Source organism: Podarcis filfolensis (assembly GCF_964270895.1).
Source record: "Podarcis filfolensis genome assembly, chromosome: 11".
Lineage (NCBI taxonomy): Eukaryota > Metazoa > Chordata > Lepidosauria > Squamata > Lacertidae > Podarcis > Podarcis filfolensis.
The window spans coordinates 26859655-27079866 of record NC_139613.1 but is presented as its reverse complement, the minus strand read 5'-3'; the positions used below and the strand labels follow the sequence as shown (position 1 = coordinate 27079866).

The 220212-nt window shown below is 41.6% G+C and overlaps 7 protein-coding genes and 1 long non-coding RNA gene across 13 annotated transcripts; 1 reads left to right on the top strand and 7 right to left on the bottom strand.

Moving 5' to 3' along the window:
• Nucleotides 1-33239: 33239 nt before the first annotated feature.
• MTX3 (metaxin 3) lies at nt 33240-51111 on the bottom strand. Of its 2 annotated transcripts, none has more exons than XM_083576268.1 (9): nt 50964-51111; nt 45550-45619; nt 44351-44427; nt 42784-42876; nt 41026-41208; nt 39539-39615; nt 37711-37868; nt 37271-37359; nt 33240-35431 (listed from the first exon to the last, which is right to left on the bottom strand). In XM_083576268.1, exons 1-9 carry the CDS (start codon nt 51042-51044, stop codon nt 35321-35323), a joined length of 939 nt encoding a protein of 312 aa, XP_083432394.1. In that variant the 5' UTR covers nt 51045-51111; the 3' UTR covers nt 33240-35320. The 2 variants fall into 2 exon arrangements, with proteins under 2 accessions (XP_083432394.1, XP_083432393.1); XM_083576267.1 differs by lacking the exon at nt 50964-51111 and adding an exon at nt 50805-50921.
• Nucleotides 51112-57610: 6499 nt separating this feature from the next.
• Nucleotides 57611-94899, top strand: THBS4 (thrombospondin 4). The gene is made up of 22 exons (XM_083576051.1): nt 57611-57978; nt 65757-65960; nt 72273-72520; nt 74507-74612; nt 77340-77434; nt 78298-78349; nt 79831-80003; nt 80623-80760; nt 81358-81435; nt 82603-82755; nt 83094-83198; nt 83632-83739; nt 84687-84846; nt 86829-86947; nt 87871-87923; nt 89125-89318; nt 90630-90808; nt 91118-91166; nt 91496-91692; nt 91946-92118; nt 93347-93486; nt 94794-94899. The coding sequence occupies exons 1-22, from the start codon at nt 57885-57887 to the stop codon at nt 94853-94855; spliced, it is 2880 nt and encodes a 959-aa protein (XP_083432177.1). The 5' UTR covers nt 57611-57884; the 3' UTR covers nt 94856-94899.
• Nucleotides 94900-102731: 7832 nt separating this feature from the next.
• On the bottom strand, nt 102732-144325 carry SERINC5 (serine incorporator 5). 2 transcript variants are annotated; one of them, XM_083576206.1, is made up of 12 exons: nt 143786-144325; nt 128929-129096; nt 124779-124957; nt 122908-122990; nt 119144-119237; nt 117933-118144; nt 116589-116684; nt 115354-115480; nt 113788-113854; nt 110975-111014; nt 107628-107775; nt 102732-106802 (listed from the first exon to the last, which is right to left on the bottom strand). In XM_083576206.1, the coding sequence occupies exons 1-12, from the start codon at nt 143810-143812 to the stop codon at nt 106655-106657; spliced, it is 1389 nt and encodes a 462-aa protein (XP_083432332.1). In that variant the 5' UTR covers nt 143813-144325; the 3' UTR covers nt 102732-106654. The 2 variants fall into 2 exon arrangements, with proteins under 2 accessions (XP_083432332.1, XP_083432333.1); XM_083576207.1 differs by having other exon boundaries at nt 107628-107772; nt 143786-144312.
• LOC310744707 lies at nt 107784-110968 on the bottom strand. The gene is made up of 3 exons (XR_014539685.1): nt 110463-110968; nt 109445-110274; nt 107784-109185 (listed from the first exon to the last, which is right to left on the bottom strand). It is a non-coding gene; the product is annotated as an uncharacterized lncRNA (long non-coding RNA).
• A 1271-nt stretch (nt 144326-145596) lies between the features above and the next one.
• CDK7 (cyclin dependent kinase 7) lies at nt 145597-169919 on the bottom strand. Of its 3 annotated transcripts, XM_083576231.1 has the most exons (14): nt 169754-169919; nt 167652-167715; nt 167080-167282; nt 156372-156431; nt 155688-155721; nt 153545-153612; nt 152751-152819; nt 151898-152008; nt 151278-151396; nt 150144-150243; nt 149805-149891; nt 149444-149593; nt 147042-147189; nt 145597-145822 (listed from the first exon to the last, which is right to left on the bottom strand). In XM_083576231.1, the coding sequence occupies exons 1-14, from the start codon at nt 169790-169792 to the stop codon at nt 145797-145799; spliced, it is 1278 nt and encodes a 425-aa protein (XP_083432357.1). In that variant the 5' UTR covers nt 169793-169919; the 3' UTR covers nt 145597-145796. The 3 variants fall into 3 exon arrangements, with proteins under 3 accessions (XP_083432357.1, XP_083432355.1, XP_083432356.1); XM_083576229.1 differs by lacking the exons at nt 167080-167282; nt 167652-167715; nt 169754-169919 and adding an exon at nt 158479-158670; XM_083576230.1 differs by lacking the exons at nt 167080-167282; nt 167652-167715; nt 169754-169919 and adding an exon at nt 157451-157737.
• A 2454-nt stretch (nt 169920-172373) lies between these two features.
• On the bottom strand, nt 172374-183039 carry CENPH (centromere protein H). Its single transcript, XM_083576304.1, has 9 exons — nt 182770-183039; nt 180832-180887; nt 180524-180572; nt 179348-179422; nt 178579-178635; nt 176652-176715; nt 175649-175700; nt 173867-174030; nt 172374-173515 (listed from the first exon to the last, which is right to left on the bottom strand). The coding sequence occupies exons 1-9, from the start codon at nt 182895-182897 to the stop codon at nt 173423-173425; spliced, it is 738 nt and encodes a 245-aa protein (XP_083432430.1). The 5' UTR covers nt 182898-183039; the 3' UTR covers nt 172374-173422.
• A 2346-nt stretch (nt 183040-185385) lies between these two features.
• On the bottom strand, nt 185386-190537 carry CCNB1 (cyclin B1). Of its 2 annotated transcripts, XM_083577281.1 has the most exons (9): nt 190378-190537; nt 189702-189854; nt 189482-189595; nt 188017-188199; nt 187517-187675; nt 186882-187118; nt 186248-186388; nt 185786-185896; nt 185386-185600 (listed from the first exon to the last, which is right to left on the bottom strand). In XM_083577281.1, exons 1-9 carry the CDS (start codon nt 190396-190398, stop codon nt 185496-185498), a joined length of 1224 nt encoding a protein of 407 aa, XP_083433407.1. In that variant the 5' UTR covers nt 190399-190537; the 3' UTR covers nt 185386-185495. The 2 variants fall into 2 exon arrangements, with proteins under 2 accessions (XP_083433407.1, XP_083433406.1); XM_083577280.1 differs by lacking the exon at nt 186248-186388 and having other exon boundaries at nt 190378-190531.
• Nucleotides 190538-193858: 3321 nt separating this feature from the next.
• On the bottom strand, nt 193859-212690 carry SLC30A5 (solute carrier family 30 member 5). The gene is made up of 16 exons (XM_083577274.1): nt 212261-212690; nt 209875-209997; nt 208930-208996; nt 206819-206904; nt 205952-206039; nt 205457-205544; nt 204963-205039; nt 203368-203538; nt 202237-202525; nt 201192-201400; nt 200175-200332; nt 198603-198732; nt 197685-197910; nt 197188-197414; nt 196274-196402; nt 193859-194752 (listed from the first exon to the last, which is right to left on the bottom strand). Exons 1-16 carry the CDS (start codon nt 212335-212337, stop codon nt 194582-194584), a joined length of 2316 nt encoding a protein of 771 aa, XP_083433400.1. The 5' UTR covers nt 212338-212690; the 3' UTR covers nt 193859-194581.
• Nucleotides 212691-220212: the final 7522 nt, after the last annotated feature.

Sequence of the window (220212 nt, the reverse complement as noted above, 5' to 3'; positions counted from 1 at the left end):
ACACTAAAATGTAGATAAACATACAGGGTTCCACCAAGATTTTCATACTTGTTATCTGGTGCTCACAATCACAGAAGGAGAAAGCACGTTTCACAAGCATCTGGTGATGTGTCACCATTTATTCCTGTTGAGCATGCCTACTTGGGTTGTTCTCACAGAAATCCCAATACATCATTAAAGAAGGAGAGGCTTCATGTTCTCCCTCTTTCCAGCCACTGCCCTACCCACTTTCTGTTTTTGTTTTTGTTTTATAATGATGAATTTGCAGTGTGGCCCCTGGGCTGGATCTACACTGACCTCTTTAACGTTATTAGAACGATATTAGTTATTATGTTCTGAAACATCACAGGGCATACTTGTAAATTAAAGTGTTTCTTTACCTTTAAGATTTTGACCCAAGGCAAAATCTTAAATGACAGGATCCTTTAAAAGGAAATGTAAAAGACAAAGAGGGTTTATTTAAGGGAAACATAAAGGTAAAGGTAAAGGGACCCCTGACCATTAGGTCCAGGCGTGACCAACTCTGGGGTTGCGGCGCTCATCTCGCTTTATTGGCCGAGGGAGCCGGCGTACAGCTTCCGGGTCATGTGGCCAGCATGACTAAGCTGCTTCTGGCGAACCAGAGCAGCGCACGGAAATGCCGTTTACCTTCCCGCCAGAGCGGTACCTATTTATCTACTTGCACTTTGACATGCTTTCGAACTGCTAGGTTGGCAGGAGAAACATACTAGAAGATAAAATAAGGCATGTAAGAAAGCTAGTTAAACAACCTCAGTATGATACTTATATCGGAGTGTTGTCAAGCCTTGCTCCTGTGACTCCCTCATCACTTGTCTTGATACCATTGCAGCACTGAATTGTGCACCTTAGGGACATTGTCCCTGTTTGCTCCAATGGGAGTTTTCCTTCCTCATACTGTATTATTTACAGTAGCAAAACACGAAAATATGTAACTCAATAACAACCAAAGCAATAGCACCCCCCAATGGTAATTGCTACATGGCTTCGAGTGTTTTTTTAGCAGTATCTCAGCTGAGAATAGTAGCTCTGACCCCAAGGCTGGTATTTATTTATTTTAAACCTATAATGTAATTGCTAAGAATCTTGCTAGTTTCACATGTAGTTAGGCCTTAATTCAGTGATGGGAATCTGAGGCCCTCTAGATGTTGCTGTACTCCAACTCCCATCATTCCCGATCACTGGCCGTGCTGGCTGGAGATGATGAAAGTTGCAGTCCTACAAAATGTTTGCAGGGCCAAAGGCTCCCCCAACTCTGCTCTGAATGCAAGCTTTAATTCTGTTGAAGAAATGTGTTCTTTATTACTTATTGGCTCTCGCCCAGTTCTCCAGCCTGTCAAGATCAAGATCATTTTGAATCTCGAGTCTCTCTTCAACAGTCTTGGTTCCCCCTCTTAGATTCGTATCTTCTGCAGATTTGATTAGCATTCCCTCTACATTTTCATCCAAGCCACTGATAAAAACATTGAACAGCAATGCATTGCACTCCCTACTTCCCTCTGGCCTGATGCGGAGCCATTAATATCATGATGGTTGTTCAACCAGCTATAGATCCACCTAACAGTGGGCCAGATTTTGCCATCTTATCAACGAGGATATCATGGGGGACACTGTCAGATGCTTTGCTCAAATCAAAATATTCTGCATCCACATCATGAGTGACTGCCAGCACACGTTCTAGATTTACTAATACAGAGGCTCAGACAGAGGAAGAGGCAGCTGAGACAAGGAGCCTATTGCCATGATCACACACTTTCTTCCTCATCCTTCTCTGCAGGTAGAAGCAGGACAGCAACCTGGTAAGTTACAGTGAATACTCTGAATTGGTTAGTTTCCTTCTCCATGAGGCAAGCTTTGTGCTGTATATTAGGACTCTGCTCCACAGCTGCAAATAAAATGGTTTAGATGTGTTGTAAAGTGCAATATACATATGCGACACTAGATGGTGAGCCATGCAAAATTTAATACATTTTTTCAAAACGTTTTTCACAGTGTTTTCTTATGTGTGTAGATTCCACCTTAGTCTGAGGATTGCAGGCTGCATAAGTACAAAGGAGGCACACAGGTTAGTCACATTCTTGCTCTAATGTGAGAGTAGAATCCTGTTTTAAGGGATAAAAGAGCTTCCCCCACAATATATTGCAAGTTGCATACATTCACATTGCAATCCAGGTGTAGTTAAATGTCAGTGGCTTTGCCATTATAACAGCACTGAAAAGTCACAACACTGGATATCAAGGCTGGGGGCACTTTTTCAGCCTGAGGGCAACATTGCCTTTTAGACATCCTTCCAAGGGCCACATGCCAGTGGTGGGTGGAGCCAAAAGCAAAAGCAGACATGGCAAAAAATGAAAATTTTACCTTTGGACATTAGGCTAGTTTCTACACACATCCAAACCCCTCTCCAACTTCCATCCAGGCATGCAAAAGGCATTATCAGAGGTCAAGGATGTGTTTCAGCCAGGGAAAACCACACAGGGTGCAAAGTATGTTGGGTAGGGTGTGTGGCCTGGGGGCAGTTCTGAGGGCTAAACAGGGAGATTCCTTCCGTGGGCCTGAGGTTCCCCAATTCTGGTGTATATCTTCCACTGACAGATGTTCCTTTTAGGGCTTTGGAGACAGATGAATGATATACTGTTGTTTTTAATTGATGCTTTCAATCATGTTTTACATTTATATTTTCATTGCTTAAATTCTATTTTGGAATTGTACATAATCCACCTTTTTGGGTCGATGGTGGCTATACATTCTATCTATCTCTGGTGGAGGAGCCATCATGATGATGAACATGTCTTGAAGGTATTATGTAAATTAGATCCAACTCAATAACAATTTTAAATAGCAACTATAGAAGGATCCCCAACATCAACTTTAAATTTGAATAGAGTGAAAAGAAGTTGCAACCAGAATAGTAGCTGTGCTAATCTGTTGCAGCAAGAATAACAAAGGGCCATCTTAAAGACTATCTAGTGTAATCTCCTTCAATCAGTTCTATTCACTGTGCAGCACACAAAAAATGGACATGAATTTGACATCAGAAATGGCAACAACTCAGAAATCATTGGGAGAACATTAAAATCTCCCAGAACCTTTTGTTTTATTTTCACTAACAAATATTGATTAACAAACAACTGCAAAATGACAACAACCCCAAAAAACTGTCTGACTTGTACAGCCATCTTTTATGCTAGCATCCCATATTACAGTGGCAATTAATCTTAAAACCCGGTTTGCACATGAATGCCAAGCCAAACCATGACTTAGTGTGAACCGGAAAGGAGACCACAGCCTCTTTGCTCCTATTATTATTATGCAGCCCTTCATCAAAGAACTCAGGGTGGTGCACAAGATAAAAATACCTACTCCAAGGTAATAATAATAATAATTTATTATTTATACCCCGCCCATCTGGCTGGGCTTCCCCAGCCACTCTGGGCAGCTTCCAACCAAATATTAAAATACAGTAATACATCAAACATTAAAAGCTTCCCTAAACAGGGCTGCCTTCAGATGTCTTCTAAAAGTTTGATAGCTGTTCTCTTTGACATCTGGTGGGAGGGCGTTCCACAGGGCGGGCCACTACCGAGAAGGCCCTCTGCCTGGTGAGCTACAACCAAAGTTTGTTTTTGTTTTATGGCTCATGGTTTGTCTGCTTGAAGCTGACTGGGGAAGCACAGGAGAAGGCTTAAGGTTATGGTACAGTGGCTGTGATCTCCTCTTTGGGAACCCTTATGAATCCACACTAAGGCATGGTTTGGTTTGGCTTAGCATTCCCTGCAAAACTGAGTCAAAGACTCTCAGTTCTACAACCAGCCCCAAAGCATACTTGTTTGAACATGTGATGCCCACTACATTTTCTGAGCTATATAGGCAAATAGTCTACATGGTATGAAGCAGATTCCTATGCTAGCCTGGAGAAAGAGAAACTGGCCCAAGATCAGCCAGTGAGCTTCTAGGCTGAGTGGGGTATTTGAAGTTGGGTATTCCTGGCTCCAATCGAACACTTTCATACTGTGTCCACCCTGCAAACATCTGACTCCAGCCAAAGTCTGAATTCCTAGATGTATTTTTTTTAAAAAAAACTTATTTTAAAGGATGTACCTCTGGGCTCCATTTTTGTTTCTTGCAGTGCCAGTTTCAGTATTGTACATAATTGTTTCTTCTGGTTGCAGCAGCTGCCTAGATCTAAAGCCTATTGAAGTCAGGGGAAAACCAAAACTTCAATAGGTGTGGATTGGCCTCAGTAATCCTGAGGTCCTGAGATGGAAAATACATAGCTGGCTGTAAGATAGAAGCGTTTGTTTTGCTATCAAGGGAGTGAGGAGGCAGAGTCTCAGTAGAATAGATGCTATTGATCTGCAAAACTCACAGTCTTTTCTGTTCTAGAAAAGAACATTAAGACGAGGTTAACACTTTAGCTCAACGCCAGCACCAGGGGCCTTCCAGATATTGCAGGAGTACAGTCCCCAACATCCTTGTCCACTGGCCAGGCTGGCTGCGGCTGATGGAAATTGGAGTTCAAAACCCCTGAAGGGCACCAGTCAGCCACCCTTGCAAGGTGTGAATTGTGTGTGTAAGCATATATACAAGAATTTAACAGTTTGTTTGTTTTTTAATAATTTTTATTAAATTTTCCATTTTAACAATCCAATCAAATCACATTGAATATTCCAAATTATACAAATACATATCATATAGTCCAAATATTCTGCCAAATTATAATTTTTTTGTTGGGACTTCCCATGCTTCAAGTTCGGGGGGGGGGGGAGGAGGCTCTGATCATCTCATATCTCTGCTGCCTTGAGTTTCCAATAGTTCCTTTAAATCTTCCTGTTGTTAACCTTCCTTCTTTCATGGCCTCTGAGTTGTTTCCACAGGCGAGTTGAAGTAAGCAATGATGTGTTTCTGTGTGAAGAGTTTAACAGTTTCATTACAGGTAGTCAGATGACAGAATTAAAACAAAAACCTCACCCACCTACCTTGCCCATTACCCTCACATTTAAACCCTCCCACTATATATTTAAAGCAGGCTCATGCCACTTTAAACAGTCATGGCTTCCCACAAAGAATCCTGGGAACTGTAATTTAAGGTACTGAGAGTAGGAGATCCCTGTTCTCTTTATGGAGCTACAATTATCAGAGCGGTTTCTTGGGGGAAACTGAGAATTGTAGCTTTTTTTGTACATTGTCTGATTAAAGAAACCATGCATGCCATGCTTAAGACTACACAGAAGAAAGCTAAGAATGTTAACAGTTCTCTTCAGTAGAAAACTAGGTTGCATCCTAAAGCTAGGGGAAAGTTTATGATATGCTTCGTTTCCCTCAAGTGCAAATCACATGCTGTGGTCCCAATACTGATTTGGGGTGTGTGTGTGTGTGTGTGTGTGTGTGTGTGCTGCAGCTTCTACTCTGTTTAAAAAGTGTGTTGAATGCAAGTATGCCTTTAGCATTGCATGCAGTTTAATCCTTAAACATTGCTAAATTTAGCTACACTGGGCTTTTGGGCTTCAGAGAGGAAGGCGGAAAAAGGAAAACCTCTTTCATTAGGGTTCCTGACTAAGGCTGTGTCAGAGCTCTGCAGCTATATCATCACTCCGACTCTATGCCAGAAACAACTGCACCAACTGAATTTCTGCCTGGGGTGTGCGTGTGTTAAATTCAAAGATCCTTTATTGATGTGTGTGTGTGTAATTGGCAGTTCTGCTTTCATTCTTCATTGCTGCATTTCTGCTTTTATATAAATTGTCAGGGACCAAATAAGAGAAAGGCAGCAGTTGTCACTTCCAGGAAGCTGCCCGCTTGCAATTAATTTGGGAAGTCCCTGCACATTAGGACCCCTCTCCTTTAACGAATGCTGTATTGATTTTGTGTTAAGCAGGTTGAGATGATCTTCTGCAATTTAAAACAAAAGCAAACCCCATCTCTTAGCAACTGAGCGGAGGGTAGATGGCTGTGGTTTATAAAAAGTACAGTAAATCGGTTGATGTGACTCAGTTATTATACATATAAAATAAAGCTCAGCATCTCCAGATGCTCTTTTTGTATAGATGTTTGAATGCTTTGTAATATTATGCACGTGTTAACTTGCCATAGAAGAGTAAAATCTAAGTGTGGAGCAGAAATAACTGGCTCGCTCTACATTTTAAAGATGGTGCCTGTTTTGTGTGGCCAAAATTACCTCCCACTTCAAAGGCCTCTCTCATTTGCAGTGCAGGGGGGTAGCAGGAGAATGAATGGCTGCTGTGGAATAGACTAAACAAGGAAAGCCGCTACAGAGTGGCAGCTTAAAGAGATGTTAATGAGGAGAGAAGCAAAAACAAATAAGGTGGCACACATGGAAGTTATAGCATGGGAGTTTCAATAAGGAACAAGCATGATAATAAGCAAGTAAGTAAACAAAGATGTTGGTTTTCGCTTTATTTACTGAAATCTTTATTGCTTGGATGAGAATGTGCAATGTGTCAGGGAGAGCTGCCAATAAACAATTCACACATGAAATGCAAACTTGTAAACTCTGGTTTTGGATCCCTGTTGTGTTGTCCTCAGATGTTTTAACAAAGGAAAGATGGCCTTACAGGGCTTTAAACAGCTACACCAATTCCCAAAAGGAATTCTAGTTTCTTACCCCTCATCTCTCTCTCTGTGTGTACACATTATCAGCTTAAAATGCAACTAGGTCATTCCCCCCCTTAATTAGGATCAAAGCTAGTTTGGAGAAAAACACATCATATAGTATTTCGTAAGAAACAGCAGGATCGATTACAGGATAGGTATGGATTGCGTGTGCCAAGAATGTGTACACAGCCAGAGAAAGAGAGAGAGAACCAATCCACTGAAGATGCTCTTATTCTGTTAAAGATATTGTTGTTGTTTACTTGTTTAGTCGTGTCCGACTCTTCGTGACCCCATGGACCAGAGCACGCCAGGCACTCCTGTCTTCCACTGCCTCCCACAGTTTGGTCAGACTCATATGTTCAACCATCTCGTCCTCTGTCATCCCCTTCTTCTTGTGCCCTTAATCTTTCCCAACATCAGGGGCTTTTCCAGGGAGTCTTCTCTTCTCATGAGGTGGCCAAAGTATTGGAGCCTCAGCTTCACGATCTGTACTTCCAGTGAGCACTCAGGGCTGATTTCCTTCAGAATGGATAGGTTTGATCTTCTTGCAGTCCATGGGACTCTCAAGAGTCTCCTCCAGCACCATAATTCAAAAGCATCAATTCTTCGGCGATCAGCCTTCTTTATGGTCCAGCTCTCACTTCCATACATCACTACTGGGAAAACCATGGCTTTAACTATACGGACCTTTGTTGGCAAGGTGATGTCTCTGCTTTTTAAGACACTGTCTATTACCCCTCTTTTATTGCCCATTCCGGGTCGCCCAACCACTGCCACAGTGTCTTTTCTCCTGGCAGATCGAGAGGAGCAGACGACAGCAAAGGTTGCAAGCTTTTTAGCTGGGGCAATCAGAACAAGATCCATTGTTTGACTGTCTGACTGCTGATTCAGGACCCTAACTATTTTATTATAATTGACTTTTATTGCATTTTGTGTACATCATAATGCTTTTTATTGCTATGGCCGATGGCTAACGCAAATAAAGTTTCATTCATTCATTCATTCATTCATTCATTCATTCATTCTATTACAGATATAGATAAAAACATTACTTGTTTCCTTGCTCCCACCTGAGTTTGCATCAGTCATGTTTGACATGTACAGCGGTACCTCGAGTTACAAACGCCTCAGGTTACTAACTCCACTAACTTGGAAGAGTTACCTTGAGTTGAGAACTTTGCCCCAGGATGAGAATAGAAATTGTGTGCCGGCGGCGCAGCGGCAGCAAGAGGCCCCATTAGCGAAAGCACGCCTCTAGTTAAGAACAGTTTCAGGTTAAGAACAGACCTCCGGAACGAATTAAGTTTGTAACTAGAGGTACCACTGTAATGATTGCACTTCAGTGTTGATGTTACTTGGAAATATTTCCAGATTGTGCAGAATATCTAAGCGAAAGGTGTCAGGCCTTAAATCTGCATAGGAATTTACACCTTTCATCCTGCAATCCTTTCTCCCAATCCCCAAATGTGTCAGATATGTGGTGTTATCCCAAAAGCCAGACTGAGCTAAAGGCTAACAATAAGCATGTTGTTGAGCAGCCTTCCTCAACCAACAGCTGTCCAGATGTTTTGGACTACAACTTGCATCACCTCTGATCATTGGCCGCTCTTCAACTTCATTGAATGACCCTGAATTCTTGGCAACAGGTCATTTGAACAATTTATTTCACTTATCAGATTTTTTGTGAAAAGACGTAAATCCTAATTAAAAGAGGGGTTGATAGTTTGATGTAGACAATATTGTGTGGTTGCGACAGGAAAACAAAACAAAAACCCAACCATGATGAGCAGTACTGATCCCATAATAAACCAAATGAAAGCACTCTCTGTCTCTTCTTCTTCCTCTAGTTTGGCCACAGCATGTGTCACTTTACACACTTGTATACATTGCATCTGCATGTTCCCAGCATCAAATCCTGACATTTCCAGTTGAAAAGGATCGCAACAGAATTTGGGAAGGTGAGAGGTCTGCATAATATGCTTATTTTGACCACGTGGATGTGTGTTTATGGAGCCAAACATGAACACTTAAATGTATAATGGCCTTAATAACATCCCTATAAACAGTGCAATTTTTCTGTATATAAAAAAAGAGGTGCCGGAACTCACCATGAACACCTTCCTTGTTTCCTTATAATGGGAATGGCACCCACCAGAGAGGTGCCAGAACTGAGTTCCAGTGAGTTCTGGCTGAAAAAAAGAGCCCTGTCTATAAGCATTTCTGAGATTTGATATACTGTATGTAAGTCCCTTTGAACAACTCCTTTGTGAAGAGGATAAGATATATATATGAGATTAGTAGGGGTTGGTGTTTCTTTAACCCCAGCATTTTTAAAACCAGCTCTGGGAATAAGCCTGACCACAGTCTGGTGGACTATCCAGCAACTTCTGGCTGCTTGCAAAGATTTCTTGCTGGACCTGCTTGTGTTCTTAAGCCAAGAGTGTACATACCCAAGACCTCTTAACTCAGATTAGTTATACCTTCATATCCTGATTGTGCAATATTGCTTTCCATATTTAAACCACACGGAGTGGAAAACAGAGCTTCTTGCTGTGCAATAAAAAGTAGATCATTCAAGGCTTAAGTCAGCTCATCCCTGCCTTCAGTACTGTATAGAACTAGCCCCATCTGCTGACAATTAGTGAAATAACCATACAATATATTTAGACTTGTTTTGAATCAATGCAAAGCTAGGGACCAGGCACAGAATCATAGAATTGCACAGTTGAAAGGGATCACTGTAGCACCCTGCTTGTGGTTAATGCTTAGCTGGAATGAAATATTCAACGCAGCAATAGAGAAATTAAAATAATAATTTATTTGTCAGACAAATAAATGTGAGGCACAGTGGTATAAGGTTACCAAGCTCTGTCCTGGCCTCCTGCCATTGTGGCCAGCACTTATATTCCCTCAGCTCAGCCCCCTTGCTCCTCCTTTGGCTGCCTCTGTCCAATCAGCCTGGTTAAAATTCCTATTGGCTGTTTGCTAGAACCAATCATAAAAGATACACCCATTTCCTATTACCTTTTATGGGAGACAAAGAGCTATATTTCCTTCTATTTATAATTGGCAAACAGCCATTAACCTCTACAAGGCACCTTAATTACCAGATAACCTTTTGCCCTAGACTAGGCGCCTTAACTAACATTTCATCTTTCCACACATTATCAATGAAAGATCTCCTTCTTTGGAGGTCATTAAGCAGAGGCTTGACAACCATATGTCAGGAGTGCTCCGATGGCGTCTCTCTGTCTGGCAGGGGTCCGGACCCAATGGCCCTCGTGGTCTATTCCAACTTCTTCTATGATTCTATAATTTCTTACTTTCTAAATCCTTTGCATAATTACATTTAAGCCAATATTTCATACATAACATATATAGATTTTTAGAAGCAAAGATCTTGTCTTAAGTAAAAAAGGAACTTTATAAAAGCTAAGTTCTATAAGTTTTCTAAATTCTCTGAAGCTTCAAAGCAGCTTCAGAGAGAGAGGCCTCTTCCCTAGCCAGCTGCTGTTTGTATTAGCTCTTGCCTTTTTAACCTTAGGAAGATGTGGCTCAAGTTTAATGGGAGGCACAGTGTTTTTGCAACCTTGATTGATTGTATTCTATCATTTGTATGGTCAGTGTGACCTTTTGCTCCCAGCCTGTTTTATGACCGCAATAAACCAAAGGGGCCTCTGACAAAGACCTTGCCTGCGACAAAGACCTTGCCTGCTGGTGTCCTGTCTCGAAAGGAAACATTTGTGAATGTAAGCTCATTTTTTGGAATACAGGAATCTGATCAAAATATAAGCCTTGATAAAAATGCAGGCTATGATCAGATGCCTCATTCCCCCCTTTCAAGCTCAAGGACCTTCATCCCAAGTGTCCTTGATAGCTTGACCTTCATCATATTCCTGAGGTAAAGCTCTGTATAGGGCCATGATATGAGGTAGAGTTTCATTTGAAATCATCTTGCTAATTGTACTTCTAAAACATGAAATGATACATGGCACCATACACAAAACCATTACTACTACCGTCAAGAAAAACAAGCAAGACAATAGTATCCCTTTGAGTCCTGCGACATTTGGTAACCAGTTGGTCAGCCATCCCATATCCCATCCTTCCCATGTTTGTACTGGGACATGTGCTATACTCTCCATCTTTGTGGCCAACACACGGATTGCCTCACCATTATCAGAAATGTTAAAGCAACAGGCATTCCCTGTCAAGTTCAAGACTCCACATAGGCCTCCCTGCCTGGCAAGTACATAATCCATTCCCATTTTCAGCTGCAAAATGGCGGCTCTACTTTCATCCAACTGTTGTGCAATAAGTCTCAAACTCTGGGCCGTTGCATTGGTTACAAGTTCCACTACTGCTTGCAATCGAATTATTCTGTTTAGATTATAAATAGGATCTCGAGCCCCTTGTATGAGCTCATCAGGATTCCAGGAGGCAGGTTCATAATAGGCTATAATGCGCTCTGGTGGCCAATCATCAGTATCGCTCCAACTTTGGGTACTTCCTCCTGCTATATGAGAAATATCAGCGTTTCTTCGTGTACGCTTGGCCGAACTAGTGGGCATAATCCACATTGGTGGTAATACCCATCCCAGGAAACAAGTCCCACTCCATTTGGAAGGGAGTTTCTTGTATGCCCATTCTCCACATATCCACCACAACCATCGGGTCTGAGGTCTTTGGTACGTGGAGTGCATAAGGCGAAATATCAAAAGGGGCATAGAGCTCACAGTGCAGTATGTTAGATTGCCTTTTTCTGCCATAGTTATGTTCCACACCATTTTCCATGCATGAATAAAAGGAGGTGCACAGGGCAAGGTATTCCGAGTTCGATAGGTAGTACCGTTTGCCCAGGTTTGACTATTCTTAATATAATCCCAAGTATAGTGGCAATGAGAAGAGCCTATCATGGTAGAATCAGCTGCCTCTGATGATTTATGTACACAGAATTCCCCTTGCACAGGTATAACTCGTATTGGTTTAGTTGAGTTCCATCCGGGGAAATTCTGTACTTCTGTTTGGTGTGGCATTTCGCTTACCATACCAATGGCATTTAATGGTATTGGTAATAAGGGCATACCTCCCTCTGAATCATCTGGCCCAAGAGAGCAAACAAGGCAATTGGTCCTATTTGTAACATTGGCTACCATCTCAGCTAAGCTTACCCACATATTGTGGTTTTGACTGAATCCATATTTAGCAAATTTGCTCAAATTCAAGGACCCTTCCCCTTCCCAAGGGATCAGGATTAATAATAAAATCATGTTGATGTCTAGTATATGCATTCCTTCCAGAAAAGATTACCTTATTGTGATAACAAAAAAATATTAGTCCCAATATAATTCCTCCAGTGACAGAAATGGGGAACCACCAAGACCAAAACATATATCCCAAGGATCCCCAATGAGTAATATCTCTGATAATTTGTTCCACAGGGGGGGGGCAGTCAATCAATTGTATAAGAGAATCTTCCCGTTCACAATCGCTGGTTCAGACGCTCCTCAAGCTTCAGGCGTGCGCAGGTCAGCCAGCTTCCAGGTTGTGGCTGCAGCAGGCCGGTCGTCTAATGTTGCCCGTGACCTAGCCCGTTCCCCGTAGGGCTAGATACAGGGGTTTTTGGAGAGAGTCAGTTTTAAAGGATTAGAGGGGTCACCTTTGCACGTCCAACTGCCTTCGGACTTCTTCAAACGGGAGTGATGAATCCAGGGGGTCACCTCAGCTACCTTCACCGCTGTTGGAGTAGAGAGCAAGACGGTGTAAGGTCCACGCCACTTAGGTGCAAGTGGATCGCGTTTCCACTCTTTCACCCATAGCTATCGCCAGCCTGGAACTGATGAATCGGCTCGGCAATGCTGCACGGCGTGCGCTCGAGGGCCCACCTGTTAAGAGAAACAAAAAACAACACGGGAGAGAGATTGCACTTGTCCCTGTGTCACATGGTCTCCTATTTGTTTAAGGTCAGCTGGAATATCCTGAACAAAGGAGGGCGGCCTCCCATACAGGAGCTCAAAAGGTGACAACTTAAGTCTTTTTGTGGGTGCGCACCGAACACGAAACAGTGTTATGGGTAACACATCACTGCTGTGGCCAGCATCACCATATTTTCCTTATGACACTTCTTCTTCTCTTGCTTCTCAGCCTCATCCCTATTCCGATAAACTCGACGTGCAATGGCCATAATTTGGCTCATCAGCATCCCTTCCCATCCTTCTGATTTCTGAATTTTCTTACGAATGTCAGAAGCACACTGGGCCACAAATGTAGCAGTAATCATTCTGCTGTTTTCAGGGGCTTCAGGGTCAAAAGGAGTCCATATACGATAGGCTTCCTGCAGCCTCTCTAAAAAGTCTCCCGGACTCTCATTTGGTTTCTGTTCTACTTCTGAGACTTTAGACATATTAGTGGGCTTCTGGCATGCCCTGCGGATACCTTGCACAAGCGTCTGGCGGTAGGTGGTAAGCCTGGCCAGGTGAATTGCATTGTTTGGATCCCAATTAGGATCTTCCAAAGGAAAGTTATCCTGGAGATGACGGTCAATATTAAAAATATTTCCCACTCTGGCCTGCTCACGCAAATATATCTGTGCCTTTTCAATTATGTCTCTTCTTTCCTCAGTGGTGAACAGAGTATTCAGGAGTTGGCGGCAATCTGTCCAAGTAGGACTATGAGTATTTACTATTGAAGTCACCAAGTCCATCATAGCCTGAGGTTTTTCTGCGAAAGATGGGGTGTGTGTTTTCCAATTCATCAGATCCGTAGTTGTGAATGGAATGTACTGGAGGATCGAAGTTCGAGGTGGCCGTGGTCCGGGTTGCCCGTTAACCAGCACAGGCTCCTCAAGTGCATCAAATACTCTTCTAAGAGGGGCTACTACGTGACCTTTCTCTTCGCTTTGCTCTAGGGGCCTCAAATCATAGGGGATGGTATCTGTCCCAAGGCGTTCTTTTAGCAGCTTTATACGCCTGGCTGTATTGCTTGCTGACCGATCAAGGTCTTCCTGTAACTTCTGTAATAGTTCTCTAGGATTTGGATGTACAGGGGTTTGGGGTGGGCAATTGGCTGTTCCACTAAAGGAGACTGTAGATGGAGTTCTACTGGGACTCACAGGTGGAATAACCACTTCTGCTTGGGCTTTATTATAGGACTCCAAGGCCTCCTGAAGATATTTATCATAATCTATCAAGGAATCAAGTTCTGTGACTCCACCCCCATTATTCGTTCCACTTTCTTGCCTTGGGGTTACAACTGGTGGAGTATTTGGATTAGGCTCCCTTCGATGTGGAGCATAGGGTGGAGGTGGAAGCACCTCTTCCTCTGGTCCCTCAAAAATGGGTTTGAGTTTATTTGGCAAGATTCCTTTCCTAGCTTCGGCTTTTACAGCCAATAATTTGCATCGTTGGACTTTGCATTCCCTTATCCATCAAGGATTTTTATTTAATGTGCTCAGCCAAGAATCTATATATGAAAATTGTTCTGGGCACCCTCCCGTTTCTTTGGCGATGTTAGTCCAAAGTTTGCTTACTAAATTTATATCAAAAGTTCCCTGAGATGGCCATTCAGTATTTTGTTTCGGCCACTCTAATTCACATAACGTTCTCAAGCGCTCTGGCGTCATTTTGACTCCATATGCTCCTGAGAAGGCTTTCTTAAAATTATTTAACATACATTAAAGAGGTGTATTTTCCCCCTTTGAACCCCCAACTCCCATTGTATGGCCCTGTGAAGTATCCACTCAGTCACTCACACACTCGCTTCGTGGGGTTCCTTGCCCAGTGAAGTCGCCTTACTGGGAAACGAAGTACTACCCACTCCACACTCAGGTCAGCTACAGATTGTACTTTCTCACACATACAATGCGCTGGATACTTCACCACACTCTACTTCCCAACCTTTCCCTTTTCCTCCACCAGACCACCGTCTGATGTACCCAACCACCTAGCGTACTCAGTTTCCCCCTTACTGAGACGCAGAAGTTTGATCAAGACTTCTCTTCCTCCCAATTAATTGGAGGGCCAAAACCCCTTTGTGCACTTACCCTTAGCGGATCCCTCTTTATTTCTCTGGTTCCCCCCGGTCCGTCGCCGTCGGTGAGCAGGGTATCAGACAGACGAGACTTCTGCGTTCCCCTGGAAAAATGTTCCAGTGCGCGCTGGGTAAGCAGTTAGTGGTCCTCCCTCTTGTACCCTGCCCAGTAAGGCGAAGGGGCTGCGTTCCAGCAGACCACTTATCCGAGTCACAGAGGCACCATAAAATGTAGCACCCTGCTTGTGGTTAACGCTTAGCTGGAATGAAATATTCAACGCAGCAATAGAGAAATTAAAATAATAATTTATTTGTCAGACAAATAAATGTGAGGCACAGTGGTATAAGGTTACCAAGCTCTGTCCTGGCCTCCTGCCATTGTGGCCAGCACTTATATTCCCTCAGCTCAGCCCCCTTGCTCCTCCTTTGGCTGCCTCTGTCCAATCAGCCTGGTTAAAATTCCTATTGGCTGTTTGCTAGAACCAATCATAAAAGATACACCCATTTCCTATTACCTTTTATGGGAGACAAAGAGCTATATTTCCTTCTATTTATAATTGGCAAACAGCCATTAACCTCTACAAGGCACCTTAATTACCAGATAACCTTTTGCCCTAGACTAGGCGCCTTAACTAACATTTCATCTTTCCACACATTATCAATGAAAGATCTCCTTCTTTGGAGGTCATTAAGCAGAGGCTTGACAACCATATGTCAGGAGTGCTCCGATGGCGTCTCTCTGTCTGGCAGGGGTCCGGACCCAATGGCCTTCGTGGTCTATTCCAACTTCTTCTATGATTCTATAATTTCTTACTTTCTAAATCCTTTGCATAATTACATTTAAGCCAATATTTCATACATAACATATATAGATTTTTAGAAGCAAAGATCTTGTCTTAAGTAAAAAAGGAACTTTATAAAAGCTAAGTTCTATAAGTTTTCTAAATTCTCTGAAGCTTCAAAGCAGCTTCAGAGAGAGAGGCCTCTTCCCTAGCCAGCTGCTGTTTGTATTAGCTCTTGCCTTTTTAACCTTAGGAAGATGTGGCTCAAGTTTAATGGGAGGCACAGTGTTTTTGCAACCTTGATTGATTGTATTCTATCATTTGTATGGTCAGTGTGACCTTTTGCTCCCAGCCTGTTTTATGACCGCAATAAACCAAAGGGGCCTCTGACAAAGACCTTGCCTGCGACAAAGACCTTGCCTGCTGGTGTCCTGTCTCGAAAGGAAACATTTGTGAATGTAAGCTCATTTTTTGGAATACAGGAATCTGATCAAAATATAAGCCTTGATAAAAATGCAGGCTATGATCAGATGCCTCATCACGAGGGTTACCCAGTCCAACCTCCTGCAATGCAGGAATCTCAGCTAAAACATCCATGACAGGTGGCCTTCCAGCCTCTGCTTAAAAACCTCCAAGGAAGGAGAGTATGACACTGTCCATTTGCAATATTCCCCTTCTGGAAGCAACCTTTCTGCACACTGAGAAAATATGAGAGAACCACAGAATGACAGTGCTTGGATAATGGCATTGTGTGGATGACGTGGGACACCTCCAGCCTGTACATATTTTGTAGCATGGATTAAATCACATATCAGAAATTTAGGTTTGCACAATTATGTACAATAATCCACTTTTTTTAAAAAACAAAAAACCTAGACTTTCTGTGGTTACAAAATGATGAGGAAATACACTCAAAAGTGTCGAATAAACCATTGATTGACGATAAGGTGTATGAGTTTTTTGCAAGCAAATCAGAGTGAATGCTGAGCAAACAGACACAAGCTTTGGGGCAAGCAAATCAGAATGAATGTACAATAAACAGGTTGAGTGGGGAAGCCCCAGTGAAGAATGAGCGAATGAAGCATAATAATTCCACACTAAATGCCTAAGGTAGAAGCCCCCATTCCCCTCCAAAGAATAGAAGAAGTCAATACAGCATTGTACCAGATCTGCCAATGGGTGAGATGACAAAGAGTAGCATACAGTGTTACCTCTAGTTATGAACTTAATTCGTTCCAGAGGTCTGCTCTTTTCCTGAAACTGTTCTTAACTAGAGGCATGCTTTCACTAATGGGGCCTCTTGCTGCCGCTGCGCCGCCAGCACACGATTTCCGTTCTCATCCTGGGGTAAAGTTCTCAACTCAAGGTAACTCTTCCAGGTTAGCGTAGTTTGTAACCTGAGGCGTTTGTAACTCGAGGTACCACTGTATTAATGCATCATGGGAGGATAAGATTGAGCAAGGCAGTTTAGTCTACTCACTGGCACCATTTTCTTTCACTTTACTTCTTGAGCCACCATGCTCAGGCCCAGTTCTGTTACTTATTTTCCCTGTGTTTTTTTAAAATCATCACCAGCTTCCCAGTGTCAGTCAATCAGGACGGTTGCTCTAGTAATTTCCACCCACATGGCATTCACTGTGTGGTATTTTGAGGTTGGGACGTCAGAATGATATGGTGCTTTGTGAGTCACAGAGAATATCCCACTCATCTCCATATTGTCAGAAGTGTTTCAATTTAGGGAGATGAAGAGGACCCCTGATGTTCTCCAAAGCCCTTTGCTTTTGGAAGAGACAGGCTGACTGCTTCATTTCCCCTCACTATGGAAGAAGTGGGAGTCTCAATACACTGGATGCCAATTCTCTATGGCAATTATTTTCTTTTGCAATGTTTTCCCCAGATCACTATGAACAACAACAACATACCTAGTTGAACATTAAGAAATGAGCTATGATGCTTTGGCTAAACCAAACTCGGGAATATACCAAAGTCCTGATGCCCACATAGTAACCTGAGCAGCCAGCTTAGCAACCAAAACTGCTCCCATAAAAAAACTACTTTTTTTCTTGCCATAAAAAGGTGTACAAGAGCAATTATTTTGGATGGGAAACACTGGAGCTTTTGCAAGCCAGCTGATACAAAAATGCAGATCAATCAGTTTTGCTCTCTGAACATTTCTGGTTTGCGGGGCAAGAAAAGGAAGCAGCTTCACATGCAGTAAAAATGCCCTTAGTCCCACAGGGCCCACAGATAGGTGGAACAGACACAGTTTATTCAGTGCAGGGGCTCATGGCCTGAGGAAATCAGGCTACATTGTATGTTGTGCTTATAGATGTTTATGCAAACTTATTTCCTCGTAGCTTTGTAGCTATAAGGTCTGTCTAGAGGTTGTGAGAATTGTTACAGCCAACTGGAAGCAGCCCTGTCCTTTTAGCCACCCAGAATGGCTGGGGCAACCAAATAATAAAGATATTATGTATTATTTTTTATTTAGATTGAGAGAGAGCTTGCACAGGAAACTGTCAAACAGGTGTGGGGAATATTTGGTCCTCCAGCTATTACTGCTCTGTATTTATAACAATCAGGCAACCAGAAACTTAATGAGCTTAAACAAAGGGAAAATAAAAGAAACTAAAGAACATCAAACAGACAGAAATTGGGGTGGGGGTGGGGCATATTACTAGTTTGTACTAAGTCCAGGCAAATGATTATGCTTGGGTACTGAGTATATATATGACTATTGTCCTGCTTGTGTAGGGAATGAGCTCCTTTTCCATTCTAGAATTCTATTATTCCAACCACATGTTCAATCATTTAAAAAACATCTCTGTGAGATGTGCCCCAAATACCCCCAGAGACACATTCACTTAGGAGAACATAACATGTGCCCACAGACTGGAGTGCCTGAAGTGATTCCTATAAACAGGGCAGCTGGGGGAAAAAGGTGCTTCTGCAACTGTGAAAGCTGCCAGGAAGCTGCAGCTGTAGCTCTGGGTGCCTGGGGCAGAGGTTATATTTTTCACATGAATTCGCATCCAGGAATAAGCAGGATGCATCACATATTGATGTTTTGACATGCCTGGATCAACCCAAACGAGTCAGTCTGCTCAGATCTCCAGCACAGAAGCTAATGAGAAAATTGGCCCTAAAACCTAAACACTGCCTGTTGCTTAGAATCGTGCTTGTGTCCTTCTTGTGGAATTGGCATAGGCATCTGATCAGAAAAGGATGCTGGGCTAGATAGCAGAGCTCTTCTTGCACTCTTTATTGAGGATCAGCTGAAGCAATGGCAGGGAACCTGTGGCACTTGAGGTGCTACTGGACTCCAACTCCCAGCAGTCCCAGGCAGCATGGCCAATTATAACAGAGTCATAAAATTGTAGAGTTGTAAGGGACGCAGGTGGCACTGTGGGTTAAACCACAGAGCCTAGGACTTGCCGATCAGAAGGTCGGCGGTTCAAATCCCTGCGACGGGGTGAGCTCCCGTTGCTCGGTCCCTGCTCCTGCCAACCTAGCAGTTCAAAAGCACCTCAAAGTGCAAGTAGATAAATAGGTACCGCTCTGGCGGGAAGGTAAACGACATTTCCGTGTGCTGCTCTGGTTCACCAGAAGCGGCTTAGTCATGCTGGCCACATGACCCGGAAGCTGTACGCTGGCTCCCTCGGCCAATAAAGCCAGATGAGCGCCGCAACCCCAGAGTCGGTCACGACTGGACCTAATGGTCAGGGGTCCCTTTACCTTTTTTTTAAGGGTTGATAGGAGTTGTTGTCAAGCAGCACTAAGTTTCCATCTAGGTAGCAACCCAGAGGGTTGCCATGTGTCCTCTTTTTCCAGGACACATTCTCTTTTTCAGGGGTAAAATTTCTGTCTGGGTGGCTTTTTAAAATTTGCCAAAATGCCTCTGGCTATACTTTCCGGATGAGACATAGACATAACTGGTGGTTGAAGATTTGCTTTCCTCTTCTCTTCTCCTGCCCCCCCCAACAATATATCACAGTTTCTATAGCCTGCATATAGTAGGGGCATTTAAAATGAGAGTTGTCATATCGTCCTCTTTTTTTGCTCTTCAGAATATGGCAATCCTACTTGAAATTTACTTGAAATTTACAGGAAAGTAAATTTAAAGCATGTCCAACACACGTTTAAAGTGCATGACTACCTCCGTAGAATTGTGGCAACTGTAGTTTGTTAAGGGTGATGGGGATCAGAGAATCCTGAGAATTGTATTAAGATGAAGTACTGAGAATTCTGTTGGATCCCTACTCTTCTTTAGAGAATCATAATTTACAGAGCTACCTAGGGTACAGAAGGTATTTAACCTGCAATGTGGTTCAGTGATTTTTTATCAGAATAATATGCCTGTTTACTCAGAAGTAATTCCAACTTAATTCAAATCAATCCATAAAAAGTACATGCAGGATTGCAACTACAGAACCATGTTATGCATGTTGACGTGGAAATAATTTTATCATGTTCAACAGGACTACTAACTTTATGGTTTATATGTACCTGTAGAGAAAGCTCCACAGAACTGTCTGATCATTTTTAGAAAGAGAAATAAACATATATGTTAGGAGAAAAGAACCTGAATTATCCTTCCCTCATTAGCACTATGACACTGATTTGCTCATAATCTCGTCCCACACATCTCTAGCTGAGTCAACCACCAAGGACTAAGAGAAAGCATCATAGTCAAGAGGGAAGTGAATTGAAAGAGGATAATGATTCTGCAAAGGCTATCTCTGCAGAATGATTCAGAAAAGTGACGCTGAAAGAAAGAAAACAAACACAGGAAATATAAAAGTGGAAAGGACGTAACAGAGACGTAAACTTATGAAATAAACCTACACCAAGGATGGGGAGATGGGTGTCCTAAGATTACAAAAGGGGAGTGAGGTTTTGCGTACACAAAAATAAAAGGTGGAAATGGGTCTTTTGATGTCTGAAGTGTAGCTTTACATCTATAAAGGCTTAATGCCTATTAAGTTTTATCTGTTTTTTAGTCTTAATAAGTTTCTTCACGTATGATTTTTAACAGTTCAACAGCTCAGCAGATGTCTACTGAGAAGTAGACCCCCCTCACATACATATTCATAAAGGCCCTGATTTAGCTCAGCTCCCACCCCCCTGTATTGGCTGAGTTCACAAAAATCAGCTACACATTGCAGTACTTCATGACAATCGCCATATCTAGCTAAGCCCAAACATTGCTACTGCGACCACAACAGGAAGGAGCCAGATGTCATTTTCAGACAATAGATAAATAGATTGATGCACAACATATGATCTTAGAAACAAAGCTTTATAAACTTGGAGCCTGATTATGAGGGGTTGTATGTCGAAATCCAGCATGGAGGAATTGTTTTTACATTTCTTATTTCGTAGAAACCAGTTATGTAAAAAAACCATATTAGGCCTTGAAATAAGAGCCAGTGTGATTCAGAGGACTTGTATAGAAGGAACATGTTGTAATTCCCTTATGTTTAAAATTCTGCCTTTCCTATTTGGTAATATGGGGGTGGGAAGAAGGTGAGATTTTATTGTTTGCCTTGCTCCGATTTCATAGTGGCATGATGACAGAAAATAAAGTATGCATGTCCTCAGGAAAGCTGAGGGCTGAGCCATTTCAATGAGAATTCCAGATACACTGTGTGATGCTAGAAAAATATATATTGCCTTTCAGGTTTAAAGGCTGCAAGCAGCATTTTTAAGTCTGGATTTTCTTTCAGCTCCCTTGGTTTTATCGACATAACACTCCATGGAAAGAATTCCAAGGTGACCAAGACTTGGGGATGGAGCCATGAGGAGTTTCAGCTTCAATATATCCCATTCCTTGGTCACAAGAGCAGATGTCTGAATCCCGAAATGTGCTTTGATTGTAAACCAGGCCGGCAGTTAACTCTGTGGTGTTTGTTCCAGTCACCACAAAGCATTACAATGTCAATGACAGAGAGCGCTTGCTTTTTTAAAGGCTGTAGGAAAAGATGGCATTGGCCATAATTCTAGACTCAGATGCTAGAGCTTTAAATGATATCAAGATTAATATTGAGCTGGGTTACAAAAGGATAGAGGAGACCACCGCAAGGCAGGAAGGGCTACTGTTTTAATAATAAACCTTATTTTTAATGGTTTCAGTTCAAAACAATGGTAAAAAGATTCTGTTCTGGTCAAACCACAGATCACGTTAAGACTTTAACAAATTACAGTCTTTCCCCATGGTTATTTAGAAAAGTGATACTGGATCTTAAGTAAAAATGTTTAGGGATTCTGCTGCCTATATGAAATGTTTCAGTTTAATAGGTTAGAACAGAAGTGCAGAAATATCTACTAATGTTAATGAAACTTTTATTTAAACCATGCAGAAACAAGAAAATAATAATTGTGGTTTATTCCAAGTTGGCTAGACCCAGTTAAAGAAATGAAAAAACCACAAACATTCTGTTGCTCTAGGGATGTTTTTTCTCTAAAGCACCTAGCATCTATTTTATTTTCTCAGAGATATATCAGAGCACCTAAATAGTGCAATTGTATGCATGTCTACTGAGTTAAATGGGACTTACTCCCAAGTCCCAGGTATGGGTATATAGGATTACAGCCTAAATCTAAAATGTTCCCTTGACATTCCCCCAAGTGAAGACACTGTAAAGGTCAATGGAACATTAGGATTTAGATTCTATATTAATAAACCAGTGTGGTGATATCATGGACTGGGTGGACACAGAGGAATGGTGGGGGCACCAGCTGGGGAACCTCCAAGGGAATAAGGTTCAGAGCCTGGGGATTGGTGGTGGGACAACAATGAGCGGTTAGAAGGAGAAGAGGGGGCCAACTGGGAAGAAGAGGTGTCAGAAGCTGAAGAGGTAACACAGTTGAGTGAGCAGGAAGAGTCTGGGGCAGAGAGCAGTCCAGAATCAGAGGCAGTATCAGAGGCTGGAGAGGAGAGGCAGAGATGAGTCAGGCTGGTGATGAAGCCAGGTTGTTTCCCCCTCCTGCTGCGACAAGCTCCCCTCCCCCAATGTCCCAGGACCAGAAGAGGTATGAAGAGGGAGGAGCAGAGACAGATGTGTCAATGTTGTCTCAGATTGCTTGAGAAGGACCCAAGGAAGAAAGAGATTTAGACAGCTGGGGGTAGACAGGGATCTTCAGCCTCTGCAACTGCCTCATGGGGCAAGACCTACTGAGAAGAGTTGCTGTGCTCATTAGGCTTGGCTCCCTTAGGAGGCATGGTTTCTTCTAATAGTTAACTTCATGTACTCTGTGTGATTTATTGCTATCTGGCTCCCTGACAGACCCTGACAGGTGTAGGGATTAGACTTAGACTGGGAAAATTCCTGAGAGCATTCAGGAATATACAGGATTCCATTAGTCTCCAGGTATGGACCAATTTTGTTGCAAATCCTTACTTGTAAATAAGTATTCTCCATAGAATAATTCTTTATATATCTATATAATAATACATATTGCTTCAGATAAAAAGCAACGTAGCACATTTAACAAAGATACATTATATACTAGCTGCTTAGAAAACACAAAACAAAGCAATGGCATTATGAGTTGGGGCCGAGAATGGGATTGAGAGGAACAAATGTGTACAGAGCAAAACTTTAGAAAAGGGCTTGAGTAGAGCATCTGGAGCTTGGATGTGGGCAGTAAGGAGCCCTGGCCTGCAGCAATGTTTTAGCAAGACAATCTTAAACAGTGTTGTGAGTTTTACAAGCACAGAAATCATCCTATCAAGTGAATTGTGTAACCCAGCATGAATGAGCCCAGTCTGTGTTGTTGAGAAGTCCACCCCACATTTTCCCTGCAGTTCTAGCATATTAGAACCTGGAGGAGTACTGATTCAGGGGACATCCTTTTTATTCTGCATCCATGATTATTTGTGCTCATGATGCTATCGGGTCAGTCATACACGATTCTGCTTCAAAGATGGTTTGCCCCTACAAAAAGTTTGGAGAGATTCATTTCCAATTGGTGCCTATCCCATCACTTCCTGCTGAAATCCCACTTCTTTTTGTACCACAAATGTTCAGGTTTTTGTCCCACTTTTGCTGCGCCATAGCCCTTCCAGACAGTGGCAGCATTGGGGAAGCACTGCAGAACAAACTAAAGCGGACTATATCCACCACCAACACACTACCATTGTGGCAGGAATATGGTACAGAGCACATCCACGATAAGACATCAGTCTAGACCTGGTCAGGCAGCTGTGAAAGAATCTTGAAGGCCTCAGTCTAAGTACTTATTTGATCCCAAAGTTCTTATAATAAAACTGCACTTTGTTTCAAACCACTTCTCTGCAATTCCCTGGGTCCGTGAAGCATCTTTTATAGCCCTAATCATGTTTATTCAGACTGCCACCTAGGATTACAATCTTAATAAACTGTTTTATTAAAAATGCTTTTAAAACAGTGTGTGTTTTTTTTATAGAGAAATCAAGTAAAAGCCAACTAAATAAAACCAGGTCTAGCCCTTGAACCTTATCAAAATCCATTTAATTTCCTAGAACTACAAATTCTATGTAAGTCCTTTTAAAAAATCATATACAGGCACGCAATACATGTAAAACCTATTATATTCGCCACCTACTATCTTAAAAATATCTTAACACTGTTTATTCTAGGCCTGTTTGTTTCCTTATTGAAATACCAAGCAGCCCCATTTATACTGGCATTCCATCAGCTTTTGAAGATGCACACTGCGCATTAAAAAATACTCTCAAGAATCCTGGGAACTGTAGTTTGTGAAGTTATGGGAACTGTAGCTTCCCAGGATTCTTCTAGGTTCGTGTATGGAGGCTTTAAATGTATTGTGTGTACGCAGCCACAGTTATACACATATTCCCTTGATTTATTGATCCAAGTCTCTTGTTTTTAATTTTCTATGTTGTTTTAATGGTATTGCTTTATTATGTATTTTAATTATGGATATTTCCACTTTAATGGTTTGTGTAACTTCATTTTTATACTCTGTAAACTGTAGCAAAGCCTATTTGGGCATTAAGTGTTACATAAATAAATGAATAAGAATACGAAAAGGTGGTTATAGGTCCGCCTGAGGGGGGTGGAAATGTAAAAGGCCTCCCACCTCTTTTCAAGCGCCGACTATAGATAGAGCTTTCACAGCACTTCAAAACACAATGGAAAAACTTCCCACACTTGGCTGTGAGTCATCAGGTATCGAGCAATATATTAAGAGATGCATGTGTGTGAGAGCTAGACTGTGGTCAGCAAAGCTAAACATGGCACAGTCGGATGTTTATCTCAGTATTCTCACCTCAAAAACCTCTTCAGAATATAAGTGAAAGGGTGAGAGGTAGACAGACATCTCAAAGTTCAGCACAAGCGGTGTCAACACATGCTCTCTGCCCTGAATTATGGGACTGAATGAACCTTGATTGCTCTGATGGGTTATCTTTTTCTGGAACAGGACAAAGGAGGGTGGGTGTGTGACTCTGTTATCCTTACCTGATCTCTCGGTGGCTGTTGATCCCATTGACAGTGGTATCTGTTATGTACTGAAGTTCTCACCCTGGGCCAGCAGGGGGATACTGTAGATAGTTTTCAGTCAGGTCCACATATGCAAATAAGGGGTTGAAAGTGACGCTCAGTGATTAGATAGTTACAGAAAGTTGTTACAGTTGTGTTCTAGTGGAGCTCTATATAAGCAGGCTGGCTGACTTCAGTTCAGTTCTGCTCTGGCCTGTGAATAAACAAGAGCTGTTTGAAGAATCGCTGTGTCATCTGATATGTTCACCCACAATTTAACAGTATCTTTCTGAGCTGACTGAATGGAATGGGTATTGGAACTACTGTTTTACAGTAGTTTCCATCCCATCTCCAGGGTCAGTTTCAGAGAATAGCATTGGCTGATGGTATTTTGACCCCCTGCAGTTCAGTGGGCTATAAATGCAATAAAGAACAAAAAAATAATAATTTGTGGTAAAAGAAATAAATAACATGTTTTGGGCTACAATTCCCACCAGCCCTAGCCAGCTGGGGCCAATGAGAGTTTTAGTTCAACACATCTGTAGGGCACCAGGTTGGAGAAGCCTGGTGTACTCCTGCCTTGAGACAGCCCTGTAAATCACCATAGAGCAGTAGTAGGAATAAGAGGTGCAGCACACATCTGTTGCGTTTTAGCTAAAGTAGTATTTAAGAGGGAGGCTTACAACATAGCAAATATAAACACAACAATCATGGATTAAAACAAACTCTAACAAACAAGGTTTTTTTTTAAAAAAAGCAAAGGAAAAGATTATCTTTATTAACTGTAAAAAGGAAAATGAGTATCAGCTGTAGGCTTCAAGGAGTAATTCATTTAATTTCCTGTTTTCTGTGTTGCTTGACTGTGTTAGCACGATTTTTAAGAGGAAAAGAAGGCATCTACTGTTTTGCTTTGAAGATGGTACAGAAAATTTGGGGAACTTGCATTTTTTTATATAAAAAAAAATCTGCACGTTTACAGGATGAATATATTTTGTAAAGCATGTGTCCGTTCCAAACAGTGAACTGGTTTTCAGTAGAAAGACAGGGACAAGCATCCTGCCTCTGGCTGTTTCTTTCTTTCCCCCTTTCCCTTCTTTGCAAGATTAAATAAAATTGTTTGTGTCCATATGCTACGCAGCAGATTCAAAATGCTACGTGGAGAGGACTTCTTGTTTAATATGAATATTTCCAAATCTTACAGGAATCAGGCTAGCAAAACCCAAATAAAAATTCAAAACCAGTAATAAAACAGCAATAAAACCAATGAAGGTTTTTTTGTTTTGTTTTTTTTTAAAAAAACATACAGGAATAAGGCAGCAGATAAAACTTAGCATGGAATGACTTTCAGCAAACATTAAAAGGCCAGGGGAAATAAAAAGGTCTTTACCTGGTACTAGAAAACATGGAATTGGGCAGCTGGATAGCTTACCTAGGACTCGGAGTAGTATTCCACAGGGATGAGGTGCCATCACTGAAAAGCCCGTCACCTTAGCTCCCACCTGCCTCACTTCAAATAGTGGGGGCACTAGGAGGAAGCAGGTTGCTAAGGCTGACCTCAATGAGGAGGCAGGTTAATGTTGGAAGCGATTGCCCAGGTTCCAAGCCATTCATCTGGTATCCTTCCCTGACAACTGTGGTTTTCTTACTCACCACAAAGTGGATGGATGACAGGACTCAGCAGGGAACGGGCAGCGGAGCCTTGGCTGCCTTCAGGAGATCAAAAGATATGTCTAGTGTTCTGGTTGCAACCATGCTTTTGCCTTGTCACTCACTCTCAACTTAACCTACGTGAGCTATGTATTTTGGTCTTGTTCATTCATACCCCTTCCTCCTTTGCACACCATGAGAAAAAAGAGTGAAAGTCCCAGTTACCTGTTAGATCCAAACTCAGGAAACAGTGGTTTAGCTTAACTGTGGTTGGCAAACTAAGTTCAAACTGTGGTTTCAGATCCTGGTTTTTGTGCGATTAACTAACCTGAGTTACAATCATCCAGTCTCTTGAGTTCATACTTTACTAGAAACAGGAGCTGATTCAAAACTGAAAGTGGTTGCTTTCAGTCTTGTTCCCTCCTGTGCAAAGGAAGAGGCAAAGGCATATAAGCCCAAGGCTCATCACCACTTATTCTCATAAAACTAAATGAAAGCTTAGAGGTACATCTAAACTGGGCCTAAGAGAAAGCCAGGGACGCAGGTGGCGCTGTGGGTTAAACCACAGAGCCTAGGGCTTGCCGATCAGAAGGTTGGCGGTTCGAATCCCTGCGACAGGGTGAGCTCCCATTGCTCGGTCCCTGCTCCTGCCAACCTAGCAGTTTGAAAGCACGTCAAAGTGCAAGTAGATAAATGGGTAACGCTCTGGCGGGAAGGTAAACGCCGTTTCCGCGTGCTGCTCTGGTTCGCCAGAAGCGGCTTAGTCATGCTGGCCATATGAACCGGAAGCTGTACGCCGGCTCCCTCGGCCAGTAAAGCGAGATGAGCGCCACAACCCCAGAGTCGGCCACAACTAGACCTAATGGTCAGGGGTCCCTTTACCTTTCTGAGAAAGCCACAGACACAGAAATTACACAATAGCCACAGGTGTGAAAGAAACCTGCTGCCCCACCGTTGCATCTGGCTCCTAGAAAAACTCACCATTTTTCAGAACTAAGTTGTGTTCCTGGAGAAAGCATATGGAGATAGGAAAGAGGCTGTCAGAAGCTGAAGAATTTCTTAAGACATGTAGGCCAACTCTTCCTTGGAGGATGGGCAGGATATTTATGTAACCGAGAGTAATAACAAATGAAAGAGGCCTGCTTAACCTACCTTTTTTCTTCATAGCCCAAATCAGATTAATTTACAAGCTGTTTTACCAAAATGCTGATTGCAAATATCAAATAAAGTATTAGACGTAAACCTCCCTGTGCCAAAGTATTAAAACATTAAAGAAAAACACATGTCTAATAGATATAGAATTACACACTATAAATCCGTTAGATCAAAGGCTTTGGGTCTCAGTGGGGCTTGAAACCACATACTCTGGCCTCCTACATGGATGTCTGCCCACACTTGTCCTGGTCAAACATACCCCTGACGTTCCTTGTGAGGTTGCTAACTTTACCCTGCTCTCATTATCCCTGTTTCTTTTTATAAGAAACATCCAAGCCCCCCTTTTCCAATAAGTAATCCAAGTCATTTAAAAAAACAATTACACTGAGGTGGGTGGGTTGTGGGGGTGGCAGTGGTTAGGAGAACACACATGACGAAAGCACATGTTTTTCTAATCACGAAGCGTAGCTATTGTGGAAACTGCTATTTTGGCCTCTGCAGCTGAAATGAAGGTCAAAGTTAACGTCTAGCGTCTAATGAAGGTCAAAGTTAACGTCTAACGTCTAGCCTAGCTGCAATTAGAAATTTAAAAAAACAAACCAGAATACAGCAAATTTGATACACAAATATACATTTAATCTGTTCTTATTGAAAACTCCCCTTAATGCTCCATACACAAACACACAATCAATGTGGGATGCCAACACCACTTTTCAGACAGGCATAACTGAGTATGGTGCAACCATCTCCCTTCTCTCATTTTAGAAATATGGTCACGGGTCATAGCTGTAGTAGAGCAACTAGGTCCCATAGTGGGGTAGGAGAGCTTAAAAAAAACACACATCTGGCAACCAACGTGCCCCTTGAGTTTCAGATAGTACATGTATAGGCAAGTCTAAAAAGCCTGGGACACCAATTTCATGGCCCTCTACTGGCTATGGTGGCTCATTTATCAGAAGTTATGTATTTAGCATCAACTTTGAAAGTGTATACTCGGTTCTGACCAAACTAAGCCTCCTTGGATGCTTTTGCTGTAGGAGCCAACACTAAATATATAACTTCTGGTAAATGAGCCACCATAGCCACTCAAGGGCAGTGAAAAATTGTGCCCTAGGCTTTTTAGATTCGGCTACCCATGTACTATTTGAAACCAAAGAGGTGCATTGGTTGCTGGATGTGAAATGTATGGTCATTATTTTCAGCTCTCCTACCCCATTACCAGGTTCACAATCCACAGCATCTCCAGGCGGACCTGGCAGTGCCCCCTGTATGAAATCTTACAACGCAGCTGTCAGTCAAGGCAGATAATACTGAGCTAAATAGACTAATGGTCTGACATGGTACAAGGCAGTTTCCTATGTTCCTAATTGTCCCACTTCCTTCAAAACCATCCCACTCTGGGCACTAGGCAAACTGTTCTGCCTCCCTAACACGTTGCTATGTGGGAGATTTTGGAAGCAGAAACTGAGCTCCCCTACCAAAAAAAGATGATGCTTCAAGGTGCTGTTCACCTAAATAGGATATTCTTGTCTTCTAATATTCCCCGGCATAAAGTCATTACCTTGGAAGTCAAACGGAATACGTTCCAGAAATCTGTTTGACTTCCAAAACATTCGAAAACCAAAGCGCGGCTTCCAATTGGCTGCAGGAAGCTCCTGCAGCCAATCGGAAGCCACGGAAGCCCTGTTGGATGTTCGGCTTCCAAAAAGTTCGTAAACCAGAACACTCACTTCTGGGTTTGCGACGTTCGGGAGCCAAAACATTCGAGAACTAAGCTGTTCAAAAATCAAGGTATGACTGTATTAGGATATTGAAGTCACAAAGGCCCAAAGTATGTGATGGTTTTTAGTTTCCCTTTACGGGTCTTTTCTTTATTTCAAAGCAGCAGCTGAGGTGGGTGTTCAGGTCTAGGACTGTGGTGTGTAGGGGGGGGGGTTAACTTTTTCTGCATTGCAGTCCTGACAAAAATCCCCCTCTTGAAGCTGTCATTTAGCATTGGAGAAGAGGTACCATTGTCATCAGGACGTCATGACATTAGTCCTGAACATATCCTGACTTTATTCACTGAACATTACAGGGAGTTTAATTGATATATTTTTTTTACACTGGAGACATGAGCCGAGAAAGGATTGTCACTCTTTGGCATACTAAAGGCCTCTAGAAGCAAGCATTTGGCACGATAGCTGGGCAATGTTGAAAAGCTGGTGTGTCATGGCTCCCACTTTGCGACAAACTGAAAATACACAGTTGCCAAAAGGCAGAAATTCAGCATGCACCTCCCTTATCACCCATATATACTTCCCAGCTCAAAAAAGCAGTAATACTACACAACTACCTGTCCTCAGATACCACAATGTAGAAAAGAATGCAGTTTAGAAGATCGGAAGGAGGGGAACATGAAATTAATAGGTACATAACCACAGCAGGATGAATAAAACCTGTCTGGCATAGAGCATTTAAATGGAGGGGGTTATGGAAATATGAAGTTAAACTGCACAACAGCTTTTGTTGCTTCTTAGAATGTGTGCCATTTACAGTATTTTTCAAAGCCCTGGCTCCTAAAATGGTTGCCTAAAGGCATGGCAGAAGAAGGCTCTTTTTAAAGTAGAAACTATGGGAGTTTATATCCGAAAATGCCGAGCATCTCTGCAAAAATAAACTTTTCAGATGCCACATCTGTTTTCTCTCAACCCTGGCAGCGATGCGGTCATAAAGCAACATCTTGCCCTCAGAAATGTTCAGCACTTTAGAGCCAGAAGCCTGACTATGGTTCAGAAGTGTAAGGAAATTATCATAGTGACATAAGTAAACTTTGCAAAATCTGCACCCTGACCCCCAAAATCTTTTTTTAGAGCTAATTTTTTCTCCAGTTCCTTTCAGGTTTTAAGGCCCTCAAACAAGTCGAAAGCAGAATTATTAAAGAATTCTGATGCAAATAAATAAAAATATATGTGCTAAACTATGTGATTTATTGGACGTATCCTTGTAGCCTCCTCCATATGTATATTTACTTAGAAGCAAGTACCCATGAATTCTGTCTTGATCCCAAAATGTGGCTCCATATGACACTATCAAGAAAATTTGACTGTGAAAATTAGAACAATTAATTTTTTTAAAAAATCATCCTAATCAAGTAGTTAGGTAACTTTCCCTATGGATTTCTGGATCCTGAGTCCAAAAAGCATTCTGGTTCTTTAAGAATTGGAAGTACTCAGCTGAACTGAGACCAATAACAAGAGAGGATCGACAACTTGGATAGCAGGAATTCAGTATGTCATGTTGTTTGCAGTATGTCACATCACGTTGCATTTGTTTTGCACCAAAAAGGTCTTTAAAAGCATAGCTGTGAAAGCTCACATATTCAGTAAAGGGTTAGAGAAACAGCATGTAAGTAGTTCTCTCTGCACTGCCAAAAGCAATAAAAATGGAGTAACTGAAGATACATACCTTAATATATCTGGAAAACCACTTTAACTATAAGCAACTTCAACAATATTTTTAAAGCAATTAAATTCTAGTGAGTATGCTGCAACTGTGTAAGAATGCAAGCTCACATGCTCGTTCCCAAATTTCTTTCTTGAAAAAAGCAACAGAATTAAAGCTTACCCTTGAAGATGCTTAGGAATTCCATTTTTATATATCAAGGTAAAAATATTTCCCTGCCTATGTGTAAACCACATTTCACCACCCCGCCCCACCCAATGAAACCATCAGGCTTAATAGCTAGGCTATTTTACTAAGCAAACTAGTGAAAGATTAAGGAACAAAAGTAGGAATGTATGCTGGCTTCAGTCAAGTAGGTTATCATAAAAGTGCCTTAAGCAGCCATGGTTTCTTGCTCATACGTCTTTCCTCTCAACTAAGTGTATGTCCAGATTCTGCATGAATTAAGCAACAAATGGACAGCCTCTGGGGGCAACCATCCAATGATGGGCAAAGCCACAGACAAAAGTCTTAATAATTTTTCTGCCTGTTGTAGCAATTGTAATTTATTTTTATTTTATTTGTTAAATCTGTATACCGCCCTTCATGCATAAATCTCGAGGTGGTTTACAACACAAAAATACAATATAAAAATACAGAATACATAATAAAAACAAGAACCAACCAACCAACCACCCCCTTCCCTTCCCTTCCCATGAACACATTTCAAAGGGTATAGGATGTTAACCAGCCAAATAAGGTGAAGGTATTATTCTATACGCAGCTAATTAAGATGTACAAAGAACTGTCATGGGATGCTGGGTGGGAAGTCCAAAAGAATTACTGTAAGTGTATATGAATGGGAAATGATATGAGTGTACAACTGAAAACCTATAAATAAAATGTTTTTTTAAAAGGATGTTAATCAGCCAAAGGCCTGGTTGCTAAGAGTGGTAGCTCAGTTGGTAGAGCATGAGCCTCTTAATCTCAGAGTCACAGGTTCGAGCCCCACATTAGGCAAAAGATTCCTGCACTGCTGGGGGTTGTACTAGATGACCCTTGTGACCTCTTCCAACTTTACAATTCTATGGTTCTACGATTCTATGAAGAGGAACGTTTTCACTTGGCAGCTAAAGGTGTATAATGAAGGCACCAGGAGAACACTTCACAAATGAGGAGCCCCTGTGGAAAATATGCTGTGCTCTGGATGCTATAAGGGTTTCAACTGTACTTTTACAGACATGCTGTGGACCATCAAAATAAAGCTAGCAGGTCACTGGTGGTCTGTGGACCACAGTCTGGAAACCCTTGTGCTACAGCATTTCCTATTAAATAAAACATGATATTTCTTTGTAACAGAAACACATTTTATTAATCTATGACCTACCTCTGAACTGGCCCTGTTTTTCTGCTAAAATCTACATGTCTCTTCCTTGGTGATCATCCACAGATTTTGCACTTTCAACCAGGACACCCAAAAATAGAAACAATACTTCACAATGCATTTCCCTCATAACTGAACTTCCTGTCTTCTCCCACAAATGAGATTACTTTTTCTAAAAAGAAATGCAACACATATTTCTATAGTATTAGACTAGAACAATACTTTGCAGTAAAATGTTATGTACTAGGGAATCTGAGCAATCATTTTACTTTTCTTTCCATCATAGTCTTTAAGGGCCAGCTCTCCTATAGGAAACACTGCTCCAAATATGAAACATATAAAACGGCGTGGTGACTTTTTCATTGGCACAAAAGAGTGCACCATTTGTGCAGTCTGATCCTATGTGTGTTTAACTTGGAAGCAAATCACGCTTTCAAGTCACTTGCCCTGCAGGTAAATATTCCTAGGACTGCAGCAATACAAATACACAATTTTCTTGATCAGTCATAAATGCTTACAAAGCAGACAAAACCAAGTTTGTGTTATGAAAGTTTTGTATAAACCAAGTAATATTATCTCATTTGATGTCCCTTGCAAGATTAGACACAAATAGTTTTTGCTTTAACATATATCCTTATGATTATCAATGATTTGGTGTGTGACATCTCCAGCTTTAAATAACCAAAGCAAACATTCAGGAAGTAACATGAAACTTAAATTTATTCTTGTTAGGCATCCAAAATTATTGTTATAAACAACAAGATACATTAAGGATCTTTACATTCTTAGGTTTATAAATACTCTGCAAATACATGTATATACATTATTTACAGGTTTGTTTGTACAGCTATTTGTCTACATATACAGAATACTGGAGGTAATTTAGACAAAAATATCAGATTTGTTTGACTTGGCAAAATGAAGTCAGATGAAAAGAAAACTATCTTACATACATATGAAAACCGTTGCTTGGGAATCAGATACCATAAGATACATTGGTTAATGGCAGTTGCCATTTTGGCCAAGTAGGTTTTCAAAAATATTGTTGATATATTGGAAATTTTGAGCCAGTCCTTAGAATAGGGGACGGCAACTGATGGCCCATGGTCCTTAACCCAGTTTTGCACAGCCTATATTTCATCTAGCGTGTTGAGACCTCAAACAGGCTTCTGCGGTGTGTTGCCACTTTGTGGCACCTGGAAGCAGTGCATTAATACCTGCTTCGAACCTGGCAGGAACCCCACACCACGGAGGCCTCTGCAATAGCACAGAGGTCAACGCTGTTTTCAGAATGCAAACCTTGCTATAAAATACTCCCAAAGCACCTGTTTTTTTAGGCACTCACCCCCAGTCCAATAGTTGCAAACCATGATTTATTAAAGTAACTTTTGGACCAGTTGATAGCAGCTGCTAATAATTTAAATTACAATTACCATCACCATAAAAAATTGCCAGCCTGATCTAGTAACAATTGGTGTAGTGGGGCACCATTGCTCACCTGGCTTCCCAGCATAGCAGGTCTCTGGTGCTTTCCAAGAGGGAGAGGGGAGGGGTGAGTTGCAGGTAGCTTGGTCCAGTGCAGCATGCGATAATGGAGTCAATGACATTCCCCCTCCCACATACTGGGCCAGGCTCCCTGTGCCTCCCCCTCCCTTCTCAGCAAGCCAGTGGCCTGCTGTGTTGGGCAGCTAGAAGAGCAACAGTGCAACCTCTGCTGCTACTGGCCTGATCTAGGGCTTCCTCACGCATGTAGAAGTTCCAATGTATGTACAGTGTATGTGCTTGCTTACTTACTACAGTGTTAGTATGCATTGGTAACAAATGGTGGGGTGTCCCTGTTGTTTCAGTGCACTGGGCAGTTTAGTTTGAGCTTTATGCCAGGGCAATATATCTTTATACCCAACAATGAAAGTTACTAATCTAAGGAAAAATCTAGATTATTTGGGGGTTTGATATTGGATAAATATATAAAAACAAGAAGCTAATGAAACTGCAGGGGCAGACAAAGTAAAGTGAGACAATGTCAATACTACATATTCAGTCTTGGCTGCAGCAGGGTTTCTAACTTGACCTCTTACATGCATTGATTGATACTGTCAATCTATGTACTGACATTTTGAATGTAGGCATACTATCACAGAAGTTGGTCAAGCTTATTCTTTTCCTGATTAAGACCAAATCTGAAAATAAATTCTAATTAATGTTCCCAAGTGATCAGTTTAGTTTTTCAACTCTATAGTCATTTAAAAATGGCCAACATACACTGATCATTACCTGAAAAAACAAAATGGCAAATACCTTCTAACTGCTTGTCAGTTTACCTGTCACAAAAGACCGACATTTTCATTTTCTCTCTGTATTTGAACCACATTGGAAATCTATACAAATGCTTAAATAGCTACTTCACATGCAACAACCAAGTTGAGCTATAACATGATTGCAGCCAAAATCAAAAGCATCTAGCAGAAAATGGTGATGCATTTGCATATTCCAAAGTGGAATCTTAGCTTTCGGTCAACTAACCCTAAAAGGCAAGCATTATGCAGCACTTATGGTGACCTCATACGGCATTGTACAATTACTCAACAATTCTGTCTGTGCTTAACTTAGACTTTTACTGGTTCCTTATGTGACAAAAATAGCATTGGTTAAATGAATGTGCTTGTGCCTATTTGCCAATTCACATTTTTACCTCGCTTCATGTACCTACAGAATTAGTGCAAAGATTGTTCAGATTTGATGTCAGCTTCTAATCACACACATAAATATGACAACTAAAACTCTCAGGGTGATAAGCGGTTTGGTGAGCTATTTCCTTCCCCACCTGTAGAAAGTTTGAGAGTTGTCAGCTTACGCGGAGGGTGCTGAGGACTCTTACGAAGGTTATCATCCATCTGCAGAAACAACATAAATAGCAATTCATATATCTAAAGAAGATATCTATAACAAAATCTTCACAAACAAAGATTCAGAAATGTGCTCTACAAAGATGTTTTCTAGATATGCACTAGTGCAGTCTAACTGAGATCAAGGAGACCAGACCAATGTGAATGTTCAATAGAACTCCTCATGGATGTGATTCATCATTCCTTGATATTTTAGCTTTCAGACTGCACTTAGCAAGCCCAGTTCTTGCTTATCCATAAATGGATTTATCATATTGTGTACTACTTGACCTATCATATGTACATAAACAAGAGTCAGGACCCCTTAAATGTTACTGTGGATATGTAGGAGATGCATTTTTTGTAAAGGCGGAGACACAACTGGCAGGATGTTTAACTGACTTAATCACATGGGAAGGGTCCAGTGCATGGGTCTTTCTCATAGGAACTGCCTTCCCCTCTTCCAGCACAATGCCACTTCCATGGGTGAGACGCACAAAATTGGCCTCCACCTGTCTGACTGGAACATTTAAATGCTACTCTAGCTGCACAGAAGCCACTCATTGAAAAGAAAATCTCACATGACTCTAGGATAACACTTCAAAATAACTTCTTCAACACTCCTGGCAAAATCTAGCAAGGTTATCTAGCTTTAGAAAATGAGTTTAATCTGAACACAGATTAAAAGTAAAATTACAGCAATAATGAGTTGCCAGTATTTTCCAACATTATGTGAAGATGGCAACCATCTAAAAAGAGTCCATTAGGCAAGGACTGGTAAGACAGTAGTGGCTGGTGGAGCAGGATGGAGCAGTCCTCCTGACACTGGTGTTACTGCATTTACTTGAACAGGGCTGGGGTAGCGCAGAGCAGAGGGAGAGTTGGAGCTGTGTGGACGCACAAGTGGAACCAATCCAGCACTCTTTCTGATGCACTTGCTCAGTCCTGACCTCACTGCCACCATGCCCCACCCCAGCCCGCCCAGGTAAGCTGCAGCAACACCATGCCCCACCACACTAGTTGTTACAGCTGAGAAAAATGCATTCAAGAAAACAAGGCGCTTCAGAAGCAATTGATGTAGGAATGCAAATGAATTAATTTCTGATGGAAGAAATAGAACCTGAAACAATCAAAACAAAATGTAGCCATATTATTTTTATTTGCAGGATTTTTTCAGATTATTGTAGGTGGTCACATTCAAAAAGCACATTATGAACTGATGTGATGCGTGCCAATGTCCTTAAGTATCATTCATATGCTTTTGCGCCTGGTAATACATTCCATGTTCCAACTCTGTACATGAGTGTTGAAATCCAGGGTTCATTCTTGATACTCCTACTGAAGTAAATATAAGTGACTTGTGTACTGCTGTCTAGCTCACCTTTGAAGAAAATGAATTTTCTAAGGTATGCAATATAATATGCATACCCTGAAACAAGTATTTCAGAGTATGTAATTGCTAAAATTAACCTGAAAATTACATGACAGGGACTAGGAAGAGGGGCCCTGATTTTAAAGCAAATGGAACCTAATGGGGAGAAATGCAGAATTATCCTTCATCCAGTGCAACCCTGCTCCTCAAATGCTTTCCTTCAAGTTAAGCCAAGGGCAACTTCAGCATCACAGCTTGGCAGAGGGAGAAAGCACTTGGGCTGACAAGCTATCGGAAAGCTGGACAGGTTTTATTCTCTTCACTCATGTGTCCCTTTTCTGATTTCCATCCTCTCTTTCAACTTGATTAGACAGAAATGGTCCAAACACATTGAACTGCCATGGTCATGCCTAATTTGGTCCTTAGTTATCAACAAGAAAATCAGAAAAATACAAAAAGACAGAAACAAAAATGACCTTTTCAATTAAGTTGGATTCTTTGTTTACAAGCTGTGTGAGTTTCTGTAGATTTGCATCAACTGTGTCTTGACCTGCTGGAGTGGCACCTAAATAAGCAATGCACACAGAAACAGAAAGTTAGGAGGGACTGAAACTACATTTAGAAAGCATTTCCTTATTTTCATCAGGGAACAGAACATAAGAAGGGTCTGCTGGATCAGGTCAATGGCCCACCTAGTCCAGCAACCTGTTCTCACAGTGGCCAACCAAGTGCCTATGGGTAAGTCTGAAAAATCAATTTCACCTCCCCACCATACACCAAATCCTCGGCTACCTCCATTCCACAACAGAGAAAATTTTAAATGGTAAGACTTCCAGAGCCGTACAGATTCAGTGCAAATATAGGTATACCTTTTATGAAAATGTAACACATGCTGAAAGAGAAGCATATGGCTTACCTGACAAGTTTGATCTGAAGTAGCAAATCAGAATGTCATCACAGAAGTGACATAAATTGGGAAGCTGCTTCAAATGATCTTGTAGCTGGGTTTTGGGGAACGGTACTTTATAAAGAGGAGCAAGAAAACCAAACACAAAGGCATCAAGAGTTGTAGGCCTAGGGGTAACAAACATGGGATACGGATATCTCAAATTCTGTAAGACACTTTCTAAACAGAGAAAAATATCAAGCAAAGTGTAGCTCGTATTTAGCAAAATAACATGAGTGCTATTGTGGAATTAAACCCATGATGGAAGATTAAAAACATGTTTGACTCAACATATGGTATAGTCTTATTTTCACAACAGTTTAGTAAGATTGCGTTTTGTCATAAAATATCTCCATTAATGTGATAAAAGAGACAGATATTCATGGCATGGCATTTTAATAGACAATGAGCAAGATTCAACTGCCTGCAGGCTGCACATATAATTACAAAACAGCAGCTGCTGTCATGTCCCAAGTCTGTTTAGAGACATTAATGTTGAACACTGTCATAGTTTCAGCTGCTCCCTTGGTACAGATATACAAGAGCTGATAAATGGAATATTTGGTGATCACATGCCATCAACAAAACTCAGATTTGGTTCATAGATTACTCCAACATCTGCATTGAGATAGATTTTTATTTATTTTTTGCTTATTTGGAGCATTTGTACCCCATTCTTCTGCCAAATAGTTCGATGCTGCTCCAGCAACATTTTGATGCAAAAACTACACAGGCAGGACAAATCACACAATTATTTCCTGTGCCAGCATTACTGATTGAGCCTCACTTGAAGTGGCTTCCACGACCACCACTGTGGTGATTTTTTAAAAAGAATATAAGACGAGTTCTTAGAAGGAAAACAGTGTTTGGCATGAAAGGTCAGAATCGCAACAACATTTGAGGTGACTGACTCCTCTCTTCTGTCTGATGTGCACAGACAGTACACAGGCTGACACAATTCGAAAATGGGCATCCTGTGGAACAGGAAGGTTTGCTGCAGTACAGTATATCCAATGAGGATAAGACTCCCCCAAAACAATGTGCCAATGTGCTCTTAGAAATAAAAATCTGTAAATAGGGCAGGCATGGTCTGGTTTTCATTGTCCAAGTTTTTTTTTTTTAAAAAAAACAACAGTCACCAACTATGCAGGGAACAGATCACATGGAACAAAGACATACCATGTATAGGGCGGTTAAGTTAGGTTGTTCAGCTGCAACCTATCTATTCCTCTGTAGGGTCAAGCTTCAAAAAGTCCTGATTCTTCAAGGCTGCAACAGAGGCAAGCTTTGCACAGGACTGATTGGCTGGCACCTGCGTATCTGCCACTATACCACCCGCAACATGGGGGGAAAAATGCACTTCAAACGGTCTTTTTTTAAAAAAATAAAGCAACAAATGATAAATAGATAAACAAACAGGGTTGTGCTTTTAATTAAAAAGAAAAGAGAACAGAAATCACACTGCCTGCCTGAGGCACAAGGGAAGACTGATGGCTGATGGCTGAGCCAGCAATCAATTCCCTAGCATGCAAATGTGTCATTTCACTTGCATAGCCAGGAGCAAGCCAAGTTCACCGCTGGTGAGCTCTTGTTCATATTTTTATTTGCCTCTAGTACATTTAATTGGTCACCCTGTGGTTTGACAAGCACTAAAAGAATGACATCTGATTTTAAAACTTGAATACATACCAAAAATCTATGTTTCGTTCACAAGGAAAAAGAAAACCGGAAAGCGTACACAAGTATTTTGGCATTAACACCGCATATGTTGCAAACACTGTAAACATTCTGTACTCACATGTTTCCAAAGAAAAATGGAGACGTCCCCAGTCTGTTTGATAGAAGATTCAGGCATTCCTTGGCATCTCTGTAGATCTAAAACAAACAAACATCAAAGTTTATTTGCATACCACCTTTTCTAGGAGCTCATCTCAAATTAATTTAGTACATGGATGATGGATAGCTAAGAATCTCTGTGGCACAACCCAGATTAAAAAAGGCCCAAAGCATACTACTTCAATTTAGTGTCTGAAAGATATGCACACACATAACCCCCAAATAATGAGTTCTAGCCAACAAAGTTTTATTCAAAGTAGATCCACTGAAAATTAATGGACCCAAATTAATATTGTCCATTATAGTCATACCTTGGGTCCTGAACGCCCTGGAACCTGGACATTTTGGCTCCCGAATGCCGCAAACCCAGAAGTGATTGTTCCGGTTTGTGAATGTTCTTTTGAAACCCAAATGTCCGGCGGGGCTTCCGCAGCTTCTGATTGGCTGCAGGAGCTTCCTGCAGCCAATCAGAAGCCACAATTTGGTTTCTGAACGTTTTGGAAGTCAAACGGACTTCCAGAACAGATTCCGTACGACTTCCAAGGTACAACTGTAATTTCAATGGGAGTACTCTGAGTAACATGTATTGGCTATAACCCAATATTTGAGAAATTGTTATGTGTCCTTGGGCACACATATACATAACATGCCTGTGGCCACTCCTTTGTATGCTGGCTTATTTTTTTACTTGTTTGCAAGAGTGTCTCCCTCCAACCACCAGCATGTTCCCTATGTGACTGCGTTATTCCTGTACCCTGCTGGAATATGAGGGTCTTATGTTTGCTATCCATGTCTTGATCATCTTGTGGATTAGTTACTGCAATCTGCAATACGTGAGCTTGTCTTTGAAAACTGTTCAAAAGCTTCAGCTAGTAACAAAATGTCTTTATTTGTTTGTTTGTTTGTTTGTTTGTTTGTTTGTTTATTATGCCACCCTTCATTGGTTAAGATCCAGAGTAGTTTACAAAATACAGTTAAAACAATGTATTCAATTTTTAAAAACTTCATTATAACATAAAACTAATATTCAATCCATCAGAGCACTACAGCAGAAGAAGGCAGAATCAGTCCACCTGGCATAAAACACACCAGTCCCTCCTCAAAACATGAGTGAAGAGATGCCAGGCAGAAAGAATGTAAAACACTAGTTCTTTCCATCTGCATGGGTTGACAAATTTGTTAACCAGAACAATAACATAAGGCATGGGAAATTTCAAGTGGCAACTAAAATGAAGGAGAATCACGAAAGCCCTCTCCCGAAACTTCTTTTGAATCACTGGTTGATCAAGGAAGTTGTTGGACCAGTAAACTTCACTGATCCTTCCAACATTACCTTGAAGAAATCTATTGTCTCAAAAAGTATTAAAACAAGCACCATCATATTTAGCCTCCAATTCTAGTACATCTGCATCGATTATAGGCCTAAATTACTCATAAAGCAAAATATACCTGTGCTTCCACTTCAGTGAGACTGTAGAGCGGAGGCCCTCCCTTTGTCAGCAAGATCCTATTAAGGGCTTCCCCAGACATCTTTCTAGGCAGATACCAACTCAATGGAAATGGAATCCTTGAAGCAAACCATGGTTTTGTCACATTGTAGTAATTATCAGCTTCAACCCAGAAAGTGTGCAGCTATATCATGATGACAAAGAATGTTAACATTCGATAATGAACATCAGCCTCCCTGTTACTAAAAAAAATCAAACCTGTTTTTGTTTACCAATAGATTTTGGGGGATCTAATAAGCCTGTCTCAGTGTTCAAGAACCAAGTTATTTTCTCAGCAGAGTGGAAATAAAGTTAAGACTATTACAGATATGCAAACACATTTTAAATAATTAATTAATAATACAGTTTTACATGAAAATAAGTCCCAATGAACTCAATGGGGCCTTCTTCTGAGTAGACATGAATAGGACTGCACTATACAGGTAATAAGAAAAGTCAAATTATACCAAGCATATTATTTTTAAAGAAGCAATTTATATTCAATTTAAATTATTCCTACCATGTCAGCAGTGTTTCAGAACAGTGAAAAGTAACTTGTTTAAAAAACACACATACTCTATCCATTACTCCTCTATCCATTACCTGAACTTCTGTGACATTACTGGCCTAGTCTTTACAAATAGAAGACTGCAAACTTCGCATAAAAACCTAGCACATTATGGGTAAGTCAAGGTCTAAGAAAGTCTGTGGCTGTTCTTCTCCTGCCATTTTGTATCTAGTGCAAGATCTACCCAGAAAACATTTGGTAATGAGCTATTGTACAGTGGTGCCTCGCAAGACGAAATTAATCCGTTCCGCGAGTCTCTTCGTCTTGCGGTTTTTTCGTCTTGCGAAGCACGGCTATTAGCGGCTTAGCGGCTATTAGCGGCTTAGCGGCTATTAACGGCTTAGCGGCTATTAACGGCTTAGCGGCTTTAAGAAAAAGGAAACAAACTCGCAAGAACTCGCAAGACGTTTCGTCTTGCGAAGCAAGCCCATAGGGAAATTCGTCTTGCGGAACGACTCAAAAAACGGAAAACTCTTTCGTCTTGCGCGTTTTTTGTCTTGCGAGGCATTCGCCTTGCGAGGTACCACTGTATATTGCATCTGCTTGATTAGTTTAACTTTGTTTTTAGGATGTTGTGCTTTTTATATGAGCAATAGAAGCTTATCACATACACCTGTCATTAAAACCACACTAGAACTCATCTTATCTATTTCTAGGTTTCTTTGCAGAAAGAATTTCTGTATAGGAAAAATTTAGTTATGTAAGTCTTCATCTACAGAGTGAAGTAATAAAACCCAGACAGATGTTTACCACCATGTCTACTGTTTGTGAGAACAAAGCCACAGAGCAGGGGTGGGAAATCTGTGGCCTTCCTGATGATGTTGCACTCCAGCTCCTCTCAGTTCCAGCCAGCATAGCCAATAGTCAGGGATGATGGGACTGGGAGTCCAACAATGTCTGGAAGGCCCACACAGCTGTCCAAACTCTTGCTTTCAGTTTACTGAACTAACCCTATTGTCACTGAGCTCTTTAATATGAATGCTGATTTTAAAGAGATCTGATTTTAATGGTGATTACTGACTCCTAAGACGTCTCATGGGAACACACAAGAAGTTCAAGACACATTAATTTCAATGAACTGAATAAGCATGTTATTGACTTTGGGTGGGTGGCACTGCAAAACTTTGGTCACAAACAATAACTGTATCTTACCACAGCAGGAAGTAATTTTTCTTCGAGTAGTGCAATGTACGCCAGTGTGTCTGCTCCTTCTTTTGTAGACAACTCATAATCAGCATTATATTTCTGCCAGTGAAAAAGGCAATACATTAATGCAGCAAGCAGTGATATGAAACTTTCCAAAGAGAAAATAAAGCCAACAATTGAAGGTTCCTGTAAAAAGTGAATTATATATTGTTTCAAAAAACAGAAAAGCAATAAATAATAAAATTAAACACTTAACTTTTCCTCCAAGTTAATGGTTTCAATGTTTAACAATAGTGTTGACTGTTGAAGTTACAGAGGCACTTAATTCTAAGATCAATTTGCCTGAAGTCAAACTAATGGGGATATTTTAACAAAATCAACTTGCACTTTAGTTAAGGTGTGCATGCCCTTTCTATTTAAACGGCATTTAGTCATGGTGAATCCTGAAAAATGGAGTTTAAAAATGCATCTCTATTCCCCTAAAATATAAAATTTACTTGTGCTCCTGTTTGGCTCTTTTATTGTACAAACAGAATCTGAAAGAGTTGGGAATTTATGAGCTACAGTAGTGGTCTCCTAGTGAATATATAGACAAGAGATCTTGTGGAATGACTCTCTATGGGATCCAAGGAGAACCTTTTCATCCTGTCCCAGATGTTGGAGCATCAGTCAAGTTGCAGCAATGCCTGAAAGCTCTATCAGCCAAGCATTTCACCTTACACAGAAGTCTTTCTGTGCATTGCATAGGGCGCTCCATAGGACAATCCAGCCGTCAGTTTATCGCCTGATCTTGCCTATGCAGGGTGCTGTCAACAGAAGCTGAAATTTTGCCATATTCAGGGTGAAAGGACAAGTAGCCTGTGGGATTGTTTTGTAAAAAGCATTAGCTCCTGCCTGGCTATGATAGAGGGTACAGGCACTGCTGTGGCTTGTGTGGCACAACAAAGTTCTGCTTTACTGAGGTGGGGATCCACTTTACAGGTTGATTTCCATGCACTCACATATGCTAGAAGGGAATGATTGCAGTGAGTTTTATTTATTATTTTATTTCACACTATTTATATACTGCTTGATTGTAAAAAAAACCAAAAACCCTCAAAGAGTTCAAGTAGTATTGAGTCTGGCTGGCAGAGTCAATTGACTGGTAGACTATAGATTTCTTGGGACACATTTTGTTTGTTCTCATACCTTAACAGGAGAGGGAGAGGTGGCAGTCAAACCCTAGCAAAGGTGTCCTCTCTCCAGAATGTTCCTTAGTCTTTGGAAACAGTTTTAAGAATTCTGCCTCAATATCCTGATTTTTCAGCTGTCATTTCCTTGATTTTCCAGTCTTCAGTGAAACTTCCAGGCTAGCCAGCAACTGAATTTCTAATGTTAAAATTAAGGAAGGGGAAAAAAATTCCTTAATCAAGTGAAAGAAACATTTTATTCCCTTTTTGTAAATAAAGAAGCAAACAAAAGCACAAGTAATTTGCCCTCAAATCTCACAAAGCTTTTGAAATGAAAGTTAGAGATTCGAGAATCTTTAAAGATTTAACTTACCAGATATGAGATACTATTTATGGAAACTCACCTGCTTTCTTAAGAAGTTTAGTATTTTTGCTGGCTGAGAAATAACGGTGTCATTCAATATCAGTACTGGTACACTCCCTAAAAATAAATCATCAATCAAGATAATGCAATCAAAACAACTCTATTAGTGCTAACATAACAGGTGTTTAAATTTGCTCATGTAAGAATTCTGATCAGCTCATTATCAAGGATTGGTGCATATAAGCTTTCACTTTTGCCACTCATTTTTTTAAATTGCCTTATTTTGTAGCTTCAACATAAGAAGGCTAGGGGTGATCCTTCATCCTGCTGACACAGATCAGATGACGCTAAGCACTGTTACTTCAGAATCATTCTGCTACACCCACATTTGATTCATAAAAGGCCTTTCACAATGCAACTGCACTCCCTTAAGCTGTTCCCTGTTCAAACATCCTAGGTCTTTCTCTGCACTAGTGCAACAAATAGCTTGGAATGTAATGCTCACTTTGAACTGACTTTCATCTGATATGATCCACTCTTGGCTTTGCACAACAGAAAGTAAAACTGGGTTCTAAGCCAGGGCTGAGGATCTTCCTATTTGTACATAGTTATGTATGTCTGTAAGGGACGCGGGTGGCGCTGTGGGTAAAACCACAGAGCCTAGGACTTGCCGATCAGAAGGACGGCGGTTCGAATCCCCGCGACGGGGTGAGCTCCCGTTGCTCAGTCCCTGCTCCTGCCAACCTAGCAGTTCGAAAGCACGTCAAAGTGCAAGTAGATAAATAGGTACTGCTCTGGTGGGAAGGAAAACGGCGTTTCCGTGCGCTGCTCTGGTTCGCCAGAAGCGGCTTAGTCATGCTGGCCACATGACCCGGAAGCTGTACGCCGGCTCCCTCAGCCAGTAAAGCGAGATGAGCACCACAACCCCAGAGTCGGTCACGACTGGACCTAATGGTCAGGGGTCCCTTTACCCTTTACCTTTATGTATGTATGTAACCCAGAATTGCTGTGCAGGGAGGTAGGGCTGCTGCATACCCAGATGGTGTGACAGTGGGGCAGGGTTGGTTTGGGCACACTGGTAGGAGCACTGGACTGGAATTGTCACTGTGCCACACCACCCTGGCCACTGCCCCTTGTCCATCCCAGTACATAGCAGTGAAGCCACTGCTGTGGCACCATCCTGTCCCAGTGGTGCGACTTAAAATGCAAATATATACACGTAAAATGTTAAAGCAATACCTCTTGGTGCTCTCCACAAATGATCTATAACATTCACTTTCATTGGTGCACCACAAAACCTGGCATAAGCCTGCAATGAAAGTTACAAAATAATTTTACAAAATGTTTTATTCTTCAGAATTTTGACAACCTACCGGTAAATGTTAGGTAAAGAAGCTACTTATTTGATTTATAACCTGACTCATCTCAAAAGCTCAGGGTGCACAGTCATATTATGCCACTGCCATAATCAACATTAAATGCAACACTCAACTCTCACAATTAATGGACAATTTACTATGGACTTCAATGGGATGTCAGTTGGCTATGGGGCCAAGAGGAGCTAAGACAGTGCTGGGGGGAAATCGTGCCTCTCCTGGGGTTGCTGGATTTCAACTTATGTTATCTATGATGAATAGGCTATGTTGGCTGGGACTGAAGGAAACTGGAATCCAACAACATCTTGAAGGTCACAGGTTTCTCAGCATGAATTATGGGAAAGCATTACTAGTTTTAAAATACACTGACCTAGTTCCACCCAAGGAAATCCTTTCCACCCCCGCAGCTCATGGGTATGTAAGGTTGTTGTTGCTGTTTAGTCGTTTAGTTGTGTCCGACTCTTCATGACCCCATGGACCAGAGCACACCAGGCTCTGTACATGCAACTATTTATCTGTAAAATGCTTTTGTTTTAGCTGGATGTGACCACTAGCTGTTACATTCCACTACATGCACACAAACAGAGCTGGAATTGGGCTAAGATCAACCTATATTGTTAATATATGCCACAAGCCCAAGTTCACACTTCATATTCAGCAAAACTATGATTTCGCTCTAAATAGTGTGGCGGCAGAAGGACCCAGTGAGGTGCGAATACTTAGTACTACATGCAAACTGTAGAGAGGGAACTTTCTTCTCTGAAGCCAAAATGACATGGACAGAAATTGACCAAATTTGGATAACTAGAGGACTGGCTCCAAAGACTAGAAAAGTGGAAATTTGCCCTAAAACTTGCTCCGACCATAATGCTGTGAAAATGGAGATGAAACTAACACCAATTGGCTCCTTCAGATGGAGGATGAATGACACCTTGTTTAGAGATGAAGAGGTTACCAAGAAGGCCCAAAAAACTTTGAGAGATTACTTTGAGATAAATATGAATACTACCATCGAAAAAAGAGTAATCTGGGACGCAAGCAAAGCGGTTATGAGGGGGTTTCTGATTCAACAGAATGCAATAAAGAAGAGAACTCAAAATGAGAAAAAGACAAAATTTTGGAGAAAATAAAAGAGGGTGAGAAGAAACTGAGAGCGAAACCAAAGTCACAAGAGATTCTGAGAGAAATAAAGTTACATCAAGTTCAATATATGAAAATGATGAATCAGGAAATAGAATGGAAAATTAAACAGATGAGACAAAAGACATTTGAATCGGCTAATAAATGTGGGAAATTGTTAGCCTGGCAAATGAAAAAAAGACAAAAACTTAACACCATTACAAATTTGGAAGTGGAAGGAAAGAATATACAGAATCCAGTGGAAATTAGAAAATGTTTCCAGAGATACTTTAGTTATATACACAAGGGCCACAGAAAGAGATTGATATAGATCAATTTTTAAAAACAAATGGATTACAAAAAATCTCTCAAGAAAATAAGTTAATGTTGAACTATAAAATAACGGAACAGGAGGTAGAAGGTGCCATCCAGAATATGCAACTGGGCAAATCTCCAGGGCCGGACGGTTTAACTTCAAAATATTATAGATCTTTGAAAGATTGGATAATTCAACCACTAAAGGAAGTTTGCAATGAAATTTTGGAGGGGGAAAAAGCACCAGAGTCGTGGAAGGAAGCTTACATTACACTTATACCGAAAACTGAGTCTGAAAAGACACAACTTAAGAACTACTGCCCCATATCCCTGCTTAACGTGGATTACAAAATTTTTGCAGATATTTTCGCTAAAAGATTTTAAAAAGTATTAGCGGAAAAGATACATAAAGACTAAGCTGGCATTCTCCCGGGCAGACACTTGTCTGACAACACGAGAAATATAATTAATATCTTAGAAAAAATACAAGTGAACATTAATACTAAAGCAGTTTTAATATTTGTAGATGCGGAGAAAGCTTTTGATAACATTTCTTGGAGTTTTATGAAGAAAAATCTTCAGGGGATGGGGGTTGGTCAAAGTTTTGGAAATGGTATAGGTGCAATTTATTCAGAACAAAAGGCTAAACTAATTGTTAACAACGTGGTGACAGAGGAATTTAAGATAGAGAAAGGGACACGACAAGGTTGCCCAATTTCCCCACTGCTTTTTATTTCGGTCCTGGAGGTTCTGCTAAATATGATCAGAAGGGACCAATTGGTCAAAGGTATACAGGTCGGAGCCAAACAGTACAAATTGAAAGCATTTGCAGATGATTTAGTACTGACATTACAGGAGCCAGAATCTAGTACTAAAAGAGTATTGGAATTGATTCAAGAATTTGGTCAAGTTGCAGGATTTAAGTTGAACAAGTTAAAAACTAAGGTTCTCGAGAAAAATCTAACACCGATTGAGAGAGGTTTCAGAAGGAGACAGGTTTAACATTGGCTAAGAAAGTAAAATACCTGGGGGTTAATATGACCGCTAAGAACTTAAATTTATTTAAAGACAACTATGAAAAATGTTGGTCAGAAGTGAAAAAGGATCTAGAAATATGGTCAAACTTGAAGCTTTCCTTGCTAGGCTGTATTGCTGCTATAAAGATGAATGTATTGCCAAGAATGTTGTTTTTGTTCCAATCATTGCAAATTTTGGACAAAATGGACTGTTTCAAGAAGTGGCAGAGAGATATTTCTAGATTTGTCTGGCAGGGCAAGAAGCCCAGGATAAAATTTAAAATATTAACCGATGCAAAGGAAAGAGGTGGATTTGCCCTGCCAGACCTTAAACTTTACTATGAATCAGCAGCATTTTGCTGGCTGAAAGAATGGCTGCTTCTTGAGAACACAGACATTTTGGATTTAGAAGGTTTCAATAACGTTTTTGGGTGGCATGCATATTTGTGGTATGATAAGGTCAAAGCACATAAAGCATTTAAAAACCGTATTGTCAGGAAAGCATTGTTCAATGTTTGGATAAGATTAAAGACTTACTTGAAAATAAAACCTCAAGGTGGTTATCACCGATGGAAGCGAAGGCTCAGAAAAAGCTCAATATGGAGGCCAAATGGCCGAAATATTGGGAGATTTTGGAACAAGAAGGAGATAAATTGAAATTGCAGAGTTTTGAGAAACTAAAAGATAAAGTGCGAGATTGGCTTCATTATTATCAAATAAGGGAGGCTTACAATCTGGACAAGAAAATTGGCTTCCAGGTGGAAAAATCAAAATTGGAAACAGAACTGTTAGATCCCAAAACTAAGATATTATCAAGAATGTATAACTTGCTGTTGAAATGGAATACTCAGGATGAAACGGTGAAATCTGCTATGATAAAATGGGCACAAGATGTTGGACATAACATTATGTTTGCTGACTGGGAACAGTTGTGGACCACAGGTATGAAATTTACGGCATGTAATGCCTTAAGAGAGAATATTATGAAAATAATATACAGGTGGTACATGACACCAGTCAAGCTTGCAAAAATCTATCATTTGCCTGATAATAAATGTTGGAAATGTAAAGAAAATGAAGGTACATTCTTTCACCTTTGGTGGACGTGCCCAAAGATTAAGGCTTTCTGGGAGATGATCTATAATGAAATGAAAAAGGTATTTAAATACACCTTCCTGAAGAACCCAGAGGCCTTCCTCCTGGGCATGGTCGGCCAATTGGTGCCAAAGAAGGATAGAACTTTCTTTATGTATGCTACAACAGCAGCAAGAATACTCATTGCAAAGTATTGGAAGACACAAGATCTACCCACCCTGGAAGAATGGCAGATGAAGGTGATGGACTATATGGAACTGGCGGAAATGACCGGCAGAATCCGAGACCAGGGAGAAGAGTCGGTGGAAGAAGATTGGAAGAAATTTAAAGACTATCTACAGAAATACTGCAAAATTAAGGAATGTTAGATTGATGTTGGAATGAAGTTAAGTGGCTTTAGCAGTAATGTTACAAAGGAGTATGCAAAAATGGATTGTTAATAGGTGAGAATGTAAAGTTATAATATATTAAGATAAAGGATTAAGATAAAAACAAAGAGGGAAAGGATTTGCTGAATTAACTAATTGAACTGGAATACAAAAAAGGGAGGTGTGAGGAGGTCAGGGAAACAAGCAAATGAAATATGTGACATGAAAGGATTGATTTTTTTTTACTGTTTTTTATTTATTTTTCTGTACTTTGTATTTCTTTGTATTTTTGTATTTCTTCTTTTTTTTCCCCTTTTTCATTTTGTAACCCTTTTTTTGGTAACCTTTTTTGAAACTTCAATAAATATCTATAAAAAAAAAGTACTACATGCAAACTGAGCCACTGCATATTTTTTAAAAGACGTACAGCATAGACAACTTTAAAGCAATCAGAGATATCCATGGACCATTCTCAAACTACCATTTTTAAAACATATCAGCTTGCTCTCTCTTTTAAAAAGATGTGGATGAACAGATTAAGTCTGTGACAATATGCACAAGTGACAAAGTTAACATCTCAGTAGTCACAAATGCTGAACTTTACTTTTTAAAAAACAAATGCCTGCCTTGAAGTGTTGCTGTAAGAGTGGACTCTGAAAGGAGACACAACCTATATTCATTTTCTATTCCTCCTACTCATGAAGATATGTGAAACCCAAGTGCTTAAAAAAAGATTTTAAGGATTTAAATGAAATTGTCCTTTTAGACAATATGTAAAGGTTTTCTGATGGGACATTTCTATATTATCTTTTTGGTGCTCGATTGCACATTGGAGTACATCCTACTTTCAAATTCCAGGGACAGCTGCATTACAGCACAACCCTATGCATTTTCACTCAGAAGTTAAGCCTCACTCTGTCCAATGGGGTGACTCACGGGTAAATGTGCAACACAGTCCGCTACAGCAAGCACATATAATACCTCCAGGATTAATTTTTTTTGTGTGACATTAACCCTCGTGTACTAGCATCGACACCGTATCGGATCCATCCCATGAAGTGGGCTCTCTGATCCACAACATTTCATACCACAGTTAAGTGCCGGATATTGCTTATTTCTAGAAAGTATACACCACTTTTGAAAGGCTCTTTAAAAAGCGGGATGGAGACTCCTTTATATAATAAAATAAAAATAAAAATGCATAAATATATATAGGTGGAAGCTTTCCCTTCTTCAACACTGGAAATGTTTGAGGCTTTCCTCCCCAGGTGCAATCCATTGTGGCGACTCACAAGCATCTCTCCCTCTCCCCCTCACACCCGAATCTGGGCCTTCGCCCGCAAACCCGTCAAACCCGCCGTTACCATGACAACGAGGCATTCCGCGTGCACGGACGGCAACCCCCAATCACCGCCCCAGCAGCTCAGCTCCATGGCGGGCGCCATATTGGACGCAGCAAACCCTTTGCCCCCACGAAGCTCCGCCCACGGCCCCGCCCTTCCCCTCCTCGCGGAGTGCTCGCCCTTCGGCATGGGCGGGGCGAAAAAGAGGCCCGAGCGGGATGCTCCGCCCTTTTTACGTTTTCTACGTGTTCCCGCGGCTGCACCGAGCGCCTCTCGCTGACTGCGCGGCCTCAGGGCTAGAGCAGCGGCGCAGATACCCAGCCCTACAACGGCTTTGATATATTTTCTTGTGGTGGTTGTGGGGCAAAGTGCAGCAGCTGCAGTAGTCATATTTATTTATAATTTATCAGGGCAAAGCACTGGCCTTGAAAAACGAAGGTTTGGTAGTGCAAAACCAAAACCCAAAAAAGCCCACCTCCATGAACTTCCTAGCTGTTGTTTGGCCAAAGGGTTAATTTCAGATTAAATAAATTAAAATAGCTGCCTTCTTACTTGCTCCGTTAGTGGATCCGCACCTTGCCTTACAAATGCGTTGCAAGCAGAAAAACGCGGCATAATTCCGGCAAAGACAAATTTGGAATCCTAACCTTGTTTATTCAAAAGTAAATCTTGATCTCAGCGGGGCTTATTCCCAAATAGTTATGCAAAATTGTTATGCAACCTACACCTGACGTTAAAAAAAAATGCACATTACAACTATTAAGGAACTGGGGTCTCTTGTGTCTTGTCTACCCTACTCCTAAAGTGTGGATAATAGCACAAGGGCCTATGCCCGTTTACTTTGGAGTAAGACCCACGGAGTTCAGTAGGGCTTCCAAACAAGGTACATAGGATTGTGGCTTTCATTGCAACTAAGGATGCAATCCTTGGTAAGGCTGCTACAAAGAGACTCTTATGTTCTTAGCTCCCCCACCTCCAGCCCATAAAGATATTTTTTTCTCTTGTATTTATGCCAAGTGACACAGTTACTGAGATCACCTGAGATGTGCCGTGGTTTAGGGTTCCCACCTGATTGCTCCGTATTTTAATGTAAAATCCTATGTCCTGTATTGATAGTTTTGTCCTGTATTTCAGGTCTCTCTCTGCCAAGTTAGTGACCCTCTCCAAATGCATGTTCGTATATTTAAGTTCTAGGTAGCCAAAAACAGACAGATTTTATTTTTATTTATTTTTTATTTATTGTTTTTACATACCATCCAATACCTGGAGGTCTCAGGGCAGTTCCCCCTGAGATTTACAAATTCATGTGTATGTGTGCGTGTGCATGTGACAAATTTAAGAGGGGCATCCTGATAGGCTGCAGTAGATTGTAATGGATTGTTCTGAAGTCACTTCAGCACCAGATGAAGAAAAAAAATCATCCACCCTACCCTGTCCTGTATTTTGCCAGAACAAAGGTGGCAACCCTTCATGGTTTCTATGTTAAAATACACACCTGCACCATTCTAAAATTTCCCCAATTGCAGCTCTCTGTAGTTTGCTAACAAAAGAAGCATTTTAAGTGTTTATGCACCATTCCCACCTGCTGCCAGGCGCATGTATTTTGTCCCTGTATTTTGTGGTATTCATGTCTGTAAGTACAATACAGCCTCATTTGTAAAGTACTTTCACACATCCCAGAATTAGCTCAATTGGGCTACTATAGAAACAGCAATGCACTCATCTCAAAAGCACTTTACTGGATAGGCATTCTGAGATAACAGATGGTGTAAACTTTATTCTCATGTTATTAAAGCTGTGAGGCTTTTAATTTCAAGTCTCATTATTTCATCTTTAAGAATCTAATATTCAGAAAGGTTTTGGGAACCTTTTTGAGGCACTTTGTAAGCAGATGCAAAGTTCTTTGATGCACAACTAATTTTCAAGTTCTCTTTGTTTTCACAATGGGTCGTTCGCTCAGAATGAAAACTGCTATTTTTAAGAGAGAATATTTGGACAAATTAATGTTTATTGCACCTGGAGGCAGAAGGAAAAGTATTTCAGAAGCACAAATATTCCTTGTGCCACATTGTATTGAGTCAGTGTTACCAACAGTTAAGGATTTTTATGGAGAGTTTATAGACTTTACAGAGAGACTTGAAATATTTTGTGGTTTCAGTAAAACCCCTTTTCCTGGAGTCAGAGATTTAGTAAGATTTATTTTTCACCTAAACCCTTGCCCACCATGGATATAGAAACTTCAGGGCTTCAGAAGTGAGACAACCAAAGAACACCCAAAAATATCCAGCTGTTTTTCACATTTCTGTTGAATTAAATAAACCCATGCTTGACAATTACAAGCTAAGCTTTGCATGTATCTTTGTGGATTGTTTCCAAACACAGAACTTCATATACATGTCAGAAAAAGTAACAGAAGCAACCTAAAAGACTATGGGGATTAAAAAGCAGGGGAGTCCTGTTGATCTAGTATGTCAAAACACAGGAAAGCTCAACAATTGATGTGATGCTACAGCAATAACAGGATAAAAATAAGACAAATTGTTAGATGGCATTGGCCATGATACAGGCTGAAAAATGACATATAAATACAAAATGACAACACAAAATACATAATAAAACAAGAACAAAAGCCAATAACCTCACTCCCACAAACATGTTTAATGTTCACTGTTCAACGAGCCAAAGGCCTGGTTATAGAGATTATGTTCCCACAACATTGAAATCAAAGCATGTACTTTCTAGAGAGAAAGGACTGAAAATTCTGGGTAACTTTCTTTGAATTTTTGCAGCATTAATACTCATATAGGAAAAAGTGATGTAAAAAGTCCCAAATCAGTGATTTGAGTATTGCTACCTTATCTAAGCAGTAAAGAATGCCTCTGCTAAAATCATCTTTTTCCAAAACTCTGCCATGTCACTTCTCTTCCTAACCCTCCCTGCACTGTCTCTTTGATATATTACACATCCAACTCTGCATATTACTCTGCATATGCAGACTTCTTAGCTTTTTATGCCTGCCTAAGGCTGAAGTCCTATACACAGTTACCTAGGAGTAAATCTGTGTAGATATGTATATGGTTGCTTTGTAAATTTCTGCTTTCATGTCTGCCACACTCTTGTCCTTTATATTCTATCTCTCCAGTAAGGCTCGTCTACTGCGTTTCTTCCAGTTCTTCCATTGTAACAATGCCTCATTTTGGTAACCAAGCCACCCTACTTTTTTCAAAAAATACAATACAATAAGCCTTTGCCCTTGAAGATTTAGTCGCCCAACACTTTTCTGACACAAGTATTAATGTTTCCTAGTGTGGTCCAATCAGAAATTTTAAAATATATTTATGAACATATTACAAGTATTAATGCTTACATCAGAAAAATTACAACGTGAATTAAGCTGTAGTTAGGCCTGCCTAAGGAGGAACTCTGTTGCTGCTAAATTCAGTGCGACAACATCTAGCACATTGTTTGCACAGTAGAAGCGATAATACTATACACTTACAGAACCAATAAACGGGTAAATAGCTTGTAAATAACAAGACAGAAGTACTGTTTCTGGGGGGCAGGCAGGTGTGGGGGACACTCTGGACCTGAATGGGGTGACTGTGCCACTAAAGGACTACGTGTTCAACCTTGGAGTCATTTAGGACTCACAGCTGTCCATTGAAGCACAGGTCAATTCTGGGTACAGGGCAGCTGTCTACCAGCTCCAACTTGTACAACAGCTAAGACCCTACCTACCTGAGCCCTGTCTCGCCAGAGTAATACATGCTCTGGTTTTCTCCCACTTGGACTATTGCAATGTGTTCTACTTTTGAAGGTGACAACTAATCCAGAATGCACCAGCTGGACTTGAGACTGGGAGTGGCTGCCAGAACCATACAAAAGCAGTTCTAAAATATTTACATTGGCTTCCAGTACATTTCCGAGCACAATTCAAAGTATTGGCCCTGACCTTGAAAGCCCTAAATGGCCTTGGCCCTGTATTCCTGAAGGAGCGTCTCAACCCCAGACACTGAGGTCCAGCTCCCAGGGCCTTCTGGCAGTTCTGTCCCTACAATAAATGAAGTAACAAGGAATCAGGCCTTCTCAGAAGTTGCACCCACCCTGTTGAATGCCCTCTCATCAGATGTCAAACAGATAAACAACTATATGACATTTGGAAGGCATCTGAAGGCAGCCCTGTACAGGGAAGTTTTTCATGTTCGAGGTTTTATTGTCTTTTTAATACTTTGTTGAGAGCTGCCTAAAGTGGCTGGGGCAACCTAGCCAGATGGGCAGTACACAAATAAAATAATAATTAATAATAATAATAAACATGGTAGCAGTAGAAAAGCACTGGCAAGCATGTGAATGTTGGCTCGCAGGCTATAGGTTTTGCAAACACTAAGAAATAAGCAACATTTGTAGTGCTTTGCAAAACTTTTTGAGCATGGTCAGAAGTGATTTTAGGGTAATGTGACTGGTTTGGCCACTGGGCGTGCCAAATTTTAGAGTTGCACAGGGCGCCGCTCAAATTTGAGAGCCCAAAGTGTGCCATTGGCATGGTGGATGTATACAACAATCAGCTCACTAGAAGCTATCAGCCAATATGCAACAGTTACCACATAACCAAATAGTAATGTGATTAGGCTGTTAGTTGCTTATTTAAAATGGTGCAGGTCTCTTGCATTCAGAGTCGTAGATTCAATTCCTGGTATCTCTAGCTGAATGCTATATATGGTAATCAGTAGGGGGCTAAATGAACCAATGGCCTGACTCAATATGAAGTACTGTAGTTTCTTACGCTGTGACTTCCAACAGGATGATGCGAGTGTAAATGTTCAGGGATTGCTGCTGCATAGCTGTGATCTTCATCTCACTTGATTCACTGAAGTCATAGAGGAGGTTTGATCCAGAGTAAGTTATTTGAGAATGGCAGATTTGGTTCCTTCCTAAAAATACTGACTCAGAACCGTTTTTGAAATACAGTGGGTCTTCTGTGCTGTTTATGAACAAATGGTAAAACCTGACTGAATCAGTGAGTCAATTTTTCGTAGCTTGGAATATGAACGAGCCACTGACATTTTCTTAAGTAAAAATCAACAGCAATGGACAATTTTTCTATAGGCCAAGCATGCAGAAGTCTGTTGATTAAATAAAAAGGAGGAAAAACTAATATTTTAAGAGTTGAGCTGAAACTCAAAAATATGTTTTTTTAACCTTACAGTTATACGTGGCTTAAAAACATTTTGCAAAAGAAAATAGTTAATGTCTCAGAAATTATCTATATGTACTTTAGACACAGGCAGACTAAGACTTTGTGTTAATGGATGATTAATAATAATAATAATAATAATAATAATAATAATAATTGAGAGAACTTCACAGTAAGAGAACTTCAGGGGTGCCAACTTGAATAAAATATTGGGGGGGGGGGAAGTAAGCCCCTCCCGGCATAATTGACCACAATACATGGCACACACATACCATGTGAGTGACAATGCTCATCAACTTTAGGGGCAGCCCTCTGAAATATTTTATGGGGGGATGAAGGGACCCCTTAGGAGTTGGCTCATATGTCAGCACCACCTAATAATCAAGATGGCACCATTTCTAGCATGAAAACTTCTATGTTACGAAAACAAACAATGACATTCAAGGCACTAGAACAAAACAAGAGAAAAGCAACTAGGGCACTTCCAGAATGCTTGTTTATTAGGGATTAGTAGACTTCATACTTGCAATTTTTTTTACAGTATCCACGTGAGATCATTCCAGCAACAAAATTTCCACATTTAATCCTGATTTTCCATTTCTGAAGGGAAGGCTAATGTGTAAAGAAAAAGCTTGTTAACAACAACTTTGCAGAGTAAGCCTGCATAGTGACTGCAACAAATCAAACTTGGTAACCAAATTAGAACAAAAATGTGGAAAATTTGATTTGAAAGAAAGTAGAGCCAATCCAGTGCAGTGGTTAGAGTGCTGGACTAGGACACCAGGGTTCAAATCCCCACTCAACTACCTTGCCCCCATTGCCATCTTGCAGCCTCAACTACCTCATAGGGCTGTGGCGATGCTAAAATATTATTATTAATAATAATAATAATAAATTTATACTCCGCTCATCTGGCTGGATATCCCCAGCCACTTTGGGCTGCTTCCAACAAAATATTAAAATACAATAGTCCGTCAACCATTAAAAGCTTCCCTAAACAGGGCTGCCTTCAGATGTCTTCTAAAAGTCTGGTAGTTGTTTTTCTCTTTGATATCTGGTGGGAGGGCGTTCCTCAAGGGAGAACCACGTGCGCCACCTCGAGCACCTCACAGGGAAGGTGGGAATGATGGACGTATAATAAAACAAATATAAATAAAGCAAAGAAATGCCATTTTATATATGCACAACCATATTTTTTTCCCATTTACAATGATCACAGCATCAAGATCGACAGATAGGTATGAGATTTGGAGAAGGACTTTGCGCCCAGGCTGCTCCCAGAGTGCCTGAGCGTGTTGTCCCTATTATTTGGCACAAACTTATTGGGACTGGATGGAAGTTGGGAGAGCTTGGAGGCTCCTTCGCGCTTTTCCGGCCCTCTGCAAAGATTCCTAAGCGCCTCCTCCCGGTCCTGAGGCAGCGCGCGCCTGGCCCGTCGCAGCCAATGGCCCGCGGCCCCGCTCCCTTTCGCTCCGCCCCTCGCAGCCCGGCTTAGGGTCTGCCTGCTCTCCCATTTAAAGAGCTCCGGTCGGGGCTGCTGCAGTTCAGTGAGCCGGTGTCCGAGCAACAGGTAGGAGCCTCCAGAGCGCCGCGAGCCTCCATGCCTTTCTCCTAAAAAACAGATCCCCGCGCGCATCCCTCTCTCTATCCGAGGCGAGCCTCGAGTGAACAGCAGCAGCAGCAGCAGCAGCTCCTCCTCAGCCACAGGTTTTGGGCATCTCTATCCCTTCGCTGGACTGCTGGGCAGGATGAACAAGCGCAAAGCCGCCTTCCTCCTCTTGCAGATTGCCCTGCAGCTTTGCCCCGGCGGGGCCACTCACGCTCAGCCTCCTTCTCCTCAAGGTAAGAAGCAACAGTCCCAGCTTGGAGGCGTCCAAAAAGTGTGGGGGGGGGGGAGCCTCTCGTTTCCCTCGACGGAGCTGAACTTTACAGAAGGCAAGGACAGGGGAATAGGTGGCCGACGGTGGAATTCCCACCAGGATTAAGAGAGCGTTTCTTGTCCAGAAGCAGGAGATTTGATGGGAAACATATGGCAGCAACTTGCAGCCTCTGGTGGGGTGCCCCAAATCCATCTCTTGAGGCAAAAGAAAAGGAGCAGCTGGAGTTTAAGCAGACTTGACAAAAGAGGTTAGTTTTTAAAGCCACCTTTGTAATGGGTGATGGTAACTGCGCTGTTATGAAACCGTAAGTTTAAGGAGCTCCTTTAGAACTGAATTTTTGATAAAGCAAAATCAGAATCACTGGATGCTTTTCTTTTGAAGGGATTTGTTTAGAATAAGGATAGTAAAGACCTTTTTAAAAAAAGTTTGATGCTTGTATATGTGGAAACACATTCCACAGATTCTTGAGACTCTCAAACCTTCAAAAAGATCTGTAGGAGCACAAGGGGGTTCTTTTATCTTGATTTACCTCTGCTCTTTTCCTACTCTCTTGCCTAGGAATGGAAACATCTGTTGCTTTAATATTTACAGTATGTAGAGTTCTAGCCTGTTTGAGTAGCAATGATGTGAATACAGTATCAGATTTTTTTTTTCATATATATATATGCCACTTTACCTTGTAAAGACAAAACAACAAATCAAATCAAAAATTGAACAAACTAGCAATGAAAAACAGTGCAGCACAAGCAAAACAACAACAAAAGTTGCAATAATAACAACTGGGGTCAACAAAAACAAACAAAAGCCTGACCAGGATCAAATAAATCAACTTCAATTTAGCTTAAATGCTACTTGAAAAAGCCAGGGTTATATGAAATCATATATTTTTTGCATCGACACATCATAATAAACTATGTTCTTTGTAAGAGAAAGAAGCTTAGTTGAGCCATGAACTCTCATTCTTCACCCCCTCCTTCTCCTCTCCTGATACAACTGCAAGGAGATCAGAATCTTGTGCTTCTTGTTTTGTTTCACCACAGTTAAATCTTGTGCTGTAACCTTAAACTGTGGTTAATCTCAACTATTGTTTGTTGAAACATGGTAGTTTTATAACTTAAGGTTTGAAATTAATTTGTTTCAGACAAATCGGCTAAGTCAGTTTGTCATATTCAGATAGCAAGGCAAACTGCAGATAATCAAAAATGGAAGTGAAAGCTTCTGAACTCCTTGTGAAGAGTGTGTGTGTGTATGTGCAAGCCAAATGCTCACCTGAATTCAGCCAAATGTCTGAATTCAGCCAGAGCCTGATCCTGGTGGGCTTCATTGGGGTGGCAATTCCACATAAAGTCAGCACCACACCTGTAAAATCCTTGCTAGACATATTATGAACCTCATTCAGTAAGAGTATCTGCAGCCTCTAAACTATAGCTATCAGGATTCTTTGGGGTGTGTGCACTAATTTAAATGTGCTTCAGAAATTTGGTGTGTACACAGCCCTAAACATGCTAGTGATTAAATTCCATTAAACTTGGGATTTTATCTAGTGACAGAAGACAGCTTGATGCAGCAGAGGCTTCTGTTAGCAGAAAAGGTAAGGAATGTGATTTTTACATATTCACCCTCAACAGCTGCAGCTCTCATCTGTTCCCAATCTGCTCCCAGGGGTTGGGAGACTCACTGGAACAGTATAAGGAGCTACCAGGGAAGGGTGAATTAGTGAAAATAGTTTGCCTCCCCATTCCAGTGACAAAACCCCACTGTTGGGTCAAAGAGCCTTTAATAAGCAGAGGGACAGCATTAGATACATCCAATGTAATTTACCTCTGATTAGGATGGTGTTCCTGAAGATATTTTAATATTGATTCCAGATGGGGATAATTATTCAGCTTTGAATTGGCATTCATTACTGTATATGATTTGATTTAAACAGTAGTGTCTCATACGTTGCTGTGTCGTTAGTATTACAAGGACAATAGCATAGTACTGTTGTTGAAAATGGGGATGAACGGTTTTTGTAGCTGATACCTGTTTGCAGATCACATTTTTATGGTTTTGATTTTCCCATGTAGGCACAATGCACCGCTGGTGCTAATTACCTTTGCAGAAAGGGCATGTTTTTAAATTCAAGCTGTTCAGTGGGCTGTGTGATGATAGATTGTGAAGACACTAAGGAATCATTCGTTCAAGATTAATCAGTTAATCAACTGAACCTCCTTGACTCCTTTCATGCATTACCCAAAGGCTGTAGGTATGAGTAAGAATGAAATCTAAAATAAATTGAATGAAATGGAAAAGAATCTCTTTCATGCTTCTCAAGCGGAATTATTTCAATGAGTAGAATGTTGAATATGTTGTGATAATGCATGTAGGTTAATTTTTTTGAGCTGTATTATCGTATCTATTAACCTAATGTATGCCTCTCTAGAACCATAGAACTGTAGAGTTGGAAGGGACCCTGAGGGTCATCTAGTCCAACCCCCTGCAATGCAGGAACCTCAGCTAAAGCATTCATGACGGATGGCTATCCGACCTCTGTTTAAAAACATCCAAGGAAGGAGAGGCTCCCATGGGAGCCTGCTGAACAGCTCTTATTGTCAGAAAGTTTTTCTGAATGTTTAGTCGGAATCTCCTTTCTTATAACTTGAAGCCATTGGTACGAGTCCTATCCTCCAGAGCAGGAGAAAACAAGCATGCTCCTCCCCCCATGTGACAGTTCTTAAAATATTTAAAGATGGCTATCATATCTCCTCTTTTCCAGGCTAAACATACCCAGCTCCTTCAAGTGCTCCTCATAAGGCTTAGTTTCCAGATCCTTTATCATCTTGGTTGCCCTTTGCACATTTTCCAGCTTGTCAGCATCCTTCTTAAATCATGGTGCCCAGAATTGGACACAGTATTCCAAGTGTGGTATGACTAAGGCAGAATAGGTAAAGGGACCCCTGACTGTTAGGTCCAGTCACGGACGACTCTGGGGTTGTGGTGCTCATCTCGCTTTACTGGCTGAGGGAGCTGGCGTACAGCTTCCGGGTCATGTGGCCAGCATGACTAAGCCGCTTCTGGTGAACCAGAGCAGTGCATGGAAATGCCGTTTACCTTCCCGCCGGAGCGGTACCTATTTATCTACTTGCACTTTGACGTGTTTTCGAACTGCTAGGTTGGCAGGAGCAGGGACCGAGCAACGGGAGCTCACCCCGTCGCAGGGATTCGAACCACCAACCTTCTGATCGGCAAGCCCTAGGCTCTATGGTTTGGACTAAGGCAGAATAGAGTGGTACTATTACTTCCCTTGATGCAGCCTAGAATAGCATTAGCTTATTTTGCTGCTGCATCACACTGTTGACTCACGTTAAGCTTGTGGTCACGCACTTACTGGATTAAGGATGATTTATAAATATTGCAGAGCAATTTTAAGCCCCTAATCCACTGGCTGGAGGGGGTTGGTATGGAGGAGAGATTTGGGGGGGGGGGAATATCAGAGAAAAACAATATGCCTATGACCAACTGCAAAACCATGACCAAAGAGAATGATGAATGAATTGAGGGAAACACTTCAAAAGTTTGGTTATAGAATTACATTGTTTTATTATAATGTTAACTTTTGAAGCCTATTATGATTTTTTTCCCAAGAAATTAAGGGTGAGTGCATAGCAAATATGTACAAGACTTGAAACAACAGTATTACAAACCCTAACATCTATCTAAAAAGGTATGCAGTCAGGGTTTTCCCATTGATTTTCCTGAACTGTAGCTGCCTTCTCACCATTCTGGGGCTGCATTGCTTTAACTTCACTTGAATTGGGGCGGGGATATGGTGTTCTAACAGAACAGATGTGGGAAAGAGGGTTTTGTTTTGATTCAGGAGACTTAGACTCCTCCCCCCCAATAAGAATCTGAAAAGGCTATCATTGGCCATATTGTGAGTGTGCCCACAGCCCTCAAAGAAGTTAGCAACAGTAATATTGTCCACTGTGAAGGGATTTTAGTTTTGTCCAGTGGCGTAGCGTGGGGGGTGCCAGGGGTGCCGGCCGCACCGGGCGCAACATCTGGGGGGGGCGCGAGTCCAGAGGGCCCAGCCGCGTCGTGCCCTCGGCCCGCCCCTATTGTCAGAGCGGCCGGCCAGCCTCCGCCTGCTCCTACCTTGCCCACCCGAGGACTGCGGCAGCGCCCGCCCCCGTGGCCACCTACCCCCGCCTCGCCCATTGGCTTGCCTCCCTCGGCCCCGCCTCTCTCCGATGGCCGCGGGGGTGTCCTGCTCGGCGCCGGCGCCTTTTTTCAGGAGGTAGGGAGGCTGGACGGGGAGGTGGGGTCGGAAGCGGGCAGAGAAGGAGGGGAGCTCGTAGCCAAAAGGGCTGCACCGGCCGGCAAAGGGCCGGGGAAAGTTTGGAGAGGAGAAACGCACCGTCATGATTTCCTGGTGGAAGCGGCAGAATTAGGGATGGCGAAGCGTAATTACGCACGAATTTCGCTGGGTGAGAGCTTCGGGGATCGATCGGCGGAAATGGGAATCAATTGGAATATGAGAAAGAGAGAGAGGGACCATCATTCATAGGCATAGATTTGTAGGGTTAGGGGGCGCAAATTACTTGCCTTGCCCCGGGTTAGGGGGCGCAAATTACTTGCCTTGCCCCGGGTGCTGACAACCCACGCTACGCCGCTGGTTTTGTCTTAATTGCTTCATTATGGTTTCCTAAATTTAAGTACAGGCGGTTGCTAGTGAAACACAAGATAATGAGACTGCAGTCCCTACATATCTGGGCGTAACCGTCCTTAATTAAACGCAATAGGATTTACTTCTGAGTAGACAGGTAGAGACCTGCACTGTTAATAGAGCAGGAAAGTGAGCAAAATGTGAGCAGAAACAGAAGGTGGAATCAGGACAGGAAAATATTTAAAGACAAAGTTTAAAGGACTCCATTTTGAAGGCACTGGAATGACATAAACTGTCAGAAGCATTATTCCAAAGGAATCTGTACCTTTTATTTAACAAAAGCTCCTTAAAATCATAAAGAGCCTTTGGAAATATATACTTTGTTAGAGAATAATGATCCAATGAAATGACATTATTTCATAAAGGGGTAATCCCACTATAGCGAAGCAGTGTAGTCCTATACATGCCTACCCAGAAGTTAGTCCCATTGAGTTTGCTGGGTCTTACTCCCATGTAAGTGAGTAAAGAGTTGCAGTCTGAGGTCCTTTGTTATTTTCCTTTGAAATCAATGAGCATTAAAAGTTGTGTGGGTTGTGCTTTTAAGTTTCCAATGCATCATGGTCCCCTCATAAACAACACTTGGAAAAGCTAGCCACCCCACACACCCCCTATTTTGAGTTGGAGGCTCATCATTCTGGAAAAGTTTGAGAATCTGTTTCTAAAGCTACCAATCTGTGTCCAGGTGGCTGTTGGAGTGCATGAACAATTGGTTTAATTCACTCTGGGAAGTCATGCATTCTGTGTACACTTGCAGGCTAATAAGCTTTTGTAGATGTTCAGCCCTTCTGTGATAATTAACCTCTGTGGATGTCAGCAGTTAGTTCTTCAAATAAGCACTGCTAAGTGTGTGGCTTCAGAAGACCATTTACCCAAAGGCAATTTAACATGGTGTCCATTTAAATCCACTTAATAAATTGGTTATATGTAACAAGCTACCAACTGATGGAAATAATTTTACCACTTCTCAGATTTTCAGTCAGTGTAGATATGTTAAATAATCCACACCACATGGCAGGATTATTACATTGGTAATAACACTCTGCTATTGGATAAATCTAGGCAACAATTTACCATCTTCATAGGATTGAAACCAGGGGCCTGATCTCACATATCCTGATGAAGATGCAGCATAGTTAAGGAATAAGCACACTCTACCACACACATAAACATAGTGTGTGCAACAGGTGCTCTATTTCAGGTATGAGGTATGACCGTCCAGATACCTTTGGATGACAACACCCATCATCCCTGACCGTTCTGGCTGAGGCTGATGGGAGCTGGAGTCTAACAGCATCTGAAAAGCTACAGGTTCTCTACCCCTGCTCTAAATGGAAGCCAATGAAAGCTCAATTTGTATCAATTTTCTCCTGCTTTTGGAGAAGGAATCCCAGAAACCTTTCGACAATGTGCAGACTTCCATGTGAAGTGCTTGTATTTCATAGTTTTATGTGTGATGTAAGAGAGGGGAATGTGCAAGCCAGCAGCACAAAGACTGTCCCTGCTTGCATAAATCTCCAAATGGTATCTAACCACTTGCTTGTATCCCAGTGCCCTTTGCCTCTTCTCAACTTTCTTTCTCTTCTTTCTCTCTTGTGTGCTCTGCTGTTTTATCATTCTTTACAAATATCTAGTCTTTGTTCACCACTGTCTCTTTATATGGCACTTTTAATAAGCAAATAGTTTTATAACCTTGTATATTCAGTGATCACTCACTTCAGCAAAATACCATCCAGCAGAACTGTGCTCTTTAGCTAAATCCAGAGTGTCTCCACCCAGAGCCAGAAATAAGTCCTGTCTGCTGTGAAAAATGTACCACCTACAGGGTAAGCTTGCAGGCAACAGTATCCACACTGTGGCTTATATAGGAGTACAGTTTGGTCAGGGAGCTAGCACCATGTTAATTCCTGAAAAAACAAAGTTTAATTTGATTCTTGGCTTCTATAAAGTCACATGAGTTTAATTCAAAGAGCTGTATATCCAGGAGGAACGCATTTTAATTTGACTACAATTAGTAAGGTCATTAGACTTAAACTTTTTTTCAGATCAGACTTGAAGCAATCTAACAAATAAATTGTTGCAATCAAATAAGAAACAAGCATAAAATAAGCATAGCCGCTTATGATGTATAAATGTTTCCCAAATTCCTGATGTACTTTGCACCAGGAGATTGGTGATATGTCTCTTAACACTCTTCATTCTTTCAACACAGTTGGGTTAGTGAAGGGCGATTTTAAATAACACTAATAATCATCGGGAATTTATTGATTTATTTGTATCTGTAGCCATCTCCATCTCAAATACTCAGACCAAGAAAAAGAAAAAGCTTTCCTTTTAGAGAAACAGAATAAAATCTCACCTCTTTAAAAGCCAGCCCAAGGAGGAATTTCTTGTAAGTTCTTCTGAAAGAACAGATGACTCTGATTTGTAGTGAGTCAGACCATAAATCTTTCTTGTTTGGTACTACAGGTGAAACTGTCCACAGCTTCAAGGTGTTCCCAAACAGGCCACCTGAAAGATACTGTACTGTACTTGTAACAGAAGATGCCTGGGATTTAATCTGTGACCTTCCACAAGCAAACCATGTGGTTACCACTCACTGAGCTATGACTCATACCAACTAAGGTGGCTTGAGGCAGTTTGAATCTGCAGCTGCAGAACTCCATTTCTCTCATTGAACTAAATCAGCCCTTAAATGCTCAGCTTGGGCAAGGGGAGATTCAAAGTTGGGGGTGATACTGGTGGTGAAATGGAATTTCCTGGAGGAGGACGTAGCTGATTGGCCAGAAACTGAAACAGGAGCATTCCTGGTTTTGTTTGTTTTTATTTATTTTTCATGGTACAGAAAATACATTTTGAGAAAACAATTGTTACAGCAGTAAACAACAAACAACTTATCCTAATAAAATTACAGGCTTCTGTCATGCTACAGGAGCTTTCCTGTTGAAAGGACGAACTGCACCATTTTATTGAAGTCCCACTTGTATATTATTTATAATAATCTACTTAGTGAAATTCTTCTTATCTCTTTATAGTTTTTGATCTTCTTTCTACACCCAACCAGAGGCTAGTAAAAACCTTCTTGCAACAGACACTGGCCGATCCTACACTGAATGAAATTTACGTGCTGTCGACATTCAGACTGCAACCCAAAAGCACAGCTGTTGTATTTGGGCTATATTCCTCCACTGAAAACAGGAAATATTTTGAATTCACAGTTATGGGACGGGTGAATAAAGGTAAGTCCTACAAAAGTCGGTTGGGTGGGTGTGAAAGCAATGAATAAATGTTATTTTATTGGGCATATTCTCAAGAAGGTCTCTCACACAAATCTTCTACAATTAGCTTACATTTTTTGGTGAAGTTTTAATTCATTTAATTAATGTTTACTCCTGGAATTGTTTTTACCGTCCTCTTAAACACCACCTGAATACTTCTGTGCTGCTTAATATCCTTCTTAAATTCTGGTCCTCAGAGTTTATTGCAGTATTGGAAGTCTTATCAGTACTGAGACTAGGAATGAAAGCTAATGTAAATATAATTCCAACACTTTGCTACTGCTTTTTATTGCCTACTTGCATACTCATTGCATTCCACGCTTCAGAGAAGTACGAGAATTAGCTTATGGCAACATCCTGTCTCTGTGTTCTTGAACAGCCTTGATTCCCCATGTTGGGAGATGGGGGCTGGCATCTTTCTGCCAACAAACTTCCCACTGGCAGTGATGAATGGTTCTCAAAGAACCAAGTCAAAGGTTTTTCTTTCTTCCTTTTTCCCCTTTGGGAAATCACTGTTTCAAATTACTGAGGAATTTGATAGATACACGCACATGCTGCATTCAGCATATGAAAGATGGGAACTTAATTTAGTTGATCCCGAAGTTTAGCTTTGACTGTGCAAGATAAACATTCCTGTTGCAAAGGCCTTATAAAATCAGCCACATGACAGAAAATGCTCTTGGCTGAGTGGAATGCGCTTGTTTAGAGCCATAGCACTGACTTGTGTGGAACTCTGCCATGTTATGGTAAATTCATGAATGTACAGCATGAAAAACGTGTGGTGTTATCTACAAAGGGAGGAATGGTTGTGCAATTAAAATAAACCTAGTAACTAAAATTGCATGCTAACCAATTACAGAAACGTTTAGTTAAATTGCCTTTAAATTGGGGCTGCAACTCATTAGTGATTGGTTAGACTAAGAGATTTAAAAACTTTTCATTGACTAAAAGGTGAGTCTTTTAAAATGCATTTGGTTGGATCAAGGGCAGGTCTATACAAGTAAACCCCACTGAGTTAAATGGAACTTAATCCCAAGTAAGCATGCACAGGATTGCAGGCTAACATTGCAATCCTGTATATGTCTGCTCAGAGTGAGCCCCATTGAAGCCAATGGGGCTTACTCCCAGGCAAGTGGGTGTAGGATTGCTGCCTAAAGTGGTAGTCTGGGGTTGCTTCTAGAACCAATATTGTCATTTGAAGCCCAGGTGACCTCCGTAGCAAGAGTACCTGTTTCCAATTCATTCACTACCCACAACTGCATCTGGACTGCAGTACTCCAGCCACAGTACTACATGCTCTAGTAACCTCATATGTAGCTCTACATGGGACTACCCTTGAAGATGTTCCAGAAGTTGCAGCAGCTGCAGAATGCAGCTGCTAGATTAATAAATGCCACAACAAAATAGGATAATATTACACAGATCCTTAAAGAGCTGCACAGGATCCTGATTTGCTACAAGGACTACTTCTGAAGTATAAATCCCTATATTTGAAGCCCAAATATTTGAAGGAGTGTTTCCCATTATCTGCTGTCCCATGCAACAGGGTCTGTAGTAGAGGCCCTGCTAGTGTTTCTATTGGTGCGCATGGTCCATTCTACAGTCAAACAATTCATGGCTTTCTATCTGTTGTGGCACCCTAGTTATGGAACTCAATTCCACTGAAGATACATTTTCCCCACTCCATTGACATCCTTCCTATGTCAAATGAAGACTCATTTGCTTCTTCAAGCTGTGTGGGTGATAGGAAGAGTATATAAGGTAGTCTGACTTCTGTTGTAATTATATTCTACTGAAATTCCTTTTTCTGCTTTTAATTTTAATGTTTTGATAGCACCCTGGTAACCTTCAGATTGAAGGGTGGTTTAGAAATGTGATGATGATGATGATGATGATGATGATGATAATAATAATAAATTGTTATAAAGAAGTTTGTTATAAATCAGCAAATAAAGAGCATGTGTTTTGCTTTAGAACAAAATGTTAGTCATATAAAAATTAATGCAAATATAATCTGAGAGTTGCCTATTCTCAACGGGGTTGCACTTACTCTGGAAAAACACATTCAGGGTTAGTGGGGGGGCCCTGGATCCATCTTTGTTGCTGGAAGCTCAGGTAGCCTCAGTTGCTAGACCTTTTACCAACTCTAGCTGTTACGTCAACTATGGTGATTCTTGGACAGAGATAGTCTGGCCATTATAATGCACCATTTGTGGTCCACCAAGCCAGGTGCAGCCCAGCAGTAATTTATATAAATCTTCTAAATCTCTGAAAGTCACAGATTATGCACTCTTGATGGGATTCTCTTGAAAACATAGAACCAAATAAACATAAGTCTTATAGGTCTCTGAAAATCTTTGTGGGCTATGCAAGTCTCTGAAAGAAGCAATGGGTCAGATTCTTATCTGGTGAAAACAAGCCGTAAAGCTTTGTTTTATGACGTCCAACGCTGCCAAAGTGGTCCGTGAACAGACGTAGTGAACAGTGATTCCGGATATACCCACTGTTTCATGGAATTCTTCTTCAGCACATCAGAAGGACACAGAAATGTTTCATAAACCCATCTATATGGTGAATGGAATTGTATAACAACAATTGCTATGGTTACTTAATTTATGGCAGCTCAGCAGGGACATGACTATCTTGAGTTGTGTGGTCTGACTGCCATGGGTGTTTACTGGCCAATGCCTGTTGCCATTGCCAGGAGCAATATTTTAAAAATTCATGTTTGCTTGTTTTTAGTATGACAGAACAGTTTTATACCAACATATGCACTCAAGGAACACTTTTAAAAAATACAAGAGTTTGGTACCTTTTTTCCTTTGTGTGTTGTTTTGCTATTCCAGAGCATTTCTCTCCCCGCCATCTCTTTTCACTTGTTTCCCTTAGGATTGTAACATATTAAAGCAGAATCCGCTTGCAATCTGGCCTTCTCGGTTTCATAACTGCATTGTCCTTCATGATGATTTCACTCTCGCTCTCCTAAAAGAGAAGAAGAATTCTCTTAGAACATGGGTTTCCAAACTGGTCATGGACCACCAGTGGTCTATCAGTTTCACTTTAAAATTAATATTTATTTTAAATTGTATTTTATTGCTTCTTTTACTTCTGTGGTATTTTACTGTATTATAAAAAAGAAACTATAAAAATAAAGTTACAAATCATACAGCATATAGCACAGTGCATTGCAATTGCTACAACAGGTTGAAAAATCATTAAGTGGTCCACCAAAACCAGTAGCAATTTTCAGGTGGTCCTTCCTAGGGCAGGTGGGTGAGGAGCTTGGGAACCACTGCCTTAGAAGGCAGGCTAAAAGCTGCTTGTGTGAAGGTTAATTTCATTGTCTCCATTGCCACATAACATCTAAAGGAAGTACAGTGGTACCTCGGGTTACAAACACTTTGGGTTACAGACTCTGCTAACCCAGAAGTAGTACCTCGGGTTAAGAACTTTACCTCAGGATAACAGAAATCTTGCGCTGGCAGCACGGCAGCAGCAGGAGGCCCCATTAGCTAAAGTGGTACCTCAGGTTAAGAACGGACTTCTGGAATGAATTAAGTTCATAACCAGAGGTACCACTGTAGCTGCAATTTAGGGATTAGGAATTTAGGGATTATTCTGCAACCAGCCTTCACCACTACATTTGTACAAGTATAAACAATTGATGGTGGTTCAGGGGTAATGCTATAGTTCTGTTAAGAAGGAATGAATAAATTCTTGGCTATCGCATTAAAGGCCTTCACTAAAATGCTGCTCTGCGATTCTGTGATTTATCTATTGACTACTGAATTTGTAATTTACTATTGAATTTAATGCATTAAAATATTAAAACTGCATCCTTTTCATTCTTCTCAAACCATAAGGACTTGGTTTTTTTTAAAAAAAGTGAAGAAATGAAAGTATTTTTTAACCAAGTCAATAGTGTTCCAGAAGTGGACAGTGATCACAAAAACATATGCTAATCCATCAAAATATATGCTGCAGACTCCCCAGATACCTCCATGTCTACTTTTCCTTCTCTCCTGACCTTCTCACCTGGATATACACTCAGAGAAAAGACTGCCCATCTTTTAAAAATAGCATTTTCTTTAAAAGTTGTGTGTGCTCACTTAACAACAGCTCTTTGAAGCCTATTCAAATATCCAACAGGATTTCTGGTATCCTAAATTGAAACTTTTTTTTACTGCCTTTTATAAGCAAAGCAGCAGGGACTCTGGTTTTCTCCACAGTGAAAATGACTGAAGTCTTCATTGTCCATTGGCACCATTAAATTCAAACTTTTTCTGCAGTGGAAGGGTGCAGCAACACAGATGGTTTAAATATAATAATGTCTTTGGTCCGTCCTAGCAAGCATTTCCCTCTCTGCTCTCTCCAAAAAAAGTATTCCACCCCCTCAGATGAACCTTGATCTTCCATCCAATCCAGCTGCCCTCCGGCAATCCTGTCTCGTGGCCATTGGCCAATTGTGAGCTCTTCCACCCCTTTCCTTTATCTATCTTTCTCTCATTCTCTGCTGGATTTATCCAGTCTTGCTCCAGATGCAGGATCTTTCTTACAGGGCTTGCCAGATTCAAAGCTGGAGAATGCTCACATATCTTTAAATCTGCAGTAGAGATTCCTCTTGTCTGTTGCATCCCAGGTCCTGACAACACATGGCTGCACAGGAGATCACTGGTAGCTTTGTTCCTGGGGCAAATAATGCAAGGGGGAGGGTTTATTTTTACAAGGATTACAGTACACAGAGAAAGGGCTAAATCCCTTCCCCCCCCTTATCATAGTCCTGTTTCTTCCCTCAGTTGCTTTTATTTTCGAAGGGGGGGGGGAACCCAAGGCATGTTCAGTGTTCTTCTAATGTGGTTGCCACTTACATAGCAGCTTTTAGTAGATAAAATGCTCTATGGTCTTAATTTTTGTACCTTTGCTTAACAAACCATCAGGGCAGATCTAATCCATGAGAAGGTGGGCCAGTTCCTAAAAAGCAAACTGGACTAGATATCTCACAAGCTACATCTAGTTTGGTCCTTAGGGAGCAAATATGGAGCTACATTAAAGGGCAAGAAATTATAAGTTGTTCAGTTACTGCATATAATTTAGCATGGGGAGAGGTACTTTCTGGAGTTTTCTTTCCAGATGTCTTTAGCCAACCCTGCTGCAGTCCTTACTGTTTCTGCTTTAATAATATGAAATGGAATCTGAGAACCAGAAACTAATTCAGGGCCAGATACAAAACAGAACTGAGCTCCTACACCTTTATGATTTATAGAAGATCATTTCTATACCACTTAATATATAGTGGTGCCTTGGGTTAAGAACTTAATTCGTTCCAGAGGTCTGTTCTTAACCTGAAACTGATCTTAACCTGACGTACCACTTTTGCTAATGGGGCCTCCCGCTGCCGCCGTGCGATTTCTATTCTCATCCTGAAGCAAAGTTCTTAACCCGAGGTACTATTTCTGGGTTAGCGAGGTCTGTAACCCAAGGTACCACTGTATAAGAATAGATCTAAATGGTTTTTAACATACTAGGAAACACAAAATTGCTTCTTCTAATCATCATCACCATCATTAAAATTTCTATCTTGCCCTTCCTCTCCAAGGACCCCAGGGATGCAAACACTAAAGTGGTAAGAGAGTACAATTAAAATGAAAACCCATTGAAAAAAACCTAAAAATATACAATAAAAAATTAAAAAGTGATTAAAAGTACAGAAATGCCTGGAACTGTAGAGCTGGAAGGGACCATGAGGATAATCTAGTCCAACTCTCTGCAATGCAGAAATTTTTCGCCCGATGTTGTAGCATGCATAAAAGGACCAGTTTCATGGATCGGGGAAAGGCATGCATGGGCAAAAGATGTCTTCAAAAGATGTCTCAAGCAGATGACTGATAGATAAAAGTTGTGTAGAAGAAGGAACCCTGTTGAAATTCCCTCTTCCACTCAACTTCTAAAGGCGCAGGAGGCCCTTCCTCTTTTTGCGTTTGGCCACCACCCAACCTGTGCATCTGTGATCATGGAGGGAGCTGGAGCTGACGGGGGGCCCCCTCCCTTTGTTAGCTGTTTTATTTTTATCTGCATCTAGGACAATACTCCACATGGTATATGCATTTACAAGTGATTTGTTAACTAGAGCTGTCGCAACAGACACGATCAAACCAAGAAAAGCTGAGCTGGCTTTCCTTAACTTTCCGCAAACTTCCTGCTCCATTGGCAGAGGTTTCACTGTGTACCAATTATACTGTGTTCTTGCCTTACAATAATGTTATTTTGTTCTAGTTTCCCTTCGATATTTGAGGAGCGATGGGAAGTTAAATGCTGTGATCTTCAGCAACGTGCCACTGGCAGATGGGAAGCGCCGTTCAGTCCTCCTCAGGCTAAGCGGCCTGCAACGTGGCTCCAGCAAAGCCGAATTGTACGTGGACTGTGTGCAGATGGATTCCGTTCAAGATCTGCCTAAAGCCTTTTCAGGACTGTCACAAAGCTCAGAGGCAGTGGAGTTACGAACACTGCAGAAAAAAGCACAGGTGAGCAGCTGTAGAGGAGTGATGGAGTCTTCATTCAGATGCTCCTCTCATGTCAGGGTGCTTGCTGATTGGGTGGAGACACATGCACTTCAGTTGTCAGGCCCAGGATGGAGAGGGAGCAGGGGAGATTCATGAGTTCATCAGTCAAGTTCTTCCCCTCAGTCCTTTTGATTCGTGAGTATAACCTTCCCTTGCAACTGAAGAGCTCTGTGGTACTACCAGAGAACTTCTTATATATATATGAAAGGAGACCAGTTAGGGTTGCTAATGTGAATGGCGCTGTGGTCGGTCTAAACCACTGAGCCTCTTGGGCTTGCTGATCAGAAGGTCAGCGGTTTGAATCCCTAGCAGTTCGAAAGCACGCCAGTGCAAGTAGACAAACAGGTACGGCTGCGGTGGGAAGGTAAACGACGTTTCCATGCACTCTGGTTTCTGTCAAGGTGTTTGGTTGCGCCAGAAGCGGTTTAGTCATGCTGGCCACATGACCCGGAAAGCTGTCTGTGGACAAATGCCGGCTCCCTCGGCCTGAAAGCGAGATGAGCACCGCAACTCCATAGTCGCCGTTCAGGGGTCCTTTACTTTTACCTAACTTTTTTTTACCAAAGAACTTCTTACATATATGAAAGGAGACCAATTAGGGTTACTAACTTTTATTTTCAACAACTCTGGCATCTCAAACTGAGCCTGTCTCTCTGTGTACTTTTATGAGGAAAACCAACTTCTCTTTTAGTTAATTGACTTAAAGTTACGCTGAAATCTAGGCATGTGCCGTATTCCTTTTGCCTCTGGCACAAAGCAACTTTAATTTATTTTTGATAAAAATCAGTGACTCCCATGAAAGAAAGCGAACTCTCCTTCCTTTTTAAGCAGAGGTTGGATGGCCACCTGCCATGTATGATCTAGTTGAGATTCCTGCACTGCAGGGGGTTGGACTAGATGACCCTTGGGGTCCCTTCCAACTCTACAGTTCTATGATTCTGTGTGCAAAGTACCCCATTCTGCTTTAAAAAAAGATGTAATGGATAGAAAGCGGGGGCGCGGGGGAGGATACCAGTGGCACATAGATTTTCCCCCCTGGTTTGACACTTACTATATCCTGCCTTTGATCAAATGATCATCATTGTAATTGAAGAATGCACATAGAGACATGCCCCTAAACCTGCACAACCCAGCTGCCCTTCATTCTCTGGCTGATGGATGGGATCATAATGTTCATGTTTGCATTCTTTTAGCTCTGCAGTCCCAAGAGGAGCCAAGTGTTCCTTCTGGCAGGAAGTGAAGAATCAATTTCTTTGCAGTTGCTTATTTTATGGCTGATGAGTGGTGAAAGGTTGGCCATATCCTTGCCTTGATGTTATTCCTGAGATTCAGGAATAACCTCCCAGTGTCTCAAGGTCCTGATGGCAGAGGCCAAAGCTCTATAGCCCCATTCTATCCTGACAACAGGCCAGCCAGATGAAATTCCATCTTGGACAATAATCTGGCTGGCCTGTACCTTTTAAGGCAGCCTTCTTTAACCTTGGGCCCCCAGATATTGGATTGCAAGTCCCCTGACCATTGGGCTAAGATGGTTGATGGGAGTTCTAGTCCATCAATACCTGGAGGCACAAGGTCAAAGAACTCTGCCCTAAGGGCAGCTACCTAATCTCTGCTTGGTAAAGATACCAATATTTTAAGATACAGGGCACATGTAAGTTTTCTTAGCTGGTCATAACCAAAATGCATATCCTTCAGGTTCTTGGGAGGCAACTTTTCCTATGACTGTTACAGCAAGAACATTTTCATTCACACAACATATAGATGTACATATTACTGACTTCTGTGTTAGTAGCATTTGTACATCATCCCCTAAAAAAAAGTTCTTGCAGCTGCCTGTTGTGTTTGTGAAGATCATGAAAGGCATTTGAACTGTTGTGAGCTTTCGAAAGGAAAAGCTGGGATACCTCTTCCTAATGTTATGCCCCCAAATCTCTTTTGTCATTGCAGGACACTTTGGAGGAGCTGAAGCTAGTAGTAAAAGGGTCATTGTCCCAAGTAGCTGGCCTCCAGGACTGTTTTCTTCCACAGATTGAGCCAGCAGTTCAATATCCAGGTAGTTTTTATATTACAAAATAAATGTACTTGGCCATATGTAATATTGTATTCAGAGCATAACCAGGTTTCCTAGTGACTATTTTTATCCTAGCTGTACTGCAAGAGGAAGCAAAGATATACCATCCTTCCAAGAAAGTCTCCTGTAACTAAGCAGTAGAGTTGCCACGTCTTGCCCTCGACACCAGATGTTGTACTTTAATTCTCTGATTGACGTATGAGAAAAAGGCAAGGAATTGCAGCTACAGCACACATGGCAGATAGCCATCCAACCTCTGCTTAAAAAGAAAGAAGAGTCCATCATCTTTCATGGAAGTCTGTTCCAGAGTTGAGCAGTTCTCACTGTCAGACAGTTCTTCTTGATGTTTAGTTGGAGTCTCCTTTCTTGTAACTTGAATCCATTGGTTCGGATCCTAGCCTCCAGACCAGGCAAAAACAAGCTCACTCCATCTGCCTTGTGACAGCTCTTGAGATATTTGAAGATGGCTATCGTATCTCCTCTCAGTCTCCTCTGTACCAGGCAAAACATAAACAGCGCCTTCGACTTGTTGTTCCTTAGGCAACTGCCTTAGGAAATAGGTTAAATCCAAACCAGAAACATTAAACAAACAGCAAAACACAAACCCACATGGATAGTCATTAGAGTTTCACCCAGGTTTCAGGAGGCGGAAATTTATCAGAAGAGAGTTATCTGAGGGAAACCTGTTATTGGAATTTCACTTAACTCCATTTTATGAATAGTTTTAGGAGGCTATTTTTGCTCAGTCCCATAACCCTGGCAAGGTGTTCATCTTTTTCAAAAGGTTTGAAGCTCAGCATGAACTCCCCACCTACATTTAAGCATTTTTTGCTGCTTTTGTTTTATTTTTTAAAGAGGGAAATCAATACAAAAAGAGCTGGAAGACTGCACCAAGGATGTTGGGGGAGTTGGATTTGTGACATTGCATCCACCAGCCAATCAGGCCTGTGCAAAGATAGACCTTTGACAGCACTGCTTTCCTCTGAGTTTAATCTTGGGCAGGTCTGCATACAATGTGGCAAATGCCACTTCATAGCAGCTCAATCTCTCGGTGTCTATCTGTCGGCTGGCTTTCCTTTCCCTGTCCTCCTTTTCTGAGGACTGGCAGCATGGCATCAGGGGCTTGTAATAATCGCCACTGGATAAGGATGGGAAGTGACTTGAAGGAGGGGCACCAGAGCCTTTTGTCTCTATGCCAACAAGGTATGAAGTCATGCAAAGAAGAAGCTCATCCTCCTTTCAGGGTAGATGCGTATGTTCTTAGAAAAGCATTGACTTGGCTCGCATTGTTCTATGGGCATGTTTTCTAGCCTTTTTCTAGTAACCTGTTCAGCAGATATCAAAGTGGTGGCCAGAAACAATTTAAACTAGATCGCTTTAGCATATGTTGGGGAGAAAAGAATCATATCATCAGTGCATGGGCGTTTTTGTGTTTTGTGTATTAGCTGAAATGAAGTCATCGGTGGTTGATCTTGGGAGAGCTGATGTGTCTTGGATTTCAGTGCACAGAATTCTGTAGCAGCTGCCTTTCTTCTGTCTAGGAGAGCTCTGCACTTTAAGACTGCTGCATCAAACACCTATGCCACACAGGGGCCTCATGTGCATGTGCTCATGTGTGTACGATGCCCACTCTTGCTTGCTTGCTTGCTTGCTTGCTGTGAGGAATGTCAGTACAACACCGGTGTTTCTTTCAACAACTTTAATTGTGTGCACGTGGAGCGGGGAGGGTGACATGTCAGTGTTCCCATCATTGCCATGTGTTGATAGTTCCCTCCATGCATGTATTCATTTGTTTATTTGGGTATTTCTACGCTGCCTTTCGTGGGTGGCGCTGTGGGTTAAAGCACAGAGCTTAGGACTTGCAGATCAGAAGGTTGGCGGTTTGAATCCCTGCGACGGGGTGAGCTCCTGTTGCTCGGTCCCTGCTCCTGCCAACCTAGCAGTTCGAAAGCACGTAGATAAATAGGTACCACTCCGGCAGGAAGGTAAACGGCGTTTCCATGCGCTGCTCTGGTTCGCCAGAAGCGGCTTAGTCATGCTGGCCACATGACCCGGAAGCTGTACGCCGGCTCCCACGGCCAATAAAGCGAGATGAGCGCCGCAACCCCAGAGTCGTCCGCGACTGGACCTAATGGTCAGGGGTCCCTTTACCTTTACCTTACACTGCCTTTCAGGGCCACACAGTCCTCTCAAGGCGGGCCACGTTTTATTATACAGAGTGTCATTGATGAGTGGCATTGTCATTGGTGGATGGTAACATCATTTCCAGTTTTGCTGCCATCTGCATGTGCAAGGATGATGTTGGTAATGCTTGATCCATGAATGACTTGCTAACACATTTAAGCGATCACTTGATTCTGTAGAGGTTGAGCTGGCCCTTAAAGCTGCAATGCAGTCCTTGAACTACTAGACCAAGGCTGCTTGGGAGTAAGCCTCAGTCGAACAGTGGGACTTATTTCCAAAGAAGCATGCATAAGATAGGGCTGCATGGCTGCAAAACTAATAATAAACTAGCTGGAAATAAGTCTTATTGAAACTAGTGGAATCTCAGAGTAAACATGCGTAGAGACAGATGGTAAGTTTGCTGAGGTCCAAATTCTAGGCAATTGTGAACTTTTATGAAGTACTTTGGAGGTTAGATAAGTGTCAATACTGTTGGGTTTCTGAACTTCTGCATTACACTTTTTCATAACTTTCATTTTATTATAGGTGTCTCTACAAGTGACTTTAACAGGCAGTTATTAGGTCACATGATGCAAATGAACCAAATACTGGGTGATGTGAAAGATCTTCTCCGACAGCAGGTATAAGACATGTTTATATAACACTTACTTTGCTGACCACCAGCTAAATGGGTATCTTATTATTTCTGCTGAAGTTTCACCCACAATTATTATTATTATTTATTCAATTTATACACCAACCTTTATCCAAAGATCCCAGGGCAGTGTACAACATTAAAAACACACTACAATTGAGACTTCTGGGCAAACTTCTTTCCTTTACATTAAGAAATAGGTAATGAAATAGTCCACTGCAATTTAAGAGAGAGACTTGGTTGTTTTTGGATGTGCATGGCATAGTTCATTCCTGAATCATACCACTGGCCTCCATGGATTAAATTCTAAGAAAGAACGTGTCTGAGAGCATGAAGGATATGCTTAACTTTATAAAGTTATTTATGAATGGTGATGGCCTCAGCCTGCACACTTTTCCAGACTTGGGAAAATCATGAAGACTCCTGGAGCTGATTTAGTGATATGTGAAGGCAATTAAATGAGGCAAGGCTGAGCGCAGGCATGTGTCTACAGTTCACTCCAAAAACATTTAAAGCCCAAATTAAAGTTTAAGCCTTGCATTATTATTTTTGTTTGAAGGCCGATGGGATTTTTGAGCTGCGGTGAACATTATCTGCTCTAAGTAGTTCAGCTGAAGATAGCAGGAGGTTAAAATATGAAATCATAACTGTTTACATGGAGATGACTTGTCATAAGGTCCAGTATGGACAATTATGCCAAAAACAGTACCAAGTAACTGTTTTGAAAAATTAGGCAGTATTATTGGTTAGGTTGTATAATGTGCATTGTCTGGTTTTTTCTGTAATAGTCATAGTGGCAATTCAAGAAAAACAAGCCTGATGAATGTATTAATTTTATATAATTCAAAGGTTAAAGAAACAACATTTTTGAGGAACACAATAGCTGAATGTCAAGCATGTGGTAAGCACTTTTGTATTTCCAAAACCAAATCATCAAATCGAAAAAGCAATATTTGTTGTGCTTAGCCCACACCAGTTGTGAACACTTTCCTTGAAGTAAGGTCTACTGAATTTCATAGGAGTTCCAAGTAGACATAGAGGGAAATTCAACATGCTTAGGTGTTTGTTCCATCAGGGTGAGCATTTTGGCTCTCCTATTCCCCCCCCCCACATTTCCAGGGGTTCTCCTTATTCCCCCCTGAGCTAATATCATGGGGGGAAAGCCTTGCTGAACAAGTGGAAGTCCTTGTGCAGAGCTTTTGCTGGTGGGACTCAGTAGTTGAGTTTTTAACTGACTGGTTGGCAGATTAAAACAATATACCATCCTGTTCTATGCATGCTTACTCAGAAATAGTTGCCACTCCTCCATTGTCTCCCGAGACAGACAGATTTGTCAACCAACCATTCAGTGAGGCTTACCCCCAGGTAATTGTGCATAGAACAGAGCTTAAATGACTGAAAGTAAAAAGATGCTTCATATTCTTCTGAATATACTGATCGCCTGAACACCAAACAGAAAATAACCCAGCTCTAGGTAGTTTGTTTTCTGCATATCTCAACAGAGAACATGCCTGTCAGCACAAACAACAAATAGTATTTCAGCACCTTTGAACATTAAAATTTATTACGGCATAAGATTTCATGGAATTTATTCCACAGGAATGGAATAATGCCATAGTAAATTTGTTAGCCTTTCATATTTTTTTTTGTTTTGTTTTAGGGTGCTGCAAAACTATCAGCCCATTGCTCTTAAACAGAAAACAAGAGAAGTCATGAATACAACCTTGAAATGCCTTGTCCCATGCAGAATTCAGAGCCACACCTTTCAGATTCCCTACACAGTTATTACTTTCATGTAGAAAATTGTACCTTGATTTTTTTTTGTGCATTGTTGTGAAACAAACATACATGTATACCCCCACCCCTGGACAGGCAGTGGGAGGCAGGGCTGGCATCAAAAGTCAGTATTGTTGAGCGCCTGATGGGGCCAGCACCACAGATGGTGTGACCCCCAGATCCCTATAGCCCTTTTCCTCATTCCCTTGCTATTGCAGCTTGCTTATCTGGCCTCTCTAAGCATAAGAGCAGTGGCAAGAGCAAAGAGGATTGGCAACTTTCACTTGGTTTGCAGGCTCCTTCCGGTCAGATTGCACTTGGAGGGAGTTGGGCACTGGTGACACACTCACTACACACAGCCTGCACCAAGGTCTTCACCGAATCTGGAGCCAACAATGGTAGTGTGGTGGTTACTGTAGTGTGTGCAAGAAGCAAAATAGATACATGTTGTGTTCTTCACACAATTATCTCAGAAGATATCCAACCCAACCGGAGGATTGATCCACTGCCATGCGTGGTACAAATGTTCAACATTTACCTCAGGATTTACTGATCAGCAGCTGATTACTAAAATAAATAAATAAATTGCTCTACCTCCAATCACAGGTTTGGGAGCTGGAAATTTCCCCACACCATCCCCACCGCCCCCTAAGCCCAAATGTGAAGCCAACACTTGTTTCCGAGGGGTGCGATGCATGGACACGGCAGATGGATTTCAGTGTGGGCCTTGTCCTGAAGGCTTCACTGGAAATGGAGTTATATGCACAGATGTTGATGAGGTAAAATGTTGTTTAAAAGCACCCATGCACAGCCCAGTGAGAAAGGAGAGGTTCAGCCTATGAATTCTGGAGCTAGAGAAATCCAAGATGTCTCATCAATTGATGACCAAGGGTAAATAAATTCCTGGTGCTCAGAGTGAGTCCCCCTTCTCCTGGTATTACAATAGAAAACGAGTGGGCAACCTGTGGTGCAGGGACCACATGCAGCCCTCAGGCTGGTTTAAAATCGCCTGGGGGGCTATCTGGCTCACGTCCCTTTCCTTCCTCCCATTCTATCTCCATTGCAAAAGTAAGAGAGAGACAAGGGTGCAGGGGCAGGAGAAAAAGATGATAAAGAAGTAGGGAGAAAGGTAGAGGAAATACACCATGTTTACTAAAGCCATGACTGCTCTTACTATAAATTACTGTTATTATAACCCCTATCCACTGCTAGTTCTGCCCCATGCCCATTTCTTGTGAGGTTACGTTAACCCTCTAGAGAAAAAAGCTTGCCTACTCCAGTGTAAGAAGTATTTGTTAGAACATAGGCTTCCAGCAAATGTCCAAATGGACTCTTAACTTTGCTGGTTGAAACCTATATAATTAGTACATTGAATCACTTTGATGGTTTGCCTTTTAGTGCCGGTATAATCCATGCTTCCCAGGGGTGAGATGTGTGAATACAGCTCCAGGTTTCAGATGTGAGGCCTGCCCATCAGGATACAGCGGGCAAACCATTCAAGGAGTGGGAATCAACTCTGCCAAAAATAACAAACAGGTGTGTGATCTCATTGCAATCCATCAAAAGCTAGTAAAAATCTAGCTCTGTATCTGTTTATGGGTGGACTGCACAGCTGAATGTATTTCTCTTAAAGAGCTTAACAGATATGTCTGTAAAAAATGTCTGCGCCGCTTCTGAATGTATGGCAAAATAATGCTGGCCTAACTAATGGCAGTATTAATAGGTTTGTTTGTGGACAGAGATGTGGCTTTTCTGGAAAAAAGAGTCCCATGATTTGCACTGGAAATTTTTCAGTTTGCATTAGAAAACTTGCCATACTTTAGCACACTTATTTTACTTGAAACTGCCAAACATGCCAAATATTGTCTTTGCAACTGGCATCCATTCATTGTTACTATTGAACTTCTAAAATGGAATGTTTTCCATTACACCAGCTCAGCAGCTACAGCAGAGATTAGTTGACCTATCTACTACTCAAAGGACCTTTTGCTGTGCTTTTTAGACTATTTCACAATTGCATTAACACCATATTAAAAAACCAAACCAATAAATTTTAACAGATTTATGCTAGTTATTTTATACTTTAATAACTGACTCACTGTACCTAACTTGTTTTTGTTTTTATTGTGTTAGATCTGCTTGGACGTAGATGAATGTCAGAACAACGGAAACGGGGGCTGTGTTCCCAATTCCCAGTGTGTAAACACTGTGGTAAGCACATGGTTATGTCATATTGTCATCCTGCATGTTTGAGGAGCTGTCCCAAAACAAGGGGACAGTTCACGCAAACCACCGTCAGGTGATTATAAACTCAGTGGCACAACATTTACTTGAATGCCAACTACATAACGATTGTGTGAAGCCAGCAGATAGTTATGTAATCCCGTTCTGTTCCCCTTCCACTTAATGACATTATCCAGTGTGTTCCTCTTCTGCCATCTGTGAAAAAGGGAATTCCATCCATGTGATTGCAACAAGAAAGACATATTATACTAACCATTAACAGAAAAACAGTTTCCCTGTGCAAACCAAGAGAGACATAGGAAACTGCCTTATATGAGCTCAGATTCTTTGTCCATCCAGCCTCATATTGGTTATTCTGACAGCTAGCAGAATCTCAGCATTTTCAGCACCTGATACTAGGTCTTTTCCCCTGGGAGATGCTAGGGATTGACCCCAGCACCTTCCGGGGGCAAACAATGTCTTTCAAGTGTCCAAGGATGTGCCTTGGTGGGTGTAATACTAGGTCTGAATTTACATTTTTTGCATAAACTTCTCAGAGATTTAAAATATCTGTGCAGACTTTAATGAAGTACCTTTTGGAACCTCAAGAAACTCAAAGTGGACCATGGGTATTACATAGTCCCTCCCCCCTGCCCCATTGTAAATTTCTCCCTCTCTTCTTATCCACAGGTTTATTCATTTATTCATTAAGTATTTATAACCCACACATTTATAAAAAAATATATCAAGGCAGCATACAGCATATTGGAATAGACTCCCTGTGCTTGGCTTCCAAAATTAAACAAATCAGTGACACTACTGTTGTGAGAAAGTTTTCTTATCTTGAAGCAACAAACAGAAAGACACTTCAATCAATTAATTGTTTAGATCCACCAATTTACATTTTGTGGAAGGATTAAAAAGATTCAATAATCAGGCGGCAAATCTTTTAAAATATGCATTATTTTTAATACTTTTTTTAAAGGGGGTCTATTAAAACACTACATTTTTTAAAAAAGGAAAATAAAGAAGTGTAGATGTGTTAAAACATTTTCTCTCTCAGAGAAAAGAATACCTCTTTTGAAATTGTTCCTCCTACAATACATGCACGGACCATTCACAAACAGTGCCTGACTGGCTTTGCTTTCATCGAAGGGCTCGTTCCGCTGTGGGACATGCAAACCAGGTTTTACTGGAGACCAGGTCAGGGGATGCAGGCCTGAAAGGAGCTGCAGGAATCAAGCTCTGAACCCTTGCAGTATCCATGCACAGTGTGCTGAAGTGCGGCAAGGAGACATCTCATGTATTGTAAGTTGATGACCTCACAGATTTGTTTTAACTTGATCCCTGTTTTGACATTCTTCAGTATAATCTGTAATTCATTTTTTTAAAAAATGTATTGTGTTATCATTTGGGGGTGAGTCATAGTTCTCAATATAAAAAAAAATTGCAATTAATTTGACAATATGCTCTAAGCAAGACATCATAACTACATACTAATTATTTACATTTTTAGTAGTACGTAATTACACTGCCCTGCTTAGAGCATATTGTGGGTCTTCTAATTCCATATCCGACAGCACTTGTGTATGTCTATAGAATGACTTCCTCAGCCTGGCTTTATTTTGTAACACTTTTGCTCGCAGTGTGGTATTGGCTGGGCTGGCGATGGCTTTGTGTGCGGAAAAGATATCGATATTGATGGCTATCCTGATGAAGAACTTTCATGCTCAGCTGAGAGTTGCAGAAAGGTAAGATCTAAGAGGGCAGGCACCTGATCTCTCACGTCTTCTTCATTTTAAATCACAGCACAGGGAAGTGCACAGGAGGGTGAGAAAGAGAGCAAACATGAATCAGCAACGTATTGCCTATGGACACACATGGTCTTCCCTGACACCAGCACTACTTTGCTTATGAAATTAGACTTGGAGAAATTAATTCTTCCCTCCCCAGCTGCTCTTTCCAGGATGGTCACTTGTCAACTAGGTTTTTCAAAAAGCAAAAACAGTTCTTCAAGCTTTAAATGCTGGTGGGGAGGGGTTAAATGAATGTGCATGCAGGTGTATGGCTTCATCATGTGCATGATGCCCATAATAGTTTTGGCAGTTTGCAAATATGCCCACAGCTTGCAACCCATGATCAAAAGCATGGGTTCTAGATCGCCACCTTGTTTTCCCCCCATAGGACAATTGCAAGGTGGTTCCAAACTCTGGACAAGAAGATGCTGATGGAGATGGAATTGGAGATGCATGTGATGATGATGCCGATGGGGATGGTATTCCAAATGATCAGGTACTGGTTATAGATATTATTTATCTGTGTAATTTACATCCCTCCCATACTCAAGCAGCAGGATCATAAGCATCAGCCTTTATATCAAGCCCCTGCACAGCCTCTAGTGCATCAGTGGCCTTTTGCCATTTACTTAGATCAACACAACAACAAACAACCTATGGTTACGTGAAACGTACTCAATAAACACACAAGACGTAACCGGCTGTACTTTTGAATAAATATTCATTGTATTAAATTGTAGATTTCAACAGAAGACTCATAAAGTTCAACCAAAAAAAGCAGAAGGCCCAGTGGATCAGTTCATTCTCTAGTCCATGCATAAGGTCCATACATGTAATAGTATCTATTTCACCTGTCTGTTCAAAGAGTCCAACAATCCACATGAAGGGTTGTTACAGTTCCACAGAATCCTTTCACAAGGATTTCTGGAATATTAGCCTTGTTTCGCCATCCTAGGCTTCATCAGTAGAACAGGCTCATATGTAATATTACAGGATAGTGGATCTTATAGCATAGTAGTGGTCTTCTGATTTTTTTGTTGAACTTTATGAGACTTCCGTTGAAATCTACAATTTGATGCAATGAATAGTATACCTTATTTATTCAAAAGTACAGCCGGTTATGTCTTGTGTGTTTATTGATTATTTACTTAGATCAAACGGGTCTATCTGTATGCAGGACTTGATTAGACATGTAGAATGGTAACAGATATCGGTGGGGGAACGTTTCAGTCTCCCAGGACATGGTACAGCAGACCTTGTAAGAGCCGCCAGGCATCATCATCAACAACAAAGTTTCAAATGGAGATTCCCTGTGTGAACCCACTGAGCTGAATTCATCTGCAAATTCATCACTTGCAAAAGCAAAGTCAGCAGAGAGTGATGATGAGTGCTGCTGCTCCAGAGAGACTGTAGCCCAGAGCACTTTGCCTTTCTCTGTTTCAGGACAACTGTGTACTGGCTTCTAACGTTAACCAGAGAAACAGCGACCAAGATATCTTTGGTGATGCTTGTGACAATTGCCGTATGGTCTTAAACAATGACCAGCGAGACACGGACGGAGATGGCAAAGGTGATGCCTGTGATGATGACATGGATGGAGATGGTGAGTACATTTTGCCTGTTAGATACCCTCTCTGTTCTGCACTTGAAACTGGCACAGAAGGGACCTAGCATCAAAGCTTGCATTTTCAACATTGAGTTTTTAAGCATCTGTAGCACATTCTTAGGCCCCACTTACTCAACATAGCTCTCAGAGCCCCAAAGAGCTGCTTCTGAAGGCTAGGAGGCAGCAACGACATCAATGAGGTCCCTTAGTCACAAATGACAATTAAAAAAGCCCTCTTCAGCTCCTGTCCTATCTTTTGTCATTGTGACAATTGTGATCTTTGTGGTGAGTTAATCTTTTCTTTTTATATGTGGAGAATGAGCTTTTATTTACCACAGCCAATTCACCTGCAACCACTGCAACAAAACATCTTTACTATACTGTTTACTAGGTTTGGCTATAGCTTGTAACTGCGCTGTGGGTTTAACCACTGAGCCTAGGGTTTGCCGATCAGAAGGTTGGCGGTTCGAATTCCCACGACGGGGTGAGCTCCCGTATCTCGGTCCCTGCTTCTGCCAACCTAGCAGTTCGAAAGCACGTCAAAGTGCAAGTAGATAAATAGGTACGCTCCAGTGGGAAGGTAAACGGTGTTTCCATGTGCTGCTCTGGTTCGCCGGCTCCCTCGGCCAATAAAGCGAGATGAGTGCTGCAACCCCAGAGTCGGCCACGACTGGACCTAATGGTCAGGGGTCCCTTTACCTCTAACTTTTATAACCCAGTAGCTGTGGTATTTTAGATGTTTTACAAAAGCAGCCAGACACACTTGTATCATTAAATAAAAGATATAATTTGTCTATTTATTTATTTTAAAAACCCCTATACATGTAAAGTAACAGTAACAAGAGCTGGTTCCTGTTTAAGACTGGCTTACGTTTTCTGTTGTAAGGTTTCTGTACCTTTAACTGCCAGTTACAGAGGTTTATATAAGGCTGTCAGGTAAAGAGAAGTTCCTAGCACTATTTAACCTATATGGCAATTACTCAGTTGATCCCACCGCCAGGTACTATGGGCTTCACCTGGTTTCCCTCAAGCCAGACTAGCAGGCAGATCTCATTCTGATCAGCTTCAGAAGCGCCTTGCTGAATTCTCCTTGCTGTTCATTGCCCTCATGGCCAATCTTTGGCTTAAGCCAGTGATTCAGCTCTTGGGGGGCAAATTATAATACCAGGCTTTTCTTTCACCTCGATAACCTCTTTTCCATCTTGCTTCAGCTCCAGAGTCTAGACTTCAGCCTTCTCCCTCAGCTTATTCTCAGCTAGTCTCATCCTAAGTCATCTTCTTCATTCTTGTCTTCCTCTTCTTCATCTCTTTGCTCTTCTTTCTCTCTCTCAACAGTAGTAGAATAGGCCTATTTATCTTCCAGCCACCCTGTCCCTTCAACACATCAGATTTGAGTGGCATATAAGTCTCCCCCTCATCAGGCCATTTTTGCCATACAGTGATTTACCAAGAATTTCTATCTAGCCACTCAGAACTGCAATTTTACAATCTTCTCCTTAAGAATCTAGTCCCACCCCCCAGTCTTATGTAAGTAAATAAAAACCAACTGTCAGTCACCAACAGATATCTAGGACATCAAATTTAACCCTTTACATGACCCCATATACATAGACATTGTATCTAAACCCAACCCTGTTCTAGTAAACATTTTTTATTGTTTTTTTAAACCACTTCTCCACAATCCTCATTACTACTGTTGTTTTGTAACTTTCCTCTTTTCCAAAGAGCTCAGAATTATATGTGGGACTATCCCATTTCATCCTGAGGCAAGACCTTTGAGGCAGATTTGGCACAGAGATCCCAACAAGCCCAAGATTTCCCAGTGAATCTAATGGCCAAGTAGCAATTTGCAACAAGGTCTTCCTTGGTCCACATCTCATCTGCTACCCATTATGTCACGCTGACTCTTTGTTTCTGGCCTTATGAGTTGCTAGAGCGCTGCAAAGCCAACATTGATTTTGTGTCATCGTTTCATTCAGGTATTAAGAACGTTTTGGACAACTGTCAGAGGGTCCCCAATCGGGAACAGAAAGACAGAGATAATGATGGTGTGGGTGATGCTTGTGACAGCTGCCCAGATATTAGCAACCCAAACCAGGTGAGCAACAGCAGGAAAAAAAGCCATAGGCCAGAATAGGCAACCTGTGACCCTCCAGATAATTTTAGACTATAATTCCCATCATCCTTGGCTATTGGCCAGCCTGACTGGGGCAAATGGGAGTTGGGGTCCAACAACATCTGCATGGCACCAGGATGGGGAATCAAAGTCTTTGGTTCTTAGTGGAAGCAAAAATGGAACTGTCAATTTAAGATTATGAAAATTTCAAGTGTGGTGTTCCAGTTCCACTGTGGCAATAAATATTTAGAAAGAAAAAAAAGTACAGCTCTGTTAAACTTTAGTATGAGCTATGATAACTACGGTAATGCTGTAGTTATTGTTTTCCTGTATGACACAAGTCTTGATCTGACATTTAATCAATCCGTGCATAAAGGTGTCCAGAAAACCCAAAAGGTTTGCTACCTCAGCCTGACTGGTAGCAGGTGTCTAAGAATCTCTGGAAGTGGCTTTTTCCCAGTTCTGTACCTGACAGCCATTATTTGAAGGTGTCAGATCGAACATGGGACTTCCTCCTTTCAAAACATGTTCTCCACTCCTGAGCCCTCATTTGTGCAAATCACTGAGATAAAGCCCAATGCCAATAAATGTTCTCACTGAATAAATAGCCATAGGGATTAAATGTCAATCTTCTTTAATTGCAAAAGCAAGCAAACAAAGAAACTGAAAAGGATTTTATGCAGGGGGGGATCTCTCTAAGGATAAATAATCTGTGCCTATATAATACAGAATTGTATGGACAGCTGGGGTCCAATCCATCTTTCCACCTTTTCAGATATTAATCCCCTGCTAATACAGACTATTGAAAGATCTGTGTTGAATTTTAATGACTTCCAGCAATGTAATTTTATATTTTCCCCTCTCTGCAATTTAGTAATTCAATCTTGTTCTATTTCTGTTTACAGTCAGATATTGATAATGATCTGGTAGGAGATTCCTGTGACACCAATCAAGACAGGTAGGGTAAATCTTAACCAGAATCAAATTCATCCTTGTTATGATGCTGCTGGGAGGTATTTAACTAACCTGCCCCATCACTGCAAATATTTATGCTTGTGTAATGGGACATGCCTGCACCCTCTCTCAATCTGCTCCTGATGTAGGGGGCATGTGTCAGGGGGGAAACATTCCCCTGCAGAAGCAGATATCCTTGACATGATGAAACATTCACTTTGTTGGATTCCATCCACTAATTTCACTGAAATTGCACCTAGTCTCTACCAAGGTAAAAGTTTAGCTTAAATTATTTTCAATGCACTGTACTCATTATTGGAACCAATGCAGATTTACAATCTATTTCCACAAATCGTCTCTCTTCATATATGTTAAAAGCACCCTCACAGGCTGAGGCGGATAGCGATTAAACTTTCTCATAAGCAGTTCACCTCCCCAAGTTACTATTTGCCCAGCTATAGAATAGAGAGGTGTGGGGATGTCCTTTGAGAAAATAGCTTAGGAGAAAGAGTTAACCACACCCCAGCACTGCCAGGCTCACCCCCTAGCTATTCCTTCTTTAATTAATGCCGTTATTTAAAGCAGAAGAGGAATAAAGCTCATTTCAATAACAACTGCATGATGGTGTATAGAAAACAGGTTTTTGTGTGCCAAAAGTGCATGGAAACAAACACAGCAAAAGACCATTTGGGCTTTACTTCATACAAGTAAAATAAGCAAATATTGTCAGAAGGGGTTGAAATCATTTGCTGGATCCCTCCGTTTCTCAGTAATACATCAAGGATGGTAGTCATTATAAACCTAACTGCGGGAATTACTTCCCTTATGGCTAAAGACCTCAATTCAGGCTGCTGAATGTTTACCAGTGTTAGGACAGGAATAAACATCAGTGTTTCCCTTCATGTCTAGTTCCAGCTTGTAGTAACCTCAGATATATTCTGGTTAGAGAAGATTCAAGAAGTTCCCTGAGATCATGTGAATATCTCCAATTGTTTCCTCAAATAAGGTGGTTTTGTATCCTAGTACTAACTGTCACAACAAACCTTCATTAGAGGCATTCCAGTGTAACAATGGATACAGGAAAACAAACAAGCATTCCTTGTCGGTAGTACAAGAAGTAGTAGCCAACACTCCTATTACTTAGAAAGATAGAAATAGGAACTAACACAGGGTGTTTTTGCTTTTACCCCCTTCTTTACTCCCAGCGATGGGGATGGACACCAAGACAGCACCGACAACTGTCCCACAGTCATTAACAGTTCCCAACTAGACACCGATAAGGATGGGCTGGGGGATGAGTGTGATGATGACGACGACAATGATGGAATTCCAGACCTTGTTCCTCCAGGCCCAGATAATTGCCGGCTTGTTCCTAATCCAGGGCAAGAAGATGACAACAGTATGGCAGACATTTCTTATTCTTTCTCTTTTTACCTCAGTTTTCTTTTTAATGCACAACGTATGGTGACGATATGGTGCCTTCTAATCCTCAAAGGAAGCTGATGATTTCCTTTGATTATAAGGAACCTATATTTTCCAGAACTGAGCTTTGCTTTGACCTTGAATAAGTGTCAACCAAGGGATTGGCTCTTCTGGATCGAATCCAGAAGGGACCTACAACTAATTAGAAACACCACATTTCCCCCTTGGTATCCACTCTTGAAAACAGAGCATTTTAGAGCTAGTTTTGTGACCAGTCTCTTACCAGCTTCCTTAAGAAATGCCTTTATTGAGCTTTATTGGCTGGAACAATAATGAGCTGGAACAATTACATTGAATGAGAATTGAATATAATTGATGATTGCAAGGCGCAAGGGCCATTTTATCCATAGTAGGAGCAGAAAGTTTTCCGCTTGTGCAGACAGTCCTGTGTGTCTCAGCTTCTTTTGCAGAGCAGAGGTCTGTCTGTCAAACCAGATTCTACCACAAGTGTGAACAATTTCATGCAGGTTACAAAAGGCCATGAGAGGGCAGTGGTGGTAAGGTTTGGTATGAAGCACATTAAGTCAAGGCTCTTAATGAAGCCCAACAAAATTAAGATGTAAAGACCAAACAACACCTGTAATTGTATAAATGGGTATAAATTGCACCCGTTTATTTTTGGGTGATTCATTCAGAGTAACCACAGTTCCCCAATTTTATCCACAAACATGGTTAGAACCCACATTTTATACATCAGTATGCACTTTAAGTGTAATCCACAGGGAACACAGGCTCTTCCTGTGCTTCTGGTCTGAAGTACCAGGGCAGTGATTCACCAGCTGCTACACCTTTGCTTTGTTCACTTAATAGCAAGGCTACTGCTTCTTCTCACCTATTTTCACCAGGTGGTGTCCAAATGGCTGCCCTACCTGCTTTATAGTAGTTAATGAAACCTGAAATGGATTCAGTTCATAATCTGGCTTCAGCCAGAATCTCCTAAAGTGATGTACAACTCTGTTTAATTCAGTCCTCAGGATTGCTTACACATCGCTCAAATGCTTCTCTTTAGTTTTATCTCTTGGTACCTGGCCATTACTAGGGTTGCTCCACCCCTCCTCCCTTTCACTGTTAGAGGCAATCAGAAATTGGGCCTGATGCAATTCCTGCATATCTATGAGCTTGGCAAAACATAAATATTTGTTTCCCCCTGTTAACTGCTGCCAAAACAGCTGTTTTGTGAAAACAGCTATCAAATCACATCCTTTGGGTGTTGTGTTCATGTGTCCAGGTGATGGAGTTGGTGATATCTGTGAATCAGATTTTGATCAAGACACAGTGATAGATAGGATTGACGTTTGTCCCGAGAATGCAGAGATCACCCTGACAGATTTCAGGGCTTATCAGACTGTCGTCCTGGATCCAGAAGGGGATGCTCAGATTGACCCTAACTGGGTGGTTCTGAACCAGGTAAAACATTTTTTAATATCTAAAAGCATCCAGGAATGATAGGCAGAAAAAAGCAACTAAGACTTCTCTCAAAACTTGGAAGAATAAGGGTGTTAATGTTGAAATTGGGGGGGGGGGTTTGCAGGGGTGGTACTTACTGGAGGAAAACAATCTGGATATTTTTGGCAAAGAACATAAATGTGCTGGACTCACAAGGTGACACATGGATGAGCATTGATAATGAAAGTGGTCTTTATCCATCATCTTGGGCATGACTTAATAAAACATCCTTAGACTAGCTTCATGAATTATATTGCTTATGTTTTATAGGGCATGGAGATTGTGCAGACCATGAATAGTGATCCTGGACTTGCTGTAGGTATGTGAGGTTGTTTTTTTTTGTAGACACTCACAAGGCAGCTCACAAGCAGAAATGGATTAAAACTATTTGCTCAAAAGATCCCTATAGTGATCCTCAATGTGCAGCCTTCATCCAGCTTCAGGATGCTTTGGTCTATAGCCTAGTGCTAGAAGCATTAAATCCCAGATAAAATCTCCAGCATTTCTGGTTAAAGCAGGGGTTGGGCACTGCAGGCCTGGGGTCTGGAGCAGTTGATTGGGCCTTTTGCATCTAAAGGAAGAACAAGTATTGAGTTTTACACTTATAATTGGTTTGGACTTGATGTGTATACCTATACATTCGAACAGGTTACACAGCTTTCAACGGAGTTGATTTTGAAGGCACTTTCTTTGTCAACACGGCAACGGATGATGACTACGCCGGCTTCATTTTTGGTTATCAAGACAGTTCCAGCTTTTATGTGGTGATGTGGAAACAGACTGAGCAGACCTATTGGCAGGCAACTCCATTTAGAGCTGTTGCAGAACCTGGGATTCAGCTGAAGGTACAGGCTTGAGCCAAAATGACCCAAATCTCATTAATGCTGTCATCTAGCGTTGCGCTAAGATGGAACTGGCAGGGCGTTTGTATGATGTGGTTTCTAACGTTCGTTTATTTGGATGTGTGTGCCTGGTTCCATTACAGAATGGGGAAAGAATTAAAACTTCTGGTTTTTCTCATAATACTCGGAGAAATGTTATTGTTATTAAAGGAGATTTCTTATTTTTGACTTGTCTTTGTACTTGTGTTCTGGGTAGGCTGTTAAATCAAAAACTGGGCCTGGAGAACACCTCAGGAATTCACTTTGGCACACAGGGGACACTAATGATCAAGTCAGACTGCTTTGGAAAGACCCTCGAAATGTAGGCTGGAAGGATAAAGTTTCCTATCGCTGGTTCTTGCAGCACAGACCTCAGGTTGGGTATATTAGGTAAGGCGATGGGCAAAGCAGGATACAATGCAATTCTAAGTGAACATCTATTGTGGTCTATGTGTATACTTAAAAATGCAATACTGTCATACCTTGATTTTCAAACAGCTTAGTTCTTGAACGCTGCAAACCCAGAAGTGCTGTTCTGGTTTGTGTACTATTTTTGGAAGCCGAACGTCCAACTGGACTTCCAATTGGCTGCAGGAGCTTCCTGCAGCCAATTAGAAGCAGTGCTTTGGTTTCCTAACGTTTTGGAAGTTGAACAGACTTCCGGAACGGATTCCATTTGACTTCTAAGGTACGACTGTACAGTATGTGAAAGCAAAAAACAAACTTCTGTTTCACAATACACACTACCATACGTTTGTGTATAAATGTAGCACTAATGATGGTAATGGGTTTGCTTTTTATTTTATTTTATTGGTTTTCAGTTTTTGCCCAGTACCTGAATAGTCTGTTGCAACTATTAAATATTGTATGTAGAACATGCTATCCACCCCAAGCCTTCATTTGGGATATACGCCTAATTAAAGTTCTGCTTACTTTGCTTTAAGCAACAGTGCCATTCTGCTGCCTGAAATATGTTAATGTGAATTATACTCACAGACTAGGAGACGAGTTGTAAAAAATCTGGCATGTTGTCTTCCTGCTGTCAGAAATTATTACCAGGCAAGACTCTCAGCAAGCTCATTTCCCCATCAAACTAAGGCTGAGTTCACACATATTGGTAACCACAACATTTGGCTTTTCACCCCAATCACGGTGCTTTTCACTAGGAACTTATTAACACATCCAGCTGCAAGTCTTCCATGTTTGTTTCACGATATCATAACATGGATCAGCTCCAGGTTCTTATCTTTTTAAAAAAGAAAGATATTTCCATATTTTGGCAATTTATATACTTAGTTATTTTCACCTCTAAGCGGTGTATAAGTAACTCTACAATAAAGATAAAAACCAGTAAAACTGCAAAATAAGAATTCATAGATGTGTGTGTGTGTGTGTGTGTGCTTGTAACAATGCTCACCAATACAAAGTACCTTTTCCCTTTTTCTGCCCATGGCAGCCATTTTGTGCTGCCACTCACAGCACTTTTATCTATATCATCTATCTATATCTATATATCTATATATGAGTACCAGCACCTTACTTTAAAAAAGAAAAGAAAACAACCCACTGTGTGTAGAGAATCAGGATACATCTATCTTTATTTGTTCCACTTTCAAAGGGCAAGGTTTTACGAAGGTTCTGAACTGGTGGCGGATTCTGGAGTGACCATAGACACTACCATGCGTGGAGGAAGGCTTGGTGTTTTCTGCTTCTCTCAGGAAAACATTATTTGGTCCAATCTGAAGTATCGCTGCAATGGTAACATTTCCCCCACATCCTCCTCCTGCCTAATCAAATGAGCAACTGTAAAGAGGAAAGCTGTTTTAGGGAGGTTGCATGAATGACTTCCCAGATAAGGCATTGCGTATGCTTTCCAAATCTGCAATGTGACTTAGCAGGTCTCTGGGCTGCTCAGATGTGAGTACAGCTGATAACTCAACTGTTGTGTAAATGTCAGTTGCTTGCAGAAGACCCTTAGGAGATCTAAAAAGTGTGCAATTAATCGTGGTAAAAACACCAGTAATCTTTGCACAATACTGAGCATTTTGAAAATATTGAAATAAGAATCTTGGGAGAAAAACATCATCAAGAAGTAACAGGTGCATCCATTGACTCACATTATTTCCTTTAGGTAGTCATATTCCCACTGTTACTTGGGCCACAAAATAGGGAACAATTGATCAATGGAGAAGCCCTCAGGTGCAGGCTTTGCTGTTCAGATCTTAGTCATAGAAACTGTTCAGCTAACAAAAGTGTACAGCCATGGACAGTTAAAGTTGCAATCTTAATATGCAGTCTTACTTGGCAGGAAGGCCATTGAATTCAGTGGGATGTAAATCCTTCCTTACATCTGTGGCTTCTTGCATTAGACAAGTCCAGCTTTAAGCAGAGAGACATGTAGACTTGAGCAGTTCTGCTTGCCTTGGCAAGTGTGATGCCACACTCTGGCACCTATGATGAGTGACTTGCCTTCTTTCTAACTTCGAAATTGCAGAGGTCGGGTAAGATTTTGTCCTGGCAGTTTGCATGCGAAGGCGCCTGGGAGGTGCTTGGCAGATGCACAGCCAAGGTGTCTATAAATCTTGGCCATGCAGAATCATACTGGCAAAAAGCTACAAGCTTGTCCTGTTCAGGGACAGGGAAGGTGGGTGAGTGAGGTAAGGATGAACTTCTGCCTGAAGGCACCCAGGGCACTTTAGGAAAGGCTGGGGGCACTTTCCCCCAAAAAGGAGGCATGGAGGATCGCTGAATTTTGCACATTTTCTTGCTTAGGACTGGACTTGGGCCATGTAAGAAGCTGAACCATTTTGACCCCTGCAGATGCAACATGGGTAATAATAGCCTAGGAGTTCACAATACTGGCCTTACGGTGTGCTTTCCCCCCTGTAGAGACCACACTCATATTTAATTAAGCCATCTGTAAAACAGAACCTCTAAAAAAAAAAGTTACAGCTGTGTGTAATAAGCAGGCACCAGCTCTTAACCTGAACTTAGAAAATAAAATGCTCATGAGTTTCATACCAAGAGTAAACACTAATCGTGTGTCTTCTGTTTCTTGTTTTTAGATACTATCCCAGAGGACTTCCAAGAATTTCAGGCTCAGAAATATGGAGTTGGAGATATTTAAGAATACAAGCTGCTTTGGCAAACAATAAAGCAATGTATATTAAATTCTTATACGGCTTTTTTTTGGTGCAAGTCCACACTACGCTTGTCATTATTGGTGTAAAGATAGCACACCATAGCTAGAATAGGGTGCGGGGCCATTTAGGGTTGAATTTCTTTTTTAAAGTTAAAACCTTTAGGGTACAGCTCATTGGTTTGTTCCTGTAAATCGGGGGTGGGGAATCTTCTTTATCAGACGGGGCCACATTCTCTCATGGGGTGTCTTCTGGGGACCATATGCTGAACGCAAAAGTGGATGGAGCAACGCATGCGCTTCTTCCTTCTGCACAGTACGGCAGCCTTCCAGCCACAGCAGTTTCAATAAGCAGCCACCTACTGTCATCTCTCTCCGTCCAGGTAAGCCGGAGACATTGTAGCAGTTCAGGGACACAATTCAGCCAGGCAGAAGCACAGAGCAGGGCTGGTGTGAAGTGTGGCTTTGTGAGAGGTCATGTGGTCTTGTGAAAGTCTTGAGGAGCATATAGGGAAGCTTGGGGGGCTGCATTTGGCTCTGAGGTTCCCCCCTTGATATGTACTGAGCTGAATCCTAGAACAATAGGATCCAGAGTGCAGCAGTCTGATTGGTCTGCAGGTGCCACCCAATCCAGCTCCAGGTGGAAGTAAATCAGCGACCTGACCGGCCTGCAGGAGCAGCCAATCAGGCTTCTGGAGGAGGTGAATCCGCAACCTGATTGGCCTACAGGAGCAGCCCGGAATTAGCCAATCACGTGGGGCCCATTGTGTAAATAATGTATATATAGCTAGACATTTTGGGGAAAGTTTCATTCATCGCTACTATGAGCTGAATAAAGAGCATGAAATTCACACTTGACTCCGAGTATATTTCATCCCTCCTGCTGTAAATAGAAATAAATTGGCTAATTACATGTCACACAAAAGGGTGTGCTGAAAGCTTTCTCATTGCCTTCTTTACAACAAACGAAAAAAGCTGCTTATAAAACAGAAGTATAGAACAGAGTGGGTACTTAACCCATTTTTCCGACTCCAAATTTACTCTCATGGTTTCCTTCCTCCTCCTTCCCCTCAACAGCATCTTAGTCATGTGTTGCAAGCGCATAATTTAAGTTGAGCTGGGGGCAGGGAATTGTTGAAAGCAAGGGGGGAAAGGAGGCAAGAAAGGGTTAAGGGCCTCTTCCCTCCCCCACTACGTTCTCCATTCCAAATTTCCCTCTGCCACAGTAGCTTCTCATTTAAAACAACAACATGGAGTCGAGGCTGTGTACGTAACAGGCAAGCCCTATTTTGGTGTTCTGTCCGAACAGGAAATGTAAGCATGTGCAGGGGGTGTTGGGGGCCTACAGGTCAGCCCTGCCCTCAACATTCCTGCATTCACCAGCCCCCACTTACCAAGGCCAGCTTCTAAGTGCATTTCACTGAATGTGCTTAGAGACCTCTATAGGATCAGAAACCCTGATAAGGCAAGGTCACCAATTGCGTGGAGTATGCAGGGGCTGATACACATGGCAATGGTGGGTGTGGAGCTCTCATGCACTCTTGCAGCATTCCCTGTTCATGTTTTACATTACATTACATAATGCCTGAACAGGCCTGTGCTTTTTTACCCCATGTCTTCCTCTGCGGAGACCTCAGTGCTGCCTTATCCACAAGCAACCAGAAGCCAGGGTCCATATCCCCTGCTTGCAGGGCTAACTCTACCAGTAGACAGGAATTAAACAGCTGCTTCAGGTATCTGATGATGGCTTTCATGAAAAGGGCAGTCAATTGCTATTTTAGTTTACGGTTTTTGGATTTCTTTTTCCTGCTAGGGAGAGAGAGAGAGAGAGAAAGGTGGTACCTTGGGTTACAGACACATCAGTTTACAGATGCTTCAGGTTACAGACTGTAAGAACTGTTTCAGGTTAAGAACGGACCTCCAGAACGAATAAAGACCCAAGGTACCACTGTATTTGTGGTATTTTCAGCCTCAGGCTCCCGAATTATTGAACTGACCTCGGGTACTGTGTTCCTTATCTCAGAGGTGGTAGGTAAGAAGCACCATGTGCTGCTCTGTCTCACAGCAAATTGTCTTAGGCTTGCCCCGGATACTGGATAAAGTAGCTATATGTACGAACTGCTGCTCTGATCATGATTCCCCAGCCAGATTCAACAGCTAGGCTGCAGACCTTTAGAGAAACTAAAATCCCACCTGTCAGCTGTTTGGGAGAAGGAGCAAGCTGGAGCAAAATTGTTGGCTGATGCAATTCCGATGTACCACTTAAATGTACTTGAGGTTTTTGCACTATTGGGTGAGCAACATATCAGGCAAGCAATTCTGCTAGTAATTGGGTTTGTCTTGTGGCTGCTGCCTAAACCCCATTACCTTTTACCTAAACCTTGCTTCCATGCTGAGAGTCATCTGGCCCCCATTGGCTTCAAAGGCATGAACTGGAGCCAACATTATTTTCACATGAAGTCAGCCAGCTTGCTGAGTGCTGAAACAGCTGCTAAGTGCAGACTTTTGATAGCCATGTACTGAGGGAGGAAAGGCCTAAGACCCACAAGGGTATCTGCGCGGGATGTTTTGCATATGCCCTGGACAGCTACAAGCTTTGCACCGCAGCTTGAAAAGATATTTACTTGTTCAACTTCCACTTCACTATGCAGCATAGTGGAGTCTTTCACTGGTCGTCATCTTCTCGTGGCTCAAATAGCCATGGGCAGATGCTCCCATTTGGCTGTGGAAGTGTCTGATTACAGGGGGGAAATTGACTTGTGAAATTTAGTGCTATCCTATGCATGTCTCTGTGACGCGGGTGGTGCTGTGGGTTAAACCACAGAGCCTAGGACTTGTTGATCAGAAGGTTGGCAGTTCGAATCCCCGCGATGGGGTGAGCTCCCGTTGCTCGGTCCCTGCTCCTGCCAACCTAGCAGTTCGAAAGCACGTCAAAGTGCAAGTAGATAAATAGGTACCGCTCTGGCAGGAAGGTAAACAGCGTTTCTGTGTGCTGCTCTGGTTCACCAGAAGCGGCTTAGTCATGCTGGCCACATGACCCGGAAGCTGTATGCCAGCTCCCTCAGCCAATAAAGCGAGATGAGCGCCGCAACCCCAGAGTCGGTCACGACTGGACCTAATGGTCAGGGGTCCCTTTACCTTTTTATGCATGTCTATCCAGAAGTAAGGCTGGCAGCAGTATGAGTAGATCCATTAAAAGAGTAGATCACTTAAAATGAAGAAACATGATTCAGGTAGGTATACTAATTTCCGTGATTCTACTCGGGGTAGAATTTAGCTGAATATTACCCATTAGCTTAAAAACAAGCCTGGCTAAAATAACGAGAAACTAGTGTTTTTTTAAAAAAATACATCATTTAAGTATGTCCAATAAATAGAACAGAAGAGAGCACAAGAATATATAGAACAAATATCTATTATATTGTTATTTTGCTTGCTAGGTATAACAATTTACTTACAATGACCATGTAGCATAAGTAGCACATGTTTGAAAGTCTGATTCTCTAAAAACCTTTTTAAAAAACTCTCCAGGGTAGTATCACATTCAGTTGTTTGTAAAAGCAGCAGCGATTAGAAGCCAGTACTTTAAATGGAAAACACGATGCTTGTTTATTTTAGGTTGCTAACCACTGTGGGCAAATTCATACCTTATTTGTGGCTTGTAAAGACTTCCTGGTGCATTTTTGCCATAACAAATGGTTAAAAACTAGTGTTTCCTGTGATGTGGTTTTAAGTTTTGCACATGGAGGCTACTGCACATGAGCGACTGCCCTAGTGTAAAAGGGCAGAAATCATCACGTTAATAGAATGTCTCCATTTTTATGTGGAATGCTGGAGGGTAGTGAGTGGCCATTGGCAGGGGCTTTTTCCAGCCGAAACTCAGTTCTGACACTTCTCAGGTGTCCGCCATTACTATTATAAGAGTACAAGGGAGGCACTCATGATGAGTTCCGACACCTCTTTCTCTAGAAAAATAGCACTGGCCATAGGATATATTAAATGACCTCTCGCGTCGGAGACAGAGCTCTGATGTCAAAGAGAACTACCTAATGTTGGAGCCAACCTCCACCACCTCAGAGTGGATTTCATAGTGGTGAGGAGGAATGGAAGTTCCCCCAGAATGTCTGCCTTATATACATTATTTACACGATGGGCCCCACGTGATTGGCTAATTCCGGGAATCTCCTGTAGACCAATCAGGTTGCGGATTCCCTTCCACCTGGAGCTGGATTGGGTGGCTCTTGTGGACCAATCAAACTGCTGCATTCTGAATCCTATTGTTCTAGGACCAATCAGACTGCTGCCTTTTGGATCCTATTCAACTCAGTACATAACAACCACAATAACAAGACCAGTTCCTCTGAATCACCAGCTAACCTACTTACGACATCCAAATGGGGGCATGCTGGGGAGTGTTCCAGGAAGCAGTCGGGATCCCAAGCCTACCTTACCTCCAGCACTCCCTCTGCCCCAAACTAGAATAAAACATACACATGCTTTTGAGTGCCACTGATCCTCTTCAATGAGTGAGGAAGTGGGTAGGTGGGTGGGAAATAGTGTTATTATTTTAGGCCGGAAACAGATGGAGGAAAGCAGAGCCCTCCATTTTTTCACCCTGCCTGTGAGAGGCCAGCAGGATGTTGGGATGAGGCAGTTAAAACTGCCTTTGTTAAGTCCTCCCCTGCCCTAAAGGCTTGTAGTTTTAAGGCAGTGTACACATCACTAGCTTAAACAATGTGGTCATTCTTTTTCCTCAGTTTTGAATGAAGCTGGCTGGGGGGCGGGGAAGTGCATCAAAAAGCAGTATTTCTTAAGAAACAACTGAATAGGTATGGATTGTGACTAATGTGTGTACAGTGCTTCTCAAACTAGCAGTGAGAGTTCACTGGATGCAGAGCGAACAGAAGCATGTACACAGCCTGTGTCTGTCAAATTAACAAATTAGTACAGTGGAACCTCGGGTTGTGAATGTGATCCGTGCGGGAGGCACGTTCACGACCCGCAGCGCCGCACCTGCACACGCTGGAAAAAACCTCTGTCTCAGAGGGGCTTCAGTGAAGAATCTCTTCCTGTCCTGCTTGGGACAGGAATGCCAGGGATGTCACAGGGAACTTTTTTCATGCAAATCTATACTATTGAGCTATGGTTAATTAACCACCTCATCTGCTGTTTATTGTAATATCTCTTACACTCTCCAACGATTTGAAGGGGATGGATTTCTGAGCATACAGTATGTGGTTTAGTTGTCCACTAGGTGGCAATCTCTGCTTTGAGATTCAGCATGTATAGCTGAATACATATTTTTATCATAAATTTAGTATACTTCTGAAGATTTTTTAAAACGCTTTATCAATTTTTTTTTAATCCTGCTTTCCTTTTTACTACAGGACTTTAAATAAATAATTATGTGAAGAAAGCACTTTTGCTCCCCACCCTTTTCAGCCAAAAGACTCCTGTACTTAAAGTAGAGTTGTGCTTGTTGAGGAAACCACTGAAATTGTTGAGTTTTTTTTAAGGAGAACCCAAAAGTTGTTGTGCCAAAATGATGCGATTTCTTGGTTTACTTGCTGAAGATCCAGGCCGAACCACCGCCTTCTGAACGTCACTTCCGCCTTTGAAACCTTGGATGTGTGGAAACGCCACCTTAAAGTTACATCTCTGATAGCAACCAGGTGGGGTGGCAGCTGAATGGGTAGCCTGGGGGAATGGCTGTTGCTGGGCTGTAGGAGGGCCAAAGGCAACAGACCTCTCGAGCAGAGCCCTCCATTTTCTCTCCCTCTGCTCTGTAGCCTGGTGGAATAACTGTAGACCTACTGAAATCCATGGAGCTAACTTAGCTATGTCCATTATTTCCAATGGGTCTACTCTTAAAAGAATATTGCCTTTTGGTGGGTGGGTGTGTATTATTACATTTCCCTAAGGAGCGCAGGGTGGCAGTGTTTCCCCATCCATAGAATCCCCCACAACAGCTGAAACAGGGATGGGAAACCTGTAATTAATTATCTCTGAAGGACAACAATTTCATCTACCAGCCATGCTACATCTGGAAGGCCATAAGATCCCCCCCCCATCCTTGTGAGCAGAGGTGCAGGTATGTAGTTACAACATTTAATCCATCCCAAATTGTACCTCGCTGACATTAACTCGCTCATATAATTTTTTAAAAATATGCATAAATTATAGGTCATCCATCATTTACTACCATAAAGAGAGTCAGAAAGCTAAGTATCTAATTTAAGAGCATATAGCTGTACATCTTAAAAAGCAGAGACATCACCTTGCCAACAAAGGTCCGTATAGTTAAAGCTATGGTTTTCCCAGTAGTGGTGTATGGAAGTGAGAGCTGGACCATAAAGAAGGCTGATCGCCGAAGAATTTATGCTTTTGAATTATGGTGCTGGAGGAGACTCTTGAGAGTCCCATGGACTGCAAGAAGATCAAACCTCTCCATTCATAAGGAAATCAGCCCGGAGTGCTCACTGGAAGGACAGATCGTGAAGCTGAGGCTCCAATACTTTGGCCACCTCAGGAGAAGAGAAGTCTCCCTGGAAAAGACCCTGATGTTGGGAAAGATTGAGGGCACAAGGAGAAGGGGACGACAGAGGACGAGATGGTTGGACAGTGTTCTTGAAGCTACAAATATGAGCCTGACCAAACTGCGGGAGGCAGTGGAAGACAGGAGTGCCTGGCGTACTCAAGTCCATGGGGTCATGAAGAGTCGGACATGACTAAACGACTAAACAACAACAATGCTATCCAAGGAGCACAGGGAACATAGGAAAAAATAAATGTATTATATACGCTTTTGAAAAACGAGGCATCTAATCATGGGGATTAAAAAAAAAATTGGCACAGTATAGAATCAACATATTGTCTCAACCTGGGTTTCAGCATTATTCTTTTTGCCAGTGTGAGGCTGACTGGTTGCTCTGGGAATGCAGTGTTATGTATTTGGAATGGAATTTAACAGCACACGAATATAATCATTTAGGCAGCAAGCGTTTCTCCTCCCACCCACTCAATGCTGTTCTGAGGATCTTCCTGACCTTCCAGAGCCAACTGAGGAGGCAGATGGGGGAGGGGGGTAGCAGGGAACAGCCTTGTTGCACTAGCTTCTCCTGCTAGCACAACCATTGCTATTTAATTTTGAACGTACCCAAGAGCAGGCTTTGGAATCTTGTTCCCCATCCACTCACCCTGTAAGTCCCCTAAGAGACAGCATCAATGTGGTGATACACACTTGGAAGAAATATTTGATGAAACACAGCACCTAGATATTGGAATGAACAAGGAACAATGGTTAATGAGTGAGGGACATTCTCAGTGAGCCAGGGTCTTCTGGGCACCATCAGTACCATTTGGGGCAACTTATTGGTTTTGTTATTATGTTTTTCTACGCTTATGTTATAAACTGCTTTGTGAACTTCAGATGAAGGGCAGTATAGAAATGTAATAAATAAATTCATTGACCACTTAATGAAAGCTGAAATGGTATAGCAGCTTTAAACTAACTGATAAAAATGGTCCAAAATGGATTTCTAGGTATCAGCACATTCCAATCTGCAAAAAGTCAGGGTTTTTTGTTTTTTTTATTAAAGATTTTCTTGTTTTACAGAAGTAAGTGTAATGTCTCTCATATTTTTTCCATGTAACATTTTTACAAATCCGTTTCATTTGTTGAGACATTAGGGGAGGGGGGAAAAAAAGAAGGGGTGGAGGGAGGGAAGATGGGTGGGGGTTTGTTATGCCAGGGTAAGAGCATTCTCACCTACTTCATTTGCTCAAACCTAAATTTCCAGTATGAGTCCCATAAAATACATACAGTCTGGAGGAGACGTTAAAAGAAAAAAAAACTCCATTGCAATTTTAAACAAAGGATACTTTATTGGCCAGTTAAACAATTACATCTATAATACTTTTTCAATATTCCTAGAAAACCCAACAAAATGCTTTAAAAACCATACGCAATGCTTGTTTTACACTTAAGATTTCTCTCAAACAACTAAAAAACCCACAAATCCATATAGTCTTAAAACTGCTACAAGTTACATGACTCAAACGGTAAACTCTTTGAGCTACAGTTCTCAACTCCCTCCTCCCCGAAATTGAAAAAAGAACAATATTGTATAAAAAAAAACTTTAAAAATTGAAAATATTTAAAAAACCCATTATGAATTACGGTATGTTTTATTCTTAATTCATTCCTTAAAACTGACATGAAAAAACATTGCAGATAAAAATATATAAAAGGAACACTTAGAGAGTTAGGATATTAAAAGTTGGTGGTACATTTGGAGAGAGCATGGGCTGCTTGGTTACAACTCCACCAGGAAGTTTTGTGTGGAAGCCTTATTGAAATGAATGGGTACAGACTGGAATCTGAGCTCCTGCACAGCTGTCATTCATGTCAACAGCTTGTACAAGAGATCTTCCCAACAGATTGTGCCCCACACTTTCTTTGCTTTCAAACACTGCCAAGAAACATTTAATAGTTTATTTCACACACTGTAAAATAAAACATAAGGTTTATTGTGGACGTTTAATGGATTTTCCTCTACCTTTTCACAATATTCTTAATTTCTGTAGGAGAATTCTTTGGCAAAAGCAAGTGGTCTGAGTGCTGCTGTAGCCCAAACTAAACAGTTCAATGCTAGAAAGATTTCAAATTTGACAATGTAGTTTTTGCAAATCTTGTTTAAATGACTTGTGAATTATGAGAGTTATCACACACTGGTTTTACAGGAAAAGTCAACTGAATAGGATTTAAGAGAATCCAGGAGATATATATATATATAACATTTTTTCTCAGTTATAATTTCGTGATAAAGCACTTAGTAGCACAAATAGATGCTGGATAGTGTGAGCTGCATTGTTAGTCATGGTTATTAGTAAGGTCAGTGGATTTAAGGCCTTTAAAAGCCACGTAGAAAAACAAATAACCCAACATGCCAACTCTGTTATCGCACAATAAAAGTGTTGTAAACAATTGGACATAATTGTGTCTCCTTTAGACTCATCTTTATGCATGAAGCATTCTTATTTTGAGTGCTGTTCTTCAGATTATAAAGTATAAAGACACATTAAGTAAGGAAAGGCGTCAGTAGTGTAAGAAATTCAGTACATTTTTAAATGGTCCCTGGAGTTCCCTTTCTCAGGGTCATATTTGAGCACCAGCATTTTACATCTCTTTGCCATTTGCAGTTTACATCTGTCTTTGCTATTGTTTCATTAAAGGGTTCATTTCTCTCTCTCTCCAAACATCAGAATACAGAGGCTAGTGAAGTCTCCAAGGAATTATTCTAGCAAGTCCTGGAGATGATAAAGGTCACTTTTAAACAGTAGCACCATTATTTCCTCTTCCTGAGCTTATCCCAGCTGCCTTTTTCAGCACACTCAAAAGGCAAGACACTATGCTGTCTAATAAGCCTTAAAACTCTTCCATTGTGTGTACCACTCTCAAAGGTTTGAGAGAATGGAAGCCCCATAAATTTTTCAAGAATATTTAATATAAAGAGACTGATGACATCTAGGGGTTCACAGTGGTCCAATATCCAGAACTTAATTAAAGTAGCATCAATTAGAAAAGGCTTGCTCGATAAAGCAAATGCTGTTCTGTTTGATTAGAGAAAAACACATTCTCAAGTAATCTGAGGAAACATGGAGACTGGTGTTCCAAAGCAGGTTATCACACTCTTTAAACCAAAGGTTGCTACCCTTTGGCCCTCCAGATCCTGCAAGACCATAACTCCAATCATCCCTGCCTGTGGGCCAGGCCAGCTGGTCCCCATGGGAGGTAGAGTCCAACAGGTTAGCCACCATGGCTTTAAACACAGAAGCTGAACTCATTACAGTAAAACCAGGTGCCTCAAAGATCTGGCTGGTGAAAACTGAGCTTCCCCTGATTGGATCAATTTCTTCTATTAAGCTGCTTTAGGATTTTGTTGATGCTTTCTGCTTCAGAATGCTCAATCAACAAAGCCCTGGTAATGTGCAGCTCCTCTATATATGCATGCCAACCAGCCCTATAGAACTCACTAAGCCCTGCATAAACTAGTAGGGGGGAAAAATAAGTAACTAACTAATTAAGCAAGATAAAACAGGAAAAGTGACCATATCTGTTGGTTCAAACCTTGGAATTGAAGTTTAAGGAGTCTTCATTACTCTGAAAAGCAGCACTCCTCTGTCAATGACAGATGGCTGCCATCTCCAATTATCAGGAAATATTAAGCAAAAGCAGCTGTTGCAAGTTAATTCAATAGCCAAAGCATTAGAGCATTTCCTAGGTGGGCCACACAACCACTACTCATGCACCTTTTGTTTTAACAATTGAACTACATTGATTTGCTTTTTTAAACAAAACAACTTACTGGAACATGGCAGCTGAGATACCACAGCTAGCTTCACAGTTAGCAGAATGTTACTACTTAAATTACTGCCATTAATTTTCATCGGAGACATTGGCATGCATTAACATTAAAACGAATCTAAAAAGCAATATGCTAATATTTGAAGCATGCATGCCCTTTCGTTCATGATTAAAATAGTACACAGCGCAATTTGAGGCATGGTTACTCAGAATCTAGTCCTATTTTATTATATGGCTCTTACTTCCAGGTAAGTGTGTATAGGATTGCGGGCTTTGTGCACTAAATAGTTATGACCCAATAGTTTTCTCTTGCAACATTACTCCACTCACATATAAGGGCTTGCAAAAAGTTAGTTCTGATCCTAGTAAAGAAAGACTCACTAAGCGGACTTTGGTATGCATGGGAAATATAAGTTAGACCGCTGATATTACAATGAGTTAAATTTGCTTTGTCTCCTTGTAATCCTCTACCCATAATTGATATAAAATAATCACATCAAAATGTATTTAGGGATGAAATCTGGGATCAAAAAAGTGATGGATTATTTTTTTAAAAAAAAAGAAACTGATGTGAATAAATTCTGAACATTCCCGATTATTTTTCAGGGTCCAGCTACTTTACAATATACGTATTTACCTGATTTTTAAAAGCTCTATTAGATCACAGTTTTAAATAAGTTTACACATTGTAGACTCTTAACAACCCCTGCAAAAAAGGGAAACTCTCCAGACTTACTAGGCTAGCTATAGGCAGATTTGTATTTTGTTGCTCACTGCTTCTGTTCTGAATATTTTATTAGATGCATTCACTCCCAGAGTGACTCATAACAACTTTCAATTGCACCAACCTTTACAGTGTCTTGCATCCCAGTCAGGTTTTCAGATTCTACATCATGTCACCCAGTGATTCATAAAGGTGCCTTTCATTAATAGCATAAATAAATATTTCTATACCCACAAATCCTTTTCACCCACAATCTACATTTCCAATAATTTACTAAGAGCATCTAATAGAGAGAAAAAAAACCCTCAAGCTGATGTCGTTCCCAGGACAACATCTTCATCCCAGTGAAGTTTTAAGTTCCATTTTGTAATTTTATCTACGAGTTTGGTTTCTTTGTCAACAAAAAAAGTGGGGATCAATGTCTGCGAGGACTGTAACATGTCAGCATCAGTCTTATCACCAATTATGTTTAAGAGAATCCATAACTTTAGACTTCCAGACTGAGGTGCCACTTTTAACTAAACTTGTTCTCCAGGCTCTCTTAATTCACGTAATGTAAATAAGTTTTCAAAACCAGACTCTACATGTGTGATTTCATAAGAGTTAATGTAGTATCCTAAACATCAAGGTTAGGATAGCTAGTACACAGATTTATTTTGCCATTCCCTAAGCTGATGGACTTGTACCAGAAACAGCTTCACACTGAGAATTCTCTAGTTGGGCAGCAGAAGGGAGCCAGAAGAGTCCAAACGTAGAGGAGGACACACACCCAACAGGAAGCCATCTTAATCCAGAATATTGACCAGGTTCCAGCAAAGAATTTTTCAATTGCAGCACTTTCATAACTAGAAACATAAAAATAAGAGATGAGTGTAAATGAGTTGGCTAACCTATTTGCTGATACTGTATTATAAAAGGCAGGACTTTGTTTTGCAGAAGCCACGCTGAGAAAAGTAAGGTGCAATTTCAATAAAGAGTTTCATCTTCTGCAAGTTTCATTTCATTATTCTTTGTTTAATCATTCTAGCTACAGTGCAACCCTATGCATATTTACTCAGAAATGTTCTGAATTCAATGGGGCTTACTTCAGGAAAAGGTTCTTGGATTGCACTCTTACTCATGCTTAATAATTTAACCAATTTAACAGGGCCAGAAATTAGACTGGTGGGTCATGCAATTTACTTATTTCCTGCTCCTTAATAAATTTTTAATCTGTATCACACTGGCTAATCTTCAGTCTTCTTGAAATGAAACTGATGTTAATAAGTTGCATATTTTTGTTAGAAGTTCAACAGTTTCATTCATGTGTTGCAGTGCTTTGACATGTTCAAATGTAAGCTAAATTTATCACCATCCAAATCAAGACAAGCTAACTTCACCAAGGACAGGCTATGAAATACACATAACACAAATCAATGGTTATAATTTATATCGTACATTTCAAGTGCTGCATATATATTACTCAATTACATATTAATCTTCACAACAGCCTTGTAAGACAGGCCAGTATTATTAGCCCCATACTGCAGGGAAGCAGAGAGGTGAGACTAAGACAAAGTAGGTTTGTGGGTAAGCTGAGATTTAACCAGGAATATCTTGTCTAGCATCAAGCCACTATGGTAGCATATCCACTCAGTGCTATAACCCTTTACTCCAAGAATATGACTTACTGAAACCAGTGGGTGACCGTCATCATCACATAGAGAGAAGCCAGGAAGAACACAAAGTGGAAATAAGCATAGCTGTATACAGTCCCTTTCTTTTCATCATAAATTACTCTCTGGCCACTCTTTCTGCCAACAGGCTCTTCAACATCTGCTGTGAAACCAAACACATATAAGAAAAATGTTAAGATTTGGTTCAGGCCTAAATCTTCAACACCACTTATTTACTTTGAAAAACAAGCAGAATGCCATTTTAGGAAGAGCACTCATCTTTCAGGTCATACAAAAACACAAGCTTTCCATAAGCACTTATTATAGTCTTTGGGAAATTAATTATATTTAAAATGGACTTTTCTAAGGAAGACACTGGCCTTGTTATTCTGGGCCAAGAAGAATCAAGGTACTGAATGTAACCAAGGGGGAAAGTTGCATTTTAATTTAAGAAATGTTCTGACTGAGGATGTTTGTTTGGCTCCTTCCTGATATGAAAAGATATAAAACTAAATATCTTTCTATTATGGCAGGGCTTTGGGTTCAAATGAACTCAAAGGTGTGAGTTTATTACTGTTGACTCAGTTTTCCTGTCTGAGAGTAACTGGTGTATTTTGTCTGCTTTGTCTTCTGCAATATTCATTGTTGTACAATGTAATTGAAGATTACATTGGCTTGTATCCAACAGTGTCATTCAGCTAATGGTAAAACTCCCATTAGTGGATTTTCCAAAGTAACTTGCAGTTGTGTGACATGTGCTTCTCATGGAGGTAAAAGCTCCCTACTGAAGGTGGAATGCAGGAACTTCAAACTTCTGGACAGGTGAAATAAGCACAACCCAGGCTGAGGAGGAGACATAAAGTGCAGGGGAGCAAAAATAAAAGAGAACCAAGTCTATAGCTTGATGTGAAGGCTAAGCAGGCACACTGCTGTCAGGCTGGAGAGCAAATGATTTTGAGGTAATGTCCTATTCTGAGAATAATGGAGACCTGCAGTTGTTAGCAGAGGGAACTAGGATCCAAGGGAGGCTTCCACTACAATGGCGAAGCCTTTGCCAGTCTGTTTGGGGGGCTACAATAGCTGAACCTGGGACCTTTTGCATGCAAATGCTATGCTCTATCACTGAGCTATTGCCTTTCTCTGCTTGAAGCATTTATTTGTCAATTTATGGTGACAAGAGCTCCCAGTGTCTGGTACTCAGTCTTCCCAGATTCAACACAGCATCGTAAGTTACTGTTGGTACTCGGGAACAGATTTCAGAGAAGAGAATGCATGCAAACAGCACAGTTAATGAATAGAATATGTATGAAATACAGTTTTTGCCAGAAAAAAATATTTCTGTTCTGTGGCCCAATATGAGTAAGGCCCTGCCCTGCCAGCAAAACCTGTAACTTATTCAAGTGCAATCCCTTTGGAAAATGATGCTCTTCACACATTTTGTACTGTAGTATCTGGACCTCTGGAAACCATTGCCTGGAGCTGTAGGAAGAGGGGCTTGTTGCTACTTGAGTGCCTATTGGGGACTCTCAAAAGCTATGAGTCACAGCCCACAAAAGCAACCTTTTCTTACAAACTTACCGTATTTTTTGCTCTATAAGACTCACTTTTTCCCTCCTAAAAAGTAAGGGGAAATGTGTGTGTGTCTTATGGAGCGAATGCAGGCTGCACAGCTATCCCAGAAGCCAGAACAGCAAGAGAGATTGCTGCTTTCGCTGCGCAGCGATCCCTCTTGCTGTTCTGGCTTCTGGGATTCAGATTTTTTTTTCTTGTTTTCCTCTTCCAAAACCTAGGTGCATTTTATGGTCTGGTACGTCTTATAGAGTGAAAAATACGGTACATGCTCCTCAGAAAGGCAAGGTTGGGAATTTCCCAAACAATTAAATTACTGCAGCTGTCATGAAACTTTACGCAATCACATGCTATATATAGTTCCCCATTCAGGAGAGCTTGCGCACTATGAGTATTGCAGAACAAAAAAAGCGAAGCTCGCAACAAAACTGATGGGGCAGCTGTAATGTGCTCGTCCTCTTCCCATTCTCCAGCATGAATCACTGGGAGATAGAACTATTTGGGAGCAGAGCAAGCGACGTTAGAATGAGTATGGTTTGAACAGAACAAGTCAAAACAGGAGTTGAATCTCTTACTATATGCACCACACCAACACATAAGCAAGGAAAGAACTATGCCATTTTCCATCCACAGATGTTCTCTCTCTTTGAAAAGCAGTGCCTGTAATTAACATCCCTGTGGTTGCAACTGTTATTTTAAGTTGCACGACTCTCTTCCCTGTAGTTATACACATCTACTTTCCCCACACACCATAGCGAAATCTAAAAAGTAAAATAAAAATAACCCACCCTTTGAGAAGACGGAATGCACTTCGATAGAAAGTGTTCCATAATATCTATGCGTCTTTGGCTTTACAAGTGTTTTACATGTATTTAAGGTTTCTTACAGTGTTGCCCTATGCCAACATTTGGAGTAAACAGCCTTTAGCTCTGAGCAGAACATGTCACACAGCTATTTGTATCGCTGGCATTCTTGGGTTTACTGGGCAAATCACACACAACCTCTCTCTTCCTTTTCCAAGGATCGTTTGGCTGTTGCCATTTACTAAGTGCAGAAAGTTCTCAGAATGCGTCAGGGAAAACACTTTGACTACCTCTTACCAGTGGCGTAGCGTGGGGGGTGCAGGGGGGGCGGGCCGCACCGGGCGCAACATCTGGGGTTAGGGCAAATCCATGGGTTAGGGGGCGCAAATCCATGGGTTAGGGGGCTCAAATCCACGGGTTAGGGGGCGCAAATTACTTGCCTTGCCCCGGGTGCTGACAACCCACGCTACGCCACTGCCTCTTACTGAACTGTCTCTATGCATCAAAGAGGGGCGGAGAAATGGATGCCCTGGCCCCACAGCTTTCCTATCCATTCTTGCATCCCTCACCTCACAAGAGAAAGCATGCGCTAGTTAGGGAAAAATGTCCATTCCAATGTAAAAACAAAAAACCAAAACTACACAAAAAGGTAAGAAGTGGTCTACAAACACAAGCAGCCCACTTCCTTTTTCATGGTAGTACAGTGGTACCTCGGGTTACATACGCTTCAGGTTACATACGCTTCAGGTTACAGACTCCACTAATCCAGAAATAGTACCTCGGGTTAAGAACTTTGCTTCAGGATGAGAACAGAAATCATGCTCCGGCAGCGCGGTGGCAGCAGGAGGCCCCATTAGCTAAAGTGGTGCTTCAGGTTAAGAACAGTTTCAGGTTATGTACGGTCCTCCAGAACAAATTAAGTACTTAACCCGAGGTACCACTGTATGTATCACTATGGAAGTAGAGTTGCATGAAAGAATGAATTCCTACCATCTTCAGCAGGAGTACAGCAGAAACAGCAGCGAGCCACCTATACCATAAATACAGAAAACAAGAGAAGGCTACATTTACCAGGACAGAAACAATTAAACATGCAGAAACATGAGGGGCTTTCAATCAAAACAACAAAAAATAAATTTAGACTACTTGATATTTAGCAAGACTTCAGTAATGGTGATGGCAGGAAACCAAGAATTCATATAGGGAAAAAATTACACATACAAATGTTATGATAAATGCACAGATTTTTGAAAGTAACACAGTATAATGAAACAGTTAAAAAGTGAGAGAGTATTTTGGATTTCTCCTGAGATTGGGTAAAAGAGGTACACTGAGAAACACAATTCTTTAAAAATGCAAAAAGCACCACATTGCGATATTATAAACAAATTATTATTTTTCCAGGCAGCACAGGAATGTTGCTTTATTTGCCATTAACCTACATTAAAAAAAAAAAAATCCTTTGACCACATGGTTGAATGCTTAAGTCTGACACAGGCACAGGCAAAATACTTTCAATGAATGCTATTGAGGTAGGAATTCAATTCTGCGCATTGCTTCCATAACCATTTGAGTTTAAAATTTAAAACACTTTTGATAATTGCTCTAGTTTTTGCCTTCCAGTTGTCTAAGACGGCAACATATATGATTAGATTTATCAGACATTCAAGCCTTGCAAATTCTTGAGAGATCCAATTAGCAATGTTGCCATGCATGCCAAGAGCTCTCCATAATGTGGGTAACAGTCTATACTTTAGATGCAAGAAAGGCTTCCTATTTAACAGATGCAGCTGAAGAATTATGTTTACATTTCTAATCAGGAGACAAAAGCCCTTCTGTCATGGGGAAGAATGAAGCTCACAATAAGCTGCCTGCTGCTACCCTTTTCTTTATGTTACTATGCAATGGTTCTTGTAGCATTCTTTAAGAGCAAATGATCTAAAAGTAATTCTATTATGCTCCACTTTAGTACAGCGGTTCAGAGCTCTCTCATGCAGCTTGGACTCTTGTCCCAGACAGAATCCATCTGTGTTGTCTCTCACTCAGCAAAAGGAGAATCAACACACTTAAGAGAGCTCCCTGACAGTGCTGCTTGCAAGTGACAGGCATGCTAAATCACATAGCCAACATTTCAGGCTGCTGCTGGTCCAAACGAACTAGCTAGAACAAAACTGGCAGCATAGCGATGGCAAGAACTAAGCCAGCTACATTTCTGCCAAAGCCCCACACAAGGAGCTGTCATTTCTTTGAAGTACTGTACTTTGGCTGCCATCTGAAACTATTCTAACTTTAAATGCTTTCAGAACTTCTATTAGCACAACAAACCTGAGATTTTTGCATTAAATGTTTAATAAGGATCAGAGGAAGTTGGTCACTCCAAACATATTTGATCTACACTGGGAACATCTGGCACGCTGAACTGGTTCACAAGTCACATTAAACCACGGTTTATTTTAAAGCGAACCTCGGCTTTCCAATCATGGCTTGTTTGAGGGAAACAAACCCTAAGTGCTAGTTCACATGTAACCAGCCTCCCCAGTGCAGGAAAGGGTTAGTAGGGGAGGAGTAACTCGGGAACATTTGAGCAATGTGCACCAGCACACTACTTGTGTTAAAAACTATGGTATAATGTGACATTGTGGACCAGCTACTGTATAGACTTGACATCGCCACAATGAACACTGGACCAGTTTTGTCACTTCAGATTATTCCATTTTTAAAAATACATTAATTGCTGCTCCACAGGTGGTTCCAGTGAAACATGCCACACATTAAAAATGCACTAGTGCATAAATCCAATGAACTATGTAATGCATCAAGTTTCTGTAGACAGATCCTGCTATAAAACAATTTTCACTCACTCCCCCTACCACACTACTGAGTGTGTATGGGGGAGCAAGGACTAGGCAGCTCCCATACTTTGAAGCACACAGGATTCCCCCCCTCTCATTGTTCATACTTTCTGAAGGTATGTTTATTTTCCAGATGAGCCTCAGTTGTTTGAATTGCACAACAAACTTTTTAAAAAGAAGGTGGAATTACAGCAAAGCAAATATGCAATTTTGTGTGTAGATGACTCTCCTTAAGCCTGTGCATAACCACCTGCCTCCAACTGGAGATCAGCACTGCCTGAACATATTTTCAGCTAAGTACCAAAAACTCCTAGAAACTTACACAACTGGTTATACACTGGCATATGAACTAAACACAAAATCTGGTCAAACCACATGACTGACATTTGCATACATGTGTTACCACTGTAATGTGGAAGTTTGGCTATGCAGAAGATTTTTCTTTAGTGGGAGGGATATCACACCACCAAGGTAGCAGCTCTAAAGGTAAGAACAGTAAGTTTGAGCAAGTGAGACTTTTCCAGCGAGATCCAGGCAAATAAACCTGGGAGCTTTTGGCCACATGAGAGAACTTGGGGAGCAGGTTGTAACTGCTTTGCGGGGGCTACAGTTCTTAAAAGATAACAAGAGCTTGATATCAGTGACTTATGAGGAGAAAGCTCAAGTACCAAAGCTTAAAAACATCTTGCAGAGCAAAGACAGGTATAGTTTGCAGTTTCTTCAATGTGACCACCACGATGCCAACATTCGATAGTGTTCTACAATAATATTGAAACAGCCCTGAGTTTTTGCACAGAACAAGAATGTGTTATGCTTGTACCTAGTATCTTGTAAATGCTAATGAGGAAACTGCAAATGTGTGTGTGTGGAGCATATGGAACTTTCCATGAGAGAGTGCATGGACTTGGCAGAAAGAGACATACTGCAGAACAAAGAAAAATGTTAACTCACTTCAGTTTCCGGTGTGGCATATATTCCTCTCAGGGCTTCAGAGCTTGCACGCGTTGTTGAGGTCAAGCTAGACACAAACAGGAAAGCAGAAATTAATCAGTGGGAATGCGTCATTCTTAGAAGCAGCCTTGCTGAAGAGACATCTTTTCTAACAATAGGTTGAATAATTTCTGGAAGGCTCTAGTCCCAAATGAATTCAGTGGAACAGAGGAGGCCCGATAGCTCCAAAAGGATTGTTTAATGGAAGTTGACCCTTTGGGGAAGACAGACTCCTGCTGCAACCAGAAACTCTGCAGAAATGGTGTTTCCTAATAGTTTGCCAGACATTAGAGAAAACAAGGAACACACTGGCAAAACAGACCCCTGCAGTCTTTGTACCCAATGCTTCGCCTCCTGATAGCTCTGCATTGCTCCAGGTGGTCCAACCCAAAACCAGATACCCCCAAATTGGTCTACTTTGGTTTGGACCAGCTGAATCTGGTGCACAGCCCCAGTAAAAACCTGTATCTGTATATGAATGAGCATGGCAGACATACTCTTCCCACAGGAACTTGGGTTTAATCAATCTTCCACTAGAGGTTTCGAGATGAAGGGGGCAGATATTTAGCCAGTTTAGTGTTTCTTCAAAATCAACCTACTACACACCAAAAAGACATACCATTCGGATTTTGTAAAGACCACGCTAGTGGGAGGAAACTTCAGTTTTACAGGTTTTGTACTACTTTAGAGCCATATTTCACTCATTCATGTTCTTTGAAAGAAACAATATGTAAATGCCCTCTTAAACCAAGGAAAGGAAAAAATGTGCATGTTGTACTAGAGAAACACTATTAGGAAGATTACATAATACTGCTCTGATGGATCTCTATGCAGTATGTAAACATTTTGACTCTAGTAATTTCTATTAGAATACCAGCAATAATATGGCCTCTTAATGGACTCTAGTTAAACTACAAAGATTGTATCATCATCTCTTTAGGATGGTACCTCTGTACTCACCCAAGCATATAGATGGGGACTCCCTGCCTTACTGTTCGCTTATATGGTAGCTTCATAATTTACACACGCCAATTTACATTTAGCAGACATCAAACTATGTTGAAATGGTGCCAAATAATAACTGCTACTTCCCTCAGAAGTATTTATTAGTTAAATTTCTGCCCCCTCAATCCTCCCAGAGAAGCTCGTGATAGGAAACAACAAAGCAAAACAAGACAATTAGATAAAAACAACTAAAACCATTAAGAACATTTAAAAGCATTTAAAACCAGCTAAGATTGCCAGGAACAATCAACTATCAGATGCCTGGGTGAACAGGAATGTTTTAATGTTAACCACAATGGAAAGATGCATTTCACAGTGGGGAAGGGGGATATTCAACAAATGGGGAACCATCACCAGGAAGGCCCTGCTATAGGTCAGCACAAACTGGGCAGCACCCAGTGACGGCACCACCAGTAAGACTTCTCCTGCCGATTATAGGGCCAAATAAAGTAGACTGATGCAAGTTTTCTAATTCTATTCAATTACTTGAATACTTCATTACAACTGCAACTCAAGACATACCAAGAATATAAAATGCAACAGAACAGGATGGCAGTACCCAGTCCAGTCACCAAGTTTTCATCTGTTTGTAGCCCCTGGCTAAATTCAGGTACACAGATCGTGATGTTCTTCTGATTCTCATCTAGGACTTTAAAAAAAAATAAAAATTCACAATTAGCATGGCTCATTTTATGTTTCAGTTATATGATTTGATACATCCTAATACTGTATTTTTAAATTAATAAAATCTATATGATCCATGATGAAACACAGTGTACTACTGAAAAGGCTAAACTTGCTGTTGTTTTTTTTCTATTTTACAGTTTGCCGCATTCATTCATTCCTTCTTCACTTTTATTCCTGCCATTGTGACTAAATGGCAAGGTCTGAAAAGCATCACTTTCCCTCGCTCACCCCAATAACCAGCTATTACACTCTGCACCATGGGTGGGAAACTGTAGCATTCTAGATGTTGCTGTACTACAGCATTGACCATTGGCCATGCTGATTGGGGCTGATGGCAGCTGGAGTCCAACAACACCTGGAAGGCCATAGGTTTCCCATCCCTGCTCTACACCCCCAAAACATACTTTCTCATTTTTTTCAGTTAGTGAGACATCATATTCTAAAAATAAAACCCCTAATAGTACAGTGGTACCTCGGGTTAAGTACTTAATTCGTTCCGGAGGTCTGTTCTTAACCTGAAACTGTTCTTAACCTGAAGCACCACTTTAGCTAATGGGGCCTCCTGCTGCTGCCGCACCGCCGGAGTACAATTTCTGTTCTCATCCTGAAGCAAAGTTCTTAACCCGAGGTACTATTTCTGGATTAGCGGAGTCTGCAACCTGAAGCGTATGTAACCTGAGGTACCACTGTAATCATATAACATCTTCCAAACAAAACATTAAAGTATTTCTTTCTTTTTTTTTTGTAATTGCTAGAAATAAAACAGAAGAAAACTCTACATTCTATGTGTCAGCTGAAGCTAATATATAAATATTAACATTCCCCAGCCTGGTGCCTCCCAGATAGTTAAGCCTACAGTTTCCTTCAGCCTCAACCAACAGGGCCAATTATCAGAGATGATGAGAGTTATAGGGAACCATGCTAGGCAAGGCTGGCATAGCCTGAACTATATAGGATAGATTCATGTCTTGATATGAATACTACAACAGTATACTAACAAGTGAAGCAGAGACCTTTATATTGCCATTGGTGTAAATGCACATATAATTCCTGATCCAAACTAAACTTACTAGTTTCTGGTGGTTTGCTTGAAAGAGATGAAAAGGTGAGATACATGACATAGCAGCTGATAATGCCTGACTGCAGCAAGCCAGAATGTGGCTGACCTAAAGTTAAAAAAAGGAATATTTTTAATAATCATTGTTTTAATACATTTTTGAAAAGCTTTTAGAGAATGAAAATGTATCTTTTCTTTTTTAACAAAAGCTTTGTATCTAACCCACTAATTCCTACTGCGATTTTTATTTTATTTTTAGAATTAGATTTTTTCAAAAGTGGCAAGTAAAAGACACGTTACAATTTGCACTCCTATCTGGTCTGTCAAAAGGGAAGGGGGATTCAGAGTTACCCTAGAAGACATAGAAGACATAAATGGCCAAGAGGAGCATTGAACTTAAAACCTCTTTGAAACTATCACTAACTTAAGTCTCACTGATTTCAATGAGTCTATTATAAGCATGACTAATAAAGTAATTCTAAGCACAGGAAGCTGGCAAAATTTATCCTGGCTTAAATTAAGATGGCGTAAATTATCCCTATTCCAAATTTTGTTCAGAAGCACAGCTGAGGCAACCTAAGTCTGGTAAAAGAAAAACAAACCTTTAAAATTGAGCTTGATTTACACCAACCTTTTTGGTGCTCTAAGTTTTGCTGACAGAGGTTGGCTTAAGTCTCTCCTTGCCTCACCCCAAGAATGAAATTTTCTGGGGATTTTACACCAGCATAGATTCTGCCAGCTGAGTCAGATTAGCTCCAGTTCAGCTGGGTTGAGAGTGTTACTCCATCACTCCAAGATCTGCCTACTCTAAGCTTGCACATCCTGGTGGATCTTGGGTTTGGATTGTGCTGTTAGTCTGGCTCCAACCCATAAGTAGTAATAATAATGCAGAGATTCCTCTAGAAGGCTGTCTATTCATTCCTCTAGTCCAGCATGGCAGTGGTTCTCAGAAATATGCATTTAACAGCATCTGCTATCCGATCCCTTTTTAACTGGAGATGCCAGGAATTGATCTAGGGACCCTCTGCATGCCAAGGATGTGTTCTGCAACTAAGCTACAGTCCTTCCTCTCAATACATATGGCAAAATGATGCATGCAGGTAAGCCACAGCAGTGCTGTGACCTGATGGGGCTATACAGCAGGCTTATACAGATGGGCTGTCAGAATTGACAGTGGGTGCTGGCGGATTATTTTACACAACAGAAATTCAGCTGCTGGGTCAGAGACTGTGACAAACAGACAAGTCCCAAAACGCAGGCAAAATTCTACTTCTAAATATATTGAGGTTCAGTTACGGCCAAGGAAATCAACAGTAGTTCCAGCTAAAGTAATACCAGACCAAAAGAGCTTGCTTACGGTTTTGGACACAAGGCGAGATGGCTATCATTGAAATAAGCAAGCACAAGCCGCCATTGACGCCAAGCAGGATCTTGTTAAAATTGCAGCCATCGGCACGTGTGTAAAAGACAGCCATCACAATCAGAGCTCCAACAGCGACGGAGTACAAAATGAGAGTCACAAGTGCTAAGGAGCCATACCAGAGCTTATTGTGCCTTGTGCCAGACGTCCTGTTGGGGAAAGAAAAGGGCAGCATGTATTTAGCTGAAGGGAAAGCAAATGAATTCTATGGATTCATTGTCAAGAGGTATCCTCATGAGGATAGTTCATTATGGGGGAAATTTGCTGTATTTATATTGTTTAATACAATGGACATTTCTAAAGAAGAACAAGCCATGCCTTAATTATTTGAAGTGAGCATGGCCTACTGTATGCAGGATTCACAAACTGATATGGTCTATGCATGTCTGGAGGGATTATAATACAGTAAATTGTGACCAGCTATAGGATGAACCTTCAAGGCTAGAAAAGTCAGTGCTTGGTTCCATGAAAATGAATTTGGGTCCAGCGGAATGAAACAGAACAGGATCTATCGGGAAGCACAAAAACTACCATATCTTTCCGTGTATAAGATGCCCCCATGTATAAGACGCCTCCTCTTTTTTGGGACTCCAAATTGATAAAATGGGAAATTGCCCAGAGTTGTTTTGGAGGGGAGACGAAAATCATTCACCTGCAGGACCAACACACCCAATCGCACATCAATGAAGCAACAAATCATCAGCACGTTCGCCAAAAGTACAAGGGCTGAGGACTCCTCAGAGAGGCAAACACTGCCCCCCCCCAGCATTTGAGTATAATGCAGAAATCTCAAGAAGTTTACATTTCTTTCTCTTCCAAAGTTCATGCATTTCTAACGTTTGTGGAATGAGAAAGAGTAATGAAGGCACTGTTGCACCATGCATGTGAAAGTTTGCTGCAGCGATAAAAACTGTGATAGTCACTCAAAGAAACAGCTTGTAATAAATAGTAAGTGAAAGACCAAAACAAACAAACAAACAAACAAACAAACCCCAGAGTCAGGAATAAAGGAAGCAGCATGGATAAGAAAGAAGCCCTCTAAAAGATATAATATGAGAATGCCTGATACAAATGCTAAATTTGATCACAGCTGCTATTCAAGGCAATATAGAAACTCAGACAAATGCATGCATGTGCAAGATACATACCAGTTCTTATTCCATTTGTGGGCAAATTCTACAAGCAGGATGAGTTGAATGAGGATAAAGAGGAACCCTCCTGCAGCACCTACATAACGCCATGCTGTAGGACAGTAAAGAGTTGCATTGTCAGTTTTGACTCAGATAAATGAATTATTTTATTCACTATACAGGTTCTTTTTTTTTTAAGCAATGAATTCATGGCAAAAATCCGAAAGAAACTGGTTCACAAAAAGTGCACTCCAAAATTGTATTTGGCAGATTTCTGATGGTCCAATATTCTGTCAACTAGCCTAAGAATGGGAAAACTGTGGTCTGATGTTGCTGGACTCTAGCTCCTACGTTTCAGACAGTATGGCCAATTGCAAGAGATTATGGGAGTTGGAGTCCAGCAGCACCAGGCAGTCCCAGGCTCTCCAATCCATGTTCCAGCCCATTTTACATTTTCAACACTGCAATATGACTGCAATCACTACTTCATGAAGAGCAGAATGTGCATCGTTTGGTTGGATAAAGCAGTATCAGATCTAAAATTCTGAGGATTTTAAAACATTTTGCAACTACAGTAATTCTCAAAACTGAGATTACAATGCGTCCATTTAGAAACAATGTAGCAAAGTAGGAAACAAGTACTGTTTTATTTTTATTTTTTTATGTTACAACTGTTTTTGTGTTGGATCTTTGTATACCGTTTAAGGATTTTTAAACATTAAGTCATTTGGAAATGCGTTTTAAATAAATAAATATTACATTTTAAAAGTTTTATTTAAAAGACATATAAGCACAAAGGGGGATATAAATATTACTCAAAATAAGGCAACTCAACAGCAAAATATTTCTCTTGCAGAGCTACCCAGAATTAAAACTATATTGGGTAGCGCATACAAAACTGTATACTTAAGAACCTTTATTTAGACTTTCTATACTTAGAACCGAAAGAAAGTGAAGCATAAGAGCCCCAAAGGGCCTTTATAAGACAACCCCAAACAGCACTTTGTGGTTGAAACCAGATGTTTACCTCCAGATTCAAATTTAGATGGCTTTACTGTATTCCCACCAAAAGGGCAGATTCATAATTCTATTCACACTGTTCCTTAGCACTCCAAAAACACACACAGCATATTTTTAATGAAAGAGAAGTGCAAACCAACATTAACATTTTGTTCAATATATAAATTATATGTGGGGACAATTTAATCAGCAACTGTTTTCTGTGCAAACCACATACAAAATCTCAGCAATGCAGCTTAGGTCCTCACATTTTAAAAAGTACTCAAATCAAAGAGCCAATTAAATTATAGGCACATACAAAAGCATGGAGTGGCTGCAAGATGGGGCTGTGTGTTACTCCATTGAGACTGCTCAGTGCAGCTAAGCTTCATTACAAGGCGTAGTAACATGTGCTCCACCAACATGACTGGTTTCTCTCCAGTTAGTGGAGCAAGGAAGTGAATGGGAATGGAGCTGCAGACTTTGAAGTTGTCCTTCTTCATGTCTTGATTTTTCAAAAAGTGTCTCATTTTATGGACAATTAATTAGATATCCTGCAATTGCATGTGTGAGTGCTTACAGCCTAAACTAGTTAATAAAAGCACCTTCTTATCTCTAAAGCCTTGGGATATTCTACATGTAGCCTAAACTATCATGTATTTTTCTCCTCCTAGACCTAGAGGATTTGGAGATTGCCATCTGCCAGCATTTCTGACAAACAACAAATAATCTTAATTGATAAGAACTGCTGTTCAGACACAGGATCTTACAATAATGAAATGAAAGCTCTGCAAGAAATCTAATTTTGCACTACTAGACAATGTCAATTTGGAAACTAATGAAATTGTGGGAGACTTTAACTGAAATTGCTGCTGACTTTTAGCAGCACAAGATCAAATGCAGTTTGGTTTAATTGTTCCACATGAAGAACAGAACAAATCACTGACTACTGCAAGCGATGCAGTCCAGCTGTACTAATATGCTTAGACTGAGCTAATCATATCAGGCTTGACATACCAACAAGGTCTTTCACATTCCATAGTGAGTCATTTCTCCTGCATTCATTGGGAGTTTCGCTGCTTGAAAATATGCACCTAACACGTTGGGGGGGGGAATCAACCATATATTTTCAAACAGCAATAAAGTGATGAAAGGTTTTCTGCCTCTTATAATAAACAACCACCCACACATTATGAATGAAGTGGATAAATGCTGTATTTGTGTAGCCCTGATGTTTGGCACTTTAAGTTAAGGAGAGAAGGAGCATCCTGCAGCTGCAAGTGCTCAACAGGGCATTTTTCTGAAAGGGGGAGGGATAAGCAAAACTTATTTGCTATGTTAAACATGCAGTTTGCACTTGCAGTTTCAAGGGAGCTAAGGGAAGCATGGCTGGGGTTAGAGGGAGGCTAACCTTATCCCTCTTTGCTGCATTCACAATTCAAAGTTCCAACTCAACTGCCCTGAGAGGAAAGATGTTATCGGCATCAATTGCAGCTTCCCTACTGTGACAAACTGCAGCTTTATTTTGGTGCGGGAGAGTCAATAATAATAATAATTTCTTATTTATACCCCGCACATCTGGCTGGGTTTCCCCAGCCACTCTGGGCGGCTTTCAACAAAATATTAAAAATACATTAAAATACATTAGTCAAATTCTCCTCCACTGGTTTCTAGCGTGAATCAGGTCTTCTCCCCACTCCTGCTGCCATACATCATTTTTAAAGACGCAAATGTGTTTAATGAATTATTGTATAGTTAGGCCTTTTAGAGTTTGGCTTTTTTATTTTTGCACAAGTTGCTGGTAGGCTTGCAGGCCTGTTTCTCAGGCACAACCTTGAAAGGGATTCTGGTCACAGCAACATCATACATTTAATGGACTCTCGTACCACTTTAACAGGCATTGCTTTCCTCCAAAGAATCCTAGGACAGGGGGAGCCATGACTGTTAAAGTGGTATAATAGTGCATGAGCCTAACTTCATCTCCTCTTGTCCAAACTACTACATTTCACACAAACACTCTCCTTGTCTGTCTTGCATCTGCAGCATGGACATCCAGTCCCTACTCCTGTCACTCTGCTCCTGCTTATTTCTTCCAAAAGTCGAGCAGATGAGAAAACACAGCACCATGCTTCAACTGTTTCTCACTCTCCCTCAAAAGGACTGTGCCAGATGTCATCCATAACCAATTTAGCATCTCTGGTTAAAGGTAAAGGGACCCCTGACCATTAGGTCCAGTTGCAGACAACTCTGGGGTTGCGGCGCTCATCTCGCTTTACTGGCCGAGGGAGCTGGTGTACAGTTTCCAGGTCATGTGGCCAGCATGACTAAGCCGCTTCTGGCGAACCAGAGCAGCACACGGAAACACCGTTTACTTTCCCGCCGGAGCAGTACCTATTTATCTACTTGCACTTTGATGTGCTTTCGAACTGCTAGGTTGGCAGGAGCAGGGACCAAGCAATGGGAGCTCATTCCGTCGCGGGGATTCGAACCACTGACCTTCTGATCGGCAAGCCCTAGGCTCTGTGGTTTAACCCACAGCGCCACCCGCGTCCCTAGCATCTCTGGTTATCTGCTATCAATTGATACTCAGTAGATCAGTTCAATTGATACCTAGTGCCTCCTAGAAGAAACTCCCTAGACTCCAACCATCCCCATCCCGAAACACTGGCCATGCTTGCTGGTGGTCATGGAAGCTGGAGTCCAGTAGCATCAAGAAGGCCACAGGTTCACCATCCTTGTAATAGATGAAGAGAAAACACACGCCATTCTTTTAAAGTTAGTACCTTTAAGAAAGGTATCCTGGTCGGGAATGAAAAAGGCTCCTGAGCACATGGCGGCCAAGACTAGAAGTTTAATGAACCAAAATCTGAAGTGGAAAAAACAAACACAGAGAATTAAATTTACTTAAGCTGTGAAAATCAGATAACCCATTCTAGGTTCATTGTTTATTAACCTGTATGAAGAGGGGCGGAGGTAACTTAAGCAATATCACCTCTCCTTATAAATACAAGGAAATGAAAAAGAAATCGGCTGGTTTCTCACTTATTCTTGTGTTTCTTCTGCTACGCTCCCCAGTTCAAAGGATTTAAGAAGAGCCCTACTCGATCAGGCCAATGGCTCACTGGTCCAGCATCCTGTTCTCACAGTGGCCAGCCAACTATGGGAAGCCCCATAGCAGGACTTGAGTGCAAGAACACTCTACCAACTTGTGCTTCCCAGCAACTGGTATTCAGGGACATATTAGTCTGACAGTGGAAGATGGAACATAGCCATTGCGGCTGTGTCTGAAGAGAGAACATATATGAGTTCCATCAAGATGGGGTTTAGAAAGAGACAGTGCATACAGTGTATTCCCTATTAACTGTGTGGCTGCTATTTTTTGCAATGTACCATAGGATCCGAAATAAGCACAAACAAACCAAAAGACACCACAGCTATTGCACTGTAAAAGGTGGCACACAATTGCACAGGAAAGCAAAATAAAACAAGGAAAGAGTCCTCATCACTATGAACACTGTCATTCAGACTTGACTCCATCCTGAATGAGACACACCTTGTGTGCACTTTAAATACGTTTAGGTTTTTTTTTTTTAATGCTTTAAGAATGGTGTGTGTGTGATCTAATGAAAATGACAGGAAGTCAGCAAAGAAATCCACGCAAACATAGGAGGAGGAGAGGTGGGTATATATAGCACTGGAAAAGGAATTTCTGCTAGTATTGTTTATTCAGTGCTATGAATATGCTCAGGGTTTCTTTAAAAAATGGCAAAGCCGCAAAGAGCTTTCAGCAGGAGAGGAGTGGTAGCTGGGTAAAGTGCAAAGCTCATAAAACATTTGTAACCATCTTCCTGCTTTGCTCTGCTCCCCCTGAAGGAAGAGGAGACACGGGGCCATCCAGGGAGGATACTGGACCCACCCACCCCTGACTTGTAATAGCTGGCCTTGACACCAGACTTCTGGGTGGGGAGGGGGAGGCTGAGATTAGCCCATTCAGCCCAGACACTGAGGTCCAGCTCCAAGGACCTTCTGGTGGTTCCTTCACTATGAGAATTGAGGTTACAGGGAATCACCAGGCAGAGGGCCTTCTCAGTAGTGGTGCCCACCTTGTGGAATGCCCTCCCATCAGATGTCAAGGAAAGAAACAACTATCTGACTTTTAGAAGACATCTGAAGGCAGCCCTGTTTAGGGAAGTTTGATGTTTTATCATGTTTTTAATATTCTGTTAGGAGTCGCGCAGAGTGGCTGGGAAAACCCAGCCAGATGGCCGGGGTATTAAATCATCATCATCATCAACATCTAAATTAGTGGGTAAGATTATTTCTTTGCTTACTAATTGCATATCATTAAGCTGTATAAATAGTAGCATATTGCTGGTATATTTATTTCCCCATGGATGTTATATTATATGAAATATTATAGTATTATATTATTCCCACCCCCCTTTCTCCCTGTGGTATTATATATTGCATGTAAGTTGCTTGGAGACCTTTGAGTGACAAGCAATTAATAAGTTTAATAAATAAAATAAAATAAAAATAAACACGGATGGTAAAAAAGCACTAAGCACTACATATTTAGATTGTGAAGAAATCCAGCAGTTTAGAATAGTGAGTGTTTAAATTAGTGCAAAACAAAGACAGCCATTTGGCTTACCCATTGTGCATGTATGCACGGCAGCTTTTGCTATTGTTGATTTTGATGGTGAGTAAGAAGAAGATGAAGAAGAAGCAGGCCATTCCGAAGCTCACTCGATAAACTGCAGAGTACCCCACCAGCTTCTCACATGAGTCACCTGCCTGAATATGTTGGCATAGTGTGCCATAAAAGGGAATCTGAAACAGAACAGCAAAACAAATTTAGATATACGTGGTATGAAAACAACGACACCCAGTTCAAGAGACTTTCAGTTCATTAGGCGATGCAACCAGAGTTGCCAACCCAGAATTCTGCTTAAATTTACCTTCAGACATTTGCCAGAGGATCAGAATTTCAAACAAAACTCCAATCTGTGCATTATAGCGGTGCTATAAGATGTTCTGGGAGAGAAATATTGAGATATGCCAATTCTTTATTTAGAAATTAAGTTACATGTTCTTTTGTGGAATAATTGTATTTTCCAAAAAAGGTATTCATTAACAGCATGCCAGAAAGATTGACCATGATCATTTGTAACACTAAACCATGTTTTAATGCTACATGGATGATCCTGAACAAATCCAGGTAGGAAACCTGTGACCTTTCAGATATTGCCAGATTCAGCTCCTGTCATCTCTCACCATTCTTCATGCTGGTTTAGGCTGATGGAATTCAGTGGCATTTGGAGGGTCACAGGCTGCTCACTCGTAATTTAGTGTTGTTTAGTTTATTTGCTTGAAACATTTCTGTATCACCTTTCATTGATAATACACAGTAGTAAGAATAAAATATTTTTAAAAATTATTTTACCACAGAAAAAGTATCCCCACCCAAAAAAACCCCCAACAACTCCCAACAGCATGAAATGCTTATTAGTTACAAAACAGTTACAGAAATAAAATATCAGAAAGGTGGGGAAAATTCCAGCTCTCGTTTACTCAATATTTGCTTTTGTGGCCGTGCTTTCGCTCATGGAAAAAGAACAGCCAGCTACACATTCTGGTCTCAAGCTCACCACACGAATGTGGAGCTGTGCTCAGAAAACACATCTTACAAAGCAAGCTTCTGATCTGAAGCTCTATACTTCAGCTGTGTCCCCTATGAAGACTGGTTCCCACCCCTTCACAACCAAGGCAGCCTGAAAATAGAAGCACTGATATACAAATACAAGCATTTACAATAAAATAAAGGCCTCTCTATATCCTCATGTGTGTGGAGTAACTGAACTTTTTATCACAGCTGAATAGAACACCATTAACACTCCCTTTTCCCTCTTATGAACAGAGCCAAGTCTCCAAGAACCTCTTCCAAGACTAAACCCAGCTTGTGGAGTTGGAAGAAAACAACATATAGAAAAATATTTTCACTTAAACGGCTTCTGGATAAGGGAAAATATGCAAGATGTAGACTATGCCTGGTAGGAACATAATATAATTATTCTGAGATATAGGAAATACTTCCATTTGCTTATGCCAACAGCTCCAAACCTTGGCCATGATCCAAAGAGCCATAAAATGAGCTCTGAATTCAGAACCATGGTGGTGTAATATGTAGGCGCATCCAGACTTGCTTTTGTGCCACATTTCTAGACACAGGTCCACACTTTATCATTCCCTGTCGCAGTGCACTTTCTTTATGCCCCAACACTTTCCCCATGAAATACCACTCTTTACTGCTGAATCAGAGCAAATGGAAATGCACAGAAAACCCAAATTGCCATTTGTTCTGATTCAGAGTTAAAGAGCAGGTTTTTCTGGGGGAAATGGCGGCCGGAGTAGGGAAGGGCAGAGCTATTGGACACAGCTCAGTAAAGCATGGACCTTTGCCTATAAAGCAAGGGGCAAAAGGTACCGGTAAGTGCGGAAGAGACCTTTGAGTGTTTAACCAGGACTAGAGAGTGCCAGGTTCAAATTCCCACTCAGTTGTAGGGCTAGCAAAACCACAAAATTTGGACTCTGGGCTTAAAGGGCACAAAATCTAGAAATCATGTCTCACCATCAAATGACTGCTTTGACTGATGAAAGTCTAAGGCCACTTCCACTAAGGGGTGAATTAAAGCAATTACAAAACTGAGGATGGAAGTCTATAAAAAGAAGGCAGTTTGGCAACTAAAGAATGAAGTCTCTACAAACTTGGCCAACATTATCAGTCCTTTGCTAAATTGCTGAGGAAGCATGTTACTCCACACTGTTTTGTTAAGGTCTGGAAACATTTAATAAACATTTTCCAGAACATCAGTCTTGAAACAGCAAACACTTTCATTTATAAAAATCAGACCAGAATACTGTAGCTGCCCTAGCCTGGTGTTTTCCGTACCAATATGCAGTGATGAATACTACTACTAAAGATTTTCCAGAAGAAGAACTGCTTATGCCAGGGGTGGCCAACTTTTTTTGATCCAAGGACTGCACAAATCCTGCATCAACCCTCCTGAGACTAAATGCCAGCAACGGGTTTGGCTACCTCTCCCTCTCTTCCCACAGAAGAACAGGAGGTGGGGGAGGGGAGAGAGACTCTCCTAATCTGTGAAGAACAGCTAAAGAGGGGTAATTATTGCCTTCTCTCTGATCATATGATCAATATGACTGGGGAGAGAGCAACTTATATCCCCATCGGGATATTTTTCTTAATAACTTTTTGCCATGAATGGTGGGATCTTTTGTGGGATGGGGGCAGAAAAAAATTGCTTATGGTGGCTAGATCAAGACCCCAAACTAGAGGTTAGCCAAGTCTGGAGACTGCAGAAAGCTAAGCAAACAAAATCAAGTCAGAAGGAGGCATGAAGAGTTAAAAGGGAGCTGTCACAACTCCCTGCTGAAGGCCAGCCCCCCAGTTCTGATCAAGTGGCAATGCTACTGAAACTGAAAGGCAGATTCCGTGGTGTACTTCTTGTTCTCTCTGCTTCACAAACACACCTGCAAATAGGGTTGCTTATGCAATCAGGTCACTTTTGTCCCAGCTCTGTACAGAATAATAGCAGCAGTACAGTATTTGTTTCTTCTACAGTGGTACCTTGGGTTAAGAACTTAATTTGTTCCAGAAGTCCGTTCTTAACCTGAAATGGTTCTTAACCTGAGGTGCGCTTTTGCTAATGGGGCCTCCTGCTGCCGCTGTGCCGCTGGCACGCGATTTCCATTCTTATCCTGGGGCAAAGTTCTTAACCTGGAGCAACACTTCCTGGTTAGCGGAGTTTGTAGCCCGAAGTGTCTATAACCCAAGGTACCACTGTACAGGCAGGAAACATCAAAAGAAAATACCACTGCAGAGTTTTCAGGCTTCTCTCTTCCCATCCCTACCTCATTGACATCTGCCATGCTTCTTACAATGATGCCTGAATTGTAATCAACTGTTTATCTGTAAGCCTTCCTTCCAGACAAGCATGAGGAAAAGTGCTTGGTATTTGTATGAACTGTATTGTCTGCAGACTAGAGATTCACCCCCAAGATTATGTCAATCCTTCATATGCAGGGTGCATGTGTCAGAGCTGTCTGTAACTGGCAGGCAATCTAATAATGCAATCATTTTTCAACTGAATGAATGGGAACAGCAGTTGCATTAAAATCAGGATGGAGATGGAAAAAAGAGTGAGAAACCGGAATTCCGTATTCCTCTCTGCAGAAGAGCAATTATTGCTTCTGGATCTGTTCTATTACACAATAAACTTGAGAGGCCCTTGAGTTTTCTACACGTTGCTGCCGAACATTAGAGCACAAGAAAGAGGCTAAGAGTTCCAACAAAGGACCTGCCTGAGTCACTTGTGCTCTCTCTTTTAAATCTGCCAAACACTCAAGTTTCAGAGAGCCGTAATCTTTTGCCTTCATACAAACAATTACCCTTTCTACTGTCCCTTCCTACTCCTCCTAGCTCTTCCTACTTCTCAGTTTTCAAAGCAAAACACAGGATGAAATCAACAGACAGTGAGTCTTTAACTTTCTTAGGACAGTAGTGGGATTTTTTAAAACAACAACACTAAACATTTTAATGCTAATTTGGAACACAGATCATGCAAATGATAGGGTCCAGCAATTTAATAATTATAGTTTCTCCACCCAAACTTCTGTCAAGAGCCAAGTTTAACACATGTTTTTTACTGGAAATGACAGTCATTCCATTTAACAACCGGTATCAGCACCTGCCCTCTCCTTCCTTAAAAAACCCAGTTACTTACACGTGCTTTCATTTCTTTTGCTACTGTCTCCGACATCATGATGCAACAGATGAGAGTCACCAAGATGAAGTACAGTGCATACATAAAGCGGGTGCTAGTGGATTGCTTTATCTTTGGGCAGCATTTGCAGCAGAGTGAACACGGAGCAGTGCCACAACAGCAGGCCAACTAGAGGAAATCAATAATAATAATAATAAAGGTTAACATTGTTATAATTTTTACATCAGCGAACACAGCTCATTGAACATTTACTATAATCCACAGAGATGTTTTTAATAGGTGCACCAAAAGCTATGAAAGATTCCAATACTGCATATGGTGGAATGGGAGAGCAAACCTAATTGCTAGTGCAACTAGACTTTGAAACTCTCCCCCTTCACCCCACTTGATCAGAGATGGAAACAAGGTTTTCCTTCCTCTTTGTTTATCCACTTTTTTTTTCCACAGGGAAAGGTGTAACTAGAATCTCCAAGTTCTAAACACATAGGCCAAACTATGCATTACGATGTCACCGATTTGGTGCCAATAGCAGCAAGAGTGGCCTTGAGGTCCCACACACAACTTGGGTTCAAAGTATCTGAAGGACCATTTGATCCCCTATACTCCAACCTTGATCACATAGAGCTTCTCTGGTGGGGCACTTCTGGTGGTTTGGTTAGCTTTCATTTTCACTAGAGATGGAGCCTTTGGTGTGGCAGGTCCTGCCCTGTGGAACTCCCTATCTGTAGTTGGGCAGGAATCATCCCTGCCTTCTTTCAGATGTCTTCTGAAAACTGTACTGTTTAGATAAGCCTCCACAATATGTTGCTTTTTAACCAACCAGTATCTACTGATGTTTTATGGGTCTTTATATACTATTGTTGTACTTTTTAAAAACTGACAGCCGCCTTGATATAATTTATGAAAGTTTAGCTAAATGAATGAATAAACCTTCCAATCGTGGTATTATTATTGCCCTGCTTGGTCATGAGGTAGTGAAGGTGGTTAGCCCCCTTGGTCATGGCATGGCGATGGTGGTTAACTTTTCTCCTAAAAAGCAACTGAACTGAAAGAAGTTGAAAGAGTGACACTCTTTCTCACTTCCTCTTTCAGCTTTATGTGCTTTTCAGGGCTCTGTTTAGTTCTACTTGATCCAGCTTTGAACCACATACGTCAAAAAAGCAAAGTGTGTCCATGCAGGCACTTTCTCTTTCTGCCTCTATATATGTGAGAAACCCAAGAAAAGGGAGCAAGAAGTAGACAGCTCAGTCAGCAGAGCATGAGACTCTTAATCTCAGGATCGTGGGTTCGAGCCCCACCTTGAGCAAAAAGATTTCTGCATTGCAGGGGGTTGGACTAGATGACCATCTTGGTCCCTTCCAACTCTACGATTCTATGATTCTAAGTGACCAAATGGGATGTTATCCACGTCGCCGGCTCAAAAATTCAAAATGTACCACTGGCCACTCCTGCTATATTAATGTAATGACTACCAACCATGTTGTGGATGTCTCAAAATAAGTGAGGTTTTCTTTTTGGGGGGGTGTGAGAAGAGAGACTCATTTGCACTGCAGTGCTCAAGAAAAAAAAAAGTTTAATTCTTTACAATCTTGGTAAAAATCAAGTGTGTTTTCCCCAGTGTTAATGGCCACATTGTGGGGTAGGATTGCAAATGTGGAGGTAAGGCTTAAACCTCCCCTTCCCATTCACGATTATGCTGATGTCAAATGCTGCCTACATATGCAAGGAATTTAATTTTGTAAAACCTACAATAAGATTGCTAATCGTACCATTAATGTAACATGTAGGTTACATCTGCCCCTATCTTTTGTTAAAGCTTAAATCTCCTTGTCAGCCAAGATCTCACACATGCATCTTCTCAACCTCTCCATACCAAACTAAAGTTGCTCAGAGCCAAAATTAGCTGCTGCAGTGGTCCATCATGGCTGACCCTGGTGTTCACTGATCTTAGTAGTCCTTAGGATCTGGCAGAGCCAGAGTGACAAGAGTCAGAAAGAAAAGTTCTGTAGGGAAATGATGCATGGTGGTGGCAGGAAAATTTTGACAGGGGCACCTGATCAAATACATTCCAAATATTTTACAGATAGAATTATTTGTATAAGAAAAAATGGATTATGTTGTAGAAAGGCATATCACAAGCAAAACACAATCCATGTACGGTATTTAATACCAATTACTTCTGACAATGTTGAAAGCCAAGCCTTACAACTCAGACCCTTCCAGGCTCAAGAGTAAAGCTTTTCCCTATTTTTTTACTCAGACAAAAACTCCCACCAATTCTATTTGTTTCCACTGAGTAAACAGGAACCTAGAGGCTTGCCCTTACTTCATGCCATCCAAAAACACGCAAGAATCGACTGAATAGCCTTACTGAACCATTATTAATTTACTACACACTGTGAAGCTTTTGTGACAGACTGAATGGTGAAGAGTTAGATCATCTTAACAAAAGAGCTCTGTTTCACTTAATATGGGAAAAAACACACCAAACCAAACAAGCATGGGACACAAGGAAATTCAGTGCTAGCTGGCATTCTGTATAAATTCTGGCGTTGAATAAGGTATGATAGGGAAATACAAAGTATTAGGGATGTCGCTCAGTCATCATTCTAGACAAACACATCCAAACATTAAAAGCTAATATAAGAATATATTATCCCTTACACTTTCTATACATAATTATCTCTTTAGCATATTTCACTGCAGAGCTGTGTCCTGGGGGCATGTCCTCTATGTCATATGTTGATTGGCCCTCTCCATGTGGGTGGCAAATGGGTGTTATCAAAAAAGGTAGGAGACAATGTAAACTGGGCACTCACACAGAGGACCTATGTCACATGTGGCACTATCTATATCCTCAAAGGAAGAAGAGTGTGCCTTTGCCATTACCACACAAAAACTTTGTTGGCCTGGTAAATGAACTATGCCAGAAGAAGACTGGTTTAGATATCACAACTGTCACTTTAAATTGTTCTGCATCAGGGGTAGGAAACCCATGGTCCACCGGATTTTGTTGACCTTTGGCCACGCTGGTTGAGGCTGATAAAAATTGTGAGTTTGGCAAGATCTCGAGAGCCACAGCCTTCCCATCCATGTTCAACATGGTGGCTCTCATGTAAAGATGTGCCACCACATTGGTTTAGCAAAGCTTTACTACACCATCCCAGACCTTACTTTAGCATATCATGCTCCTGTTGAGTTCAACATGCAATAACAGCTTATCAGTCTGTGTAAAGTCAGGCAGTGAAACGGTCCCAGAAGGCCTGTAAACAGCATTTGGTAGGCAAGATAACCTGGAGCTAATTGGTCCATGCTGCAAGATCTGCTTGCTTTGAGAGCTTGGCCTAGGGAGTTGCAAGCTATCTATGCAACATGGATGCCTGCAACCAATTCCCTCATCTGACAAATGGATGGGAGGGAGTTGGGAACAGACCACAAAGGCAGGTGTGATTAACTACTAGACTATAGCTGGCAGACTACCGTACATATGATGTTTCTGTGTAAGTAAAGCATGTAATGCTTGCTCGGGTATGGACAGTCATGATGCACTTGGTCATGGGGGGCCTGAGGTGCTTTGGCACCTGCAGTGAAACAGCCCTCTGCTAACCCCCCCCCCCGTGATGAGAGTGCAAACTCCACAAGGAGTCTCCCCAATCAGGCAGGTAAATCCTTTCTGAATCCCCAACCCCTCTCACTCGACAGCAGGACTTTTCATTGGCTACTCCCTTCAAGAGAAGCCAGTGCAAAACCATGCCACACTGCCTGAAGTGGGGAATCATCTCCTTGCCTGATGGCAAAGCTGGATGGTGGAATGCTTCCCCCTCTCACCAACTCGGCAGGAGGGGAGAAGCTCCATAGAGCATTGCTGCTGGTCGCTCTCTGCCCCTAGTGGCTAGGGAGACCAGCAGCAAAGCTGGTTCGCAGAACTGGGGTGACGCTCCTTGGAGACTGCCGCCTGAAGCAGCCACCTCATCCAGCCTCATGGGAAGGGGTTGGCTCGGTGCTTGCTATTTTTGGAGTCTGTCCCAAGTCATAACAAAGAGGATCTCTGCATTGCATTGTAAGTGAAGCTTTAGAACTGATCACTGGCACTTCATTCATCCTCCTTTGGAATCCCTGCAGCTAGGTCCTTTGGGCCTCTGTAAACCATCTGCCCAGATCCACATCTGGGCCTGTGGGGCAGATTACAGTCAAACCATAATCCTGCACTATAGAGGTTCTTCAAACTGCTATTGGTGGTCTGACATCCCCTGCTTTATATACCGTCTGTCCTGTTGAAGAATTTTGGAGAACTGAGCAGTTTGCCACATTTGGTTGATCCTTGTGATGGGATGGTGAGCTGCTTGTGCGTAAAATCCTGATCCCTCAGAGTTTGGCTAAGTCCCCAAACCTCTGTCTGTGATGGAGCTCCTTAAGCATGGCTCCATCAATCGCTCGTTGAATCGGACAGTGGGCGTTTACGGAACTTCTTCCAGCATAAAAGCTCCTTAACGGAAACGCGTCTTCTGGACTCTCGGCGTGACAGTTTCCGCCGAGGAGTGGGTGTCCCTACGGGAGGTCCTGAAACCTCCCCACTGTTCTCGCTTGAAGTGTCTCTGAGCCCTCCCTCCGACTCACTTTCCCTTGGAACTCCACTTCTCCCCCTGCTGGTCCCCTCCTCCGCTGAGTGGTCTCTCTCACCCTCCATGAGCCCTTTCACCTCCTTCGTCTCAGATGACAGTTCCCTGACAATCCTAATAAAAGTATTACCCAGCAGTGGACTTGGGAAGCCGCCCCCCCTTCTTTCCCTCTTATAGGCCAATAGAAGCAATGAACATTCTCAGAAGGACAGTATCAAAGGGAACGTATACTGTATTCTGATTTGGCTTAGCTACTTTTTTTTTTAAAGCAAGAAACAGCTTTATTCTATTCAGCTTTTTTGTGTTGAGCTGTCTTCTGAGGAATATAAAGAAACACATTATGAAAAAAAAAAAACTTTGCAGTATAAGAAATCACACCCAGTCGTTTCTTTTTTTTTTTCCTCAGTGAACACAGCAACTGGAATTTTGCCTTAAGCCTTCTTATCAACAATTTCAGCAGGTGGGTATTTCTGTGTTTGCTGAAGTTGAATTCATCTCTCACCCACTTAAGAACTGACCGTCATCTCAGAGGTACAGTGGTACCTCGGGTTAAGTACTTAATTCGTTCCGGAGGTCCATTCTTAACCTGAAACTGTTCTTAACCTGAAGCACCACTTTAGCTAATGGGGCCTCCTGCTGCCGCTGCGTCGCTGGAGAACGATTTCTCTTCTCATCCTGAAGCAAAGTTCTTAACCCAAGGTACTATTTCTGGGTTAGCGGAGTCTGTAACCTGAAGCATCTGTAACCTGAAGCATATGTAACCCGAGGTACCACTGTATATGCTTATAGAAAAAAGGGGCTTTCTAGTAAATGGCACTGCAATTCCCTTCATTCCTTGGTTTATTAAATTGTAATATTGCAGGCAGGTGTATTAACCCAACCTGCTTTTTTAAAATAATAAAAATAAAAGTTGACTAAAGCTGCAGCACATGTCACACTATTGTCCTTACAAAAAAAAAATTGGTTACATATTATAAATACATGGAAAGATAAAAAAGAAATATTTCCACCAATCAAATACCAAAAGAATATACAAATGTGGCAGCAAGTTATTAACAAATCTATGAGCCCTTCATTTTTCAGGAGGTGCTATCAGGTCCGTAAGGTTGCAAAAATAAGAATAAAAATAATGATTGGCATACAAGCAGGGAAAGCTATAAAGTAAACAACATTTCTCACATCTGGCAATCTAGAGTGAGAGAAGGCTGTCCCCTCCTTAAGATGTAAAGGAAGTTGCCCTACTACTTCCAAGCATTTAATAACTAGTTGAACCAGTTACATTTGCCCAGATACAGTACTTTCAAGTTATATTTATGTACTGCATCTATTATTTTTCAGATGAGAACCAACTCCCCTAAGTTTATTAGAATAATGATAAAGTAAGGGCAAAATATAAGATGCTCTTCTAGTATCTTCCAATAAGCTTTTTTTTTTTACCCTGCTCCACCCACAATGAACCTTCTGGCATGCTTCTCATCATATGAAGACTGCAGGAGTAAGAGGGAAAGTGTAAGGAAAGAGAATACTACGGTATATAGAATATTTATGCAAAGAAGAAAGGAGTTGTAAGGTAACTATTTGATTACAACTGGAAGCCATTAAAGAAGAAAGCAATGCATTTTAGCTTTAAAGTCAGGCCTACTAACCAAGGTATTCCAGGAGGAAAAAAGAAAAGAAAACTGTTGCATTTATATCCCAACTTTTCCTCCAAAAGGTGGCTTACATAGGTCTCCATATTATTCTCACAGCAACCGTGTGAGGTAGGTTAGGTTGAGAGTTGGTGACTGGCCCATAGTCACCTAGTGAGCTGCATGGCTGAGTGGGGATTTGAACTCTAGTCTCCCAGGTCCTATTCTGACACTCTACCACTATATTACTGGCTTTCTGCTCACATCTGAAGAAATCTATCTGAACTCCATGGAGAAAGGGTGGATACAAATGCAATAGCAGCAACAAATTCATGTACAGTAAGTCTACAACATACATAGGGGTTATGTTTCTGGGGATAGTGCCTAAAGCCAAAATTGTGTATAGTCAAAACACATTGGGTGCTATAGTGAGTGGGATTACTAAAGCCTCCCCCCCCCCAGATGCCTTCCCCCCTTCCCCCTCCCTTTTATTTTTATTTTTGCCAAGCACATAAAGTGGAATGCGCACAAATTTAATGTGTGTAAATTGCAGGCTGACTGTATTAAATATAGAAACATGAAAGAACTTCAAGTAAGTTACTGGCGTGCACTTTTTAAGCATACAGTTAAAATAGCTGGTTTATGTTCACATAAGGATTTAAATGTAAAAACATCTCAATTGAAGGATTAAGATCCCCCCCTTTGCTCTCTCGCTTTCTTTTTAGTATTTGTTTCATAAAAGTTGAAGAAAAGCAGACAGCAAAACAGTAACAGTAAAAACTGGCACACTGATCCTAAACAGATTTGCTTGCAAGTCCCGCTGACTTGCTTGCATTTGCTGCCTTAACCCCTCAGTACAATTCTGTAAGCAAAGGCTAACACTCCACAGCATCATACAATGCTTTTTACTGGAGCGCTTGCCGGGGTAATATTGATTGGCTGGTCCAGTCACAGCTGTGAAGTGTTCTCAGGGGAACAACAGCAGAGCATTTATCTCCTTTATCCCGACAATGCCAGATTTTAAAATAAGATTTAAGGGGATTTTTGTGGCCTTTGGGTCAATAGTTTTAGGAGATCATAGGAATTCTAGTTATAACTGTAGCTGGCTAAATCCTGTCCCTACAGCGTATGGAGTATTTTTTTAAATGCTAAGACTACATTTGCATACAATTCAAACATTTATCCGTGCAATACCTCCCCTTAGTAACTGCTGTATTTCAGAGATGTAGTTTAATCTCTGAAGGGGTTTATCTTACGAAATAATATCCTTAACACAGGTAGTTGGAATGTATCAATTGCCAGCTAGATTTAGTAATGTAACTTTAGACTAAAGATAATCTTATTTGTCCATATTTGAATGGACCGACCTGCTCTCTCAATTTGAAGTGATGAAGTCTTTTGTAGTTCTCACTCATTGGTTTTTGTTCCACACCAGGCACTGAATATGCAATACCTAGGACAAGGCCAGACCATTCCCTGTCTTGTATCACAACTCAGAAAACCATTCCTAAAATAGATTCTGTACCAGAATCAATTTTACAGCCAAGTTCCTATAAAAGCACAGTCAACATTTAATGTGGAATTGGTTGAAACCCTGTTCCCTGCAACTTTTAATAGCGATGATGGACACTAGGTAGAGGCATGTAATGTAATTTCAATTAATTGTGTTTATTAAGTTCTGTTCCTGTTGCTTGTGTTCGATATTCTAATTTATTTGATACTATTTTTCCTGGGTGAAGCTTACCCTTTCCTAAGGTTTAGTGAGTGTAAAGATAAGCAAAGGTATTTCGAATACAAACCTTTTATGACACGACATAAAAGCTGCACCATTTAAGAACCCATTTTGCCCTTCACAGAGCAGCAAGCCCTAAACTTTTAAACTATAATGCACAGAGATAAGATAACTACATCTTCTAGATTATTTTTATTAATAGTTTACGTTATGCTGCAGGCTTTTCTGTACAGCGGAACCTCGGGATGCGAATGGGATCCGTTCCGGAGCCCCGTTCGCATCCTGAACAGAACATAAGACGCGACAGCGCGTCTGCGCATGAGCAGGTCGTGTTTTGATGCTTCTGCGCATGTGTGTGATGTCATTTTGACCATCTGCGCATGCACGAGCGGCGAAACCTGGAAGTAACACGCTCCGTTACTTCCGGGTCGCTGCGGAGCGCAACCCGAAAATACTTATCCTGAAGAATATTTATCCCGAGGTATGACTGTACTAATCTTTTAAAACAGAAGTGGGGGTCAGTCTTGCCCCACCAAGCTGCAGGTCAGTCTTACCCCACCAAGGGATCCAAACTGGCCTGCAAAACCATTTTCCCCAAACCATGGCCACTAATGACATCATCTGATGTGTAGGAAGGTGGGGGTTAAAGTCTGCACTCAATGCACATGACTGGTGAATTAATCCTGCTCAGTTTGGCAAGATTCTATGCAAACCTCTTCCTGATTCAGGAAGGGATTTACATGCCTGTTAAAATGAAGGGGGGAAGGAAACCCTGTTTTAGCAACACGTTGCAACTGACATAATGGTGATGCTGGGCGACTAACTATGGGAGGCTCTGCCCACCTCTCACATCTGGCCCACAAGGCAGATCCAGCTAACAATCTGGCCTGTGCAGTCCAAAAGGTTCCCTTATCCACACTTTAAAATGCTCATCCTTGGGCCTCAGAGGAAGATGCAGTAATTTTAGGGAGCGTAAACAATTAGAAGAATTACCAGATTCAGGAAACCCCTGAAAAACTTCTTGCAAGGAAAGGGGAACTTTCCTTGCTGCTGATAAACACAGATGGCCTTTAAAACCACAGGACATCTATGACACACTAATGCATCTTCAAAATTTAAGTACTAGTAGACTGTATGTCTTTGTGTAGTATAAACACAGAACCAATGTTGTGGGTTTTTTTAAAGAACCCCCTGGCACCTTCATTCTACAGTTTTGTCGTTTGCTGAAGACACACCTTTTTATCCTGGTCTTTGACACTTGTGATACATATATGTTTAGGACTCGCTTTAGGCGTGACTGTAATTTGTTTTGATATGTTTTTAATGCTGTATTTTATATTGTTATGACCCACTGTGGGACCCAGTTACAACAGCAACACATTTATTATCACATAGCTTTCAGGCTTCCTCAAACTCAGCCCTTCAGATGTTTTGAGACCACAATTCCCATCATCCCTGACCTCTGGTCCTGCTAGCTAGGGATCATGGGAGTTGTAGGCCAAAAATATCTGGAGAGCCGAGTTTGAGGAAGCCTGGACTAGAATCTACTTCATCAAATGCTTGTGCCATATGTGTTGGTCTTTAAGGTGCCACAAGAACATTGGGTTTGCTGCAAGAGATTAATATGTCTACCCTTCTGGAAACATTTTCAAGTTGTATTAACAAGTCATCATCCTCAAACCTCACAGAACTTGCTACAATATTTTGATACTTAATTTTCCTTGTTACATTTTATCATAAAGCATTATTTCTACAAACAGAGTAGCTATGACAGAAGAAGAGGACCCAGGAAATCTGACAGGCCTTTTAAAGTTTACTCTTTAAAACTATATAAATCAGAATGAAATGTAAACATTGCTAAATGTAATATTAGGAGATCTGACAAGATGAAGCACAGTCTCACCAACAACCTTGTCTTAGCATCACAGTGAAAGGCTGTCAGCATTTCATTTATATACAATGCGTTCTGAAAAGAAACAATTATAACGAACGTTTTCCACTGCAGCAGCTTTATTTAAAACAGAGGTCAACTTTTCAGTCTCAAGAGAATGCTACAGAAAAACCACATGTAAAATCCTGTTTCTTGTGAAACGGGGCAGATGTTTTTATGTAAGCAAAAGCAAATCATAACTGTGCAGGACTAGCAAAGGGCCAGGATATAACCTATATGATGGCTGAGTACCCACAAAAAGAGAAGTTAGAAATCATTGCAATTAGGTCTAAGTTGCTTTGTGTCTTCAGAAGACAGCTTGGGGAGGCATGTGCTTTGAAGCATCTGCAGAGGCTAAAACTAGACGGGCAACTATTTTGAGGTTAGGTACCAATGGCCAAAGATATAGCCAAGTTCATTAATATTAGATAACTTGGAGGGCACAAGGAGAAGGGGACGACAGAGGATGAGATGGTTGGATGGTGTTCTTGAAGCTACCAGCATGAGTTTGATCAAACTGCGGGAGGCAGTGGAGGACAGAAGTGCCTGGCGTGCTCTGGTCCATGGGGTCACGAAGAGTTGGACACGACTAAACGACTAAACAACAACAATAATTAATTTTGCCTTGTGCAAGGATAGTTCCAGTTTGTATTGCTGTGCATATCAAAACCACAGGGTTCTGGCTGCCTAGCAAGGAATCAATATATTGTACAGGAGAAGTAGCTTACCTAGGGTCCTCCAGACATTGGTGGACTCAAACTCCTGTCAGCCCACGAAGCACAGCCAAGGATTTGGGATGATGTGATTTGTAGTACAGCAACATCTGGACATCACAATTTAGCCACAACTGCTGTACAGCAAACTTAGATATATAGTGGCTGTAAACAATGTCTAGAGTCATAGAATCATATAGAATTGTAGAGTTGGAAGGGACCATGAGGGTCATTCAGTTCAACCCCTTGCAAGAATCTTTCACCGAATGTGGGCCTTGATTGAATATATGACTCCGAGATTAAAAGTCTTATGCTCTACCAACTGAATTATCATGAAAACAAATGGCAAATTGTGTTGTTGTTGGTTTTTTTTTTGGGGGGGGGGTTATAATCAAGTAGTGTATAAATGTTATGGAATAAAATTTTTTTGATGAAATAAATAGTGCAAAGACGTTTATTTAATCCACATGATGAGTTATGGAACATGTATAGCATGCTGCATAGAGACAGCTACTCAATGTAATTCAAGCAGCTGTTTCCTATGCACCAACCCCAAAGTAACATTTCCATGACTAATATAAAAAACACTCCAGGATTAACCACAGTACTCCTATGAAATTTAAGGATGACTGGTTTCTAAAACTCAGAGCTGACCCTGTTCATGGTATTAAGATTCGCTGTCAGAGCTCACAGCATAGTGAAGGCAAATATTTGTTATTTGAGGAACAAAAGATGTGCATGACAATGACTCATCCCAGAAAAAAAATTCTTGGGAAATTATACACTCTTAGGGATAGGAAGAACTGGAATGACCTAAAATTAATTAAGTCATAATGGAACACCTAAAATCCTGTTTTGGCCAAACATTTCCAAAACACACTGTCCAAACTTTAATTCTTTTTTGGTGTTTTTAAGAATGTGTTGGAACTAGAATGCCTCTGCGGAATTTTTTTTAACAATTGCTTCTGTTCTATCAATCTCCAGCAGTTTTCCTTGAATAAAATGTCAATAGTCTAGGTTATATACCTTGTAGCTCTTGTACCAGTGTGGATAAACTGAGGAGAGGTCCACAATGTTTGGTTAATAAAAACTTGACAGCCATGTTTTTCCCCTCTTTCTAGTAGCAAGTGAAGCAGAGATTTCTCATTCCCCCTTCCAAAGCAACCAAGTACTGTACATGCATGCATCACTTTTGTAGGGCCATTTGGTTACAGATGAGTGAGGAGGACATTTAAGTGCCCCGGCGAAGGCATTTATGAAGTGGGCGGGCCTGCTAAACCTTTGCTGCATGGATAAGCTAACACGAAGCCCCCAATATGTTGTTAGACTCCAGCTTCTATCAACCCAAGCTAGCATTGGCAGATAAGAGATGTAATCCACCAGTACCTGAAGGGGAACATGCTTATCCAGTTTTATTATTTTGCTCCTCAAATACTCAGTCTCTTATTTTCTGCTTGTTATCAGCACCTTCCACCATTTCCCTGCCCATCCATGCCATACTCACAGGTTAGGAAAGGTATTGTTTTTTACAGAAAAGAAAGGAGAAACCCTTCTGCTTCACAAAACATGCCACAACTACTGCATCCTGGCACAAGATATAGTTTACCTACATTCTGAAGTAGTCATCTCTGCATCCATCTGCCTACACATGGCTTTGCATTTGCGGTGGAATGTAATCAGAAACTTTGCATGGAATTGCCCTAGTGACCAAGCTACTGAATTTGTGGATTGCTGAAACACAATGATATTCACCTTCTACTGCAAATGACTTTACAGATGTGCAACATATGCTTATTCAGAATATAAGAAATATGTCGGTGATTTGCTGTTTATTCAGTTTATATTTTGCCCTTCCTCCCAAAGTCGCCCAGTGTGCAGAGAGATTGTTTTTAGAATTTTTAAAAGGTATCAATCACATTCTCTCACCCAATGGTTCCAGGCTTCCTAGGAGCAGCATCTTTCAGCCTGGGTAAAAAGTAACATTTTGAAATTCCTTCTGAAAGCCAATAATGAGAGAAATAGACACCTCACCCAGGATAGCATTCCACAAATGGGGAACTGGAACTGCCACATGTGACATGTGATAAGATTTTAACTGGTGCTTGCAATCTCACAGTGATACAATAGGCAACTATGAACTAATACGTTGAATTTCATTCATTCATTCATTCCTTTCAGAGAGTTATGCCTTCACATACAAACAGAAAAGGTGTAACTCTGAAAAGAACATTATGGCCTCCAGACTGTACCGTATGTTTATAAATTGCAAATTATGATTTTAAGTATGCCACAATTTCCTTTTGTCTTTAGGAGAATTTTCAGCTATCTTGTTCAAGTTGTGTACAGCTAGGGAGAATTTCAAGTTATTAACAGCACAAAGAGGCAACTTTAAAGAAGCACATTTGTATGCAATGTTCTACTGGATCTAAGCAGAGTTTACTCCCATTAAATAAAGCTATGTTTTCTTATGTGCTTTACATATGGCAATATGCTTTTTGCATTTGCATTCTGTCATCTGCTGTAACCTCTACAGTAGCTAGAGAAGACACATTCAGTGTGCTTTTGTCTTGCATTAGTGACATTCACACACAAAAAGCAACAGGGAGGATTCAAAGGCCCTTTTGGAGTTATGCTTAAAGTATATGTTAGACTTACTTGGCATGTTCCCAGTTCAGGGAACAAAAGCATTGCCACTCTGGAATGAAACAATGTTTTCTCTCCACTAATTAGCAGCTGTAGCTCTTTTGTCAATATTTTACAACCACAGCCCAATGTTTGAAAAGTTGTTGCATAATTAAACAAAATATTGGGAAATGTATTGGGAATGGCTATCATAATCTAATTAGGAAGAGGATTCCTTTGAACTTAACAGGAATTGCTCCCAAACAAATACATTTAGGGTGGGGCTGTATGACATTAGTAATGAGTGAGAACACAACTGGCAAATGCTTTCTGTTGCCAAAGCATACAATTCATTAGCAGTATCGCTTTCCTCAGAGAAATTCTGATTTGTTCTTCCGCTCTAGGATACAGTGGCAATTGAATGCTAGCCTCCGTTTTCCAAATGTCCCTGTAGCATCAACCCACAAACTAAATGAACTATCCAGATTTCAGGAACTAAAATTTCTCAACTGTACTCAGAAACAATGTTGGATTAAACCCTGTGGAGGCCCCTAGGCAGTCGAAATCTTGGGGGGGGGGCTCACAAATCATCTCCTAATACATCTTTTATTTTACCAACCAATAATTTTAATAAATCAATTATGATCTGTTGTTGCAGGGCCCCCAAAATGTGTGTACCTACATAACCCAGTACCTACTCTGCCTATTTTGTAAACTGGCAATGCTCAGAAAGAATGAGGGGGTGTGATTTGGTCTGTCTTGATCTGCTACACAGTACTTCTTAGTCTTTAAAAGTGCTACATAACACTTTGTGCATAAAATCTAACATAGTAATAAAAACAGTTCCTCTTGAGAAATCCCAAGCTTTCAATGGTGGGTATACCTTTGAACAAAACATACACTGTAAGCCATTGGAAGAGAAAAAGGACAGCAATCCGCACACCATCTAAGGAGTGGATTTGCGGTTATTGGTAAGCTCCTTTTAATCGTTTCTGATCTTAAATCGAAGCGGCACATGAACTAACCAATCCATCAGAAACTAAACGATGCATATAACCCTGCCAAGATTTCACTCTAGACATCTGACCAACTGGGCTCGAGAGCAGGGAAGCTTCTGTCATTATGCATTTGACCATCTTCAATGTGCCACAAGACTGTTAATGCAGCGTCTGAATGCAGGCCAACGGGTCTGCCACCACCACCCGTTTGGCCCCGAGTTGGCACCCATGAGCAGCACCGCAAACCCTACGCGTTGCCTGTTCGATCGACAAGGGAAAGTCCTTTCTGCAGACCCAGTTCCCCAGCAGCTAAACTCAGAAGCCGAGCACTTGGCACGGGCAGATCCGCCCTGGGCACTGGTCGGCTGAGGAGTCTTAGGAATCGCAATCCTGGCCAGGGAAGACGAGAGCGAGCGCGGCCGCCAAGCAGGCGCTGGCGCAGTCCCAAAGGACCCTGCCACGCAGCCAGGGTGGGGCTTCCGACCGTATCCGCCTGGGAAGAGGAGAAGGGTGGCCTCCAAATGGAGGGGCTTCCTCGTCTCGCTCCTTCTCCTCACAGAAGGGAATGGCTTTTTTCCGCGCCCCCCCCCCGCCTCAAAAACAAAACCTCCTTACCTGACCCGCACAACAGCGCGCGGACATGGTCGCCCCTCAGACGGCGAGCCCCGGGCTGGCCGCGCGCAAATGCCCTCTCCGTCCGCACCTGCCCGCTGGCTCAGGCAAGCGGCCTCGCGCCCGGGCAGCAGCCGAGGCGCAGCTGAAGGCTTCCTCAGCCGCCCAGCCCTCGGTTGCCGAGGCGCGCAGAGAGCGCACACGCGCCCCCTAGAGCAGCTGGCCGGGCCTGAGGCGCGCGGCGCGCTCGCCCCGACGCATGACACAAACACGGGAGCCTGGCGAGCTCGGCTTCTGCGCTGCTGGGTAAGTTGCCCGAGCCCAGCTTGGAGCGCGCTGGAAGCTTCCGCTGTCGTCAGTTTTTTGCTTGGAAGGAGATAAATGGCTTTCCGGTGCGGGAGGTTAGGAACCGCCCGCCCCGCTTAGGAGACGGGAAAAAAAAAGGAAGCAGCCTGGAATGAAGCAGGCGCGCGGCGGAGACCACCTGTCCTCGTTCTCACGCTCCGAAGTGAAACGCAGCGCGAGGGCACCTGGGATTGAGGTTCCCCAAGGAGGGGGCGGAGCTACCGGCCTGCGGGCGCCGGTTGGCGAGGCGCCTCCTCCGAGGCTGGTGCCGTCTCGGAAGGAGGGACGCCTCTCGCGGGGAGAGCTGCTGCGGCTTCTGCAGGTGTTGCGTTACCTGCTGCATCCATCCTTCGGCCGTTGGCATGAAAGTCGCTTCCGATTTGCTTCTCACGCGATCTGGTTCACACAATACGTTTGCTTCTAAGCCATCAGAGCAGTTCTCTGCTGGACCAGAAGTCTCTTATTCTAGTCTATTGTCCTCTTTCCCACAGGGATCGACCAGATTCCCCTGGGAAGCCCACAAGCAGGGCATGAAAGGAATAGTCTCCCACCGCCTTTGGTCAGAGGCAGATTGCTCTGGAGATGAGGTGGAAGAGCTACCGCCCTTACACACAAATTTGTCCCATCCCCACAGCTTTTATTCCTATACTGTGAACCAGAGGGACACTGATGTTGGAAGCAGCAACTTTGGTCACCGCTGCAGCAGTTAAGGGAATTGCTCCAGCACTGGGATCTCTAGATATAAACTAGTTATGCCCATGCTAAATCTTTACGGCAGTAGAAAAGATAACAGGGTTAAAGAGGCCTTGGTCTGCTTGGCTGGGGGGTTCAGTGAAAAAATCATTCAGGCATCCCATATTATCACAAAACAAATGTTTTAGGATTTACTCGCACAAGAGCAGCTTTGTTTCAAATTCATCTAGTCCAGCATCCTGTCTCACACTGGCCGACCAGATGTATCAAGAAAGCTAACAAGCAGGAATTCAGGGCTTATTTTCACTCATGGCTTAGCAGGGGGCTTGGTAGTAATATCCCTGTTTGGTAGAACCTACTCTCATTTTATAAATGTGGAATTAGGGCCTTGCCCTAAATCCATCATACCAGTCTAGGCTGAAGCAAGCTACAGCTAAACCTAACTTTCTCCACTGTAGAATATGATTTTATTCACAACCATCTCTGGTAATACTGTAGCTCATATTGACACTCAATGAATCCCCTTCTTCTACTAAATCACCTTATTTTCTACAACTGCACTGGCATATGTAACTGGAATGAGATTACTACACATTTTGGTGGTTGTTTTTAATTTGTCTAGAGCAGATACTGGGGAAACAAAGATTCATCACTACCAAGACTTCCAATCTCTGCATCTGGGATTCCAGCCCCCAGGGCATTTCTAGCACAAGGTCTCATTCATCAGTACCATATGCCAAGTTCCCATATCCCACCTATTATATATTATTAACCAGTGAGTCTTTAACTTTTTTATTTTTTAAAAAAGCAAAGCAATAAAAATACATGGTTTTTAGAGTAACACTACACACATTTTACATGTTTACATTTACAAATTACGCTTTAATCCATATTGTGACTTTTGAGTTTTCACATTATTTGATCTTTTCAGACTTCATAGCAGCAGAAATATTCAATATCCCTGTTTCCACAGTAGTCAAAACACCAATTTTTTTGGTAACCCTGGGAAGAGAGAGGTAAGTTTAATGCACATCAGTTTGTCTTTCTTTTTCTTATGTCTTACAGCAATAGTAAGATTGCTTGTGCCTAACCTATTTCAAACTTTTATCACAATTACATCGTTTTAGTTAGTGTCAAAATGTGGGCTAGCATATGGAGAACAAACTCTACTGTCCATTTCCATTTCAACTGTGGGTGGGTAGAGAAAGAATACTGCTTCAGCAAGTACAAAATCAAGCTAGCTGTGTCTCCAGTGGCCCTACTGTGTCTCCAATACAGTCTGCTTCCTGTCCATGATACTTCTCTGCTCTTCTCAGTAACCTCTGCCAGCAAAGGTTATAGGTTTTGGGACTGGAACAGATAAGGAAGAATCTCTGGGCTTTTGCCAGGTTCTTGAAGCATCATTCATCAAAAAGTCTCATTTGAAAATATCATAGCTGACGCCCTCCACTTAGACACCTGCCCATGTTAGGTGCACTGCACAAGGATTTGCCAAGCCTAGACTTCCCTGCTTACAACGGCAGAACAATTGTTGCATCTCAAGCAGATGTAACAACACCGGATCTTCTAAATCATGCTTGGGATATCATAAACACATTATCTCCCTTTGGGGAACCAACAGTTAGTGTTACATGCGTACTAACATTAAACCATAGTTAGTTTCAAAGGGAAAAAATAAAAAATAAAGGAAATCTATCAAAATCAAGTGAAAGAATGCAAGACTGAGAAACGCTCCTGATCTCATAATGATTAGCTAGCCACACTCCCATCCCCCGAAATATTATTGCAATATTAAGTGCAAAAGTTTGCGTGAGCAACCCTACAATGTTGCAACCCTTTGGTTAGAATGGTTTAAGTCAGCTAGGATATGCACACTGATGTTCTAGGCCAGTGTTTCTAGGCCCAGGCTAGCAAATTAAATGTTACATTGTGAAATAAATAAATATAAATTTTATACATCACTTGACTGTAAAAAACCTCAAAATAGTATATAAAAGATAGAATCATAAAATCGGGTGGTGGGACCAATACTTTACAACATACAAGAAATTAAAATACTTTAAAAATATTAAAATTCACACCAGCTTTTCTGGGTAGGCATGACTAAAAATGTTTTCAGCAGGCAAAGGAAAGGATATAGTGAGAAATCATATCTGGACATATGATAAGTGTTTAAATTCTACACTTAACATTGGAAAAGACTATTTAAAAATGTTGCTACCTTGATCTATTCCATCCAGTCTTTTCCTTTTCAAATTTGGAGCTGGGTTTTGTTGCTCTTTCAAGACTTCTGCAGGGCAATTGGGTCTTGGCAACTGGCTTCCAGGTGTTGGTGCTGGCCGATTGCTAAAATACTTCTGTTTTAGTGCCTTCAAGAGAACAGAATGAGATAACAATAAAAAATGACACTACTGTATTTAGAAATGACACTATTTCTGTAAGATCTGTACTTAAGTTTATAATATGTAGCTTTCTTGGCTAATTAGTAATATTTTGTGTGCTGGGGGAAAAGAGCGTGAGGGGTGGCAGTGGTGGTGGTGATGAATAGCGTCTATGGTCACTGAGGCTGTCTATGGTTCCTCACAATATCAGTTCTATGCAGGTTTCCCCCTGCAAGATTCTGTGTGCATTTGTGTGTTGTGGACACTTTTTCTTAAATGTGGGCACAGCCAGGGCTGTGCATATACTATCATTCTGATTATTTTTGAAAGCAATACATGCTGAAAGTCAGAGGAATGTTGAATAAGATATACAGTGGTTGAAAGCAGAAATTCACTGACCTCTCTCTCAAACTAGAATTATGCAAAATAGCAAATGCAAAATGGCTCAAGTTGTATAATTCAGTTTTTTGGCACATAATTTAGATTGCATATGCAATTTCTGAATTTCCCTACCCCAGAGTGGAGTACACATAGCCCTGAACTTAATGTTTTTCAGTTGTGAACTTTCTCCTATAATATAATCAATATCTGCATGGTTTGTATCTGACTGGAACCTATATTTGTCCTCAAATAATTCCGTGTATTGCATCTAGGCAAAACACATTTTTATAGTGTAGTTAATGCTTAAATAAACTCCTTTTGGATGAAGCAAATTGTATAGCACTAGAACATATGGATTGCATGTACATTCTGAATAAAATTTCTGCAGTCCTGACATCTCATCCAGCTACTTCCCTCTCTTCCCATGGTTTCCCAATTAATATTTGTGTTTGCAAATAGCTTTTGAACTGCAGCAAAAAATATTCAAGGATTAACTTTATGGGATATGCAGTAGACTGTAACATAAATGTAATAGGATCACCATCTTTTGCTTTGCTGTGCTTTGCCTTCAAATTATAGCCAAGTTATGGTAATTATGCACAACTAAAAAGTCTTACTTTGCTTTTTGATGTGGCTTGTAGTACTGAACAAGTTTCCACATCACTGGTCTGTACCAAGAAACACTTGCAATTAAGTAACCAGGGAAATTAAGACCAGAAGGAACATCCACAATGAATAATTACAGGTTCAAATAATAAAAAGGTACAAGCAATTAGAAACACATTTCTCATATGCAGCTCTCAATCCGTGGCTCAGGAAAGAGGGCTGCTTCAGCCCTTTGTTTCAGTAAGAGTTTTTAAAAAGCAACAAAGAGCTCAAAATACATGCCTCCCCAAGTTGCAAAACTATGTACTTGGAATTAAGTCCCACTTAATTTACTATGAGGTAAACTTGAATAGGTTCAGACAACTAGAATGATAAGACTGCTGTGGAAGATGTGCCTTCTGCCACAGACACTCTGGGCCAATTGACATATTGGTTCTCATTGTGGGCCTCAGCTTCACAAGTGGTGAAGCTGCTGGCTTGGCACCCTGTTCCTCCTTTTTTGCTTGCTGTCTGAGCCATAGGGAACAACTTTCCTCCATCTCACTTCTCCTCCAACTTTATACTATTACATTAGCGTCTCACATTGAATAGAAATGACCTGTAGAAAGAACTTTATGAACTGAAAGCAGAAACGCTGCATATACTTTTGTAACCCAAGAAAATCTTTAATAAAAACAAGTTTGTTTTTTTTAAAAAAGAAATACTTCTTGGCCACTAAATATTGACAGGTCAAACAGGCTGCTGCTTCTTGCCCCCAACCAAAATATTCAGGCCCAGCTCACTCTCTCTTCCCCTTTTTACTGCTCGGTTGCTTTGGTTAGTCTGTTACAAGAGCAATGGGATTGGTGGCACTGGTCAAATGCCAAGGATGGCTCTTCTCTTCCCCCCTGAAACTGGGTAAAGCTATTTGGTGAGCATCCCAGTCTGAATTCAGACTTTCAGAGCAGTCCTCTGACAGGTGTATTTTCATCTCAAATGATGTAATCCATTTTTCTACTTCATGAAGCAGGTATCAGAACACAAACTGAAAGATCAGTTGACATCAGAAAGAGAGCTGAAATGGCTGTCTAGATACAAACATGTTTAGGAACGCACTGCTAAAATATCACAATAAAAATCTGTGGAGGTGCCCCTGGAAGAACTATACACTCCATTACATAAAGCAATTCTGCTTGAGACTTGTGCAGAACATATTTTTGCTAAATACTGACAGAAACAGTTTTAAGCTAATGGGTGGAAATTTAAATTTAAATACCTGAGTAGCTGTGACCCTAGTAGAAGGATTAAATGTAAATAAGCCTTGCAGCAGTTCTAGCAAATCATCACCAGCAGCACTGAAGATATGATGAAGTGGCATTCCAGGGAAACTTTTAAAAGTCACATAATCTGGAAGATTGGTCATACCCTATTGAGGCGGGGGGGGGAGGAGAAAGAAAGATAGCACAGAGAAATCAGCACCCACATAATGAATACTTAAAAGTCATTAATGGTCCTCTCACCTGTAAACACACATTAAGTATAAAGCTAGTCAAACAGGCAGGCAAGTCAAAACAATCAAGTTTCCATCAATTCTCCCTGCCAGCTTTTGTTACAAGGTTGTTAACTCAAAAACTTACAGGCCACTGCTCCTCTGTTGGAGTACCCAAGGTTTCGAATATCTTTGTGAGTTGATCCAGGTCAGAGTCTCCTGGCAAAAATGGAACCTATAGAAAGATGAATACAGTGGCTTTCAAGATTGGTTTGTTCTGAACTCCTACAAAAAAGAAATTCAGCCCTAAAATCTTTGAACTTTTCTGCTAAGCAGATGGCATTGGATCAGTTTAAAGCAAACATGAGGGTTCCCAGAACAAAGATTGCATTTCCAGCACTCCTCCCACATGTAAAAGTGCCAGAAGATAAACCATTTGCGCAAGAGCAGAAGAAAATGTCATTTGACAGCTTTACTGAGAGCTTACCCTTAGGAGCAATTCAGCCAATATGCAGCCCACTGCCCACATATCCACGCCTACACCATACATTCTAGCACCAAACAGTAGCTCAGGAGCTCGATACCACCTGAAAAACAAGTTAAGACATGCTGCATTCCCTCCTCCATTTATGAGCTGTGCACAGTACCTTCAGTACAAACACTATCCTATTTTGTGCCTAAAGATTTACATCTTATCTTGTTCTTTCTGTAAGAAAATGGTGCAAATCTAATCTTTTTTTTCTCCAACAAAGATGACAAAATAGCTGTTTAAATTAGTACTGCACAATTTACTGGCATTCAAAAGTGGATGCAATTACCGTATTTTTTGCTCTATAAGACTCACTTTTTCCCTCCTAAAAAGTAAGGGGAAATGTGTGTGCATCTTATGGAGCAAATGCAGGCTGCGCAGCTATCCCAGAAGCCAGAACAGCAAGAGGGATCGCTGCTTTCGCTGCGCAGCGATCCCTCTTGCTGTTCTGGCTTCTGGGATTCAGAATATTTTTTTCTTGTTTTCCTCCTCCAAAAACTAGGTGCCTCTTGTGGTCTGGTGCGTCTTATAGAGCGAAAAATACGGTAATATTTGAAGGGGGTGTACATGGCCCTCCCCACTTTATCCTCACAACACACCTGTGAGATAGGTTAGGTAGGATTACCTAACCTATCCTACTGGCCTAAATATGGATAGGCAAACTAAGGCCTGGGGGCCGGATCCGGCCCAATCACATTCTAAATCTGGCCCGCGGACGGTCCAGGAATCAGCGGTTTTTTTACATGAGTAGAATGTGTAGAAATGCATCTCTGGGTTATTTGTGGTGCATAGGAATTCGTTCATTCCCCCCCCCCCCAAATATAGTCAGGTTCCCCATAAGGTCTGAGGGACAGTGGACCAGCTCCCTGCTGAAAAAGTTTGCTGACCCCTGGGCCTAGAATAACTGAGCTTCATGACACAGTGTGTGGTTTTTGAACCAGGGTCTTCCAGTTCTCATGTGATACTCAACTCTGAATCACACCGGCTGTCTTATTCAAGTTCCTATCTTCATGCACACATAGTGATTGGGCAAGCAGATGAAGTTGTCATACCAATGGACCAGATGTGTTCCTTGAGGGATCTCTCTCTTACCTTGTTACTACTTGGTGTGTGTAAACTCTGTTAGGACTTCCAAAAGATTTTGCCAAACCAAAGTCAGCCAGTTTCAAAACTCCATTTTCATCTAGCAACAGGTTATTTGGTTTAAGATCCTTAAAGGGGAAACACATGAATATGCCATCGCTGAGAATACTTAAATATTTTGCTTTGTGATCAAAGGTTCACCTTAACCAGAAATATGCTTCTGAAAGCAGTGGCAATAGGATTGCATAGAACTGAGGCACTAAATAGAAACTACAATGACTGATCAGATATGGTAAATTAGACTGTGCCATTTATATCCATTTGTGCCTCTGAGAATCAGAAGGCTTTGGAAATTGGATTAATTTTTTAAAAAATGTTGCACGCAAATTGCCGATAACTATTAAAAGCTAAGATATCCCAACTACTTATTCTGTTTTTTTATATATACCAGTTTTAAACCTCAGATTTGGGGGCATTTAAAAAATAATAATCAAAAGGGACCAAGAAACGTTTTGTTGTTAAGACTGAGATAATTTACATGGAGAATCACATTTCCATCTCAAACACCTTAATGGGAGCCATTTCTCATTGTCTTAAAGGCTGTTCCTTTTGTTCCTAGAGTTCCTTACCCTATGAAGGATCCAGTGTTCATGTAAATATTCTAAACCTTGAAGTGTCATCAGCATGTATGCTTTGATGTGAGAAGGTGTCAACACAAGACTAGTATCCTTTATTATAACCTGTAAAATATATATTGCATTTTACAAATTGGAGAAGCTTAATGCTTTTTAAAGAACCAGAAAAATTACACAGATGTATCTGTTGGGGTACACAATGTCCCCAATAACAAAATATCAATTAGCAAGCCTTAGCTAAATCACTCTCTCTGACCCAGAAATGCTATAGAATTGATTATCATAATGTGATTGGTAATGCCCTCACTTTCAGTATTTTCACTATCTACATTGTTAGACCTATATAAAGTATTGATTATAGCAACTTCCTGTTCTGAACTCTGACCAAATTGTCCAAATTCTCTGTGAACTTTGTATCTAATATTCTTATGTTTTCTCACTAGTAATGAGAATTCCTTTAAGTAGGTGGCATCCTAAGCAATTACAATTATTTCCCTTCAAATGAAGTCTGTATTACTAAACCTACCATATGAGTTATTTATGCATAAAACCTGCTATTCTGCTTATGTTAAAAAGTATTGATACAGCGCCACCTATCTGCACAACTCTTTGGAAAGAATGAAAGATGATCCCAACCCCAAGGGGCTTACAGTCTAAAAATAGATGCAATGAAGAGGCATACTGTTCTGCCTTCTCTGTTGTTCTCTTCTACCACCCCCTTCCTCCATGTCTCTTCTCCAACTCTTATAACTTTCCCCCAGGACTTTTGGTTTCAATGTATAAACAAAGCAAAAGCTTAATCATCGGCCACAAAATTAAGTCAGTAGCCAGTTAATGGCAATCTTACCTCTAGATCAGTTTCCATAAAATCAAATACTAGACTAATGTTAGATTTGTGTCCAAATGCATCAAGAAGCTGGAAGAGAAATACACTCAAATTATTGATGTGATAGTATGTCCTTAATCCAATGTGTGTGTGCACACTGGTCAAGGTATCCTCTCTAATGTGCCCTGGCAGGCTTACAGCACTCTAGGCAATGCAGAGTGACTGAGTCTCACCACCCTTTTGATTTCCTTAACTAGGCCTGCCAGGCTGTTTTGGGGCAAACCACACCCATCTTTCCCAGGCCTGAAGTCCTATGATACCATGCTCAGAAAAGTTCAAGCCATGTCTTGAAACTTCAACCCAATCCTGAAAAGGAAGAAAAATCAGAAGTGTGCTCCTGACTCTTCCCTTGCAGCCAGTTTTCAGTACTTCTTGAATCTGGCACATTTTTGTGTTGTCTTCCATAGCAACAGAAACTCCTAATGCCTGGAAAAAGGATAGTTTATGAGTCTTCACTTTTAGGCATGGCCAATCAGAGGGAAGTTCGAAGGGGAGTTTGACCTGGGTCTCAGGTATAAAGAGGGCCTCAAATTTAAACACTTCTTTTCCAAGGCCCTTTAAACTCTCATCTATGTATCTATCATATCTGGGTGTTGCTGAGAGTTTGTTATACTGATTTTATTCTCTGCTTCACTTTTATTAGTTATTGTTTTGTTTCACTGTTATTATAAACCAACCAGAGGACTTTGTTATTGGATAGTATTTAAATATTGTTAATACAGAAATATTCCTTTCAAGCAGCACTTTGTACTTACCCCTATAATATTTGGGTGGCTAAGCTCCTGCAGTAGCTTTATTTCTCTAAGGGCTGTTCTGTTTATACCTGAATTGAAATAAGAATCATGACGATAACAATAGAACTGTACACCCTCAGCAGTGTATGAATTTGGTGGTACTAGTGGCTCAAAGTAATCCTGAGTGAGAGGGAACAGGGATTGGTACTTTTGCCACAATTCTTTACGCCACATACCTGCTAGTTTTATGCCTATGAGGTTAGAGATTCAAATCCTGAAGTCACCTAGTTCAGGTGAGCAGGTCTCTGTACTCTGGGAATAATGTTCATGAAGACTAAGCATAACATTTTGTGGACAAGAGACTACTATTTTATTTCAAATTGGTGAATATTTCTGATAAGAATCAAGCTCCAGAACACAACTTCAAATATTCTAGGCAATGAAAGTATTTCAGATCAATGTAATTCCCATTCCCTCACATCCTGAATGAAGAAGATGCTCAGTTTATTGTAGTTAAAACAAGATTGAGGTACTTTTTAAGATGTCATAAAACTTTCCCTCAAATGTCAGTGTTTCTATACTAGGGAGGAAGCAATGGCATGGGCAAAAGGAGAGGCTAATTCACATCTTTCTTGCTTCAACAATAGATAAGCAAGAACTTACATTGGATCAGGTCCAAGGTATTTTAGTTACTGTTCTTCTCTATGTCGCCCAGCATCACCCAAACGACTTAGTATGCTCTAACATTTTAGTATGTCTAAAGAGATTGTTTTCCAATGTGTGGGTTGGGGTATGCCTTGGTCCCTTGATTTCCTTGGATATGCAGGTGGTAGGAATGAAGAGGACTGCCTTGCTAGAAGCAGTTGATTTGCCAGATGCAACTCTTCCTGAAAAGATGGAACTAAGCTTCTGTTATCAATGCCCTATTTACTACTAGGCAGGACTACTTCAATGTTCTCTACATGGGCTGCCTTTAAACAATGTCTAGACACTTGGACTAGTGTAGACTGCTGCTGCTAGACTACTGTCTGCCATGTGGAGATTGTAGTCATGTTCCAATCTTATTTCATTTCAACATTTACTTACAGGCTCAATTTAAAGTGCTGGCAGTCACCACTGAAGTTCTAAACAGCTTGGTACCAGGTTATTTTAGGACCAGCCTGCTCACATGTGAAACTGTCCAGCCTCTGAGATAACTCCTGGAAGCCACACTTTCTGCTCCATCCATACATGAAATCAGGTGGATGTGAATAAGAGAAAGGGCCTTTTCAGCAGTAATGCTGTGACTGTGGAACTATCTCTTGGCATTGCCATTCTCTTCTTGTTTATCAAATGACTGTAAGCACTTAAAAAAATAGGCTAGCTTTTAAACAGTAACATGTTTCCAAGATGCCCTACATGAAATCTTAGCACAGGTATCTAAAAGTTTTTACAAATGATATTTTATATTGAGCTTACTCTGTTTTGTAATGATGTACTGTTTTACTATACTGGGCTTTCTTGGGAGGAAGGATAAACAAATAACTATATATTTTAATTGTAAACTACTTCAGTTGTTACTTTAATAAAAGGACAGAAGATAAATAATAAATTAAACTGAATACAAGCTTGCTGAACTGATGGACTGCACAATTCACATAAAGAAGTACATTCTACTTGAAATCAGTGATACAGAATAGGAATATTTCCAGGGCTTTAATTTTACGTTGAAAAAATTCCACTTCATAAGTTCATTAGAAACAATGAACAGATGCCAATTACAAATGTAGTATTAGGCAAGCTTGGCAGTTTTTCTTCTTTTTTCTTTAGATCTGTTGACTAACTACAAGTAAAATAAGCATGTTAAATTAGATCACTTACTAGGATATCAGAATTTTTTCAATTCAAAATCATGTCACTGCTTAAAATTTTGTCCATGGATAAAAATAAAACAAGAACACTAAAGGGAAAAAAATGTGAATGTTTTCTATCTAAATCACCAAAGGACCAGTGGAGTATGGATCTTATGCCACTGGTCTACTTCAAAACAAACAATTACATGGATCTCATTTGTTATCTCTTCCACTCAAAATTGAAAAGAACAGCAAGTCATTTACCAGCATGGTAGCAATATTCTAGCATATGCAAAATAGTTCATTTATATATGTGCATTTCAAAAACTTACCATCTTTAGCTTCTGATCTATGCCCAAGTTTGATCTAAAATAAGAAAATGGTTTAATTAAGACAATATTTCTCATTACCAAAGGCAGGTCAAAGGCTACAGTCTGTTGTTCTGTAAGTATCTAAACTGACTGTCAGCTCAGTCTATGTATTTTTACTTGGAAGTAATTTCTGAGAGGTTTATTTAAGTGTGCTTAGACTGCAGCTTTTACCTGCTCTAGGTTACTAAAGCTCTGCACAATTACATAAAACATGGTCAGACAAAATGCATGGTTAGAACCCAGAAGCTGAAACTGTTTCTCCTTACTTCTCCAGTGGCAGTAGGCAGGCTGCCCACCACTACCTGGAGTGGTGAAGAGAAGCAGTAGTGACAAGAGCTCACAATAATTTTGTGAGATTTCACTGGAAGCTGCTGCTGCACCTTCTTGTTTCTCCAGTAGCAGGAGGGGTATGCGAAGCACCTGCAGGGACATTACTGCTTAGGATTCCACTGCCTGTGGTGACTGCCTCAGTCAGCCTCATGGGCAGACCAGCCCTGGTTAATGCAATTGAATATATCAATGAACAATTTATGAGTTGCTTAATAAATAAATAAATGAAAAATCGTCAGTGTGGCTAGGATTCCAAGCTATGGTCAGCACAAATCATGGTTTAGGTATGCTGTCAGGTTAAGAAAGCTAACTCACCTTTTTAATAGCAACAATTTGATTTGTATTCTTGTCTCTTGCTTTATAAACTGTAGCAAACTAAAGAGAAAAAGAGCACATCTTAAAAATCAGTTTTCTAATTATATAGCGGCAGCCTTGCTTTTTGTTTAGAAAGTGTTTAGTCTTCTTTTCTATAAAATATCTTGAGGCATGCTATAATAAATACAAATGATCACAATAAAAACAGTAAAACAGTAAAAATGTTGAACAATGTTGAACACCTTTAACTCATGAAATGCCTTCCCTCTAATGTCATTCTCAGCTGGTCAGTACTAGCAACTAAGGGAAATTAATTGATAAATTTCCAGAAATACAGCATAATTACACAAGGGTCATCTGGTCCAACCCCCAGCAAAGCTGTTTCAAACATCAGTATAAACCTCAAAGTACATAAATGTGAGAATTCCACATGTAATAATGTCACATATGACAATCTACCCACATAATGAACATGTCCTATACTGGAAGACTTTCTACGAAGCAGGAAAGCATTACACTCTTATATCCCTATTAAGAAGGAAGTTCAGTGGCTGCACTACAGGGTTTGATTTCCCAATTTAATTTCAAATATAATTTTGTATATAGAGCAGCAGGCAGGACCTAGACAGCCAGCTCCAGCAGCCTGTAACATCAGCACCCCCCCAAAAAAAGTCAGACACTACTTTTGAGTCTCTCTCCCCATCATTACCTTCTCACTCCAGCTAGCTGCAAAATGCAGACCTCCTACTTCCTTGTTGGTTACTTTGCAACTGTCCACTGTTTCTCTAGTCACCAACCTTCAAACTCCATTTTGGAAAAGTTTACTAACCAGATGGTCAAGCAACAGCCTTAAACAGAGATATCAGTGATACAGCAGACATATGCTATTTTCTGGCTAAAGTATGAAAAGGTACAACCCTTGCCCCTCAAAAATTTGTTCTCCATTGTAAGTCAGGTTTGACCATTGGATAACAATTGGGTGGCTAGGAAAACACTTCTCTCTGTCCAAAGCTGGATGAGAAAAAGGTCTGGCTGTAAGTAGATTTGATCAGAGCAACAAACTGCTTACACAAACATACCTAGCAGGTTCTTTTTAACAGGTCATTTTGCTGCTGCCCTAAGCCTTCATGACATCAAAGGACAGATCAAAGTCATTTTTGGGAGTAGCCAGTCAACTACCCATCCCTTTATTTTTTTGTGAACAGCTAATATTTCTAGGTGCTAAGCCATTGATCCCACATTGAAAATGCTTTGACAGAGGCTTCTCGTGGAACAGATATTTTTCTTTCGAGTGTGCCATCTCCAGTCAAGCAGGTGCTTTAGGTTTCTGAAATACAAACCTGGGAAACTGGAATGAGCAAACAACCTTCAAGTCTCTGGGGGAAAAAATGCCTATTGCCCATCTCCAGATGCTTTCCACAACCTATAACACCTATGGCACTACCTATGGCACTACCCCAGCCATGTATACTCACAAGTAACCCCTCTTAAATTAAATGGGGCTTATTCCCAGGTAAGTGGAGTTAGACTTGCAACTTTATATATTAGGAGGGAGAGGGGGCGGCTTTTCATAGTTTCTCTGCTCTCAAGCTTTTTGGGAGCCCTGGAAAGCGGATTCTCCGTGACTGCCCCCAAACTGTGGAATTTCGTCCCCTCTGCAGTGGTGCTTAATGCAGCTTCCATTTTATGCTGAAACTGCACCTTTTAACCTGGCCTTTGATAGCCGAGACCTTTATTTTCCTATTTAAACTGTATTTTGGGCGCTGCGTTAGACATCGGTTTCACTTTATTTTTAACTGCATCACTGTCCTCTGGGGCCTTTATGGCGAAGGGCAAGTGGGGTTGGGGTGGAAATACTGTTTTATTATTATCAAAGCGCGAAAGTTTGCGTGTCGTCGATCTCAAAAAAGGTGAACTCTGCGCAGGTGACGGCTTAACTGGGTGGCATTGAAGGCGACGCCGTTATTCGGAGGGAGCAACGAGGGGCGTCCGCAGCTCCCGCCCCGGCTAACTCCCTCAAGCGGTGCCTCTCCTTCGCCTCCACCGGAGCCTTACGGAAGCTGCTGCTGCCGGCCGTTACCCCTCCCCTCAGCCGAGTCCGGCTTACCTGCCCTTCGCCCAGGAAGGCCAACTTCTCGTAGCGCTTCGCACGCGCGCGGGCGTCCATCCCGACCAAGCGCGATTTAAAAACCGTCAAGTTTACGACGCCTCCAGGAAACCAGCGCGACTCCGGCTCCTCCCCCTCTCCCGTACACCACCGGCCTTCCCACCGCGTTCTACGCATGCGCCACGCACGCGGGCAAATGACGCTTCCCCCTCCCCCCGAAGTTTCCGCCGGTCGTGACGACAGCCTCTCAACACAGAGATAGGAAAGGATAGACGAGCAGGTAAAATCCGTCATAGAGCTGTTACGGGGATAGAAAAACCCGTGGTTTTCTTCTCGGGTCGCAACTTCTCCGCCCACCCAGGAGTGCTAGTGAGGGGCTGTCCATTAAAAAATAAGAGAGAGGAGAAATTCGGGGTTTCGACATAACTGATTATTGGGAAGCTGCAGGTTTATTCGCGCCTCGCCCGCCTAAAGAAAGGTAGCGGCAGAGAAACCCTCTGCCTTGATTTCTAATCTGTTTTGTACACGTTTAAAAGCACCTTGCCAGTGAACTCCAGTATCCCCATATTGTAAGTGTGGCCCTGGGGTGGGGAGGGGCACTGGGGATGACCAGCTGGTGACAGGCCAGAAATGTATACTTGTTAATATTGCTGGGAGGTGGGGGGTTTGCTAGTCAAAAGCACCCTTCAGATTGCAGCAGGGCCAGCGCTACCATTGGGCAGAGAGAAGAAGCAGTTGCACCAGCAGTCAGACCTTATCAGTTGGATGTACAACTGTGCATATCATATTGCCAGCCGTTTGACTTGGTGAGCTAGCCTGATGCCCTCAGAAGTGGTAGGTGTGTGTTTTATCGTAACAAGTAATGTGAAAAGTTGGGAGGGGCCCTGTTAACTCGTCTCATTGCTTCTGTGAGAGCCCTCTGCTGCCCTAACACATCTTGCTAAAGTCTAAATACCTGTTTCTCAGCTGTCACTGCCATCCCAAAAGAGAGGGGTGGGGAAGCCTGTTGTTAGTAGTGTTAGTCTTGCAACAAAAACAAGCAGAGGTGGAGAACCTGTGGCCCACAAGATATTGTGGCCATGCTGACCAAGGCTGGTGGGAGCTGAAGTCAACTCAACACCTGGAGAGGCACAGGTTCTCATCCCTGCTTGAAAATGAGTATTTAATATGGCATCAGCTTTCATGGAACGCAATCCACTGTACTGGATCACATATAAATTGCAATCATAAGTTGGCAAGTATATACACATAGTTTAGTGAAAACTACAGGGGAGTGAAAAGGGACGCGGGTGGCGCTGTGGGTAAAACCTCAGCGCCTAGGACTTGCCGATCGCATGGTCAGCGGTTCGAATCCCCGCAGCGGGGTGCGCTCCCGTCGTTCGGTCCCAGCGCCTGCCAACCTAGCAGTTCGAAAGCACCCCCGGGTGCAAGTAGATAAATAGGGACCGCTTACCAGCAGGAAGGTAAACGGCATTCCGTGTGCTGCGCTGGCTCGCCAGTTGCAGCTTGTCACGCTGGCCACGTGACCCGGAAGTGTCTGCGGACAGCGCTGGCTCCCGGCCTATAGAGTGAGATGAGCGCACAACCCTAGAGTCTGGCAAGACTGGCCCGTACGGGCAGGGGTACCTTTACCTTTTTATAGGGGAGTGAGCAAACTCCAGTGAACCTCAATCACTTTGCTCAAGCAGCTCCCTCTTTTCAAGTTCCCAAGTGCCAAGGCAGCCACTACACCTGACTACAGCAGTAAAGGTAATATAATAAATGCATGTTTGGTTGCACACAAATGAGTCTGAGAAAATATAAATGCAGCACAATGTGATACAAGTTTATTTACTCAGAAGCAAATTCCAAAAAATAAGTAGGCATGCACATCCTGATTGTTTTGTTGTTGTTGTTTGGACTTTCCAAACAAAATATGCATTTATTACTCTATTTATTTTCAGGATTTATACCCTGCGGCTTTTTATTTAAGGCCACTTTGTAGATAAACTAAAGAGCAAAATAAGCACTTCAAAATTAACAGTTGCAGCTTTATTTGTAATCAACCCATCACATTTAAAAGATTCCACAATTTGATGTAGGTTGGAAGAGAACCCATTTTTTTCAAATGGAAATGTCATTTCATGATGACCAGGGAATCAAAAGGGAAGTAGATATCCTGCTACAATGTGGATGCGACCAGCATTTTATTTGCAAGGCGTGTTTATTGCCTTCCTTGGCAGATTTCATTCATGCATTTATTTTTAAGAAGTGCTATAGTTCAGTGGTAGCAGGTATGCTTTGCATTTTAAAAAAGTTCCAGATTCTCTGGAAGCTGTATGCAATAGATGGGAAACCTCTTTACAATGAAATTTATACATAACTGGATCTCCCTATACTTCCAACACTTTCCACTTATAGAATTCTCACTTAAGAACACAGCTTTATCAATCCCTGCCCCTCTCCCCCCACTCAGAAACCATTTCCAGTGATCCTTGCAAACTTGGGAGTGGTTGGAAGATAGGGAAAAAAAAGTTCCAGGCCTCAACTCTAACTGATGTTAGTAGCTTGAACTTGTGTTTCTAAAGCACAAAGATGAGAAGGAGCAAGCTCAGGACGACATGGGTGCAGCAGGAGTGTCAGATTGCTTGTAGTGCTCCCAGCCATATAACTGGGTAGGCCTCACCTTACTATAGATAAGGAACAGTGACACTGGTGTTGGGAGGGTATCTCTGGCTACTACTATGTGTACTGATAGATGCCTCATTTCATTAAAATAAATGGGCACCTGAGCCTTCAAAAGATCCTCATTTTACATCACAACTGATGAGGATCACAGGAACAAAGTCCATTTTGAGACCAAAGGATAGTATCAGTACTAAACTTGATTGATGAGTAGATGGTGCAAACATTTTAATTTCTTATTCTTTTGAGATTTCAAAAGAAAAACCTCTAGTCATTGGCATAACTTAGAAATACATTTTAAAACGAGTTCCTGCATATTTGGACTACATTTCATCTGACAAGCAGGCTGAGTCAGAGTAGTACCTACAAGTGGAATTGTCAAGAATGGAGGTCTGTATTTCTTTCCAAAAGAGCAGGCAGATAAGTTTGCAATAATATGTAACTGATGTTTAATAAATACAATTCATCCACTAACACCTGCAAGTTCTGTCTTGATACTGTCTCTCACATCTCCCACCCTATAAAAAAACTCTCCCAAAGGACATGATTGATGCTGTTGGAGAGAAGAAACAAATATTGCTTTCCTTCATGCCAGACAGGCATTACATGAACAGTGAAAACATCACGAGATTTTGCTGTTCTTCCTTAGTGTATCAACAACAGCTACAAAGGAGATAACAAAACCATTATTGCTAAGTAGAACAAATAAAATAAAATTTTAATTGTAGAGTTGTATAAAGTGGAGTCACAATTTCTCAAAACAGAATGGTCTTCTGTTCTAGGACACCGCCACTTTCTGAAGAAGCATTTACCTTCTCATCCCTCGTGAAATACCTTTAACAAAGCTATTTGCTTTTAGACTTTTATAACATTCAGAGAGTGAGGAAGGCCTTTGTTGTGAATATAAGAGTTTGTTGTACACCAGTAGCTAACCGGAGTCTTGTGCGTTATTCTGGACCTCCACGCTGTAAGAAAAAATATTGGTTATTTATCTTTCAACAGAAAATCAATTATTGCACTGATATCAATTTGCATTTGGATAAAGTGACTGATGTCTAACTTTATAGGGATATACAGAATAACAGCAAGCCACACATAATTTTTCTGTTGCCATTTGGACTTTTCTGTAGTGTGCTATATCCCACTTCCTATTTACGGGTCCAGTAAATTAACTGCCTGCCTGTATTTTTCAAAACAATATAAATTTGAGTCCCTTGGGTCCAACCCACAGTTGTGCACTAAGTGTCCTCCCCCAAACACTGCAATCTTGAACATGAAACTATTTCATGTAATCCAGGAAGGTCATGTGGGATTTGGAGTAAAGTGTCATCAAAATGTGGATGACACCCATTGCTATTTCTCCTTTTTGTCCAAGCAAAGCAGCTGATGTTCCATTTTAAGATAGGTGGTAGGAACACTTGGCTTTCCAGACATTGCTGAATTACAACTTCATCATTCTTGGTGATGTGCTATTCTTGCTAGGATGCATGAGAGTTGTAGTTCAGTGACATCTGGAAGGATAAAGGTTCTCCACACCTGCACAGGTAGTGAACCCAGGTTGAAACCAATGGAAGAAGTAAGGAGCCAAGTTATGGATTGGTTACAGTACCATCAATAATATGATTTGTATAAAACAGACTAAAAAATGGATTTTGGACCAAAGCTCACAGTTTGAAAGAGGGTTACTATGGAATTAGGATAAATTATTGTCTAAAATGTATAACATTGCTAGAATGGGAAACAAACAATGAGCTAGTTAAAGCTTCTATGACACACTGGGCAATGGATATAGGGCACAACATAGATTTAAACCTCTGGGAGAAACTCTGGAAGAATGATTTCTAGTTCTCTGCATATTATACACTGAAAGAGAATTATATGAAAATGATTCATAGATGGTATTTAACTCTGAGTAGGTTGGCTAAGATGTATAAAGCAGAATCAGATATGTGCTGCAAATGTAAATAAATTGAAGGAACCTTTTTTCATATATAGTGGATGTGTAACAAGGTTAAGGAATATTAGGAAATGATTTTCAATGAGTTGAAAAGAATGTTTAAAACAACTTACCCAAAAAGACCTGAAGCATTTTTGTTACGAATAGTTTGAACTGACATTCCTAGATATCAGAGAAATCTATTAATGTATGCAACAACGGCGGCTTGAGTTTTGTTAGCCCAAAGATGGAAAGTGAGGCAGGTCCCTAGTAAGGAAGATTGGCAACTTAAGATGATAGACTCTTCAGGTTTAACTTATGGATTACAAGAGCAAGAAGAATTTTTATTTAGAGAGGAGTGGAAATTTTTTGCTGATTCTTTAGAAAATAACTGTGTACAACTGAAAATGGTGGCAGCATTAAGATAAACTCAACAGTGTGATTAATAATTGAATGATGTAAATTGGAGAATAGACTAAAATGGTTAAAGTAAAATACGCAGAAATGAGAGATAAGTAAAATGAACCATGGAAGGAGAAGAAGGTACGCCAACTGATATATGGTATTGTATTAAATGTTTATTTTGAAATGTACAATTTGGAAATTTAATAAAAATTATAAATAATAATAAAAAGGTTCTCCACACCTGCAGTAATGTGATGGGTGGGCACTAATAAACTGGAGCTGACTAAAGATAAGATACCTAGTGGCATCTTATCTGACGTTGAAGATGCTATCTTGTACTGTATGGGGTTGCACTCCTACAGGGATATTAGATGTAGAAGCTAGGGATACTGCATACTGAGATTGTTTTCATAGCGCTATGTACCTTTATGCCAGCTACTCACTCTCCTACACAAGTTGTGTATGCTTTAGTAACACAAAGGGCTGATTACCATAACACATTATATATGGAGCTGCCTTTGAAAATTTAAACTGGTTCAGAATGCAGCAGCTAGGTTGCAGATCATGGTTTGTTATGCATGTGGCTTTCAGGTTGTTCCTGGGAACAATGCAAACTGCTGTTTTTAACATTTAAAGCCAGGCTGTCTAAGAGCAGGCTTCCACAATGTTCCACCCACTTCCATATCAACTGGCCTGGGAACTGATCGTCATAGCTACAACACAGAAAACATTAAAACATGTTTTTATATGTGTTGGAAGCTGCCCAGAGTGGCTGGGGCAACCCAGTCAGATGGGCAGGGTACAAATAATAGATGATAATGATTATGACAATTGTGATATACAGTATCTACAGGAACAGAAGCACCAGGCCTCTGAATACCAGTTGCTGAAAAACAATAATGAAAAAGAGCTATTGGCAACAGGTCCTTCTTGTGAACTATCCATAGGTCTCTAGTCTGATCCAGCAGAGTTTTTGTGTTTTTATCATCAGAAACTTTCTCTGGGTGCCCCAATTGGTGAAGTTTAGAAAAGGTTAGGAGAGAGGGATCCCTTTCTGCAGTTGCACCCCATCTGTGGAACTTCATCCCAAGAAAGATACATCTGGTGACCTATTTTTTTCTAGGCACTAGGCTGTCTTATTATCCAGGTTTTGGGGACTTCCGGGTTGGCGCCTCCAGGCAATGGCGGAGTTCCTCCGATCGGGAGGAATTTGCTCCGTGGAAATCAGGGTCTGACCGCCACGGTGAAGGCGGAGACCCACTGAAATCACAGGTGGGAGAAGCTTGTGAACCTGGGATTCGGCTGGCACCTTTTGCGCCTCCCCTACTCGTGGGGAAACCCTGATTTGGGGATCCGGAGCGAAGTGGGGTGAGTGGCGCGGTGCTTCGAATTGATTGCTTCTTTCACGGAGTGAAGCCGCATCGCTGTTGCCGGAGAGCGCTGACTTTTTCCTGTGGACAATTTGACTTTAAACAACTACCCATGAGTAGAACGGAAAATTGGATCTTTAAATTTATCAATTTGGCATCGAAACGGGAAGGTTTTAAACAGGAAGTCCGCCTTCCTCTTTTGTAAATAGATTGAAGCAAAGACGTTGCAAGTTAAAGCCTTGGAAAGTCTTTTGTAAAGGATTAAATCTCCATCGGTTAAAACTATTAAACCCCCCTTGGAAGCAGGAGAAGAGGGGGGAAATTTTGGACTTAGCGAGCCTGCAGGACAGAGTGAAAAATCAAATTACCACTGCTCTGAACCTGGAAACGGGCTGCCAGTAAGACTGACGTCTTGGGAGAGTTCATTGACTGTGAACAGAAAGTATGTTGACAGATGGCTAAATAAGAGAAATATATTGTTTCCATTGTCCCCTTCTGCGTTTAAAAAGGAGGAAAAGTAACTGAAAATTGAAACTAACTTTATAGTTTAAATTGTGTTTGAAAGGATTGATACAAGTGGAGACTGTTTCCCTCTAGAGGGAGCTTTTGAAATTGTTACAAGAGTGGAGCTGGGGTTTTTCCAGCTGCAAGATAAGAACTGTGAGAATCAGAGATTGACCTTGGATCTTAAGAATGTCGACAGAAGGAGCCTTAGTGACTGTACTATGTAAGATAAACTATTCGTTGGAACAGCTCCACAAGAAGACAGATGTTATGAATACTAAACTTGAGAACTTGGGACAAAAAGTGATTAATTTGGGACAAAAAGTGATCACCAATACAGAATCTAACTGTTCAGGATTTGACACAGGAACCTACTTTGACAGGACAAACTGGGGAGAAGACGAAGGAGAAAGTTGCTGTTGTTGAACCTAAAGTAATACAAATGGGAGCCCCAACCTTACAGAGGCAAATCGAGGACTATAAGTGGAGGCCTTTTATGAATGAATATAGAAAAAGTCAGAATTTGAAGATTGGAGCCCTGCTTGGACTGGAGAAGGAAGGTTGGATAGACTCTTTCATGCAGGGATTTGCTGACCTTTGGGCCCTGAATTTGGGTCAGGAGGTGATTGGAGTTGTGGAGGCCTTTGGATTTGGAGGAACTTTGAAATATGATTTGAGATATTGTATGGACCTGGGTTCTAGCTGTGGAGAGTTGGCTGGCCTGTCGAGAGGGAATGGGGGCATGGTTGGGTCGGGGCCTCCCCGAGACCTGCTCTTCAGCATCTTCAGCATCAAAGAATATGAAGAAAAACTGCAGAAGGGACTTGGAAAAGATTTAAGAGCCTCGGACAGAAGATCTCCAGGTTGATGAACTATATGGAATGGACGGAAATGACTGGCAGAATCCGAGACCAGGGAGAAGAGATGGTGGATGAAGATTGGGAAAGTTTAAAGTTTATATATAGAAATATTGTAAAATTAATGAGTGTTAGAAAATTGTTGGAATGAAACTTTATGGCTTTAGCAGAAATGTTATAAGGAGTTAAGTATAAATAAGTACTTTAGTATTAATGGAAAATAAGGCTAAAAATATGTTAAGATATTCATAATGATAAAAATAGAGAAAGATGGAAAGGAATTGCTGAAACAAGTAACAGAAGTGGAATACAAAAAGGGAGGTGAGAGGAGGTCGATGAAATAAGGGAACGAAAGATAGAGTAATGAAATGGTATGCTATATGTTTTTAAATTGTTGTTGTTTTGTTTTGTTTAGATTAGTGTGTTAAGGTTGTGTTTTGTATTGTTTATATATTGTATTGTATTGTTTCTTCTTTTTTCTTTTTTTCTTTTCTGTTCTATTTTGTCTTTTTCTCTTGCTTTTTTTCTTCTTTTTTTCTTTTTTTGTAAGTCTTAAAAGTAATAAAGATTATTAAAAAAAAAATATTATCCAGGTTTTGGCAGTTTGGTTTTTCACCTAATGCTTATTTTATTGTTTGGCTATGAGGCTGTTGGAACTGTTTCAATGCTGGTTACTGTTTTATCAACGCAGCACTAGATTGCAGACATTCTCATTGACTGCCCTAGGCTTTTATTTTGGAACTGTTTAAACTATTTCATTTAATGGCCACCTTGTGTCCAATTTATAAAAGAAAGGCAACATAATAGATATTTCAGTAAAACAAATGCAAAGAATAAATTATGTAGGAAATCTCTGGGACCTTACTTGGATATACTCCATCTCTTCCACCGACATGGGTTTCCTTCTATATTTTTGAGGTAACGTTTTTACTAATTCTGAAGTGTCAGGTGTGCCTTGAATTCTACTGGAGAATGAAATATTTGTAGATGGTGACGGCCCACCTGCTGCAGAGAGTTGTGAGGCTGAACCATGAGGCAGAGGCACTCTTGACTGTAGAGGCTCCTGTACTGAAGGAACAAGAGACAGGTTCTAAACCATTTACTTTAGCAAAAATATTCAGGAAACCCTAGATCATGAAGCATTCAGAGTAATAGCCATGTTATTCCGTTGCAGAAAAAACAACAAAAATAACTTTTTTTAAGTGAAAAGGGAATGGAATGGTATGTTCAAAGAAACAGCAAATGTCAGTTAACACCAATTTCCAGTCTAAGCAAAAGAAATATGGTGATTAAGGCTGTGATCCTATGCACTCTTATACAGAAGTAGGTCACATGGAATCCAATAAAACATACTTATAAATACACAAGCCTGGGATTAAACTTTTTCTAAACATTACTAGATAAAATTAACATACATTTACAAAAAGAGATACTTACTTGTAGGTTTGGGAGTACTTCTTCTGTCTGGAAACTTAATTAAGGGTGTATGTGGCTTCACTACCTAGAGTAAAACAGGTAAATGGAAGGCAATGTAAGATAACTAGGACAGCAATTCAATATACATATTCACATTTTCTTGCAAAGAAAAGGTGTAATACACCAAGCACTGTTGCTAAATGGCATTTTAGTGGGGAGCCCAACCCAACTCCTTTTGGAACAGAACACTGGCAACAGCAATGGCTTCTGAGTAGAATGGGATACAATGCAAACTGGCTTGCTTGGGAGCAAAATACAAAGACATTTGAAGAGTTCAACTTTTACATTTGAAATGTTGGAGCAGTTGAAGAACAAAACCTATCATGTAAACTCTAAAAGCACTACCCACTTATTCATTCACAATCTAATGCTATCCAAAGACAAATGAAACATAGCTGGTGGACTATTGTACTACACGAGGCAGCAGGTTTATCTGCATGGATAGTTAACAAGCACTCAGTACAAGGTCCAGTAGTCATACTTGAATTGCACAGATTTCTCCAGAAGTGTTTCTTTATCCATTATTATTTCTATTGCAGAGAAGAAAGGGTTTTTTGTTCTGTTTACTGTTTACCTAAGGGGTGGTCAGGAAGTATATCACTTGCTATCCTCACAGAATGTTGCTCACAAGTGGCAGTCTATAGCTGCTGTGATGTCTGAAATGTAGATAATTTGTTATGTTCTGCAAGAGTAAAGTGTGCTGGAATAAGGGAAACCTGCATGACAGAAATATGATAGGAAAACTACCTTTTTCTAATTCCCTTTTAAAGCCATCTAAGAGCCAAACTAGAAGTGGCACTAAAAGAATTATTAGCAACGATGTTTACATTTTTTTAAAAAAAACAAACCAATGGCAAGTATGAAAATGGGATTTTTGTTGGAACTGTAGTTATGGAAAAGCTTAAATCTAACTTCAATACAAGCTGCAGTACTGATGAAAAGCACCTCCTCCTACTCCTGGCATTATTTTCATTTAAAGCATAAACTAAGTGGCTAATAATGACACATTTTGCATCAAGTCTAGTTTGGCACAACTTGTGGCAGCGAATTCCCTAAGTTAATGAATGCTTTGTGCACATTAGTGTGTGTATATATATATATATATATATATGTATGGCTATTCCAGTTCTACTGCCAAAGACCTGAGTTCCAATATTATGAAAGAGGAAGAAAAAGTTATTTCACACCCCAAACAATGCCTTTCCCTATACACCTTTTGCTTTTCCACCCTAAACTTAAGATGTACAAATATTTAAGTAAGGTGCTCTAGCCACCTTACTGCTAAAGGACAGGAAACTGCCAGTTATTTTGGTTATTATCACCATCCCGCTTGCTTTCCCAAGCACTAAAACGGACTGAGCCACTTCTCTCCAAATCACCAAACCAGCCAGAAATCTTTTAAGGCATTGCCTGTGAGCAAAAACGGGGTCAAGCTGCTCGTCAACATGTCCAGTCCAACAGTTTATTTTCTTTTCTTTTTTTTAGTGCCTCTCCCTCTTTTGCCAGGGGAACTGCAAACGCTGATATTTCACTCAACTCTTATTTACAGTTGACAGGCTTGTGATTGACACGAGGGCTGAGACGAGAGACTTAATCCGGAGTTAAATTGCAGGGTACAGAAGGATCTAATCCCGAGGCGATGGTGGCGATGAGGAAGATGATGCTGCACCGTAGGACAGCATTGCGACCCTGTTGCTTTGAGTTGGGACCCGCGGGGGCAAACGCGGAGGACAGGCGAAGCGACCGGGAAAGGCTGCCCAACAAACCTCTGCCTCTTGCCTCCGAAGCCGCCAAGCTGGCGAGGCCCCAGCCGAGGCGCTTTCTCGACCTCCTCTCCCGAGGTCGGTAGGCAGGAAGGCAGGCATCCCCTCGACCGCCTTCCCTCCTGCGCTTTCTCCCCCTGCCCGCCCAAGGGCACCGGCCTCCGCTAGTCCCTCGGGGCCAGGGACCCGCTTCCCCGCCGCCGGACGCCGAAGCCTGGCCCAGAGGTGCGAGGCCCGGCCGTGCGCCAAGCCGCTCCGCCCGCGGGGTCTCTTGCGGCAGAAACGCCTTAAAGGACTTACCTGAACGACCCTACTGGCGGCCGCCATCTTGCTGCCCATGGTGACCGCTCGCCGCCCGGCCCAGGCAGGGGAAATTGCGCGCCGACGGGGGACGGGGCTTCCAGCAGGAGCGGGCGGCGGCCTAGCGAAGCGCCGCCCACGGGAGGGGCCTTGGTGGCGACGCTCAGCGCACGGAGCGGATCCGGAGAAAGAAAAGAGGCCGGGGGTCACACGCCGCGTTACTGAACTGCTCAGCGTTCAATTGGACAAGCATGGGCAGGTCCCTGACACTCGATTTGTCCCATTTTGTCCTTAACAGCCGAGGGAAAAAAAGTAAAAAGTTCCTACTGGGACAGGGAGTGTGTGTTTTGTTTTGCATTTCAATTGATTTCATTAGTGCAAGGCAAGCTGTTCTCTAGAAAGGATGGTCTTCTGCAGGCTTCCTCAAACTCGGCCCTTCAGCTGTTTTGAAACTACAATTCCCATCATCCCTGACCACTGGTCCTGCTAGCTAGGGATCATGGGAGTTGTAGGTCAGAAACATCTGGAGGGCCGTGGTTGAGGAAGCCTGGTCTTATGGATGGTGGGGGTGTCCTAAAGCTATCAAGAAACCAATAGCAATGGCCTGCTGGATTTATTTCAGTTGGGAACTTCTTCATATGAGCCCTGCTGGATCAGGCCCTTGGCCCAACTCGAGAAGCATCCTGGTCCCACAGTGGCCAACTAGGTACTGTTATGAGAAAAAAAAAACCTGCTCCTTTTCCCTTATGGGGTACCCAAGAGCCCATACAGAGTCCTTTTGTAGGTTCTCTATCGGTAGAAAATAACAGAGACCAACCAGAGAATATTGAGAAGCAAAGCAGCTAGTAAGCCTCATCTTTATTAAACTGTTGCAACAGGGTCCTCACTCACCACATGCCGGAGGGAGGAGGAACCCAGAACAAAGGCCCTTATATAGACCTTTTAAACTGCCCACCCTCAAACTCCAGACCACCCCCCAGAAACATCATACATACATCACAGGGGGCGGTCTAAAACAGAATCCTGAGTGTGTTGTTTATCTCCTGTCTAGCAGGTTATCTGATTGCATTATCTGGGTTTTGGCCACTCTTTTATTATAAATACTTAATTCCTGAATCCAGGTCACATGCTCACCCTATCCACACCTTAAATGTGCCCTTAAGGCAGGATTGATGGGCACAGAGACATTTCCTCCCTCCTTGCAGAGAAACATTTGGTCAATTTGGGAGAGTCAAAATGGTTTCAGGACTGCCTTCCTGTACTGTTTCAGACATGTGGTTTATGTATTTGTGTATGTGTTTGTCTTGTACATTTAATTTACATATTTGAGACCTTAAATTCTTATAACAATACCTACGGCAAGTCCGCAAGCAGAACTGCTCTCTCCCATTCTGTACTATAGCTTCCACAGTGAAGGGGGGAGGGAGGGAGGGAGGGAGAGAGAGAGAGAGAGAGAGAGAGAGAGAGCGCGCGCGCAATAGCCATTATGGTTGGTAGCCTTCAGTAGGCTTTATCCTCCAAGGTTTGCCTAAATCAGGGGTAGGCAACCTAAGACCCGGGGGCCGGATGCGGCCCAATTGCCTTTTCAATCCGGCCCGCGGACGGTTCGGAAATCAGTGTTTTTACATTAGTAGAATGTATGCTTTTATTTAAAATGCATCTCTGGGTTATTTGTGGGGCATAGGAATTCGTTCACCCCCCCCCAAAAAAATATATACCGTATTTTTTGCCCTATAGGACGCACCGTCCCATAAGGCGCACCTAGTTTCTTTGGGGGGAAATAAAGGGGGGGAATTATTTCCTCCCCCAGGCGTGGGGCTGGGGAAGCCCGAGCTTCCCCCGACCCCAGCCCCCAAACAGGCAGCTCTCTGCAAGCCGTGGGAGCCCAGCGCCGGGCTCCCGCTGCTTGCGGAGAGGTCCACGAAGGCTGGACGCGCTGAGCTCAGCGCGCGCAGGCTTCAGCATGCAGGCTACTCTCCGCAAGCAGCGGGAGCCCAGCGCTGGCTTCAGCTGGCTCCCCAGGCTTCAGCGAAAGCCTGCATTCGCCCCATAGGACGCACACACATTTCCCCTTCATTTTTGGAGGGGGAAAAGTGCGTCCTATAGGGCGAAAAATATGGTAGTCTGGCCCACCACATGGTCTGAGGGACAGTGGACCAGTCCACGGCTGAAAAAGGTTGCTGACCCCTGGTCTAAATTCTCCTTTAAACCATCTGGCTTGGTGGTCGTCGCTGCCTCTTGTGGGAGCAAATTCCATGGTTTTAAATATGTGCTGTGTGAAGAAGTACTTTCTTCTGTCTGTTCTGAATCTCCCAGCATTTAGTTCCATAGGATAGCTACAAATCTAATGTTATGAGGAAGAAGAACTTGCCTTGATCCACTTTCTCCATGGCATTATCACACGCGTTTATATTATGTCACCTCTTGTTGTTGTTTAGTCATTTAGTCGTGTCCGACTCTTCGTGACCCCATGTCCTGGACAACTTAGTATTTTCAGCAAACATGGTCACACCACTGCTCACTCCTAGCTCTAGATTGTTTATGAACAAGTTAAAAGCACAGGTCCAAAAGCCAATCATTGGGGGACTCCACTTTTTACCTCCCTTCGTAGAACCATTCCTGATATACAAGAGTTATTTATTTGATTTATATACCACCCTTCATCTGAAGACCACAGAATGGTTCACAACATAAAAATACAAAATGAAGATGCAAAATACACAATAAAAGCAAACCAAACCAATAACCATCCTTCCACAAGAGGGCCACATCTTATTCCCATGAGTGCTAAGCTTGTAAGAGGTTTGAACCCTCCAAATCAAATAGGATAACACATAAAGCTATTTTATTTCACTGCAAACGCAGCCAATACTATGACATAACATGTATAAACAATACAAGAATTCTAACCTATGGTCATTCTACAGTAAGATTTCTCTACCCCTGTCCTTCCCTTCATTATGTTCCTCATTATTTTAGATTTTAAGTTCCTTGGAGTCAGTCATCTAACTTTTTAATGAAACACTTAAATGCACAATGTTACATGTATACTGATGGCACTGCAATAATAGCAGCAGCCAACTATTTAAATGCACAACAGTTAACTAAACATGCATAACATAGCATTGTAGTGAAGTGGCTTTGGAAATCCATTGAATATAACAATCCATTGAATATAACAAAAATGATCACAAAAATGATCCCTCAAAATGCTAAGCTGCTTTCCACTGGCACACACAAAAATGATGTGCTAGTTATAGGTGGTAAAGAAAGTCAAAATGTAAGGAAAGGCATTCCTGCCTTCCCAGCAGGAAATAAGATTTAAAAGGCAAACCTGTTGCTCTGTCTTCATTCCAAGGAAACAGCCAATAATTTCTCTGGAAATTGAGGAGGTGATGGGAAGAATGTTGCAGTTACAATACTCTCCGTTAATAACTCCTTCCATAAAACTGGAATGGTTCTTCCAAGGTAGAGCAAACAAATCTAGTCATTAAGTTAGGCAACATATTTTACAGCAGGAAGTTTTCAAGTCCATCTGTGCATCAATATAATTAAGCGCCATTGCAGTTATGATTATGAAAACACACCTCTTTGTCACAATAGCTTGTCAGACTACTGCTTCTCCTCTGAATCAGCAAACCATAGAAAATGTACTGCTCTGCTGCTTCTTCACATTCTAGCCACATTTTTCTCCAGTTGCAGAACAATTTCCTTCAAAGCTGGATCTTCTGCCCAATTGACCTCACTTCCAATAATGAGATTCTGAAACAAAATCAGTTTGTTTAGTTTTTAAAGAAATACTTCAGATGCTTCATGCTCCCAGTAGCAAATGGAACTCTCTTCAGGATGTCAATACTAAAAAAGGGAAAAAAATGTGGGCTGATAAAAGAAAGTGGTCACGCATCGTGCAAGTTATATGTTTGGTCATTCTCAATCTATGCACAGAAATGTTAATGTTTAATATATTAAACTGTCAACAGATCACAAAATTCCCCAATAAAAGTAGCTTTCTCATCAGTAAAGTCATTCTTGCTAGTAGGATATAAATTGACTCAATTTATATTTAGTACAGATCAAAATGATAAAATCTGTCCTTCTCAGAGGCAGTTTTACCTGGAAGATGTTTTGAATCAATGTCGTCATCTCAATTTCCTTTTGCAGATTTCTACGGGCCTTCTTCAACATTTCACTCACTTCCATATTGTCCAGTTCCTCTTTTCGTTTCATTTTCATATTATGTATATCTGCCAGTTTGCAATCCATAGCTTGCTTTAGTGCTATTGAATTATGAGGAGAAAAATATGAAACTATGAGCTTGATCATTTCCCAAATCCTAGTGCTAGAAGAGGCTTTGTAGTGAGTGATTTATGACACGGTTTTAAAATAAAGAAATACAGTTGTACCTTGGTTGTTGAACACCCTGGAACTCATAAGTTTTGGCTCCCAAACACTGCAAACCCAGAAGTGATTGTTCTGGTTTGTGAATGTTCTTTTGGAACCCGAACGTCCAACAAGGCTTCTGGGGCTTGATTGGCTGCAGGAGCTTCCTGGAGCCAATCAGAAGCCGTAATCCGGTTTTTGAACATTTTGGAAGTCAAACGGACTTCAGGAACGGATTCCATTCAAGTTCCAAGGTATGGCTGTATGCCTCCATTCCACACACCATGCTTAAACCGTTAGAACTCTAAACACATGTAGAGTTTTATCCAATGCTGCTGCTTTGCGAGCAGAACAGACTTCCATCTGACACAATTTCAATTCCCTTTCCTTTCCCCCCCTCCTGCAGCCATCTGCGCACCCTCAAAAGCTGCTCCACAGGGTTGGGGGACCTTCCAGAGCAGATTTATGGGCATGCATAGTATTAATACAACCAATTACAAGCTACAATACACTTAAAGAAGCTACTACAATGCAAGTATTGCATTTCAACACTGCTTGTAAAAAGTAGCAAGTCATCACGGAGTAGTGAACAAAAATCAAAGGTAAGTGATCTTATATAGTAATTGCAAACTTTGAGCTCGGAGTGCCTGGCTGTTTAGAAGCAAACTGGACTGAAGAAAAATCAAGGTACTGGTTTCTACATACTAAGGGGATTCCCCGTGTATGAAGTATATATTAAGTGTGCAAATAAAAACAAGCTCTGCTGATTCTACAAAAACTTAGTTTTGGAAGAAAGTGTGTACACATTAAGGCAGATCTGTGTGAGTGGGGGCAGCCAGGCCACCTGCCCTGGGCATTGGAGGGCTAAGCTAGCCAAGGGGCCCTCCAGATACGCTGTCATGCCAAGAACGCCCTGTGACAGACCGGGGACTTATTGGGTGACACACCCATGCCTGTCCATATGCACTGCAAGGCTTTGATAGTAAAATCTGGACCTGCGTTACTGCATACTAGTGTGTAGCGTCAGGTCAGATTAGGCGTTGGCCTGTCTCACGGACAAGCCTCCCGCCCTGGGCTTCTGACAAGCTCTGCATGGACCTGTATTAAGGCCGTAATATGGCTTAAAGTTCTTTTCTAAATGGGATCATGAAATATGAGTAAAGCAAGCGGCAGTAATCATCCAGTAAAACCAAAATTGAAGTAGTTAACGGAAAGCTTTGTGGGGATGCTTACCTATCTCTGTTATTGTTCTTGCATGCCCACAGAAAGAAACCTTAGCACCTGTGTAATTGCACACAATGGTACTGTGATGTGGCCTTTATACTGTCCTTGGGGCACCTTCCTTACCACACCCCTTTTGCACTAACCACCAGACTGACTATCCATGAGAATTTATAATGTGCACATCCATCATTGGGTGGAATGATGTTTCCAACACACACTCATTTTCATGGCACACCACCTTTATAAGATACAAAAGGGAAACCGATATTTCACTACGGTTAAAAAACTTACATTGTCTTCTCTGCTTAACTTCATTCAATTTTTCTTCCAGTTCACGTGACTGCTATATTAAAAAAGCAGTTCATTAATATATTTTGTAAAAAAATATCTACCCCAGTTGTCAGAGTAATACTTGTTGGCATCCATCTACCTTGAGAGACAATGGAGTGCTCTTCCAGAGGTGAAGTCAAAACCCTGAGTTAGCAGCAGCAAAGTGACCTCCCTGGGGCATAAGCCTGAGCAGTGTGTATGGAGGTCCTGGGATTCCCAGATGACAAGACCGCCCCCTCTTGGCCTCGCTGAGGTGGTCCAAAGGAAAGCAGATAAATATATTTGGCACCAACTTGGCTGCAGGAGTTGCCAGAAGGTGGTGTACAAGATGCCATCCAACCACCTTAAGGACTTGATTCCAGATTTGTGTAGGGTTTACTCCTTAGGATTTTCTTCTCCTGAAGATGTCCCACAAGGCAGTAGAGGTTTGGGATCAGTTTTCCTCCTCCTACATGGACTACCTTCCCAGATAAGCCCCATCTGCCCCTCACTTCTCTATACAGCGTGTGCAGAAACCAACTTCTTGAACATTGGACCCACTATTGGTCTCATCCACTCAACCCGCCGGAACCTGTCTTCACATATTTGGAAGTCCCTTATTCACTGAGGGTTTAAGACCCATTGCCTCCCCTCGCCTGGTTTAGCTGGCCAGTCAAAGCCATTCCCGGGGTGTGGCTATTGTTGCATGCTGACAGCTTCTAGGAGCCACAGGTGCAGGGTGGGGACCAAAGGTGGACAAGCTACCCTGAAAAGAACACAATGTGTCTCCCCCCACTACCCACCCTGACAACCCAAAGTAATACTGTAACTGTGAATATTAACTTTCGTACTTTTTTTTAGGAGAAAGGGTAGTATGTAAACACAGTAACTTTTTAAAGTACAGCTACACTTGTATCTACCATGGGTTGCAAATATATCTTTTCTAGACAATGAGCCTTAACGCTTTAACAGAAAGGATACTTGCCTGCTTTAATTTAATTACGGCAGTACTAAGCATCATAATGTGTTTTATAGTCTCCCCGATCAACCTAATGAAAGCATAAACAGAAATCAGCATGACCCTGAGGCCCATACAATCAAATCAAACTTATATGCAAATGCACTTAAACAGAAGCATGATGCCCTTTTCTTCTAAGAAAAGCATATACAGGGACATATAAAGTTGTCTTATGTCAAGGAAGACCACTGGTCCACCTAGCGCAGTACTGTTTACACTGACTGGCAGTGGCTCTTCAGGGTTTCAGATAGGGGACATTCCCAGCAAAGCATGCAAAGCTCTACCACCGAACTACAGCCCTTTCTCTTTGGGATGGGGTGATTTGGAGTGAATATGCAGTGTTGGATGAAGCTGCTTAATTCTTTCCCTGGCTTTGGTTTTCTGCTGTAACCCCCCCCCCCTTCCCACATTGTTCTTTTCCCTACAGAGTTTCAAATGTGTTTCCCACAGGGGGAGTTGCAGCAGAAAGCAGTGACCAAAGATTAAGCAGCCCCCATACTACTATTTCTCTCCAAATCATCCCCTCCCAAAGTGGCTGGTATTTTTGTTGTGCATTTTGTGTGTAGCATTTCATTTGGTCCTTAGTTTACACTAGGGCTGCAGAACTCTGAGTCTTCCAGATGTTGGCCACTTCCCATCAACCGGGATGGCTGATATCAGGGATTATGGAAAATATATTTTGGACTCTTGGTTAAGACTTTATTGACACATTTCCCCTGCAATATGACCCAGCCTTGTATGTTTTATTGAATATAACATACAGTTTTATTCTGTATTTTATGTTATATTATATCATATTGAGTTTCTTGCTTTGGTGCCTAGATAGCTTTATGTTGAGTGGTGTAGAAACTGATTGATAAGAAAACAAACAAACAAACAAACAAACAAACGTAGTCTAACATCATCTGGAGGGCCCCAGATTCCCCACCTTTGGTTTAAATCTATTCACAGACTCAATTTAAGTGAAGGCAGTTTGACTTCAATCCACTTTTCTCTAACAAAAAGAGTTGAAAACTGCCTGCACCAGATCAGGTCTAAAAGCCAGGTGATGGGGGTATTTCTAATGGCCAAATATTCATATATCAATAGATCTGTCTTTGGCTTTTACTAGTACTTCTATGTGTGTATTATGCCAGCTAAGCATGCAACACACCTGGGCATCAAGATATTCATCTGCAGCTGCAGCAAGTTGCAAGCAGTGAAAAACAACAATATTTAGAGAAAAGGTCTCAAAAGTATGTTATGGCACCAGCACCTGTGTGTTGTAATGCAGATTTGGTCAAGTTCCTATGAAGCAAAGGGACTGGAGGCATTTAAAAACCAGGGTGGGGACAACAGCATGCTAGACCGCCCACTTTTTTATTGTCCATGTTTTCCCCTCTTCAGCTCTTTTCTTCCTAGGGGAGTTACTTTCACTGTTATGACTTCCCTGTGAGAAACTGCCAAAACTTGTTATGGGGAGGTAAATGACATAGGCGCTTACTCTAAGTGGACGCTGCCAAACAAACAACCAAAAACAAAAGCAGCAGCTGCCTTCTACAAAAATCAGCAACAGCACAGTTCTAAGGAACAGGTTTGCTGAGATCACAGCTAATTTTAACCTGATTCTAGTTTTAAACTGTATCCCAGTTGTAGTTAAATGGAACCACAGTATGAGAATTTTACAAAGGACTAAAATAGGGCATTGCAACAGCTGATTTAAACCAACTATAAGGGACCAGAAATCTCATCTAGGAATATCAGTTGTCTAACCAGAGTGCCTTTCTGAAATATTCTATTATCCACAGAAGCAGTATTTGCATATCAATTCCATAGTCATTAAACAAGCTACAAATACTCTTGTCAGTTAAGTAATTCAGTTTAAATAACTCCTTGGACTTTCAAATCCCCTTACTTTAAGGTGTCATCATTGTTCCTCAGCTTGGCTCTAAGTGCATCATTTACTTGCAACCTATACAGTTAAAAAGAAGAAGAAAAGTAAGATGTGTTCTGAGGAAATGCATGACAGTATGTCTAGGACATTCATAGAAGAAATAAGAACTGGATTCTAAGAATTTTTTTCTGCTTTCATATATACATTTCCATGAACAAGTGATGCACCATAACCTACTGGCTAAACATTACAGATCACATCAGAGTATTTCAAAGATCAAGCTGTATATAAAACTTTGTATAGTAAGGAAGTTTGTGTTTATATTTCTGAGAAAATTCCAATAATATATTTTATTTCAATTAGTGGTTAAGCTGTTTCATGTGTTAAATGTCATAGGTTTTATTTATATATTCACTAAAGCATTAAACCATTTTTAAAAAAGAAGCAGACATATATGAAGTTCAATAGAAGGCAGCTGCAGAATACAAAGTTGTCTAATGCTCAAATTTGTAAAGCATAAAAATTACTATTAAGTAATTTCACATATGTAACTTTGCTGCACAATCAAGCACTGAGTTGGATGCACAAGCCCATTAATTTCAGTGGATCTTAATTCCACATAACATTTGCTGGATTGTGGCTTCCATGTGGCTTCCATGTGGTAAGAATCTGACCAAACAAGCCATCCCTGTGATAACAGACACAGTATATTTTCAATTCCTCCAGTCTACATTAGTTCTTCATTCATGTCCTGTTATACTTCAACGTTTCAGAAAGATTGAATCTTTACCTTTGTAATGCCAAAGTTTTGTGTCTGTGTGATAGCTTCACTTCTTCCAATTCCCCTTCCAAGTCTTCTATTGTACTAAGAGCAAAAGAAAACTCAGGTAAACAGAAACCAAGGATCAGGTGATCTGAAACGTATATTTCTTAGAAGGTGATTCTTCTATAAAACTTTTCTAACAACTGGAGAAGTTCTTAACACATTTTCCTTGTTATTGATGTTTGAAAAGCAATATTGCTCTGCTCAGATATTGGTCTGTGCACTTTTTGCAAGTTGCATTGGGAACTTGGAGATGTAGAACAGCAAGAAGATATGTAATGCTAAAATTATTCATATAATTATATCTGCTCCTCCTCCGCATTTAATGTAACATCTGTGTTGCCAGCATTATTGGGTGGGAAAGCTTTCTGAGATCATGCCGCACAAGCACGTAACTTGTTATTAGATGCAGCATTCAGCATACAGATTTCAACTTTCACTGAGAAATTAATCTAGATTCTAGACCCCAAGGCTATGAAACAAGGTTAGTGGGTGGACAATAGAGGGGAAGGGACTGAGCAGAATTCCCCAGACAGGCGGTGGAGTATTAAGACCATGGACAGCTTGTTGCTCTTCTTGATTACAAGGGGCAAACATACAAAATATGTGGACAACCATTTACACAATTAAAACTGGCCACAGAACTTCCAGTTTATTTTTTTTAACATAGTCTGAGCACAATGAACAAAACCACAACAAGCCGCTTATCCCATTTACCTTGCTTTCACACACATTCCCTTGGAGATACATCCCACTGAAATAAGTACAGTTTACTTTCAACTATGTCTGTTAAGGATAAACAATTTTAAAGCTTGCCATTTAAACTCAGAACAAGCATAAAGATGAGATATTTTAGACACTTTTAAACACAAGCCTGATAGTTTATAAATACTACAACATTTTCAGTTATTTTGTTGAATCACAGATAATTCTGCAAATAGAAATGAACTAGAATATGCAACATGTAAAGAGATACAAGTGAATGCTTCATACCCATTTCCTCCTTACAAACATAACATTGCCGTTAGCCCTTTGCCTTTTGCATAGAGCACAAAAGTAAGTTTTTGCTTGTTTGAACTGTATGTGGGGGAAACCATGGAAACATCATAGTAGCATATTCATTAATAAGTTATGATGACATACCTCACAATGGTCTTTTCATCAATAACTTGATCCGTAATGATTTCTTCATCTGTCACATAAAAGATGAATATGTTAGAATTAACTGAAAAACACTTCCCCCCCAAGATGAACATGCCAATAGTATAGTAAGTTTCAAAACACCATTACATTACAAAGAGAAATAAAGTCCTCAAGAGACTTCATCCTGGTATTTACTTTCTAAACAAGGGCTTATCAAATAACTTTACATGTTTGTACTGTATTTTTTATTTAGCAATATATAAACATAAGAAAGTTTTTATTTTTCACAATGGTAGTCACACACTTACTTGCGTTAACTGTTGCATTATATTCCAAAAGTTGTTGCTTTATTTGTTCTCTTACTCTACAAAGTAAAAAACAAATTAACAAAAAAAAAATCAAGAGAGTGGATCTGGTAGTAGTTTACAGAAAATTTATCTTGTTCACATATGAATTAATAGCATCCACCTTTTATCTGATACTGAAATCAAAGACAGTAGCATTCTGATCAGCATTTTAAAGGAGGAGCTGGGTATGTCTTTAGAAAGACCCAATCTTCAGATGAAGGGCAGTATACAAATTTAATAATAATAAAAAATTAACATCCCAAAAGGATCTTGCTTCTCCCATTACTACAACCTTGGATTCCAGAAGAAATCAGCCATGACACACACTCCGCCATTACAGCCTGCAGCCTCTCTCCCAACTTCTCATTCACATAACTGAATTTTCAGCTATGGCCTTTTACTTTTACCTAACTAATCAGGGAGGGAGGTCCACCCATTTGGCCTCTGGCATAGAGCCATTCCGTTTGTTCTCTTAATGAATCATAATTAGCTGGCCTGGGCTCAAGCATAGTCTACCACTTGAAACTCATAACCTATAATGCGAGGGTGTGTGGGTGCCCTTGAGGTTGGTCTGGAAGCTGCAGCTAATGCAAAACACAATGGCTCAATTAGCTGTAATGTCAATACAGCTGGACAAAGCCCAATACAGCCTGGAACCATAATCCCTAAAATATAATCTTATCCCTTTATGCCTAACCTATGACTGCACTCTGAAGGAGAGGGTTTCTTACAGATAACATAGCCTCAGGAGGCCTGCTCCATGCAATGTAGAAACTGGGGCTTTAGAGTGGCAGCACCTACTCTTTGGAACTCCCTCCCACTGCATTATCAGATGATGCCTCTATAGTCTTTTGAAGACTTTCCTTTTCCCACGAGCCTCTTAAGGGTAGATTTTTGTTTTGCATTTGACCCGAAGTTGTTTTTTGTGCATGTTTCCACCGTTAAATCACTTCAGGACTTTTTTACTTCAGGAAGCAACAAATAAAAGCCACAGAATCATAAAGTTGGGCGAGATCCCGAGGGTCATCTAGTCCAACCCCCTGCAATGCAGGAATCCTGCCTACAGCCATCCCCGGGTGGGCTCAAACCACTAACCTTCTGGTTAACAGCTAGATGCACAGACCCATTGCACAGACCTGGGCACTTTAATAAATAACTAGGTAAAGGTAAAGGGACCCCTGACCATTAGGTCCAGTCGTGACTGACTCTGGGGTTGCGGCGCTCATCTTGCTTTATTGGCCGAGGGAGCCGGTGTACAGCTTCCGGGTCATGTGGCCAGCATGACTAAGCCGCTTCTGGCAAACCAGAGCAGTGCACGGAAACGCCGTTTACCTTCCCACTGGAGCGTACCTATTTATCTACTTGCACTTTTTTGTGCTTTCGAACTGCTAGGTTGGCAGGAGCAGAGACCAAGCAATGGGAGCTCACCCCGTCGCGGGAATTCAAACTGCCGACCTTCTGATCAGCAAGTTCTAGGCTCTGTGGTTCAACCCACAGCGCCACCCGTGTCCCAATAAATAACTAAATATGCACAATTAAGGTTTACATGCTCCCTATGCATTTCTTTGGTCTTTTTAAATAATATTATAGAGGTGGCATAGAAATTCAAATCTACCGTGACTGGAAACAGCAAATGCGACAGTTTGGAGGTTGGGGGGGGTGTTTGTGCGTGGGTGTTTGTGGCCAGGGGTGCCAACATGAATAAAATATTTTTTTGGGGGGAGGCATAATCGATCACACGACGTGGCGCACGTTCACTCTTTGAATGGCAATGCCCATCAACTTTGGGGGGGGGGCGGTCCCTTCAAACATTTTATGGGGGAGCGAAGGGCTTTGGCTCCTATGAGAGGGAGTGTGAGTGTTTCTCCGCCCGACACCAATACCCAGAGAGGGCCTGACCTTAAAAGCGACACCAGGTCCAGCTTCTCCTGCCCCTCCTCGCCCACGAGCCGTCGGGTTTCTTCTGATGTCTCTTCAACGAAGCCGTCGAGAGGAGCCGCCGCCGCCGCGCCCTCCCTGGTTTCCATCCCGGCAGCAGCAGCAGCGCCCAGCCAGGCCCACTTCCCTCGCGCAACTCCCTCCCCTCTGTTTCAAAAGGCCCGCCGCCTCAGCCTTACGTCACGGTCCCGAAGGAGAGCGGCGATCGATTGCTCCTGCCTGAGATGAGCCGCCCTTCCAGCTCCGAACGAAAGCCGAAGACCTCTACCTTCCGACCTGGTGGGCCACGCCTCCCAGCTGCGATGGGCGTGCCGAAGAAAGCTCCTCTTCGAGGGGGCGGGGCGTCAAGTGCGTGGAGCCGCGTTTGGACCCCGCAGAAGGGGGAAGAGAGTCTTTTTCGTGGGCCATCATTTTATTAATTACTACTACTACTACAGCGTTAGGTCCTCTCTCACTCAGACATCCATAATAAAACAAAGAAAAATGGGTAAAGGAGGGCGGTTATAAACCAACTAAAACAAGGGGCGGGGCTTTAGGCTGCAATCCTGAACACATTTACACCTTGAATTTGGTGGAACTGGTGAATTTTGGCTTGCAGTGTTAGGATGAAAAAATAAAAAATTGTCCAGTAGCACCTTATAGACCAACTAAGTTTGTTCTGGGTATAAACTTTCGTGTGCATGCACACTTCATTACAATGAAGCAGAAGTCACCAGACCCCATATTCTTCTTTGGTGATCACTCGTAGCAGAGTAAGATTGTCTTCCATATACAGTGGTACCTCGGGTTACATACGCTTCAGGTTATAGACTCCGCTAACCCAGAAACAGTACCCCAGGTTAAGAACTTTGCTTCAGGATGAGAACAGAAATCGTGCTCCAGTGGTGCAGCGGCAGCGGGAGGCCCCATTAGCTAAAGTGGTGCTTCAGGTTAAGAACAGTTTCAGGATAAGAACAGACCTCTGGAACGAATAGAGTACTTAACCCGAGGTACCACTGCACACGGTTTTAACAATGAGTCCTTAAGTGACTGTGGAGGCGAATTCTGGATCCACATGTCCTCCCACAGTCGAGACATTGGTTTCCGGGCAGGAGTTAAGTTGATCGCTATATGGATTTGCCAAGCGTCAACCTATATATAAGGGTAGGGTGATCGCTGGAGAACTGATGCTTTTGAATTGTGGTGCTGGAGGAGACTCTTGAGAGTCCCATGGACTGCAAAAAGGTCAAACCTCTCCATTCTGAATGAAATCAGCCCTGAGTGCTCACTGGAAGGACAGATTCTGAAGCTGAGGCTCAAGTCCTTTGGCCACCTCATGAGAAACAGCCAGTTACTTAGTAGGATTTAAACAGAAGCAGGATGGCCTTACTAGAGCTCACTATACCTTAGTATCTGCCAAGACTGACCTATATCATAGGTGACCATGTTCATTGTAGTCATTACATTGGTTGGTTTTAACAACAGCTGCAGCTATCTTGTTTTCACACGAATTCAAGTGTGCCATAACCTCCCTTTTGCCTGATTGAACTGGAAATATTTCCAATCAAGCAGTGTAATTGTAGTAGTGCTCTTCCCAAGATCTTGCAAATTTGTGACCATGAATCCTTACTAGCATGCTTGAGTTGATGTGAACATCAGAATAAATATTTTTCCTCCCACCACACCCAACTACAGGAATAGCACACATTGCACCTGGCTCAGATAAATTGAAGTCACTCAAAATGATTGCACCAATTCAGATAGGCAGCCATTTCCCATCCTTTTCAGCATGGCTTGCTACTTTTAAAGTGACAGAACCCTACTAAAGTTGACTAGCTTCAGGCTAACCTTTCCCAATCAAGTTGTTTTATTAAACTTTCACCAGACTCTGGAAGCTACAGTATGAAACACCCCAAGCAATTAATTATAAATTCAAATAATAAAAACTAGGGTATATCTCACCAGTCCTCTCCAGAAAACCCAATTTGTAAGGCCTGAGCTGACAGCTATAATTTCTCTATAGCCCCTTTTTTTTGCATTAGCTAAAACAATATTAATTTAAAAGTGTGTTCTGTTACTCCTTCAGAATTGCTGCTGCAACAAATATTGAAGCTTAAAAACTACACTAATAGGAGGGAAGGATCAGAGACTGATCTACACATCAAGTAGTCATGGCTCATTTTATGTTCCATGTACCTGTGATTACATTTGATTTCCACTTGTGTCCAAATAGCAGCTTGGTCATCCTAACAAGAGTGGCTACAGGACAGCAATAAAATAGACTTTAAAAGAACAGGAAGAGTTCGACTATTAGAAGTTGCTCTTACAACTTACCGTACTTTTCCTGCAGACAAAAACAACCTAAAAGTCTAGCCAAATTGGCAAACCATTATAAAAGTATGCTTTGGGGAAACCAATCAGCTGCTTTTTATTAAAGTTTGCTCATGTATGCTCCATTGTGCTAAAAAATATACAACCATCTTTATACTGAGAAGCCAAAGATTTATAGCTTATTTAAAATTATAGGCTGCCTTTGTGAATCAACAACTCACTAGCTATCTGCAATTCAGGAATTTCAATTAGACTATGACAAGGAAGTTAAAGTAAAAAAGAAGTTTATTAAAACTTTTATAACCACTATATTTATAATATACACACACTTAAGTAGCAACACACGGTGTCAACTTTGTCCAACAGTTAAATTAGGTTTATTTCGAGAATGGTTTAGCCAGATCCTTTATGACTGCAGAGTTCAGTGCTGGAAGGGTGCTGATCTTGGCATGCTTGCTGGTGGCATATTTGTTCTTGACAGTCTGCGGAGAGATTGATCAATAGTTAACATAATTTTTGCACCATTGTGGAGCCAACCATCTCACTACATATTAACATAACCAAAGCACACCTGTTCTTAATCATACTGACTTGGCTATAAACCTCATTTTGTAGCAAGTTAGGATTTACATGTAACCAGACACACAGTGGTATGGTTTTTGCTTACCAGATGCTTTGCATTGCCTCTGTTTACCAACATCACATTCTTTGCCATATGCTGCATAACAGGAATAAGATCAGTCTCGGTATACTGCATGTAGTGTTGTAGAGCTGCTGTCTAAGAGCAAGAAGTTAAGTGTTAGAAATCCTTCTGAATAACACTTGATGGTCATGGAAGAGCTCAGAATGCCTTTTGAACCTCCTCTGCACTTGATCTAGGGACCCTGGCACACATAACGGCGTACTTAAGGCTACCTAGAGGCTTTGTAACAGAGGCAAGTTTTGAGGCAGATCTTCCAGGGTCACAGCTGATTCTCCAAGCCACTCTGCTCTAGCAATTCTAGCTCACACATGGGAATGAAAGTCATGGAAACAAACACCCAAAGTCATTTCTGGTATTTAGCGGAGGTGAAAAGCGAAGTCTTTTTACCTTACAAATTTAAGGCTATGTCTGGGCTCAGTTACTTACCCATTCTCCCTCTTCAAGTATTTTAGTAGATAGGCAAAAGGCCGCAGCAGCAATTTGAGAGGGAGGGTAGTGTGCCATGTCATAATCCACCAGTGAGAGCTCCATCAGGTATTTTGCAAGTGTGTGTTGCTGTACATCGGCCTGGAATAGTTAGGGTAAGATAGTGTTTATCGCCCATGAACCCTGAAGATCAACAAGGAAGACTGTGCCTTGCATTACATTTCTGCCTATCTGAAGAACGAAATCAAAAGGTTGTGCCTTCACAGCTACACACAGTTAAGACAAAGCAAGATGTTGAGCTTTTTACAGCTTTTTCAGAACAAAACAGTCCAACTCCATGGCCAATTTAAAATTTGCCAGGCTCCATTTTGAACCACAAATGCTCATAAAAGTAGTGATAGCCTACTTCTGCTTTCCCCAAGTTTGTGTCTTTCAGTTGTTTTGGCCCAGCTCCCATTAGACATGCTGGCTGCAGCCAATGGGACTCACCCACTTGGAAGGAACCAGGTTGGAGAAGGCTGGCCTACTGGTAGGATACTGAATACACCTCCTCACGCCAAAAGGAGACATTTTAGGATTCCAAGTTTGATCTTCCTACACACACATTTGACTCAGGAGTGTCAAACAGCATTACCTCTCCAATTTTTGATGCCCTCCGTAGGAAATGCAGTGGAAGAGGACGGCCAAGATTGAAGTCCAGCGATCTCAGGATCTTCATCTCCATTTGCCTAATCTGCACATTGGTGTAGGTGTTATCTGTCACAAAGGCAAAGTCGCCGATTTCTGGAGGGTACATTTCTTCGTATTTGCTGGCAACGAACATGGCTGTTACACCAACCAGCTGCAGCATCCTCTTATGAACTTTGTTGTTCTGCAATAGAAACAACTGTTAGCCAAACTGGCTAATAACAATATTGGGGAAGACCACTTATTCCCAAAGCGGACACACTCTTCACAGTAAGGAATATTTATGCACTTGTTCCACTGCAAGTTCAATGGTCAACTTCCTGGACTGATAAGCCACCTCCAGTCTAGCTACCCTGGGAGAGCTGTGTAGTATGTGCATCTACCAAGTATGTAGCTTTCAATTTAAAAGGAAAGTGCATTGTTCCATGTATGATCAAATTCATACATGGGCGTGGGAAACATTGTGATGCAATGTATTGCCTCCATACAATGCAGCTAAGCCCCTCTGCGTTCCTGCAGATTCTTAAAGAAAGACAGCTGCAAACAGGCCAAAAAAGAGAAGTGTTGCCATGCTGCTCTTACCTGCATAAAGCGATCAATAATGGCAACAGTCATGTACATAGTCTCTTGCAGGAGTTTGAATTTCATCTGGACCTGCACAAGCCAGTCAATTAGGACTGTCCGCATGTTCCCAGTAATTTCCTGGCCTGCCAAGTAGTTTGGTCTCACTGACTGCTGAGCCTGTGAAGAAAACAACAGATGTCAAATCATGTTTACCCGCACAAACGAAAAGAAAGGAAGCCTTGTTGCAGCTGAAGCTGACGTGTCGCCACCATTCATTGCTTTTGAACTAGCAAGTTCCTTGCCCACAATTTTATAAACTGAGTTTGAATTCCATTGATATTTTGCAAGCACAGCAAGGGCACACAAAGAGCAAGACCCCTAGCTGCTGCTGTCATTTGGGGGGTGGGCACCTGCTGTGCACAAACTTAAGTAGTGACATTTCCTAGTTAACTTAGATTTGGAAGAAACCTCAGTTTCCAGAGGCCTGCATCAGGCTTGCCTTAGCTACTTGAACCAACCTCAAGATCTCTCAGGTAGTTGTAGATATCCTTCACATATTCGCTGCAAAGGTTTGGATCTGAAGCATCATCTGTATCAATGTCTTTCACTTCAAGCAGAACATCTGAAAAGGCCTGGCACAGTATTTCCTCTGCTGGTGCACAACCAGAAGTCTCCATTGGGCTGGGGGATGGAGACTCCAACTGTTGAAGAGAAGTTTTCACTTATTAATATCTGAGCTACAACACTACATGTCTCCTTGGATTGTGGAACTCATGGCAGCATACATGGGACTGCAACTGGGCTCCTAATTCAGGACTCAGACCTGTTTAGCTTCAGCAAGGTGGCTGCATCATGAGTCCTCTGACCACTCTCTATAGATTGGTAGGCAAAAGGTATATGTGGTCTCTGTATAATAGCCCAGTTACAAGTCAACTGCAAGTCTCTGCTGCATCCATGTCAGGGTTAGGGGAATCTCTTGGCCTAGAGGCCAAATGTGGCCTATTGGTCTTTAGAATCTCCCCAGATCACATGTCTTAAAGGCCCTGATTTGCTCAAGTGTTTTTGTCTGGCTAGAATGTGTCCTAGAACTATTTTGCCTGTTGTCTGGGGAGGAGTGTGTGTGTAAGCCACGCTATGGTACAAAGGTAAATTTCTCATTTGTTGCTCTGCCCATATGGCCCACGAATGCTGACCAGAAGGGAAATGCTAGACTCCTGATGAATATTCAGACTCCTGATCAATATTTTGTATAAGAGCATTGCATGGGATGCAGAGCTACTTGTGTGTTACTGACCCAGGTGTAATCATGATGCTAATGGGCATAGAAGCATAAAGGGATCCAGTAGTCCATACCCAGGCTGCAGGAAGAACTAAGCTATAGCCCAAAAGGGGTGGGAAAGAACAGTAGTAGTAGTGTGAGAGATCAGAAGCAAGTGCTAAGGATTCAAATATCCACCTTAAGTCAGATACTGGATTGAGTATTGGACTTGCAACCAAAGGGATTGCAGTTAAAGATTCAAAAGCCCATTGTAATGGACATGGTTTGTCTCAAGTTTCTGCATCTGGGGGGGGGGGGGGGACGACCGACCCACAATACTGTATTCACAGAGTTGATTTCTTAAGAGAAAATCAGTATTAATCTGGCAGCAGGAAATACCCAGTGGTGTTTGGAGACCATTGAACACTTTGCAAGCCCTGGAAGAAAGTTGTTTGCCATTAAGGTACATTGTTCAGACAACTTAAGTTTGACAATGTAGCCCACCCAGGGGCGGCTAAAACCCAAGCCTCAGTATGCAGACTGCCAATTATTGCTAAGGGTAGCTAATGAATGCTCAAAAATAGCTGTTTCAATATCAAGAGACAACACATACTTATATAGCATATATGTACAACATATATAGCAAAAATGTTATTCATAATCCTTCACCCCCATGCCCCACCCAACCATAAAGCTAGGGCTATCATTTGCAAGTCATTTGATACCTTAACGGGTTCAAGGATGGGCTTTTCTTCCTTCACAGATTCATTTGGCTGTTCAGTAGGTCTTGTGACTTTTTGAGTTGTAACTTTGTCCAAAACGGCAGGTTTCAGTATTTCCTGGGCGAGGGAACAGAAGTGGGTAGAGGGAGGAATAATTGCAGTAGCCCTGATAGTTCCCAATGTTAAGCTCTACTTGGAAGGGGGAAGGGAAGGAGACACTTACCTTTTTCATTACAGCCTTGGCTTTTGCTTCACATGCCTTGTTGCCAATGTCCCCCAAGGCAGTCCTAGGCCTCAAGCCGGGTCTGGCACCATCGCCTCCCCGCTTGGTTGCCATTACAGCCTTGATTTTGTTCTCTGCATTGATCTTTGTGTTCTGCAGGAAGGAAGAAGACCCCGTTTAAGTACCTCTCTGTTTCACAAACACATGGAAGCATTTGCACAGCTTTATGATAAAGCGAGGATGGATAGGAATAAGAGTTCTGAACCTTACAAGCTTCCCTACCTTAAAGCTCTCCTCCTATCAATTTTGATGAGGCACAGTACTAATTAAGCAGAAGCCTTAGCCAATTCACAACTGGTAAAACTCAACAAGCCAGGGCAACGCCCAACCCCCCCCCCCCAAAGGGTCTGGGAACCGATTTACTAATTCTGGTAGGCAGAAAAAACTCGACACAGCAGTATAATTCCATTTTTCATATGGCAATTAGCAGTTACTAGCACCACCGCCCCTTACTTCCTGTGAAACAGAAGCTTATGCACGTTTCCTCGGGAGTAAGCCCCATTTATACGCTTGCATAGGATGCAGCCTTAAGTTTGCCACCTCCTGCAAAAAAGAGGGCGCAGCAGGAAGGCTGAAAAACAAAAAAATCCTCGCCTTCCAAAAGCCCCTTTCCTACCCGGGTGACCCGCAAAGCCATGATCCAGACTCGGTCCGCGCAACACGAGATGTTAATCCGAACCAGTCGCCTCTGCTCCCAGCAAACTCCCAGCGGCCGATTCCTGCTGCGCACGAGTCCGGCGGCCGCCCCACCTACCGCCGCAAGTTTAAAACTCGCAGCAGGCTGCGCTCATTGGCTGCCTCTCTCGGCGTCCGCCGCTTCCCATTGGCCGTGCGGCGTTACACCCTGAATGCGTTTCCACGGCTACAAGGAGGATGACTTCTCCGGGCGTTCGAAAAGGGGGGCGTGGCGAGAAGATGCGGAAGGTCACGTGGAAAGGATGGCTCGCTTTCAGTTTGGGAGCTCAGCTGGTGGACGAGGGGGAGTAAATAGGTGGAGCCGTTTGCTTCTTATCTAGAAAAGTACTTCCCGGCTATCAAGAAATCAATCCAAACTATTATAATTCTCCTTATAGAACTGTGTTTCTGAGTTGTGCGTCCTCTCCCGCTTGCTTACGTGCGCCGGATTTTGAACTCCCATTGGTCCATATATATAATTTTTTTTTTACAAAAATAAGTTGGGTAAAGCCGACCGCTTTGCACAAGAATGTTTTGGACTACAACGGCTTTCCAGACCCACTTGTAATTTCAATAGCGTCACCATAGGAAGGAATGCAACAGCCGCAGGTTTTTCCTACCCTATGCTGGGAAATGTACGCTGATTGAATCTTTCTTTGTCATACAAGCGTTGAAAAGGATAAGGAATAAATCCCTTAGGACTAGGCAAGTGTAGAGGAAAAACGAGGATAGGCTGAGGTCTCTGGCTCACCTCTGCCATGAATTCAGTGGGTAGCCTTAAACAAGCATTAGCATCTTTGCCTCAGCCCCTACCCTAACACTGCAATATGGGGACATTGCAGGATTATTGTAAGAATTACATCAATATACTGCATCTGTAGTGCATCAAACACTTAAAAGTGTGATATAAATGCTGTTAACAATTTTCTTCCTCCCCCAAACTGAACAGTCTCAAGTATTACAGTGGTACCTCGGGTTACAGTCGCTTCAGGTTACAGACTCCACTAACCCAGAAATAGTACCTCGGGTTAAGAACTTTGCTTCAGGATGAGAACAGAAATCATGCTCCGGTGGCGTGGCAGCAACGGGAGGCCCCATCAGCTAAAGTGGTGCTTCAGGTTAAGAACAATTTCAGGTTAAGAACAGACCTCCAGAACGAATTAAGTACTTAACCCGAGGTACCACTGTATAAAGTATTTGGGGCGAGCGACAGCTGTATTATAGAGTCCTGGTTACATTTATGTAACTTCCTCCAAGGAACTCAGTCAGCATGTCATAGCCACTGAGCATGCTCAGTCCCTGTCCCGTTTTAGGGTTTCTCCCCTACCGATTTTTAAAAATTGTTACTGCCTTCATGGTCAGTATGTTTCTGGATACTAATTGGTGGAAAGCACAGGAGGGGAGAGTACTCTTGTGAGCTGGTGATGATGATGGAAAATGAAATCAAGCAGGAAATGTTGCAGCAACCTGTATTTTCAGTTACCCTCACATGCACCAAATAAGTGTGATCCTATCACAAAGAGGTAAAATTTCTAGATATCCAAAATGACCAGGCCCTAGAATAGTTTGCTCATGAAGTGAGGAGAGGGTCAGCAACACTGAACATAATCTTAAGTGGTGCTCCTGGTGATGTTGAATGAACTGAGAACAGCAAGCACAGTACTATCGAATTCTACATGTACAGAAGTGGGCAATTACCCAAAAAGTCCAACGGTTCCACTTTTCACTTCCAAAGAGGAAGTTTGCCCAAAAGACTGATAAAAGTCAACAGTGCCAAATCTCTCCTGAATACTTGGGGGTTTCGAAACCACAATAATATAAATTTAGTCAGAATATACAAAATAGATCAAGGCCAAGAGGATGCCAGTGTGGTAAACAAGCAAAGTCTAGGAAGCTACTAGAAGCCAGCTTCCTTCAGAAAATGGAAGTCTTGCCAAATGGAAATAAAAAAGGAGCACAAATTTTGGCAAAAGAAACGCAGCAGACTATAAGGGGTGCAAAAAATAGGTTTCTTGATTTATCTGTCTCTAGAAGGGAATCAAATATATACTAAAGGAGGAAAACTGCAGAGAAATTTTTGCATCTTTCACTACAGACTCCCTATGCCTGAACTCAACTCTCTCAAGGAGGAACTGAGGCAAATAGTGCTGACAAGAGATGAAGTCCTGGGCATTATGTATTTATTTTTATATCAGAACCTTCCCCCAAAGGAAGCCCAGGGCTATTGAATTAAAAACAAAACAAATATATATATATTACCAGGTCCAAATAGTATCCATCCAAGAATTACTGAATAACTCAAATGTGAAATTGCTGATTTTCTAACAAAAATATGTAACTTGTCCCCAAGATCAGCCTCCATACCAGAGAACTGAAAAGTAATCAATGAGACACCAATCTTTAAAAAAGTATCCAGGTGGATCCAGAAAAGTACAAGGTTAGCTTAAGGTCTGCTCTCAGAAACTGGTGAAAAGCATTATTAAAGACAGAATTAGCAAATAAACAAGTCTGCTGAATAACTGCAATGACAATCTAATCTCATGAATTTAGAGTCTCCTGTGTATGTTTAGCAGTCTTGGAATGTAAAGAGAGATACTCTTATGGAATTGTTATAAAAATTCTAGTGTCTCAAATATAGAATAAATGTTCATAAATGCACATGGTAAACACACATTCAAGCCACATGTCTGAAATAGTACAGGAGAACAATCCTGAAGTCACCTTGACTCTTAATGACCCCAAAGATTTTGTCTGCAGAAGGAATTATCTTGGAGAAGTTCTTTTCACTTACAAATCCTACATATTCTGTCTTGAGGGCATATTTTGTATATGAATAGGGTATGCCTGGGACCTGGATCGAAAAACTAAAGCGTCTCAAAAGAATGGCCAGACTGCCTAGGTAGGGCAATATCAAAAGTCTTTAAAGGGGCTTACAGACTTTGGTCCTCACCTCCTTGCGGGGTGGGGGTGGGGGACGGACTCTGTCGCAACAGAAAATAAAGGCTTTCCTTGCTTTCACTGGATCCTACCTCTCTGACTGATAACGGTTTTAGGGAACACTGAATCCCTGTAAAAGTCAACCCCATTTTTTCTGTAACTGTCAGTAATAGAGGAGTAGAGAGTAGGAATAAATTGACATTTCTTACACTGCTGGGAAACAAGAAGCATGGTCTACCAATGGTTGGTATTGGGACATGTGCTTTTTAAATTGCTATGCCAGAGATTGTGGTTTGTTACTCCTGCTGGCTAGAGAGGAGACACAAAGCAGGAACAATCTCCATGTTTACAATAAATCATTAACTACAGACTAGGGCAGTTAAGAAGAAACTCATACAGAACTAAATTGTCTCATCACTGGGACATCTTTCTATCCTATAAGTCAAGTTTTAAGGTGTAATCAATAATATGTCACTAGAAATATATAAAAATTATAAAATGTTTATTTTACATAGTGGTTCAAATTTCCAATTAGTTATTCAACTTTCCCACTGAACAGAAACATAGGAGTGCAAGAACAAAGAATGTATTTTATACCCCTGACTAATTGTTAAAATAACTTTTCTTCTTTAAAAAATTAGCTCAGCTCAGTGACAATTTTTAATTGGTAGAATCTATTTTTCCTTATTCAACAAAGCTGTGCTTAGAAAATAGGATTATATACAGAACTGGAATATAAAATTGTACATATTCATTTGTATCTAATGAACTTACTTTGAAAAACCCATTTTAAAAATGTGTAGATACACATACACATACAGCAGCAAAATAACTCTGAAGATGCCATTTTTTGGAGTCTGGCTATTTCTGTTGCAACCTAAAATTATTTTCTTTAGGCTTGAGATGGTAGAGAAATGCTTGATATTCCTTTTGGGGGGAAATGTGCAATATAGTTGTGCTCATCCACAATCACATAGCAAAATTTCTTTAATAGACACCAAATAACAGTATTTTTACATTGCCAGTATTTCCACATATACAGCATATGTTCTACTTATCCCACCTCTTCTTAAATCTCTTGATCTTATTTTTAAAGGTATGTAACATTTTCTAAAAATCCAAATATATACGGCATTTGTTTCTGTACATTTATGTGCAAATTCACCTGATGAAATACAGACAGTGAACCCTACAGATTCAGCTTCCGGTTACATGATGTAAGTGCCATCTTTGTAGTATTTCATGGATTCCATTTGTTTTGTCATCGCAAGGACATCTTGAAATCCTGTACTGAGGCCAGACATATGCTGAAAATAGGCTTCTTTTTCCACTTGGACAGTTAAATTATTAACTCCAGCATCCTTAAGAATTGCTGAAACCTGAACAAAATAAAACAAAATAAAAATACGAGCATCACATCTTCAGCAAATGTTTCTTTGGAGCTCTAAGCAAGACAATCTTGCTGCACAAAGGAGAAGTGGTATCACTTTGCATTTGAGATTTACATCCTATCCTCCACAGAGTTGCATGAACCATTAAGATTGCATGTGAGTCCTACTGAGCTCAAATGACTAACTAGAATCTATTCTTTCCAAGCACAACAAAAGAGAAAAAATGGGTAGCAGAGAGAGCATGGTGCGGGACCAGGTCTACAAACTATGATGGAAAGTATCTTTTGCAGTTATGCAATGATAAGCATATAAGATGCAGGGATGAGGACTAGAACACACTCTTATACCCCAGATGTGGGTCTATTTATAGTTTGTCTGTCTTGGAGGCTCGGCGTGCTCTTACTGCAACTTCTTCTGAAGAATACAGAACAAAAACTGAAGTTTGTTTTCAATTCCCCACCATTTATTGAAATCCCAGGCCATTCAAAATATACATGTGTTGCGACGCTTCTAAAAAGGTGTTCTCCCCAAAGACCAATAAAGCCTGGTAAAGACAAGGATGCCGTAAGTTGTTTCCACCAATAGTTAGCTGCAGCGTTTTGCAGTAGCTGGGGCTTCCAGACACACAGTGCATATCGCTCTATGTCTTGGAGTCATGAATGCAAGAATCTCCATGGCCAAGCGACTCATGTCCAAAAATGGCTGTAGTTGGCACACCAGCCCAGTCACTGAGGTCCTCAGGGCAGTAACTGTTAACGGTCTCCCATTGCTTAGACACATGGAATGCATCCACCAGGAGCTATGCATTCAGTATTGTGCAGAACTCCTAGCTGAGGTCAGAGAGCACCCTGCCTCCACCTTGTTGGATGTTCAGGCACTTGGTGAATATGCTTTTTTTAAAAAAACAAACAAACCAAAATTCAGCAAGCATCATCATAATAATTTTTATTTGTATCCCCCCCATCTGGCTGGGTTTCCCCAGCCACTCTGGGCGGCTTCCAACAAAGATTAAAAATACATTAAAATGTCACACATTAAAAACTTCCCTGAACAGCCTTCAGATGTCTTCTAAATGTCAGATAGTTGTTTATCTCTTTGACATCTGATTTTATCTCTGTAACCTTACTGCAAACAATGCAGAAACTGTTGTGTTAAGAGGTGTATAAACTGTTTAAATTAATAAACAACCAGAAGCGGGCGGAAAAGCATCATTTCACACCTTCGCTGCTGGAACATGCTGCAGAGATGGTGAAGAAATGAGGCCCCAGTTTGCCAAAACATCTGCCCAGCTGAAGTAATATGGAATCTCACAGAAAGTGTAAGAGCAGAAAGCTCTACAGAGCACCATGAGCAGTATCCAGCAGTTGCTATTACAGAAGTGGCTGTCAGCTCATAATATACCATCTAGTTTACGCTGCTGGGTGCCCACATACACAAATGTGGAGAAATCTGGTAGCATGAACTAGTTCTGTGGGCCTTGGTGGGCGAAGCGTGAACACACAAAGTTACCTGCTGTATAATTCTCTGCTCCATTACTTCTGACATTACTTGCACATGTATAGTGCCTGCCACAACATTAGCAGAATGACACCAAAAATGAGGATCCCTATAGGATATGACACCATCAATTTTCTGGATCTGTAAAAAAATCCGAAAAAACATTTCTATACATATGCAGAATAGTATTTTTTTGTAATAGTATTTTTTTGACTGTTCAATGTTACCACTCTCTCGGTACCTGGTTTTCACTAAATCACAGTTATATAATAAAGAATCATTGTATTAAAGTATCAGCGCATATTTGTGAATGCAAGCCTTATTTCAAAGATAGTGTAATGCTTTAAATTCTATACTCTTTAAATTGCACACTATTCTCCTCAGTGCATCTGAAAGCCCTAGAAGAGTCTTAGCCTGCAAGTTAATACATTAGCAGGATTTTAAAAAACACTTGTAATGTTATATACAATGTGAAAACTCGGAGGTAATTAGAGATAAAGATTTTATAGACATGCATAAATGAAAATAATACAAAGGAACCAGGGGAGGGAGTAGAGGGAAATCGGGGGATTCAAGTAATTCCAGAATGTGGATTTAAAATTGATTGTTTATATAGTTGTTTTAAATGTTTATTTTTTTTTCTTTAATGCAATATAAAAATTTCACAAAGATTCTTAGTCCGAGTAGCAGCTTCGGACAGAAATGGTAGAATAAACTGTACTTTTTTTGGGGGGGGGGAGAAAGTAACCTGAACTCTGTAGTTTTGCAAAGGTTGCCAATTCAAAGTGAACAAACCTAAAAACAAGGCCCTTTCCAAAAGAATGTTATGTGGTTGACAATGAGGAGTACTCATTGCAGAAATTCTAAATTTCATGACACATGAGCGAATGTGAAGAAAAAACCCCCAAGGGGCAGTAAATTCTAACCTTTTCCAAAGCCATGTGCAGATCTTTCTCATGCTCTAGTGGCAGCCTCAACAAGAGTACCTGACAGGCATCTTTTATCAGTGGGATCACACTGAGAAAAATCAATGTAGCAATAAAGAGGGAGCAAAGGGGATCGGCTATCAACCAGCCAAACTGCTGAATGAGTATTGTTGATATGATCACGCCAACGCTGCCAAGGGTGTCTGCCAAGACATGCAGAAATACTCCTGAAACAAACAAACAAAAATTTCCCAGATCATTAAGACATAATTCGGCAGTTGAACAGACATTAACAGTGAGCATGCATTGGAAAAGCACAACATACCAACGTACTCCTATCATCGTATTGGATCCTTTAAATTGACCATTCTATTATGAAATCTTTAAAAACCAAACAACCTTATTACAACTTCCCTTCCAGTACTGTCCCCCTCCCCCCATAAATTTGCAAAAAAAAAAAACCCCAAACCCAACCACCTTACTGTCCCCCCACTTACCTCTCATGTTGGCATTCATGCCACCTCCCAGTGCCCCATGCGAGTGTCCGTGATTATGATTGTGCCCATGGTCACTATGGGAATGGCTGTGGCTATGGCCGTGTCCATGGTGGGAATGGCTGTGGTCGTGTGCATGGCATCCTCCCCGAGAAGGCCCATGGGAGTGGGCGTGGCTAAAGGCACAGATACCAACAAGGTTTACTATCAATCCTCCAACAGAGACAGGCTGCATGAGGGAGAGACAGAGAATCTTTAAACTGTTTACTCCTTTTAACTGTGCCAAGGGGGGGGGGGGACGACGACGACAAACACATACAGTATAAAGCAGGGGTGGCCTTCCAGATGCTGGGTTCAAATTCCCATCAGCTCCAGCCAGCATTGCCAATGGTCAGGGGTGATGGGAGTTACAGTACAACAACATCTGGAGGACCACAGGTTCTCTACCCTGGCTTAGGGGGAGAGATGGGAAGTGGGGAGTGGGGGAGAGGAGAGATAAATAGGAGTAAGAGGGTGGAGTTATATGGCCCAGTTCAGAAACATTGCATCTGTGCTGGCTCCATGTAATTGAACAGTTGCAAGCATGTACAATATTAAGACCCTTTTCAGAAAACAAGGATGTAGTTAATCTATTTGTACTTTAGCAGGAGAAGTGAAGATGAGAGCATCCTCCTAAACAGCAGCTATAGCTTTGCCCTGGAGGAAAAGGGTTATGACTGTTAAGGATAAGAATTTCCAGCAAGTATAATTTATTGCCTCTCATATGCATTGCAATCTTATGGAAACAACTGTGAAATGAACACAGCCAGTGCACCAGAGCAATGTTTGAGGGATTAAAACTTTTTTTGTTTCTACCATACAGATCAGAATGTTAAAGAGCAATAAATCAAGTATTAACAGAAAATAAGGTTATAAACTCACAGTCAGCATATTGGTATCAATGTCTGGAGGATCAACTAGCCTGGCCACAGACTCGATGAAGACAAAGAAAGCTATTACCATGAGAAAAAGGCCATTAATAAACCCAGAGAGAATTTCTACACGGCCAAACCTGGAATTAAAGTGAGGAATAAAAAATCATTTGGAATGGGGGAAAAGAATAAAAGACATATAAAAACAATTCCAAAGTAGTCTAATAATTGTGGCGTTCTGAATTATGCTAAACCCTGAACTATTTTGCCAGAAAACCTGTGATTATTCAACCAATGAAGTCAATTAGCCTGATGTATATGAATTTGCTTGACTTCCAGGCTTTCTCTATTACACAAATTGCTAATGTGTAACATGAAAGTGACTTTTTTTGTCAGGCTGCTATGTTTCTCAGAAAGATATGTATGAGAAAGAGACAAGAATCTTCAGGAAGTAATACTAAGTAGTTCTGATTTTCTGGGATAAAAGGGATGGTTAAATGGAAAGATTTTTATGTTTTTCCATTTGACATTTCCCCCTCAAAACTTTGGAATGGAAAATAAATAAATACAAATGTATACAAAATCAATTCCACAGTAGCCAAATAATTGCCTTGTTGTGAGAAGTGTTTGATTAGACTCTAATATGTGACTGGGGTAGTTTAACCTGGAAAGCTCATTTTCCCAACATAATCTCCCACAAATCTTCCTTAATATTGGAAGCTACCTTATACCAAGCCAGTCCATTGAGCCACCTAGCTCAGAATTGTCTAGGCTGACCTGCAACATTTTTCTAGGGTTTCAGACAACCACATTTCCCAACCCTACCTGGGCAAGTCACTGACTGAACCTGAGACCTTTTACATAAAAAGCACTTGCTCTGTCACTGAGCTAAAGTCTTTCTACATCTCGTGCTATTTCAGCTAGTATTAATAGGTCTTTATAATTACCGTATTTTTCGCCCTATAGGACGCACTTTTTCCCCTTCAAAAATGAAGGGGAAATGTGTGTGCGTCCTATGGGGCGAATGCAGGCTTTCGCTGAAGCCTGGAGAGCGAGAGGCGGCGGTGCACACCGACCCCTCTCGCTCTCCAGGCTTCAGGAAGCTCTCCGCAAGCCTTGCGCGCCCGGCGGGAGTTCCCGTGGGCTTGCAAGGCTTGCGGGCGGCGTAAGGCTTGAGGGCGGCAGCCTGCAGCCCGGAGCACATGGCGCCCTCCGGAGGACGCCCCGTGCTTGTGCAGGTGTCCGCAAGCCTTGCGCGCCCGGGGGGAGTTCCCCTGGGCGCGCAAGGCTTGTGAGTGGCAGCCTGCAGCCCGGAGCGCTCTCTGGAGGACGCCCCGTGCTTGTGCAGGTGTCCGCAAGCCTTGCGCACCCAGCAGGAGTTCCCCTGGGCGCGCAAGGTTTGCGGATAGCAGCCTGTTCTGGGGGCTGGGGTCGGGGGAAGCTCGGGCTTCCCCTGCCCCAGCCCCGCGGCTGGGGGGGGAAATAATTTTTTTTATTCATCCCCCCCCCCAAAAAAATGAGGTGCGTCCTATGGGCCAGTGCGCCCTATAGGGCGAAAAATACGGTAGTTCAACATACATACCCATAGGAGAATATGCGAGTTGCTTTCCATCTAGTCATCAGTGCTGCAAACAGACCCATAACTAAAGCTGAACAGTCAAAAAGCATGTGAAATCCATCTGAGATTAAACCTAGGCTGTTGGTCCACACACCATAAAATAATTCCACAAAAGTAAAAGCCTAGAACGAAAGTGAATAACAGAGATTTCATTATGAAAATGATACATAAAACTACTCATTGAAGAAGCATGTGCCTGACATATTTTGAAACTCCCCTTTTTGCAACTCCAGTCTGAGGAGAGGGGCTCACATATAATGAGGAAATCAAAACTTCCACACACTACTCAGTGTAACAATACGAGGTAGAAAATTGCAGTCTTAACATGTCTGCTTCTGTTAAAACGAGGACATGGAAAAATGCTTTATTATCTTTTACCTTTTATGAAAGAATGTTATCAACTTTTTTGAATAACTTAGAAATGAACTTTGAAAGTAGTAGAATCACAGAACTGTAGTGAGGATCATCTAGTTTAGTCCAGCCCCCTGCAATGCAGGAATATGCAGTTGTCCCACCTTGGGGGTGGTGGTGGGGTTTCAAACCTTCAACCTTGGTGTTATCAGCACAATGGTCTAACCAACAGAGCTACTGTTCCAGTTAATGATCTATTGAAGTTTCTTTCGTTACTGAAAGTAATAGTGTATGCAACAAATTAAAAGTTTACAAAGGAAACAAAGATGCCTTAACAGGGCTAGTGACAAAGTAGTGGCTTGGAGAACAGCCAGGGCAGGGTCAAGATGCCAGTCATTTGCAGAGGGAAGCATGCAGAAATCAGGCACTTCCCTACTCCCCCTTGAAATGAAGGAATATCAACTAAAGCATCCATGCCAGTTGGCCACACAATCTCTGCTTAAAAACTTCCAATTTAGGAGAGACCACCACCTTCCATTGCATATCTGGTCTTAAAACCTAAGTTTACCCCCCACTTCACCAAAACCAGAAATAATTTCCTCAAAGGGATTAAAAAAACAACCAACTTACCAGATTTAGGCACAGAAAATAGAAGATCTGCCTTGAGTCAGACTCCTCAAGAATTTGTTTCAGCGATTCTTTAATAAATCGAGGTAAAGACTGAGAGCTGTGTTGCAAGGCATCCCCCATAAAATTGTACAATGGTATTCCCTCAGGAGAATAACCTATAAGAGTGCCTTTCTGTCCTTTTCGTGTTGGGGAGGAGAGAATATTGGCAGCTGAAGAGAAAGCATATGTTGTTTACATTTTGTAACAGTCCTGTAATGAAGGGTTGTACCCAATGTTAGTCCTACTCAAGGAAGACCCATTGGAATGAATATGGCTAACTTTGGTTCATTGATTTCAATGGTACTTACCCCCGAGTATAACTTCATTGTATACAACCCATAAGCATTTTAGCTAGAAACAAGAACTGGAACATTTTATTAACCCGCTAATCACTCAGAATGTGGCAAGAGAATTCAAGGTCCATGATATTTTGCGTGTTTAATGCAGAGATTTTTGCAAAACTATTCCTCATTCATCCTGTTTGTTGGGGGAGAAAAGTCTCAGGTGTGAAGGCCAAATGAACTGACCCCTAATCTGGGTTTGATGCAGCCTCAGTCCTATGGTCATATTAACCAAAGCTGAAATTTCCAAAGGGAATGCAGAGAAAAATCTAACTCTAGAAGTAAAGCCAGGGGTTATTACCTTAAGCTTTCATGGAAAGGCTGTACCTTTTAGAAGCTGATCAATGTTTCCACAAGCAGTCAAGTAAGAGAGAAGTGACAACCCACAAACTTAGTCCAATTTTAAAACACTTGTACAAGTGCAAAAGCCAATGATCAGTTTAGAACTGCCTACATACAAACTATATAGAAGAAACAGAGGAACAATTTCCCATTGTATCACTACACTTGTGAGGGATCAAATAAGTTGTCCCTGAAGATCATAATGCAAATGAAATCTAAGACCACACATTCTGTGATAACAAGGCGTGTTGAATTTCTTTCTATCCAAGTATGAAACAGTCCTAAGCACATGCCACCATTCTTCTGAAGTTACTAATACGTACACAAAATGAAGAAAATGGTACTGACGACCACTCCTCCAGAAATAACATGCTCTGTGGTTTCCTGATGTGTCGGTCTGTTGATAGCTCGAAGCTGGTCTGTTATTGGATGTGTCCAAAAGTTGCCAAGAAGGAGAGCACTAATGAAAATGAGAAAGGATCCGTAACGAGCACACTTTGAGACTTCTATCTTGATGGAACACACAGATTCTACGTAGAAGTCCAAAACCACGACAAAAAAGATAACTGTGATGAAGGGCATGATGAGAGAAGACCAGGATTCTACTTTACTCTGCAATAAAAAGATGCAAACATTCAATACCGGCGGCAAAAACAAGTTTGCATTCACAGTAGTTGTGGTTATAAATTTACCGTATTTTTTGCACCATAACACTCACTTTTTTCCTCCTAGAAAGTAAGGGGAAATGTCTGTGCGTGTTATGGAGGGAATGCCTACGGGTGGCGGGGGGGATCTGCTGCAGTCGTGAGCAGAGGATCCATGGTTCCCCTTCCTTCCCTCCTCCGTGGCTCGCTTTGAAACAGCAAAGCGGGAGAAGAGCCGCTGAGTGGGGAGCACTTACACACGAGTGTAAGCGGCTCTTGTCCGGTTGGTTCCTTTAAAGCAAGCAGGCTCTCTGTCCTTCTCTCCTCCCCACTCAGCTCGCTACATAGCAGCAAAGTTTTTCAGCTCGCTAAGCTGGGGATGAGCGGGGAGGAGGAAGAAAAGCAGAGCCTGCTTGCTTTAAAGGAGCAAAGTGGGAGAGGAGAGGAGCCTTCTCCCCTTATAGCCCTCTTCTTCATTATTAGCAGCATCCTTCTCTACCCACCCCACGCGTGCTCCTTGTCCCTTGAGTGCTTTTCCTTCCCTCCCCACTTAAAACGTGGTTACAAAGCACGGATCCACATGGATCCTCAGGATTTTTGCATTGGGCTACTCCAAACTCACTGTCAGATCACATGTCTGTGGCCACAGCATGAACCACAAAAATCATACATCCACTGTTTCGTTTAGAATATTTTTTTTCTTGTTTTCCTCCTTTAAAAACTACGTGTGTGTTATGGTCGGGTGCGTGTTGTAGAGCGAAAAATACGGTAGTTTCCAGAAAGCCATTTGTCAGCGGTTATGCCACTTACCTCTGTTGTCAGAGATAAAACAATCACCCAGGGACTCAAAAGGATGACCGAAACAAGATGAGACAGCGCTTGAAGGCGTTTGGCTCCACCAATATCTACTGAGAGCTTTCGGGAAGCTGTGTGAAAACCAACTTTACAGCATAATGCTAACACTAGCAAAATTACTCCACCCTGCAAAAGAAGGGAAAGTAATATCAGTATACTTAAGAATCACACATTGTAAATCTGTTTTAAATATTATTTGTGAAAGGCCCAGAAAACACTACTTTCATCCCCTGCCACCTTATTTGATGCACAGAAGTTCTATGCATGGGGGATTCTTAGTATTTTTCGCTCTATTAGACGCAGTTTTCCCCTCCAAAAATTGAGGGGAAATGTGCGTGCGTCCTATGGAGCGAATGCAGGCTTGTGCCATAGCAGGCTTGTGCCTCCGGCAGGGAGAGGCTGCACGGGGCATTGGCTTCTTTAGCTCCACGCAGCCTCTCCCGGCAGGGAGAGGTTGCATGGGGCTAAAGAGGAAGCCAAAGCAGCGAGCGGGATCCATCCCGCTCGCTGCCTTGGCTTGTGACATAGCCGCCGCAACCCCTCCGGCAGGGAGAGGTTGTGCACAGCCTGTACGCTGCCTTTTGGGGCTGGGGGGGGAAAAGATTTTTTTTATTGATTTTCCCGTCTAAAAACTAGGTGCGCCCTATGGTCCGGTGCGCCCTACGATGCGAAAAATACGGTACATTATTGGCAGCTTCCAATACTGGAACATAGTTAATAAAATTAATCCTTATACTGTTGCAATGGCATCCATGCTTATATTTCCTAAATAAAAATTCTAGTCTATTATGATAAACAAACATAGTTAATTACTGGAAACTGGAGACAGCTAAATTAAAAATGTGTGTGATTGTCTATAACAGGACCTATTTGATTGCTACCTTAAGTATCCTATGCTGTTCTATAGTAAATGTGTTTCATTTTCTCTACGTTAGTAAGAATGTTCGGCAAAAGTTTAAAAGTAACAAAATTCAGCAACTCATTCCTATTTATTTTTTCCTGACTCTAGGGCACCAATTTTAATGTGCAAGATGGACTCCATGGTTAGATCCCAGTAAGTATTTCAATAGTGGAATGGAAATTACAAAATGCCTTTATATCTGCATGCTAAGGTTCTAGGAACTCCACAACCTTTTATCAATGGACAGAATTTTGATTGAAATAAACTGTGCATGGAAAAAGACTGAGGGTGAAGAACAGGCAGCTTATGAAGTGCTGAGCATTAGCAGCAGCTACAATCAAACCAGTATGTTATGTTATCGTACTGCAAACTTGATGGTGTATTTTAATATTTACTTATTTTTAAATGGTTATTGTTCTCAAGTAAGATCAGAATGCCGTTAGTGAAATGACCTTTTAAGCGACAAATAAAACACGCACACCTGTTGCACATATCTGAAAAGTGCTGCTGAAACGAATCAACAAAGCAATGCAACAGAACCGGAAGACATTTAAGAACTGCACTATTGCCATGAGCAAGCCATTCAAGGCTCCTAACATTATGTACTTTGTGCACTTTTTCAACAGTTCATCATATGAGCAGCATTTACCTTATGATCGGCAACTCCTAAGAAAGCGATGATTGTGTAAAGTAAGTGTGTCAGGGCACTGTCATGGTGTCCTTCGGCTAAAGAAAGTAAAGGTCAGGAAAATTCGGCAATGGAGTCCTACCCCCTACCTTTCAGTCATAGACAGATATGAGCAGACAAGTATGAAAAGCACTCCCATCTTTGTGAATTGCTTCCTTGAATAAATTAAACAAAGCTCAATAACTATAGGAAGGGAAGCATAGGAGGGTAAGAATTCATGTGACCTAAATTGAATAGTACACATTTCACAGAAGACACTTCTCTTGAAAATACTCCCGTAAGAATTAGAAACAATACACAGGAATTTAAACTGCACAAAAGAGAAAACTGATATTTTGCAGTACAGTCACAAAACTATGCCAGAAAATATTTTTTCATTAGCAGTAATGAGTGTCTAAATTAAATTGGGGAGTTGGAACATAATTTTATCCCTTACACACGGTCAGAAAGGATACGATGTTCTGCAATTTTAGCCATGAGGTCATCATTATCAAAAAGCAAAAGACAGATCACAGCAATAATGAAAAAGGCCACACCTCTTGTCTGAAAAACAAAAAATAGCAATAGGAAAGCTGATCAGGAAAGCAGGAAAACAGAAATATGCCAAGAACTTTCAATAAAATTTAATTCAATATACCTCTGGATTGGGGGGTGAGGCAGGGAACAGGGGGAATTAAATCTGCCTTGATGTAGGTTATCTTGATAAGCTGAATACAATACTGTGCTTTGAATTTCTTTGACCTTCATTAGAATAATTCGTGGTATAATAAATCTTAATTATAGTCTTAAAAGGTTTTTCCACCAAGACTGTAAACACTCCATGAAGGAGTATTTTAAAATTACAAAATTACAGTTAGGGTAGATATTCTTATGAATTTTAGACAAATGCTATGGTCACTTCTTTTATATTCCAAAACATGTGGGATATTTTCACAAAATAAATGGCTAACCTTTGCTGGTCCTCCTCCTGAACTTGTGAACAGTACGCTGAGCAGTGAAATGACAACAATATCGCTGTGCTCAAAAAGCAACAGAGTTCTGCAAAACAAGAGATACAAATCTCATTTATGACAAACAGTAAATAGAAAAAATTTTAACATGCGTGAATTGGGTTAAAATTTAGTCTGAACAAGCAATTAAATAGATGCATTTAGTTACAATTCTAATTTTCAGTGGCAGATCTAGTTGTAATATATTTTTTTTTATTTTTTTAAAAAATTATGGTGTACTTCTGAATATCAAGAAATCATTACCACCAATATTTCAGTAATGCTACACACCTATCTAAAAATAGTTGATTAAGTGTCATCACAAAAAAAGAGGAAAAGTCACTGTGAAGCTATTTGAACTTTGTGTGGTTTCTTATTGCTATAATCATCTGAATGACTTCCTGGATTCCTACTAACCAAACGGTTACAACAATATCTGAATATAGGCTTGCCAAGCATCATACAAACCACCATCATACAAGGCCAGTCTCAAGAACATCATTGTGGTCTCCATAGAAACCGAATTATTCTGAAATTTCTATGATTTCTCCATTTGGGAAGAGGTGCTTTGAAGCTACGACAGCCAGCTGATTGTTGAGGCCCAATTGTCAGGACTTGTGCCCGCAGAACCTAATTTCAATCCACAGAGGTGAAAATGGGTTACCTGGTGTCAGAATGTCAGGTGACAGGTGGGGTGGTCTGCAGGGGGTGGAAAAGGTAAGGATCTGGACTGCTAGCCTGATCCAGTTCTGTACCCCTTCTTTATGTGAATAAACAAGTTGTCATGTTAGATATCTACAGTAAGTGCCATGACAAGAATATATTTACCTTAAAGGTCCACATAGGGTGAGGCCAAAAAACCACAAGAGGGAAATTACACAGCCAACGACAGCATGTTTAATTATTTTGATCCACTGTAAGAGAAAACATAATCCCAGTCATTAGAAATAACCATTACCAGTTAACATTTCAATTGCTGATTTTACTTGGGATATACAATTCAAATGAGGTCAAATTAACAACCTAAGCATCATTACCATAACTCTATTCTGCAGGCTAGAAATGACTACTTTTCACCTGCTCTGCCAACCCACTTGATTTCTCTGCTGGGTGCACAAGAAAGGGCTTCATCCCATGAATGTCCAGCACAGAAACTCAGCAGACTGGTGGCTCTTTCCCTCAGCCACCACCACACCATATTTCTATGCTGGATGAGCTTATTCACCTGCTGCATGCCTAGCAAGGAAATAAAGAAAGCAGGCTGTCCACTCAGCTGCCACCAATCTCCTTGATGCTGGGCATGTAAGAGGAAACTCATTTCCTGTGCAACTAGCAGACATGGACCGTGGGATGTCAGAGGAGCAGCTGAATGCTTCATTCCTTCCCAAGCATGCTGCTTAGCTTCTATGCAGGTGGCTTAGGAGGTAAAATGCTGCTCTTCACATACAGCATAGCAATGCAGTGAGCTGACAGGGGAATCAAGCACTGTCTTCCATCTAGTTCATTCAGAAATTCCTAGTCAATCTATGACAAGCAGTTGAGTGGGATGCTTTCAACACAGAGTAGAGCAGATCCATAGTTTTTTTTGCAACCTCAACTAAGGCTTCTATGGGAAAATCCTCACATTGTTTAACCCAAACATGTGTGTCAATTTGTCCTAAAAGCCACTTGCTTGGAGAGCTTTTATTTGGAGTCTTTAACTGAACAAATAAGTAGGGCTTTATGCAACCCAGCACTCAGGAGAACAATATCAACTTCAGCCTGTAACATGGCAAATAGGGTACCATCAGCTACTGCAATAAGATTTGACAAATTGATCCATTTCTTCTATGGTATCTAGATCTTCAAATTTCCACATATAACCCAATGTCCATATAATTATTCAAACCACAGGCACTTTAAGTATTCGAAATGCAGGGAACTAGTCTCCAAATTAACTTTAAACTGACAATCTTGGTAATTCTTTAATTTTAAAATACTGTTCAGACACCCCCCCCCCAAATACTATATTTTCTTAGCTTCCCAAGAGCATTGTCCAGATAAAAACCATAATGACAAATCTCTTGGAACAGTTTGATTGATTTAATACAGCCACAGGGAAGCAGCAGTTTTTTGACACAGCACAAGTATTTCCACTCCCCACAAAATAAAGTACCAAATAATACAATTCCGTGTACTGTATCAAGGGTAGGGAACCTTTCTTGCTCTGTGGGCTACATTTTATTAGGATAGTCACAAGCCAAATTTGACAGGTGGACAGACAGCTATAGGGAGCCTTTTAAATGGAACCTCAGTTGTTGAACGCTTTGGAAGCCGAACAATTCAGAACCCGAACACCAACAACCCGGAAGTGAATGCTTCCGTTTTCAAACGCGCCTCAGAAGTCGTTAGACTTCCAAGGCCTTGGAAGTCTAATGGCTTCTGAGGCGCATTTCTCCATTTTTTAAAAGGAATTTGCCGACCAGCAATTGAACCTGGTTAATAAACATTTCAGAAGTTGAATGGTCTTCCGGAACGGATTATGTTTGACAACAGAGGTTCCACTGCAGTGACAAAGGACATGAGCCCACTGCAGAACTGCTGAAATTTCTTCAAATTGGCAAAATGTACCTTAATAAGCAGAACTACTCCACCATCCCATGTGCATACCAAGAAATGATAATGGCCAATATGATTAAACCTAAGCTGATAAAAGTACAAAGTTTTCCCATAGGATGCAACTTTCAAAAGTTCTATAGGAAACAAATCCATTGAGGAACTACTACGCAAGCTCCACTGAAATAAACACCAATGCTCTTGCACAACTTTAATTCATTTCCATGTGGCCATGGCCCCAAGGCAGCAAGAAGTTTCCCATGAGGAGAAAAGTAGTTTTAGTTCTTAAAGTTTACATTTTAGAAGAACAAGCTACATATATAAACCACATCTATAATACTCACCTGATGTCTGGTGACAGGTTTTCCAGATGAAAATGGTTTTTGAAATAAAATCATAAAAAATGCCGACCTATGAAAAATTGGGATTTCCATTAAATCAAGTGAAATTACAGTTTATAGAAGGCAAGTGTTCAAACCAACACTGGCTATGTGTTTTAAAATACTTATTTTAAGTATCAGTACATTTGGAATCTTAATCCTACAAAACAGAAAATGAGCTCTTAGCCACTAAAGGTAAAGGGAACCCTGACCGTTAGGTCCAGTCGTGATCGACTCTGGGGTTACGCGCTCATCTTGCTTTATTGGCCAAGGGAACCGGCGTACAGCTTCTAGGTCATGTGGCCAGCATGACTAAGCTGCTTCTGGCGAACCAGAGCAGCGCACGGAAATGCTGTTTACCTTCCTGCCGGAGCGGTACCTATTTATCTACTTGCACTTTTTGACATGCTTTCAAACTGCTAGGTTGGCAGGAGCAGGGACCAAGCAATGGGAGCTCACCCCGTCGCAGGGATTCGAACCGCTGACCTTCTGATCGGCAAATCCTAGGCTCTCTGGTTTAACCCACAGCTCCACCCGCGTCCCCTCTTAGCCACTAGTTTGGTCCAAAACACCTTGCAAACATACTTCTGACCATGGTTCTAAACAGTGGTTTGGTACCAATTATGTTCAGCGAAAACATTGGTGCAGATGAACACCAACTAGTTAGCTGTGAAAATAAATGAGGACAAGAGGGATTTGCTTTGCTGACTACGAGGCATCACATCTGAACCTACATACCCCTGGATATAGGGCAGTATATAAATTCAATAAATAATAATAATAATAATAATAATAATAATAATACATTATCAACTGTAAATCTATGATTAGTAAAAAAGCAAGTTATGAAATTAATAAAGATATAAAATTAACCTTAATAGAAGTTGCTGTAATCAAAAGTCAACTTACCCAAGCTTCACTATGAAGATAAACTGTACAAGGTGAACTACTTTCAGGAGGTCATAAGATTCAAACAATCCTAAAGCCTTCAAAAACTTAGTTAAGCACAGTAACACAATATATTTAGTCAGGCTGGGGAGAGAAAAGGGGAAAAAAGTTTTATGAGATATTGGAAAGCATTTAGATATGAAAATTTAAATATATTCAATTTATATTATTCTAAAAAGCAAACATTTAGAGCACCATGTCAATAAACACAACTTACTCTTGATCATAATATTTAATTGCCCCTGGCAGATAACTGTTTAATTGTGCCTAAACAAAAGGTTGAACAAAAACAAAACTATGGGGCCTGGATGTGTCTGTTTACTCTTCAAAGCATCCTTATACTGGAATACTATGAAATAGATAATTTCAGCTCAACATTGTTTATCAAATGCTGTAGTGTTGATGTGTCAAAATGTATGCAGTTATATGCCTGGAGCACAAAACGCTTTATCACTATGGGTTTTTGTGCTCCAATATTTAAAAGAACAAGATGACTTCTGGGATAGGAGGCACTGCAACAAGCCTGCCAGTCATTGCATGCACCATAGAACTTGAACTCTGGGTCTGGGAATGTGTGAATGGAACAAGAAGAAGCATGCTTCTATGCAGCTCAAAATACTGCTACTTAACATGGTTGGTCTACTAAAAGATAACCTTAGCAAACAAGTGAGCCTAGTTATCCAACAGCCACCTGTGCAACTGAACTAAACAGATGAAACCTATATAGGGAAGCTAGATCCAGAGATTGTGAACCTTTCATGCTGCTTCACAAGCTACCAAACTCGTACACTTGCAAGTCATCACAGATGACTATCCTACCTACATGCACTTTGCTGTGCACATACTGCTGTGTGAGATATGCATACTAGTAGGAAAATTATATATTGCAATCTACCTGCAGAAATCATGTTACTTCTGTGTAGGAGTTTGACAATGTGTTAAATGGCTCCTGGGAGTTGCACAGAATGGAGAACTAGCTACACAGAATGGAAAACTAGACACAAAATCTCAGCAGCTGTCCAATGTGGGGTTTTCCCTGTTAAACACAAGGTTTAGATATAGGATCACATTCTGGGTTTGGACCTGTCACTAGGCCAGCCAGATGCAAAGAAGAGATATGTGTGTAGCTCCTATATCTTTACCATAGAGGCAATCTGGGAGACGCAGCATGACATGTAAAAATATTGGACACAGGAGGAAAAATCTAACCATATCTCAGGAGTTTCCCGATTCCACCTAACTATCTAAGTTTTAAATTCCAAAGAAGGACAGCTTTGTTCATTTCTTTCAGCAAGAGCACCAAGTCTCGTGACACAACAGGTTTCTTTGGGCACAAACTTCCAGAACCCAATTTACCGTTAGGCACTACATCGGATGGCGTGGACTCCAACTCACCAAAGCCTATGCCCTAAGAAGCTGGCAAGCCTTCAAAGAGAGCACAAGGTTCTTCATTGTTTGAGCGGGTCAAAGTGACTGTTCTCTTTCTGATAACAATAGGAGCCCTTGAGCACTTATTCAACAGTATAGGGCAGGGGTAGGCAACCTAAAGCCCGTGGGCCGAATGCGGCCTGATCGCCTTCTCAATCCGGCCCAAGGATGGTCTGGGAATCAGCATGTTTTTACATGAGTAGAATGTGTCCTTTTATTTAAAATGCATCTCTGGGTTATTTGTGGGGCCTGCCTGGTGTTTTTACGTGAGTAGAATGTGTGCTTTTATTCAAAATTTACCTCTGGGTTATTTGTGGGGCATAGGAATTCGTTCATTTTTCTCTCTCTTCAAAATACAGTCCGGCCCCCCACATGGTCTGAGGGACGGTGGACCGGCCCACGGCTGAAAAAGGTTGCTGACCCCTGGTATAGGAAGTCCTGTGCTCCTTCAACCTGGCATCCCTAACATAGAGGTCAACTTTCCCCTTTTCTTGCGAGGAATCCTATTCGGAATAAGGGAATTTCCCTTAAAAAAAGGGAAACATTGACAGCTATGATCCCTAATCTTAGCCTGGATGGCCAGGCATAGCTCAAGACAATGCCCGGCTCCTTCTGAGCCTACGCCAGCCTTCCCTGCAGAGCAGGCCGAGCATAAGAAGCTGCCTTACACCGAGAGGCCCATCTTAGCTCAGCATGGTCCACCCTGACTGGCAGCGGCTGCCCAGGATGAGGCCCCTCTCGACCCTCCCTGGAGGCCCCGGGGATTCAACCCGGGATGCTCCGCCCCTTGGCCGTCTCCCTCCGCGCCCCCTAAGCACGCCTGTCGGGGTGAGTTTGGGGGCGCCCCCCCGCGAGCCCCCCAGGCCCTGCCTCAGGCGGGAGCCCCTCTGCCCGCTCCACCCCCGGCGCAGGCCGTTACCGGGCGCTGGGCACGTCCACGGGCCCCAGCCGCCCGCCTCCGGGCAGGACCTCGCCGCCGCCGCATTTCTCCTCCATCGCCGGCTCTCGGGCCGGGCCTCCTCAGCCGCCGCCGCCGCCGCCTTCGCTCCCCGCGCGGGGCTGCCTCATCCTCCGCGGGCTGAGGGCCGGCTCCGCCAACAGGCAAGGCCCGCGGGCAGGCCTGGGCCCGCAGCGGAACAGGAAGAGGCTGGGAAACGGCAGAGCCACGTCCTCACTTGACGCCGGAACTGCTGATCCGGGAGAGCGCCGGATCCTGGGGGGGGGGGGGAGTGAAGGAAACGCGCGATGCCTAACGACTACGCTCCCCCTCCCCTCCCGCTGGCTAAATGGATTCGCCCAGCCAGGGCTCATAGAGTCTCTAAAGAGTGCGGTGCAGCGCCACCTATCGGTTTTCTACCGAGTTTATAGAAGTCCAGGAAGCTTTGGCCGCCGGATGTAGCTGCTGAACTACAATTCCCATCAGCCCCAGCAAGCACGCCAGGCATGATGGGATTGGTAGTTCAGCAAAACACCTGGCGGCTTTGAGGTTCCCCTATACCTGTACTCGGAAGTAAGCGCGCCACTTCCACCGAGTTTATAGAAGTCCAGGAAGCCGCGTTATGCGGCTCTTTGTCGGTCTAGCCCAGTATTTTATCTTCTCTGGCTGGCAGCTGTGGCTTTCTAGGATCTGCGTCAGGAAACGGCCTTTCCCTTTGCCGCCGGGGTACCAGATCCACCTGCTGGGATCTTCTTCAAAGCTTGTCCATGAGCTGTTGCCCTTCCCCAATGTTCAGTCGGGCTTCATTCTCAAATAAAAGTGGGCACAGGATACACATTTATTCAGAAGTACAGTGGTACCTCGGGTTACATACGCTTCAGGTTACATACGCTTCAGGTTACAGACTCGGCTAACCCAGAAATAGTACCTCGGGTTAAGAACTTTGCTTCAGGATGAGAAATCGTGCTCTGGCGGCGCGGCAGCAGCAGGAGGCCCCATTAGCTAAAGTGGTGCTTCAGGTTAAGAACAGTTTCAGGTTAAGAACAGACCTCCAGAACGAATTAAGTACAGTACTTAACCCTAGGTACCACTGTAAGTCCTGATGAGTTCAATGGAGCAATGAGTTCAATGGAGCAACTGCCCCCTGGGGCTTCTCCAGACTGCATTTATTGAGCATTCATCCTGATTTTCTGAGCACCCTGATTCGCTTGCGCAAAGCAAGCTTAGGTGATTCCCAGGCTATACTCAGCATTCATTCTGACTTGTTAGCAGAGAGGTGATGCAACAACGAACATTTACCCCAATTTCATCCTAGTTTGCCTTGTGCGGTGGTTACACACCCTCCTATTAACCTATTATTCTCTCCCCCCACACTTTTTAGTGCATTTTCCCATCACTTTAGGTGCCTCCAGACTGTCATTGTTTTCTGTGAGAGTTTAAAGCACACACCATAACTTTAGGTTTGTATCTTTAAAGTGAACTAAATAGCTCTACTCCCTTTGTGCAGGGATTGGGGAGGGAGTGGACTCCAAACTCCCATCAGCTCCAGCCAGCATGGCTGGTGGGAGGGAGCTGCAGTCCAGGAACATCTGAAGGGCTGCAGGTTCCCCATCCCTGTCTTAGGGCAATAAATCAACTTAAAAATAACAACAATAAGCAACAGCAGGCTAAACCTGGTATGTTTACAAATAAGAGCACAAAAAGAGCCTGTTGGATCAGGCCAATGGCCCATCTAGTCCAGCATCCTGTTCTCACCATGGCCAACCAAATGCCTATAGGAAACCAGCAAGCCTTGTAGGGTTTCCCATTTCTCACATTTACCGGTTCCTCATATTTATGTCCTAAACCACCAGCCATATTACATGCAGATTTCTGCAGAGTGATTCCATCCTTATTTCCATTCCTTGTTTCTGTCTTCCCGGTGAATGTACAGTGGTACCTCGGGTTAAGTACTTAATTCGTTCCGGAGGTCCGTTCTTAACCTGAAACTGTTCTTAACCTGAAGCACCACTTTAGCTAATGGGGCCTCCTGCTGCTGTTGCGCCGCCGGAGCACGATTTCTGTTCTCATCCTGAAGCAAAGTTCTTAACCTGAAGCACTATTTCTGGGTTAGCTGATACCTGAAGCGTATGTAACCTGAAGCATATGTAACTCAAGGTACCACTGTATTTGCATGTGGAACAGATGGCAACAGACCTGTATTTGTTTTGTTATTGTTACTCTTTATTTCATTGTTTAGATACATTTAAAAAAAAATGTAATATGGAATAGGCTTTTTCTAAATGCAAAAAATCCCTTTAAAAAGTGGATTTCTTGCAACAACTTTAATCTACAAAGCTATATTACTGGTGCGCAACTGAATCCTGCCCTGAATGCCTGGAGGTGACCTAGGATTTCCTGGAACTTATGCAGCATTCAACAGGATTTATTTTCTCATGGAGCCTGCTGCAGTCCTATCTCCAGCCTTGTCTTCCTTAGCTTCCCAGACTAAAGGAATGAGAATAATCTGACACCTTGCAATCCAGGCATGGGAGGCTCTGTGTGTGAAATTACATTCGATTGCACCCTCTTGCCCCTATCTGATCTTAGCTGAGCCTGATCATCGTGGACGGTGCTCATCTTTGCCTGCCTGCCTGCCTGCCTCGTGCACCAAGTTACTGGAAGGTCTGGCTTGAGTTGGCTGTGCCAGGAAGAGACAATTTCTTGAGGAAACCCAACAACTGTGAAAGGCGAGACTGGAGCTGGCCACATGTGACCTCAGCCATGTAGACATGCCACCCGTCCTCTGGGGCAGAGGGTGGCCATTTGACACCTGGTGTCAAGGCTGTCAAGGCAGGGGCAAGAGTTGAATATCAGGACATACTGACCCAAAATACTTTCATTCAGGTTAATTAACCCTTAATGTTTGGAGACTCCTATTCTCTTCACAAAGCAACAATTCCCAGCATTCCCTAGGAGGAGGGCTTGATTGTTAAACCACTCTGAGAATTATAGCTCTGTGAGGGGAATAGGGGTATCCTAGCAACTTTTAGTACCTTTAAGAAACGACAGTCCCCAGGATTCTGTTTCAGTTGGGGGCTATGTGTGTTCTTAGGCTAGGGTGCAACTTGAAACCTACAGAACACCTGAAAGGCATTATATGAGAGTATGATGCGTCCTCCCAAAGTGATTAAAGTACCAATTGTGACATCAGAGAGAGAGAGAGAGAGAGAAGGAATAATTTGCTACTAAATTATTGTCTTAGTCATTTGCTAAATCATGCAGATTTAAACTGCTATTTGGTATGCACATTTATCTGAGAATAGGTCCCACTGAGCACAAAGGAACTTCTGAGTAGACATGCATAGGATTGCACTGTTGATTTGATTAACTGAGTAAACTTTATTCAATTGCATGACAGCCTTATAATGATATTGTTAAGTTGTGGGTGAACATATCAGACAACACAGCGATTCTTCAGACAGCTCTTGTTTATTCACAGGCCAGAACTGAACTGAAGGGTTCAGCCAACCTGCTTATATAGAGCTCCACTACAACGCAGCAGTAACAACTTTCTGTAACTATCCAATCACTGAACGTCACTTTCAATTCCTTATTTGCATATGTGGACCTGAGTGAAAATTATCTACAGTGGTACCTCGGGTTACATACGCTTCAGGTTATAGACTCCGCTAATACAGAAATATTACCTCGGGTTAAGAACTTTGTTTCAGGATGAGAACAGAAATTGTGCTCTGGCTGCGTGGCGGCAGCTGGAGGCCCCATTAGCTAAAGTGGTCTGTAACCCGAGGTACCACTGTATAGAAAATAGAAATATGTTCAGGTAGGTATTTCCACTTCCAAAAATCAGGAACTGAAGATATCCAGCCTGCTCTTACCCAATTTTACATGGAAGTAAATCCTAATATTTCAGTGATGTTATTTCCTGAGTAAAAGTGTACAAAGGATTGCAGCTTGAATAAATTACCAAATGGTACATTATTGAGAGAAGATACCCAAAACACTATGAGTCCTCTCTACAGCACTTACATGAATGCTAGGTTGTTATCGGAAAACTGTCAATGCTTTGTAATATTTATTTACTAATTTATTTGAGGTATTTCTATGCTGCTTAATATTCAGAATTTCTAATATGGAGCTTTGTAATGTTCAGTGTTATAGTGCAGTTCCCCAAGGTTTATCTGGGAGGAAAATGTCTCATTAACTTAGTGAAATTTACAACTGAGTAGACATGCATAAGATTGTACTCTTAAGTAAAAAAGAAGAAGGGTGCTTTCCCCTACCACTAAAGCCTAATCCTATGCACATTTACAGAGTAAATCCTGCTGAAATCAGTGGGACTAACCTCTGAGTAAGCATGCATCGGATAGTGCTGTTAATTGACAAAATTGGTTGAGGCAGTAACTTTCAAATGGCATGTTGGGTTCCAAGGGACAGAACTGGGTTCACGTGCTTAAGAAAGCTAGAGTTTAAAACTGCTGAAGACGGATCACCTTCTGAAGATGATCAGATGTGATCAGATGCCTTGCCTCTTCTTCTTTTGACGGATCTTGCCATGCTCAATGTTTGAGGCAGCTTTGTGTGTAAATCTGTATATATTGCATGTGTTTTGGTTTGAGTACAGGTCTCTAAAAGCCTAGCATGCTGTTTTGTTTACTAAAATAACCTAAAACTTGAATGACTCTAAGGGAATTGAGAAAACTAGTATTTTGTGGGAGCTTAGCTACCAATCGAGCACTGCAGTGTTGAGTAAGCAGTAATCATGGGGTTTGTGTTGAATGGTGTGGTTTACGTCTTTCTGCACTCCCTAAAGTTCTGTGCCATATGAGTGTTGAAATGACTGTATTACCTTTTTAAAAAACCTGTTTGTATTTTGATGCAATTCATTACCTTGAGTTGATATGACTTGGCCTCTCTTTCTGAGTGTTCGAAAAGGGTGAAACTGAAACTCCAGCTATTTAAACTGGGAACACCAAAAAGTATAATTTGTAATAAAATAACTTCCTGAGTTTAAAAAAAAAAAAAAAAAAAAAAAAAAAAAAAGACTTCCGGGTTGGCGCCATCGCCGAATGGCGGACTCCCTCCGAGCTCCGGAGGGAGTCTGCTCGGCAGGGGCTGGGTTCTACCGCACCGGCGATGCGGGGACCCTTAGAAACCACGGCCACGGAGGCCGTGGACATGGAGACTCGGCTTGCACCGTTAGCGCCCTCCCGACTCGTGAAGGAGCCTTTTTAAAGGCTACGGATCGGGTGCCGGGGAGAAGCGTGGTGCCTTGAGTTCTCTGCTTCCCCTGCTGAGCGAAGCCGCATGCCATTCGGCGGAGAGCGCTGACTTCTTCCATTGAAAATTCGGACTTTTCAACAACAACCCGTGAGTAAATTTGGAAATCGGGTTCAAAAGGAGGAAAAAAAAATTTTTTTTTCGAATTGGATACGAGCGGGGGGGATCCAAAAAGGAAGTCAGTCCCCTCCCTATTGTAAACTTTCCAAAACAAGGACGGGGAAACCAAGACCCAAAAAGGCTTGCATTGCTGATAAAAATCCAAAATTTCACGATGGGGAACTACAAGAACTGTGCTGGAGGAGGAACTGGAGAAGGGAAACGCAACCCCCCCCCCTGGGAACCGGGGTGACTGAAGAGAGAGCCTGGTGAAAGGAGTCGGAGATCTTGACAGCTGTCAAAATAGCTGTCAAAGTCGAAAAGCGGAGTGGATTTTATTATGAGAACTTGGCTGGTTAAATTTGATACAATTTGCTACAACTTGTTAAAATTTGGATACAAAATGGCGAATATGGATAACAAATTGACTTTTGGATTAGAGGAAACAAAGATACAACAATCCCCCTTGAGGAGTTTCGGGACATTACAAGGATTGGGAAAGTGGAAAAACACCAATGGAACTTTACAGGACTGGTTATCTTCTGGGAAAGCTGCAAAACGGAAATAACATCTCGTCTTCAGGGTGTTTTCTTTTTTGTTTTTTTAAAGGAGACAATAGATTTTTCTATTGAAGAAAGGAAGGGACTGAACGTAAGGTTTTGCCCCTGAATAACAACCATCCCTGCAGACTTACCAAACTTTCGAACTACAACGTTTTAGCAGCGGAACAAAGGGAAATCAGACTACAACCTGGAAAGAACAATGGAGGGAGTTCTATTACAGTTTTATTAAAGACTGAAGTTAAAGTTTTGAAAAATAATGATAATAATAATAATTTTGATTTTCAAAAAAATTTATTTTTAATTTTAAAAAAGAAAAAGCCAGCAAGGAGTTGGGGAAAAGTTGTGATTTATGGTCTTAAGAATTCCAGGCAGACACCAGGGGTTGATGGTCAGGGGGAAATTAAACCGGGGACAGGGGGGGGAGAACTAAAACTCCAAAGGCTTGCCAACTTGGTTATTTTTTGCTGAATTGGTCTATTATTTATTATATTTTTTTTATTCTCTACCTTTTCTGTTTCTATTATCTGGGGTGCTTCTTTTATTAAAAAATGGAAATTGTGGAATGACATGGGGTGGGTCTTGGGGAAAGAACACTGGGTTTTTTTTTTTTCTTTTTTTTTACTGTAAAACAAATTAAGTTTCAATTTGAATGGGGAACTTGTTTGGCCAACAATATGAAAGGGGAATATGGTAGGGGTGGGGGAAGGGGGGAGTCCCGTAAAGTGATATTTTTTGTATTTTTGAAAAATTTTAATAAATATTATTTAAAAAAAAAAATAAAAATAAAAAAAAGTTCTGCAAAAGCCAGTTTACAGCAGCCTCCAGCACTGTATAATCAGTACAGAGCCTAAATTTACACTCGCCCACGTTGCTCCGACTGGGAAAAGAACAGTTTGGCACAGTGCCTCCTTAGCCCACACAAACCCCTCTGGTCAGGGAAGAAGGAGGAGCTTGTGCCATAATAATTGATATCAAAGGAGGAGAAACTGTGTTGCTAGGACGTTGCTTTTCCAGTGACTCATACAGCATGGATTAAAAATCCTTTGAGCTGTACAATTGATAATATATCACTCTGGGTTTCAAAGGAAAGGTCGGGAGGGTGGTGGTGGGGAGAGTGTCGTTGCTGTCTGCATTTGCTGACCGTGTCCATTTTTAAATGCACCCATGCAAATGCCAGATGCACTTTCAAAAGGGTCACATTGTCACCCTGTGAGTCAGAGGCCTTCCATTCATGGAAACGGAACCCTCACTTCTGAGACATGAATGGCTCAGAGAACTGTAGGATCGGGTAGCTCACGAAGCTCAGCTTTGGAGTCTCATTTTGTGGGAGCGATACCACTGGGAACCTCCTTTGCTTCTTGAGATTGTAGATCTTCTGCTTTCCCCCTCCCCAATTGTGCATCCATCCACTGATGGATTCAGACAGTGCACCTTTTCTATCCAGAAGGGGGAGATGTTGCCAAACAGCAGAGTGCATGTTACAGAGTTCTGAAAACTTGACCTCAGGAACATACTCTCTTGAAGTATGCAGCGCAAGAGTCACTGTTTGCATAGTACTTAAAGGGTTTTACCTTTGAGGGGTAGGTAACAACTCTTAAAAGCCTCCTCAAGAATATAATGTACCAACAGTGTGGCTATCTCAGGACAGCTGAGGTTTATGGCCCTGATCCATAAAATGAATTTTCTGTAAAGGGCAGCTTGGTTGATAATGCACTGCTCAAAGCTATGTGCGGTGGCCTCAGATAGCAGACAGGCATGCACATTTAGTTCCATATGCTTCACATGACAGATGGGGAGGAGCATCCCTGTCTGCACATTGCAGGCTGATCTTCCTTGAGATATAAGTTCCTTGAGAGATATTGGAAACAAGGCATGTGGCTCTCAATTCACCATGAAAAAATTTATACAGTATTTGATTTGGAGATCCAGGCAGTGGATGCACATATTTTGCACCAGGTTATGTGCATCAATTAAATTTATGCATGGAAGTCT

Bases quoted from the DNA above. Each gene is read 5' to 3' on its own strand.
- MTX3 (XM_083576267.1), bottom strand. From the start codon at position 50,897: ATGCTTGTGAGTCGCCACAATGGATTGCACCTGGGGAGGAAAGCCTCA. The intron at 41,209-42,783 runs GTAAGATACAGT...ATCATGATATAG, and splicing joins AAAAATTACTTCCTGCTGTG to CTGCACACTTTCTGGGTTGA. The intron at 35,432-37,270 runs GTCATTTTTGTT...TTGTTTCTGCAG, and splicing joins AATCCAACTTAATTGAAAAG to ATGGATGATAACCTTCGTAA.
- THBS4 (XM_083576051.1), top strand. From the start codon at position 57,885: ATGAACAAGCGCAAAGCCGCCTTCCTCCTCTTGCAGATTGCCCTGCAG. The intron at 83,740-84,686 runs GTACTGGTTATA...TCTCTGTTTCAG, and splicing joins ATGGTATTCCAAATGATCAG to GACAACTGTGTACTGGCTTC. The intron at 91,693-91,945 runs GTACAGGCTTGA...TGTTCTGGGTAG, and splicing joins AACCTGGGATTCAGCTGAAG to GCTGTTAAATCAAAAACTGG.
- SERINC5 (XM_083576206.1), bottom strand. From the start codon at position 143,812: ATGTCCGCGCGCTGTTGTGCGGGTCAG. The intron at 113,855-115,353 runs GTATGTCTTGAG...GTTTGTGTCTAG, and splicing joins TGTTGCATTTTATATTCTTG to CTTGACCTCAACAACGCGTG. The intron at 106,803-107,627 runs GTAAGTCATATT...TTATGTTTCTAG, and splicing joins ACGGTCACCCACTGGTTTCA to TTATGAAAGTGCTGCAATTG.
- CDK7 (XM_083576231.1), bottom strand. From the start codon at position 169,792: ATGGGCAGCAAGATGGCGGCCGCCAGTAGGGTCGTTCAG. The intron at 153,613-155,687 runs GTAAGTTTTTGA...ATTTCAATTCAG, and splicing joins TAGATCAGAAGCTAAAGATG to GTATAAACAGAACAGCCCTT. The intron at 149,892-150,143 runs GTAAGCTCTCAG...ATCTTTCTATAG, and splicing joins TGGCTGAATTGCTCCTAAGG to GTTCCATTTTTGCCAGGAGA.
- CENPH (XM_083576304.1), bottom strand. From the start codon at position 182,897: ATGGAAACCAGGGAGGGCGCGGCGGCGGCGGCTCCTCTCGACGGCTTC. The intron at 175,701-176,651 runs GCAAGTATCCTT...TTTTTAATATAG, and splicing joins CCGTAATTAAATTAAAGCAG to CAGTCACGTGAACTGGAAGA. The intron at 173,516-173,866 runs GTAAAACTGCCT...ATTTTGTTTCAG, and splicing joins TGATTCAAAACATCTTCCAG to AATCTCATTATTGGAAGTGA.
- CCNB1 (XM_083577281.1), bottom strand. From the start codon at position 190,398: ATGGCTTTGCGGGTCACCCGG. The intron at 189,855-190,377 runs GTAGGAAAGGGG...TCCTTCCTGCAG, and splicing joins TGGCTTTGCGGGTCACCCGG to AACACAAAGATCAATGCAGA. The intron at 189,596-189,701 runs GTAAGTGTCTCC...TCCCTCGCCCAG, and splicing joins CCAAGGCTGTAATGAAAAAG to GAAATACTGAAACCTGCCGT.
- SLC30A5 (XM_083577274.1), bottom strand. From the start codon at position 212,337: ATGGAGGAGAAATGCGGCGGCGGCGAGGTCCTGCCCGGAGGCGGGCGG. The intron at 209,998-212,260 runs GTAACGGCCTGC...TTCTCTCCCCAG, and splicing joins GTGGACGTGCCCAGCGCCCG to CCTGACTAAATATATTGTGT. The intron at 208,997-209,874 runs GTAAGTTGACTT...AATTTTTCATAG, and splicing joins ATCTTCATAGTGAAGCTTGG to GTCGGCATTTTTTATGATTT.